The sequence below is a fragment of the Ochotona curzoniae genome, unplaced genomic scaffold, assembly GCF_017591425.1.
Source record: "Ochotona curzoniae isolate NIBS_2020 unplaced genomic scaffold, NIBS_Ocur_1.0 contig_4760, whole genome shotgun sequence".
NCBI classification, from domain to species: domain Eukaryota; kingdom Metazoa; phylum Chordata; class Mammalia; order Lagomorpha; family Ochotonidae; genus Ochotona; species Ochotona curzoniae.
The window spans coordinates 1-231,226 of NW_024466379.1; the positions used below are offsets into that span (position 1 = coordinate 1).

Here is a 231,226-nt window from a genome sequence, read left to right on the forward strand (position 1 = left end):
TCAAGACACATAGCCAGGGCCTCTTGTCTAAGGTGCTCTGGGAAAAAAAGTCCTTTGTAAGGATCATGGCAGGTGATCAGCCTCCATCCTTCTTGGAGGGACAATGAGTGCATATAGGAGGACTCCAGGAATGGATCGTTAGGGACCTGACAACAAGAAACAAACATTTTAGTGCACTGGGCTTCCCTGCCAGGGTATTGGTGATGAGGCAATGGCCAGGTTTTGCAAGGCCACCGCTGATGCTTGTCATGTCACAAGTCCCAGGGCCACAGCTGGCAGTGCAAGCACTCACCCCTGGTTGGATTCCATCCAGAGGTGCATGTTGGTCCTTCACTGTCTCGGGGTGGCCCTGTTAACTCTGTGAACAGGAGCCATTCTAGAATCTGCAGGCTTTGCAAAAATATTGGCATGGCACAGATACTCCATGGAAAACCACTTCCTGTAAATGCAGCTCCATGGAACAGAGCCAGAGGTGCAGATGCAGCAGGGAGAGGAAGCCATATTTCTCTGGAAGCTTCTGCAGTTTCAGCTTCCTCCACACCTCCCTATCCCTAGTCTTGGACTGCCTGGAGCCTTCTGACTCAAGCACCTGTACCTGAGCCTAAATGGAGACCAGATCCTTCTTTGCTGTTCCAGGACCTGGAAGGTGCTGGGAAAGTGTTGCCAGTCCAGGCCAAGCTCCATACTCCTTGTCACAGATGGGCCCATCCTGGCCCTACATCGCCACCTTTCCATGCTGATGACTGCCACCTGGACTCACCTTCCACACAAAAGTGGTGGGCACAGTTTGAGGATGGGAGAGATACAGCTGTCGCCTGCAGGGTCTCACTGACTACCAGCACCAGCATCACATATATACCAGTTCAAGTTTTGGCTGCTCCACTTCTAATCCTGTTCGCTGCTAATGTACTTGGGAAAGCAGCAGCACATGCCCCAAGGACCACTGGGGTCCTTGCACCTATGTGGGAGACGTGGGAGAAGTTCCAGGCATCCACCTCTGGACCAATCCCGCACTGGCCATTATGGCCATTTGGGTATTAATTAAATCGGCAGCTATTTCTTTCTCTCCTTCTCTCTTTGTGACTCTGTATTTTAAATTTAAAATAAGCAAATATTAAAAAAAATATATATATATATAAACCTGGAAGTGTTATTAAGGATTCCCACCTGGTCCTTGAGTTCACCCTCTCCTAATTCTTAGTACTTCCTACTGAAGTCCACACTGCCTGCCTTCTGCACTCTCATTTCTAGAAAACAAACAAACTAAAAAAAACTGACTTGAGGAAGATTCAGTGAACAATGAGATTCCATTCTCTGCCATGGTTCATGCCTTGTTCCCTCCTTGCCCTATCAGTGGCTGTACCGTTCCTGCTTCCAATGAGCAGAAAAGACTGGATTCCAAGTCCTGAGAGCCCTGTCTCCTTGGGGCTCCACCCTCATCCCTTATTCTCTTCCTTGGTCTTTAGCAGGCACCAAAGGAATCCATGTGCAAAGCAGAGGAATTCATTCCTGTCACCAGCCCCCAGACAGCCTGCAATGCCTGTTGCCTCACCAAAGACTGGGAGAGACATTGGGTTCAGATTCTAGGCAGTACCACACTGCACTCCCAAGCTCTGTGCATATTTGTTCCTCAGGAAGGTATTTAAGCTGGGATGTGGTCTGGTAAAGGAGTGCTTGAGAAGAGGATGTTCAGCAGATTAGGGGTGGGAGCAAGCAAGAGGGGATGAGAAGAGAGTGTCATGCTGAGTGTCAATCATCCCACTTCGGGGGATGTTTGACAACTTTAAAAGTTGTGAAAGTCAAACTCTGTTCACGCCCAAACTTGCATCTCTCAAATGACATTTTTATACCTAAGAAACTGACAGAAATGATTTGAATAAGCCAGGTCAATGAACACAGCAGCCCCCTATGTTAGTGATAAGGAACATGACGGAAAAGTTGTGGTAGAATCATCCCCAAATGGGTCTTTTCCAAACATCTTCACTGAGATATCATTCAGTTGCCTCACATTTCACCCATGCCAGGAAGACAGTTGAGGCTGCATTTAGTGTGGACACTAGTTAGGACTGCTGTAGCCTCTCCTGCAGCTTTGGTTAAAGTCTTGAACTGGTCCCAATTCCATCTTGGCGATAATATTCAAGAGGCTCAGCTGCTTCTTGTGATGCCAGCATTGTATATCAGACAGCCAATTTGAATACCAGCTGCCCTATTTACTGTGTCCACTTCCTGCTGATGAGCCATGTAGGAAGGCAGCAGAAATGATGGATCTCTGCCATTCTTGTGGGACAACTCAGTGGAGTTTGGACCCTGGTCTTACAGCATTGAAGAAGTGAAACAGCAGTTGTCTCTGCTGCTCCAAAAAATTATAAAACTTTAAGTGAAAATTTAAAATTAATAACTCAAATGGTGTTTGGTATACTGACTGATATGTGCACCAATCAGTTCACTGAATTTAAATTTATCACCTCAGAAAGACTGCATCTTTATCTATAAACCCTTTCTCCTATCCATGCTTCTCTCTCTGATACCCTGCTACATTTCCATGTGCAGCTTTAAACAACTACCGTACTAATTTCATCACTAGAGATCAACAAATCTGCCCATTTCACACAAATAAATGATGTGTGATCTGCTACTGAGCTAACAATTTCAAGGTTTATCCACGGTGTAGCCAGGCCTGATTGCCTCTTACACTGAAGTTACTAATCAAATGGATATACCACGTTTTCTTCATTCATTCATAGTGGACGGACATTTGGAAATGGCCTGTTGGACCTTATTGTCCCTCCTCTCAACCAGAAATTTCTCACCTTTGTGATGGCAACTCTGCAGGTGGTCCTGGTCAAACTCCAGGTACAATGCTGTGCACCTACCTCAGTGAGAGAGGAGTTGGGGAGGGAGGATTATAGCAAGAAATCCTACCCAGGCAAGCCCAGCTTTGGTGGAGACTGAAGTGTGGATTGCCCAAAGGACACACAAGAACCTCAGCCTTCAGTTTACATTGGACAGAGGATGCACCTCCTGGAGATAGGACATGTCCTTGAGCAAGAGCACACTTAAATTAACCCTTGCAAGATGGAATTGATGGCAAGGACTATCTGGGAGCACTGAAGATGCCCTTCATCAGTACTGCTTTCACTGCCCATTCCAAAGCCTGTTTTAGATGGATGGAGGACATGTGAGTTATTATAGGTGCAGGAGAAGTTAGCATGGCCATGGGCATCTGAGAGTGGACAGCAGCTGACAATGGGGTTTTTCTTGTTGCAGCTTTAACAGCTTCCAGGGCAAAGCTGCGTATTTCGCACTGAAAGATTATGACAGAAGAAACAACAGATTCTGTTTTGCTCACTTCCAGTCACAGGGTTTATTTGTGTTGGTGAAATCGAAAGCGTAAAGCCACAACAAAGGAGACACAGACAGGACTTTTCATGCTTGAGTTGGGGAAGTTAGCCATGAGTCTCTATGCCATATCCTTTCTTCAGTCTGTGGCTTTTGATGTCCTTGCTCAGTTACTGGGAAGCAAACACAGAAATGGAATGATGTTCACTCTTCAATGTTTATAGAAATTTTCTTATTCAACCACATGTTTAATTAATACCCCCCCCAAGGCAACCCTTGCAGACATACACTATGTTAAAGTCAATACTTGACTTATTATCAAACAGGTTATTGGTAAATTCAAGGGGAGAGGAGCTAACATTCAATGTGATCAACAAAACAAAAGCAAGATATAGTGCTTATCTTAGTCTTTGTTTCAGGTCATGAAATTAACAAACACTGATATGAAGAATAATGGGAATAATTTTCCTAAGCTGGTGTATGGTTGAAAACCAGAAAGGTCTTCATGAGTTACATGGAGTAACATAATGCTTTTGACGTACCTTTGACTCTGAGACCCAGTGATGGTAACAATGCTGTCGTCTGCCACTGATCTGTATAAAGACAGCATTATGTTCTGGGTTAGGAAACATTAATGTTTAACCAATTCGACAAAAATTTAAAAAAAATCATCCTAACCAATCAATGAAAAAAAAATATCTCAATATTTCTACTTTCAGATATGTCTATTAAAATATTGATATTGATACTTTCAGTATTTCTATTTTCAGATAGATCTAAGCCTTTAAAAAATTAACTAAAATCAATATTTGCTAGCAATCAACTTTCTTGCTTGCCTAGAAAATGGGATGGAACATAGTATGTCCGATATGTTTTCCAAATTGAAGAGCTAATTTACATGCACACATTCAAATTTTTATATCACCACATGTTTAATAATAGTTCAATAAATTATCTTACCAAGATAGTTATCTGTATCAGAATAATTATCCATACCAGAATTCATTCTCACTGCTTAACACCCGTAATCAGGCAGGTGAATCTCTCAGCTACAAGTAGTTACATTTTGTGGTATTGTGTAACCCTCAGATTTGCTTTGGAACACTTCTGTATATCAGGTTTAATGTTGGAAAGGAGGATCACAAGTGCCTGATCCTGACTACAGCTTCCTATTCACATGTGAGAACTCTGGCGGCTTGAATTCCTTACTCATGAATCTATCCAGTGCCTGCAGAGTGGTGGCCACACCCAAAGCACAGACATCTTATCTAAGCACTGGGTCGTGTCCAGGCCACTCTACTTTTGATTCAGCTCTCTGCTAATGCACTTGGGACAGCGGGGGAGGTGATGCATATGCCTGTGCCAAGGGACTTGTGTGGGAATCCAGGTGGACTTCTTGGCTCTTGAGTGGAATCTGGCCCAGTGAGGCTCTTCCGGCCACGTGGGCAGTGAACTAAGTAGATGGATGCTCCCTGTGTGTCTCTGTGTGTGTAATCCTGCCTCTCTCTCTCTGTGATCTACTTTTTAAATACATAAATCAATCGTTTAAAAGAATTCTATGCAGAGCTCTGGTTCTGTGTGCATGTGTGGGAAACCCTTACAGAGAAATATACTGTCTTTGGAGAATATGTGTTTGTAGACATAGGCTGTGGGTGGATATCCATATTTGGATTGAAAATTAAAATAGAAGTCGCTGGCATAAATGTGTTCAGCCAAATCAAGTCAGAGTGGTCATTTCACAAACACAATAATAGATGTTTTTTTTTTTTCAATCCTAAATACTGGTTCGTCATTTGACATTTTGTGACAAATGATCCATTATTTTGGTATTTTGTCAAAAGTATGACTTTTGTAACAACAGTTCTTATTCTGAAACAAGAGTATGACTTGATCCATTCCTGTTATCTGTCAATCAAGGTCCAAACTCATTTGGTTACATAGATACCTTTATTCATAATCCAGAATATCAACCTTAGTTGACTACATATAACTAGCTTTAAAAATGTTTAACTAATAAATATTAGTTGTATGTTGATAAACTGCGGTGTTGGTGGAAATTAGAATCACGAGTTTGTATCCTAATCCACATTCCTGGGAAACTGAAAGCCTTGCCCTGACTGTGTCTGTTCATCCCCTCAGCACAAGCCAATGTCACTGTAGTAACAGTGGTGTTGCCTAGAAATCCAACAGATCCTGCTGGAACCATTTGAGCCACAATGAATTCTCCTGGAGACTCCCTTAAGATTCCTGAGTCTTCGCAGCTTTTGCTGGGAACACCAAAGGTAGCCACATGCCTGAAATCTGAGACTTTCTTACTCAGAAAGTCTAAAAAGTAATCCATAAATCTTAGAGTCCCTGCTTGTAATATCTTGAATCATTTCCATTCTTCCGAGGACACATCCTGAAGCAAAATGTTTCCTTACCCTTCGGTTGAAGCTTCCGATCTGTTCTCAAACACATTTCTTTTTTTCCATCTTAAAACAATAATGCCAGTTATAGTGAGAAGAGGTAAAAAGATGTACAAACTGATCAAAAAGCCATTTTTTTGACGAGCTCTGTGTTGTGGTATAGTCCAGTGTTCATTTCTGCCTGAAAATATATAAGGATCCATAAACATCTGCAAATCATGTTCAGTTTACAATAATAATTTTAATCACAAGATTTGGGATTCAGCTATTATTTCTGCAAAACAGGTAAATATCAGTTCAAGTTTTTCCCACAGTCTGTGACAGTAGTCCAGATTGTATTTCATATTTGTGTCGGCAATTCAAAACAAGCTCTGCTCTGAGCATTGTGGCCATTTGGGAGGTGAAACAGTGGATGGGAGAGTCTGTGTCTCTCTTTCCCTTTGTAAATCTCCATTTCAAGTGAAAATAAGCGGATCTTTAAAAAATTTTAGATTTAAATGCATTAACATAAATGGACTTTTCCGTACCTTGATGGCACAATGAGCAGACCTCATAGATTCTGAGGCAGGCATAAGAATTGTGTAGACACTCACCTGCGAACCAGAATCCATCGTCTACACTTCCTCCTGGTGAGGTAGGAGATGGGTCACAAGAAGGAGGACTGAATCCTGGATCACACTGACAGTTAAGATTTGCATTGCAAACCTAAAACACAAGGAAAAAGCATGCATGTGTGTGTGTGTGAGTGAGTCTGTGTATGACTTAAAAAAATAAAGGCTTGATAGGCAATGTCAGTGACCAAAGTAGTATAACTTAATATAACATTGTAACAAATACTGAAAGTTTTCAAATCAAAGTGTAATATGATGAATGTGAATGCAGTTTCTTCTCAGATATCCTGAAAGTATTTTCTTAGCTGTCGTATTTACAAATAAAAGTAGACAGCATTCTTCAAATAATTGAAAAATTTTAGAGGTAATGAAACTAGGAGAAACCAAGATTGTGAATTAAAATTTCTAATAAATTGTGCCAAATTAAAAACATGGGCAATGCTCTTTCGCTTAGCAACCATGATGCTGATTGGCATGCATGCCTTCTATGCCAGAGTGGTCAAGATCCATATCTATCTCTAATTCCTGATTTTGTCTTCCTGCTGATTAAAGCCCTTGGAAGCAGGGGTGATGGCTCCTGCAGTTGGGGTCTCGCCACTCACGTTGAAGACCCACATTGCTTTCCAGGCTCTACCCTCCAGCTTGACTCAGCCCTTGCTGTGGTGGGTGTTCGAGGTGTGAATGAGTGCATAGGGATTAATCCATCCCAGTCTGTCTTCTTTTCTCTCTCTATTTCTCTCCCTGATTCTCAAATACAAAGATAAATAAGAAAAACTTGCAAAATATATGGATTGACAATGGTTACCTCCACATCTTAGAATAAACAGAGGACAGCAGTCTCCAGAATGAAGACTGAATAATCCAACACAGATCATTAGAATTCATAGGGAAGGCTAGAAAACATCTGTGAATGTGTTCATTGAGTAAATAAAAAGAATGGATTGTGGCAGCATAAAGAAGGCAGAAATAAGGGCACACAGAGACTAAGTAAAGGAGGAAAGAAATAGGAAAGAAACAAAATTCACAGGGCACGAGAGTGACTCAGTGAAATGTTGGTACAAGGGTACAAACCCATCACTATTTCCTGAAACACCATTTAAAGCATGAATCATCCATATAACAGAAGCCAAAGTTTCCAAGGTAAAACTGAATGCATGCTTCAGAATAGTTTGCAAAACCTCTATAACCAGGGAAATAATTTTCATATGATACACAAGGAGAATGGCAAAAGGCCAAAATGAACATATGGTCTTCAGAACCAGTTACTATCAGTTACTAACTAAAAAGCATTAGTAATTGTGCGTGTAAGGAGAGGCTTAAGGAACTGATAAACCGTTTTGGGAAAACTATGAAAAAAACCATGTCTTCTTACATGGTGTGGCTAAAGGTTGAAATAGTATCTGAGAGAGAATATGCAGGTGGAAATAATTTAGATGGCACCTGCGTTTAGCCCAATAGCTGTTTTTCCATTTTAAAATTCATTTAAAGGGGACTGATTGCATATATTTCATCTATACAAATTGAATGACATAATAATACTTCCCTCCCTTCCTCTCTTCCAATGTCCCTCCTCCTCCTTTCTTTCTTATGTTTCTTTAAAGTCATGTAATAATATACTTTCAAATAAGTTTTACTGGCGATAGTTAGAGAAATTGGGATAAATATACAACAATCTCTGTTATTTCATGGTTGGTAACAATTTAAACTGCATTTCAAAGGCTATTAGAAAAGGCCTTTCGTAAAAGATTCATATAGAGAAATGAACAGAAGCTCTCAAAAGACGAAGCAAATCCTTGTGGGTAGAAACTTCAAATCACATAAAATGATAAATTATATAAATGTGTATACGATAAATATATTGTATGGCTTATGATCTATATGTAAGAAAATACACTCAACTATAAACAGTAGGTATATGCTTAAGTGTATAGTACAGATGTAATCCTTTAATGTTCCAAAATGTAGTCCCTTAATGTATTATACTACTATCAAAATGCCTGTGTCACATTTTTGTACATATTTAATGGCGTTTACGTTTCACACACAGTATCAATTTGAGACATACGTGAATGATATGCTCACATAAAATAATTTACTTTCTTTGACAACAAATTTTCTAACAGAGACTTATACATCAAATACTTTAAGCTTTTATTATTAACTTGAAAAGTGTGATGGACCAGCACTATAATCGCTGTACTAGAAGTAATTCAGGGTCAAGTATCGTAACATACAAGCTAAGACTGTTTGTGGCTCCAGCATCCATTACAGATGCCAGTTTGAGTCTCTGTTGCGCCACTTTATATCCAGCTCCCTACTAATGTGCTTGTTTGGGAAAGCAGTGTGAGGAGGCTTCCAGTACTTCTGCCCAAGACTCCAAAGAAGCTCCTAGCCACTCAATTTGGAATGGCCCAAATATGGCTATTTTGACCATTTGGTGAGTGAACCAGCAAGATGAAAGACCTCTCTCTCTCTGTCTCTCCTCCTTTCTAAATGCTTTTAAATAAAAAGAAACAAAATAAGTATGTAATTAAAAATTATGCTAGGTATATGCTTGCAATGAAGGAATCTCAACTGAACTTGAACTGTGGTTATGCAGCAAGGTGGAGGAATCCACTATAGGGGAAGGGGTATGGGAGGGGTGGGGGGAATCCCCAGTGCCTATAAAACTGTATCACATAATACAATGTTAACAACAATAAAAAAAAATAATCTGAAGGTAACATACCCCGTGGTTTCGACATTTTATTTCTGCATTACAATTTGGTCTATTTTGAATCGAGTCCATTTGTGTACAGCTTCCTCTCATACATATCTGTAAACACATTTAATTGAAAGATGTTAGAGACAATACTAAAAATTTCACAAATACTGAAATCCATAGTTGATGCAAGAATTTTCTACAAGAATTATGTATGCATTCAGAACTCATGAATTACTATTTCATCTCCCCAATTCAAAACCACAAATGGATCGTGGATTTATTACCAACACCAACATGATATGTGATTGCCTTGTGAAATATTAAGTTATTCCATTGAGATACTTTGTTCTCCTCAGGGGAGCAGAGCTGTTGTTGTAATGCTATAAAGAACAAGTTAGGAATTCACGTTGTGACATAGTGGGTGAAGTTGTCACCAGTTTGTTGGCATACCATATTGTTGCTGTCATGACCAGGCTGCTCTGCATCAAACCAGTTCCCAGTGGATGGCATGTGAATCACATTTGAAGATGTCCCAGGTTCATGGGCCCCTGCCAACCATGTGGAAACCCTTGGATGAACCTCCCAGTTCTTTACCTCAATGTGGCCTCACCCTAGACATTGCAGCTATCTGGAGACATGAAGCAGTGAGTGCTGTATTCTCTCTCTCTCATTCCCCTGTTTCTATATAACGGATTTTCAAATAAGCAAATACATCTTATTAGAAGATTAGTGCACAAGACATTTGTAATCACTAGCATTTCTATGAACAAATTTTTGCTATTCTATACCTGTGCCACATTTTATCCTTTTTTGCCACGTAATTCAATTTACATGTTTAAAATCATTGACAGAGGTTGCTTCCTCACACATCTAAGTGAATACTAGGATACATCAATACTGCTGTACTTTTAAAGTTTTCTCTAACTTAAATGATAATGCACTAGCTCTCCACCAAGGGTCTGCCCATGAAGACATGAATCTGACAACTATTTATGCAGCAGTATGTGTCTTATAAGTGCCGATGGGACAGGGGGAGTGTTAATCGCTGCATTGTCCTAATTACTTGGATACCATTATTATCAATAATCTCATCATGATTTTCCACAATGCGGTCTTGCAGGTATTGCAATTCCTCCCTCCTCTCCTTTTTCTCTGCCTATGATCTCCTCTCACCATTATCCCCATATTATCACAGTAGAACAGTCGTTTGGTAATAGCTACAACTTTAACATTCTGCTATTTATATCGTGGCACTGGTAGGTATAGGAAAAGCTAGGAAATCTAGTTTCACACTGTCAAAGTGTATTTACCTATTTCATTGGGACCCCTCCTTTTATTTGGGAGTAGAGATGTGTACTACAATGTGTATTTTCCGTATGCTAGCTACCAATATACAGCCCTTCTATAAGAATATATGTACATACTTGCTTGCCTATAATTGTATTTATTTTTGTATATGACATGAAGGTTGTTTTATGTCAGAGAATATATGATATTTGTTGTTTGGGGCCTAGCTTATTTCGTCAAACATGATGATTTCCAGTTGGGGCCATTTGGTTACCAACAGTGGAATTTTATTCTCTTTTATGGCTCCAAAGTATTCCATTGGGTAGATATACCACATTTCTTTATTCAGTCTTCTTTTGACTGCCATCTGGGTTGTTCCTATGCCTTCTTTATTGTGGGTTATGCTTCTTAAAATATAGGGCTGCAGGTAGCTTTCTTGTATGCAGATTATTCTTCCTTTGGATGTATTTGGAGGAGTTGGGATAGTTGAATTATGGTAGATTTAGTTATCTGAGTTACCTCCATTCTGATTTCCAGAGCAGCCACATGTCTACACTCCAGTCAACAGCTGCAGTATGTACCATTCTTCCCACATCCTTGTGAGCAGGTTTGTTATAGGATATCTGGATGCAAGCCATTCTTATGGAGTTAGCTAGAACTTTGATGAGGTCTTTATTTGCATTCCCCTGATACTTAGGAAGCCTGAGCGTTTTTTCTTTTTAAGATTTATTTATTTTTGTTGGAAAGGCAGATCATATTGTGGACACTAGAAGATTCAGAGAGAAACATCTTCCATTCACTGTTTCACTCCACAAATGGCTGCAAAAACCAGAGCTGAGTTGATGTGAAGCCTGAAGCCAGGAGCTTCTTCTGCGTATCCCATACAGGTGCAGGGCCACCAAGCTTTAGGCTATCCTCCACTGTTTTCCCAGGGCATAAGTAGGGAGGTGGATGGGAAATGGGACAGCTGGGACATGAACTGGTACCCCTATGGGACCCTGACATTTTCAATGTCAGGATTTAGCCACTGAGCCATTGCACCAGGCCCATGAACATTTTTGAATTTGTTCTTTTAAAAAGATCTACTCATTTCCTTTGCTCATTGCTGAATTAGTCAACTAATCTTTGATAACAGAACTGAAAATGATGCTGGGGAAATTGTTGGTCTCTTCGACAAATGATATAGGGAAAATTGGTTATCTGCTTGCAGAAGTAAAAACAACAACTCCATCTTTCACTGTATATAAAAAGCAGCTTTGAATGCATCAAGGACCTAAATCTGCATCCAGAAACCATGAAATAACTAGAGGAAAACACAAGAGATAGGAATAGGAAAACAACTTCTTAGAAAGCAGACTGCCAGCATATGCAGTCAAATCCAAAATAAGCTAATGGGAACACATCAAGCTCAGAAGCTTCTGAACATCAAAGGAAATGATCAACAAAGTGAACAGGCAGCCAGCAGAATGGGAGAAGATCTTTGCACATTCATTATTTAGATTTTTTAGATAACTCAAATTTAGCAGAAAAAATGCCTGATTTCGTTTCCTTCTTTGAAATGACATTACCATGCATTTTGCGCCAGGGTGGTCTCAGTGGTTGCCTCCTTTTGCTTCAGGGTGCATACAGCAGCCTGCTCTTGTGGGCTTGGGGATGCAAGATTGCAAGGAAGAGTTGGGGATGGTGCTGGTGGGAGTGTGTGGGGACCTGGGGACTCATGTCCAGACAAGCGGAGGGACACTGGGGATTTTCCACGTGTATGGTCCCAGGTGGACTAGAGGCAGAGAGTCATAGATTAGCATGGAAGCCTGGTGTGCTGGTGGACCAGGCTTGTAGAACTTTGAATGGCCTGGATGTTGTGTATGTTAAGAGTTGTATACCAAGAGCTTGGAACCCTCGTGGGTGGGCAGAGCACCAGTCTAGCACAACACTTGAGCAAAAGACTGGGTTTCAGAAGGCTGGGCTGAGGATCCCATATGTTCCCAAGCACATGGGCTATGAGTTCACCAGATAAAGCGGTGTGTGGGATTGAGAACGACTGAAGAAGTATGTTGCAGGTGCAGGGACAGGTCACATCAGGCTTGGCCATGATACTCACCAGCATGCGAAAAGAGTTAAGTCTGGGGGCAAATTCTGTGGGGTATATGTGGGTCCACTCTTGTGGAACTGAAATTTGCACTGGTTTGCTTAAGACCTGGTGGTAGTGAAGGGCTGAACTAGGCATGGCCATGGAATCCTGCACATTCCTGCATACTGGGGATGGGATCAGGCTGGGCTGGACCAGGGTATAGCACCTGCAGCGACACCCAAGACTATAGAGTTGGATGGGCTGCAACATTCATGAGCTCATACAAAGGCTGGGATGGAGGGGCAGACTATGCTGAGTAAGGGCTAGCACCTGCCAAAGTATGTGAAATCTGTAACTGGGAGTTGACCTGATTGGGGAACATGGGAAACTCCTCTGGTGAGATGTATGTAGCTCCTGCTGGCAAGCATTTGATTCAGGCCTGGGTGTTGGTCAAGCTGGACAAGGAAGTTCCACTGGTCAGCAAGTCTGTGGGTTTGTTATGCAGTGGGGTGGCCAGGGCAGGGTTGGGCCAACCTTAGCCCACTGGCATGAGCAGGAGCCAGGGGAAGTATGGGTCCTGCCAGGTGAGGCTGACATTCCCCTATTTGTATGAGTCAGGGATGGGAGTAGACTGGGCAGGGCTAGGCTGCAACACCTGCCAGCAAGAGTTGGGACTGGAGGCAGACCAGAACAAACCCAGACTGCAGCATCATATAACAAAGGCCAAGATGGGGAAAGGGTGGGCTATGCCAACATGGGTCAGAAAAACAACCGGCACACACAAGATCTGTGGCCAGGAACAGGCCTGGTTGGAGAGCTAAGGGGATACCCCAACTGGATTGTGGCTCCCACTGGTGAGTGCAAGAGCAAGAATGGGGGTGGGTGAATGATCTGGGCTGGACAAGACTGCAGTGTCCCTCAGCATGGATGTGGACTGGGTCTTGAGTGTGCCAGACTGGGCTAGATGCCCACACCTATGGTGCTCATGACAGCCAGAGTGGGAGTAGGATGGGCTAGGTCTTGACCCCTGCTGAACCACATGCGAGCTGTTTCTGGTCATGCACCAAGTGTGACTGGGACGTAGCACTCAACAGTAAGAATTGGAATGTGGGGCCCGGCGCAGTGGCGCAAGTGGTTAAGTCCTCGCCTTGCACGCCCGGGATCCCATATGGGCGCCGGTTCTAATCCCGGCAGCCCCACTTCCCTTCCAGCTCCCTGTCTGTGGCCTGGGAAAGCAGTTGAGGACGGCCCAAGGCTTTGGGACCCTGCACCTGTGTGGGAGACCCGGAAGAGTCTCCTGGCTTAGGATCGGCATAGCATCGGCTGTTGCGCTCACTTGGGAAGTGAATCATCGGACGGAAGATCTTCCTCTCTGTCTCTCCTCTCTGTATATCTGCCTTTCCAATAAAAAAATAATAAAAATAAATCTTTAAAAAAAAAAAGAATTGGAATGTGTGTGGGCCAGTTGGGCAAGCCACTATACATGCCAGGTCAGGAGATGGACTATGTCAGGCTGGGGCAAGGACCTATAGGTCTGCACAAGTTCTGCCACTGGGCAGAGACCTGATAGAGGAGCTTGGGGAACTCCTCTGTTAGGGTGCATTCCCTGCAGGTGAATGAAGAACCCTGGCTGCAGCAGCCCAGACCAGGCCAGGTAGTACCCACTGGCATATGTGTGGGTCATCTCTGGGGACATTTTAGGGTAGGTCAGTTTATAAAACCCACTGACAACCAGGACTGGCTGCTGGACAAGTTGGGTTAGGCTGCATCACCAGCCAAGTCATATTAGGCGTAGGACTGAGAGATTGGCTGGGCAGGGATAGGTTGTGTTACACACCAGCATGAGCTGGAACTGGGAGCAGACCCGGCTAGACCAGGACACAATACCCACCAACCAATGCCAAAGTGAGATAGGCCATGTCAGGCTGGGCCACAGCATCCACCAGCACACACAAGACCTGATTTGGGGGTGGGTGCTGAGCCGGCAGTGAGGCTGTTGGGGGCTCCCCTGCTGGGTCACTGTTCCCACTGGTGAGCATGAGAACTGGAATTTGGTCCAGACATGTAGGCACTTCTCTTATAGGCAGCAGCTTCCACTGATGGGCATGAGAATTAGGGCTGGGAGCAGGACTGGCTAGACAGGCTGTGGCACAACTGGCATGAATGTGCACTGGATATTGAGGACAATTGGGTTGAACTAGGGTTCAATGCCAATTAACATATAGGAGAGCTGCATGGCATGTGGGGCAGAGTGGACCAGTCTGTTGCACCTTCTGGCATGTGCAGGAACTAGGATTTGGGGTGGGTCTAGTGGGGTTATTGGGAATCGCTCCAACTAGGTTGCTCTTCCCATTGGTATACATGAGGGCCAAGTGTGTGGTGGGCAGGATTTGGCTGTGCCGCAACATTCATTGATTTACGTAAGAGATAGGACTGGTGGCAGAACTGACCCAACAATTACAAGTACCAATGTGTATGTAGGCACATGGGGGTGATAGCATGAGCAGGACCACATAGTGGCAAGCAGACCCAAATCAGGTTTAGGATCACTTCAGACAAGATTTCTTTGGAAATCCATCCCCCCCGCCCAATGAACTGTTGGAATTAACTACTCTAACCATGGGGAAAGTCGCAGGAACTATGGTCTTACCATAGTGTGCATGTGTCAGAACTAGGCCTCCTACATGGCTTAGTCAGAGCAGTGGATGGCATATCAAAATGCACATGGAGGGATATGCCCTTGCAAAGGACATCTGGAACCATAGTGAAGGAAGGACAGAATTGGTCAACTACCCTAGCCAAATGTTGACAGCAAATTTCTGGATGAATGGAAACTCCATGTCAGTCCTTGGGATTTTCTGATCCTTGGACTGGCGAGATGGGCAGCATGTGAGAACTGCCAAAGCCACTTATGCAGAACTCTTGGTGCATGCTCATATCAGGGACCCTGGAGTGATACTGGGTGGCTGTATCCCATCCCCAAGTACTGAGACATTTGTGAGGCTTGCTGCAGCTTCTCCCATTAGATACAGGAAGAAGAAAAAGAAAATTTGGACACAATGGTCTTACCCACTTGCCCCTAATCTTGACCCTTTCCATTTTATTCAGCTATGTAAACATCATCAAAAGTAAGCTTTTTAAATGACATTGGCTTATCTTTTAGACAATTTTATTTTCAGATAAAAATCAGATCAATTTTTAGTACCTTCCATCCCTTACTGACAAATTACAACATCTCCTAGAAACTTTACCCTTATTACATAATGTTAGCAACTAATTTAGGATCCCTCGAATCCTAATCAATTAACTTTATACTGAAATCTTCCCTTTTTGAAGATTTATTTGTTAATTTTAAAGGCAGAGAAGCAATGAAAGATGGAGGAAGAGAGAGTGACCTTTGTTTTATCAGTTCTAACACCTCCATTTTCATCTCTAATATGAATCTGAGTCTTCTCTCGCCAACCCTAATTTTCGGTTAATGGGGCTAATTGTTTATCTTCTTTTCTTTTTCCAAAAGACTAACTAGAGGCCAGTGATATGGACACTGTTCATATCCTAGCTTTACCACTTCCACTCCAGCTCTCGGCTTCGAGCCTGGGGAAACAGCAGAGGACAACCCAGATCCTTAGAAACCTGCCACCCATGTGAGAGGCCTGAAGGAAGCTCCTGGCTCCCAGCTTCGGATCAGCTCAGCCTCAGCCTTCGCAGCCATTTGGGGAGTGAACCAGTGAATAGAAGACCTTCTCTATTTCTCTCCTTCTCTCTCTCTAAAATTTGCATTTCAAAATAAATTCACATATTTAAAACGTAACTTGATTTCTCTGATCTTTTCTATAGCTTTTCAATTTTTTTTAAATAATTCCTTTCATTCTGCTAGTTTGGGGGTTTGCTTTGTTCCTGTTATTCCAAGTCGTTGAGAGACATTTTTGGTTATTTATTTGGTATTCTTTCAACTTCTTGATGTAGTTGGGACTTGCTATAAGCTTTCCTTTGAGACAGAGAGAGAGGAGAGAGAGGGAGAGAAAGAGATAGAGAAAATCACTGTGTATAATTTACAGTAAAATTTTAACTTGCCCTGTCTTCTCCGCACGTGGTTCCATCTTCCACCATGTGTGGGCCTGTTCTGGAATCATTTCTTGGTGCTGCAGACACACATAATTGATCTCCATAAAAAGTGTATTGATAGTCAAACTTTTTTGATTGTATTAAATTTGTAGTTTTCCATGCACAAACCAGGTTTCCACAAAACACGTGACTACAGGTATGAGGTAGTAAAAGTAATTCTTTAGTCAACATAGTCAATGTGCAATTTATTAGGTCAATGATAACTTTTATAACTTTAACTCAAAAATTTTTGAAATTAATGCTGAAGTGTTTTACACATGCACTGTTTTATGAATCCCAGGGTATAAATCTTTATTATATACATATATAAATATAAAATATATAACTAATATATGATATATATGTATGTGTATATATTTCTTGGCTTTTCTGAAGTCTACAGAATATGCACAGCATATGGAATAGTTTTAGAAAATAAATAAGTTGAAATTTTCTGAGTACCTACCTACTGAGACACCTACCACGGGCACATCTACCAAATGGGTCGTTCATAACATTTGTTTCTATTACACACATGTAATTTGCGCCTTTAGCATCTGAAAGAAAGTATAAAGTCACAACTACTCATATTTAAAACAAATCATTAGAAGATAAAAGTGTGGCAAGTCAACATAGAGGCATGTAACAACAACAAAAAGTGTCCTGGTAATGCTAGTCCTACAGATTCTCTTGCCATTTACTAGCTGTGCAAAAGGAGAAGCACTTTTGAAGGATAAGTCCAAATAGACAAATTAGCATTACAGTGCAGAAATGATAAAATAATGTGTCATTTGATCTCTTAAATGTTACTCTACTGGCCTTGTCCTTTCCCATCAGTTCAACTGAAATGTGATTAATGTTGTATCGTGTTCACACTGCCACTGAAAGATGCATTTTGCCTTTTAACACGAGTGAAAGTCCCTTTAATTTGCAATGTTATTATCAAATTTGGATGGAAAATCACAGCATGTTTTTAAAGATTTATTTATGTTTATCACAAAGATAGATACACAGAGAGGAGAGACCAAGAGGAAGATCTTCCATCTGCTGATTAACTCCCCAAGCAGCCGCAACGGCTGGAGCTGAGCCAATCCAAACTTGGATCCTCTTCCAGGTCTCCCACACAGGTGCAGGGTCCAAAGACTCTGGGTTGTCCTCGACTGCTTTCTCAGGCCACAGGCAGGAAGCTGGATGGGAAATGGGGCTGCCGGGATTAGAACCAGTGCCCATATAGTATCCTGGTGCACTCAAGGTGAGGACCTTTAGGCGCTAGGCCACAGTGCCGGGCCCAAAATAACAGCATTTTTTAGTGTGGTTAACCATTGCTGACTCTTTATAGTAACTAAAGATTAAAAATGAACCCAGGAAAAAAGATAAAATTCTTACATATTCCAAATAGTTGTGAGCACTGTCTTTCTAGACTTCTGCATTTTCCTTCCAAACAAAATGCAGTTTTATTATCACATTGTTGATAGTCGGCAGCTTTCATATCAGGTACACAAAATTCAGACGTTCCATTGCAATATTCTGGAAAATCGCATAAGTCTTGACTTTCCCTACATGGTGTTCCCCTTTTGGCAATCTGTGACACAAAGAACATGTAAGTGTGAGTGAGTGTGTATGTTTAGTGTTCTTCCATCATCACATACTAAAACATGTATAAATGAACATTGGGGTGGAGAGGTGCTCTGTTCTTTTTACCCTCGGATATTGATACACTATGGGTTAGAGAAGTATAAAGCTACAAAGGGATGATCACATAGAATGTATGAAGGTTGCCAGAAAAAAAAAATCCCAAGAAAATGTTGAGAAGTTAGGTCATTCCATGAATATTAGAAGGAAAGATTCTTCTCTGTGAAAGGTCATTTACCAGCAGATGGGACTAATAGCTTACAAACAAATAAAATATATAGTAACCATATGATTCATGTCTAACTCTAGAAAAAAGTAACACAGATACTGAAATAACATGATCCGTGACATGCTTATGGACATGAAAATACTACCCACATGCCATGAAGAACTAGGTCATGCAAAGCTTGTCAGAGACAGAGCAGGTTAAAATATTAGAAAAAAAAAGTCCAAACAGTTGTGCAATGAATGTCAGAGGATAAAACAATCATGGTACTGCACAATGTGATACTTCGATAGCTTACCCTGCAGGTTGCTTTATCACAGCATTGGCTAGTGCCACACTCAGCAAATCTAATCAGAGTACATTCTGCAGCATTACAGCATCTTGGGTGAGTACAATGCTAAAATCAAATACGGTCAAGTTAAGACAACATGTTCATCCACATAAATGATCACATTTGGTCAAGGATGGAATACATTACCAATGGCAGTCTGATAAGGCTGTAGAGGAACTGAAAAATCCTTACCCCCCAGGGATGAGGTTTATCTTGTGCAGTACAGTATGTTACTCAAGTGACTGAGCAAATGCTGGTGTAAACAAGCATCTCATACCATCAGTTATGTAAAATACGCCACATACCTCTGAGTACAATACATACTACTGGAGAGCAGTGGTAGTCAACTAGGTCATCAGGTACATATATTTGCTCATTTGTGCTTCTGACATGGTTTTGGAGTGTCCTCCTTCTACTCATGAGAGACAAGTGAACTGTAAAGCAGTCGTAGAAGGTGTCTCATAAGGAGGCTACATGAAAACATTGGTGTTACAGGAAATTTAAGCTCCATGCATATCATTGTCCCTGACGACTTGCCACTGAGACAAGAATGTGGAGGTGGAAAATGGTGAGACAGATGAGGCTGATGTGCTTTGGGCCTGATGAATGTGGATGCCTTCTCTTAGTTTCCATCATAAAATTCTAAAGGCAAAGCAAATAATCAGAAACAGAAAAGTTTATAGGGCTCTAGAGAAAGGAAACATATGTGTACATATTTACATCTAGCTTCATTTTGGACCTTGAAAAGGAGCCTTATTAACTTCCAAACTGCTGTCCCATATAAATGGGAGGGGCTCAAGTTCTTGGGCTCTCTTGTACTGCCTTCCCAGGAGCAACTGCAGGAAGCTGGATTGGAAGTGCAGCAGCTGGGACTCTCATTGGCACTTCACTACCAGAAGCAGATGTGGCAAGTGGCAGCTTAGCATGATGTGCCCCAACCCTGGCACATTGACTTCTGTATTTATTGATAGCCACCACTTCACTCATAACGTGTCGTTCATTTAGAAAGTTTTTATGGAGTTACCAGTAATGTCATGCTGTAGAATCCTGCAATGCCTTTAAAACTTTTTTGTACAAACATCTGCACTGTGAATGTGTACAGGTTTTCACTTATTATATCACAAATATATTTCCACATTTTTAAGTTTTCTAATGATGTAATCTTATAAATTTCTCTGTTTATTGTTGTATTAAGTTTTTACACATCCACTCATTCTGCTTTATTTATATACTAACATTCTTGTTACATTATGGTGTTCCTCTCCTTACGACATTTCCCCTAGCAATTTCATAGTAAGAGTATTGGCCCTTAACTTGTAATATGAGGTCGATTAAAAAAAAACATGCAGAAATGACAAAGTAGTATACATTTCCCATGAGCTTTTTGATGTACCCTTGTTTGTGTTAATGTATTTTACAAATTTTCATGACACCTTACATGAATAGCGGTAAAATTTATGAAAATGTTTGTGGCTAGTTATCATGTAACCATAATTAATTTATTTCTATTAAGAAGGAGATAAATAACTCTTCTATTCATCAGGGAAATTCCAATTAAACCCATTGCTAGCTAACAGTCTTCAGAAGTAACAAAAATTACAAAGTTAGGTATATAGCATGTCATGAGCATTGCGATGCTTTTCTTCTGAATAACTGTAGGACTCTCATTGAAACATGTAAACATATCTTTGCATTAAGATGCCAGGTTTTCTACCTTTGCTTATAATTACCATTTCATGATGCATTTGAATATCAGAAAATTAAACTTCTAATTTGTACTAAGGGACTATTCTATTGTGATAACATGAGGACAGATATGGGGAAGGGAGAAGAGAAAGAGGAAAAGAAGAATGATAAACAATATCTTGGGGAGCAATAAATTTTAAAACATATTTAAAATTTTAACATATTTAAAATATTTAACATATTTAACATTTAAAATATTTTAATAATTAATAATAATTTAAAATATTTAACATATTTAAAATATTTAACATATTTAAAATTTAAAATGACCAACCGATGGAATACCACAATCACATTGCTCATTTCCTTCCAAAATTCCATTGCCACAAGTTGAAAGTTTTCCTTGGTAAGCAACTTTCGGAACATTCTCTTTCTGAAGACATGCAAATTCAGGCTGTGACACGGAATGTTTGAAATCTTCTATGTTGCAACTGCTAAATAACTTTACACCACTGGACCATCTAAAATTAAAGTACATTCCTTAGAAAACTGGGTCAAAAACAGTATCAGAGTAGTAAAGTGTTAATTCTGAGTTATTTTGGTTGGAAAAAAAGCCAAAGAAAATGGGGGAAAGTCCTTTCAATACAAGCCTCAAACAAATGCAATGTGTTTGGTTTTTTGTTACACAATGTGATATGCTGTAAGAACCATATGGAAGTTTAAAGGATGTTAGATATTAACCTTGACTCACAATAAGCTCTACTTAGCAATATCGTTACATTATATAAAATCAAAACGATGATTAAGAAAATGAAACATACTGAGAAATTTAATTGGAGAAGTATAAGGCATACATGAGAGCTAATTATCCCCATGTACAATTCAAATTATTTGTCTTTGAGTAACAAAGTAATGAAATAAGATATTTCAGGAGGCAAGAACAAAAGGTACAAACTCTAGAGTCGATGTACTGTTTTGCACGTTTTACTCTTCGAACTACCAAGTGTAATGTTTAATGAGTTTTTGATTAACAATGATCTTACCACAGATTTGTCAAAAATTTGTTCCAAAATCACTGAGTTGGACATCAATACAACAGATAATAATTCTATGTACTTTAACATATGCTTCTGGTATAGAAATGGATTTTCCCTCAAGCTCTGGAAATAACAATAGATTTCTAGTATCTAACCATCAGATCCCATTCAAATTCACCCAAACATCAAAATATTGTAATTTCATGGAACTCGGCTCCCTTGTGGACAAGTCTATTGCACTCAGTTCTTATGAGTCCTTAGTCTACTAGTCTGAGTACTTGGTTCCGACTTTGCAAATGTGAAAGGTTTTATAATTCTTGGGGAATTGTTCATAGAATTTCCCTCAGTTTATGTTAGTGACATATTTCCTTTTTGTTAAGAGACTGCATCATCCACACAGGAGCATGCCATAGGTCACTGCCTGAGCTGCTTTCTCCAAATGATGCTTGGCTCACAACATGCCACTTCATTTCCCTAAGCTAAAATGCTACTGTTTTCAAACCTAATAATTGGTAATTTTTTCACTTCCTCGACCACAAATCACATTCCAAGCCTTGTTGAGTTCTTACAATTAATGGAATCCCAGTATCTCTCTAGTGCTTACACCAAAAAGCTTTTCACTACCTCCAGCAATGCCCTAAAACTTCCGTTCAACATTCTGTCTGTAAAACAGTGTTGAATATCAAGCTAAGTTCACAGTTTCTACAATATCCTAAACTCATTTTCTATATAATTGCTCTTAAATACTATATATGATATTAAATATATTCATGCTAAGAAGTGTTGTAAGAGGTACACATCAAGAAATACGATGATTCTAAAAGAGAAAACATTATACATATACATATATATGCCTATGCTTGCATTTGTATGTCATATATCACAAAATATATACATTGTGTCATGTATATATCTTTATATATTGATATTTATATATGTTATACAGATATAACTTAGAATATTATATAATGTATATATGTATACATAAAACTGTAGAGGTGACATAAAATACTTACATTGCTGTGGGGTTCATCACACATGTAGTTCCTGAACAGCCACAAGTATGGATTTTATCATATGATAATCCCAGATTAATCCCAATCAATTGTGCCATAACAACTGAAAATGCCTCTAAAGTTAACATCTTTGGATACTAAAAAGAAAAACACTGTTACTATATATCCCCTTGAATGAAAAGCCATAAAACAAAATCCACAACAGGAAGAAAAATAGAAAATTTACAACAACATGAAATTAAGTACCATACTAATGATTCCAAAAGCCTTCTTGAAGTAAACGGTGCTACTGTATGACCTATGAGTCAGTGAAGAAATTAATAGGAAAAAAAATTTTGAAAAAATGAAAAAAACAAAAATAGCAAAATCCATGAAATGTAACAAAAATAGTATTGAAAGGCTATTGATCTTGTGTTTCGCATGAAGATTGCCTTCTATCAGAGAGAACATATGTTATAGTAACTGTGTAGTATAAACTATCATATCCAGATGTGAAGAAGCATCTCTATTTTCAAATCAGAGATGGACTCCCAATGGAACTGTTAAAATGTATCTTTACTATAGGATGCTGGACTCTCTACCATGGACCATACCTACAGCATCAGGATACACTTAACTAGCAGAATGATGGACTTATGACTGTTAATAAAGGACTGTACAATTATATTAATTTAGGGGAAATCAGGTTGAGGGAAGGGGACTTGAGGAAAGCGAGAAGTGAATTCTCAGAGCATGTAGATCTGTATCGTAAAATAGTAAAAAATAAATTAAAAATAATTTTAAAAAGAAAAACAGCATCAAATTTCCACACTATTTTAATATAGTCAATTCAGGCTCTAATACATGCATACAACTGCAGATTTAAGAAACTACTTTATCAAATATATATATATATATATATTTTTTTTTTTAAGGATCTAAAAGACAAAGTAGGTAGGTAGGTACATTTTATTTTTCTTTTTGAGTTATATTTTTCATCTACATGCAATTGGCATATTGCCTATAGATAATATGCATTTGCTGATAACTCACTGATAATCAAATGTTATCAGTACAATTTTGCATGATAATCAGATTGAATTCCAACAAGTACCATTGATCAATTAGATATTTCCCAACATAACTTTACCAATGTGTTGTTTCCCAAGAGAAGACATTGGAACAGATATGCATATTTTGAAGTGTTTAATTGCAAATCAAGTATGTAGTGTATATCACAGTATGTTAAAGTTGCTACATTTAAAACAACAATAAATATTAAAAATGAAAGTTAAGGAGTTGAAATAATTTTTCTCAAAGCATAATATATAGCACATCGCAAGTTGCCTCTCTCCAAAATTTTTACATATTAATGAGCTTTGTGGTATTTCCGTGTATGCTGATTCTCAATATTGCAAAGTTAAAATAAAACAGTATATGTGCTTTTCATAATGCATTATAAATCCTTATCATATTAGCTTATTCTATGAACAGCATTATTAAATGCTTTATTGTTAATGGCCAAGTTTTCTTATCAATGGTTGATATTCCGTTTTGTGGATATTATGTTTATGGACATATGTTTATGCATTCGGCTATTCACGGCTGTCTTGCAATCTACAACAATTACACATCAAGCTGCTAAAAGTATGCCTGTGTATTTTTTGCATATGTCAATGTCTTCATTTCATTTGGGTAAATTTCAATTATGACCATTTCAAGATCATCTGATAGTAGTTCATTCAGTAATGCAAAGTGTCTCCTAAAGTGACTGTTCCTTTCTGTGACTTCATAAAGAAAGGTGACTGCGTGCGCCTTTGACTCTACAGTCTTACAACATGTGGAGCTTTAGAGTGGTCCTATACTGAGTGGAAAAGGAGTGAAAGTCTTTGATGTTGACTTGCTCCTTAGCATAGCTCTAGAGTACTCTTTTTTCAAAATAGGTATGGAGTTAAAACTGCTGCTTGTTACAATGCCCTGCTGCAACTTATCTTTGAGTCCTAGTTTGCTGAGGGATTAACTGTGAATTCTCTTCCTTTGGTCAATTTGTTTTTGTCCTGAATCAAACAATAGCATTGTATTGTCTCTCCTTATTGGTCAATTGAATTTGTTTCCATTCATCATTGAATGATTAGGTCAATTACTGTTGTTTAGATGAGTTACTATTAATTCCATAACAAATACTTATGTGAAATAAGATGCACATATGCAATGAAATCTATGCATAGAAATAACCAAGTGAAACAGAAATTGAAAAAAAATCCAGTGTAAATTCTAGAAATACTAAGCCCAAGAAATTAGAGAATTTACTAGATGCAATCAAACTTAACTTGATCAGAATTATTTTAAGTCAGGCCTGGCTCAATGACTTAAGTGCTGAATCACCCTCTAGCACACATCAGAATCCCATAAAGGTGCTGGTAACTGTCCGCTTCCCATCCAGCTCCCTGCTTGTGGCCTGGGAAAGCAGTCGAGAATGGCCCAAAGCCTTGGGACTCTGCACTCATATTGGAGACCCGGAAGAAGCTCCTGGCTCCTGCTTTGAATCAGATAAACCCCAACTTTGTGGCCACTTGGGGACTAAACCCATGGATGGAAGATCTTTATCTGTCCTTCTCTCTTTGTATCTGTCTTTACAAAAAATAATAAATAAATCTTAAAAATTATTTTAATTCATCATGTCAGAGAGAAAAAAAAAGACATGATGAAGTAAGAGATTACGGTTCTTACAGTCTTACAGCTCATCTTGCAGGGGCTAAATACCTGTGTTTTGGAGTCCAAGAAGGGCACGGATGAGCAGAGGGGATAAGATAGACCTTGTTTAGGGAAACAATGCTGACATTTTGGGGAACAAGTATTAAAATAGTGACTGGGGTCAAGAAGCTTGATGAAATCCAGCTAAGGTGAACCCCTGAAAATCACCAAGAAAGTGTTTTGTAATCAAATTGTTAAAAAACAAAACCACAAGAGAATCTTTGTGACATAAGAGAGCTTCCATGTAACTACTGGATTTCTCAGCTATTTTTAAGCCCCAACATGATTGTAGCAAGGCAGTCAAAATATGGAAAGAAATTCAACCAAGAATGTTGTTTAGGACAAAACGGTCATTAAAAAATGTTGAGGATACTAAGAAAAGCTTAGGGAGTTCGTAACCTCTAAACCCAGTCCACAATAAGTGCTAAAGAAACTCTTCAGGGTGAATAGGATGCACATTAGACACTAACACTGAACTACAAGCAAATTGTGACTTCTCATGTGGGAGCACTGGGGCACACAGCAGATGAGGCTGATGTCTGGACAGCTACATCTCATACTTAAGTGTCTGGGAAGATATTGGCAATGTTCTCTTCTGCTAAATTTGTCTGGTAATGCACCTGACAGGAGAGCCCTTATGGGAGAATCCCGACTCCTGGCTTTGGTGGGACTTACCCCCGGTTGTTGCAAGCATTTGTGAGGGAGCACATGAATGGAAGATATCAAATTATGTAAAAGTGAAAGGGAGGTTATTTCAAGTGAACAGAGAATGAAAGAAAAATGTAGGCATTCTGGCACAAAGTATTCCAATACCAATGGAATCCAATTAGGAATCAACCGGGAAGAAAACCTTGAACACTCAAAAGCGTATAGAATTTTTTTTTGTTAAATCTCTCATGATTTTGTTTTTGTTTCTTTAAAGGAAAATATTCATCTACAGAGAACGGGTGCCAGTGTTTTGGTGTAATACGTAAGTTGTGTCCCTCAAGTCTATCATCTAATGTGAGTGCCGGTTCAATTTCTTAGCTGCTCTGTTTCCAACCTGGTTTCCTACTGCGCCCCTGGGAAAGAAGAGGACAATGGCCCAAGCACTTGGGATCCTGCATCTAGAGTAGAGATCTGCAAGAAGACCCAGGTTCCACCCAGTACACCCAGGGAGTGAACTATCATGTGTAACATCCCTCACTTTACCTCTCTCTCTCTCTCTCTCTAACGCTGTCTTTCATACAAATAAACTAAATCTTTACAAGAAAAAAGAGTGAACAATTTCAGTGAATTAATGAATACAAGATGGAAACTTAAAAACAATCCAGAGAAAAACGAAAATGAAAATAAAATACACAAAATCTGTCGAGACTGAGGAAGAATAAGTTTATACCTGTAAATGCTCACATTGAAAGGGAGGGTGATTTCAAATTAGTATCCTAACTGATCCCTGCTGGAACTAAACAACAGATGAAAAAACTAAACCCACACAATCAGAAGAACATAAATAATGGATAAAACTGTGATAGAGAAGATGATGCAATAAGAAAAATAACAAAAACTTGATTCTTTCAAAAGTTGCTTGACACAAATACATGGATAAAATCTGATAAGCTGATTTAAATATGATTTTAAGGGATTATACCAAGACTACAAGATAGGTACAAAATATGTTACTTTAAAGACATGAAAGGCAAAAAAAAAAAAGATACTCTCAATTGTGGCAGAAGATGAATTTCACAAGATTCAACAGCAAAACCAGTCAGTGACCCAGTAGTAGGAGCAGGCTATTCCAGGAAATACATTCCTGCAGGTATAGATTCAAAAGTTCAAGGACCACATGGAGAGATTTTTAACACCACTCATAACCATAGATACCAAAGTCCGATTATGAGATATCACCTCGCTCTATTACAATGGCTGCCACCAAACAAACAAAGCAGCAATATGTGAAATGGTGGTGACATTGTAAAGCAGTGCAATCACTTTAGAAATCATGCCACCCTACTATGTATTACATCTGCCACGTGCTTGAGCAATCCCGCTTCTGGATACATATCCATAAATAGTTAAACCAATGTCTCAAAGAGTTTCATGCACTCTTCATAGGCATTATATGGGAAATATCTAAATCTGCCAATGTAAGATAAGTGAATAAAAATATGGCACCTGTGGTGGAATGATTTACAGGCGTAAAAAGCAAAGAAATTGTGTCAAGTGCCACAATGTGGATACGCATTGAGTACGTTGTGTAAGGCAGTCACAAGAACACAAATACCGCATGGCACCACTTCCATGCAAATCTAAGTTGTCAAACTGATGAGAACAAACAGTGGAATGGTGGTTACTAGGGGAAAATGGTGCCATTTCCCTAGGATGCTTTCAGTCTCACAGGATGTAAGGTTCTGGAATTCTGTTTTGTTACTATTTGAAGATAGTTACTGCTTTTCTGAACAATCAAAATGCTAAGAGGTGAAGTTTGAGGTTTGTTCTTCACCCACAATAACATACATACCCCTTTCTCTTATTTGATTATCCCAACTAATAAAAACCATCATCGTTTCTATAAAGGGTTGACAAAGCACTGGATAGGTGTGCTTTATATTTGTTTACTGATGTGAATGCTAACTTTCTAAATTTGATATAACTATTAAAGAGATGAGGATAAATGCATACCAGAGCAACTCCTGTGGCAAACTTTGGATCACATGCCATTCCATGATATGTTGTTCCCACAAAAGCAGCATGTTCCCTATAACTAAAAATACAATTTTTTTGTGAAAATTTGCATTTTAATGTATTGGTGATTAACGATGTGTTTAGAAGTTGTGTCATAAAAATTGTTCATTTTTTAAAGTCCCATAGGCTCGAGGATTTCCCCTCTGCCCTACAGATTAGCACCCCCGCTACTGTTTTACCTATGTTGTTACAATAATACGGTCCTTCAGGAAAAGTCATCAATCCATTGTCCTGTTTAAGTGTATCATGACATTGCAGGTACAGACATGGTAGAAATATCACATCTAACAATTTGTCATTCCCTCCTTGAGTTGTGTGTCACAAGTCACATAAAGAGATGTCTTGAAAGGCTAGTGATCACTCTGTTGCAACACTCCAAACCTGGCAGTGTCTTTTCTGCCTGTTAATTGGTGTATGACCATCACCCTCCCTGATGGAATTATCATCGGAAGAAAAAAATCAAGATTGTTCATTGTAATAACATAGACTTAGTGAGCAAGTTGTAACTACATGTTAGCAGTGTTGACTTGGAGGAGAGAGAGAGAGAGAGAGAGAGAGAGAACATGCAACGGATGAAGTAGAGACAGTAGGTAGCAATGGCGCACATTCATCTTAACCCTTCCATGTATTTACTCTAGACTTCAAGAAGCTCCCTTAATTCTACTTCAAACATGAGAAGATTTATGGATTTATTTCATATTGCTTCAGGTTCCTGGCATTGTATTTTGTTTCTTAATATTAAAATTAAGAAAAATTAGTAAGTGCACAGTTCTGTGGAAAGAATCTTCCATGATCCAAATAGATCAATACATCCATCTCCACTCAATATAAATACACCAGTGAGGAACCTAACCAGAATGGTAGTGAAGTGGTCCTTTCCAAATACTTACTACTAAAATGTTTTCTGCTGTAACAAACACTTCAGGCATTCACTGTGTTCTGTGTAGTAATTTACAGTTTTATCAAATGCTAAAATGATGATTCGATCATTTTCTTTTAAGGTGATCAACCCCTGATTTTCCTGAGGCTTTCTATTTTTTCTGCCCACTTCCCTTCAACAGAAAGTCTACTCTGAGAATGAAAGCTTAATATGATTTCAATGTCAGCTTATGTGGCTATCAGCTTTTATAATTTCTCATTTTGCTTAATTTCCTTTCTAAAAATCTCATTATCAATAACAACTCAGGAAATAATTTCAGTAGAAATATTGGGGCCCGGCGGGTGTGGCCTAGCAGCTAAAGTCCTCGCCTTGAACACACCGGGATCCCATGTGGTTGCCGGTTCTAATCCTGGCAGGCTCCACTTCCCATCCAGCTCTCTGCTTGTGGCCTGGGAAAGCAGTGGAGGACAGCCCAAAGCTTTGGGACCCTGCACCCGCGTGGGAGACCCAGAGGAGGTTCCTGGATCCTGGCTTCGGACGGGGATAGCATCGGCCATTGCAGTCACTTGGGGAGTGAATCATTGGACAGAAGATCTTCCTCTCTGTCTCTCCTCCTCTCTGTATATCTGACTTTGCAATAAATAAATAAATTTTGAAAAAAAAAAGAAAGAAATATTTTGGGAAAGTCCCAGCCAATATAGCAAGTGCTTACATTAATAAGTAAGACATCTCATGGGGTTTTTGTTTCCATGACAGAAATCTCTGTAGTATTTCCTCAGCATCCCCATTTGTTGAAATCTTATTTCCATCTGACCAGAGCTCCAGAGAGGACAGCATAATGGTGATGTTGACCTTGGAAAACATCTGAAAACAGGAGATAAATAATATAGGCTTGGTTCACTACAAGAAAGAATGTTACATCCCTGTAACCAGATGTGATGTATGCCTTTAATTAGTGTGTACTGGTGGTAGAATCCACTGGTAAATGGAACTAGCTCATAGGATTTTACTTTCTATGAGATGGAAATGCAATTTATACAAGCAATATGACTGGTAACAAAATATGTCTTATACAAACATAAAACATAGATACTTACAGCATTAATAAGACCAAACATGTAGATAATTTTTTCAGCTGAAAGTACCACTTCAGAGCCCATAAAGTCACACTAAAAGACAAACATTTATTTAAGAGGTTTTTAAGTATAAAAGTGCCAAAAATATATTGCTTAAATGAGAGACAAAAATATAAGATTTTTGAAATAACTATGTCATTTTAAGCATAATCCTAAAAGTTACTGCTGTAACTTATGAAATTTAGATCTTTATTACCTAAACATTATATGGCCTGATACCTTTATACATGCTTCTATAGTTATACTATTTACATTGATACATAATTATGGGCATAAAGCATGTTACTGAAATTCGCCATATTATATTCTTCTTTACAGATACAGAAAATAAGATTTAAAGTTTGAGGATTCAAAGAAGGCATAACCAAAGCTCAAACCTTTCTAACTAAACTTCTAAGTCTATTTTGTCTGCTATAATTTACTGTCATAATAGAATGCAATGCATGGATCTCCTATTTGATAGCCATAATAGACATGTAGTGCTCTTAACTCTTTGAGCTCAGGGTTTATAGAGTGGACCATAAAACACATTGTTTATTGGAACAATGTACTATATGCAAACATTCAGATCTCAACTAACAACACCTTCTGGTGTGGATGTGGGGAAAAAGGCACCCTCCTTCACTGCTGGTGGGAGTGTAGGCTAGTACAACCACTGTGGAAATCAGTACGTAGAGTGCTTGGAGAATTGCAAATGAACCTGCCATATGACCCAGATATCCCGCTCCTAGGAATATACCCAACAGAAGTGAAATCTGTATGTGACAAGAGGATCTATAATCTTATATTTGCAGCAGCACAGTCTACATTAGCAAAGACATGGAAACAATCCAGATGTGTGTCCAAGGAAGAGTGGTCAAAGAAACTGTGGTATATCTACTCCATAGAATATCATTCAGCTATTAAGAAGAATGAAATTATTCTATTTACAACCAGGTGGTCCCACCTACGAGACCATTATGCTCAGTGAAATGAGTCAATCACAAAAGAACAAACACCATATAATCTCTGTTATATAAGGAAGCCAGCATGGAAAGTGTAACTCCAATAGTCCAATCCATATTGTTTTTTTGATTGTTTGCTTGCTGTTTTGGCTGTATCCCATGTGTTTTGATGTTTTGTATTTCAGCTTGGTTCATTCCAAATCATCTGTTTTCTCTAGTCGAATTCATCACAGAATCATGAATTATACAATGGCACCATTTTTCCCAAGGGCGGAAAAAAAACCTATGGTTTGGGATTGTGTGTGTAAACTTTTGTTAAAAACAGTTGAAAGTAAAAAATATGCTATCTGTTAACAGGAAAATTTAAAAGGAATATATTGTGTGATGCTTTATATATTAATGAATACAGTTAATGCAATTATGAAAATAAAATTTAAATAAAACAATAATTATCATAAAAATGATTCAAACAGAGGCTAAAATCAATCCACTAGTCCAATGGTAGCAAACAAGTGACAAGTGAGCCTTAACAATTTTAACAGAAGAGTAGTACTTGAACCCACACATGTACATTTCAGTAATGCTTTTTAGGTTCCATTTGAGGATTGGTTGATTTGACAGCCAGAGGATGAGGGAGAGAAAGAGAAAGAGGTATTTCACTTGATGGTTTATTACTCAGGCTGCTTCCACTTAAAGCTAAGATGTTGGAACTATAAACTCCATTCTGGTTTCTGACTAGGGGGTAGAGCCCAGGCAGGCATCAGGTCATAAACTGCACCCTCGCTGGGATACTAAGAAGGCTTGCAAGGGGCTGTATCACAAGTGGAGCATCGGGGCTCCAACCTGAGCTCCAGTGTATTGTGCTGAGACTGTCATGCTGGGCCTCAATGCCAACCCTGTTCTGCAGAAAGCAACAACCTTATTATCAATGACTCTTCCCACTTGCAAAACACAGACCTCAACCTGAGAAGTGGAGAAATTATACAACGTTAAATAATTATAAAGACTAATATTTAGGAAAATGTGGGCCTTTTTTCTCTTCAGTAACTAATGAAAAAGGTTACTTTAGAATGGACATACATCCAAGGAACAGATTCTTGGAGAACTGTCGAAGGCACAGAAGTGTCTTCAGATAGTTACTGTTGATTAAGGTTTAATGTAGTAGAACCCTACCACATACGATTCTAGGATTCAATATGGGATTAGAAATCAATACCTGAATATTGACAACCCATCTCTGTGTAAAGGCAAAAGGTATTTCCTTAACTTATGGTGTACTAAAATAACGTATCTTTTAATATTAGGAACAATAGAAGTTTAATGCTCATATTCCCCATAACTTAAGTTTAATATGAATACAGAATAAAATATATCAGTAATGCATACCATGGATTTATCCATAACAATGTGCGTTCTCAAAGTCCTTTTTGGAAATGCAACATCTAAATCTTTCTGCGAAACACAGGACATAATTAACGTTTTCAAAATTCTTGCATTGTCATTATTATATGTACCAAACATAGACATGCACAGGAGACAGAGGCAGAGAGGGGACAGACTCACTCACCCACACAGAACAGGATACAGACAGATGGATGCATATAATAGATGGATAGCCACAATGGAAAAATAAGAGAATTGATGCACACGCTGTAAATAAGTGGGTAAGAGTTTTGTAACTTGTTAAGTGTTTGTAACTTGTCAGAAGTATTTTAATTTCTATTCCTGGAAATAAGAATCTTCAAAGTGTCCAGAAATAAAGGAAAGACCATATTTTTTTTTATCTTAAAGCATTTTTGTGTTGCTAATGGGACATCCACAGCCTGCCATCCTTCAACATGTTTCTGTCAACATTCTCTCATCATTGTGTATATTGGGGGGTGTTGTGCAGGGAGTAGAAGGACAGAGAGGGAGAAAGTGAAAATGGCTCACTCCTTAAACATCTCCAAATGCTAAGGTTGGGAAAAGCAAAACTCAAAGAAGGTTCAACATCTGAAGAGCCCAAGTGGGTAGAAGGACCTTAAACCATCCATCTTCAGTTGTCTTCTTGAATATTTTAGCACAAATGTGAATCAAGATCTGAGCAGCCAGGATTGAAACTGGAACTCTGATATGTTGAAATACCAGCCTGGAGTAAGGGGCTCCATGTTGAGATGGGCTACATTTGTGGGGACCCATGAGACTGTAGCCAAGCAGAGAGAGCCACATTCTGCTCAAATCCCTGGCTAGGCTATTCAAGCATGACTAGGAGAAAAATGAGCTTGAACTGGTGTAATTTTCTTTTTATGCCTGAAGTAGGCTCATATTAGCTAATAATATCTGATGCCCCGGAACCTCTCCTGGTTTGCAATTTTGCTTTCATGAACTCTGCTGTTCGGCAGTGCAGCATCGAGAAAGCTTCGGGGCATGAGTCCACTCTTCACTGTCAGCAGTCAAGGATCGCATCAGCCTGTGGTGCTCCTCTTCTGCACGGGATTGCTTGGGGACACAAGGCCAGTGTCACAAGCAGTAGTGTATTCTTCTGTATGAGGATGTCCATTTCCTTCCTCATGGTTTTTATATTTTAACATTTATGTTAGATTTGTGAGGTTTGTGTTAAACAAGACATACCAGTTTGAAGTATATGATGTGTGGCACAGTACGTACGTGAATGAATCCACTGTCACTAATACAATATTTCCATCACTTTCTCCCATGTGGGTAGTCCACATGGCACAAAACTACTGATAATCTTCAGCCTTCCACCACAGGTTAAAATAATTTGATCTAGAACTTCAGCTCAGTGGAAACATATTAAGTGATCTCTTTTATCCAGCTACTTCCATTCAGCCTTCCATCAAATTGTTGAATTTATTAGTACTCTAATAGAGACACATTTCAACTTTATTATACACTAACTTATCAGTGGCCATTTGGAGTATTTAGATGTTTTAACAATTATTAGTACTGTTTCGCTGCATATTAATTTTAAACTCTGTGTAGTTTCATCAATATACACGGTTCCTTTCTTCTTGGCAAAAATTTATGGTATTTACTGAATCGGCAGCCTTGAATGGTGGCAGGTGGTTCACACCCTGATCTCCCCGCTCTGCTTGACTGCTCTGTGGGTCTATGGCGACACTGTGCTGCCATTTGACAGTTCAGCAGATTATGCTTCTATCTCTTCTCTTGTTTGAAGGCATGAATGCCATCAGGAAGACTGCCTCCTTCAACAGCTGTGTCACTATTTTACATCCCAAAGTTTAACTTCCAAATACATTCCCTGGGAGGGGCAGTGCCACTGCCAGGGCTTCAACATGTAACTGATGGAGCACCAAAACTGCAGTTCACAGCAGGCACAAAATCTTCAGAAACATTCCTTCAGCTATGGAAGCTGTCACACATGCTTTAAATCTGACCACGGGAGTTTTCTATTCTTGTTTTCTCTTATGAAAGTGTAAACTGTTGGACAGTGATGTTGCCTTTTCTGAAAATATTGTTATGCTCTGTAAAGATCTGTGAATAGCATATTTGAACTTCATATTTAATTTAGGATTTTAAGTAACATTGACACAAAGTTTTGTAACTTTACACAGATTAAAAAATCAAGATTGTCATTTTATTTTAAAGGGAACTTGATTAGATAAAAATTCTTGCAATATTTCATGTTTCACCGTGAAGAAATAGGAAATATTTAACTGTTTTGGAAGGGTTTCAGTCATTATGGCTGGTTTCTCTACCCTTTGAAGAAACAATATTTGAGTGTGCTATTTTTTTAATTTTGTATTGTCGATTTTAAAAGTTTCCTGGAAATTTTCAGCTTCATCATTTGCTCATCAAAGCTGTTTTGTTTTCTGCTGTTTTTCTAAATTATAGTGCATTTGATGATTTCCTTCTTGATTACAAATCTTAACATCTTAAATTTTCTACTACCAGCTTTCATAGCCATTGAGACCATACCTATTCTGAAAAACAAAATGCATAGATGTGTAGGTGAGGGGACTTCAAAACATCCATGCAAAAACAAATTTAAGAGGTAAGAATATTTCTCATTTTTATATGATTTATTTATTTTATTGGAAAGACAGATTTCCAGAGAGAAGAGACAGAGGGAAAGATTTTCCATCTTCTGGTTCGCTATTCCAAAAGCCGCAAATGCCGGAGCTGAGCGACTCTGAAGCCAAGAACCAGGAGCATCTTCTGCGCCTCCTACACAGGTGCAGGTTTCCAAGGCTTCGGGTCATTCTCTGGTGTTTCCCAGGCCATAAGCAGGAAGCTGAATGGGAAGTGGAGCAGCCCGGACATGATCTGGTGTCTGTATGGGATCCCGGTGTGTAAAAGGCAGCAAGGGCTTAGCTACTGAGTCTTTGTGCTGGGCTCAGCAAAGTGAATTCTTTTCCTCAAAATACTCACAGAACTTTTATCTTCATTATAAAAACTGTATATGCATGGATTCCAATTTTTGTTCCAGAAAAAACTAATAATACTTGCCATACTAGTTGAAAAGTATCTAGTTTGAGACACAAAGTAGGTAAAACATAAGACCAAACATCGCCTACATGATCTGTGAAGATCACAGCAAGAAAATACACAGAATTGAAGATGAAGATGAACTGTAGCAATATTAAGATGATGGACACAGTCCAAAATGTCTGTAATAATACTAACATGACAAACCAGTGTTTGGAAGGGAATAGAGAATATTGAATATAAATCCTATAGTGGCAAGCCACTCACACCACTGATTAGGATCATAGTAGAAACATTATACATCATGACTGCAATTGGTTTAGTTTCCAGAATTATGGCTAAAAAGCAAAAAGTGGTGCAAACTTTGGCTTACTGAGTACCAGAATGCTTGCACCTAGATCAGCTACAGACAGGGATTTCAATTGACTAATCAAGTGAGATCAAGTTCCTGAACAGGTTCTACTAAGAACATAACGTGGGAGGAACATGGATACGCAACGTGGTTTTGAGAAAAAGCACAATCTAAGCAATAGCTATCTTGAAGTGGAGTAGTCCTTGCAACCAAAAGCAAATGGGTCAAAAGCAATGGTTGTGGCGGTATATTTCGAATGCATTGAATGCTTATGGAACATTGCTGACTTTTGGCAGGTCAAGGAATTATAACATTTGCTTATCAGGGTAGGGCTTTAAGAAAGTTAGCCACAGGTATAACACTGTGGCTCAACAGGCTAATCTTTCACCTGTAAGCACCAGGATCCCATGTGGGTGCCTCTTCTAGTTCCAGATGCTTCACGTTCTAGCCAGCTCCCTGTGGATGCCTGGGAAAGCAGTGGAGGATGGCTCAAGCCCTTGGGCCCCTGCACACACCTAGGAGACTGGGCAGAGGCAGTCTGGTTGCTGGTTTTCGACTGGTTTCACCCTAGATTGTGTCCATTTGGAGAGTTAATTAGCAGATGGAAGATCTCTCTCCTCTCTCCTTCTCTCTGATTACATTGTTATGGCTAAAATTCCAGGACTCTCAATTCTCTATTGATGTAAAATTAGCTAAGTGAACTTAGAAAAGTTTCTGCTGGAGATTACATGAAGAAATGAAGCTTACAATTTTTTATTTTTATTATTTAATTCCATTTCAATGAACTTTTAGAAGTGCATTTGTTTACATAAGAAATTGTGTGCTAATATAGACCTGACAAGATAGCAAAGTGATCCACGAGAGGGTTTAGACTGTAATAATTGGTGTTACAGTCTATTCTGTTTTCTTGCCTTTTATACACATACGGTTCGTATTTAATGTATGTGAATTCAATACTTGTAAAATGTGATCCAATCCACATATATGCAGATAGAGCATTTTTATTAAAATTTCATGCATTAGATCTCTTATATAATCAGATATATAAAAACATTAGAAAAAATAATCTCAAATTCTATAAGCATTACATTGACAAAATTTAGGAAATTTCCTAGGTTGTTCCTTTCTGCTTTTAAGCTTTACATCAAAATGATGTTATTTCCCCAAAAGAATAAATATTGGTTAAAGTGGCTTAGAAATGTATAGCTGTGAAATCTGTAAATCATCAATTTAATAATATGTAAATTCAGAAAGAAACTGCATAAAAAATCTTTTCATTGAGGAAAACATATTGGGAGATCATTGATGATTTACAAATCACATGTCTTTATAAGGCTACATTTTATTTATTTATTTTTTAATGTAGAAAGGTAGAGTAAGAGAGAGATGAGAGAGAGAAATATAACGAGACAGATAGAAAGAGATCATCCATCTGCTGATTCCTACCCCAAATGGCCTCAGAATCAAGGCTGCGCCACCTGGTGCAGTTTCACAAATTGCTTCCAGGTCTTCTACTTGAGCGCAGGATGCAAAACACTTGGGCCATCAGCAGGCCACTGGATAGAAAGTAAAGTTGGACTTGAATCCAGGCATTAGCACATGGGAAGCAGGTACCCTAAGTGAGAAGGTTACCTGAATACATCACAACGGGTTCCCCTGTCTCCAGTAGATGTTGCATTGTTCTAGCTGCTATCTGAATAAGCATCAAAAAAGTTAAAACAAATGCTTTCTCTTTAAGAAACAGTAGTGGAATCAACATCAACTAAATGTCCTTCACAGGTTTCAATGTGACTATTTTCATCAAGATTAAAGTAAAAAGGATTTACTTACATGTGACTTGACTATAATGCTGTAAAAATGCAGTGCATTCTTGCCTAAGGAGTAAATTTCTTGTAGGGAGGAATAACCAGCTTCATTCATCCTTATTTGATGAATCATGTGCTCATTTGTTATCAAAGATTCCAATGGTTCTATTCCATAGGTGACATTATCCAACTGCAATAATCCTCTAAATATGCAAACACAAAAGAACTGGAATTGCAACTAAAACACATTTCTCGTGAACATAATTAACTTGCAAACTAAATTTCAGGTCTTTTATGGAACATCGCCACAGTTTGTATTTTAGTGTTGTTTGGAGATGCATACATTCTTCATAAATGACTTCATATACCACTGCATAAATATTAAGATGGAAACTCTGACTTAACTTACGGAGAAAACAGGAGGAAAGAGGAGTTTGAAACAATATAGGAAAAACAAAAACCAATCTGAATCTATGTCTCTTTGCTTCTCTCACCGTACACATCTTGCTAACATGCAATTACCTGAGGCCAAAGCAGGTGTTGACAATCACAGCTGATTTTGGAATCTCAGCAGCATGTCCCTGGTAAAAGCAATGCGTCTAAAAGGATAACAGATGCATATTCATAAATCAGTAGGTAAGTGTGTCCTCATTTTCATCCTTTCTTCAAAGATAGTATCAAACAGTCAAACTTTGCTATTACAAAACCGTTCATCAGAGTTTCATATTCATTACTGCTTGTCTTCACCCTCTTGCTCTTAGCCTCATGTGTCTGTAGTAATCTTAGCTACTGTCTTCACACAAATAGCCCATCTGTGATTTTATTGTTACACACAGGTTTTATTGACCTCTATGCTTTTCCAGCTGTCTTAAGGTATAGTGCATACATGGCACGCATATATAATGAAAGGCATTCAGCTGACTTAAAAAATCTACACATATATTTTCCGGCAAATGTTATTTTCAGCAGAATTTCTAGCAAGCCAAAAAAACACCCCCCCACCCCTTAAAAAAAAACAGAAGAAGAAAAAGGAGCACAGCCCACATTGTTACGGGAAAGCACGGCAATATACAGCATGGGACTAAACTTAATGCTGGGTGCCTGCTTGCAAAACAGGTTATTATTGTTATTGTTATTATTATCATTATTTCCCTCAGGTATCAGCCTCACTAAATTTCAAAGCACAAACATTCATTGGATGGAAGACAAACATTTTTACAAAAGGAGAGAAGAAAATTCACGGATAATCCATGTCAAGATGGCTGAAACCATTAAACAAAGATTTTCTAAAAATATTTATTTCGTATATTTTAAAGGCAAATTTATACAGAGTAGGAGAGAAAGAGAGAATCTTCCACTCTCTGGCATACCCTCCACATGGTCGCAAAGGCCCAAGTTGGGTGGGTCTGAAGATGGGAGTCAGAAGGGTTTTCGGGGTCCCCTACATGTGAAAGGGTCCAAGAACCTAAGACATGCTTTAGAGAAAAAAACGTCACACAAAATATGCGAGTTCCCGTGCCCTGTGAAAAGCGAAAAAAAAAAAAAAAACTAAACTCATTGCTCATTTTGCCAAGACCTTCCACCAGAGGATTACAAAGATACTTTCTAGAGCCTGGCTTTGCTAGCAAGGTGGGAGTCCAACATTGCAGAACTTTTTACAATGATTTATTTATTTTTATTGGAAAGTCAGATATACAGAGAAGAGGAGAGACAGAGAGGAAGATCTTACATTTGATGATTCACTCGCCAAGCGGCCTTAATGACTAGAGCTGACCAATCTGAAGCCAGGAGCCAGGAGTCTCTTTAGGGTCTCCCACGCAGGTACAGGGTCCTAAGGCCTTGGGCCATTCTCAACTGTTTTCCCAGGCCACAAGCAGGGAGCTGGATGGGAAGCAGGGGCACCGGGATTGGAACCCTAGCCCATATGGGATCCCATTGCATACAAGTGAGAACTTTAACCGTGTTGGGCCCCTACGGTTACAACACTTTTATATGGACTAACCAAAGTGTTTGTGTTTTTCTTACCCATTGTGAATAGCATTGGGCACCATCTAACCACACGTGGGCTAGAACCAAAGTGGTTCTTGAACTTGTACGTAGCATGGATCTTCCTCACTGTTTCTCAAAGAGAAGAGTGACAAGTATCCCCACTGCTCATTGCTCCCTTCTTCCCAGTGAGTGAGACAGTTCACAGGGACAGTCAGAAAGCCTGGTGCAGATAAGAGGAGAAACTTTTCCTGAGGGTAGACTATCATTCAGGAGTACAGAAGGGGCTTGATCTCAGGCACAGGTGTCAGCACAGAGAGACAAGGGAAATAAAGACATAGGCAAGCGATCCCAAAGAACATGATAAACTCAAATGATTGTTTCTAAAGTAATGGAGTTACATAATGTAGCTGAAATAGCAATATGATCTCAGGAAGCTGTTCAATAAGATCATGAGAAAAATGCATGAACAAAAGGAGAATATCAGTACAGAAAGGAAATAATACGACGAGGTAACACAATAGCCAACTAGAAGATTCGCAGAGGATGGGGTTCAATGACAGACATGAAGATGATTTAGTAGCGGGATGAATGTTGTGGCTTAGCCAGTAGAACAAGACACCTGTAGTGGTGATTTCCTTCTGGGATACCAGAAGGCACCTGACTGCTGGTTTCAGATAGTTCACACCTTTACAGCCATTGCAGGAATGAAAAACAGTGGGAAAAAAAATCTCCCTCAACATCTTTCTCTGTCTCTTCCTTTTTCTCTAATCTCCACTTCTCAAATAAACAAATAAATCTTGAAAGAAAAAAAAATAATACAACACAAAGACAGAAAGCTGGTAGTTATTTGTAAAGAGAATCCAAAGGCAAAAAGAATGAATATTAAACCAGTAAAAATGTTTGAACCAACAGAGATGGTAAGGATTTCAGAAGATGGAAAGTCCAAGAATAGAACATGATATTCCAGTAGATAATGGTACCTGTGGAATTCGAGTAGTTAACAACTAGGATGTTTAGGAATCACTTTAAACATTAGTAACTGATTGATTGTGAGAACCTTCAAAATCCTCTCTTGAAGCTACTTTTATATTTGCAATAGAATTTTTAGCCACAATCCAGCTTTTATGTGATAATAGAAGCATTACATGGTAACATGTAAAATGAGTTAATAGAAGTTGAAATAATGAATAGGTACTCAGTATACATTTGTCAAGTGAGGAAGACCACTTAAATTCCGATTAAAATGCCTCAGAGTCCAAATACATCGCACACAATGATACACTTCAGGAAAAGTGTAAGATCAAAATCAGAGACAATATGGAAAGCACCAAGCCGACAATGACTTGTCATTCACAGGAAAACTCTGAAAGACTGCTGACAGCTATTGTTTTGCTTTCCTCCCTTTCAGTATAAAACATTACAAGACAGAAAGGCATGGAGTAATTTATTCACAGTTCTAACAAGAAAACAAGCAAAATAAGTGCTATTTATTTATTTATTTATTGTTTTATATTGTATTGCTATTATTTTCCATCATACAATCTTATAAGTATAGGGATTCCCACTTCCTCTTTCCCCCTTGAATTTCTCCCATATTATTACAGTAATATAGTCCTTTAGTAATATTGCAAGTTTAACACTCTTCTATTTAAGTATATCATAACATTGCATGTATAGGCAAGGTTAAAAAACAAACAAAAAAACCCCCAGCAGATTCTCAAGACAGGCTTCACTGGACATCCACTTTTCATTCAGGAGTATAGACGCATGCCATAATGTATCTTCACTTCCCGTTATAGACTGTGTCAGATAGTTTGTAAAAAATAACAGCCTGACTGGATAAGGAGCAGCACAGACTGCGTGTGAAATCTGGAGTTTGCTTACTGCTGGTGTCAGAGACCAGGGTCAAACTGCAGGCAGTGGTCTGGGAGTGAGCACAAGTCTGAGGCCAAGACTGAGGCCCGTGGGCAAGGATGAGCATTTGGGCAATAGGTCAAGGCCACGTGGCTGTGTGTTTTAGGATATCCTTGAGACAGTCACATACTGACTTGGTACTTGGGTCACGCTGTTGCTTCTTGATCATCGAACATCAGTTAACATCAATATTTATTTTGTGTTTGTCTCTTCTTATTTTTTCAATTGCAGGTCATTCCCCCTCCAACCCTGTTTATGACACATTGGTCAGGATAACTGTTCTACATCATAAATTTCTGAGAGAATATTTGTGTAAATTTGTTCACCTACATATCTATCCTCATTGTTTTTTTGGAGGAAGTTTACATTATGTTGGACAGAATGTAGTATCTATTTTTGGACTGGCCTATTTCACTGAGTACGATGATCTACAGTTGGGATCACTTTGTTGCAAACGGTAGAATTTGATTATTTTAATGGCTGGGTAATATTACATAGAGTAGCTGTACCGCAGTTTCTTTATCCATTCCTCTTTCAATGGACATCTGTTTTTTTTCATGTCTCTATTGTCAGTTTTGCTGCTGAAAGTACAGAGAAGCAGATCACTTTCTCAGGTGCAGATTTCACTTTCTTTGGCTCTAGTTTGAGGAATGAGATAGTTGAGTCATGTGGTAGATCAATTTCTAGTTCTCTCATTGATGCTCCATACTGACTTCTGCAGTGGTTGCACTTGTCTGCAACACCCACCAAAAATGGAGTAAGGTACTGTTTTTCCCACACCTTCATCAGCAGGTGTTGGTAATAGCAGGTATGTAGGCCTACTCCACGGAATTTGGTAGAACCTCAATGTGGTTTTATTTGCATTTCCCTAGTAGCTCAGGAGCCTGAACATTTTTCCTTATGTATATTAACTATTCAGATTTGACCTTTTGAAAAAGGTCTGCTAATTTTCTTAACCCATTTGATAAGAAAGCAGTCTTGCTACTGTGGCGTTTCTGAAGTTCTTTGTAAATCCTTAGTCCCCTGTCTATTATGTAATTACCTATTCAATCTCCATCCTGGTGTAGATCTTAGGTTTTTCATTACACCACGATTCACTTCTGGTAAATTATGTTTACCCAGAAATGTACCCATTTTGCCTAGATCTTCTGATGAGTTGTCATATTGTTGCTTGTAACAGTTCTTGGTAATCTTTTGTGTGTCCAAGGTATCGGTTGTTATATTTCCTTTTTAATATCTGAGTCAATTGATATTTTTCTTCTCCCTCGTTTTGGATGGGTTGGGCTAATAGAGCATTTATTTTGCTTATTTTTCTTGAAGAACTGGCTCCTTGATTCATTGATCATATATATTGTTGCTTTGGTTTTTGTTTATTTCTTTCATTGTTTTGATTCTTTTTTCTTCTGCTAATTTTGGCTTTATTTTCCTTCTAGTCTATCTACTTCAGATGTATGGTTGGTTCATTTGCCTGGCACATTTTTAGTTTCTCAACGTAGGCACTGATTTTAATAAGATGTTCTTGTTAGCACTGCTTTGACTGTGTCACACAAGTTTTGTTTATGCATTACTTTATCTCAAGGAATTTTTAAATGTTCCCTTTGATTTCTAGTAAAACTCAATTTTAAATTCTTTTCTTCTGCTGCTTAGGTGAGCTCTGCTGTTTTCTTGCTAAGTTTCAGTCCCATCAATCTGAAACTTAACAGCCCAACAATTGGGGTTTAAGCGCCACTCTTATTATTACATTAGGGCCTGTATCATTTAAATCTGTTAATATCTGATCCACATAGGTATCTATGTAAATGTACCCTAGCATTTGATGCTCGTACATTTATGATTGTGATTTCTTCTTGTTGAATGAATCCTGTAATCATTATGTGATGTTCTGGTTTGTCTCTTCCAAAGTTTTTAAGTGTCAGAGGGCAAAACCAATGAGTCTATGGCTTGATTTACTTCCTGCAACACCAATGGTTTCGCCTCCCTATTTGTCTGTCAAATGTCTCTGACTTTGGGATATCTATTTCCTGAAGTGCTGCTCCACTGTCTCTGATGCTTCCCCATGTCCACGGGTTCTAGCGAGTCTCTGCCATTGACCTACTCACTACTACTACCTGGGATTGCGTCTTCTCTGATTTTCCTTCACTGTCACTTCTCTGTCCACTGTATTGTGTCCTCACCATATTCTGCCATTTTCTTGCCATTCCACAAAATATAACATTCTACCAGACAGGAGCACTCTACAAAGAAGAATGTCCTTCAAGAGTGAAGAACAAGGGTGACCCTTTGGCCTAGCAGTTGAGATACCAGTTACCATACCCATGTCACACATCCTGCCTCTGATCCTCATGTCTTTTATTTGCTCATGTAGACCATGGCAGACAGTAAAACGGCTCATGTGGTTGAAGCCCTGACATCTGCAAGGGAGACCTAGACAGAGTTCTAGTCTGCAAAACCATGAGACAACCCTGCTCCTATTCCACCAAACATAAGCCTACTGGGGAATAAACAGGAGATATCTTTTCCTACTGTCTCTCTCTCTCCCTGTGCCTTTCTTAAATCATTAAAATAAAAATTTTTTAGTTGAAGGATGAAAGTCTATTTAAATAGAAAAACAGGGAAAGGAAATTAATCATCCTAAGTCTTCCTCAGTAGCAATGCTAAAGGATACTTTCCAAGCTCCTATGTAAATAAACTATACAGGAATATAATAGCACAAATGTATGAAACTCATTAGAAAATGCAAATACAAATACATGAGAAAAGTACACAATTACAGTAGTTGGGGTGGATAAATTGCTTTTAATTTGCAATATCTTTTAAGCCAATGTGACTCGAAGGTGTTATGAGGGAATAAACACAAAACTGATGCAAAGTGTGATGCCATGAAACAAACCATGAGTGAGATAAATTATGATAATGGTTTTCTTTGAAATGTGATGGGATTATTTTATCGACTTAAAGTAGATTTTTGTAACTATTTTATGTAATCACCTGAGAGTAGACATATCATACCCACATCTTACTCTCTCCCCAACTCTCTCCCACTATTTCACGATTTCTCTTTTCTACTCACAGTCACTCTTGCTCTGTTTCTATCTATACCTTTCTGTATCACTAAAGAAAGGAAAGTCTAGCACATCAATGAAGGTAATCAGCAAACCACACAGAAGCACAGCTAAGAAAAATAAAGATAACCAGCAGAATGAAAGCCAAAGCACAAAATGCCAAAGGGATTCGTAAAGCAAACAAACAAGCGAGCAAACATGATTTCCTATCAATTATTGTCCTAAATTTAAGTGAATTCAACTTCCCAATCAAAAGGTAAAACTGAGTGTACAGATAAGAAAGCAAAACTAAACTAACACATATGTAAGAAACTCATTTAAGATCTAAGGTCACATAGGATAAAGTTGAAGGTATTCAAAGATATTCCATCCAAGTTGTAGCCAGAAGGATGAGGATGCTTCTAAATTTACAAATCATAAAATAGGCTTTAGGAATGTGCAAGGAAGCAAGCTATGACAAGGAACGAAAGGTGCTCCATGGATCAAACTACCAACACAAAAAGAATCAGCAGTAACAAACACCTGTGCACTTACAATCATAAACCTATGAAACAAAAGCAGGAGAAAGCCCAGCATAATGGCTAACCCTCTCTTTTCAAACACCAGGATCCCATAGGGGTACCAGTTGATATCCCAGCTGCCCCACTTCCCCTTCAGCTCTCTGCTTATGGTCTGGGAAGCCCAGAGACCTTGTATCTGTGTAGGAGTCCTGCAAGAATTATCTGGCTCCTGGCTTCAGATCAGCTCAGCTCCAGATTTTGGGGTTATTTGGATAGTGAACCAGCAGATAGAAGATTTTCTCTCTGTCTCTCCTTCTCTCTGTAAACCTGCCTTTCTAATGAGAATTAATAGATTTTATTTAATAAATTAACACAGGAGAAGAAACATCAAGACAACAGCCACAGGAAACTTCAATGAAAATAACGAAGCAGATTTCAAAAAGGAAACAAAGCAAATGAGTAAAAGCATACTCAAGTAGGTTCAAGAGAAGCAGAGAACATTGCAACCAAAAGCATGAGGTTACACATTCTTCTCCAGAGCTCCAACACTGGGTAACAAACCAACAATGCTTAAATCATGCCAAAAATATCTTCTGAGCACAAGGGGATTGGACTAGAAATTCTTTACAGAAGGAAAAGTAGACAACCACAGAGGAATTAAACTATGTAGATGAAAATAAGCATGAAAGCAACAGAACTAGAAAAGATATAAACTAATAATTAATAATACAAAAGACAAATCTGGTAGGCGCTATGAAGAAATCAATCCAACTAAGATTTAATTTTCTGAAATGAAAATAAAACTAATAAATTCTTCCCTGTCCTAAGGAAAAAAAAAGAAAAGATATTCAAGTAAACAATCTTAGAAATGAAGACAGAGGCATTATAACTGCCCCACAGAGAAAATAATTCCAGTGAAAATGCTGAGGACAATTATGTGCTAATAAACTAGATAGTTGAAGATAAATAAATTACTAGACACACACACAATGGTCCAATATTGAATGCCAAAGCATCAAAATTCTTGTGAGCAGTGAAAACAATTTAGACAGCGTAACAGTGACATAAACTTTCCAATTAAAATCCCAGAAAAAGGAAACTCTACTTGTTCATTCTGTGAAACACTTAGAAAATACCTGTGAAGAATCCTCAAACAGTCTGAAAACCTAACACAGAAGGAGTGTGTTATGAGCACTAAGCTCACTTTATGAGGCCGTCACTGTAATTGCATGGAAGCCAGGAACATCCAACACAAGATGAGAAATACATAGGTCGATACCGATGATCCACACGGAATGCAAAGATTGATTAATAACCTTTTGGCAGAGTGAGCCCATCAGCCATTTGGAAGGGTTATACACTGTAAGTACATGACATTTGTGCTTAGAATGCAAAGATTACTGAAAACAAGGAAACCAACGACGATCACCTACCACATCACAGAATAAACGATCACGTTTACATGGAAATCTCAGTAGCTGTACATAAAACATTTCACTGTAAAATGGTTCAACAGGATAAAACCACTTCCTGACAATAACGATCCCATGTGAAATATCAAACTCGGTGTCTCCTCCCTCCACAGTCAGGAGTAAAGCAGCAGTGAGTTCCCTGACTAGCTCGGTTACCACAGTAGGGAAGCTCTTACCGACAGCAACCAGGCAAGAGGTGTAGTCAGTATGGTCAGTGGAGTTACTGGAATATTCTATAACCATGGGATAATGAACTCCTATGACTTGTCTCAAAATGGGCTTTGTATCTCATGAGGATGACGTACGAAATAAGCCAGACCCTAAATGATAAAGATTGCATGTTCTTTCTAATACATGGGAGCTAAAAAGAGTAAATCTCCATCTAAGTGCACAGAAGTGACTGTTAGAGGCTAGCCTGATTAGGCTGGGATAGAAGCTGTTTTGACAGTAACAACCAAGTTAGAATTAAAGAGCAAGAGTAAGTTTTTACTCAGATATACCTTGGGGAGGGGAGTGCGGATAACATTTTAAATGAGTTCATGCTTTACAGGAAAAAAAAAAGAACAAGAAACCTAAAACTAACAGATTCACCAAAATTACTAGGAAAATGACCATACATTTTTATGCAAATATACCAGAGAATTAATTCAGGTAGAACTACAAGACTGAGGCAAACATGAAAAAAATCACTCTCCCAAAGAAATCTACAATGTGAGAAGCATTACAATTCCTGGATTCCAAATATACTACAAGGGCACAGTAAGCATAGTATTTGATCTGACAGCCCATCAAAGGACAGGGATACACAGATTTGGTCTTTAGCTCCTAATTTTGGCTTGGCCCCACTCCATTTTTGTGGACACTTGGGAGATAATAAAGTTGATGGGAGATTCTCTCTATCCCTCTCCTTTAAAGGGAGGAACCGCTAAGCTAGCTATGTAGATAGAGATTTCAGAAAATAATGATCATTCATTGGAGTTTTCATTTTAAATGAGTTTGTGATCTGTGTGCTACATAATTTTATAGACACTAAGGCAGTCATTATCTTCTCAACAATGACAACTTTACCACATAGAAAATGAAAATTAATTCAGCAGCTAATATATCTTACCTTTAACAATGCAGTATCTATGTATACTGTTCTTGATTTGTTGTATGAATAAATCAGAAAATTTGGATGTAGAAATGATCTAGTTAAATGAAAAAGTAATACTTTATTGAATAATATCAATTAAAATGATTTTTTAAATAATAAAAGCAAATTAAATTTATTTCCAGTTTTCAAAAGCAAACATTCAAAAGTAAGTCAGCATATCTGTACAATATCTAGTGTACTTTTTTTTACTACTCTATTGAATTAAAAGAAAAGCATGAGAAGCAAAGAAAGCTAGAAATTATTATTAGACTTATGGATTTAAAATGCTCAACTGGCAAAGACAGATTTATGTAAAGTAATCGCTAGGTTTTCTAAATGTCAATAACATTCTTAGGTTTGATTAAAGCATCAATAAAATGCAGATGTTAACTGCTTTGTTTAGCATATTCTAAACAATAGTGATGGGTTATTTCACACATACAGACATCTATGCCAACATACACACATTATTTCGAATAGTTCGTGGAAACAAAGTTCAGGGATCAATCTTGAGCTCAAGCTACTGGTCTAACTTGTGCAGATGGCCTGGGAAAGCAATAGAGGACGACCTATGTGCTTGGGCCTCAACGAGCCCGTGGGCTGCTGACTTCAGCCTGGACAGCACTGAACATCATGGGGGTTTAGGTCGTAAGTCAGAAGTTTGAAGGCTTATCTCTCTTTGCCTCTGCCTCAGGCTTTTCCATTCTGTCACTCTGCTATGCGATAGCATCTAGAGTTGATCTTTGTATATGGTGAAAGACTTTCTGTTTTGTTTAAATGATGTATGTATTGTTATGACATTACCATGCTACTTGAATTATAATAGTTTTACAGTATGTTTTTAATGAACATATTGGAACTGAGCAAATCTAGAGCAAAAAGTGAAAACCAGTCAGCCAACACTGACAGACATGTGCTAGACACCGTTTAGAGAACCAGCTGTGCCTCTTCAGCTCTGGCACTGCCAGCACCTTCAGAAAAAGGCTCAGCACTCAGTGGTGGAGACATGAGAGGTAAACACAGTGGCAGTGGTTGTGGAGGCTGTGGCAGGAGGGCAGTGTATGATCCCAGCCTGTGGTTGAAAAATCACTGGAGGGACTGGTGTGAGTGCCACCGTGGAGTTCTGGGTACTGGACAGTCAGTACCCAGTAAAGTCAGCTTGCAGACCTGTGGATGACACACATAAAAAAGCAACATCTGCCAAGGGAAAAATACTAATGTTAGGTAGATGGCTAAAGGGAAAATATGAGCAACCCTGAAAACTGACTTTTCCCTTACAAAGGAGAAAAAAAAATTGTTTCGATTTCAGAATTAGCTGAAAAACAGCTAAAGAATATTTAAAGATCATTATCATGAAATTCTTCACAAATCAGAAGCAGAGTTCAAGGAATTTATTAAGCAGCAGATAGCAGCATTGGAACAAAATCAAACAAAAAACATAAACGAAAAAATTCAACGAGCAAATTAAAAAGCAATGGAAACTCAACAGTAGAATTAATGCGGCATAAGAACAAATATCAGAAGTGGAAGACACTTCAGGAGAAAATGTCTGGTGAGAAATATGAGAGAGAAACTGAGTAAAGCTAGGAAAACCATCCAAGAATTATCTGACACCACCAAAAGGCCAAACATAATGGTTCTAGGACTCTGTGAAGGCAAGTAAAGCAGTGAGAGATATCACTGCTGGACCTCTGCGTGCTTAGCCTGTGTGGGAAGTTGTAAGCATAGGGCACACTGTGTCCCAGGGAACCGCCTGACAATGGTTTTGTCTGACACGTCTAACTGTCCTGTTCACTGACTTGCAGCAAGAGCGGTGGGCTGCACACCATTCTTTCTCCCCTGTCCTTCCTTGGATGAGCAACACTTGCTGAAGACACCAAACTTTTCCAATATTTTTGTTTGTTTGTTTTCTTCAGTTTTCTCAGCAAAGATTGGTTGGTTATACATCTGTTAGTTCCCTTCTGGAATTTCTATTCTGTTCCATTGATCTTCTTTTCTGCTTTTGTACCAGTACTAGACGATTCTGATGACCAGTGTCCTACAGTGTGACCAGTGTCCTGAGCTCTGGAATTATGATTCCTCAAGCTTTAATTTTATTCTTCAGGACAGCTTTGACTAATCATGGTCACTTGTGTTTCCAGGTGAACTTTTCTATCATCTTTTCCATTTCTGAGAAGAATGTTGATATTTTGATTGGGATAACCCTAACTTTGTATATTAGTTTTGGTAGCGTGTACATTTTGATGATGTTTTTCCTGCCAATCCAAGAACGTGGTTCGTTTCCGTGTTTTAAGGCCTTCTATTTTTTCTTGCTGTTCCATAATTTTCATCATAGAAGTCTTCCACATTTTTGATTAGCTTAATATAAGTTCTAATCCATGGATTTATTTGTGTGCTGATATTTAATTTTAATTAAAATTTTGTGTGCTGATATTCTGCAAAATTTTCTTAAGATTTCCTAGTCACCTGATTGAATTTTTTGGTTCTCCTATGTAGAGAATCATATCATCTGAAAAGAGGGTTGATTTTAATTCTTCTTTTCTGATTTGAATTCCTTTAATTTATTTTTCTTTCCTAATAGCTCTAGTGAGGACTTGAAATGTAATTATATTGAATAGCAGTGGTGATTATGGACAATCTTGTTTAGTTTCAGATCTTAGTGCAAGAGCTTCCAATCTTTTCCCTTTCAGTATGATGCTGACATTAGATTTTTCATGTATTGCTTTGTGTTGTAGAATGTTCTTTCTATGCCTGTTTTGACTAGGGCTTTTAATTGAAGTGGTATTTATCAAATGTCCTCTTTTCATCTATTGAGATGGTCATAGGTTATTATTTTTCAATTTGTTGATGTTTTATATCACATTTATTGATTTGCATATGTTTTTTAAAGCTTTATTTATTTTTATTGCAAAGTCAGATAGACAGAGAAGAGGAGAGACAGAGAGGAAGATCTTCCATCGGATGATTCACTCCCCAAGTGACTACAATGGCTGGTGCTATGCCAATCTGAAGCTAAGAGCCAGGAACTTCTTCCAGGCCTCCCAGGCGGGTGCAGGAACCCAAGGCTTGGGGCCGTCCTTGACTGCTTTCCCAGGACACAAGCAGGGAGCTGGATGGCAAGTGGAACTGCCGGGATTAGAACCGGCACCTATATGGGATCCTGGCACATTCAAGGCAAGGACTTTAGCCCCTAAGCTACCTTTCCAGACCCTGATTTGCATATGTCAAACCACCCCTGCATGCCGGGATAAATCTCACCTGGTCTGGTAAATAATTTGCATAGGTACTGTTGGGTCTTTTTTACTAGTAATTTGTTAAGGATCTTTTCGTCTATGTTCATCCGGGATATCAGATTATTGTTCTCTTTTATTATTGTGTCTCTGTATTTATTATTAAGGTGATGTTGGCTTCAAAGAAAGAGTTTGGAAGGATTGCCTCCAATTCTATTGTATGGAATTGTCTGAGGTAAACTGTATGAAGTTTGGTGTCTTCAGCAAGTGTTGCTCATCCAAGGAAGGACAGGGGAGAAAGAATGGTGTGCAGCCCACTGCTCTTGCTGCAAGTCAGTGAACAGGACAGTTAGACGTCTCAGACAAAACCATTGTCAGGCAGTTCCCTGGGACACAGTGTGCCCTAAACTATTGTATGAGGTAAATTCTTGAAGTATTTGGTAGAACTCAGCTTTGAAACCATCTAGTCTAGGGCTTTTCTTGGTTGGGATTTTTTAATTACTAATTCAATCTCAGATCTTGTTATAGCCCTTTTATATTATGAATTTCCATATTATTCAATGTTGGTAGATTGTATCACCCCCAAATCTGTCCATTTCTCTACGTCTTCTGATTTGTGAACATATAATTGCTTGTAATAGTTATGAAGATTCTATGTATATCTCAGGTATCTTCTGTTCTTAATATTCAGTACAATGATATATATATATAATATTAATACTATATTAGCTATAAGTATATGTATATTAGTGTTATAAATAAATATAATTTTATAGGAATTAGGAGCTTCCTCTTAATATCCCACATGGCTATGGGGCCAAGCACTTCACTACCCTCCACTGCCTTTGTAGGCACATGAAAAGGATTTGGCTATGCAGCCAATTATACCAGACTCCAACTGGTGCCTCTATGCAATGCCAACACCCCAGGCAGTGGCCCTAGCTGGTATACCACAATGCCAAACTCCTCACACCCTACTTCTGTGGGAACGGAAGTTCTGGAGTTAACTATTTATGTGACAGTTGACTGCTCTTAATGAGCATTTTTAATGAGCTTTTAATGTTTCATTTTTCTTTCTCACATGAGAATTTATCACGAACGGTGAAGCTTGGGTTTTTCTTGTGTCTGCAGTTTAAATTAACATTGAAATCATCTTCAAAGCCTGACTGATTTTACTGGCACTGGGGTGGCTCATTCTTTACCTCTGCAGCAATTTTACCCTTACATCTGCACTATCTAGTAAAATGGTGACAATCAGACAGCTGTGTGACATGACAGGCATGATGAAAACTAGTAAACATGGGCACATAAAAGTCATATCATTGATTGTCATGCTTACGGCATACTTTAAAGACTTATAGAATTATATTTTCATCAGAACTTTATTCATATTTTCATTCATAAATAAGATTTTGGCTACATAATGAGATTTAACTCTAAAATTGATATTCTGTCAAAAGCAATTTAAGATACTGACTGTAGAAATTAAGACACTAATAGCAATTAGCTGAAAATAAAGCAGACCACTTACTGTCTTTCAAGAAGAAGCGTGAATTTCTCTTTTCCAATTTTGATTGAGTAAGTGACCTGCATAAAAGTTCATACAGAGAAGTAGCTGTTAGAAATTACACACTACTTTGCATTGTATGTAGACTTTCATGTAACATTGACTGTATTCTGCCTGCTTCAGATTTGGGATGTGTTTAAAAAAAATCACTAATCATTGAATTTAAATAAAACCACACTGTGTGTCCATACCTAAGGGCACTGCTGATTAGCACTTACTACATGTCATAAACAGATTTGCATTTAAAATGAAGATTGCGTTTAGGGATGCTGAGTAACTGCATAGAAAACAATTTGTGATATATTTTTTTCCTTTTCTGTTCCAAATGAGTCTCTTAAAAACCAAATAGACAACAGTATTTCCTCATCAAGAGTGAGGCATTCGTTCCACTCATATGTCATTCCCAAATCTCTTTCTCTTTGTTGTTTGACAGTTGCTTTAGCTGAAGAAGGTCACTCGAAATGACGTAAATCTCCAGGAAAGCCCATATTTTTCAGAAACCATCCTTGTAAATGGATATTTACTCTCATTGAAAAAACAGGTGCAATACAATGATATTTTTGCAACAAATTCATCTACAAATCAACAATTACCCTTTTATATTACGAAGGGGATTCATTCTGATGGAATTTATCTGGTGACATAATGTGTATATATTTTAGTCATATGTAAGATATTGAGATAGAAAGCTTATGAAGAAATGATCACTATAATCAAATTGATTAGTATAACACTAATGACATATAGCTGTGAGTTTATTTCATGTGCCGAGAACAGTTAGATCTACTAATCCATGTTGACTATGGAATCTGATCTGAGATCACCCCAGATGAGGTTTCGTTTAGGATCTTCCAAACTGAACAGCTGGACTCAGAACTCCAACAATGTGGAGAATTTCAGTATGTGTGGACTTCATGGACTGCATGTGTTAGAACTGGGCCTCAATAGCTTAGATGGTGTGATGGATGTCATGTCCAGATGCGCATGGAGGCTGTGACCGTCCATTGGAGCCTGCAGAGGACATCTGGTACCATAGCAGAGGAAGGAGGGCAGAACAAAGAAGACAACTACTCCAGCCAAGCTTTAACAGCATGTATCTGGATGAATGGAGACACTAATTTGGACTATGAAGCCAAAGGACTTTGGAAGGATTTCTGCTTCCTTGAATTGGTGAGATAAGCAGCATCTCAGAGCCATCCGAACCACCTAAGCGGAACCCTCAGAGCATGCTCTGCAACAGGGATCGTGAAATGACATTCAGTGACCAAGTCCACATCCCTGGGTACTGAACAAGCGGTCCTGCTATTTACTGGAATTATATTATTATTATTATTATTATTATATGATATAGTTCCATAGGCTCCAGGACTTCCATCTCCCCTCCCTAACTCCCCTCCCCAATACAGATTTCCCTTCTCTTATTACAATGGATAGACCTTCATGAACAATCATAAGTTCATTCTGCTATTGAAGTGTTTCTTGACATTGTAGGCATGAACAATGTCAGAGAGATCAGCCGCCTAATATCAGAGCCTATTCAACATTTTCCCTGGGAGTCCATCTTTGGACTTAATGCAGAGACATACTGCACTATGTCTCAAAATTGGACCTGTCAGTCTAAGCTGCCCTTCTAATATACATCCCCTTATATACAGAGCCAGAAAACACAGTCTGCAACAGGGAGAAAAACAAAATTGTCACCAGTATGAAGCTAAACAACATGCTACAGAAACAGCAATGTGTCACTGGAGTGATGGAAATCAAAACCTTCTTGTGGGAATTGATGCTACTGGATGACACATGTGACACCGAAGCGGTCCTCCCTCAGTGAAAGGCAAACAAAGAGAACCCTCCGCTCCCCCTCCAGCAGGTGGCCAAACCTGGCTAACACAGGTTAGCACAATTAGGTTGAGTCCCAAGCACAGAGAAAAACAGGTCTGGTCAGTAGCAGGAGGAACTTGAGACAAAAACAAACAAACAAACAAACAAACAAACAAAAAAACCAAAAAACTAGACCAGCAAGACTTCAGGTCATCCACTAGGTGGCAGCAGAGATAACCATGGGGCGAAGGAAGATAAATGAACCAGAGGAAGGAGCCAGTGCCTCCCCAAAAACTCACCAAAAGGCCCGGTCAATCGCAGAGATTACAGATGAAGAAACTGAAGATGTATCAGACAAGGAGTTCAGTAAAATAATTATACTCTTCAGAGACAACGAAAAATGATGGGAGGACCTTAAGGAATTCAAAACTCATATAATTACAGAAACAAAATTACTCAAAACCGAAATTCAACACCTCAAACACACATCGAAAGGTTATCCAACGGAATTGCTGCAACAGAAGATAGGATATCTGAAATGGAAGACTCCCAGAATGAAAGCACACATATCATTAACCAATTGGAGACACAATTACACAAGGCATCCAAGGCATTCCAAGAGTTGAACAACCACATGAGGAAGTCAAATATCAGAATTATGGGGCTCCCAGAAGGAGTGGAAAGAGAGACAGGCATACAACCAGTGCTCAACGAAATCATACAGGAGAATTTCCAAAATGCCTGGAACGTGAGCACAGTCCCAATCCAGGAAGGTCAGAGAACACCCCACAGGATTGACCCAGAAAGATCTCCCAGACAGGTGGTTATCAAGCTCCCCTCCAATGAACACAAAGAAAGAATCCTTAGGCTGGCACGAAGCAAAGACAAGCTTACATTTAGAGGCAGGTTCATCAGAATCACCACTGACTTCTCAGAAAAGACGCTCCAGGCAAGAAGGGAATGGAATAAAATCTTTCAAATACTGAAACAGAACAATTGCCAACCAAGAATATTGTACCCAGCAAAGATCTCCTTGGTATTCGAGAATGAAATTAAATACTTCCATAACAAAGAGAAATTAGAAGAATATGCCAGCACAAAACCAGCTCTACAGAATCTCCTCAGAAATGCACTACTTCCAGAGAAAAAAGAACCAAACCACAAGCAAGGATGGCAAGTGGGAAGACTACCACATTAAAGCTCACACAAGGAAAGACACTCAGAAACCAACATCTTCAAAGACACACGCTCATGGCAGGACAAAATCACAACCTCTCAATAATAACCCTTAACACAAATGGCCTCAATTCATCAGTCAAAGAACACAGATTGGCAGACTGGATTAACAAACAAGACCCAACTATCTGCTGCCTACAAGAGAGGCATCTAACCAGAAAAGACGCTAAGAAACTGAAAGTGAAGGAATGGAAAAGGATATTCCACGCCAATGGACAGGAAAAAAAGGCCGGTGCAGTGATTCTAATTGTGGACGAAACAAACTTCAACATAACAAACATCAAAAAGGACAGGCAGGGCCGGTATATATTGTTGAAAGGCAGGATCCATCAGGAAGAAATTACCCTTCTTAACATTTATGCTCCAAGTCCAGATGCAACCTGCTATGTGAAACTACTACATGTATCCAATGCAATAAGATAATGCGTTGTAACCTATAAAACAACAATTAATGTGAGTCAGAATGCTTATGATCCACATCAAAGAACTGTAAAATCTAAAACACTCATAATACCCTATGTTACTCCATAATGGGGAGGGAATGCAGAGAAATCTTCCATCTCCCTAAAAAGTGAGAGGAAGACGTGAAATATAGCCTACCAGGATCAAATCTGATAACCCATAGACAACAGACTCGAGTCAGCACTAGACAATAGTAAAGCTACACAGGCATAAGGGGGAAATCGGGAGCGACCCTGAAAGCCTCTTATCAGGAGGTCATGCGTATGGAGCAGAGGGGAGACCCCAGAGTGGAGTGAGAGGTCAGGGGGAGACTCGCATCCCAACCCTGAAGACTCCCAGATCCTCACCAAAGACCATTAACACAGACACCAAGGACTACATCCCAACTGCTAAGGAGACCACGGGAATAAGAGTGCCTTTAGAGGCCAAGAACTCTGAGGTCACCCACCCCCATCTGGAGGCTCCACAGGGGATGGAAGAAGTCCAAACTCTGCTGGACAGAAACCCGTGGCATCAGAACAACGGCCAGGAGCCCTGAGCGATCTGCAGAAACAGAAGAATAATAAACTTCCTTCGGGACTAGGGAGGAGAGCTCTCTCTGGTCCTTGCCTGGCTCTGGTTCTGGGTTCCCACCCTCCCTCGCGGTGACTATTAGGATCGCTCCAGTAACCCCTCAAAACAAACAAACAAACATACAAACAAGAAATCTAGAATGGACAGACAACAACATGGGAAGCTTAGAATCAGACAGGAAACGCCCAGCGTGGACCCAAACATGCCTCACTAGGTGGGACACAAAAATTAGTTATGCCTCACTGGGGTATTGGGAATGTCTCTGCACACACATCCTAAAAAAAATGTACTGCACCTAAACTGATAATTGTATGGAATCAGGTTGAATATAAAACAAAATGGCAATGTCTATGAAGAAGTCACAGGATGTAGTTAAGAAACCGCATTTTCCTATCAACATACTATTAACCAATTCCATGTCAATTAATGCCATAAGGTTGTAAATGGCTGTTGGTGTTATGTTGGGGCTTTTAACTGATTGGGATGATACTTTGCTGGCTTTAGCTTCAGACCAGAGATGGTCTCACCAAGAAATCATTGAACCCACTAGGATAATAAGACACTGGACTTTATGCTTGGTAAATACTTCCAATGAAAGAACCTCAACTGAATTTGAACTGTGGTAACGCAGCAAGGTGGAGAAATCCACCATGGGGAGAATGTTTGGGGAGGGGTGGGAGGAATCCCAGTGCCCATAACACTTTGTCACATAATGCAATGCAATTAATAAAACAAATTTTTTTTTTAAATCCTTGAAACAAATTAGCATTAAGTCTGTTGGTTGACTGTGTGAGACCTGTTGCTTCTTTGCTATGTTTCTGTCTCATCAGTCTCTCTATTGATGTTAACAGGGTGTTGAGGTCCCGGTATTATTGTAGTGGCATCTATTTCTCCTTAGGTACATCAATAATTGTTCCATGTAGCCAGATGCTCTCGTATTTGGTGTGTATACACTTATTCTTCTGAGTGATGGATTCCTTTATCATTATGTAGTGTTCCTCTTTATTTCCTTTAATGTTTCTCATAGTGGAGTCTGTATCATCTGATAATAGAGTGGCTACACTGGCTGTTTATCTTTTCCATTGACATGAACTGTTGTTTTCCATCCATACTTTCACTCTTGGTTTAAATGTATCTTTGTTTATTAGATGTGTCTCCTGTAGGCAATGCATAGATGAGTCCTGCTTTTTGACCCGTTGTTAATTTATGTCTTTTCAAAAAGAGATTTATTTTTTATTAGAAAGTTAGCTACACAGAGAGGAGGAGAGACAGGGAGGAAGTTTCATCTGCTGATTCACTCCCCAAGTGACCGCAACAGCCAGTGCAGCACCAATGCAAAGCCAGGAGCTATTCCAGGTCTCCCATGCAGGTGCAGGGTACCAACGCTTTGGGCCGTCCTTGACTGCCTTCCCAGGCCACAAGCAGGGAGTTGGATGGGAAGTGGGGCTGCCAGGATTAGAACTGGTGATCATATGGGATCCGGGTACATTCAAGCCAAGGATTTCAGCTGCTAGGCCATTATGCCGGGGCCGATTTATGTCTTTTGATTAAGTTAAGCCATTTGTGTTCAGAGTTAATGTTCATAGCTTGAAAACTCTGTGTGTGTGTGTGTGTGTGTGTGTTTGTTGTTCAGGTCTCTGTTTAACTTTGGTTTATTTTGTGTGCTTTCATGGGAAGATCTTCCCCTTTGCCATCATTGATTATGATGAATTTCTTTTCATTCTGTCTTCAGCACATTTGTCAGCATCAATTTTAGGGCTGGCTTGGTGTTTGCACATTCTTCTAACTTATCTATATAATGGAAACATTTTATTTCATTGTCAACACAAATGAGGTCTATGCTATCTATATTCTTTATGTTCAGTTGATGGGAATTTACAATGATGTGTCAGAATAGGGTTTTTTTTTTAATCCAAAATGTTCAAGGTTCTCTGCCCTTCCTATATTTGGGTTCCCATTATGTTCTCTATAATTAGAAAGTTCTCTTTTGTAATTTCATGGGACACTTCCTGCAATCCTGCCTCTCTTTCCATGCCTTCAGGAGTACCTAGAAATTCTGGTACAGTTTTGGATGGTGTCATTCATTTCTTAGATCAACTTCTTACCTTCATTCATTCTCTTCCCTATGTCTAATTGTGTTTTCTCAAATTGGTTATCCTCCAAATCTGATATTCTTTGTTCTGCAGCATCCATGCCATTGTTGAGGGTTTCTGTTGTGTTCTCAAGGTCTTCAGTTTGGGGCTTGTTTATAGATTTTATCTCTGTGGTGATATATTCTTTAAATACCTCCAAAACTTGCCATCTTTTCTCATTGTCTCTGAAGAGTTTTGTGATGAGTTTTTGTACTTCCTGTATGATCTTTTGTTCATTTTTGAGGGACATGCTAGCTTCCTGTATATTCTGTTGCTTCCTGTTTTTTTTCTGTTGCCCTTTCCCATGGTCTTTTAGATCTGCAGGCTTTCTAGTTGCTGTTGGTCATGTGCATGCTCCTGTGTGCCTTCAGTCTCTAGTGTTTTAGTGGGGTTGTCTGAGGAGTCTGGGTTTGGGGAGGCTGCTGAGATTCAGGGACACCCACTGTGCACCAGCTTGGGGAAGGTTCCTCTCTGACCTGCCTGCTTCCAGAATTGGATCAGGCAAGTGGTGGATTAGTGCAAGCGGTGGGTTGGAATGGATAGGGCAAACACTAACAGCTGTGGCCATTTGCAGCTGACAGATACAGATTTCACACTGGTATGCACACATTTGCTCCAGATCCAAACTCTGTCCCCCAGGGATCCTCTCTCTCTCTCTCTCTTTGCATGTGGGTGGACTCAGTTCTCATTCCATGTGTCCCTCTCAGATGCTTCTCTCCCCAGATGCTATCTCCCAAACAGCTTATTCACCAGTGGTGTGACGTCTTCAGCCAAGGGATCATTTGATCAGACACCCATGGGTTTCTCCTCAGGTTCATCTTCTTTGACCTTCCTTGTCCTACAAGTTTTGTTTTGTTTTGTTGTTTGTTTGTTTTTTGTTGTTGTTGTTGTTTGCTTCCCACTGTCTTTTTTGGGAGGCTCCTACTGGGATTCTCTCCATTCCTGTTCCTTCTGTAGTGGTTGAAAACTCACTAGGTTTTTGTCTGTGGCTTGGGATGTCTTCCCATAGTTTTCCTGTGCTCATGCTCCTGGGATACCAGCTGCAATACTGAAGACCATCAATTTATGTTTATTAAGACCATCAATTTATGTTTATTGGCTTTATACACTGCTACCTTGCCAAACTCTCTTATGAGTCCCATTAGTCTCTTTGTTGAGTATTTTGGCTTTCCTGTGTATAGAATAATGTCTTCAGTGAACTGGGATAATTTTAATTCTGGGGTTAGCCTGAACTTATTTTGGATAGCATCTGTGGGATACCAAGCCTGTAGTATTTTCCTCGTGGGAGCAGTGAAATGCTTCCCTGGTATGAACATTATGTAGAAGCCTTCTGGAGAGCTGGATGTGCAGTCCTCTCTGGGCTTAACTCACGTGCCGTTCACAGTTGCTTTCCAAGGACATTGCAGCAGTTCTCAACATGGCACTTGAGGTACCTCTCCTGATGCTCATGGTGCCGGGTTGCTAACTCTACCCTGTTTCAACACCCTCCACAACAGCTCCACTGCTCTACTGTGGCTCATAATTAGATTAATAATGCAGCAGTACCCACATCCTATGGGTTGATTCACCTCCTACACTCCAGGTGTTCTCCCCTGCCTATCTGTCCACCAGTGGAGATCTGATTGTCACTGAGGTATCTGTTTGCCACCGCAAATGTCCACGGCCCCCTGGTATCTCTGCTTTCAGCCCTTCCACTCCTTTTACCTGGAATTGTGTCCTCCTTGCTTCTCCTCTGCTAATCTGTCAGTGTCCAATTTAATATGTCCTCATCCTATGCCACCATCTTGCTCTTTTTTCCCAATATATAACTTTTTTGAAACTGTTTTCTATTTTTTTCTAAGTACTGTTTTTAATATTGGTGAATCAGATGTTGTTTGCTTGTTTAAATGTAGCGTTAGAACAGTGCTATGTCCTAAAAATGGGACATCTTCAGGAAATTTTGAGCAAAGGAGAGAAGCCAGGAACCTTTTGGGAAACAAGTCTACACAATCTGTCCTTGAGCTTATTCAGTCCCAGCAGCGACTTCAATACGCTGTGTTATGCACATTATTTAAGCAACCATGAAAGTATGGGGACAAATGGCCTTTAAGTCAGGAGATGCTATGGTTTGCATCTTTCCCACTGTATCTGCATGTACTCATGTTCATTGGGGGTTGAGGAGGTGAGCAAGGAAAGGGAGATGAAAAGAGGCACGAGAGGAACAAAGATCTGAAAGAATGAGCGGATGATGTGCAATAAAACCAGATGGGTGTACCTGAAATTTTTCTGCTTTACAGTTGTGCAGAGGACCAGCCTTGCCTGAACCTGATTTAAAAGTATGGGAGTGTATTGCCCTAAACATTCCTCACGGAACTGGATACAATGATTCAAAAGTTCATCTGGAAACACAGAAAACCACGAATAGCTAGAACCATCCTGAAAAATAAGAAGTTAGCAGGGGGAATCACAATCCCGGACCTCTGGACATACTATAGAGCAGTGGTTATCAAAACAGCCTGGTACTGGCACAAAGACAGAAAGGAAGATCAATGGAATAGAATAGAAGCACCAAAAGGGAACCCACACAAATACAGCCAACTAATCTTTGACAAAAAGACCAATGACAGTTCAAGCAAGTGGGAAGGCCTCCTTAGTAAATGTTGTTGGGACAACTGGCTGATAGCCTGTTGAAACAAAAAGATAGACCCACATCTATCACCATACACTAAGATCCAATCTACATGGATAAAAGACCTAAACCTACATCCAGAAACCTTCAAACTCTTGCAAGAAAATGTAGGAAATACCCTGCAAGACCTAGGAGTAGGTCCTGACTTTCTAAGAAGGACACCAAAAGCAATAGCAGTTGAGAACAGAATAAACAAATGGGACCTCATCAAACTAAGAAGCTTCTGTACAGCAAGGGAAACAATCAAAAAAGTAAAAAAGCAACCCACAGAGTGGGAGAAGATCTTTGCACACGATATAGGCGATAGGGGGCTAATTTCCAGGATATACAAAGAACTTCAAAACAACCAAAAAACCAAAACAAACAAGTGACTCAAGAAATGGGCACGGGAAATGGGCAAACATTTCACAAAGGAACAAGTCCAAATGGCAAACAAACATATGAAAAAATGTTCCAGCTCCCTAGCAATAAGGGAAATCCAAATTAAAACATCGATGAGGTACCACCTAACACCAGTAAGATTGGCCCACATAAACAAGAACACCAACGACGCTTGCTGGCGAGGATGCGAGGAAAAGGGAACCCTACTCCACTGCTGGTGGAGCTGCAAATTGGTACAGCCTTTATGGAAATCAGTCTGGAGAACACTCAAACAACTCAAAATCTGCATACCATATGACCCAGCAATAGCACTCCTAGGAATATATCCAAAACACCTGTTTTACGACAAACCAACATGTATCCCTATGTTCATTGCAGCACAATCAGTAATTGCAAAAACATGGAAGCAACCAAAATGCCCATCAGCAGAAGATTGGATAAGAAAGCTTTGGTTCATCTACTCCATGGAATACTACTCAGCTATTAAAAAAAAACAAAATGCAGTTCTTTGTGGCTAAATGGGCCCAACTGGAAACTATAATGCTAAGGGAAATGAGCGAATCCCAAAAGGTTAGATACCACATGTTTGCCTTGATTTAACCTGTAATTTTTTGTTTGGTTGTTTGTTATTTTTTGAATCTGTCATTGATACTGTCTCAACCCAGATGTTTCGAAGAATGGAACTTGCATTATTTTTAACATATTGTTTACCCAATACTATGTCAATTAATTCCATAATGTTGTATATTGATACTGAGGCCTTGTTGGGGCTTTTAACTGACCGGATCTTTACTCTGTTAGACCTATCTTCAGACCAGAGAAGGTCTCCCCAAGAGGCCACTGAACTTATCTGGACAATAAGACGCTGAACTTTATGCTAGGCATGTGTTTGCAAGCAATGAATCTCAACTGAACTTGAACTATGGTTATGCAACAAGGTGGAGGAATCCACCATGGGGGGAGGGGTATGGGAGGGGAGGGGGGAATCCCCAGCGCCTATAAAACTGTACTACATAATACAATGTAAGCAACAATAAAAAAAAAAGTATGGGAGTGTAGCAGAAAGAGGAGGGCCTGGATTCTGCCTGCACATGTCCAGCCTTCACTGAATGATGGTTCGCCTCCTGTTCCATGCTGTGGCCCACACCTACCGTGGCCATCCTATATTGCTTCAGCTACATATCCTTGGATCTGTATGTTCCCATCTCCCTCCTTGTAGCATTACTTCATGTATTTCATTTTATGAATTATTTCTGAAAGGTAAATAAATCTCTATATTGCACTGCCTCCCACCAACACTCTCACTATCCTTCTTCCTTACTTTCAGTGGTTGTTATCTTAGTTTATGACAGTCATACCATGTATTTTCTTATAATAGGCTTAACCATCCACTAGTTAACTAATTCAGCAAATATTAAGCAGTACACTGTTCCTCAAGAGCATAGCAAATCTCAAACATCAATTCCACTAATTTTTAAAAAAGATTTATTTATTTTTATTACAAAGTCAGATACACAGAGAGGAGAAACATAGAGAAAAATCTTCCATCCGATGATTCTTTCCCCAAGTGAGCGCAACAGCCAGAACTGTGCCGATCCAAAGCCAGGAGCCAGAAATTTCCTCCAGGTCCCCCACACGGCTGCAGGGTGCCAAGGCTTTGGGCCGTCCTTGACTGCTTTCCAGGGAACAAGCAGGGAGGTGGATGGGAAGTGGAGCTGCTAGGATTAGACCCAGCACCCTTATGGGATCCCAGCATGTTCAAAGTGAGGACTTTAGCCGCTAGGCCACTGTGCCGGGACCTCCACTAATTTTTTTAATACTCTATTAGTTACAGCAAAGCAAGGAAGACATGTTTATCCTTTGGGCACTGGTTGATTTCACTAAGCGTAATGCTTTCCAGTTGCATCTATTTCCTGTAAACAAGATTTCATTCTGGTTTTACGCCAATTTCACATTGTATATGTGTATGTTTTATTTATCCAATAATCAAGGATGAAAATCTGAGTCAACTCCAAAAGTTAATGACTTACCTATTGCAAAAAGTGCTTCTATGTGATTTTTTTAAATTTAAATTCCTGGGAGTGGAATAGATTGCTCACATGGTAGATTCATCGTCTTACTTCTGAGATCTTCATACTGTCTCCCGCTGTGCTAGCTTATGTCCCCAGCAATGGATTATGAAAACTTTTCTCCTCATCCACACAAGTATTTATTATTTATTCACATTGTGATGATAACCATTCTATCATTTATTTGTCATTTCCCTGATACTGACCCTGAGCATTTTTCCATGCCCCTGTTGGTCATTATCAGCTCACCCACTGATAAATCCCTCTTTATTTCTGTTATCCATTTCTTTTTTGGATTTTAGCTGTGCTGTTGTGGAGCTTATAAGCCCCTTTATAAGTCCTAAGTATTAAGCATGTATTCATTGCCTAACTGATGAGTATACTCTCCCATTCTCTAAGTTGCATTTTCACTTGTTGAATATTTGCTTTGAAAAGCAGAAACTTCTGTTTCCCATAACTATCTTTCCACTTCCAAAGCCTGTGCTTCTGGGATCTTTTCCATGCAGACATTTCCTATTCCAGTGGCAACACAGATTGTCTGATGTTTTCCTCTAATAATTAGTTGCATAAAGACATAGATTTTATGCTTGATACATGTTGATTTTCATATAAGGTGTTTCAGACTATTGCATGTCATGGCCCAATTTTTTTTCAGAACATTTGTTGAAGAGATTATTCCCTAACCCAGGGATCAATGTTATCACATGTGTAAGAGCTTTGTTGGTCGTAGATGAGTGGATTGATTTCTCAAGTTTCTAGTCTGTTCCATTTGCTTGTGTACTTATTTTTGGCCACTATCAAATTGTTTTGAATATTACTATCGCAAGAGTGTCTTGAAGTATGGCATTGTGATTCTCTCTCTGCTTATTTTGTATATGTTGTTTTTGTTCTCTCCACTTCCTTTATATGTCTTCTCCTGTGAAACTAACTACACCAATGTTGTGTTTTTGACTTGCATTTTCTGATGGTTGGCAAGATCCTTTCGACTTCCTAACTGGAATGATTCCTTTGCTTTGTTGAGTTTAATGAATCGCTGATCTATTCTGAATAATATTCTCTGAATATTAATAGTTTTTCACGTAAGTAGCCTAATTCTGAACTTTTGGAGTTTTATAGTCGAAATGTTCACTTAACAGCAATGCCATGAAATGTGACCGGATGCTTTCTTCTGGCAATTTCATTAGTGCAGATCTTGCATTCCTGTCTGATTCATACAGATTTGACTTTTTCGTGTATGTTGAGAGGTAGGGATCTAATTAAAGTCTTCCACCTTTGTCCTTCCTCCTGGCACCTCTGAAGACAATCAGAGGGTTGTAGGATATGGACCAATTCCTTGGCTCATTATTCTGATCCACTGAACTATTTGTCAGATTTTGTTATAAACAAGCTGATTTAATGACCATCTTGTGTAAAATGCTGAACACAGTGAAGTGCATCTAGTTTGATTTCTCTTATACTACCATCTTTATGCTAAGCATTGTTTTGCCTCTTCCTGGTCTTTTATAATTTCAAGTGAATTTTAGGATAGTTCATCTTAGATATGTGGAAAACGGCATTGACATTCAGTAGAACATGCACTGAATCTTTGGATTGCTGTATATTGTATGGAAATTTCACTGATATTAATTCTTGTAATCTCTAAGAAATAAATATAGTGCCATTAAGATCCTGGAGTAGCTCTTTCATCCATGCTCTATGGTTTTTATTATATAAATTATTCAATTCATCCATCACATTCATTCTGAAATATTTTTGCTTTGTAAGTATATAAATGCATTTTTTTCTTCATTTTTTTCACAGAGATAACTATTCATGTATAAAAATGTTGCTGGGGGCTGATGCTGAGGCATAATAGGCTAATTCTCCATCCTGTGGCACCAGGATCCCATTTTGGCAACAATTGTGTTGGCTGTTCCACTCTGATCCAAGTTCTCTACAATGACCTGGGAAACTAGCAAGTCTATGGAACCCTGAACCCATTTAGGAGACCCAGAGGAGGAGGCTCCTGGCTCTTGGCTTCAAATCAGCTCAGCTCTGCCCATTGCAGACATTTGGGGAAAGAGTCAGCAGATGAAAAACCATCTTTACCTCTTCATTCAAAACAGAAATAAAGACAAACTAGCTAAAAATGTTATTGAATTTATACCCTGAAAGTTCACTGGATTGGCTTATGGTTTCTGATGAATTATGCAAGTTTTCCCATAAAAGTCTCAATATTTAACTATAGACATTTTGACTTCTCACTCTCTTACTACGGAATTGAGCTTTAATATTGCTTAGCTCATTATGTGTCAGCCTTGTTATTAGTAAGCATTTTCTTAAAATTTAAAGTTGTAGTCTTACATATTGTCTTCCTTTTCCATTACTCTTTAAATATTGCAGCAAAAATGCTTGTTTTGCATTTATTAATCAACTTGGATGTTCTTCATGTGGAATATTTAACTTAATTTTCCCTTTGACACATTTCCATCAATTTTAATAGGATCCTTAGAATTTTTAAGGTTGGGCTTATTTTCTGTAATGTCTGATGTTTACTGACAATAATGCTATATTTTTCTTTTTCACTAGAATATTGAAGAACCTTGTTTATATTCTAAATCATAGCTTCAAAAAGTTATACTACTTCTGAAATGATCTTTTTTTTTGCTTATTCGTTTGTAAGATCAAGCTGAAAGCAGTGAGGGAGTCAGAGATTTTTCACCCACTAATTTATTCTCAAAATGGCAGTTCCCAGTCAGGTTGGCTTCAGCCAGGAGCCTAGAATAGCGCTGTGGCCCAGTACACACGTAGCAGGTGCCCAAGCACCTGGGACACTACATTCTGCCTTACCAGGGACCTGGATCTGAAGTGGAATAACCAGGGCTTGTACCTGCTGTGTCAACATCCTGAGTGGTGCATTAGCCAGCCTCTATAAAACTGGCCCCTGTCTTATTGCTCAATAGCTTGGATCGTGATGAGTTGAATCAGTAGATAGATATCCAACCATATGTACTTGTTGCTGTCTTAGTATTTTAATCTTCACGGATACTGATTTTTTTTTTTTGCATATCAGCTTATTTTACACACATACTCTGAAGTTTTATTTCAGGGTCAGAAAGTGGGGCTGTAAACAGATCACGCAGAATATCAATCTCACCTTCATGTCTTGTTTTTCACTGACATCACAGCAGTCCTCTTAAACTTTTGTCTGTTGTTAAATTTAGCCCTCTCCTTTCTAGGAAACCTAGTGTTCTAATCAGAACTGCTACATCTTATAAAAGGAATGTCAAACACACTCAGAAAGTAACCAGGAAAAAAAAATCTCAAATGATCACATTATCGTGTCACTAAATTGAAAGAAGTTAGACATTTGTGTTGACACACTGGCACTGATGAGAAGACTGAATGAAGCAGGTGAAATCTTACAGGAGAGGCAGCCTAATAATTTGTCAGTGAAAATAAAATACAAGAGATTTTTTTTACAATTTCTGACCATTCATTTTTTTAATGAATTTGCCATTCATTCTACATATGTAGATGAAAAAGGCTTATGAAACTCTATCTACATGTCAGATATTCTTAACATATATGATGCTGTATTAGTTAAACCAAAAACCGTAAACACCAATACATGGTCATTAAATGTGTATCTCGACATATTCACTTAATTTCAATTTGCTGGATTTAGAATACACAGTGCTTATTTACTTTATTCACAATATCTATGTTAGCTTCTTTGACAAGCTACACCCTTTCCTGCTTCATTCTGATTGAAAATGGCGCTACCATTTACGAAGCACACATGGACACATGAACATATGCTCTTTCGTAACGCTTTTTTAAAACTACAACTGAAGTTTATTTTAGCATGAGCTCATGAGCTCACTTACGTGAGAATGCATATGCAAATATACATGTCTTACAGAACACTGAGTTGTGAAATACTTAGGGTACTCTGTGTTCTAGAAATTTGGGGCATATTTTTCTGTGTTCATTAAAGCAGTCACATTGTGTTTGCAGTTACAGAGAAAAAAAGATTCAAACTTTGCTCTTCCTAAGACCAACTGCATAGCCCCATAACTTAGAATTTAAGCGAGATTTCATAGGGGATTTGTACAATTGATTACTACTGCACAGTTCAGTAAAATTAAAATACCACAAAATTTTAAATTTACATGTCTTTCTGAAACATGAGCACCGTTGGTGTTTGCTCCAATCTTCTCTGGCACTGTTAGGTGTAGAAATGTCATTTCAGAACCTGCAGTAAAGGAAAACCCATTAGCATCTCCCAGGTGGAAGTAACTTTCTCTTTCTTTGCTATTCCTCTCATTTCCTTTCCTTCTGTGAACACCCTAGCCCAAGCCTACACACACACACACACACACACACACACACACACACACACACACACACACACACACATCGTCTGATTGCAGGCAAAGCCTCCCTAAAGAGAAAGAGAAATGACTCTTCCACTGTCCACAGAAATTTGGGGGCTTGTTGATCTCAATCCTAAATGGGGAAGAGTGTAGCTCCAACCCCAACCATATTCTCTCTTCTTTCCTATTCCCATACAATGCTCATTTGAGGGGTGGGGTCAGGAAAGGGAGGGGCATCTGACCTCTATGTAACCAACCACCAAACACAGCAAGAGCCCAGCCCCGGCTCTGAGGTCCTGGAAACTGGCTCTGACCAGACTCCCACACCTGTCCTGCGCTTGAGGAGCCGGGAGGCAGGAAGGCAGGGAACATTCTCTGCAAGTTTCTCCACTTACTTTGGGCCAAGGAAGTTGCAAGGCTCAGGCCTGCGAGGATGAACAAGAGATTCAGCATTGTGCGGCAAACTGGCAAGCGTACATTTCTGGCCGTTAGGAATGGAATCAGCTCGTGGACAGACCGCTGGCTCTCTGGGCTCGCGTGAAGTCTGTTAAGCAGAAAGCGTGGGGTTGCAGAGCAGAGCAAAAAGGAGGGTTCCACTGTTGTGCCCAGGCGATCTGCAGCTCTGGGGATGCCCGAGGCCAGCAGGTCCAAGCAGCACACAGCTCGGCTCTCTGCTATTGGAGAAGCATCCAGGAATTCCCTGCAGCTCACGGGCGCTTGAATTTGCGGAGTGCGATCCTCCACACTAAAGGCTTTCCAGAGTCACAGGACACATAAAGCCCACTGACTTTACAGGACACTTGTTTCCTTACGCCAGACATTTCCAGGACAATGGATGAATCGCAGGAACGAAAGCAAGAAAGAAAACAAACAGCGCAGAAGGTTAGCAGCCCCAGTTACCTGGTTTCATCATTTCTACTGCTGGCTTTCTGCTTCTGTATCTAGGTTTAGCAAACCAAAATCACCAAGGAGAAAAAGTTCCATCTACTATCAAAAATGCTATTTTTTACTTGTATCAATCCAAGAAGAAAGCCAAATATATAAAGTATGTAGATGTTTTATTTTGTCTGGGTTTGTCAATATAAAAAAATGAAGAATCTTTGCTACTCTAGATTGTGCTGCTCTAAACACAGGATTACAGAACACTTTCTCATATGCAGATTTCATTTCCTCTGGAAATATTTCCAGAAACAGGAGAGCTGGTTTATATGGCAGATAAATTTTCAGTTTTCTTAGCACTCTCCACACTGACTTCAACAATGGGTGCACTCGCCAACATTCCCACTGAGACGGAAGGAGGGTAGCTTTTTTCTCACAAACAGGCCAGCAGATGTGGAGTTCTGAATGTAGGCCGATCTCAATGCATGTAGGTGGATCCAAATGTGGTTATCATTTGTCTTTTTGATGGCTAGGGAGCCTAAGCGTTTTTTCATATGCTTATTAACCATTTGAATTTGTTCTTCTGAAAAATGCCTGTTCATTTCCTTTTCCCATTTCTTCACATGGTTATTTGTTGTGCTGTTAAGTTTCTGAAACTCGAAACAGACATGGAAACAACGTAGATGCTCATCCAAAGCAGTGATACAGCTACTCCGCGGAATATTACTTAGCCATTAAACAGATAAAATTCTACCACTGGCAACCAAATGGTCCTGTTAGAGTCTGGGCTAAAGCTCCCCCCGCCCGGACGTCAGGGTGCAAGCTAGTGAACCCCCAGAGAATGACAAAGAGTCTCGTTGGTGATGCAAACAGCAAACAGAGTTTATTGTGTCAGCATGCTGGGGCCAGACCGCACTTGGGGCACACACGCCAGCCAAGCAGGGTGGTCGGACCCCAAACAGCCCAAGACAAAAGAAACTTATTTAGGCCCTTTAGACTGGGAAATACATCAAAAGTAAGAACCTTGGGCATGTTCATTTTTATGGCGTTCAGGCACAGGCAGCCTGTTCTGTTCCCATACCCACTATCATCCCATTCTCACACCCTTATCTTCCTCCTGTTCCTGGGACCGGAGAAGAACTGCGTCCTTGACCCCCTGCACCTGGGTCCACAATGTTGCAAGGGTGCAAAGAACAGATTTATCGCTAAAGCGAAATCCTCCCAAAGTCATGGTGCCTCCTGGCCTGGCAAAGTAGCAGCTTCGTCGGCACAAGGGAATCTCACACTGCCCAACGAAAACATTCTGTTTTAGCATTCTAATATACTCTCATAGCATTTACCTATACTCCAACAGTAGAAATTATTTCAAATGTGCTAGTTGATGTAATTTTATTCTAAATGTAATTAGAATCCTTGAATATTATACCTAGAACAAGTATAATAAAACTCTGGTGCAGATTGACCAGAGAAGTACACAGTGCTGGGTTCCCGAAGTTTTCTTTTTGCTGCATAAATCCCATATTTAGAACCAAGAAAGCTGGATATCTAGAAATGCCAATGGACAGAGCCAAAATACTGAAAGAGTAGGAAAGATGCAATTTACCAAGCCCCAAACCGTTCAGACAAAAGCTGTTCTATTTCTCTACTTTAGCCAAAACCAAAGGAATAATAAATAAATAAAAAACTCGTCACCGCAACAACAACGCACCCCAGCAGAGACTGAAAGGGAGTCTGGGTTCCTACTTTGCAGTCTGTAGCCAGGCTCCCCGGTGACCTCTCCACGTGGTGTCAGAGGTTAAATGGCAAGGACTATTTTCAGTCTTTCTAAGTGATGACAACATTCCCTACACTGATGTCAGTGGGGAACATACGGAGAGGTTGGACTTCATGTCCACCTGGCAGCAGTAGAGTAACAACCGTTCTACTGCAATGTGTCCGAGCAGGCCTGCGGGGGAGGCAGACACCAGTCTCCACCCAGTGCTTGCAAACAGCACTACCGGCAAAACGTCAATGAAAACTGCCTAGGTAGTTGTCCTTCTACCTCTGAACTAACAAAGTGGTTCCCCTCCTTTAGCTGCGAGAGTAGACTCCGAAAAAGTAATGGGTACCACAGTACCCGGGGGGTTTATAATGCCTGAATGCCCAGGTTTCAAGCAGAAATAACTTACTGTTATCAACGGAAATCTGAATGATCATAAACCAGTGCTACTGCCGAGCTGACAGAACTGTTGAAATCACTCAATGAGAAGTTACAAGCAGCCATCATGAAAATGCCTTCACACACAATCATACCAGTGCTTGAAGAAAGTCAGCCTTGAAATTAGCCTTGTGACTATTCAGTTTCAAGAAATACAAGAGCTAATAAATATTTTAGAACCTTACAGTACCCAAAATATAAAATGTAATAAGTATGTTCTACACCAGAGTAGAAGAAAATTAAGAATTTGAAATATTGAGGTTAAAATAATACATTTCTCAATCTGAACAAAAGAATAAAAACTGAGTGGAAAAAAAGTACGTGGATAGAGATTAGACCATTGGGACTACAAAACAAACAAACAACTACAGCTTTTGTCAGTTGCTTCGAGGAAAGAAGATGTAAGCTGGTAGAACTAGAAAAATACTCCAAAAACATGAACTCCTCCCGACTATGTCCTCAGCACATCCGTGTGTGTGTGGTATGGTATGTGATGTGTGTGTGCGTGTGGTATGTATTGTGTGGTGCGTATGTGGCATTGTGGTGTGTGTAAGGTGTGTGTGGTGTGTATAGGGAGTGAGTATGTGGTGTGTGTAATGAGCATGTGTGCTGTGGTGTGTGGTATGGTGCTGTGTAGGGTGTGTGTGGTGTGTGTGGTGTGTGTAGGGCATGTGTGTGGGCTGTAGAGTGTGTGTCGTGTGTTGTGTGTGTGGCATGTATGGTGTGCATTTGGTGTGTGTAGAGTGTGTGTCTGTACATAGGATGTGTATAGGGTGTTTGTGGTGTGTGTAGGCTGTATGTGTGGTATGGTGTGTGGGGTGTGTGTAGTGTGTGCTGGTGGAATATTGTGTCTGTTCAGCAAGCAAGGACCAGCGCCTACTCTCAATCAACCTTTCCTAGTAAAGGAAGTGACGTATCTCACTTGTCCTAGCCCCTTAGTCAACAGTTTGAAATGCTGCCAGGAGAACTTGTTCCAACAAGGTTCCTGTTCGGCGGCTGTTTCTTTGTTGATGTGTTGATCATGCTCCTTACAGGGCTGCTTTCCTTTAGTCTTGCCTGGACAGACAAACATGAGTTTGTTTTGTTCCTTGCTGAATTACACCAATTTCTCTGCCCACCCGTTTAGGATTCTCCTGTTCTTCAATTATCGGTACATGTCTTGGTAAATTATAGAGCTCTCTGGTTGCCACCGTCCTAAAATGTATAACGGTCTGTGACATCTTGCTCTACTTCCCAACATGTAAATCGTGTTTAGGGTAGAACTGTTGGCAACTGTTCTGTGATTCGCAGAAACATACATGTCTTTTAGCTAAGCATTATGGGTACTATGCATCGTGTTCTTGTCTAGGCTCAACGTTTTCCTGAGACTCCGAGGGCTTACAACACTCAGGTAAAGTGTCATTGTGTAAGGACTAATGCTGTGGTATTCCAGGCTAATCTTATAACCTCACTTTTTCTGGGTTGCTAGGGTTTCTGCCAAGAAATATGCTATGCATCTCAATTTTTCCTTTGCTGAAACCTGGTAATTTTTTCTTACCATCTTAAACAGCCCTCCCTGTCCCTATATGTGACAATTTGACTACTCTATCCCTACATAAGTTATTTTTTTTTAAGTTATTTATTTTTATTGTTTTATTTATTTTAAAATTTTTATTACATGGGTGCATGGGCCCAAGGCTTTGGGCTGTCCTCGGATGCTTTTCTAGGCCACAAGCAGGGAGCTGGATGGGAAGCAGGGCTGTTGGCATTAGAACCAGTGCCATATGGGATCCTGGCACATGCGAGGCGAGGCCTTTGGCCACTAGGCTACTGTGCTGGACCCTACATGATTTGTTTTGTTTTCTTTTGTTTCTTTTCCTTTGTGGGGTCCTTTGAAGATCTAGGGGAGCTTCCAAAGATGATTTCATGTAGCATATTTTTATGGGATTTTTCTTTTTCTTTTCTGGTAGGAAGCCCTATAATGCAATAACTTATTTGATTATTCACATAGAGTTTCTTCATCCCCTTTCATTCCTTTCTCTTTTTTCTTCTTTAATCATGGTAGTAAAGTAGGATTTAATTCTGGAATATATTTTTGTAATTTTCATCTCCACAATTTTCAAGTGCCCATTTGGAAATGTTTTTAAGTGCCCTGGAATTCCATGGAGATGATTATCAAAGAAGATTTACAGGGGGGCTGGGGGAGTGGAGGAGGAGGGATAGGGGAGGTTGAAAGGGGAAATCCCCGAGTCTACAGAACTCTATCATGAAAAGTAAGAAAATAAACAAAGTCAAAGAATTTTTCCAGAATTCCCTACATGTCAAAAAGCGTTTTAACACAAAGTTTGTTAAATGCAGAAGAGCCTGCAAATGTTAAATCCATTTGCAGTCATGTGATGGTTAAAATGCATGTGTGCCTGCTAAGATAGTCTGCCTTCATATTTATTATCTTGAAAAACTGGAGTAGACATTCCCTTGAGTCACCAGCCTCTGTGCTAGATTCATTTACCGTGCACACAGCTTTCACATAGTCCGAGTTAAAATGCAGTTCTTTGTGCACAAGGATGTAGGTATGCTGTGCAAGGGTATGGGAGTGTTATCTCTGCATTGTAACTTACAATCATGATACAGGGCATTAGCATGACCTCAGTTCATTACAATACATGTTTAGATCCCTGTGTTACTGTCAGTGAGCTACTAGGTTAACTTGTGCTACAGAAATTCCGAGCGTTTTTCCTGAATATGGATTTTAAGTTGTTACATATTTTCCCATGTTACTTGAAAAATAAAACAGACATTTGCTTTACAAAACACACAATATTTCAAAAGGGAAATATGTGTGGATTGATCAGAGACATATAATCTAAATTTATCTGCAAAATATGTAAAATTATATATATTTTTAAATCTATAAAATCTATAAATATATAAAATAAAATATTAAAATATGTAGAATATGTAAAAATAATATATATAAATGTATGTAAAATTTACAAATTAAAATACCTCCAGTAAAGAAGGGGGGGAAAGGCATGTGTAAGTACCTGTGCTCCTGAAGCATGACCTTGGGGGATGCTTGCTCCAATCTTCTCTGGCACTGTTATGTGCAGAAATGGCTTTTCAGAACCTGCGGCAAAGGGAAACACACTAGCTTCATCCTGAGTTACAGCAGCAGCATCCTTGTCTTCTCATTTTGTCTCTCTCCATGAATGCACAAGACTGCACACACACACACACACACACACACACACACACACACACACACACACACACACAGAGTCTCATTCCAGGAAGAGGCTCCTGACAGGAAGCCCTGAACTAGGACAGTATGGGCTGAGGGGCTCCAGCCATAGCCACGCCCCCTTCATGCCGACCTCAGTAAGCATATCTACAAGGCTTGTGAAGGGCCAGGGAAATGAGACGCCTATTCCGGCCCCAGCAAGAGCGTCACACTCCTGCTCGGTGGTCTTGCAAGCTGGCCTATCCGTGTTCCCCACGCTGTCCTTGTGCAGCAGGGAGAGTGTGGCCCACACGGCAAGGTGATACAGCAACACACGGAGAATTCCCAGCAGGTTTCTCCACTTACTCAGAGCCATGGATGTCAGGAGACCAAGGCCCGAGAGGAGGAACAGGAAAGTCAGCATTGTGTGGAAACTGGCATGGGCACTTGGCATGGCAGACTGGCATGGGCCATTTGTATTGGAATGGCAATAGCTGGTGATGATTGAAGGGAAGGGCAAGATCAGGAAAAAGTGGGAACTGAGCAGAGCTGGAAGTTGGACTCAATTGCTAAACCTTAGCAGGCCATTGGTCTCTGGACTTGGGATGGGTAGGAAAGGAGGAGTAGGGAACTGACTGAACAGCAGAGGAGCTCAGGGGGCAGGCTCTCCTGCTGGCCCCAGCTCTGTGGATGCCTGAGACCAGCAGCTATAAGGACCTGCATTGCAGCCCCCTGCATGGGGGAAGCATCCAGGAGCCAGGGCTGTAGTGGATGTGCATTTGATTTTGCAAAACTGTGATCATGAATTGAATGCCTTCAGGTCTCCTGCAAAGGACATAAAGCATGTCATTTCCTCTAGGCCACCTGTTCAGGCAATCCGTACATCATAGCTTTCTGGCACAATGGAGAAACTACAAAAGTGAAGAAAAACAGAAAAATCAAACCAAGTGCACAAAGTTAAGCAGCCCTAATTACCTACTTTATCAATTTCTGCCGCTGGCTTTCTGCATTTATATCTCAGGTTAGAACGCACAAACAAAAGCCAATCATTCCATGATTGGAAAGGTTTATTTTTAATTATCTAAATCCAATAAGAAAGCTAAGCGAAAGTGCATACCTGTTGCTTATTTACCATTCACATTTATCATTTAACATCAGGCAAATAAATATCACAGTGAGGAAAACACCGTAAGTACATTCACAACAAATTTCTTTGGTTGTGTGAACTGTTTCTTAAATAGCTTCTTTGTGGGACTCAGAGAGAAGCCAGACATGAATTTCCCCCATCAACATAGTTCCCCAAGAAAAGAAAACAGACTCATATCAATAAAATTTTTCTTTCATCACATAATATACTGTGTGGTGCTTTAGTACACTCATTATCATAGCACTGTATCATCCTAAAGTAAAACTTGAATTTAATAATTTTGAATTTATCTTTTCAGCGAAACTGATCCATTCATCTGATTGGCCACCATCGCTACCATCCGTGTTGAGAATTCTTTCCATCTGGCAAAAGTCAATGTGTCCATTCGCACAGCAACGCCCCTGCATTGCTCTGCCTCCCTTCTCCCCAGATGCCTGGCGGGCACCATGTCCTCTGCCTCATCAGGGTACATCCTTCACACAAAGGGAACCCAGACTCTGTTTGATTTTTACTGATTCATTGATTTTTAATTTTTTTTCCTAGTTACTCACTTTTATTTCTCTTGGCCTATTTCCATGGCTCATTCTTAGAAATGAACCTTAGCAATGAGGTGCTCCCACCTCTGCCCCAGGAGTTTCTTGGCTTTTTGATGAAGACCCTGTAGGTCCTGGTCAGACTCCAGGTACAATGCTGTGAAGTGTGCCAAGGTGCAGCCGACTCAGCAAACAGGGGTTGGGGAGGGAGGATTGCAGCAAGCAAAGCCTACCCAGGGAAGCTCAGCTTCAGTGGGGGACTGATGTGTGGATTCCCCCAAAGGACCACAAGAACCTCATGGGATCTCAGTTTACACCAGGCCCAGGAAGTATTCCCCAGAGACAGGAAAGATGCCCTTGACCTAGAACACGCTTAGAGCAACCCCTGCAAGATGGAAGCAAAGGCAGGGGCCACCTGGAGCTCTGGAGCTACTCTCACTCAGTATTTCTTCCATTGCCCATTCCAAAGCCCGCGATGGAAGGATGGAGGACATGTGAGCTACTGGAGCAGTGCTGGGGAAGTCATTGTGGCCATGGGCCCGCAGCAAACAGTGGAGTGTTTTCTCTTGTGGTTGTAAGAGCTTCCAGGGCAAAAGCTGCTTCCTTCCCACTGAGGTTTATGACGAAAGAATCAACAGACATGAGATTACTCATTTTAAATCAAAGGGTTTATTTTCTTTGGTGTAAGCGGAAGCTGAAAGTCACATCTAAAGGAAAGACATACATGGTTTTTCATTCTTGAGTCAGAGCCTTCCTCCGGTCCTTCTTGATGTTATTGCTTAATGACTGTGGGGGAAACAGAAATGGAGAACTGCTCAAATTTCATAGTAAAGTTGTCTACCCTGGAACTAGAGGCGTAGTCGCTAATGAGCACAAACAACACTGGTGACCCTGAGCTTTGCACTTGTTTGCCATGACATCCGGGCAGAACTGTTTCTTTTTCATCAGTGATTTGCAATAGCCACATGAGAAGGAAACACTGAAACGTAGGCCTTTCCTTTACGAAGTCTTTAAGTACCTGAATAGAAGAGCATGCCTTATATAACAGGGGAAAAGAATGATGTCAATAACGAAACAGGAGCGAGTTGCTAATATGTCTCTAGTATTTGTTCTACTATTTGTCGCGGTATGTCGAGGCAGCACACCTCCACAAACGTTCTACACATTTCTAACAAGTGTCTCACACGGGAAGTTTTGAATCCAAACTCATTCGTCATTCTCCTCCCGACACCAACCTGAGGCTTACCCAACTGCATAATGTGCTTTTGGCAAAACGTGCCACCGTCCATTTTGCCAGATACAGCTGTCCCTGTTATTTTAGCACAAGTACATCTGTCCGGTCAGAACACTGATTCCACTGCCCTTGTTTTCCTAAAACTTGTCTGGGGTTCTCTTACCTGCCCCCCGACAGCTTCTCTGCGGCTGCAGTCACCCCTCAGTCATGGCTATCCACAAGCTTCTCATTTATTTCTCCAATCTTTTCTCCTGACTCAACCCACTTCCCCTGACCTTATTCCAGGGAAATTTGTAAGATGCGCAGCGTATCATGACAAAGCTCCCTCATAGCGCCTCAGGAAGGCTCGAATGACATTCCTCCTCGCCTAGAATACTGCACCCATTCCTCCACTTCTACAGTGTTACCACTGTGTTTTAAAAGAGAAACACACACACACACACACACACACACACACACACACAAAACAACAACTGCTTCCTTATTAACATGCCGGTCAACCACTTCAGTCTTACTCTTCCACGACTCCTTTCATTCACTCATGGGAAAGTGTCAGAAGCTCTCTGAGGCCTCCAAGATGCAGCCTGAGCATCCTTTTCCAACTCTCTCAAAGCCCTCTTGCTAACTTTGCTTCAGATAAACCAGGATTCAGTGGTGTTCATCACACATTTGTGGATTGATTTTTTTTTTTTTGACCCAGAAATACGCATGGGTCATTCTGCTAGTGTTTTGCCTTTGTAAGATGAATTTCCTTAGAATGTTCTATTTTTAATTTTGAAACACCCTAGACATCTGGATTAAACACTTCCACAAAGGGAACTGTGGCATATTTTTAAAAATACTGATTTATTGATTTCCCTGAAAAACTGAATTGCAGAGAGCAAGATAAAAAAAAAAATCTTTCATTCTCTAGTTCACCCCTTATATGGTCACAAGTGTTTCAGCTAGACCAGGATGAGCAAAGAGCCTAGAACTCCATCGGGGTCTCACATGTGGTGCAGCAACACTCCCAGGCATATTAACAAGGAACTCAATCACAAATGGAGCAGCTGAGACTTGAACCAGTGTCCATAGGGAGGTCAGCATTGCAGGGAGCAATGTAACTTGCTGAACTCAAACACTGGCCATTTAAAGGGTCGTGCAATTTTGGATGGGATGTTTGAAATTCAAAGTAAGGAACCATGGGGCCTGGTTTTGCTCTTTCCTGCCCCCCCCCCACACTCGGTGACACAGGAGGAAACATTGATTGACTTCGCTGTCAGTGAGTGTCAGCTATGCGGCATTGGAAAATAAGCAGTTGGAAAAACTCCTGATCATGTACTCTTATTTCAAAGTTATGGTTTTTCCAAGACCTTGCAGTGACACAGGAAAACTGTCAAAATATCAGTATTTTACATAGACAATAATGTAGTGGTTAAAGTCCTCACTTTGTGCCTGCCGGGATCCCATATGGTCGCCGGTTCTAATCCCAGCGTCCCCGCTTCCCATCCAGCTCCCTGCTTGTGGCCTGGGAAAGCACTTGAGGACGGCCCAAAGCCTTGGGATCCTGCACCTACGTGGGAGACCCAGGAGAGCTTCCTGGCTCCTGGCTTTGGATCGGCTCAGCTCCAGCCATTGCGGCCACTTGAGGTGTGAACCATCGGACAGAAGACCTTCCCCTCTGTCTCTCCTCCTCTCTGTATATCTACCTTTCCAATAAAAATAAAAAAACTTTAAAATAAAACTTTACATATATAAAATAGAACTCCAAAGATACATATGGATTCTTTTTCTCTTCATTCCATTGTAAAGAAAGGGTGCATTTAGAATTGCCCTGTGACCCTCTAGGTTCTCAGGTCATTTGAACCCCACGGATCACTCAGTTTTATTATTAGGCTATATGTGTTCAAAGTGTTCTTAGACTCCGGTTGCCTTCTACTCCAGTCCCAAACCTTACAAGAATACTTAGTATGTGAGAAGTTACTTAATTATGCATGACCGTTGGCTTACTTCCTAAACTAGGATAACAACACAAAGAAATTTAAATGTTGGGACATACTATACATGAAGTTTACTTATAAGAAACAACAAAAGAAGTCAAGTATATGAATTTTTGACAATGCCTCATGATAATGTTTGAAATCTCCCCTAACTTAATTCTTATATAAAATGTTCAGTTAATGAATCTCAGGTTAATTGGCATTCAATATGCAAAAAAAAAAAAATCATAAGAAATCCAAACCTGAAGCTTTATCTTACTGTTTGCTTTGTTATCTGAGAATAACATGTAACAGCTTGGGATGATTAATTATGCAAATACTAATTTTCTGATACCAGGTGTAGCTGCAAATCTAAAAGGACTCTTTGTGTTGCGTGTCTTGTTAGTAATTTTAAGCTTTCATTTACCTTTCACTCCATGACTCACTGCTGCTGATAATACTTTCCTTGGATACAGACCTGAAAACACAGAGTATCTGTTAGGATTAGAAGTCACAGCAGTGGAGAGCTATATCAAGAAAAGTAAAGCAAATTAATTAAATAAGGATTTTTAAATGTGTGCTAATTAATCTATTATTATGTATGAATATTTGCTTTTCGTATATCCTAATGCTTGGCTTTTTCTTATTTTTCCCTGAATTATACAGATGGAAATCTTTATTTCAAGTTATGCAGTCCTAGCCAGCAGCTAGCCCTCCTTCTCACTGACAAGAAAAAAAATGGTAAAATAAATACCATTATATCTTACATAGTGATGCCTAAATGTCAAAGAAGATACCATCTAGGAATATCTTTTCATTCTAAAATTACCATCAATCTAACTACAATATTTATGTGAAAGAACTATGAACATAAATAACTTGTGCTAACATCCACTGTTGCTAATGAGATCTTTAAGGGTGCACTAAACCTCCAGGCTGACATAGTTATTTTCCGTGGTGTGTACACCACCTACGTGCCTGCTTTGGAACACTGCTGTTCATCATAGTGGTGTGTAGAGAGCCCGCATGCCCGCTTTGGAACACTACAGTTCACAGTCATTGTGGGCAGGGAGGATCACAGCATCCTCGTCCCTAGTTCACGGCTATAACTCAGGACCACACATGATAAGAACGGGTTTGAACTCCTGACTTGGACTTGTAAACCCATGCAGAACTCTGTCTGAGGTTAGGTGCCCTCACGTAGCTGTATGCTTCTGTCTAGAGAGAATGGACTGACAGACATCGGGACACTGGCTGCGAGCAGATTATCAGTATTTTCTTTACAAGCTGATGTAGAAATGGTTGCAATAGATGTGCCAGAGCAATTTTAAGCAGGCCAGTCATTGTGGAGAGAATGAAAGGTGATCAAGAGAAGGATCCAGTTTCTGACCAACAGTTCATGACCTCCACTTGCTTCAGCCCTGGAACCCTGACATCAGTCATGGCCCCTGTGACACTTAGGCCTGTGGTGACCTCCTTTTGTCGTTGGTAGCTAACGAGTCCTTCCCACGAGAATTTTCCGAGTGTCTGAATTACTTTTAGCATCTACTGCTGTTCTCCAAGATGGGCTCTTCAGTGAGAGCACCCGGAAGACTTCTGCCAGTTCTCCTTTCATGAAGCCAACTGACACTAATTTGATTATGCAAATATCATTATAAAGAGTCCAGTTGTTGCCCTGAATTTCAACATATTATCAGATGCTTTAATATCTTAATGTTATAAATGGAGTCATTGATGAACATTTTAACCATGGTTTTGTGTCCACCAGCACTCCTGAAAAATAGCCGTTTACATGTTGCACCACATGAAACCCATTTATCTTTCCTTTATCTATGTTCTTACTTCCTTAAACATTCACTTAAACATGCATTCCTTAAACATTAAATCAGGTTTGACATTGCTGTTATGTGAAATTAAAAAACCTGTGCAATACCTTAATTACTTTTTATAGACATATGAACAGTATGGTCTCCCTTATTCTGTGCCGGCTCCAGTTTGTCTAGCCGCCCACATGTCCTAGTCCCAGCCTTTCTTCCCTGCCTGTGTCTGTCACCTGCTGAGCACGTGGAATGGCAGGGCCGGCACCGTGGGGCTGCCTGGGAAGTGAGCAGAGCCTCCTGAACGTTTTAGTCAGCTCGGCTTTTCCTGGAGAGGCTGCCAAGATGTCACGAGCAGCTGCAGTGGCTCCTGGGAACGGGACGTGTTCCTGAGGGCCTGGACTCTGAGACTTCCTTATTCAGAAGTTATGAACGCTATTCCTATTCTTTGAGAAACCCTATCTGCAACATTTGAATTTGATACAAATGTTTCCCATAATGCATTTTAAAACTAAACGTAAAAATGTGTTTACCTACCCTCCACTTAAAAGTTCATCTCTGTGCCAAAAGTTCTTCAATGTATTCCACTTTAGAGCAATGACAGCAATGATAGCAAAGAGTGGTACATAAATGTATAAACTGATCAAAAGGCCTTTTGTTGGTGCAGAACGTTGGCTTTTAAAGTACAAGAAAGTATTTCCTGAAAACATGAATATAAATGTGAACTTTAAAAAGATTATATCCAAAGTACATAAATAATTTTAATTATGCAAATTTGGAATTTAAATATCACACAGATGAAGATTAAATTTGAAGTTAAAGGTGTTTTCTAGCCTTCTATGGTAATAGCCCAAAGTGAATTCTGCATTTTTGTCATTCCAGTACACTTGTTCCAATATCATTAACAATATTTTCTTGCCAACAATATATAACATATATCACAGAAAATCATCTGTAATTTCAAAAATTTGAAAAACTTGCACTAGGCAATGACTTCTTGGATAAGACTCCAAAAAAAGAAAGTCAATAAGGCAAAATTGAATAATAGGATTATTTCAAACTATGAAATATCCGCACAGCAAAAGTCACAAAGAATGGCAGATAGATGTAAGAAGGAGAGAAAATATTTGCAAATTATGCTTCTGACAAAGGAAAAATATGCAAAATGTGTCTAAGAAACAAGAAAACACAGAACCACAAAAGAAGCAACCTACTTATAAGGGCAGAGGTTATGAATATATAGAAGAGAGACTAACGGGCAGCAGAGGAAAAGGCTCAGCATAGTTAGCCTTGGGAGAATGGCAAATCAAACTACAATGAGGTATCTTCTCACTCTGTTTCAAGAGGATGTTCACAAAGTTGAAGAATAATAAATGATAGCATGTGGCGCCCTAATACACTGCTGTTAGGGATACAAATAAAACCACAACCAGGCGAAGCAGGATGGAGAGTCCTTAGAAAACCTAAACATGGCACTACCACAGTATCCAGCCATCTCACTTCCAGGAATATTTCTCAAATAAATCAAGTCTAGAAAATATTCCCAAAGCTTTGGTAACACATGTATAACACAATTAAATAATTAATGGATAACTTATTTAGAAACTGTGCTGCAAAAGTCAGAACCCATGAAATCAGAAGCTTAACCTTGGTTTTGGACTTGCGGAAAATAAGTCAAATTGCTCTATGTGTATTGGAGGTCCCAAGACTGAATCCTGGTTCTGCCACTGAATTGTTTCCCACACGTGTCTGCCCTGGCAGGCAGCTGGGGATGTTCAAAATGTTTGCCCTTTGGTCTCCAATACCAGAGTCTTGGGTGAAGTCTGGGCTCCGAGCTTTGGCCAGGTGCAGCTGTGGGTGTTGTGTGCATTTAATTGGTGAGCCAGTGAGGAAAGCAGACTCACTCTCAGTCTTTTACTCGCTTTCTGTCTCAACTTTTAAATAAATAGGATGTAAATAAAAGCTTTTAATGTATCCTGAGATTTCCCAACCTCTTGTTAAAAACTAGCTCAAGATATATTATAAGCATTTATGTTTTTAATATGAAAGTGTATATTATATGACAACTGCACAAAAATCTTCAGCCCCTTTGAGTAACAGAGTTTCCTTAATTTACAGTAAAGACACTACTTAAAAAGGGAAAAGTTGGGATTCTTCAAAAATTAAAGTTTCAAAAAGGTCTTGGTATGAGAAAAAAACTGGTTCATGAAATCATAAAAGCACATAATGAAAAGAAGAAAAATTTAGTGAGTCCTTGGAGTTATGAATGAAGGAAAAGATAATTCATAAATTGCAGAAGACTAACAGTTTTAGTCACTAAATGATTGATCATAAAGTTATGCATCACAACTGAGAAGAATGTTGCTAAGATTTCAATTGGGATTGCATTGCCCCTAGATTCCTTTTGGCAATCTGCACATTTTGATGACGCTGATTTTGCCAATTCACGGGCAGGATAAATATCTCTGTCTTTCGATGGTTTCTTCTATTTCTTTCTTTAAAGTTTTCAATTTTTCACCTTAGAGGTCTTTCACATCTTAGGTTAGGCTTATTCCAGGACATTTAAGGTTCTTCTCTGCTGTTTTGAATGGTATTGTTCTGACAAATTCTTTCTCAGCCATAGAGTTGTTTCTGTGTATTAAGTCCATCAGTTTATGTTCATTGGTTTTGTACTCTGCTACTATAAGTTTCAGTAGTTTCTTTGTTGAGTAGTTTGGCTCTCCTATGTCTAGAATCATGTTGGCTGTGAACAGAGACAATGCAATTTCCTTGCCAATTTGAGCTGATTTATTTATGTATGTACTTATTTATTTTCTGCTTCTCTGACTTCCAGGACTATGTTGAAGCAGTGTGAAAGTGGACTTCCTTGTCTAGTTTGAGATCTTAATGGGAAAGCGTGCAGCCTTTCCCCTTCCAGCTTGATGCTGGCATTGGGTTTTTCTATATTGCTCTGGTTGCATCATAGAATGTTCCTTCTAAGCTTCTCTTGAGTGTGATAGGCCCTGGGTCTCAGAACACACAGAGAATGAACTACACAAATGTGTGGCTCATGGGGTGGCAACAGTGAAGGTTGTAGCCGCTGTGGGAAACCTTGAGCATCAATCACCTGGTGAAGAAGTTAACCAGTGATTTCCCCAACAGCCACGATTATTAGGATTCCAGTGCTGACACAGGAGATCCACCATGTGCAACCTAGGTGTCACCCCTGACTCTCAACCCACACTGTGTGCACAGACCACATTCTGCTGCCCACACTTAGTACACGCCTGCACATATCTGCTAAAGGAGCTGTCGTTCCACCAAACAACAAAGTGTAAAGTTTAAACACTACCCGAGGAATAGAACAGACATTGGTTGAAATGGCTAAAAAATAAACAAAGACAAAAAAGAAACATGAGTCAGGGAGACAGTATGAATCCTCCAAAGGAATACAACACTCAAAAAGTAGAATCTGAAGTTGAAAAGCTTGCTAAAAATGCCTGAAAATGAATTGAAACACATGATCATATTGCTGAAAACAAATGAGAAGCAAATACAGGAATTAAGGAAGCATTAAGTACATGACATAGAAAAGTTTTCTGACTAGATTAAGATTTTGCAGGGAAAGTGAACTAAAATATTAGAACTGAAGAACTCAGTGTGCCAAATGCAAACACCTTGGAAAAGCCTTAGCAGCAGAAAAAAAGAATCACTAAGCTAGAACATAAATCTTTGGAAAATGTGTCACACAAATATCAAGAAGTGAGATTAAACAAAAATAATGTCCCCAAACGATGGCATAGCATTAAATGACCTAACATACACATTTAAGAAGTATTTGAGAATATGGGAAGACTGAAAACATTCTGTGAAATGACAACTGAAAATTTCCCCAATATGGAGAAGGAGAGGTGCAACCAATCTAAGGAAATAACATTGCCGTTCAGGACACCCATAAACGGCAGAACAGACTTACGACTGTTTTTGAAGGATTATATTATCGTAATAAAACAGGGCAAATCAGTAGGGGAGAGGCTGGGGAATCCCGAAGCCTTTAGAACTATATAATAAAATAATTAATTATGGGCCCGGCACGGTGGCCTAGTCGCTAAAGCCTTGAAAGAGCTAGCCCTGAAAGCGCCAGGATCCCATGTGGGCGCCGGTTCTAATCCTGGCTGCTCCACTTCCCATCCAGCTCCCTGCTTGTGGCCTGGGAAAGCTGCCTTCTGGCTTCCTACCTTTCCAAACTCAACCATTCTGGTCTTTGGGGAGTGATCCAGCAGACAGAAAATTGCTATCTCTGCCTCTCCCACTCTCTTTAAACTCTGCCTTAAAAAATAAATAAATAGGGCCCGGCGCGGTGGCGCAAGTGGTTAAAGGTCCTCGCCTTGCACGCCCACCAGGATCCCATATGGGCGCCGGTTCTAATCCCGGCAGCCCCGCTTCCCTTCCAGCTCCCTGCTTGTGGCCTGGGAAAGCAGTCGAGGACGGCCCAAAGCTTTGGGAACCTGCACCCGCGTGGGAGACCCGGAAGAGGCTCCTGGCTTCAGATTGGCATAGTATCGACCCGTTGTGCTCACTTGGGGAGTGAGTCATCGGGCGGAGGATCTTCCTCTCTGTCTCTCCTCTCTGTATATCCGCCTTTCCAATGAAAAAATAATAAAAATAAATCTTTAAAAATAAATAAATAAATAAGCAAAACATTAATGAAAAAGCACTTGAAATAGTTTAATACTCTTAGGTTTTTTTTAGAATTTTAAAAACTTATTCTTATTGCAAAGTCAGATATACAGAGAGGAGGAGAGACAAAGAGGAAGATCTTCCATCCAATGATTCACTCCCCAAGTGAGCGCAACGGTCGATGCTGTGCTAATCCAAAGCCAGGAACCTCCTCCAGTTCTCCTAGGCGGGTGCAGGGTCCCAAAGCTTTGGGCCGTCCTCCACTGCTTTCCCAGGCCACAAGCAGGGAGCTGGATGGGAAGTGGAGCTGTCAGGATTAGAACCGGCACCCATATGGGATCCTGGCGCATTCAAGGAGAAGACTTTAGCCGCTAGGCCACGCCGCCGAGTCCCACCATGATCCATTCTTTATGCAGTAGCATTCTGTCCCGTCTCCACGTGTTTTGTTATTTTCTAAGGTTCCTTGAGTTGTTTATTTCCAAATTCATTCCAAGGTCATCAAAAAACATCCTTTATGGTATGATTTCAATTATTGGTTTTATTTTACTGAGGCCTGTTTTGTGGCACAGTACATGATCTCTCCTAAAGTAGGATCATGGGTTAATGAGAATATGTTTTTGTTGCTTTTTCTACAGTAAGATCCTTTGCTAAATACTCAGATTATAAATTGTGTGGGCAGGGAAAAACAGTCTAACAAAATGTTGTTAGCTCCTTTACACCAAACTGTTCTTTTATTTACTCATTTACACAATTATTTAGATACAGAATTGCTTTGGCACATTTCATTTAAAATATTATCTCAAGTGTACCGAGTTTAGCACAAATAAATGTACTCGGTTCATTTACATATTTACTAAACTCATTTTGAAGTGTGTTGCCACACACTGCCCATCTGGCGATGGCTATGGAAGATTGAGACTTTATTTTCTTCCAATAGTAAAATCAGTTTTAAATAAAGGACTCGGGCCCGGCGCTGTGGCCTAGTGGCTAAAGTCCTTGCCTTGAATGCACCGAGATCCCATATGGGTGCCGGTTCTAATCCCTGTGGCTCCACTTCCCATCCAGCTCCCTGCTTGTGGCCTGGGAAAGCACTTGAGGACGGCCCAAAGCCCTGGGACCCTGCGCCCCTGTGGGAGACCCGGAAGAAGTTCCTGGCTCCTGGCTCTGGATCGGCATAGCATCGGCCGTTGCGGTCATTTGGGGAGTGAATCATCGGACGGAAGATCTTCCTCTCTGTCTCTCCTCCTCTCTGTACATCTGACTTTGTAATAGAAATAAAATAAATAAATGTTAAATATGGGACTCAGCATGCCTCAACAGGTAACATCTTTCAGACATGCAGACTGATTAAACTTTATTCTTTGGCACTTTATATTGGGTAAGGGTTAATCATGTCAGTTCATACATGATTAACAAAATACATCTGGATCAGAGAAAACCTCAGAGATCCAGCTTTGATTCCACGAGGATGAGGTAAAGATTCTTAAAGGGTGAGGAGACGCAGCAACAGAGGAAGGAGTGGGGAGTTAATCAGTCGTGACTCAGTGTCATTTGCCTTAAGTCAAGTGATTCTCATTTTTATTTAAATGTCCCGGAAATAGTGATGGTACCTATTTTTTCTTTCATTTTGTGTAATTCCATTTTTCCAACCAATGGAAAAAAAGTGGCAGATTTTTCTACAAACTACTGCTATCTGTGTGAAAATTTGATAGTGGCAAGAGAAACAATTTGAAAATCCCAGGGAAAAGAAAGAAGGCATCCTCTAAAAATTCATGTCCATGCAGCATAAAAAAAAAATGTATACAGAATTTTCAATGACATTGTGATATACAACAGCAATGAATAATATAGCCAGAACTATATTTAAATTTAAATCATAAGATTTTGTGGCGTAAGTTTCACTTGCTTATTTGCACTAGGTCACATGCTTAGTAGCTGCATCAGACAGCAAAAAAATGTGGGCCATATTCACGAGAGCACAAGGACTGTCGACACATGTTTGTCTGCAAACTCACTTGTAGGGAGCCAAAACCCGTCATCAATGCTGCCCCCCGGTGAATCCGGCATGGGGTCACAGGCAGGCGGAGAATATCCAGCATCACATTGGCAATTAAGACGCTCATTGCAAACCTAAAAGAGAACCCACTCAGTAACGTTTAGACATCCAACATAAAATTGAATGCACAAGTACTGTTTCACTATGTAAATTATGGAACTATTTAAAAAGCATTAAAAACAATTTTTAACTTATTGTAAAAGATATTCTTCAGATCAAAGGTAATATAACAGATGTGAAGGTAGAATTCTTGGATACAGTAATTTTCCTATCTCTTGCACTTTTAAATATTAATGAGCGGTATTTCCCAGATAATGGAAAGGGCTGATGTTTTCCAGGCACAGAGATGACAAAACCACAAAGACTATGACAGTTCAAATTTGTTGTGAATGGTGCTTGATGATGGAGTTTTGACAATGGACAGTGGTTTCATTTTGTGCTGCTGACATGGGTTGGGACCCCCGCATCCCACAGCAGTGTGGTGGGTGTCCACAGCTGGCTCCAGCTTTCATTCCAACTTCCTGCTGATGACAACCTTGGGAGATAGTGACGATGGCTTCTGCAGTTGAGTTCTAGTCATCAGTGTAGGAACCTGGATTGCATTTCCAAGATGCCCAGCACTGGTTTTTGTGGGGCGTTGAGGAATGACCTGCAGTACGGGAGCTTTCTTGTTTATTTTTTATTCTGCTCTCTGTCTTTTCTCTGCTTCTCAAATAAACAACTAAAATTCAAAAAAAGCAACACAAATGTAGCATGATGATAGTCGATTGTTATGATAAATGAGGAATGAAAAAAAGAGTGAATTTTTGTTAATCAGACACTAACACATAAAATTCACATGGAAAGTTAGAATAAAAGTGATGAGAAACAGAACAGGGTCTAGAAATAAATTCACAAAAAAAGCTAAAAGGGCAAGAAAAGAAACAAAGCCAAACAAACCAAAAACAGAACAAAAAGTTGTATGTGGGACAATGTCAAGGAAAGGAAAGTGCACTGGCCATTTGTTCCTTATTTCCCTACGGGAAGCATGAACCGTGCCTCTATCAAAAGTCCCTCAACAAAGTTAAAGCCATACACATACTTCAAAAATACTTGGGGAATTTACAACATTCCCATAACCCAGGAAATGGCTTTATGATAGATAACAAAGAGAAAGTCAGGTGGTAAATATGAGTCTACATATTTCAGAATCCTATCACAAGTGACTAAGTAAATGAATTGATAGTGGGTTGAGAAAGCTAGAAGAGGTGCAAGAGATTGAAAATTTAATCTGACCACAATATGAGGAAACTGGCATTTTCTTCTCTGACTGGTTCAAGTAAAAGTTAAAACATTTCCGAAAGACAGTATACCATCTAAGACATCTGAAATGGCACATGTATTAGCTCCAATATATTTTTGTTACTCATAAATTAGGGTATCAGATAAATACATGAAGATATCTGTATAGTATTGTCTTGTTGTACTGTTATTGCCAATAATCAAGATAAAAAATAACAGTGTTTCAAAGGGCATCAGTAGACGACTTTCTAATGTAGCATAGAAGGTCCATGCATGGAAAAAGATGAAGCAGATCTGAAATGGCAGGTAACTCGCCATCTAGAATTATTATATCATATGCGTGGTGTGGATATATTATTTAAGTAAACAGTCGAGCATAACTTAAAAAGTTAACATAATAAATTGCTTTGCATGATGTTTGTACACATAATCTGGTGCGTGCATAAATGATATGCAGATGTGAGAAATAATGTCACCTACAGTTTTTATTTAACTGTGATTTTTAAAAAACAAAATCCAGGTTAAATATTTCTGAAACTTATCCAGGACAACGTTTCTGGGTTAAAATTCCTGCTGTAGAAGGAGAGCAGTTGTTACCTACCCCATGCCCTTGACACTTTACTTTTGAATCACAGTTGGGCTTTTCTTCATAAGTGCTGATCAAAATACATCTTCCATTTTGACATACCTGTGAAGCATGACAAAGATAAGCAAATCAAGAACAGCAAAGCGTTAAAGTCGATCATTGAAAAAGCATAATTTAATTAAGAACTATGTGCAGGGCTGAATTTGGAATTCTTACTAATCACTCATTCTAAAAAACTGGCCTTGGAGCTAACAGCAGCAGCAGCAGTGTGGCTGTGATTGTATGAGACACTAGACTCTGAAGAAGAGCTGATCTGGTGGTTTTCTCCAGGGAGCAGAGGCATACATTCAATGCCATGAACCAGTGTAAGGACTAAGGCAGTCGACAAACGATCGGGAATGACTAGGATATAAACCAGCAGTATGCAGTTTATAATGTAACTGCACAGAACCCGAGGAGATATTTCTAACCTTATTCTGTATCTACTGGCAACAAAACATGGGCATTAAAACTCATCTGCATTATTGTCAGGTAGTTTTTAATTGAAGAACTGATCTATTCCTACATCAGAAAAATTATTGCTGCATGTGGTTGTTTAATTTCCTGCTTCTTTCCTGAAAATCCCCCTCATCTTTGGTATAATTCTGGGACCTTCAGCGTGTGATTGAGTTACTCCAGACATCACTTCACCTATTTCTGAACTTGCCATGATAACAAAGCCTACATCACAGGTTAAGAGAATGGAAAAAAAGCAACACTTGGCGATAGTTCCTGAAGTGCAATCGACAATTCTATCAATGAATTAGAATGCTATCTTGATTTATAATTTACACTCTATATTGCATGCTGACATCTCTCCATCCAGATTTTAACTTGAATTCCTTTCAGGTATTTTCCAACAAGATGTGTTGGCATTCCTCTAAGTATCTGATGGAATAGTGGATATACGACATATGGATTTGGTTGAAAAGATCAACCCAGGGAATGGAGAGGCAGCAGCCTTGTAAGATGCTCCCTGAATTGTCTTTCACAGATGACACCAGTCTGAACAGCTATCCATGCACAGTCTTCCTCGTAAGAGCTAAGGAAGCCAGGGAGAAGCCCTACCGCCTGGGAGTAGCACAATACAAACAGATGTGTTGAAGGTGCCAGGAACAAAAGAGTCAATGACATCAGCTTTCTACGAGCTCCAGGCAGCACAGCACGGAAGGGAGAACTGAGCTGAGGCATGCATACCAGTCCTAGTGCCAGGCTTGTCACCGTGAACCCCAGTGTTGGCAGAACTCCCATGTCAGTACCTGAAGAATGAGCCTCTGAAAGCATGCGAGGCAGGAGGCCCAAGGACTATCTCCACCAACACAATGTCAAGTCAGGCGGTGAAGCACAAGGAAAGTGCGTACACACTGGCGACTGGGTCTGCAGGCGAGCATGGGGTTAAGTAGTGTAACCATGGAGTGTGCGATGACTACACAGACTCAGACTAAGCCCACAATGTCTGCTTTTAGAGAAGGTCTCAGCAAGGAGACTCTGTGGGTGGGAGAAGGGCAAGTAAAATGCCCCAGCTGTTCTCACTCATAACACAGATGCCAGAAGCACTTGCAAGCCTCAACCCAGTTCAGGGGGCTTCTGGGGTGCCACTGGAGAGTGAATCTAGTCCATGCAGCCCTCCCCCAGTCAGTCTCTGACTGCACTGAACTATCTTGACAACCCCATCCCTGCAACCAGGTCCAATGAAGCACCTGCTCCTACATGCCCTGCTGATTCACACAAGTGAACTACCAGTACTTTCTGCCTGCCCCCTGTAGCACGGACTCAGGAAGACAAACTGGGTAGTACACCATGCCTTGCCTGATTGAGCCTGCACTGGAAGCAGCTGTGTAGCACAGCTCATGTAAACTCAAAGCCAGGAAGCCGAGTAGAGGCCCTTCCTTTGTGGCTTTGCCCACTGAGAGGAAGCCATTAACTGACCATGGCCAGCCTCCCACAGCTCACATAAGCATGTAACTAGGGTATGTTCCAAATGTAAGACCAGAAAGCAGTTGTTCGGCTTTGCTCACTCACTCTGGCTCCAGAATCAATCTGGACCGACCTCCCTAAGCAAGTTGTCCCTGAGAAATCCATGGGAAAACATTAAAATAGGATGGATAAAATTGATCACAGAACAAGAAACTTTCTGAGCTTCAACACAGAATCTGTGAAAGAGCTGATTCAGAAAGAAAGAAAGAAAGCCTCCAAGGATTACTAGATATCTCTAGTTGAGCAAATGTGTGTATTTTGCAAAGGGATGGAAAAGAAGAAAGGGAAAATACACAAACCCGTCTATACAATTGATAAGAACTTCCTAAACTCTGGGAACTACTGGTGCACCCAATTCCAGGAAACACACCCCCCTCAAAGACTCCTAACTGATTCCATCAAAAAGAGACCCTGTCTGAGCCACACAATCAAAAAGAAGAAGAAAAGAGACTTTCAGAAACAATTTATGATCAGTTGTGAAGGAGGTATCAACTGACTAAAAATGGCGAACTTTGCAGAGAAAGTGTTCGAGGACAGGAGAGAGATAATGGGGGCAAAACATTCAATATCCTGAAAGCAAAGTTAGTAGGCATGAGTAACAGTGGCAGTGCAGCCTTCCTTAGAGATGATGGAGAAATAAGACTTTATATGACTGATCATTTTTTTTTACCACCTTCTGATGAGATGTGAAGGGAAGGCTTAAGGGAGACCGCATTAGAAGTAAAAGATTGATAGCCATCACCATGAAACATACATGAAGATGAACAGAAGAGCAGACACAGGTGAATGGCAAGAAAGAGCTAGTGACCCAGTTTTATTTTTACTGGATTTTTTTTTCCTGGTTTTGGTTTTGGTTTTCACACGTGTTAATCAGGATTATTAATTTGTAATTTATTTGTTCTTATTTACTAGATCCTTTTTAAAAAATCTCAAATTTCTTTGAAAGAATAATAGTGAGGAAAAGCAAGAGAGATCTATGCTCTGCTTCGCTCCTCAGCTGCCCCACCTCCGCAGGAATCCTCCAGGTGGGTTCCGGGGGACCTGCTTCTTTCCCAGATGGCCTGTGGATGAGCATGGAGGGCAGAACATCAGCACAAATGCAAGCAAGGACCATGGTGCGAAATGGCCGCGTGGCCGTTGTTGGTAGTACAGTACCACAGTCCTGGCCCTGCTCATTAGGCTTCGTATTGAAGCAATCGAGTTTCGGTACTTGCTCTATACCACTGTGCTTACACAAGTAGGAGTGAGCTGGCTACTTGTAATTGAACTTAAGTTCAGCTCTTTTTCTTTAGTGTGTGAATTTACAATAAATATTTCAGGTTATACTGTGCTTATTTTTGCTAATCAAGCATAGCTAAGTGACCTCTTTGCTTGTGCTGTGTTTCTTTTTGTTTGTTTGCTTTTTGTTCCAGGATATTTTCAGATTCCATCTCCGTTTTTAATTTACCTCAGCATCGTTAGAAGTACATTTCTGTCCATTGCTATGTCTAAAGAATATGGAACACACCTACTTACAAAAGAGAGAGAAAGAGGAAGAAAATGTCAGAAAGCTCTGATGCAGCTTGCAAAAATTCAGTGTTGGGCCAGCCATCATTCTTGGCTCACAGAAGATTTTCGCTGTTCTGTGTCTTATATACTGTTATTGAAGCAATATGTTTTTCATAAATAATTGGATTCGTTTTGGTGGAAAAAAAGATATAATCTAGTTGCACTCTTTCTTTTTGCCTAGTTAGTAAAAATGCTCTTGTCTTAAATTTGCTGACTAAGCCTATTGCTGCTCGCTGTGGGAACCTGCCCCAAGACCTGTTCCTTGTTTTGCTTGGATAACATTTATATAGTGGTTTGTGTTTCCAAAAGAACTACTGGATTTCAGTTGCCCAGTATAATAAATATGACCCGATTTAATTATTGGAGGTAGCAACGCCAACTTGGAAAATGATGATTGTTGCTTAGAGAAAAATCCCAAATTAGGTATCTTACTAAACATGGAATGAGAGTAGAAGGTCATACAACTTAAAACTGTTACTGTGACAGTCACAAAAAAACCAACAAAATCTTTCTTTAAAGGTATTCAGTGTGCTCAATGAATACAGCAAGCAAATTTCCTACCAGGGTGAATCTTTTCACGGTGAGATAAAGTTAGACTCCCACCAAGCTTTCTTTCATTTTTTTTCCTCCACTTTCTTCCTTCCTCTTTCCTTTCCACCCTTCATCCCACCTCCCCTATGCGACAGGTTCCAAATACCTCTTGTTTCAATGCCACCTTGCTCCTAATGCATATGTCAGAAAGCAGCAGTAAGTTTTTCAAATTCTTAGATGAAATTTGAGTTCTGGCTTCAGCTTGGCCCAGCCCAAGCTAGCCGTTGCAGGCATTTAGATATTTGGGCAGAAGACAGACTGGATGAATCTCATTCCTCATTTCTCATTCTCTCTCTCACTCTCCCGCTCTCTCTCACACACATATACACTCAAACACGAATAAATCTACCATGTATAAACTCTAGTTGTGTTTACCTTTTTTTCACCGCATGTTGAACCGTCTTCCACGTAGGTATTATCATTTTCTTGTGTTGCATTTCTTAATGCTGCAGACACACAGATTTTGCCATCAAGATGTATGTATTGTACATCGTGAGCCACCGGGGTCGATAAGTCTGATGATGACCACAAGCAAACTAATTTTCCACAGAAGATATTACTGGCAATTTAAGACACAAAAGATTATCCATTTGTCACATAAATATGCACCATGCTACTAAATAATGTTTAAAAAGAATATTAACTTAAAGCGTTACTGAGGTCCTGAAACCAAAACTTTTCAGAGCATTCACAGCCTTATGAAGTGCAATTTATACAGTTTCTGTAAAGTGGTAGGATCATCTCACATTTGCTTTTGTGGGTATGACACACAACACAGAACAGTACCATGTGCTGGAAAATAGATTATTTTCTAAATACATACACAAACTCGCATTTTCCCCTGCAGTTTCCAAATTTGTCATTATGCATATTAATTTCTTCTTCACACAGATAATTGCCACTCCTGGAAACTGAAAACCATAAGTTCCAGTTATTGATGTATTTAAAAAGCCTTGAGAAACTATACATATTCAAATCAATTCAGAGGTATGTAAACAGCCAAAATGACCAATGTCACATCCTAAAAATTTTGTTGTTCTACTGATTCTGTAGAATGGAGAGAAGCATGTTAAAATCTATTCACAATAGGGAAACTTGCACATTATTGTAGAAGTGATCGAGAAATAAGTGACTTGATCTCTTTTGTGACATTCTAGTAGTCCAGTCTTTTCCCAGCAATCATCTGAATTTTGACAAGTATTCTCTTCTGCTTGTGCTGAAGGTTATTATTCATTTTGTACAACACAGAGATCAGCTGCTTAGACATGAAGTCTTATTTGCACATGTGGTTATAAAAATAACAACCATTTCCAGTTTGGCTGTAGGATAGCTGACAATCTTCAGATAACTACTGTGTGAAAATGAATCCCAGGGCATAGATGCAATTCTTACATTCTCCAAATAGTTGTAAACATTGCCTGTCTCGATCTCGGCATTTTCCTCTCAAGCAGTAGGCAGTCTTATTACTGCATGGTTCCAAGTCAGCGGATTTAATATCAGGTACACAAAATTCAGATGTCCCATTGCAGTATTCTGGAAAATCGCAGAAATCACTGCTTTTCCTACACAGTCTTCCTCTACTGGCTATCTGTGAGACAAGAAAGAACAAATATTTGTACGTGTTGTGGGCATGACTTCCTCTAACATTTCAGCAGAATTAGTGAAAACACTGGCCAAGAACGGAACCCTGTACTTTTCATGAAATACTTGCAGATTATGGATTAGAAAAGCAAAAAGCTTTGAAATGAGCACTTGTGGAAAGTGCTTGTGTGAAAAATTTCAGCAAAAGACAGGACAACCGCTGTCCCAGGTTTCTTCCTGTTTCAAAGTTGATGGTTCGGTGGGATAAAGATGGACAGTGCCAGTACTCTGGTTCATGCATCACCCATCCACTCACCTCTAGGTAGACCTGGACTGCACCGAGGTTAGCAAGTCCTTAAGCTAGGTATCATACGGATATTGTAGAGGCCTGATCGCGGGCTGGTTCTTACAGTCTGACTTATAGGATGCTGGAGTCAGGAACCAGGGCTACATTTCAATCTCAAGTGTGCAGGTATAAGATGTTTTTACATCATTGTATGCACGTTGCATCACTTATTTAACTATGGGATAGAGAGGAACAGGCAGATGGACATAGAGAGTTCACACTTGCTGGTTTACTCTCAAAATGCGTGTGACAACAGGGAACCGGGGAAATAAGAATTAAATTTCTGAAAAACTCTGGTGGACATTCACCTATTTGGAAGTAAGTAGAGAAAAAAAAAATGGAATCCTCTTATAAGTTTGGCAAATAAAAATGGGAACAGATTTTAAGATATTTGAATAAGAGAAAATAAAGAATTCCATGCTGTAACTCATGTTAACTAATGCTAGCTTCTTAAATTGGTGGCATTGGAGCACTCCCTAATAACTTGTTCTGTGAAGTATTGCCATGTTCTGCCAATTGTAGTGGTCACTTTCCATTTTCACATATACTTCAGCATGTAGTCGGAAGGCCTTGAATATTTAGAAAAGTCTCAGTATCACTAATTGGAAGACAAAGGCCAAGAAGAGAGCTTTGGTGATAGAAAAAGCAAAAAAGCAGCAAAAAGTAGTATTAGGAGGATGAGCTGAGGTTTGGCAGCCCCAACTGATCCGCTGTGTGACAGCCTTCTCTTGCTCACACGGTGGGACAACCCACATTAGGACACTCTCAGGAGTCTTCACTGGGGCAGGTCTGGCTGCTCCATGCCATGGCCGCAGGCAAGCTCCATCTGACAGCCTGGCTCAGCCTGAGTCACAACCCATTCCGAGCCATCCAATGATCCTTTCTGTGCATTGCTCAAATTTCCTTTTCTTTCTTGCACCACATCACTGCCCAGGAACTGCTAATTCAAAATTGTCAATATCAAATATTCAGAATAGTAAATATCAGAAGATCAAAGTGTTCCAAATCTTGAGCCATTATCAGCGGAAATACTCATTGTGTCTGCACGGTGTGTTGCCATGTTATAATGTTACAATAAAATGACCATGGGAGGAGGTCCTAATCCTAGTACATACCACTGCCATGGGTATTTACAGAAAGGAGCGTTATTCCAGAAAAGGGTATTAATTCCAGAAAAGGGTAGTGAAAATGGGCAGTACTGAAGCCCTGTCTCAAAATTCCCCCACCTCTGAATATTTAACTTAGCTCCAAGTTAGGCCCACATGCCTTATGCTTCTTGATAGGATAGAGGGACATGGCGTCACTTGTTGGAGGTTTTTTGCTCACTCAGCTTTCTCTTGAATTTGCCTGCACTTGGATCTTGAGTGTGCACATCCCATTTGCTCTAAATGTACCCCGTTTCCCTGCACAATATTATGTCTCCATATTGCATTTGTTTATGTTTGGAGGGAAAAACATGGAATAAACTCAACTGGGTTACCCACTATATGTGGCAAGCCAGCCAGGGAGGCTGAATATGAGATGGAAGCCTAACTCTTGCTTCCCTTGTCTTTGGGAATCTTCATTTCTTTCTTTTTTTCTTTCTGACTCACCTCCGGCCCTTTGATGTTTGCACACTCCAGCTCTTATTACAGGTTGAATATCCAAGGGTTGATACAATGCAGAGCATAAGCTTTTGCATCCTTACTTGGAAAAGTTTTGTAAGACTGGGTTCGGTTATCTCTTAAGCCACTGAATGCCCTGTCTCTTGCTCTCCTGCTGTGGTCTGGCCATAGATTTTCTGTCTCTACTAGCTTCCATTCACCTACATACTTAAAAAAAAATCCTTATTTTCTGTTTTACCATTTTGTAGTTACAGGACTTCCTGCCTTTCCCTCCACTTCCTCCCGTCCTCTTCTCCACTTCCCAGTGTTCTCTGTGTCTTATGATAAAATAGTCCTTCAGCTATAGTAGTCTCAATTCCAATGTTAAGCTCTTTATCTGTGTGTACACAATGGTAGGGAGTCTAGTATTTTGCTGTCTAGGTTTATTTAACAGCTTTATTGGCAGCTTACTTTTACTCTGGAGTAGAGACACATACTGCAGATTTCCTTTGACTCCTGGTACTCTCGTCTCCATTTCATCATTCATTTGCAAGATGACCAATGTACATTTTTTTACCTTATACCTTTCATTTTTTTTTGTTTTGGCATTCACCTACATATTTTAAAATTTTATCCTTTTTGTTCTTTTGGACTGATTTGCTTCATCAATGATTTTGTTATCTGTGCCAATGATGTGTTTTGTTCACATGCAGTTTGTATCTTCCTGTGTGTGACAAAAAGATTTTGTCTCCCTCCAACTCCTGGGCACCTTTGTTGTCTCTTTAGAATGCCTTTTGGTATTTGGATCTTCTGTATAAGACCTACATAAAACTGATATCCCTTTTCTTATCTTGATGCCATTAGGTTCAGTGTTGATATTACTTATTACAAAGCATGGATGAGGTTTGGAGGTGGTTCAGGATATGGTTGATGGGTATTCCAAGAATTGCTGCATTCAATACTTATATATAGATATATATATTCCTGAAGTGCAATTGAGGCTGAAAGAACCTGCTATAGTCATAATAGAATCCTGGCAATGCTTTACCAAAAGACTTCAGAATCATTAATTGAGCAATTACCGATTGCATTTTTAGAATAAAGGTGATACCCAATACCACCTTACAACTGGGTTTTTATGTGGGATATTATATACAATTATCTGATGTTTTCTTTGGTTCAGATATCCAATAGTAAATTTACCATGTTGTCACTTTAATTTCTGACAGGATGTGTCAATAAGGTTCTCATGATGCCAGATTCCCAAAATAAAGAGCAATCAATCTTCCTAGCAAATCTGGGTTTGAAAGAAATAGGAATAAAAGAGATTTCTTAACAAGTATCTAATTGCAGAAACTGATAGTCGTTGTTCAAGAGGAGAACAGTTGAGAAAGTGCTCTAATGGGGCTGAGTAAGATATAACTCCTACATACCAACTTGTCATTGTACAGGTCCATCCAAGACAAGTCCAAGTGGCCCTCAGAACTAACCCCCAGCACGCACCATTTTGTGTATTGAGGAAAAGACTGTGGATGGTGGGGTGGCTGCAAGAACAATGGTGAGCTCCACATGTGCTGAGCTGGGAGAAGACTCACATCTGGCACAAGTCATTTCACTGGTTCCACAGAGGAAACAGTACCAACTTGGCATCCTGTTGAGTTCCACCCAAAATAGGTCAGGGTGATGCCCATACCTAACAGCCAGCATGCCCAGACTGCCACCAGTGTCACGCTGGGCATCATTTTGTGTACAGAAGAAAAGGCTGTGGGGCTGAACCAGGAGAGAACTCACTTCTAACCCTATGTATTGCACTGGTCTCTCAGGGAAAATAGCACAGAGTAGGCATCCTACAGACTCCACCCAAAATATGGCTGGTTCCTCTATTTTGTTAACCTCAGAGCTAACTGAGGAATGCATCGAGAAAATGGGGAGTAAAGAATTTTAAATCTGGTTATAAAGCTTATCAACAATGTGAAACACATTCAGGAGTTCAAGAAATTTAAGGAATTTGTTAAAAAGAAATAGCAAGGAATCAAATAAAAACTGATATATTGAAAATGAAGAATAGAGCAAATTTAAAAAAAATCCAGCAGAAAACCTGAGTGATAGAATGAGTGAGGCAGAAGAATCTCTGAATTGGAAGACGTTTCCTGCAATAATGGGGAAACAATTGCAAAGCTGGAAGTGAAACTGAGTCAAGGTAAGGAAAGTATTCAAGATTAAAGAGACTATTAGAAGGCCAAATATAAGAGTTATGGGAGTTCCAAAAAGCACGCAGAGAGAAGCTGGGTTTAAAAATGTATTCAATGAGATAATAAATGAAAACATCTCTAATATGGAGAAAGTATTGGGAAACAACATACAAGAGGGGCACAGAATTCCCAACATTGGCCAGAAGCAATTTTCACCACAATGCATGTTAATCATGCTGTCTTCAGTCAAACACAGGGAAAAGATCCTTAAACATGCATGTGAAAAGTAAAATCAACTAACCTATAGAGGAATCCCAATCAGACTCACTGCTCACCTCTCAGCAGAAATTCTACAAGCCAGAAGAGAGTGGAATGACATATTCTAGATTCAAAAAGGATGAACTTGTCAACCCAGAATAACTTACCCAGCAAAGCTTTACTTTGTTGTTGAAAATGAAATAAGATGTTTCACAGTAAAGAAAAAGCTCAAAGATTTTGCCTCTTCCAGAGCTGCTCTATAGATGCTATTTAAAGATGTTCTCTTGACAGAGAAAAGGAATAACACCTACCAAAACCAAAGACAAGCATGAGAAAGTCCCAATAAGACAGCCAAAGGATGCTAAATCGAACAATGAACAACCCACTGCTAAAATGACAGGACCAAATTACTACCTGTCAATATTTACCTTGAATGTAAATGGCTTAAGCCATTCAGCAATCCAGTGTCACAGAGTAGTGGATTGGATACCCATCTATCTGTTGCCTGCAGGAGGCACATCTCACCAACAAAGGGGTGTGGAAACTTAAAGTGAAAGGATGGAAAAAGATATTCTAGGCCAAAACAAATGAAAAATGAGCTGGTTTAGCTGTTCTTATATATCAGATAATATAGACTTCAATGTGAATGATATTACAAGAGATGAAAAAGAACAGCACCAAAATGATCAAGGGAACAATTCAGCAAGAAGAGGTCACCTTACCAGGTTCTTTTATTTTCATTTCTAATACTTTTGTCTGTTTTTTTCTATCTTGCATTTCTTTGCTAGTCTGGATGAAAGATCATTTTGTTAATCATCATCTTGGTTTTTTTTTTTTTAAGATTTATTTCTTTTTATTGCAATGTCATATATCCAGAGAAGATCTTCTGTCCAATGATTCACTCTCCAAGTTACTGCTTTTGCTGGAGCTGAACTGATCCGAAGTCAGGAGCCAGAAGCTTCTTCCAGGTCTCCCATGCTAGTGCAGGGTCTCAAGACTCTGGGCCATCCTCGATTGCTTTTCTAGGTCACAAGCAGGGAGCTGGATGGGATGCAGGGCTGTCTGGATTAGAACCAGCTACTATATAGGATCTTGATGCATTCAAGTTGAGGATTTTAGCCGCTAAGCCACTGCACCAGATCCTGGTTCATCTTCTTAAAACATTGTTTCTTGTTGCAATATGAAGTTTTTTAGTTTCAATTCTATTTATTTTTGCCATGATTTTTTTTATCATTTCTTGTTTCCTGTTCATTTTTCTTCTTTAATAATTCCTTGAGGTGTCTACCATTAGATGAGTGAATAATGAAAACGTGGCATACAAAACATGGCATATAAAATATGCATACATATTGAATATATATTGAATGCATATTAATTGATTGAATATTATTCAGCTATGAAACATGAAATTCTACCACTGACCGTAATTCGGACTCAGCTGAAGGACATTATATTAAGCCAAATAAACCAAACCCAGAAGACAATTACCTCATGTTCATCTTATACATGGCGGGTAAATTAAAAAAAAAATAGGAAAAAGCAGAAAACAAATCTGTGCAGACATTGATATCTTGGCAAATATAGTATTTTAAAACTTTCTTTTATATTTTTGTCAACCCAGTGATTAGGAATGTTCCAGCAGTGTGGAGGCTGCTGGGAGGACCTGGGCCAGGTTGGGCACAAGACTTGGGGTCCTAGCCCCAGCCACCAAGTGGTGGGCAAATCTTGGGCTTATCTAGGCCTGGGAATTTTGTCCTCCACAGTAATTACACTGTGAAAGGATCTCAGGCAGCTTGGGTCCCTGGCTCTTCCCACCAGCACCAGCCAGATAGGAGGTACTCAGTTGAGTTCGACCTCTGGGCTTGGGTGTATATAATTTTTATACTTATTGTGTAAAACAAGAATGTTATGCTACTATGTACTAATCACCTGGTTACTGTATAATTCACTGCATATGGATAATATGGTCAATTTTTGTTAGCCAACTGTTATTTAAAGCCACTGTTGTAGTGTAATTCAAGCCTTTTGATTTTTTGTTATTAAGCTTTTTGGCCTTTTATTCAGTGAAGTGGTAATCCTTTTATTGCTGTGCAAATCTGAACAATATTTTGGCAAATATTTCTTTAAGCTAGAAAAGAAGAGGGAAAGGGGACAAGGGGAAAGGGGGAATTTCATTGTGTTCTTAGAACTATATCTATAACTGGAATTATTAAGCTGGTAAAAAGAATCAGTCTCAAAAGAAAGATTTCATGCTTTCGCTGGTTTATGCTAATTAATATAGAGTACAGAAAAGCACAATTTACGTGAGCAAGATTGCTATTCTGATATTTAATAATTTCTACTGTCTTTGTGCTACTGAGGAAAATGAGTTTTTTTTTTAATTTAAATTTCTATTGACTATGAGTTCAGAGCTTTACCTACCAGAGTATTAGGCCTGTGAGTGCAAAAGAAGGGAAGAGGCAGGGAGGATGGGGAATGAAGACATGAGGAAGTGGGATGCCGGAAGCATCACTCTGTTGCTAAATCCATAGTGTGTAATATGTGAACTTTGTTCACTTGATCTAAGCAAAAAGAATAAGCAGATAAGCAAAGTTTAGATGTAACTATACCATAAATCATACTGAATCTATTAAATACTAATTATAAATTTTAAAAATTCAAAAAAATAAGAAAAACGGTAGAAAATGTGTACCACATATTACCATTTTACAGGAATCCTCTCTTTCTACAGTTTTCAAAAAATGATTTGCTTCTTGGCCCTTTGGCTACAACCAAGTGTAAATTTGAAAAAAAAGTAAATTTTTATGTTTGTTGATTATAAAAACATCACATGTCTAATTGTGTAAGATGATTAATCTGGACTTTTTAAAAGTTGTTCAGTCATGAAGAGCTGCATTCAGGCATAAAAAGTTAATCGAATCAAAAACATTTAGTGTCGGTGGTGTATGCAAGGAATGAGTGTTCATTAGAAATTGAATATGCTGTTTAAAAAAATGGAAATAAGAGGAAGGTTGAAATATACCAAAGACATCTATGTGAAATCAGTTGTGGCAGGAAATACCATTTACCAGTGGAAGAGATTTTTATTTTGAAAACACTCACATATCCAAATGTTCAACATCCATCTCTCGAGAAAATAGCAACATTCTCCAAAGAGCATGCTCTAGAGATTATTTAAGGACATGAAATATTCTGATGGCCTGAAGAGCTGGACCATAAATGTTTTCAATAGAACACAAAATAAGACATCTGAAATATCTTTTTAAATGCTAATAGCAACTAAATATGAACACAAGACTGTTCCTGGGCGAAAACAATGTGATATTCTGAAAGCTTACCGTGCATGTTTTTGAATCACAGCATGGTCCACTGCCACACTCGGAATAGCCGATCAGTGTACAGTCCGCAGGATTGCAGCACCTTTTGTGTCTGCATGTCTAAAAGCAGATTGTTAAAGTTAAAAACAGACCTTTTGAATCACATGAATGATTTTAGATAGTTTCTAAGTGCAGTTAGGTGTCACATACAATTAGGGTTTGTACAAGGACAGATTTTATGCACAAGTGCAGTCACACACTTCTGTAGAGGAACTGAAAAATGCCTACGCCCTAGTGACAGGACCACCCCAACTGTAATGCGACATATGACTCAAGTGACTATGGTGATGTTGGCATGAAAAGACCTGTACTGTCAGTCACGTAAATATGACACACAAAACTGGGCACAGAACACACAATGGATAACAGTGGATGACCATGCTGCCAACTCCATGTATTCACCAGTGGAAAATACAGATTGAAGCACTAAGGGGACAGCTCCCAGGAGGACTATCTCTCTAACAGGGGATCTTCATATCTCTCTTGCTCTCATAAACCCTGACATAAACCAACATTGCAAAGCATTAGGGTGAGTGTTGTGGAAAGGAGGCTAAGCCACCACCTGAGATGCAAGCAGCTGAGATGGGCACAGGTTCAAGACCCAGTTGCTTCACTTCCCATCCAATTCCCTCATAATACACCTGAGAAAGCAGTGAAAAATGACCCAAATATTTGGGCACCTGCACCTTTGTGGCAGACTAAGAGTATACTGTCAAAATTCCTGGCTTTGGATCAGAACAGCTCCAGCTAATTTGACCATTTAGGGAGTGAATCAGTGGATGGAAGGCACACACTCTCTCTCATTCTGCTTTGAAATAATGAGTAAATCTTTAAAAAGTATTATAAAGCCTTAATGTGTTATGCCAAAATGGAGTGTGTGTATGTGTGTTATATAAACTTATTTGAAAGGTAAATTTACAGTGGTAAGAAAAAAGAGACAGAAAGAGCTTCTATATGCAATTCACTCATAACTCCGTCTGCCTCGTCCACATGGGTATTAGGGGCACAAATTCTTAGGCCATCTTCTGTTGCCTTCCAAGATTTCATTAACCAGAAGCTGGGATTGAAAGTGGAGCAACAAAGAATGAACTGGCACTGTGATGACTCCAGGATGGCAAGAATCAGCCTCACTACTACACTGACCCCCAGTATATTTTCACCATATAAGAGAAGGTCTTTGTGATCGAGTTGTCAACAACAAGACTTCGTATGCCCTAGGCTTTAGGAAATGACAACACAAGACATTTATTTGAACTCTATAGGAAGGGAGAGTAAGAAATTGCATGCACCCAAACTTCACAGCTGCAGTTCTTAGATTAATGTGTGTCATCTCAAGATGGATCTCTCTCAACTCTTGGCTGACCTCTCTTGTAACTGAAAGCCGTCAAAAACATCAACACTAAATGGATTGAGTTTTCTCTTCGGAAGCAAATGACTTCTTAGAAAAATGGGCTTTCCACACCTGTGACTCATGACTTCTTTGTACCATCTCTACAAAAGCTTCAACACCTTGCCCATTTCCCTTGTGTTTTTGATGCACTGGTGGATAATGCAATAGTTGAGATTCTCTGACTGATACCCCTCCACTGGAGTATGTATGGCTAAATGTGGGATGTTTTACATTGAATTCAAATTCATAAGTCACGGTAATAGTCTCTGATTCACTTCATAACAACTGCCACTGACATCCGAAGTCCACTCTCTTGTCCTTTGTATGCAGTGTGGTTCTCATATTCATGAATTTTGTGTTTATTTCTAATATATAATAACAGCTAAAAATTACTTGTGGGTTTTTAACTTATGCTGCAAATTGAATGAGGAAACCAGAAGAAACATCCAACAGCTTAAAAATACATATATATCACCATTATATCCTTTAATTTCCATGAATTCTCCATGCCTCTATAACATAACCTTAGACAAATATGAGTCTCAAATATTGCCGTTCTGTTGGTGATTCCCGGTACAAACCATGGTCCATGGAGAAAAGTCCAAGGTGCATTTGCAGCATACTTGGAGGACTTAGAAGGGCAAGTATATGTGTGCATGAAATCATGTCAGTAAATGTAAAGAATCAATATGCAAGTTCTAAACCCCAACCCTCGTGTCAGTGCACATCCAGCTGGAAAGGGGCCACTCCTCTGTATCTCCTAACAAGCCATATGAAATGAAGACACTTTTTTCAATGGGTGCAACTTCTTATAATAGGCATTGGGAGAGTCTTTCTTTCATAGCTCAGCAAAAATGTACATGAAGTCATAATTGGAGATGTTTGTCCATCATTAGCTACCACCGTGGCTCTACTGAATAGGCTATGGATAACTGACAAATTCTCTAACACTGGATTGGAGAGAATATTTGCACCTTTGATAGCCAAACAGAAAGGACTATGTATAATAAGTAACATTTTTTTTCTTTGCAGTGTGAAAATACCTGATATGGGAGAAACTGTACACATCGTTTCAAGATTCTGACATATTCATATGAAACTATCCATTGCACTCAGTTGAGTTCTTTGGAGCTAGAGTAGTGAAGAAACAATGGCAACAGAGGGAATACTGAACTAACCTGATGCCTCTCATTATGAATGCCCGTGATTAGGGCGACACTGAGTGGCACCACCTGAAGGCTTTGGTCAGCTTGACCAAAGGGCAGGGTGATGGTGATCAGATATGGCGGGTTTTACAGTTCAGTGAACAAGTTTCTGTTGGTCATATACTTTTGCTCCTGGGCAAGTAGTGATGTGCAATGTAGCCCATTATGGCAACAAATTGAAGCTTAATTAAAATAAATTCTCTAACAAAGAGCTAGAGTCTCTACATCACGGTAGCTGGGATTTAGCTAATCACTGGCTGGCAAATCCTCAGAATATGACAGTCTAATGCAACTACTTCAAATTACCAAGTCTAGACAAGGGGGAAAAAATGAGAGCTTTCAGGAATCAAGCTGTTTCTGTGTATAGATACTGCTTGTTCAATGTTGCTGGGTAAATCACTCTGGGACATTCTTGGCTCAGATAAACTGTGCTAAATTGCATTTCTCTTAATAAATGGAAGATATCTAAAAGCAGCATCCTATGTAAATGACAAAGGAGCAAAACGTGTTGCAAAAAAATCACTAGATCTCAGAACAATGGAAGAGACTTCTGAACTTGAAATGTAATCATCAAATGTATCCTCATCAACGGGTGAGAGAGTAGTGAAAAACTTATGACCTAAGGAACTTACACATAGGAAAAAGCAAAATGCTCACCAGGTAGAGTAAAACATTTTACAAAGTTCAAGCCATTAGTAGAGCTTCCAATGGAAGTGTGCTATTTTTACTTTTATATTTCATAAAAGCTTTATTTGCTACGTGAAAGTCAGTTACATATAGACGGGGGAGAGAGAGAATTTTCCATTACCGGCATAATTAATAAACAGCTGTAAGAGCTAGGGCTGGGTTAGGAGAAATTCAGGACCCAGGATCAGCCTTTCTGCTACATCAGTGGCAATGGCCCAAGTACTTGCACCAAGTGTTTGGGTGTGTTGCTAGGGAGCTCTACTGGAAGTGGAGCAGCTAAGACTGGAATAGGTGCTCCCGGAGGATGGTAATGTCTGTAGGCTGCAGCATAACCAGACACATCACAATACGGGCCCCAAGAATTCATCCTTAAAATGATTTTCTGAATGAGAAAACGCATCTAAGAAAGTAGAGTGGGATATATGAAATATATTAATGATAGGCGGGTATGTCTAAATAACACAAAGAACATGATATATATTAGATGAAATTATGAACAAATAAGCATACATTTCACTACAAACTTAGGGAAAACTCATCTATTATGCATAGATACATAATTAACTTTCTATAGTCATAGGAATTCTATCTGAAACTGAGGTTAGCTATCATTATACATGCATACTAGTAAAAATGAAAAAAAATTGGCATATTAGGTGCCAAAGTTTGAAAAAGATCTGATTCATTACACAATATAGAAATGGCAGTTTAAATTGGCAAAACCATGTTTTTTTGAACGAATTTGCTGTTGCTCAGGTATTATTCCCTTATTTGATGAGCCGGAAAGTCCATAATTAGAAATATAGTCAAAAGTCACTGATATATATCAGAAATTAAACACAAGATCTAAGCTCTTTAGAAAACAGAGGAAAAAATGCATTAGTAAATATTTGAGTGCTCATAAACAGGAAGTCCCTGCACTCCTGCATCCCCAGTCATAGTGATTACTAAGTACATCCACATGAAGTACGACTTTTAACTTAATCACAAGAAGGAATACTTGCCTTACTAAGTTTTTCGAGTGTATTACAGTAAACTGATGAAATTAATAAAAACCATGTAATAACAAGTGGATGTTATGTACTTCTATGCTAGAGGACAGGATGCAAGCTTTAGGAATAGCATGGACATGTGCTTGTTAGTGTTCTATCACTTTCCATGCTTATCATGATGACAGTGAACCAAAGAATGCAATTAATCCAGTAGTGTGGGACCAAGTGGGAATCAAAGGTCAGCACAGGTGCAAAGTTTTGAGACTAGGGGATGAGAAAAAAAGAGTGACAGGAAACATCTCACAACATAGTGAACCTGAACAGGCATTGCGGAGGAATCCAGAAGGTGATGGAGGTGGTGATTTTTACCACTGATGCTACTTCTGTTTAGTATTAAAAAATGCACGTGTAAATCTCTTTTTATTCCACATTACATATTTCTGGGAACCACATTCTTTAAATAAATACTTTAAACTGAGTCAGTTACTATACACTAACCTGACCTATCTGAAAAAATATTCAGCATTGTAGAGACTGTCTTCTTTCACACTACATCTATCTCTATGAGACCTCAAGAGGAAAAAACAAAACTAAACAAAAAAAAAAAAAAAAAAAAAAACTCACACCGATCTTTTGGATGATCCATTAGCTTCGGGGACTAACCTTTGGAAGGCCACAGTCGCATTGCTCAGATGCTTCCAAAATGCCATTGCCACAAATTGAAGCTTTTCCTTGGTAAGTCACTTTTGGAACTTTTTCATTCTGAAGACATTCCAATGCAGGCTGTGACACAGACTTTTTAAAATCTTCCGTGCTGCAACTGCTAAAAAACTTCAGACCACTGGATTGTCTAAAATTAAATTACATTCCTCAGACAAATGAAACACATATCAACATTAGAGTAACACTGTCCAAAGACATGTTGTGACTTTTGAATTACTTCACTTGGATAAAAAACAAGGAAAATCACAAGTTGCTCTGAATATGAGTTGCAAATACATTCCACTGGTTCATATACAGTGTAACTTGTTACAATACGCCTAGAAAGCAAAAGCTAAGGCAGAAGACACTCAATGCTTGCAGCACAACAAGCTCTAGTTGAGTGCATTATGCTATTGCCAACAAAATTATTATTACCTGAAGCCCAGACAATTACTAAGAAAATGGAGCTTATTGGGAGATTTAGAGGGAAAAAAATTAAGGAATAAAGAAATGATGGCTAATTATGTCAATGATAATTTGGAACTACCTGCTTTATGGTAGGAAACAAATCCAATAAAATAGTCCAACACTGAGGAACAGTATATGCTCCACAGTATATTTTTATAACTTATTTTGCTTCTTGTTTTTCCATATTTTAAGTAAATTGTTTAACGAATTCCTCATAAGTTGATAATAATCTTTAACTCAAAGCAAATTTAGTCTAAAAATGTTCTTTTTGGAATTGCTGTGTCGCGGACATTGCAATTTATAACTCTAAATAGCTTTTTGTATGCTTGTGTAAAAATAATTCATCTACATAAACACATTAGTTCTTCCAAAATTAAAATATGAAAATTCATTTCTGTTATGTTTTCCTCAAGTATCTTTCAAATTTCCCTAAACTTAATGGTATGACCCTTTATAGCAATAAAATCCAAATGAAAATGAATGCATGATTCTAGTTATAACTCATAGTCTACTAGCCTGAGTTCCTTAATTCAACTTAGCTCATTGTAAAAGTTTTGCAACTGCTGGATAATTGCTTTATAGAATTTCCATAAATGTGTGCTTACTAAAATGTGTTCACATTGTAAGCCTGAAGTTAGGAGTTTTTGCAATGGTGTCACAGGATTATTCTTCCAATGCTCTTTTGGTATCAGAAAAGTTCCACAGGATTTTAACGTTTGGAATGTAATGAAAAAGTCACTTTCATAGGAATGTGTCTGCTAGTCTTCATTATTACTTCCAAGTATGCAAACACAGGTTTCTTAATCACTTCTTTGACAAAGGTAGTCTTCATTGTTAAATAATGTGCATGTCCTTATTTCACAGTGGGCCAGATCAGAGTGTGAGTTCAGGGCCTGGCTTTCTACTTCCAAAACAAACTCATGCCAATTCGCCTTGGGGGTAACAGCTTCACTCTGCCCATCACTGGGGAAACGCAGGTGGAGATCCGTTTATTTTTCACATTAGGATTGTCTCAGATGTATGTCAAATTGAGTTTTACACTCTTTACACCACAACGACCAAAGCTCTAAGATGTCTGATGCTTTATTATGTTTCATTTCATTTCATTTCCTACCACACAGCTACTTATTTCACACAGGTCTTTTTCTGGGTAGCTGATAGGTCACATCTATTGATATTTTTGTATGTATTTTTTTATACCATGGGAGGAAACTAGTGGATTTTGTTTCATTTTACTTTCCTATATTTCTGTTTAAGTATTTGGAAAAATTAAAATACTGTATTGATGTATTTGCCATGTGATTTTGATTTCTCCCTGGCTTGTTCCTGAAAATTTATCTATTTATTAGAAAGGCACATTTACACAGAGAAAGAGAGGTTTGAACAGAGTGAGACAGACAACACAGATTCATGCATTTGGGCCATCTTGCGCTGTTTCATCAGCCTCATTCAGAGAGAGCTGGATTACAAGTGCACTGGTTGGTACTGGAACGTGTGTTGATATGGGATGCTGGTATTGATGGTGGTAGACTAACGGACTGCACTAGAATGGTTGGCTCTCTCCTTTACTCTTACGCACATTTGGCGTTAAACAAGACTCCACAACATTCCCTTGGTGCTTCTTTTAAATTGGGGTCTGTTTTATGCTTCAGGATGGCAAAAAACCAATCGTTGTGACTATGTTTCTATTCATTCATGGTTTGCAAGATCCTCTCTTTTCTCCCTCCTTGCTCTTCCTCTCTTTCTCTCACATACACACACGGAAAGATACATATGCACACATACAAATAAATCATAACTGATATATTTCAGAGAGATAGAATGGATAGGGAAATAAAAAGGGAGAGAGAGAAACATTGAGCACTCTTCCATGCACTCGTTTATATCCCAAATAGCACTGGCAAGAGTTAGGCCCAGCCAGAACTAGAGGCCAGGAGTTTCTTCTGCATCTCCCAAGCAGGTAAAGTAGCCCAGTTACTTGTGCCATCTTCCATTGCTGTCTGAGAAACACCAGCAGGGAGATGGAAAAGTAGTGGAGATGGGATTGGACCCAGATGAAGAGATGGAGAGAGCTCTTCAACCCGCTGGTTCACTCCAGAATATCCACAATGACTGAGACTGAGACAGGACTAAAAAGGAGCCAGGAGCTTCATCTGGGTTTTACACATGGATACTGGGAATCAACGACTTGAACCATCCCTTTACTTTCCCAGGCACAATAGCAGGGATCTAACTTGAAAGTTGAGCAACTGCTCTCAAATTTGCATCCATATTGGATATTAATATCACAGGCACAGGTTTTTCACTGTGTTACAAGGCCAGTGCCAGTTTGTTTATGTTATTTCTTAGCCTTATTATTTAGATCTCCTATTCTCTGAGAACTATATGTATATATGTGTGTGTGCGTGTGTGTCTGTGTGTATGTGTATATATATATATATAAACAGACTTAACAATTCTGACTCAGCCTATTCAGATTTAACCTATACAAACTGCACCTAAGGCCCCCACATAAGTTACCCCTTTCTCAAAATACTGATGTCTTAAAATACCTGCTAGTAACTTAAGATGTCCCATACCCCACAAAAAGTTCTTTGACAACTCCCACTCCTGTGAACCTTAATACTTTAGGTTAGTATGAAAAGCAGTAGGTTTGAAGCAGTCCCTTTGATTCATGTTACCTTAACCTGCTAGATGAACTTACATCATCCTCGCTTCATAGCTCGGCTAGAATGGCTTTTACTATATCTATCCTAAAACCCTTACCCTGCATTGTAAATGCAGGAGCAGACCCTTTCCTGGACTTCTATGATTCAGGCTTCTTCAGCCTTGTGGTGTTTCATGTCCTTTCCCCTGTGCCTAAAAATAAATTCTTCACAGTCCCAACCATTTTTGTGTTTTTGGTTCACTCACCCGCAAATCTCCATATTCCAGGTATGTGGGATTTGCAAAATTCATATTATCCCAGTATCTCTTCAGTGTTTACTCTGAACAGTTCTTCAACATCTTTAACAAGATTGCAGTAAGTTTTCAAAGTTCGACATCACCATGCACTTCCTTCACACAATGGCATCAATATTGAACATACATTCTAATATATCCTATAGTCATTGTCTTTAATAACTCTAAGTGCTTATTATTTCTATTCATACTCAATGTATGTGGTAAGAGATTGCACATCAAGGGGTAGTAAATGTATTCTCAAAAGAAGAAATAATTTTTTTTTTCTCAAAAAACAAATAAACACCTTACATGGCACTAGGATTCATTATGCAAACAGTTCCTGGGCAGTAACAATTGGAGACGTCATCATAGTTTAATCCCAGATTAATTCCAAGCAATTGTACCACAACAACTGAAAATGCCTCCAACGTTATCATCTTTGGATACTAAAGAGAAAAAAACACAGAATCATTGCCTAAGTCACAGTCTCAATTCCTTGATCTTAGCAGATTTGGGGTTCATATTGATCAAATGCAAACTTAAGGAATAGATTTATGAAATCCAAGTATTTTCTTAAGAATCTGGAAGACTTAAAGTTAACTACATATGTTAGTATTCTTTTTGAATAACCCTACTTTTCCATCCAAATAGCATTATCACATTTTTAAAAATATTGTATTTTTGTGACGTTCAAACATTTTGTTAATTTAAATCCAGCAAAGACCAACAATAATTTTGACAAAAATGAGAATTATTTCAGTAACACTATTATTTCTATCGAGAGAACATAGAAAACTATACAGATTCTGAATAGTTTAATCAGAAATCAAAAAAAAGAAGAGATGATATGTGAGAAATGTTAAGAATTATTGAACCTAGATCAATGATAAATATTCTAAAAAGCGATCATTTGAATCATCAAGTAAATTTCCTTCTCACAATATATGTCCATTAAAAGAAATTTTTTCTCCAAACGTTTACATAGCAATGAACTTTATGCCTGTCTCATAGGTTCTTATTTCCAACATAATGAAGTTAAAATAATAGCTTCTCATGTTAGATTCTATTACACAATGGGATATTTGCGCAGTGATTTGAAAACAGCCACTAACACATAGAGACAAACCTTAGAAATCTTTTGATTGCATTAACCAGTATACCTGATTTACAAAAAAAATTAAAGAAGTCCTTAAATTTGAAAAGAAAGTACACTAGATCACAGTACTAAGCCATATGAAAATTGCTATGCCCTCAGGGATGGGAATTCTGATACCACAGCTTAAATAAGCATTTGAGATCCCTAATTCCAAGGTGAAGAGCCTGTTTTGATACCAGGATGCAGTGCATGGGGAAGAAAAGAGAAGACTCCCAAGTACTCAGGTTTCTAAAATTCGTGTGGAAGAACTGGATGGCATTTCTGCCTACTGATCTGGCCTCGTCTGTCCCTTAGTTCTGTAGGCATTTGGTGAGCAAAGCAGTTAATGCAAACTCTCGCTTATGTCTCCCCTTTTGTCATTCTGTCCTTCAAGATAAACAAGTAAAATCGGGAAAAAAAAGTCATTTATAAAATTCTCTGATAAATTTAGATACAAAAGAGTATTTCTTAAACTTCATTGAAAACATAATTAAAAGATGTTTATTTTGGTGCCAAGTAATTTCGAAATTCATGCACAGCATTTTCATAATGTATATTCTGGTACAAAAATTAATATCCATTCATAAGCAATTTATTTAAAATTTTGTATATAAGATCACTTTCTTATAGGATGTAAAATTACTAAATCCCATGAAATGAGTATTCTGTATAAAAACATGCAATTTGTGACATCAAGGACATGAAAAAAGTTGTTTGATACAGTGGAGGTTTTTATGTAATTGAAGTTAAGTCATTTTAAAATAGGATTCAATTTTATGAGGTTTTCTACAACTGCCTGCACAGCTACATACAAAAAAAAAATGCCATGGCATACACCCAGAAGAAAAATATAAGAAAGTATCTTAAAAAACAGATCCCCAAGTCACATAAGAAACAGAAGAAAAGAGGGACAACAATTCTATAATGTATACACCAAGAAAAAAAAATAGGGGATGATTCTTCCTTATCTATCAAAAATTACCTAAATGTAAAGTAAATTTGGAAATTAAAGGGACAGGAAAGCTATATGAATGTAAAAAATAAAATTAAAGTGTATGTTATCATAAAGTAATCCCTTTGGATCTAAAGACAAAAACTGCTTAAAAGAGTACAGGAGTACAATAACTTTGGCATGCAAACAGTGAGAGAGAACCATGGTAACTACAGTAAATATCAGACAAAACGCATCCTAAATAAAAGTCTAAGTCACAATGAATGGTTATCATATGAGGGGAAATGATATTCAATAAACTGTGTGAGCTGTCTAAATTGTGTATAAGTCTTCAGAAAGTTGTAGTGATGAAGAAATCATGAAAAGATTAAAAAGAGTACCAGATACAATAGTAGGATGAGATTTCAATTAGGACATCTCAAAGACCAGCACATCCACCTATAAGACAGATGCACAAACGTGGACCTTGAGCAAAAAGAGCCCAATTCAACAAGAATGCATTCATACAACAAGCTACTCACCAACAGCACATACACAAAACTGTCAACGACTACAAAACATTCACTGCTGGTAAACACTTCATAGTGATTACATACTGAAATTACACATACCAAAAAAAAAAAATCCTTTACTAATCCCATTGAAATAAAACTGGAAGCAAATCAGAGGGAATTGTATACTAACAAAAATTCAAACACATTCTTAGACAACCCAACAATTAAAATGTAGTAATGACAACACATGCGTACATAAAGTGAAACATTAATGCAATGATAAAACTTGATGAATACGGTAAATTCTCCCATCTTTTAATTTCTTTATTTTTTCAATGTTTTGTACTTTCATCGCAGAGATCATCCATGTCTTTGATTAGGTTTATTACTAGGTTTTTAAAATTCTTCTCCACTATTTTAAAGGACCTGTGCTTACAAATTCTTTCTCTGCCATTGAGTTATCTGTATATAATAGCTCCACTGACACATGTTCATTTATTTTGTGCCCTGATAACTTGCTGAACTCTCTTATGAGTTTTGTTGATTTTTTTGGTCCTCCTATGTATAGAATCACGTCATCTGTGAACAGGGATCATTTTAATTCCTCATTTTCAATTTTATTTCCTTTAATTTCAGTTTCTTTCCCAATAGCTCAAGTGAGGACTGCCAATACTATGTTGAATAGCACTGGTGAAAGTGAACATGCTTGTCTAGTTCCAGACTTTAGTGAAAAAGCTTTTTTATATATAAGATTTACTCATTTTTATTTGAAAGGCAGATATACAAAGAGAAGGAGAGATGAGAGGAAGATCTTCTGTTTGCTGATTCACCCCCTAAGTGACCGCAGTGGTCAGAGCTGGGCTGATCTGAAGCCAGGAGCCAAAAAAATTTTTTTCAGGTCTCCAACGTAGGTGCAGGGTCCCAAGGCTTTGGGCTGTCCTCCACTGCTTTCCCAGTCCACAAGCAGGGAGCTGGATGGGAAGGGGAGTCACTGGGACACGAACAGAGCTCATGTGGGATCCTGGCATGTGCAAGGTGAGTATGATAGCCATTAGCCTACCATGCTGAGCCCAGTGGGAAAGCTTCTAATATTTTCCCATTATGTATGATGTTGGCTTTGAATTTTTCATATTTCACATTTATTGTGTTGTAGAATGTTCCTTCTTTGCCTATCTTAGGGTTTTTAGCATGAAGTGATGTTGGATTTTATCAAATGCCTTCTCTGCATCTATTGAGTTTTACATATGGTTTCTATTCATCAGTTTGCCAATGCAGTGTATCACATTTATTGTCTTGTACAGGTAAAAACAGATCGGAATGCCAGGAATAAATCCAAGCTAGCCTGGGTAAACGATCTGTCTGTGTTTTTGGATTCTGCCAGCTAACGTTCGTTGAACTTTTTGTGCCTGGAGTGCTCTTTGTTGTACTTCTAGTTCTGTTATTAAGGTGACTTTGGTTTTATGGAAAGTGTTTGGAAGGGTTACCTGCCTTTCCACTGTGTTGGTGAAATAAGACAGTCAGTCACAGACACAAATATTGCATAACTCCACTTATATGTGGAATCTGAATGCATGAAACTGAGGAACCATAAGGTAGAATTATGATTACCAGTGACAAAAATGGTGGTGTTAGTGTTGAATTTCTCTCTTACAAGAAGGAAAGCATATGGAGATTTCTTTTTTCACTGTTGGGCACTTAAAATGATAAACTGGTTTTCCTGTTTTGTGCTTTTCCAAAAATACCAAATACCTTAAAATTGATAATATCTGATTATCAAAACCAAAAAGAAACATTACATCAACATTTGACAAAGTGTTATGGCAGGTGCACTCTAAGTACTTTGTTGATATCAATATTAAATGTCTAAATCTGCTTATGGTTATTTAATTAACAGGAATAAATGCATACCAGAACAACTCCTATAGCAAAGTTTGCATCGCATGCCGTTCCATAATATGTTGTTCCCACAAAGTCAGCTTGGTCTGTATAACTAAAGAATAGAATTTTTTTCTGTGATTTTAAGCATTGGAATTTTAAATTAGCAATATTTAGAAACTAGATAATGCAAGAATATTATGCTTTCTTTAAAAACATGTTCAAGAGCACCATATCAGATACTTTCCATCATTGATTACTAGAGTCACAGCCCTCAGTTGACATAGAATTAACATTATGTAATGACACAAAGCCCCAAGCATTGTGGTGCCTATCATGCTCGTCCCACTACTTGAAAGATCAATGTTGTCCTCGGGGGTGAGCATGGTTCTGCACCCAGACTATTAATTGCCATGATTTGCACATAGGGAATAAACCTTAATAATGTGCTAGAAATATTATTGGAGGAGAGGGACAAGAAAGAATAATACATGAAGCAGACACACTAAGAAAGAAAGGATTTACAAAGTGCGGATACTCATTGGAGTCCTCATCGTTGCTCTAGAACTAGCTCCTACCTGATTCTACTTCGATTCTGCTTGAGACATCCATGGATAGATTTATAAATTGATTCCATAATTCTGAAGATGGTTATTTCACATTTTGTTTCAGAATAAAAAATTAAACAAGGAAAACAAAAAATCTAGAAATGAAATCTTGAAAAACCACAAATGGGAGAGTAGTTCCATCTCTGGTCAGAGTGAACATAACACAGGGTAACCTGGCTATGAGCAAGGGGAGGTGGTCCATTTCAGTACTTCCTTCTATAACGTTTTCTGCTGCGACAGTAGGTTGTGCAAGGGCTGTGCACTAGGGAATAACTCACACTGTATCTACTGCTGAAATGATATTCATTTCCTCCTGAGAAGACTCACAACCAGAGAGGGCCCTTGACTGCCTGCAGACTTTACACCTTCTTTAAGTAGTCTACTCTGACAACGATGGGCTACTACGGTTTAAAGAGTGTCTCAAGTGGTTATCAGATTACGTTTCTCTGTCTTCCCAAAAAACTGTTCAAATAACTTTACATTATCATTAATCCAAAAAAATCGCATATATTTTGATAAATGACATAAAAAACAAATTGATAAACTTTGCCAATGTGAATAAAGTGCTTACATTAATAAATAGGATATTTCATTGGGTCTTTTCAGTGGATCTTTTTTTTCCCATGACAGAAATCTTTGCAGTATTTCCTCAGCATCTCCATTTGTTGAAATTTTATTTTTGTCTGACCAGAGTCCCAGAGAGGACAGCATAATGGTTATTTTAAACTGAGAAAACATCTGGAATGCAGATAAGTGATATGCACATTTTGGTTGCCATAAGCATACATTAATATCCCCATAGCTGAGTGTAATACATTTAGTTCATTATTATTTGGAAATGAAATAGCACTCAGAATTACATTTTAATAAAAATTTAAATGCAATGTATGCAATCATTTCATTATATACAACCATTTTAAACATAAATATGAAACATAAATACTTACAGAATTAACAAGAGCTAAGATGAAAACAACCTTTTCAGCTGCCAGTTCCGATTCAGAGCCCATGAAATCATACTGGAAGACAAATATTTGTTTCTTACTCATTAGATAACATGACTATCACACTTGAAAAGGCCCTAAGTATATGGTAAAATATTGGCAAAACCAAAAATAGAATTAAAATGTTAAAAATGATTGTTTGACTTCAGGCATAATTCTAAAAGTTAATGGTTCTATTTAAAATATTTAATATATAATATGATATAATATATAATATATTTAACATTTACTATATTTAAGATTATATAAGTCAATATATGTATATATGTATAACTATATACTTTTAAATCATAATGGATAATAATATAGAAATATTTATATTCATATAATATAACCATAAAATTGATATTTAACTCATAAACTGTATTAAACTGAGATGGAATGATCATTTTCTTCATTACAAATAAATATAAATAACTTAAGGCTTAATGCTCAAAGATTTCAAGAGGGCATAGTTCATAAAAATATGTACCATGACTCAAGCTTTTGTAGCTATACCTTTCATCCTATTTGTCTACTACAATATGCTGTCATAATTTGCCTCTGCCCTAATAGTACCAAATGACTTTATATCCTCAAAAAATGAATATTGTAAGCAGAGAGCAGTGAGGTTAAAACTGGTGAAAACTTTTACAAGTGCATCCTCATTATAGGATGTGAAAATCACGATGTTTTCTGCATAATATGACCCCTCATCTTTTCTGCACGCACACTTCTCAGTTTCCTAGACACCTTAGAAATTGGCAACATGATCCTCAACAGTATCCAGCAGAATGCATAGAGCTCCACTCTGATCAGTGAAAAGGATCTGCACAGACGATGTTGCATGTCACTCTTCTGTCTTTGATTCTTGCTAATAGACTGTTACACCTTGAGATGACTGAAGGTGACCTTGTGTAAGTCCAAGCATAGAAAAGGATGACAGCAAAAACCATGATTACAAAAAGTCACAAAATGTCAACAGAGCAAATCCTAAGTAAATTGCAAAGCAAGTTTAAAATCTGCAATATACACAACTCTGTGGGTAGAACCTGTGTGTGTGTGTGTGTGTGTGTGTGTGCCTTTGTTTCTCCTTTGCAAATAATCAGTTTACAAAAGAAGAAAGGATAAATTTGTATCTTTTGTTGTCAGGAAAACCCAACACTGTTTCTTATAACACTGTTTTATTGATTGATTTATGCAGCAATTACTTCGGCAACAATAATCTTGAAAGCAAAATAATGGACATGATTATCATAACAGGTCATAAAATGCAGCTTATCAGAAAAATAACAAAAATCACAACTTATTCCAACCTTACAATAGAGCAATCAAGTGTATTAATAGAGTGACTCCAGAGCATTGCACCAACAGGAAATTAATAAGGTGCTTCTGACGGCCATGTGAGCCACACAATTTACACAGCGGTTGCTTCTGCAATTCTTGCAGCTCCTGGAGCCACAAGCAATAGAAAGATTAAGCAGACAACAGTTTGTCCACAACATAGGATGATGGGGGAAGAGAGAGGAGACGCAGTTGGTGCCAGCTGCATAGGCTACAGCAAGACTGCAGCACAAGACCCCGAGATGGAAATTCACTGGAGGGAGTGGCACTGGTGCCACAGATGGAGACTCAGGCACTGGGTAGGTCCAGTAAAGACCATCTGCACACCTGTGATGTCACAGCTTAAACACAGCATCAGTCAGAGGAGACGGTTCTGTGCATTTGGATTGTAAATCCAAGGGTAAAAGAAGAAGAGGGACAGGCACCTTGAATCCACCACAATGGATTAAATCACTCTCAAAACTAGCTAATGACAACCCTGAGCAACTGCCAGATAAAGATTTTAAGAAAAGTTACAGAGCCCTTTAAAAGCAGCAAGAAGATACAGGACTTCAAGGCACTTAAGGAACACATTAGACAGGGTATAAAATCATTGAAACAAAGTCAAACTGGAATATTAGAAATGAACACTGTTTTATGACTGAGTCAGAAGACAAAAATTTAGAGCTAGAAAACAATGCATTTGAAAATGCCCAGTCAGAAATTTGTAAGAGCAACTGACTGACGATAAGAAAACCATCCAAGCATGAAGGGACACCATCAAAAGGCCCAACATGTGACATAGGCGTTCCTGAAAAAACTGCTTTGAAAGATATATTCAATCAAATTCTGAACAAGAACTTCCCGGACATGGAAAAAGAAAGGAGAATTCAAATTCAGGATGGACAGAAAGTCTCAAAGACCCGCTACCAGAGCCCATCCTTACCATGGCACATTGTAAGCAAGCTCTTTTTAGTTGACATAAAGAAAAGAGTTACACACGCACACAAGAGTCGCCAGATAACTTCTATGGGAGCACCATTTAGACTCATGCCTGGATTCTCAGAGGAAACCCTATAGGTCCGAAGAGAATGAAGTGATGTATTCCAGATCCTCAAAGGAAAAGAAAAACCAAACCAAAAAATCCTACTCATCATTTACAATTCAATAATTCGCATTAAATAATTAAATCTGAAATTCACACCTAGGGACACAAGTCTGAAATGAAGATGTATTCGAATAATTGAAAATTGTTCAGAATTTTGTACATGTGCAAAACATGTAACACATGATTGTTTAATTTCTTTAACAATTTCTTTTTGCAAAATAAAAAGTAATTATTTTGTGCTGTATGAACTTGGGATATAAAATATCACAAAATTACAGCTATCTGATTGGAGTTAAGTGGGATAAAATCTGAAAATTAGTTCTTACTTTTTTTCTCTGGTAGTCTGTCTTCCCAAGCACCATAAATGTCTTTAGAAAAGAATAAAGCTGGGCCCGGCGCGATGGTGCAGTGGTTAAGGTCCTCGCCTTGCACTCCCGGGATCCCATATGGGTGCCGGTTCTAATCCCGGCAGCCTCTCTTCCATCCAGCTCCTGGGGAGTGAATCATTGGACGGAAGATCTTCCTCTCTCTGTCTCTCCTCTCTGTATATCCAACTTTCCAATAAAAATAAATCTTAAAAAAAAAAAAGAATAAAGCTGTTCTATTATTCCTGCCACCTATCTGAAGAACCTACTTTCCAAAATCTTATTCACTGAATTAACTGATAATTTAATAAGTCTCATTAATAAGTCTCATTAATTTGATAAAATTGGAAATTCAAATTCACTTTAGTTGATTCAGTTGGAATAAGACTTTCACATTGGTGTGTAAATTTAAGAGTGACCGATTAGTCCAGTGGGAGGAAAGGAGAAGCACGGGTAAAGACCATGTGGGAGACGAAAGAACGCTGGTAAAAAACTATTTCTTAGGCCATGCACACAGCGTTTAATACTTTGATAAACTGAACTGTACTTAATCATAGTACTAATGATGATTCACAATTTTGAAATACAGGACTTCCACTGAGAAGTGACTCAACAAAATTATCTTATAAAATAAAATGCTTAATATTTTCCAGCTTAGTATCTGATGCAGTGGTAGATGTTAAGAGGGACCTAGATTAGACAAAGAGATTAGCGGAAAAGCAGGGACGATCCAGGCTACCTGTAGCCAGGTACTGTTGGTGAGATTTTAGTGTCGTGGGACCCTCCTTTACAATATTGTATGGTTTCTAGACATCTGTGCTCTTCTGCAAAACAAAACTTAAATACTGATCCCTTGTTCCGTGTAAGGGCCAAGGACAACACTTCCTGAAGAAATAATACACTAAGACATCTATTTTGAAAAGAATAATATGAAAATACTGACGATAGCTTCTTGTCCCTAATTTCCCACACATTAAACACAATGTAAATTCTACCAAAACATACTAATGTACCATACCATGGCTTTGTCCATAAAAATGCGTATTTTCAGAGTTCTATTCCGTAGCACAATGTCTGACATTTTCTGTGAAATATAACACACACGTTAAAGAAAACATTTAAGAATCTGTACCTTGTATTTTATCTTGTGTGATGTCAGAGTAGAGATGGAGATCCACACAGTCAGTCTCACTCACACTGATTCAGGCGCACTGATCAGCACTGATGCTGATATCCAAAATGGAAAAGGAAGTGTGTGCTCGCCAGAAGGGGCACAAGCAGCCAGAGTCCAAACAACAATGTGAAAACAGGAATTATTTCACGTTCTGTTTTTAATCTTTCGGAGCTTTAAAAGCTAGTGAAATTTAAGAAGTTGGTGATTATTTTTTTCCTTTTAACATTTTGTTTTCCTGGTAGGACACCCTCTTGGGCATCCCTCAAGCTAATCAAGTTTCTAGTAAGCTCTCCCCAGCTTCACTCCTATGCAATGTACTTTTAAAATGTATTTCTCAGAACCCTTGCCTTTATTACTGCTGAATTTTGTTCTTTTACTTGTTGGAACTTTTGTTTAATAAACTTTTTTGTTGTTTTTTTTTATTATAGTGCAACTCTTTAAATGAATGCTGTATCAAATTTTTAAAAATGAACACAAAATTTCTCCCAAATGCGGACTGTGTTTTCTCATTTAAAAAGATTTGCTGCATAATCAGCACAGTGGCCTGTTGTGGGCAGATGCCTCCTGCAGCACAGGCAACACATATCCGGCACTGCCTGGAGGCCTCTCGGCTGCCCTTGCACTGCAGCTCTACGCTGGCGCGTCTGGGAGGGCAGTGCAGCTTGGACCACATTGTTGGATCCTGGCAACAACATGAGAGACCCAGAACAAAGTCCTGGCTTTTGGTGTCGGCTCAGCTCAGACCTCTCCATTATGGCCATTTTTCAGGTCGAACCAGTAGATCAAAATCTTTTCTCTTTCTCCCTCTGTGTTCTGGCTTTCAAAATAAATGAAGCTTTATATAAAAGCCTTGTATATTAAATGACTTTTTTTTGATATCTTGATAGGCAGAGAGGGAAGGAGAGAGAGGGAGAGAGAAGAGACAGAGAGAGACAGAGAGAGACTGGCTGGTTGATTTTGTTGCGTTCCCATCCAGTGTCTTATTCACCAAATGGGGCTAACAGCCAGGCTTGCCCCAGGCTGAGGACAGGGGCAAGACACCTCCTTCTGGTCTCACAACAGTGGCAAGAGCCCTTTACTTGGGCCATTTTCTGCTGCCTTCCCTGGTGCATTAGCAGGGAGCTGGATCAGGAGTGGAGCAGCTAGCTCAAACTAGCACTCCCAGAGGCTTAATGTGCTGTGCCACAATGCCAGTACCATTCGTTGTTTCAATGATTTCACATTTTTAAGTGAAAGAAAACACTGTTCCTCAACACTGTAGACAAGAAGAAATAATCAAATCTTAAAATGATCAATTTCATGCATATACATTTCTTCTTTTTTGAATATTAGTAAAATGAGCACGCCCTCCCCCAAATCATATTTTTCCTGACATGTGGTAAACAATATGCGTTTACTTTGGATATTAACTTTTTGAGGTCCATTTTAAATTATTCTTTCCACATGTACATATACATATAGTTATATGATGTATATGCAATGGCTATACCCTTGAAACCACTGTCATGATTAAGATTCACAGCAGTTCCATAACTGGTTGTTAGAGCTCAGCAGCCCTCAAGGCTCAGGACAACTGGAACTATTTTCACCAGTGATTAAAATAATATGAGCTAGAAATTTCACACACATACATTCATACAGTACCTCTCTCTTTCATTTCTAACTTCTTTTCATTAGTCATTCACTTAAGTTATTAGAATTATTTATAGTTTGTCATAAATATTATTATCCTTTAAATACAGGTCACATTTTATGTAAATATATTCATCTGTGAGTGGATATTGGAATTTTTAAAGTATCATAGCAATTATAAATGAACTTTGAATATTAATATGCACATCTTTGTGCAGTTATCTAAGTTTTTATATTTGTTGGGAAATATTACAAATACCATACATAAGCTGCATGGTAATTATGAGTCTGTAAAGTCGTATGAAAAACCCTAATCACTTTCTAAGTGTACTGACCAATATGAATCCTCATTTGCAGTTAATATTCATTGTTACTTTTCAATATCCTTGTCCCTATTTGATATTATACACTCCAATTTTATCACTTCTTGCTGGCCTCTATTTCTCTCATTTAGTACTTTGAAAGTCCTTATATCAATGTTGACATATATCTACGTGTGTGTGTATGTGTGTGTGCAAACATGCAAACAACCACAAATGTCATTTATTTAACAGGCGAAACGGTACATATAGACAGAGGTAGACATCTTCATATGCTTTGTTTCTCAAATGCAAGCCCAGTACTGGGCTTGTCTAGATTGATGCTAGGTTCCGGGAAACCAGAAACATCACCTGGAACGTTCACATACTTGGCATGGACAAAAGTGCCTCAGCCATCATCTGCTACTTCCCACGGTACACAGCACACACAGTGAGCAGCTGAGGCAGAACCAATGCCCAGGCTCTCTGGTACGAGCCGCAAGGTGTCCCAAGCTCCTGAGTAACCCAATGTGCCATGTTCAATACTCACCTCTCCCTGAGGGTTCATTTGCATCTCTTTGCTGATGAATTATGTTGGTCATCAGCATTTCAGCACACCTTTGTTCATTAACTTGGATATTACTGTGATTCCTAAGACAAATTTTTTCAATTGAACAACTATCTTTTTTTTTCCAATTCTTTTTTATTATTGTTTTATGATACAGTTCCATCGGTTCTAGGATTTCCCATCCCCTTTCCCCAAGTCCCCTTCCCTCTATTGATTTCCCCATGGGTGCTTCTTCATAAACAGCCATAAATTCATCACATGACTGTTAAATTGCTTCCCGACATTGTAGGCATGGACAATGTCAGAGAGTCCAGCATCCTACATCAGGAGATTTTCAGCTGTTTCACTGGGAGTCCATCTTTGGTCTGGATGCATAGAAACATACTGCACTATGTCTGCACATCTGAACATGTCAGTTTCCATTACTCTTCTATCATACATACCCTTAAATACAGAGCCAGAAAACACAGTCCAAAATTGGAAGAAAAAACAAAAATTTTCATCAATATGAAGCTAAAAGGTTGCTAAAGAATTACCAATGTGTTGCTATAGTGATGAAAAGGAAAATCAAAATCTTTATTGTAGAAACTGATGCTCCTTCATGACCCATGTGGCACTGAAGAAATGACAATTAAAAACAAGAACATCATTACCCATGAGATGTAGCAAAAACAATGTTGGAAGGGACATTTACAATCTCAGGTATTAACAATCAAAAAGTCTCATATACGATCAATTCATGAATCACAGGACTTATTGAAAGGGATAAAAACGCCTAGAGAGTGCAAAAAGGTAAAATTCACAGAAAATCAATTTAAAAACTACATATTGAAGTAAGAAGGAGCCATTCCCTAAGAAGATGAGTAAAACAACCTCTAGCCGTATTGGTAATGACCATCACAAGGGGATGAACATGTAAAATTAGAAGAGTATTGGTTCCAACTCTTTGCTCCTTACACGAGTCATGACACTGTTGGCATGGGCAATGGTAAGGATTGTAACTTTTGCTGTCTAGGTATGTTTAGAAACTCCATTGGGAGTCCACCTTTATACCTCAGCAGATACGCCTTCTGTTTGTTTTCTTTGATTCTTGGTAGTCTGGTATCCATCACATCCTTCATTTGTGGAGTTACATGTGGCTGTTAATTCTCACTTTTTTGTTGTTTTGTATTTTTGGTGGAAGTTGTCTTACATTATTAACATTTGGTATCTGCCCTTTAGGGACTGGCTCATTAATATAATTGTCTCCAGTCAGGCCCATTTGTATGCACATGATAGCCTTTCATTTATAGCTGAGTGTTATTCCACAGACTAGAGGTATCTGAGTTTCTTTATCCAGTCCTCTTTCAATGGACATCTAAGTTGTTTTGAAGTTGATGGTGCTGCAGTAAAATATAGGGGTGAAAGTTTATTTTTCATGTATCAAATCCTTTGGATATAGTTCCAGGAGTGGGATTGCTGGATCATATGGTGGGTGAATTTTCAGTTGCTTGAGTATGCTCCATATCAACTTCCATAGTGGCTACACTAGCCTGCAATCCCACCAGCAGTGGAGTAGAGTTCCTTCCCCCCACATCTTCACCAGCAGGTGTTGGTGGTAGTTTTCTGTATGTGAGCCATTTTCACCAAAGTTAAGTGGAGCCTCAGTGCTGTTTTTATTTGTATTTCCCTTATTGCTAGGGAGCTTGAGCATTTTTAATATGTCTGCTAGCTTTTGGGTTTGTTCCTTTGAAAAATGACTGCGCATTTCCTTCACCCATTTCTTGACTGGTTTGTTTTGTTGTTATGGTTATTCTGGAGTTCTTTGTATACTTTGGATGTTAGCCCCCTGCCTATTGTATAGGGTATTATGATTTTTTCCCACTCTGTTGACTGTGTTTTTACTTTGTTGATTATTTCCTTTGCTGTGCAGAGGCTTCTTAGTTTGATGTAGTCACATATGTTTATTTTGGTCTTCACTGCCTTTGCTTTTGATGTTTCTTATTAATAAGTCCTTGCATGCACCTTTATCTTGTAGGGTATTTCCTAGGTTTTCTTAAAAGTTTGGTGGTTTCTGGGTGAAAGTTTATATCCTTTATCCACTTATTTGATATTTGTATATGGTGAGAGGTGGGGATCTTGTTTCTTGCCTCTGCAGGCTGCTATCAAATAATCCCAACAGCATTTTTGAATAGATCTTCTTTCTTCCCTGGGTTGTTTTCTGTTCTCTTGTCGAAAATTAGATGGATGTGCATGTGTGGACTCCCGTCTGATGTTTCTGTTCTGTTCTATTGGTCTTCCCTCTGTTCCTGTGCCAGTACCAGGCTACTTGGTTACTAAAACATGACCTAAGGTCTGGGATTGTGATTCCTCCAGCTAAGTTCTTCTTCTTCAATATAGTTCTGGCTATTCGTGATCTCTTGTGTTTACAGATGAACTTTTGCAGTGTTTTCCAGCTCAATAAAGAATGTTCTTGGTATTTTGATTAGAAACATGTTGAACTTGCATATTGCTTTTGGTAATCCAGGTACATGGGATTTTTCCACACTTTCTATAGTCTTCTTCTTAGTTAGGGTTACTCCCAGGTATTTCCATATCTTTTCTGTTTTTTGATAGGTACCAAACTAATTAGTTCTTTTTCAGCCTTGGAGTTTTTTTAAATACACTAGAGCTGTTGATTTGTGTTCATTTATTTTGTACCCTACCACTTTATCAAACTCACACACAAGTTCTAGCACTCTCTTTATTGAGTATTTCGGTTCTTGTATGTATATGATCATGTCATCTGCAAACAGAGATAGCTTGACTTCCTCTTTGCAAATTAGAATTTAATTTATTTTTCATGTCTAATAGCTCTTGCAAGTATTTCCAGTACTACATTAAACGGCAGTGGCAATAGTGGACATCTATGTACAGTTCCAGATCTTAGTGGGAAAGTTTCCAAACTTTACCCATGTACTAAGATGCTCGCATTGGGTTTTGCATAGATTGCTTTGGCTAATTGTGGAATGTTCCTTTTATGCCTATCTTGCTCAGCGATTTTAGCATAAAGTGGTGTTTGATTTTACCATTTGCTTTCTCTGCATCTATTGAGACAATCATATGATTTTTGTTCTTCAGTTTCTTAATGTGGTGTATCATATTTATAGATTTGTGTATGTTAGACCATCCCTGCATGCCAGGTATAAATCCTACCTGGTCCAGGTGGAAGAGCTGTCTGCTGTATTGCTGTATTCTGTTGGCCAGATTTTACCTAAGATTTTAGTGTCTATGCTCATCAGGGATATTGATCTATTGTTTTCTTTCCCTGTTGTGTCTCTGTCTGGTTTTGGTATTAAGATGATGTTGGTATTGTATAAAGTGTTTGGGAGGACTGCCTCATTTTCTATGCTTTTGAATGGTTTATGAAGAATTGGTTTCAGTTCTACTTGGAATGCTTTGTAGAATTCAGCAGTGAAGCCATCTAAGCCTCTGCTTTTCTTTTCTTGGAGGGATTTAATTACTGATTTGATTTCTGCCTTGGTTGTTTGTTTATTTGGATTTCTGTTGCCTCATGATTTACTTTTGGTAGATGGTATAAATCCAGGAATCTATCCATTTCTTGGAAGTCTTTTGATTTGTTGGCCTACAATTTCTGATTATTCTCTGTATGGCTGAGGTATCTGTTGTTATGTTCCTTTTTTCATCTTTGATATTATTAATTCTTGTTGTCTCCTACTTTTTTGTCTGTCAGTGGGGTGTCTATTCTGTGTATTTTCTAAAGAACTAATGCTTTGATTCATTAATTTTCGGCATCGTTCTCTTGTTCTCTGTTTGGCTTATTTCTTATTTTTATCATTTTTTCCTGTTGTTTGGGGGGGGGATTAATTTTGTTTTTGTTTTGTTTTGTTTGCTCCTTCAGGTGTGTACTTAGCTCATTTATTTACGTGGTGCCTTTCTTGTTTCCTAATGTAGGCACCAACTGCAATAAAGTTACCGCTTAACGCTGCCTGGGAGTGTCCCACAGGTTTTGATATGTTGTGTTTGAGTTTTCATGGGTTTCAACAATTTCCTAAACATTTCTTCTCTAACCCGTTGTTTGTTCCTTAGCATGTTGTTCTTCTTCCAAGTGTCTACAAATTCAAATTTCCTGGGGTGTTTTGACTCATCGATCTCTAATTTCACTCCGTTGGTAGTCTAACTTCACTGCATGATATGATTTCAAATTTTTAAACTTGGCATTAAGTCCATTGCTGAGTTTCTGTCTCTTCAGTATGTCTAATGAGGTCAATGGGATGTTGAGGTCCCCCCTATTATTGTATTGGCATCGACCTCTTCCGGAGATGCTCTCTTATTTGGCATGTATATGTTTATTATTGTTATTTCTTCTTGATGGATGGTTTCCATTATCATGTCTTTTGATTAATGAGTTCATGCCATTTGTGTTCAGAGTGATGTGGAGAGGTTGTGAATGTGAACTGGTCCTGTTGCTTGTGTGTGTGTGTGTGTGTGTGTGTGTGTGTGTGTGTGTGTGTGTTGAGATGTCTGTTCAACTCTGATTTCTTTTGTGGGTTTTAGTGGAAAGATCTTCCACTTTGTCATCATTGACTATAATTAGCTTCCTTTCTCATTTCAACATGTTTCTGAGCTGTGCTTCTAGGGCTGGCTTAGCATTGACATTTTCTTCTCACTTCTGTTTGCTGTGGAAATATTTTATTTCATTATCACACAAAAATGAGAGTCCTGCTTGATATTTTATCCTGGGTTGCCATTTTTTTCTGTTTTAGGATTTGCAAAACACATTCTGTTCTTACCTGAAGGGTCTCTTCTGAAAAATCAGCAGTGGCTCTGATTGGTTTTCCCCTACATATCGTCTGATCCTTTTTTCATACTTTCTTCAGCGTTCTTTCTTCATGTTGTGTTGAGGGGAACTTGACAATGATATGTCTTAGTGAGGGTCTTTTTGGTTAAATCTGCTTAGTGTTCTTTGCTTTCCTGTGTTTGGCTTCTCCTTATGCTCACAGTGTTTGGGAGGTTCTCTTTTACAATTTCATTGAACACTTCCTGCAATCCTGCCGCTCTTTCTACTCTGGAGTTTCTATAAATCTGACATGTGATTTTTTTGGATGGTGTCATTCATTTGTTGGATCAATTTCTTTTTTTTTTTAAAGATTTATTTTTATTATTTTTTATTGGAAACGCGGATATACAGAGAGGAGAGACAGAGAGGAAGATCTTCCGTCTGATGATTCACTCCACAAGTGAGCGCAACGGGCCGATACTATGCCGGTCCGAAGCCAGGAGCCTCTTCCGGGTCTCCCACGCGGGTGCAGGGTCCCAAAGCTTTGGGCCGTCCTCGACTGCCTTCCCGGGCCACAGGCAGGGAGCTGGAAGGGAAGCGGGGCTGCCGGGATTAGAACCGGCGCCCATATGGGATCCCGGGCGTGCAAGGCGAGGACTTAACCACTTGCGCCACGGCGCCGGGCCCTGTTGGATCAATTTCTTTGTTCAGATTATCTTCCATATGTCTAAATCAATTGTGTTCTTGAATTGGTTAGCTTACAGATCTGATGTTGTTTCTTCTGTAGCATCCATTCTGTTGATGAATCCTTCTGTTGTGTACTTTAGCTCAAGTATTTCAGTTTGGACTTGTTATATAGATTTTATCTCTGTGGTGATATATTCTTTAAATGTGTTGGATTCTTGGCATCTCTTCTTGTTGTCTCTGAAGTGTTTTATGATTTTTTTTTAATTTCCTGTCTGTTAGCTCCTCAATGTGTCAAGACTACAGCCTTAAGATTGATGTGATCAATCTAGGATTGATGTGATCTTTTGTTCATTTTTGAAGAAATTACTAGCTTCCTCATTTATGTTAATTCGTGTTTTTCTGATTTCTTTCCCTGCGGCCTTTTGGATATGTGGGTTTTCTTGTTTCTTCCTGTTGGCCTTCAATCTCTAGTGTTTGACTTTTCTGGGGCACCTCTTGCAGTTCATAGAGGCTACTGAGGCATAGGAACACTTGCTGTGCACCTGCTTGGGGAAGGTCCCTCTCTGACTTGGCTTTTTCAGATGGCAGATTGGGCGTGCAGATCTGAGCTGATTGGGTAAGTGCCTACAGCTGTGGCTTTGTGTGACCTGCTTTGTGAGCGGCAGATTTCTGTGACTGGGAATTCCCACTCTCCTGCTATTTATGTCTGGGTCCAGACTCTGCCCTCAGGGATCCTGTGTCTCCCCCTCAGATGGTTCTGGTATCTCTCTGGGGGTTCAGAACACAAACCCTTCAGGCATGCGCAGACTCAGTTCTCACTTTGCATCCTCCTGTCTCAAATTGTCCACTCCCCAGCTGCTCCCTCCCCAAAGGCATGGCCTCCTTGATCAAGGGAATGCCTGCTTTGGTGTCTGTGGGTTATTCCTCAGGTTTGCCTTCCTTCATCAGTTGTTTGTCCTATGAGTTTCCCTGCCTCCCACTGTCTCCTTGGGCAGGCTCCTGCCAGGGATTTCCCTATGCTGGTTCAAAACTCACCAAGCTTTTGTCTGTGGCCCAGAGTGCCCTCTGTGTTCACCATCCTAGGCTCCCTGCTGCAATTAAAAATGTTTTCAGGAGCTCTTCCTTGCCCATGTAGCTCCCACCTCCCTCAGGTGGACTCCAGTGAGTCTTGGTTACCTCACCCAATGATTTCGCTCCTCCAGCTCTCTGCTCCGCTGTATCCTGTCCCACAGTTTTTTGCACTCTTAGCTACACCTGGCTTCCACGATTGGCCATCTTGTTGAGCCTTCAACGACTTTCAAGCATTAATTTACTTATATTTTATGCATTAGCAGCATAAATTCCTTGATTCCACATGGATAACAAGTTCTGCTTACATTTCTGTTGAACAGGAAAACATTCATTATGCCTTGATATCCTCAGCAGCTTTGTGAAAAAGTAACTGACCAATAACCGATGATTCAACTTCTGATGTCTCTTTTCTTTTCTGTTCTTCTATATTCCTATGCTTATAAAAAAGCAGGAATGTGCAACCATGGCAGAAGTCACCAAACCAGGCCTCTTTTGTTGTAAAAAAAAAGATTTCATTAGACACAAGAACACCTATTTGCTTTCCTTTTGTCTACATGGCTTTCATGCTGTTAAAGCGGAATGAAAAAGTGCAATCGAACATATACCAACAACCCCAAAGATTTATCCTTTTTTTTTTTTTTAAGAAAATGATATGTATCCACCAGAGCAGTTGCGAAGCTAACCGAGACATTCATATCCTGTTTCCAAGTACCTGGAGTCAAGCTCTGTCTTGGTTCTCACTTCCAGTACTCCCCAGGAAGCAGCAGTTGGTGGCTCTAATGGATCCTTACACTCATACACAAAACATACATTGAATTTCTGGCGCTGGGTTTAACCTGATCTAGACCCAAAGTGTATAGGCATTTAGGGGGCTAAGCAGGCATTTAGAGGGCTGTCTGTTACTCTCTTTTCCATACAAAATAGTAACATGAAAAGAAATGGTGAAGTATTCCTTCTTGTTCTGTGTTGGCTTTTGGAAGTTGTGTGTGGTTTTTTTTTTTTTTTTCATTCTCTTAGGATCTTTGAATTTGACAACTCAAGTTTATTCCTGGAAAAAAAATACTTTCTAAGAGTTTAAATGTCTGCAAATCAAATTTTGAAAACATGCTCATATTCACAAGGAGCTTTCTTTTGCTTCCTGTGGTTTTACTAATCCCTCTTATTGATCATGGTAGCTTTGGATGAGATTCTTTAGAGTTTGCTAGGTGCAGAGGTAAGTAATCTAAACATGAATATGGTCCTTTCCTCCCTAGGATAATGCCTGTCTATAATAATAACAACAATGATGACAACTACAGTAACAGCAATAATAATAATAATTCAATTTTTCTGGTTGCACTGATAAATGGAGAAGAAGAAGGCATACATCCTTCATGGGTGTTCCTTTTGTGTTAAAGATTTATTTACTTTAGTTGAAACTGTTAGACAGAGAGAGGAGAGAGGAAGAGAGAAAGAGAGACCATCTTCAACCAGCTGATTCACTTTCCAAAGGACCAGAATCTTCAGTTAGGCCAGTCTGAAACTAGAGCCTACAGTTTTTTCCAGGTCTCTCAAGTGGGCACAGGAGTTGAAGGTCATGGACCATGATACATTGTTTTTCCAAGGTCATCAACAGAGAGTTGAACTGGAAGCATAACAACCAGACTAGAAAACTGCTTGTATGGGATTTTGGCACTTCAGGCAGAAGAGTTATCTATTATGCCACTGCACCACTCGTTTCCATAACATGTGCAAAATTTTACCAAATGCTTTTTCTTAAGCTGTTGTTTATGGGCCGCATAAATCTATGAAATTAAGTGGTTGAGTGTAAATCCTAGACTGGTTGACCATCAACACCAATCTTGTGGAGAACATTAATCTTGCTTGTGCCCCAGCAGAAGATCACAGCAGAAATAATAGCTTTGGAGTGGATCACCACAATTATAACTAAGAAATTAAGACTCAGCAAACTTCATAATCAGTAAGCAGATTTTATAATCAGTTCTGAGATCTCAGGTAAATGGGTTGGGCCAGCATTGTGCCACATCAGATGAAGCCATACTCTTTGATGCTAGTTCCCCACTAGGCACTGGGTTCAGTCTTAGCTGCTTCATTTCTAATCCAACTACTTGCCAATGCACCTTAGATGGAGGTGGAAGATGACTCAAGTGCTCAGGCTCCTGCCAATATATTGCAGAATCAGACAGAATTATAGACTCCTGGTACCTGCCTGGGCCAGCCTGGACTTGTGCAGCCATTTGGGAGTGACCCAGTGAATGAAAGATCTCTCTGTATTTCTCCCTCCATCTTTTCTTGTCATGCATTTGTTTAAATAAACAAACTTTCAGAAAATAGAATCATGATGCTGAAGCAGTTTTTCTAATGACATGGAAGGACATAGACATGGGTTTCATAATGCGATCATAATGTGATTAGCACAAACTCAGTGATTCGTGGAAATGGTCCAGGCAAAGCAAAAGCAGGTTGATTAGAAGCAAAGGTTATGGTACTGCTTTTATTTGAGTATTGTAATATAGTTTGTTTGCAGGGGTTTTTTTTGGGGGGGGTGGTGGCGTTAGGCGGGTAGAGCATGATTGAGAATTAAGAAATAGCCAAACGTTAACAGACAGATGCCCAACTATCTTCACATGAGAGATCTGCTCCGTCAGCATAGACCTCCGGTTCGTGTGTGTGTAGATGCGTGAATGCGTATAAATCCTATATTGTTAGAATATTCTTCCTTTTAAGAAAGCCATCTATTGTTAAATCCATATTTATTAGTAGATATGTGAAAATCATCAAAGTAAAATCTCCGAAATTCTAGAAAATGTTTTAGACAACATTTTTCAGCTTTTGACTCTAGTACTTTTTTTCCAAAGACCATTTTGTTTCAAGGAAAATGGAGCAATAACTAGGAAATTTGGAAACCATGTTTTAATAACACACACATTCAATGAAAACAACTATGGAAATACATATATATAGAATCTATTCAATAAAGAAAGTATTAAAACCACAAGGACCCTGATGATTTTTACATTATTTGTGTTTCTGTGGATATATTTTTGCCTTAAATTTTATTTATAACTTTATTTATGAAAGAATGACAGAGAGGGAGACAAAGACTTGCACACATATTTAGAAAGGGTAAAAAAAGAATAAGAGTGTAAGAAAGAGAGATTGGGAGAGAGATGTTGGTTGGTTCACTCCCCACTCATTCAGAGCAGCCAGAGCAGAGGCAGGTTGGCTTCAATGTGCATCAACTCTTTCCATGTTCCCAATCTGTGGCAAGACACACGTGGGGCCTCATCTGTTACCCTCTCAAAGACATTGGCGGGAAGCTGGATAGGAAGCAGGATTTGAACCCAGGTATTCCCACAATGAGATGCAGACTTACTAAATGGTGAGCTAATCCAGAGTTGACACAAAACTCACACCAGGATGTCTTACATTTTCTAGCTATCTTAATTAGCTTATTTAAAGCAACAATGCAGTGTAAGAGAGAATTAAGCAACATCTGTTTCAATTTGTTTCCCATGTATGTCAGATTTCAAATAAATATAGATCTTTCCTCAAAAATGACATAAACAAAGACATTGTAAAAACCTCACTCACCTCGGATTTGTCCAGAATCTTGTAGAAATTGCTTGCATATTGAGTCAAATGTTGATTTTGTTGTAAAGGTAGATAATCAATTTTACTAGTATTTGCTTGAAATATGATATGTTCATTATCAGATGAAGTTGCCAATGGTTCAATTATGTAAGTGACATTCTCAAACATCAATATTCCTCTAAATGTCAAAAGACAGAAAAGAACTTTTATAAGGATTTATTTTTTTCTATGACACAAATTTACATATATGGGGGAATCATCTTCCCTCTTTCTGTTCCCCACCCCCTCCCTTCTAGTATTCATACTTGTTGTGTGTGTGTGTGTGTGTGTGTAGTTGTCGAATATCAGAAAGAACATGTGCTATTCGTCTTTTTGGGACTGACTTATTTCACTAAGCATAGTGGTGTCCAGCTGGATTCTTTTTGTTACAAATGATAAGAATTCGTTGTTTCTAATGACTGAGTAGTTTTTCACGAAGCAAATACAGCATTTTAATCCATTCATCTATTGATAGGCATCTGGGTTATTTTGACAAAATATTGTGAACCGTGCTGCTATAAACAGAGGTTGCAGGTACCTCTCTCACAAGCAGATTTCAATTCATTTGCCTGTATTCATGAGAGCTGGATGTCTGGATCATATGGTAAATTTATTTCTAGCTATCTGAAAAATTTTTGTACTTACTTATACAACAGTTGCACTAGTTTACATTACTGCCAATGATGGGTTAGGATATTTCCCCTACATTTTTACTATCAATTATTATTTGTTTTCTGCATGCCATCTTCATTGAAGTTGGGTGGAATTTCATTGTGGTTTTTATTTGTATTTCCTAGTGAACCTGAGGATTCCTTAGCCCATTTCCTCACTGGGTTATTTGTTTTGTGGTTGTTGAGTTTCCGGCTCCTAGGTACTAGTTCTGTATTTGTTGTGCAGATTGAGAATGTTATGTCCAGCATGCCCAACTGGAGTGACACCCTAGGCTGACACCCTGGACCCCAAACTAGAGCACTGACCTGAGTACCCATCAAGTAGCACACATTGCCAGACTCTCACTAAAGGATTAATTACATGGTTAAAATTACATTGACACAGCCCAAAGATAAAATTAGTTGGAGGAGAAGATAACTAATTCATACTGCAATGTCCAAAGCTAAAAGAAGATGCTGAAGCAGCAAAAATAAAACCAACATGTTGCTCTCCTAAAGCAGCATAAAATTATTCCAGTCTTAAACTGGATGATAAAGACAACAAGGAATTGTGAAATAAAGGATTAAAAATTAATGTATTGTAACAATTTTCTGAAACAAATTAGCAAAGTAGCAAATGCAGGAATTAAGAAATGCCTTACAAGAAATGAAGGAGGGCCCAGAGCGATAGCATTGTCATTAAGGTCCTCGCCTTGCATGCCCAGGATCCCATATGGGTGCAGGTTCTAATCCCAGCAGCCCTGGTTCCCATCCAGATCCCGGCTGGTGCCCTGAGAAAGCAGTTGAGGACAGCCCAAAGCCTTGGGCGCCTGCACCCATGTGGGAGACCCCAAAGAAGCTCCTGGCTCCTGGCTGCAGATTGGCTCAGCTCCAGCCATTGTGGTCACTTGGAGCGGGGGCGGCAGTGGGGGGAGGGGAAAGATCGGACAAAAGAACTTCCTCTCTGTCTCTCCTCTCTGTATATCTGACTTTGCAATAAAAATTAAAAATCTTTTTAAAAAAGAAATGAAGAAATCTTTCTAGAACAAGATATAAACCACTGCTATGAAATCACAGTGGATTATCAGAAATGAAGAATTCAGTATCACAAATGGAAAAAAAATGCAATAGAAACCCCAAAGAAGCTTTTAGAAGACTCTATTAACTAGAAAACAAATTTTTTATTGTATAAATTTTTTATTGTATAAATTTTACTTTTGATGCTTTTTGCATACTTGATTAGAGTGCAAAAGGTCAAGGGCTTTAGGAAAGTGGGTGTGACCATTGTTTTCACATTCTCCTTTTTCCTTCCTGTATCTGGGCAGAGAGGAGAGTTAAAGGGAGAAGCCACACTCAGCCTCCCAACCATCCCAGGGTCCCAATATGGGACATGCTCAGAGGGTCCTGCTCAAGTGGCTTTCATAGTTCAACAATTCTGTATTGCTGCCAGTGTTGCCACTCCAATCACGACGGAATCTCTCCAGACTTAACTAGCCGACATAATCCACCTTAGAGTCTCCGTTTGCCCAGGTATTCACTGCCAACACTTGGCTGGGATAGGTGATTCATTTGTTCTGTCCTCCATCCTCAGTTACGGTACCAGGTATCATCTGCAGGCTCCAGTGAACTGCCACATCCTCCATGCGCATCTGGATATGCTGTCCACTACTCCACCTAAGCCACCGAGGAGGCCAAGCTCTGACTCATGCATTCCATGGTTAGACTAAGGAACCCGTAATTTCCTCCATGTCTAAAGTTCTGAGTTTAGTGGTTCAGGTGGGGGGAGCCCCACAGAAACTTCATCTGAAGTGATCCCAGACCTGATTTTTGTGTGTGGATTTAGTACAGTTTGTCGCCCACATCAGGCTATGCACACACTGTTAGTTGCAAGTGCTGGGTCAGTTCTATCTCCAGCCCTGCCAAAGACAATTCTTAAAGAAAAATACAGTCTGAGAAAAAAAAAAACTGAAAGAACTGACTAAAAGCAAAAAAAAACTGTACAGGAATTATGTGATACCATCAGACAACCAAACATATGATTTAAAGCAGGCAAAAAGAGAATGCATTTAAAGGTATATTCAATGAATTTTCTGAAAATTATCCCAATGACTCTTTCTGTAGATTAGGGAAATTTTCCTTTATTATTTCATTAAATACAATTTTAAACCCAGCTTCTCTTTCTGCACCTTCTACAACTCCCATAACTCTTATATTTGGCCTTTTAATATTGTCTTTCAATTCTTAAAAAAAATTTTGGCCTGATCCAGCTGTGCTTGCAGCTTTTTGTTTGTTTCTCCCAGGTGACAGGAAATATCTTCTAATTTTGAGATTCTTTCTTCTGCTTCCTTCATTCTACTTTGGAGACTCTCCATGTACTTTTAGTTTGCTCCACTGTATTCTTCATTTTTGATATATCAGCTTTCATTTGATTCCATTTCTAGTGTGATATATTCCTTGAATTCCTTAAATGCCTGGTTTACGTGCTTCTTGTTGATAAGAAGTTTTATAACAAGTGTTTTCAATTCTGAATCCCCCATTTTCTCTAAGTCTTCCTCAGTTAACTCTGAAGTAGGCAAAGGGTTTTGCTCCTTTGCAGGGGAGTTTTCAGTAATATTCATTGTGCCTTTGTTTCTTCTTTTACTCTTGGTCATTGTACTTCTGGTTAGCAGAGTCTTTTCCTTGGGGTTTCTAAGCTGCGTCATCCACAAGTCTACAGTTTGATTTTACTTCTTGCATTAGGCACACAGCACTTTGCTTGCATTCACTTGTGCCACTTCCTCCAGCGAGTTCCAAGTCTGGGTTCTTATGTTAGATTTCCACCATCGTCTCCATAGCCCCAACTCCTGGCTCGCCAATCTCCACCTCCTATGATATCATGCTGAGGCTGCACCATTGTCTGCACAACCTTGGTCCCACTTCGAGTTGGAGTAGGTTCCAGGATTAGGGAGACACCAGGTATTCTATATAGCCAGGTTGTTTTGTCCCTGATCTTAACAGAACTTATTGGCCATTAGGTCTGAGAGCCACACGGATCTATTTTGACCTGTACAGTGCCATAGTCGGTATTATTTTCTTGTGGGACCGGTGCAATGTACTGAGCTCAGTGTATGGTAGCTCACTGTTGTCCCTGCAGTTTTAAATTCTTTGCCACACCTTACGAAATGGTGCCTAATGTTCCACTACTAGAGTTCTTGAACTGTTTGTGGTCAGGTCTGAGAGTTATTCAGGACTGTCTTGGGTAGAACCAGTAGGATTCCATATTTTTGCAGTTCACTGAGTCAGAAATGAGTTGACTTCCAGCCTAGTGCATTCTCAGTCCTGTCCCACATCCCTTGCTTGCTTAAATAAAACAACGCCCAATTCAGCTCTAGAGGATGGATTGGGCTATAAAATCCATTCTGTTCCCGCACTGCCTGCCTGGGATTTGCTGCTCTTTCTTTGCTCCTGGTCAAATCGAACAGACCAACAGGATAGGTAGTTCTTTGTCTGGGTTCACCTCTGAGATCCCAGTGAAAGTTCCTTCCCACCTGGTTGCTGGTGTAGTTCTGGCTGCTGGTGCAATTTAGATCATTGCTCACTGAATGCCGATGGCGTATCAGTCACTGCAACACCACACTGTTGTGTCTGGTCCTTTTCTGTATTTGTCAGTCCCCAGATTCCCATCTGGTGTTGTTCTCTCCTCTTCTATTTCCTGGAATGTGCCCTCTGTGGTTCGCACTGTGTATCGTTTCTCCATCTGTTTAAAAGTGTCCTTTTATCAAGATGGAAAACCATCTTGATTTTCAAAACATGGACTTCTATGCAACAATAGTGAGGGGAACCTCAACACTTCACTTTCATCAATGGACATATGCAGCAGACAGAAAGGCTAGAAAGAAACAGAGCTAACTTGTAGCATAAACTTCATATCTAGAGAGCATTTCATCTTACAGGCTCAGGTTGCTCATTCTTTTCATCAGTGCATGAAACATTTTCCAGAGTATATCACATAACAGACCATAAAACAAGTCTCAGCAAATTCAAAAGCAGGAATTTCAGACTGCCAGGAAATGAAGCTGCAAACTGGCAAATCAAGAAACTCCAGGAAATTTGCAAGTATTGAGGACTCAATATCACACTTTAGCACAAACAGTGCGTTATAGGAAAAGTAAGAGGAAAGTAAAAAAAAAAAATCCTGGGAATGAATAAAGATGACAATACAGTATATCAAAACTTATCCAATGAAACAAAACCAGAAGTAGAGGAAAGTTCATTGTAATTTCTTGATGCGAGAGTGTAGAAAAGGCAAAAATAAGTGATTTATCAATGCATCAGAAGGATGTATGAAAACGACAGCCAACCAAACCCCAAATAAATGGAAATAAATAAATAATTAAAATTAAATAATATGTAAAATTGAAAACATAATATCTAGCATCAATGATCAAAGAGCGGGTTATTTTAAAAAAATTAACGAAACTTCTATGCCATTTGCCCAATGAAACGAAGAAAAAAAAAAGAAGATAAAGATCCAAGCCACAAGGTGGAGGAATCCACCATGGGGGGAGGGGTATGGGAGGGGTGGGGGGAATCCCCAGCGCCTATAAAACTGTACTACATAATACAATGTAAACAACAATAAAAAAAAAAAAGATCCAAGCCAATACAGAGAGAAAATGAAAATGAAACAACAGATACCTTGGATTTGCAAAGAAACATTAGGAAGTACTATCAATAACTACATGCCGATGCATTGCAACATCTACAAGAAATCAAAACATTTCTGGGCACTTGCAATTTGACAAAACTGAATCATGAGAAGATTAAAGATCTAAAGTGACCAATGAATATTAAACAGAATAAAGATCCTCCCAACACAGAAAAGTCAAGAACTGGATGGCTTCACTGCTGAATTCTACAAAACATTTTAAGAACAAGCATCAATTCTTCACAAAGTATTCAAACTGAGATGAGGGATGTGCATAGGCTGACTTGGGTGACAGACTGTGCTGGACCCTGTACTGGCAAATGCACACACAAGAATCAGGTTTGCGATGGCCTCAGATGAGGTTTCTTGGGCGATCCACTACCAATTGAACGGCTGGACTCAGAACCCTAACCAAGGAAAGAGCTGTAGGTTCCATGAGCTGACTGTGGGAGTGGATGTGTCAGAGTTGGGCCTCCTCAGTGGCACAGACAGAGCAGCCAAAGGCATATCCAAATGCGCATGGAGCACTTGGCAGTACATCGGAGCCTACAGAGGACACTTGGAACCATGGCAGAGGATGGAGGACGGAAGATCTGGGCAGAGAGAGACACTAATGTGGACGACAGCAGCCTGTGGATTCAGGAGAGATTTCACTATGATTGTAGAAATGGGTTCACCAGGAATTCAGGACTGCTGAACTATCAAAACCTCTGAAGAGGTTCATGGTGCTGTAAATTTCTATTTTTCTTTCTATTGTTGAATATGTATTGTGGATTTTCACTTAAGAGACTATCATGTCCATATGTGAGGACGCAGTGCAGTGTGCATCTCTACTTCCAGGTCAAAGATGGACTACTAATGAAACTATTAGCTGTATCTAGACAATGTCAGGCTGGACTCTGCCATTGTCCATGCCCACAATGATGAGCAAGTGACTATTCATGAAGAGCTATGCTATAGTAATAATATAGGGGAATTTGGTGGTGGCAGGAGATATAAATAAATTAATTCATTAATTTAAAAAATGATATGAGGGGAGGCAGTCAGCCAGCAAAAGATAAAACAGAGAACTACACCAGTAGAACAACATTTCTGTGAGGAATATAGATGTAAAAATCCTCAATGAAATAGTAAGTCAGTTGATTCCGACAGCACATTGGAAAGCTCATTCACCCGGTCACGTGGGATTTACCTGTGGTATGCAGGGATGGTTCAGCACACTCAAATCAGTAAAAGTGATAGACCACATTAGCAGCTGCAGAATAAAAGCTATATGATTTTCAATAGATGCAGAGAAGGCATTTAACAAGTTTCAGCATTCCTTCATGTGAAAGATCTTAGAAAAATTAGGCATAGAAGACTCATTCTTCCCCACAATCCAGACAAGATATGGAAACCCCAATGCTAGATTCATATTGAGTGGGGGAAACCTGAGGGAGGGCATTTACACTACGATCTGGAACCAGACAAGGTGGCCAACTCTTACCACTGCTATTCAAGATGGTACTGGAACAGCCAGAGATATTTGACAAAAAAAACAAAAACAAAAACAAAAAGCAATAAATATCACACAGCAGAAAGTTAAATTATTTGTTTGCAGATGACATAATTGTCTCTAAATAGAGAACCAAAAATTCTCAATTAGCAGAACACATTCGAGTTCAGGAAGTTCACAGAATACAAAATCAGTACATGTGAATCAATGGCCTTAGTGTATACGAACAGTTCCATGGCTGAGAAAGAACTTTCAAGATAAACCCATTCACAATAACAGCAAAAACAAACAAACAAAAGAACCATCACAAAACACAAATAAAAACAACAAAAATCATAACACACATCCACTCACACACACAAAAAAACCCCATCCAAACAAACAAAAGAACCACCACTACCACCACCAACAAAAACAAGAAATAAACAGACCAAAAAAAAAAAAAAAACCTTCAAATATTTTGGAATAACGCTAACCATTGATGTGAGGGATCCCTACAGTGAAAACTACAACATGTTGAAAAAATAAAGAGAAGATGATATCGAAGCATGCAGAAATCTGCCACGTTTGTGGATTGGTAGAAAGAGCATAATCAAAATGTCCATATCACCAACATTAATCTACAGATTCAGTGTGACTACAACCAAGTTTTAAGGCATTCTTATCAGAGCCAAAAAAAAAAATGATTCGAAAATTTATATGGAAACACAAGAGACTCTGAACAGCTAAAGCAATCTAAAACAACAGAAACAAAGCTGAAGTTAATACAATACCAGATTTTAAAATGTGCTACAGGGCAGTGGTTACCAAAACAGCCTGAAACTGATTGATACAAACTGAAGATTGAAGCTCAGTGGAACAGAACATAACTTCTAGAAATGATCCAAACACCTATGACTATTTTTCCCCAAGCAAACTGAAATCAGCCCAGGGAGAAAGGATTGCTTCTTTAACAAGTGGTGCTGGAAAAACTGGATGTAGGTTTGCAGAAGAAATAAGAGCCCTGCCATTGGACTTATACATAAACCAATTCTAAATGGATCAAAAATCTAAACCTATGACCTAGCACCATTAACTTACTAAAGAAAAACACTGAGAATGTAGCATTCACTACTATCAGTGTAAACACAGTCTCCCCTCAGCTCTTTCAAAGTAGCTTACAACCAAGGTGATGCCAAAGTGGCTGTGACCCCCTACCCACACTGCTTCCAGTACCACATGCAGGAGTTCTGTATGACCATGTGCCCTGGGATACAGCTATTCACTAATAAATGTGCAGACAGACCCACATCCGCAAGATACTGAAGTGCAACTCATTTACACAGTTTCCCCAACCTTGCAGAAGACACCTTGTCCCTGAACCAGCTCTCTATGAGTTCGCTGTTTTAATTTCTTGCTTTATAGGCCGTTCTATTCCCATGTAGTGCCTGGTTCCCTCTTTGTTCTCCAATATAGACTCTAGTTCAGTGGGCATCATGGATCTATTTCTTGCCTGTCTTTTGATGGAACCCACGGGATGTTAAGTTGATGTTAACCTGTGGGATTGCATGCTCCTGATGGAACTACCAAAATCTATCATAGTACCAGATTGTGTGCAAGTCACATGGACAGCCAGCTGTGTGTTTTCCCTGAAAGGAGTGCATGCCCAGATGATTGTTTGCAATGCTCATATGGGAACACTGCTGTTGGACCCGGCCTCTGTCCCAATGGATGGCATTTGATTTAGCTACTCTGCAGCGGTACCCACTTCTGTGCCTACCTGCAGGGGCTTTCCTGCTCTGCTTAGGCTTGCGTTCGGTCATAAGATCAGCCAATCTTGTGATTCTATCACACAAACTTTCCCCTGCCCTTCTTGTGTCTCCCTTTCCCACAGATCTTTCTGTCTCCCATAGGACTCCAGTCCCAGGTGGAAAATCTAGCTAGCGCTACGGCACTTCGCTGTCTCTGCTGCTTTTCAATGTCCTTGCATCAACTCTGCTGTCACTGTGTCCACATCTGTTACTCAGCATTGAACCTCATCTGCCTCTGCCTTTCTAATCTTTTCCTTCCAGAATCGTCATGTCTTTATCATATCCAATCACCTTGGATTACCAAGAAATACAATTTTAATTAAAATAAATTTTCCTCAGTGAAAGAAAAACCAGTAGTATAAGACTATAAAATTGCACCAGTCATCTTTGCATTCCAATGCCTGATTTAACCATTCCAATTTAACCAATACATAATGCTCAAATTAACTTTCAAGTCAAATTTTATGACTGCTCTGTCTCTCATAGACTGTAGGCACAGAGTGTTTTGAATGTGAAAGTTCTTCATGCTAGAATTTTTTTTTCTTCTTAAATACTGTGCCTGAAAGGCCGTATACAGACGATGAAAAGAGAAAGAATAAGGAACAAAGGAAAAGTGTTGATTTGGATCTGTACTTCTTCTCTGAAATGTTGAGGCTCACCCCCCCGTCTCAGGACACATCTCTGAAATACATCGTTACCTGAGTCCAGAGCAGGTGTTTAGTGTCACCGATGATCTGGGAAGCTCTTTACTATGCCCTTGGTAAAAGCAGTGATCCTAAAAAAGAGGCAGGGGGAGGCACATTCATAAATAACCTATAAAGTAAGTTAGCTTTTCCCTTATTCCTTATTAGATGCCATCAAGCTTTCCAATTTAGCTATTATCATAACATTCTTCATCAGCACATTCTTTGTTATTTGACTACATTATCTTTCTCTTATCCTCTTCTGCCTATGAATAAGCGCAGTTATCCATCCACATATTTCTTGTTGAAATTTTATTTTGGGTACGCTATTTTCCTTTTGACGTTCAACTTTCTCAGGATTGATTCCCTAAATGTATAATCCACATCTTGTTAATTTTCATGAAGAGTACTCTGCTTGTCAGCCCTTGATAAATTAGGACAACTAACATCAGCAAACCTAACTTAAACTTGGGACTTGGGGTTAGCACTGCAGAGTAAGATTAAGTCTCTGCCTGCAATTCCAGTATCTGATATAAATCAGAAGTTACCCATGTGCTTGGGTCCCAACATCCATGTAGAATCCCCAGGGGAAGCTCCTGGTCCTGGCCTTGGCCTGGTACAGCCACGGAAATAATTTGGGATGAGTCATTGCAGAATCAAACTAAAAATTAATAGGGTGAAAGAACTAATTAAAATTAAAATTAGAAAAGGAATACACACATTTGAAGCAAAACAAAAAAAAGTCACAAAAATGAAAGGAATAAAGAGCTGGTGTTTGGAAAAAATTAATAGAGCTGATTCGCCATTCATTGGCGCAATCAAAACAAAGACAGAAGATCTCTTATCAATAAAATCAGAAATGAAAAAGTGAATATTACCTGAATAAAAAGAATCATTAGGAATTACTACAAACACTGTAGTCCAAAAATTGGAAACTTTAGAAGTAATAGCTAGATTTCTGCATTACAAGTTATTGTAACTGAACCATGAAGGCAGAAATTCTAAATAGACCAATCCCAAAATGAAGAACAAAGCAATAACAAAATGTGTCCCAACAAAACAAAGAGAAGCATAGGACCAGATGGCTACACTGCTAAGCTTTTACCAGATTATTCAAGAAGAACTAATTTCAATTCTTCTCAAGAGATTCAATACAAGTGAAAGGGGAGGAATCCTCCTAAATTCTTTCTGAGGTCAGATTCATCTTAATTTCAAACCTGAAAGGAAGATAAAACAAAGATAATGACACACCACTACGCTTGATGATCGTAGTATAATTGTCCTGGGTAAAACGCTAGTTAACTGTATCCAGCAGCACATCAGCAAGATCATCCATCTGGATCTAGTGGGACTTAACCCTGCTATGTAAGAATTGTTCAAAGTGTGCAAACCAATCAATATGATAGGTAATGTTACCAAGTTGAACACAAAAGAAAAAATATGATTCCCTCAGTACATACAGAGTAAGCATTTTAAAAAATGCAGGATCCTCTCACAATAAAAACTTTTTAAAGATATATTTTAGTTTTGTCGGAAAATCAGATATACAGAGAGCAGGAGAGACAGAGAGGAACATCTTCCATCCATTGGTTCACTTCCCAAGCAGTCGCAACAGCCAGAGCTGAGCCAATCTGAACCAGGAGCCTCCTAAAGGTTTTGTACATGGGTGCAGGATCCCAATGCCTTGGGTTGTCCTCAACTGTTTTCCCAGGACACAAGCAGGGAGCTGGATAGGAAGCGGGGCTGCTGGGACATGAACTGAACCTACATAAGATTCTGGCGCATGCAAGGGGAAGACGCTAGCTTCTAGGCTACTGCACGGGGCCCCCACAATAAAAATCTTAAGCAAACTGCTTATAGAAAAAACATGCCCAACATAAGTAGGGCAATACATGACAACATTGTTGTCAGCAAAAGGCTGGAGGCACATTCACTAAAATTGGAACAAAACAAAGGTGCTCACTTTCTGTTTTGCTATTTAACATAGTTTAGGATGACTTAGTCAAATCCATCGGGCAAGAAATCATAGGGACACATGTATTTTCAAAGGACACTATTCTACATAGAGGAAACCCAAAAGACTCTGCAAAGAGATGTGAAGTCATTAAGAGAGTTTGGTAAAAGTTGCAGGGCATAAAATCCACATATACAAATAATAGCATTTATGTACATTAATATTTTTATGCCTGAGAAAGAAGTTATAGGACCAGTTCCAATCATAAAAGCTACAAAGCTTCAACGATTTTTGGAATAAATTTAACCAACACCTCTATAGAGAACATTGCAACACCTAAGCAAAGAACTCAAAGAAGACACCAAATACTAAAACTTCTTCCACGATGATGGATGGAAAAATATCATCCAACTGTCCATACTACTAAAATGCTGTACAGATGCAGTGGGGTTCCAAGAAAAAATCCATTACATTTTTTTTCAGAACTACAATAAACAATGTTAAAATTCATTTGTAAACACAAGGCACTCTGAAAAGCTAAAGTGGTCTTCAAAAGCAGCCTGGGGCATCACAATAGCAGGCTTGAAGACATAGCAGAGCAGTTACAATCAAAACAGTGTGCAACAGGCAAAACATAGATTTATACACCGCTGGAAGAGAACAGAAACTCCAGAAATTAATCCACACATCCTCCACCAATAGATACTCGACGAATCTGCTAGAATCATTCCCTGGAGAAAAGACAATCTCTATCAAAAAATGATGTAGGAAAATTGGATCTTCAGATCCAAGACCTCTGCCTTACATTTTACACACAGATAAACTCAAAGGATATTAAGGATCTAAATCTTTTACATGATACCAGCGAAACACAAATGGAAAACGGGAACTATGCAAAACACTGAAATAGGCAAAGCTTCTAGGAAAAGACCCTATTAAAAAAATGGCTAATAAAAACAAAAATGGACAAAAGGGATTACATCAAGCTAACAGGTTTCTACACTACAAAAGAAACATTCAATAAAATGAGAAGGCAACTGACTTAATGGAATAAAATATTTGCAAGTTATTCCACTGATAATGGATTAATATTTAGGATCTTGAAGGAACTTAAGGAACTCAACAATCAAGCAAATAATTTAGTTAAGAAATTGGCAAAGGACATGGACATACATTTTTCTTGATTATCTAAAAAAATTATTTTTTATTGGGAAGGCAGATTTACAGAAAGAAGTAGATACAGAGAGAAAGATCTTCCATCCACTGGTTCACACCCCAAGTAGCGTCAACAGCTGGAGCTAAGCAATCCAAAGCCAGGAGCCATGAGCTTCTTCTAGGTTTTTCACATGGGTGACGGTCCCGAGGCTTTAGGCCATGACTGCTTTCCCAGACTACAAGCAGGGAGCTGGAGGGAAGCAGAGCAGCTGGGACATGAAGTGGCATGCATATGCGATCCTGGTGCATGCAAGGCGAGGATTTAACCACTAGGCAACCAAACATACATTTTTCAAAGGATGAATAAAAATGAACAAAAGGCACACAAAGAATGTTCAACCATTAGGGAAGTCCATGTGAAAACCACATTGAGATTACAGCTGACTTCATCTTAGACGAAGGATTGGCCAACCATGCCATGGCACCATACCAGATTTTCTTTACCCAGTCATCTTTTTGATGGTTTGTTCAATTGATTCCTTATCTGATGACATGTGCATTTAATTGCAACAAACATGGGGATACAAATAACTCATGCACTAACATTTCTTTTTGATAATTGCAAGGGTGGGATCCCTTGGTAAATCCCTATGGTAAATCTATTTTCAGATGTCTCAGGAATCTCCATATTGACTTCCATAATGATAGATTACCTCTGCATCAGCAGTTGAAAATTCTATCCCCCCACCAGCTTGTTAGAATTTATGTTTTTATCTTTCATAACAACAAAGTTTTTTTTCAGGATTACCATTTAACATGACTTTGTGATCTCTTTGCCTAAAAATTCTGCTGACGAAAGAACTTGTCTTCTTCCCAGCCATGATTCCTTAAGCCATAACTTATTCATCAACTCAGTGATTGTAAAACTTACCAGCTTTTTTGAAGAAAGCATATTCTGTGTCCCAAATTCACTGTATGAATACATCATGAAATTAGGCGATAAAAATGACCTAGTTCAACCAAAAGAATAGTACATTTTTGTCATATCATCAATGAAAAATAATTAAAATTAAACTATATTTCTGAGCACTTTATGAACTCAACCATACAAAGAGAAAATGAACATATACTCTCATTTTCTGGATAATCTTCTACGATCAAATGGCAATTACAAGAGAAATAAAAAGCAATAAGATATAACAAGAAGCTGGTATAGATTCTGTAATGGATTCAATGAGCTCAACCAGAAACAGCTGTGTATAAAAAATAATATAGGTTCTAAACTTCAACAACAGTTCTCAGGTTAAGATAGAAATATATTACATGAGATAAAATGTTAATATTTTTTAGTTGGTCATGATGGGTTGATTACTCAAAACACATGATTGGTTTCAGAGGTTGGAAAATATAATCTATTTCAGTGCAGAAAAGTTAGAAGTGTAAGAATTTTTTCATATATGTAATTCCATCAATTTTGGAAAACCAGTTTATATATTTGTTATGTAATTATTTATAATATTATACTATGTTAAACAGGAAACAAACCTGTCAATGACTTAATAGAACACTGAGAATTTCATGCCATGTAGGAAATAAAGCCATTATTTGGGATGCTGACATTCCATATTAAAAACAAATAATTTTCCTGCTGTTTCACTTCTCTCTCTTTTGCTCTCTCATTCTCTCTCTCTTACTTTCTTCATCTCTTGCTTTATCAGTGTAACCCTTTCAAATATGTCTTTTTAATTACAATTGTGTTGAATCTTTCATTTCTTTGGACAACGTGCACATTTCTTAATGCTAATTATTCTGTTCCATGAAAAAGGAAGATTTTTGGCTTGTATCTTTTCTTTCCTTGATGTCTTACAAATTTTATCGAAAATATCCTTCACATACTTGGTTAAATTTATTCCACTGTACTTATTCTTTTAAGCTTAATGGACCACACTGGTCATACAACTTCTTTCTTAGCCATAACACTATGAATGTAAAAAAAAAAAACAAATTATATATTTCTATGTGTTGAATTTGTGCCCTGCAATTTTATAAAACTCAGTAGTAATTTCCAGTAGTTTCTTAGAGTAATCTTATGAATCCCATATATAGAATCGTGTCATCTACAACGAAGATTGATTTTTTTCCTGCCAAAGATAAATCCCTACGATTTCTTTGAGAATGTTTGCGTATAAATTAAACAGGGGAATTAATCTATTATTCACTTCATGCCCTACATTTTTAAAACTTTTGCTTATCCTTCTCAAATTTAGAAAAAAAAATACTTTTGCCATCCATATGGCATCACAAGGAGCTATGAATAGCTAAAACCATCTTAACAAAAGCAAAGCAGGATGCATCCCAATACCTGATTTCAAGAGTTACTGCAGTGCTATTATAACCAAAACAGCATGATAACGATGCAAAAACAGATGTGTACATTAATGGGATCAAACACAAACCTAATTGTGATAAGTGAGCTAACATCTCCCTGGAGAAAAGGCAACCTGTGGAACAAATGGCAATGGGAAAACTGAATCTGTGCATGCAGTACTATGAAGCAAAGCCCTATCCAACACCTGTACAAAAGGCAATTTTCAACGCATCAATGAACTTAACTCAAGACTTCAAACCATCAAACGACTAGAGGAAGATAGGGGAAAGTTTGCAGACAAAACATCAGAGAGAAAGGCACAACAATAGAATTGGATGCATGAGATTGCAGTAACCATATATGCTTCGACACAACAAAGCAAACACTTCACAGTGAGGAGGAAACTGACACAATGGGAAAAATATTTGTGAACTGGACGTATGATGAATAATTAACTCCTAGGAAATATAAGAGCTAAAAAAGTCATCCAGAATAGCACAATCAGTTAAGTAATGGACAAGGACATGAACAATTGCTGTACAAAGGCTGAAGCATAAACAAAAACAGACTACAGATTTATTTCAACAGGATCACTGGCAATGAGGGAAAGGAAAATAAGCAATGCGGTTTCATTTCATCCTAGTCGGAATACCCATCATCCGAAACTTCATAACAAGTGCTGGTAGGTATGTGGGGGAAAGGAGATGATCCATTCAGCCATGAGAAACAATGATACCCTGCCTTGTGCAACGAAGTGGATGTGAGTGCAGACCATTGGGTCTGCAATAAACACAGAAAACAAAAATCACAACTTTTCATCATTTGTGGCAGTTTGTATGTAGAATTTCCAAACAACCCAGAGCTCATATGTGATGCTCATTCTTGAAGGTGGATGACAAACACTTGAGCCAATGTACTGGCTGCCGAATTTTGCTTTCTGCACTCTGTTTTGAAGCATTAATCCTGTGATTATAAAGTAAATTAAATGTGAGATATCAGAAAAATGTAAAAGGAAGAAGGATGAAGGGAGTGATAGGGTGACAGAAGTTATCAGCATGTTCCTATAAATGAATCTAGGAGAAGATATCTTCTAGGAATACACTGTAATACACAGTTTTTAGCCCTTGCTTATACTCTTGTACACAGGTGCTCCAACTGTTTTGTATTTGTTGAAAACCATGCTTCTTGGTGAATTAAGCTAGTGAATGTACGGAAGTTCAAATTATGCATTTGCAAAACCTGATGAAGGGGAAGAGGACTGAGAAGTGTTGGGATGACAGAAAGGAAGGGCAGTGAGTGCCTTCTTGAAACTGACCTGTGCAATATGTACATCCAGTTCTGTAACAGGAGATAACAGGATATATATTTAATCTATAATAAAATATAAAATATATATAATATATAAAATATATAAAAATTATATATAAATATATATTATACATAAATATATATAAATAATATATAAATATATATAAAATAAAATCTATAAAATTAAATATATATATCTATGAGCTGGAAAACACTCTATCATTTCATAAACCAAGTGAAAATAGAGAGATTGGCTGCAGTTAGCTTTTTTGGAGCAGCTCTGAAAGCTCATGCTGGAAAGAGATGACTGTTTAAGAATTAGAAGCAAAATTAAACACTAAATAAGAATTGAGTCCTTCCTGGGTCATGCTACCTTAAAAAGAGTCTCAAAAGGCAGAGCCTCTTCAGAGAATATGCTTTTCTTGCAGCAGGAGGGAAAAAGAAATTGTAGAGTCACAAGAATTCTAAACTCTTACTTTGGTGCAATTCACTGTGAGACCTGGATGAGGATGGCCGGGAGATGGTGCTGGTTCACTCACATTTGACATGTAGCTGCATCTTTTTAAATGTTGATGCAAAATGCTTCCATGTCTTCATTTTGAAAAAAGTATTTACACTATTCTCATTATTTTCCTAGTCAACTTCTAAACAGTTTCCATAGAGAAAATAGTTAATTCTAAGACATTAGGAAAAGAATATAAAATGGACACACCTCACACACAAAACCAAAATTTTAGTCAGCACTTGGGAAAATCATTCAGGCAGAACCAAGGTACGTTGAAGAGCAGAGATTCAATGTCCAGATGTGTACTCTCTTCTCAGAAAGCAATAAAAATCATTTAAAGTATTCTTATTATACTGTGAAACGAGAATAACAGACATTGTGCCCACTAAACCATTGAAAGCATGTGAGCTGCTATTCCGTCATCTGTCAACACTATGAGTTCAATCAAGGTCACTTGCATTTGCTCTCTTCAGCTGTCAGTCGCACTCCTTCCTGAACAAGAAACCCACTTCTTGATACCAAATAAGAAGCTATATGCCAGGATGTGTCTCGCGAGCTGCCAGGGATGGTTTCTGGAAACGCCCCTGTCATCTGCACTATAGGCCATGGAAGATTGTCTCCTGAGAGACAACAGCGTGCATTTGTCATTTGCACGGCCAGTTCTGATGCACTGAATGCATTTCTGCATCGCCAGTCCTTCCGCAGCATGTTTTATGTAAAGGTGGATTGAGAAGACCAAGTTACAGAAAACTGCACGTGAGCTTAGTTGGTTTCCACGCAGATGGGAGGTAGAAAGGAGCGTAATCAGGATTCACAGTGAGGCCAGTTTTGCTTGTGTGTACTGTTTCAACAAGGCTGATGACATCATCAAGCTGTGGCTCTGGAGCTTTTCTGGCCCGGTCTCCGCAGTAATTTTGCATTTAAACCTGCAGCATGCACGCCAATGCTGAAAGCCACATAGCCGTGTCACAGGTGCATGTTGAAAATAGGGAACATGAAAAGTCTGCCTTAACCTTAAGCTGTCCCTCTATTTTAAGGATCTCTAGGAATCAATTCCAATCTATTAAACATTTCTTAATATTTGTACCCTTCATAAAATTGGCTAGAGTGTAAATTTTAGAACCTCAGGATACAGACTTCAGCTTCAATCTAACAGACATTGCAAAGAACATATGAAATAATAAACACACTGTTAATTCTTGTATGAGATGGTGGCCATAACAGGTGAAGGAAACAGGACAGGAAAACGGATACTCACTGTTTTTCAAGAAGAAGAGTGTGGAATTTGTCCCCAATCTTGAGCTTGTAGGTGACCTGAGGCAGAGTGTCCAGAGAGAAGGAATTGTTAGAAACTGCACAAGTATCTGAAAGGGCACGCCCTCTTTCAAGTTACCTCTCTTCTCTCCTGTAGTTTTCAAGATGGGCATCCCTGATGGGTGCAGACTCCAGGCACAGCTGCACCACTCCCCATCCAGCTCCTTGCTGATGCACCCAAGAAAGCAGAGAAAAATGGGGCTCAAGTGCTTCGGCTCCTGCACGCTCATGGAAGACCCAGGAGAAGCTCTTGGCTCCTGGATTCATCTTGCCACTGCTTTGGTCATTGTACCCATCTTACAAGTGAATCGTGGACAGATGTTTCTTTCTCTATAACTCTGACTTTCAAGCTAATAAATGCGTTTTCATGTTAAGAAAGTTAATCACAATTAAATAGAAGTGAGATTAAGGACTCAAATCTCTTTCAAATCCAACAGGTGCTATTCCTAGCATTTATGGTTGTGATGAGATTTGAAGGGAATGTGCAGGTCACCTAGCGAGCAATGCCTGGAAACACTTCAATTTCCTTCTTTTCTCTGCAGTTCTAGGCACAACCTACTGGAAACCAAATAAGAAAACAGATCCTCCTGGAGAAAACTGAGGCGTTGCTTCCTCCCAGAGGCTCACTCCACTGCCTGTCCTCTCTGTTCACTGAGAACCATGTCATCAGAAGAGTGCCACATCACACCGACACCAAGTTCCAGGACAGGCTGTATTTGTCAGAATGCTCATTGAAAGGAGCTTTGCAGTCACTGACAGATCTAACATGTGATTATCTTCATGATAAATAGATTTACAGATAGCCAATAAGGACTCTCTATTTGCTTTCAATTTATGTTTATCTATTAATTGTGTTGTTTGTGTTAGCTGTTGCATATTCTTAACACTCCATGAAATGTGATTTACCCAATGAAACACATATAATAATTCAAATCAAAGAGCATAAATATAGACAAACCAGTTTAAATATTTATGTGGCAAATAGCAATTGTTTGTAATTTATCAATACAATGTGATATTATAAGGCACATATACAAATTGTAATTATTAGATCAAGGTAATGGCCTCTCATCTTAGGCAGTCATCCTTTTTCCCTTTTTGCAACCTTCATGTGTTTGTTCCAGCTATTTTGAGATATGAAGGTAATTCCTACTACACCTAGTTCTTATTCTGTTCTAAAGAATATCCCAAATTTTTGCTGTCACCTAACTACCTTCTAGCTTTCATAGCTTATCCTAGGATCAGGTTTTTAGACTCTTGCACTCTAAATGTGGCAGCATGAATTGTCTGATGTTATGTGGACAACTTACTTAAAGCTATGTATTCTGGTCCCGAGTGAGAGGTATGTCCTCTTGCGTGTAGTGCATGCTTGGACTCTCTGCAAATAGGCTGGTAGTCTCCTGCATTGTGGGGAGACCCCTCAGTGGCAGCATGATGGACTTGTGAAAATCACGAAAGACACCCCTGAGACAGGAGGCGAGTGCAGAGAGGAGGGGCAACATCCTGCAGAGGGGATATCTTCATCTAATGTGGCTTTATTTATATGTTACAGTTTTTATATTTATGGACTTGTGCTATGAAATAATCCAATTTCCTATTGCTGGTTGTTGGTGTATTGCTTCTGAGCTCTTCCTATCTTTTTTTTTTTTATGCTTTCTTCTCCAGCTTTGGATTGGCATTGGATGCTGTAATAGAAAGTTATAAATTAAGCACACACATGTGTATGTGTGCACATCCTCACACATGGGCATACACATACATTTTTGTTTTGCTTTTTTGTTTTGTTTTGGCATTGGCTACCCGACAATGGTAGAATCAGTGACATCGCTTAGGATGAACACACCTAACTGCCTGGACTAGCTTCATAAATGCAAGGTCTATCCTCTTTAAAAGGAAATAGACTAAGACACAATTCATGAGAGTGATAGGAATAGTGAAAAAAAAACATGAAAAGCAGTGTAAAATGTAATGAGACGAATAGGTGCGTGTAGATGACGGTTACTCAGTGGTTAGACACCGAACAAACACTTGGAACGCCATCGCAGGGAAAGAATGGAAAGAATGGGAAATCTAGAAAATGACATATTGCAACTCATTTTCTTAAAATGAGACACCTGTCTGAGTCAACGGACAAGAAATCCGAGTATTTTATATCAATGGAAGAAGTGTGCCATTGCCACTCAGGCAACAGCCATAAAATGACCCCTGACCTGCTGCCTCACATCATAACAAGGATCAAAGTGTAAATATGAAAACTAGAATTACAAAGTTCTAGGTAGAAAATCTGTAAAACTGTTTGTAAGTACTAATATTATAACTATGTTCTTAAGATGAATAAAATGAACTAAATAGGTGATTAAATGCATGTCACAATTTATCACAAATGCAAAAATGGAAGAGAAGTGGATTGCAGTTAACACGCTGGGAGCAGCAAGAAGAACAAGTGCTTGTCAATGGCAAGTACTAACAGGCTGTTTACCAGCGGAGGTCCTCACGGACTGCTAGCACAGAGGAATACTAGTATGAATGCAGAACAGCCTTCTCAGGTTTGCGTGAGTATGGAGATGAATTCGGTATGTAAAATAGTACTTCATGAGTAAAAATGTGGAATTTATGCCATCATTATGGCAATGACAAATTCATTTCTTTATACAGGATTGGTCACAGTATTTGTAGCAAGACACTAGACATAAATTTGTTATTACATTTAGGACTACTACTATCAGATATAAATGTATAAACTACTTTTGATGTAGCACATCAAAGATTATATCGAATGAAAAAGTCAAGACACAAAATATCCTGCTACAAGGTCACATTCCTGTGAAGTTCGGGACAGCAATGTAATGAAATTGGTTATTCCATGTCAGGAAAAAGCAGTTAAGCTCTCTGCGGGACTACTGTGAGTGTACACAAGAATTTAGACACATAATAACCTGTCAGGATTGGCACCGTGGTGTGCAGGGTGTGGCATCGACAGTTGGGGAGCTAGAAATTTTTCAGAATGGATCATTTTCCTTACCTCTTGCTGGGTGTGTGGCACTGGTGACTCACTTCACCACTGAAGAATCTGCAGGAGAGCTCGCTCCATATTACAAAATGACTCCAAGATACAATATTATTGTGTTTTCAGGCGACACAATGCAACGTACGTTCTGTGTAAATGATTGTAATGCCATATTGTTTAGGGAATATGTGTAAGAAAAAAAAATGAGTCTGTAGGACTGGCTAAGTGAGGGGTTTTGGGTTTTGTTTTTCTCAGTGGTTGAGTCACGTGGGGAATTCAAGCTTTTGTCGGAAAGGTTCAAATGTCACTCTACTACACATTGTAACTAAGAGCGACTAAGTGTGACTGCAATATCAGTGTTCCTCTCACATCTCTCTTTTGGTGTTAGATCAACCCACATTGGAAAACAAAGTGTCATAGGAAGAACTGCTGGTAACTATACAAAATTAAGTGGACATCAATAAGAAATTAACAAAAACTTGGTCTCCGTAGTTAAAACTATGCTAAAAATACCAATTGAAACGTTTATGGTGATCCTACATTAATAGATGAGAAGATTGAAATAAGGTCGGTAAGGGCTTCACAAAACAGGCATCAACATTTGTTGATAATGTTAGTAAAATCAATGTAATCTTTCTGGACCAGAAAAATGAGATTACATCTCACTTTAGAAAATACATCTCTAAAGTACTTATTTTTAAATTGTGAAAAAGATTCATTTTTATCCGAAAGACAGATTTACAAAGAGAAGAAATACAGAGGAAAAGATCTTCCATCTGATGATTCGCTCAAAGACCACAAAGGCTGGAGCTGAGCTGATCTAAGGCCAGAACCCAGCATCTTCTTCTGGGTCTCCCATGGCTCTAGAGCATCTTCTACTGCTTTCCAGGATCACAAGTAGGGAACTGGATGGGAAGTGGAGCAACTGGGACAGGAACTGGCACCCAAATGGAATCCTGGTGCTCGCAAGGGAAAGATCAGCCAATGGAATAAAATGGTTTGTTCACATTTGTCAAAGGAACTTTATACAATTCCCTATACATCAAAAGTCTGATAACACAATTTTTTTTTAAATTTTATTTATTCTTATTGAAGAGTCAGATATATACAGAGAGGAGCAGAGACAGAGAGAAGTATCATCTTCCCGATATTTCACTCCCCAAGTGACTGCAATGACCTGTTCTGCGCCAATCCTGAGCCAGGAGCCAGGAGCTTTTGCCGTGTCTCCTATGTTGGTGCAGAGTCCCAAGGCTTTGGGCCGTCCTCGACTGCTTTCCCAGGCCACAAGCAGGGAGCTGGATGGGAAGTGGAGCTGCCGGGATTAGAACCGGCGCCCATATGAGATCCTGGCACATTCAAGATGAGGACTTAAGCTGCTAGGCCACGGCACCAAGCCCAATAACACAATCTTTTTTAAATCCACGTAAGTTAAAAAGCCATTTGTACTACCATGATGATTGAAATGCATGTTAGCATGTCAAGATGTTATAATTTTACATTGACTATCTTTAGAAACTAGATTTTCTTTTATTAACAACCCTCTGTACTGGTATGATTTAAAATGCACAGACTTTAACTTTTTAATTTGTTAAAATCCAGTTATTTATTTAGAATAAAGTATACCTATATGGATCTGTAAGGAAGTTACTTTAATATTGTTAGTAAAACCAGCATGCAAGGCATTGAATGACCTCAGCTATAAAGAATATGCATTTCACTGCCTGTTTTGTCAGCGACTTATCACATCGTCCCACAGGAATTTCAGGCATTTTTTTTTTTAAAAAGATGTTTTTGAATTTTACATATTTTCTTGTATTTCTTGCGACACAGGAAACATTTGCTCTCATTCAACTTATTAGAAAAAAAGATCAAAATACCGCAGGCAACATTTCGAAAAGGAGTATGTCTGCGTTAATCAGGGTCGGTTAGTCCACTAACAATAAATATACCCAAGTAAACAAGAAGAATTAAAAACATGTCTGCCTTACTTGTGTTTCTGAAACATGGCCTTGGTGGGTGCTTGTTCCAATCTTCTCCGGCACTATTATGCTTGGAAAGAGCATTTCATATCCTGCAGTGAAAGGAAACAAGTTAGCGATCTCCCAGGTTTTAGCAGCACCCGGCTTCTCTCCTTGTCCTCACCCTTCTCCACATTTGGTGAACACGCCAAGCCTACACACACACACACACACACACACACACACACACACACACACACACACACACGCAGTGTCTCATTCCAGGAGGCAGCTACCTGAGGAAAGAAAGTGATCATCCCGCTGTGCACAGCAGCACTGGGGGCTTGTTCAGGCCCAGAGGGGGAAAGCGTGAACTGTCTGCCTCCAACCTCATCCAGGCTGCCTTCTTTGGAGGGACCTACGTGTGCACTGAGCCCCGAACCACAGGCTAAGCAAGAGCCCACCCCGGCCCTGGAGCCCTGAAAGCCAACTCTGACCAGAATGCCCCACTCTTGAGAGCTGCTGGAGCTGGGAGGGCGTGTCCTGCATGAGCAGGTGGTAGAGGAAAGCACGGGGCCATTCTCAGCAGGTGTCTCCACTTACTTAGGGCCACCGATGTCAGTGGGCCCAGCCCTGAGAGGATCACCAAGAGATGTAACATTGTATTATTCTGGATGACCTGGCCACATTGCTGTCCGTTGAGGGTGTAACTCCAACAGCTCGTGACTACTGACTGCGGGACCAGCGGGAGGGGCAGGGACAGGAGGGAGGAGGCGATGGAACTGAAGCAGGACTCCGCTGCTGTTGAGACCAATGGGACCCCAGCTCTGTGTATGCCTAAAGCCAGCAGCTTGGCTCCCATACCACAAGCCTGTCATTTGAGGCGTTCCCCGGGAGCTACCGCTGCAGTGCACATCCGCTTGAAATTGCAAATTGAGCTCATGCATGAAATGCAATCAGATGTCATATTAATGGACCTGAAGCGTTATTTGTCTCCTCCAGGTCACTGGTTCAGACAGCGCTTACTTCACATGGTTCTGGGATAGTGGAGGAAAGACAGTAGTAAAGAAAAACAGACTTTTTAAAAAAGATACAAAGTTAAGCAGTGCTGCTGATTATCTAACTTAATTATTTCTATTCCTGGCTTTCAATTTTTACATCTAGGTTAGCACACACACAAACACCGTGAAAGCAAAATTCAGTATTCTGCTATAAAAAATATGATTTCTTAACCTCATCCAGATAGAAGGCCAACTATAAATGTCCGTGTTTTGTACTATTTGTTATCTCAGATCAGGCACATGAAATCACAGCTAGGAAATGACTGTATGATTCAAAGTCAATTTTTTTTACTGAGCTTGCATAGTTTTGTTTCTTAAGAAATGTGTGCTAGTGAGACTCAGAGGGAAGTTTTCACAATTAATGTGAAGTTTCCAAAACGAAAGACTGTTGTTATTGGCTAATGTTAACTGAGAAAATTTCATTCCATTATTTAATATTGATCCTGATGACTTTGTGTAGTCTACATATAGACTACACAATGTATAGAGAAAAGTTGCATATATTTTACAGGTACAGCTCTTTCTCCCTCAATCTCCTAATTCCTTCCTTATTTGGGGTGGTTTTACTTTTTGCAAAAACAATTTGAATACACTGTATAATGGTGGGCTTAATGTACCACTAACCATAATATTCAACAATAAAATGTAGAAAGACCACAGTTACACAGGAGTACAAATCAGGGTTGAAAATAATAATGAAAACATCAATATCCGTTTCATATTTATTATTAATATAGAGCAATAACATGTATTGCGTAGGTACAATATTACAATGCTAACCATTGTTCCTCTCTCACTCCATCCCTCCATTCTGCAATATCCACCCTTCATTTCTTTTCTGATGTTTAAAATTTTTGCGTAAACATACTTTTAATCCACTCTGCAAACACAGGCTTAATCCATCACTCTCCGTCATATCTAACAAGTCATATGTAACAAGAGTAGAGGTTCCCAGATGTATACAGATGTAAAAACAGCAATTGAATCCCAACATTTCTATTTTTTCTGCGCATTTTTTTACTCTTTATTAAACTACCACATATTAGAAAAACTGACATCTGCCTTCTTGGGTTTAGCTTAATTCACCAACACGATTGCTTCTAGTTGCATCTATTCTGTTGGACAAGATTTCATTCATTGTGTGTGTATGGCTGACTACTATTCGTATGCCCGTACGTGTCATACTTTGTATTTCCAGTCATGAGCTGATAGACATCTAGGCTTATTCTAAACTTAGCAATCATGTCCACTGAGTTACAGTTAATACAAGGTTGTGGTTAACTTGATTATATGCTGCTTTCATTTTGTATATTCCAAATGTGAGGAGCCCGACCACGTGATAGCTCTATTTTAAGATTTCTGAGGTGTCTCCATGCTGTCTTTCTGAATGGTTATATTATTTTATCTTCCCCCGGCAGTGCAATATGACATTTTTTGCTCCACATCCTTTCCAGCATTTATTACTTTTTAAATTTTTGGATGATATGCATCCTAACTGGTAATCAGTGAAATCCCATTTGTTTTTTTTTTTAAGATTTATTTTTATTATTTTTTCATTGGAAAGGCGGATATACAGAGAGGAGAGACAGAGAGGAAGATCTTCCGTCCGATGATTCACTCCCCAAGTGAGCGCAACGGCCGATGCTATGCCGATCTGGAGCCAGGAGCCAGGAACTTCCAGGTCTCCCACACAGGTGCAGGAACCCAAGGCCATCCTTAACTGCTTTCCCAGGCCACAAGCAGGGAGCTGGATGGGAAGCAGGGCTGCCAGGATTAGAACCGGTGCCCATATGAGATTCCGGCACGTTCAAGGTGAGGCCTTTAGCCGCTAGGCCACAGCACCGGGCCCAAGATCCAGCATTTAAGCAACAATTTCAGCATCTTGTTTCAGCCCTGTCTATTTTGTTTTGTTTTTCTTTGGTTCCTGAGCTTAACTTCTGCCATGAGTTTATGCCCCGGCAGCAGGTGTGGCAACAGCCTCTAAGTGCATTTGATAAACTACGGACATTCTCAAAGATCAGACACGTTTACCTCTGGGTGGAGCACTTCCCCTGGTAGCCAGCATATCCCAGGTATGATGAGTTTTAAAAGATATACAGAGCATTTTTACAAATACATGAAGCATGGACAATGCCCTCCATTCTTCTCTTTTTAATTTTTCAAATTTTGTTCTTATTGAAAAGGCAAATCGTATCTACAGAGAGAAGGAGAGGCAAAGATCCTCTATCCACTGGTTTATTCCCAAAATGGCCACGATGGCTGGATCCAAAATTAATACATTAAAGCCTGAAGAAATTATGTAAAATAAAAATTTAGAGTTCCAGCATAATTTTTTAATCGTTATTTATTTTTAATTATTTTCATTTTCAAAGTGGAAAAAAAAATGAATGTTTCTATATGCCCATCGGGTATACAAGAATGAGTGTTTCATAGACATTGTTAGATGGCCTCATCACTCTATCTTGAATCCTTTGAGAAAAATCCATTGTTCACCAGGCAGCAGTGAGGGGCTTAGTGCACAGAGGTAATAAGCACACACGTGGCCCTCAACGGATGGTTCAAAGTTTATTCACATCATCAGACTTTCAAAGACTGAGGGTCACATGGGCATAAGGGTGGCCGGTGTGCATCATGATATAATTTACATCGAACAGCAAAAGGGGGTTGACAAGAGGCTACAGGAGTTTTAGCACCACCCCTGCCTGGAAGCAGCTCTCCGTTTTATAATCTAAGTCTGAGAATTAAGGAATTCCTGTCCTGTGCATGTCCATATCAACTGCTCTGTGGCTCTGCTCTTAACCAATTGTCTTCGTACAATCCGTTGTATATCCCACAGTAGATATATGCTTTTTCATCTTTATCAGCAAGTCACAATGTACAAAGTTTCTGTAATAGGAATCCTAGTGGGTATGAAGTGCTATCTCACTATAGTTCCGATTTATATTCCCTAATGACCAACTATCTTCTCAATTTACTTGGTATCATTGTTTTTGTGCACGTTCTTACTGTACACATCATGTCTTTTTTGGAGGAAAATATCTTAAAGATATTCGTCAACTTTTTTTTTAGGAAGTTCTTATCAATTGTATAGACGGGTTTGTGTATTTTCCCTTTCTTCTTTTCCATCCTTTTGCAAAATACACACATTTGCTCAACTAGAGATATCTAGTAATCCTTGGAGGCTTTCTTTCTTTCTTCCTGACTCAGCTGTTTCACAGATTCTGTGTTGAAGCTCAGAAAGTTTCTTGTTCTGTTTGATCAATTTTATCCATCCTATTTTAATGTTTTCCCATAGATTTCTCAGGGACAACTTGCTTAGGGAGGTCGGTCCAGATTGATTCTGGAGCCAGAGTGAGTGAGCAAAGCTGAACAACTGCTTTCTGGTCTTACATTTGGAACATACCCTAGTTACATGCTTATGTGAGCTGTGGGAAGCTGGCCATGGTCAGTTAATGGCTTCTTCTCAGTGGGCAAAGCCACAAAGGAAGGGCCTCTAGTCGGCTTCCTGGCTTTGAACTTACATGAGCTGTGCTACACAGCTGCTTCCAGTGCAGGCTCAATCAGGCAAGGCATGGTGTACTACCCAGTTTGTCTTCCTGAGTCCGTGCTACAGGGCGCAGGCAGAAACTACTGGTAGTTCACTTGTGTGAATCAGCAGGGTATATAGGAGCAGATGCTTCGCTGGACCTGGTTGCAGGGATGGGGTTGTCAAGATAGTTCAGTGCAGTCAGAGACTGACTGGGGGAGGGCTGCATGGACTGGATTCACTCTCCAGTGGCACCCCAGAAGCCCCCTGAACTGGGTTGAGGCTTGCAAGTGCCTCTGGTATCTGTGTTATGAGTGAGAACAGCTGGGGCATTTTACTTGCCCCTCTCCCACCCACAGAGTCTCCTTGCTGAGACCTTCTCTAAAAGCAGACATTGTGGGCTTAGTCTGAGTCTGTGTAGTCATCGCACACTCCATGGTTACACTACTTAACCCCATGCTCGCCTGCAGACCCAGTCGCCAGTGTGTACGCACTTTCCTTGTGCTTCACCGCCTGACTTGGCATTGTGTTGGTGGAGATAGTCCTTGGGCCTCCTGCCTCGCATGCTTTCAGAGGCTCATTCTTCAGGTACTGACGTGGGAGTTCTGCCAACACTGGGGTTCACGGTGACAAGCCTGGCACTAGGACTGGTATGCATGCCTCAGCTCAATTCTCCCTTCCGTGCTGTGCTGCCTGGAGCTCGTAGAAAGCTGATGTCATTGACTCTTTTGTTCCTGGCACCTTCAGCACATCTGTTTGTATTGTGCTACTCCCAGGCGGTAGGGCTTCTCCCTGGCTTCCTTAGCTCTCATGAGGAAGACTGTGCATGGACAGCTGTTCAGACTGGTGTCATCTGTGAAAGACAATTCAGGGAGCATCTTACGAGGCTGCTGCCTCTCCACCGCCCTGGGTTGATCTTTTCAACCAAATCCATATGTCGTATATCCACTATTCCATCAGATACTTAGAGGAATGCCAACTCATCTTGTTGGAAAATACCTGAAAGGAATTCAAGTTAAAATCTGGATGGAGAGATGTCAGCATGCAATATAGAGTGTAAATTATAAATCACGATAGCGTTCTAATTCATTGATAGAGTTGTCGATTGCACTTCAGGAACTATCGCCAAGTGTTGCTTTTTTTCCATTCTCTTAACCTGTGACGTAGGCTTTGTTATCATGGCAAGTTCAGAAATAGGTGAAGTGATGTCTGGAGTAACTCAATCACACGCTGAAGGTCCCAGAATTATACCAAAGATGAGGGGCATTTTCAGGAAAGAAGCAGGAAATTAAACAACCACATGCAGCAATAATTTTTCTGATGCAGGAATAGATCAGTTCTTCAATTAAAAACTACCTGACAATAATGCAGATGAGTTTTAATGCCCATGTTTCGTTGCCAGTAGATACAGAATAAGGTTAGAAATATCTCCTCGGGTTCTGTGCAGTTACATTATAAACTGCATACTGCTGGTTTATATCCTAGTCATTCCCGATCGTTTGTCGACTGCCTTAGTCCTTACACTGGTTCATGGCATTAAATGTATGCCTCTGCTCCCTGGAGGAAAACCACCAGATCAGCTCTTCTTCAGAGTCTAGTGTCTCATACAATCACAGCCACACTGCTGCTGCTGCTGTTAGCTCCAAGGCCAGTTTTTTAGAATGAGTGATTAGTAAGAATTCCAAATTCAGCCCTGTACATAGCTCTTAAATAAATTATGCTTTTTCAATGATTGACTTTAATGCTTTGCTATTCTTGATTTGCTTATCTTTGTCATGCTTCACAGGTACGTCAAAGTGGAAGATGTATTTTGATCAGCACTTATGAAGAAAAGCCCAACTGTGATTCAAAAGTAAAGTGTCAAGGGCATGGGGTAGGTAACAACTGCTCTCCTTCTACAGCAGGAATTTTAACCCAGTAACATTGTCCTGGATAAGTTTCAGAAATATTTAACCTGGATTTTGTTTTTTAAAAATCACAGTTATAAAAACGGTAGGTGACATTATTTCTCACATCTGCGTATCATTTATGCACCAGATTATGTGTACAAACATCATGCAAAGCAATTTATTATGTTAACTTTTTAAGTTATGCTCGACTGTTTACTTAAATAATATATCCACACCACGCATATGATATAATAATTCTAGATGGTGAGTTACCTGCCATTTCAGATCTGCTTCATCTTTTTCCATGCATGGACCTTCTATGCTACATTAGAAAGTCGTCTACTGATGCCCTTTGAAACACTGTTACTTTTTATCTTGATTATTGGCAATAACAGTACAACAAGACAATACTATACAGATACCTTCATGTATTTATCTGATACCCTAATTTATGAGTAACAAAAATATATTGGAGCTAATACATGTGCCATTTCAGATGTCTTAGATGGTATACTGTCTTTCGGAAATGTTTTAACTTTTACTTGAACCAGTCAGAGAAGAAAATGCCAGTTTCCTCATATTGTGGTCAGATTAAATTTTCAATCTCTTGCACCTCTTCTAGCTTTCTCAACCCACTATCAATTCATTTACTTAGTCGCTTGTGGTAGGATTCTGAAATATGTAGACTCATATTTACCTCTTCACTTTCTGTTTGTTACCTATCATAAAGCCATTTCCTGGGTTATGGGAATGTTGTAAATTCCCCAAGTATTTTTTTTTAAAGATTTCTTTTTATTATTTTTTTTCATTGGAAAGGCAGATATACAGAGAGGAGAGACAGAGAGGAAGATCTTCCATCCGATGATTCACTCCCCAAGTGAGCGCAACGGTCGATGCTATGCCGATCCAAAGCCAGGAGCCTCTTCTGGGTCTCCCACGCGGGTGCAGAGTCCCAAAGCTTTGGGCTGTCCTCAACTGCTTTCCTGGGCCACAGGCAGGGAGCTGGAAGGGAAGCGGGGCTGCCGAGATTAGAACCGGCGCCCATATGGGATCCCGGGCGTGCAAGGCAAGGACCTTAACCACTTGTGCCACCGCGCCGGGCCCTCCCCAAGTATTTTTGAAGTATGTGTATGGCTTTAACTTTGTTGAGGGGCTTTTGATAGAGGCACGGTTCATGCTTTCCGTAGGGAAATAAGGAACAAATGGCCAGTGCACTTTCCTTTCCTTGACATTTTCCCACATACAACTTTTTGTTCTGTTTTTCGTTTGTTTTGCTTTGTTTCTTTTCTTGCAAAATGAAAGAAAAAATAGGTACCATCACTATTTCCGGGACATTTAAATAAAAATGAGAATCACTTGACTTAAGGCAAATGACACTGAGTCACTACTGATTAACTCCCCACTCCTTCCTCTGTTGCTGCGTCTCCTCACCCTTTAAGAACCTTTACCTCATCCTTATGGAATCAAAGCTGGATCTCTGAGGTTTTCTCTGATCCAGATGTATTTTGTTAATCATTTAATCAACTGACATGATTAACCCTTGCCAAAGAATAAAGTTTAATCATCTGCATGTCTGAAAGATGTTACCTGTTGAGGCATGCTGAGTCCCATATTTAACATTTATTTATTTTATTTTTATTACAAATTCAGATGTACAGAGAGGAGGAGAGACAGAGAGGAAGATCTTCCGTCCAATGATAGTAGATGGAACTTTTTCTCCTTGGTGATTTTGGTTTGCTAAACCTAGATACAGAAGCAGAAAGCCAGCAGTAGAAATGATGAAACCAGGTAACTGGGGCTGCTAACCTTCTGCGCTGTTTGTTTTCTTTCTTGCTTTCGTTACTGCGATTCATCCATTGTCCTGGAAATGTCTGGCGTAAGGAAACAAGTGTCCCCTAAAGTCAGTGGGCTTTATGTGTCCTGTGACTCTGGAAAGCCTTTAGTGTGGACGATCACACTCCGCAAATTCAAGCGCCCCTGAGCTGCAGGGAATTCCTGGATGCTTCTCCAATAGCAGAGAGCCAGCTGTGTGCTGCTTGGAGCTGCTGGCCTCGGGCATCCCCAGAGCTGCAGATCGCCTGGGCACAACAGTGGAACCCTCCTTTTTGCTCTGCTCTGCAACCCCACGCTTTCTGCTTAACAGACCTCGCGTGAGCCCAGAGAGCCAGCGGTCTGTCCACGAGCTGATTCCATTCCTAACAGCCAGAAATGTACGCTTGCCAGTCTGCCGCACAATGCTGAATCTCTTGTTCATCCTCGCAGGCCTGAGCCTTGCGACTTCCTCGGCCCGAAGTAAGTGGAGAAACTTGCAGGGAATGTTGCCTGCCTTCCTGCCTCCCGGCTCCTCAAGCGAAGGACAAGTGTGGGAGTCTGGTCAGAGCCAGTTTCCAGGGCCTCAGAGCCGGGGGTAGGCTCTTGCTGTGTTTGGTGGTTGGTTACATAGAGGTCAGATGCCCCTCCCTTTCCTGGCCGCACCCCCCAAAAATGAGCATTGTATGGGAGTAGGAAGGAAGAGAGAATATGGTTGGGGTTGGAGCTACACTCTTCCCCATTTAGGATTGAGATCAACAAGCCCCCAAATTTCTGTGGACAGTGGAAGAGTCATTTCTCTTTCTCTTTAGGGAGGCTTTGCCTGCAATCAGACGATGTGTGTGTGTGTGCGTGTGTGTGTGTGTAGGCTTGGGCTAGGGTGTTCACAGAAGGAAAGGAAATGAGAGGAATAGCAAAGAAAGAGGAAGTTACTTCCACCTGGGAGATGCTAATGGGCTTTTCTTTACTGCAGGTTCTGAAATGACATTTCTACACCTAACAGTGCCAGAGAAGATTGGAGCAAACACCAACGGTGCTCATGTTTCAGAAAGACATGTAAATTTAAAACTTTGTGGTATTTTAATTTTACTGAACTGTGCAGTAGTAATCAATTGTACAAATCCCTTATGAAATCCCGCTCAAATTCTAAGTTATGGGGCTATGCAGTTGGTCTTAGGAAGAGCAAAGTTTGAATATTTTTTTCTCTGTAACTGCAAACACAATGTGACTGCTTTAATGAACACAGAAAAATATGCCCCAAGTTCCTAGAACACAGAGTACCCTAAGTATTTCACAACTCAGTGTTCCGTAAGACATGTATATTTGCATATGCGTTCTCACGTAAGTGAGCTCATGCTAAAACAAACTTCAGTTGTAGTTTTAAAAAAGCGTTACGAAAGAGCATATGTTCATGTGTCCATGTGTGCTTCGTAAATGGTAGCGCCATTTTCAATCAGATTGAAGCAGGAAAGGGTGTAGCTTGTCAAAGAAGCTAACATAGATATTGTGAATAAAGTAAATAAGCACGGTGTATTCTAAATCCAGCAAATTGAAATTAAGTGAATATGTCGAGATACACATTTAATGACCATGTATTGGTGTTTACGGTTTTTGGTTTAACTAATACAGCCTCATATGTGTTAAGAATATCTGACATGTAGATAGAGTTTCATAAGCCTTTTTCATCTACATATGTAGAATGAATGGTCAGAAATTGTAAAAAAATCTCTTGTATTTTATTTTCACTGACAAATTATAAGGCTGCCTCCTCTCCTGTAAGATTTCACCTGCCTCATTCAGTCTTCTCATCAGTGCCAGTGTGTCAACACAAATGTCTAACTTCTTTCAATTTAGTGACACGATAATGTGATCATTTGAGATTTTTTTTTCCTGGTTACTTTCTGAGTGTGTTTGACATTCCTTTTATAAGATGTAGCAGTTCTGATTAGAACACTAGGTTTCCTAGAAAGGAGAGGGCTAAACTTAAAAACAGACAAAAGTCTAAGAGGACTGCTGTGATGTCAGTGAAAAACAAGGCATGAAGGTGAGATTGATATTCTGCGTGATCTGTTTACAGATCTGTTTATCAGATCTCAGCTGATATGCAAAAAAAAAAATCAGTATCCGTGAAGATTAAAATACTAAGACAGCAACAAGTACATATGGTTGGATATCTATCTACTGATTCAACTCATCACAATCCAAGCTATTGAGCAATAAGACAGGGGCCAGTTTTATAGAGGCTGGCTAATGCACCACTCAGGATGTTGACACAGCAGGTACAAGCCCTGGTTATTCCACTTCAGATCCAGGTCCCTGGTAAGGCAGAATGTAGTGTCCCAGGTGCTTGGGCACCTGCTACGTGTGTACTGGGCCACAGCGCTATTCCAGGCTCCTGGCTGAAGCCAACCTGACTGGGAACTGCCATTTTGAGAATAAATTAGTGGGTGAAAGATCTCTGACTCCCTCACTGCTTTCAGCTTGATCTTACAAACGAATAAGCAAAAAAAGATCATTTCAGAAGTAGTATAACTTTTTGAAGCTATGATTTAGAATATAAACAATGTTCTTCAATACTCTAGTGAAAAAGAAAAATATAGCATTAACATCAGACATTACAGAAAATAAGCCCAACCTTAAAAATTCTAAGGATCCTATTAAAATTGATGGAAATGTGTCAAAGGGAAAATTAAGTTAAATATTCCACATGAAGAACATCCAAGTTGATTAATAAATGCAAAACAAGCATTTTTGCTGCAATATTTAAAGAGTAATGGAAAAGGAAGACAATATGTAAGACTACAACTTTAAATTTTAAGAAAATGCTTACTAATAACAAGGCTGACACATAATGAGCTAAGCAATATTAAAGCTCAATTCCGTAGTAAGAGAGTGAGAAGTCAAAATGTCTATAGTTAAATATTGAGACTTTTATGGGAAAACTTGCATAATTCATCAGAAACCATAAGCCAATCCAGTGAACTTTCAGGGTATAAATTCAATAACATTTTTAGCTAGTTTGTCTTTATTTCTGTTTTGAATGAAGAGGTAAAGATGGTTTTTCATCTGCTGACTCTTTCCCCAAATGTCTGCAATGGGCAGAGCTGAGCTGATTTGAAGCCAAGAGCCAGGAGCCTCCTCCTCTGGGTCTCCTAAATGGGTTCAGGGTTCCATAGACTTGCTAGTTTCCCAGGTCATTGTAGAGAACTTGGATCAGAGTGGAACAGCCAACATAATTGTTGCCAAAATGGGATCCTGGTACCACAGGATGGAGAATTAGCCTATTATGCCTCAGCATCAGCCCCCAGCAACATTTTTATACATGAATAGTTATCTCTGTGAACAAAATGAAGAAAAAAATGCATTTATATACTTACAAAGCAAAAATATTTCAGAATGAATGTGATGGATGAATTGAATAATTTATATAATAAAAACCATAGAGCATGGATGAAAGAGCTACTCCAGGATCTTAATGGCACTATATTTATTTCTTAGAGATTACAAGAATTAATATCAGTGAAATTTCCATACAATATATATACAGCAATCCAAAGATTCCGTGCATGTTCTACTGAATGTCAATGCCGTTTTCCACATATCTAAGATGAACTATCCTAAAATTCACTTGAAATTATAAAAGACCAGGAAGAGGCAAAACAATGCTTAGCATAAAGATGGTAGTATAAGAGAAATCAAACTAGATGCACTTCACTGTGTTCAGCATTTTACACAAGATGGTCATTAAATCAGCTTGTTTATAACAGAATCTGACAAATAGTTCAGTGGATAAGAATAATGAGCCAAGGAATTGGTCCATATCCTACAACCCTCTGATTGTCTTCAGAGGTGCCAGGAGGAAGGACAAAGGTGGAAGACTTTAATTAGATCCCTACCTCTCAACATACACGAAAAAGTCAAATCTGTATGAATCAGACAGGAATGCAAGATCTGCACTAATGAAATTGCCAGAAGAAAGCATCCAGTCACATTTCATGACATTGCTGTTAAGTGAAGATTTTGACTATAAAACTCCAAAGGTTCAGAATTAGGCTACTTACATGAAAAACTATTAATATTCGGAGAATATTATTCAGAATAGATCAGCGATTCATTAAACTCAACAAAGCAAAGGAATCATTCCAGTTAGGAAGTCCAGAAAGGATCTTGCCAACCATCAGAAAATGCAAGTCAAAAACACAACATTGGTGTAGTTAGTTTCACAGGAGAAGACATATAAAGGAAGTGGAGAGAACAAAAACAACATATACAAAATAAGCAGAGAGAGAATCACAATGCCATACTTCAAGACACTCTTGCGATAGTAATATTCAAAACAATTTGGTAGTGGCCAAAAATAAGTGCACAAGCAAATGGAACAGACTAGAAACTTGAGAAATCAATCCACTCATCTACGACCAACAAAGCTCTTACACATGTGATAACACTGATCCCTGGGTTAGGGAATAATCTCTTCAATAAATGTTCTGAAAAAAAATTGGGCCACGACATGCAATAGTCTGAAACACCTTATATGAAAATCAACATGTATCAAGCATAAAATCTATGTCTTAATGCAACTAATTATTAGAGGAAAACATCAGACAATCTGTGTTGGCACTGGAATAGGAAATGTCTGCATGGAAAAGATCCCAGAAGCACAGGCTTTGGAAGTGGAAAGATAGTTATGGGAAACAGAAGTTTCTGCTTTTCAAAGCAAATATTCAACAAGTGAAAATGCAACTTAGAGAATGGGAGAGTATACTCATCAGTTAGGCAATGAATACATGTTTAATACTTAGGACTTATAAAGGGGCTTATAAGCTCCACAACAGCACAACTAAAATCCAAAAAAGAAATGGATAACAGAAATAAAGAGGGATTCATCAGTGGGTGAGCTGATAATGACCAACAGGGGCATGGAAAAATGCTCAGGGTCAGTATCACAGAAATGACAAATAAATGATAGAATGGTTATCATCACAATGTGAATAAATAATAAATACTTGTGTGGATGAGGAGAAAAGTTTTCATAATCGATTGCTGGGGACATAAGCTAGCACAGCGGGAGACAGTATGAAGATCTCAGAAGTAAGACGATGAATCTACCATGTGAGCAATCTATTCCACTCCCAGGAATTTAAATTTAAAAAAAATCACATAGAAGAACTTTTCGCAATAGGTAAGTCATTAACTTTTGGAGTTGTCTCAGATTTTCATCCTTCATGAAATAAATGGATAAATAAAACGTACACATATACAATGTGAAATTGACGTAAAACCAGAATGAAATCTTGTTTACAGGAAATAGATGCAACTGGAAAGCATTATGCTTAGTGAAATCAGCCAGTGCCCAAAGGATAAAAAATAGAAAACATTTTCAAAAAAGTTATATATTGGGAAAAAAGAGCAAGATGGTGGCATAGGATGAGGACACATTAAATTGGACACTGACAGATTAGCAGAGGAGAAGCAAGGAGGACACAATTCCAGGCAAAAGGAGTGGGAGGGTTCAAAGCAGAGACACCAGGGGGTCGTGGACATTTGCGGTGGCAAACAGATACCTCAGTGGCAATCAGATCTCCACTGGTGGACAGATAGGCAGGGGAGAACACCTGGAGTGTAGGAGGTGAATCAACCCATAGGATGTGGGTACTGCTGCATTATTAATCTAATTATGAGCCACAGTAGAGCAGTGGAGCTGTTGTGGAGGGTGTTGAAACAGGGTAGAGTTAGCAACCCGGCACCATGAGCATCAGGAGAGGTACCTCAAGTGCCATGTTGAGAACTGCTGCAATGTCCCTGGAAAGCAAGTGTGAACGGCACGTGAGTTAAGCCCAGAGAGGACTGCACATCCAGCTCTCCAGAAGGCTTCTACATAATGTTCATACCAGGGAAGCATTTCACTGCTCCCACCAGGAAAATACTACAGGCTTGGTATCCCACAGATGCTATCCAAAATAAGTTCAGGCTAACCACAGAATTAAAATTATCCCAGTTCACTGAAGACATTATTCTATACACAGGAAAGCCAAAATACTCAACAAAGAGACTAATGGGACTCATAAGAGAGTTTGGCAAGGTAGCAGTGTATAAAGCCAATAAACATAAATTGATGGTCTTAATAAACATAAATTGATGGTCTTCAGTATTGTAGCTGGTATCCCAGGAGCATGAGCACAGGAAAACTATGGGAAGACATCCCAAGCCACAGACAAAAACCTAGTGAGTTTTCAACCACTACAGAAGGAACAGGAATGGAGAGAATCCCAGTAGGAGCCTCCCAAAAAAGACAGTGGGAAGCAAACAACAACAACAACAAAAAACAAACAAACAACAAAACAAAACAAAACTTGCAGGACAAGGAAGGTCAAAGAAGATGAACCTGAGGAGAAACCCATGGGTGTCTGATCAAATGATCCCTTGGCTGAAGACGTCACACCACTGGTGAATAAGCTGTTTGGGAGATAGCATCTGGGGAGAGAAGCATCTGAGAGGGACACATGGAATGAGAACTGAGTCCACCCACATGCAAAGAGAGAGAGAGAGAGAGGATCCCTGGGGGACAGAGTTTGGATCTGGAGCAAATGTGTGCATACCAGTGTGAAATCTGTATCTGTCAGCTGCAAATGGCCACAGCTGTTAGTGTTTGCCCTATCCATTCCAACCCACCGCTTGCACTAATCCACCACTTGCCTGATCCAATTCTGGAAGCAGGCAGGTCAGAGAGGAACCTTCCCCAAGCTGGTGCACAGTGAGTGTCCCTGAATCTCAGCAGCCTCCCCAAACCCAGACTCCTCAGACAACCCCACTAAAACACTAGAGACTGAAGGCACACAGGAGCATGCACATGACCAATAGCAACTAGAAAGCCTGCAGATCTAAAAGACCATGGGAAAGGGCAACAGAAAAAAACAGGAAGCAACAGAATATACAGAAAGCTAGCATGTCCCTCAAAAATGAACAAAAGATCATACAGGAAGTACAAAAACTCATCACAAAACTCTTCAGAGACAATGAGAAAAGATGGCAAGTTTTGGAGGTATTTAAAGAATATATCACCACAGAGATAAAATCTATAAACAAGCCCCAAACTGAAGACCTTGAGAACACAACAGAAACCCTCAACAATGGCATGGATGCTGCAGAACAAAGAATATCAGATTTGGAGGATAACCAATTTGAGAAAACACAATTAGACATAGGGAAGAGACTGAATGAAGGTAAGAAGTTGATCTAAGAAATGAATGACACCATCCAAAACTGTACCAGAATTTCTAGGTACTCCTGAAGGCATGGAAAGAGAGGCAGGATTGCAAGAAGTGTCCCATGAAATTACAAAAGAGAACTTTCTAATTATAGAGAACATAATGGGAACCCAAATATAGGAAGGGCAGAGAACCTTGAACATTTTGGATTAAAAAAAAAAAACTTATTCTGACACATCATTGTAGATTCCCATCAACTGAACATAAAGAATATAGATAGCATAGACCTCATTTGTGTTGACAATGAAATAAAATGTTTCCATTATATAGATAAGTTAGAAGAATGTGCAAACACCAAGCCAGCCCTAAAATTGATGCTGACAAATGTGCTGAAGACAGAATGAAAAGAAATTCATCATAATCAATGATGGCAAAGGGGAAGATCTTCCCATGAAAGCACACAAAATAAACCAAAGTTAAACAGAGACCTGAACAACACACACACACACACACACACAGACACACACACAGAGTTCACAAGCTATGAACATTAACTCTGAACACAAATGGCTTAACTTAATCAAAAGACATAAATTGGCCCCGGCATAATGGCCTAGCAGCTGAAATCCTTGCCTTGAATGTACCCGGATCCCATATGATCACCAGTTCTAATCCTGGCAGCCCCACTTCCCATCCAACTCCCTGCTTGTGGCCTGGGAAGGCAGTCAAGGACGGCCCAAAGCCTTGGGACCCTGCACCTGTATGGGAGACCTGGAATAGCTCCTGGCTTTGCATTGGTGCTGCACTGGCTGTTGCGGTCACTTGGGGAGTGAATCAGCAGATGAAACTTCCTCCTTGTCTCTCCTCCTCTCTGTGTAGCTAACTTTCCAATAAAAAATAAATCTCTTTTTGAAAAGACATAAATTAACAATGGATCAAAAAGCAGGACTCATCTATGCATTGCCTACAGGAGACACATCTATTAAACAAAGATACATTTAAACCAAGAGTGAAAGGATGGATGGAAAACAACAGTTCATGTCAATGGAAAAGATAAACAGCCAGTGTAGCCACTCTATTATCAGATGATACAGACTCCACTATGAGAAACATTAAAGGAAATAAAGAGGAACACTACATAATGATAAAGGAATCCATCCACTCAGAAGAATAAGTGTATACACACCAAATACGAGAGCATCTGGCTACATGGAACAATTATTGATGTACCTAAGGAGAAATAGATGCCACTACAATAATACCGGGACCTCAACACCCTGTTAACATCAATAGAGAGACTGATGAGATAGAAACATAGCAAAGAAGCAACAGTTCTCACACAGTCAACCAACAGACTTAATGCTAATTTGTTTCAAGGATTTAAAAAAAAATTTGTTTTATTAATTGCATTGCATTATGTGACAAAGTGTTATGGGCACTGGGATTCCTCCCACCCCTCCCCAAACCTTCTCCCCATGGTGGATTTCTCCACCTTGCTGCGTTACCACAGTTCAAATTCAGTTGAGGTTCTTTCGTTGGAAGTATTTACCAAGCATAAAGTCCAGTGTCTTATTATCCTAGTGGGTTCAATGATTTCTTGGTGAGACCATCTCTGGTCTGAAGCTAAAGCCAGCAAAGTATCATCCCAATCAGTTAAAAGCCCCAACATAACACCAACAGCCATTTACAACCTTATGGCATTAATTGACATGGAATTGGTTAATAGTATGTTGATAGGAAAATGCGGTTTCTTAACTACATCCTGTGACTTCTTCATAGACATTGCAATTTTGGTTTATATTCAACCTGATTCCATACCGTTATCAGTTTAGGTACAGTACATTTTTTTAGGATGTGTGTGCAGAGACATTCCCAATACCCCAGTGAGGCATAACTAATTTTTGTGTCCCACCTAGTGAGGTATGTTTGGGTCCACGCTGGGCGTTTCCTGTCTGATTCTAAGCTTCCCATGTTGTTGTCTGTCCATTCTAGATTTCTTGTTTGTATGTTTGTTTGTTTGTTTTGAGGGGTTACTGGAGCGATCCTAATAGTCACCGCGAGGGAGGGTGGGAACCCAGAACCAGAGCCAGGCAAGGACCAGAGGGAGCCCGACTCCCTAGTCCCAAAGGAAGTTTATTATTCTTCTGTTTCTGCAGATCGCTCAGGGCTCCTGGCCGTTGTTCTGATGCCACGGGTTTCTTCCCAGCAGAGTTTGGACTTCTTCCATCCCCTGTGGAGCCTCCAGATGGGGGTGGGTGACCTCAGAGTTCTCGGCCTCCAAAGGCACTCTTATTCCCCGTGGTCTCCTTAGCGGTTGGGATGTAGTCCTTGGTGTCTGATTTGATGGTTTTGGTGAGGATCTGGGAGTCTTCAGGGTTGGGATGCGAGTCTCCCCCTGACCTCCCACTCCACTCTGGAGTCTCCCCTCTGCTCCATACGCATGACCTCCTGATAAGAGGCTTTCAGGGTCGCTCCCGATTTCCCCCTTATGCCTGTGTAGCTTTACTATTGTCTAGTGCCGACTTGAGTCTGTTGTCTATGGGTTATCAGATTTGATCCTGGTAGGCTATATTTCACGTCTTCCTCTCACTTTTTAGGGAGATGGAAGATTTCTCTGCATTCCCTCCCCATTACGGAGTAACATAGGGTATTATGAGTGTTTTAGATTTTACAGTTCTTTGATGTAGATCATAAGCATTCTGACTCACATTAATTGTTGTTTTATAGGTTACAACGCATTATCTTATTGCATTGGATACATGTAGTAGTTGTTTCACGTAGCAGGTTGCATCTGGACTTGGAGCATAAATGTTAAGAAGGGTAATTTCTTCCTGATGGATCCTGCCTTTCAACAATATATACTGGCCCTGCCTGTCCTTTTTGATGTTTGTTACGTTGAAGTTTGTTTCGTCCACAATTAGAATCGCTGCACCGGCCTTTTTTTCCTGTCCATTGGCGTGGAATATCCTTTTCCATTCCTTCGCTTTCAGTTTCTTAGCGTCTTTTCTGGTTAGATGCCTCTCTTGTAGGCAGCAGATAGTTGGGTCTTGTTTGTTAATCCAGTCTGCCAATCTGTGTTCTTTGACTGATGAATTGAGGCCATTTGTGTTAAGGGTTATTATTGAGAGGTTGTGATTTTGTCTTGCCATACACGTGTGTCTTTGAGGATGGTGGTTTCTGAGTGTCTTTCCTTGTGTGAGCTTTAATGTGGTAGTCTTCCCACTTCCCACTTTGGTTCTTTTTTCTCTGGAAGCAGTGCATTTCTTTTTTTTTTTTTAAAGATTTATTTTTATTATTTTTTCATTGGAAAGGCGGATATACAGAGAGGAGAGACAGAGAGGAAGATCTTCCGTCCGATGATTCACTCCGCAAGTGAGCGCAACGGGCCGATACTATGCTGATCCTAAGCCAGGAGCCTCTTCTGGGTCTCCCACGCGGGTGCAGGTTCCCAAAGCTTTGGGCCGTCCTCCACTGCTTTCCCAGGCCACAGGCAGGGAGCTGGAAGGGAAGCGGGGCTGCCAGGATTAGAACCGGCGCCCACATGGGATCCCAGGCGTGCAAGGCGAGGACCTTTAACCACTTGCGCCACCGCGCCGGGCCCGAAGTAGTGCATTTCTGAGGAGATTCTGTAGAGCTGGTTTTGTGCTGGCTTATTCTTCTAATTTCTCTTTGTTATGGAAGTATTTAATTTCATTCTCGAATACAAAGGAGATCTTTGCTGGGTACAATATTCTTGGTTGACAATTGTTCTGTTTCAGTATTTGAAAGATTTTATTCCATTCCCTTCTTGCCTGGAGCGTCTGTTCTGAGAAGTCAGTTGTGATTCTGATGAACCTGCCTCTAAATGTAAGCTTGTCTTTGCTTCTTGCCAGCCTAAGGATTCTTTCTTTGTGTTCATTGGAGGGAAGCTTGATTACCACCTGTCTGGGAGATCTTTCTGGGTCAATCCTGTGGGGTGTTCTCTGACCTTCCTGGATTGGGACTGGGCTCACGTTCCAGGCATTTTGGAAATTCTCCTGTATGATTTCGTTGAGCACTGGTTGTATGCCTGTCTCTCTTACACTCCTTCTGGGAGCCCCATAATTCTGATATTTGACTTTCTCATGTGGTTGTTCAACTCTTGGAATGCCTTGGATGCCTTGTGTACATGTGTCTCCAATTGGTTAATGATATGTGTGCTTTCATTCTGGGAGTCTTTCATTTCAGATATCCTATCTTCTGTTGCAGCAATTCCATTGGATAACCTTTCGATGTGTGTTTGAGGTGTTGAATTTCGGTTTTGAGTAATTTTGTTTCTGTAATTATATGAGTTTTGAATTCCTTAAGGTCCTCCCATCATTTTTCGTTGTCTCTGAAGAGTATTATAATTATTTTACTGAACTCCTTGTCTGATACATCTTCAGTTTCTTCATCTGTAATCTCTGCGATTGACCAGGGCTTTTGGTGAGTTTTTGGGGAGGCACTGGCTCCTTCCTCTGGTTCATTTATCTTCCTTCGCCCCATGGTTATCTCTGCTGCCACCTAGTGGATGACCTGAAGTCTTGCTGGTCTAGTTTTTTGGTTTTTTTTTTTTGTTGTTTGTTTGTTTGTTTTTGTCTCAGGTTCCTCCTGCTACTGACCAGACCTGTTTTTCTCTGTGCTTGGGACTCAACCTAATTGTGCTAACCTGTGTTAGCCAGGTTTGGCCACCTGCTGGAGGGGGAGCGGAGGGTTCTCTTTGTTTGCCTTTCACTGAGGGAGGACCGCTTCGGTGTCACATGTGTCATCCAGTAGCATCAATTCCCACAGGAAGGTTTTGATTTCCATCACTCCAGTGACACATTGCTGTTTCTGTAGCATGTTGTTTAGCTTCATACTGGTGACAATTTTGTTTTTCTCCCTGTTGCAGACTGTGTTTTCTGGCTCTGTATATAAGGGGATGTATAATAGAAGGGCAGCTTAGACTGACAGGTCCAATTTTGAGACATAGTGCAGTATGTCTCTGCATTAAGTCCAAAGATGGACTCCCAGGGAAAATGTTGAATAGGTTCTGATATTAGGCGGCTGATCTCTCTGACATTGTTCATGCCTACAATGTCAAGAAACACTTCAATAGCAGAATGAACTTATGATTGTTCATGAAGGTCTATCCATTGTAATAAGAGAAGGGAAATTTGTATTGGGGAGGGGAGTTAGGGAGGGGAAATGGAAGTCCTGGAGCCTATGGAACTATATCATATAATAATAATAATAATAATAATAATAACAATAATATAATTCCAGTAAATAACAGGACCGCTTGTTCAGTACCCAGGGATGTGGACTTGGTCACTCAATGTCATTTCACGATCCCTGTTGCAGAGCATGCTCTGAGGGTTCCGCTTAGGTGGTTTGGATGGCTCTGAGATGCTGCTTATCTCACCAATTCAAGGAAGCAGAAATCCTTCCAAAGTCCTTTGGCTTCATAGTCCAAATTAGTGTCTCCATTCATCCAGATACATGCTGTTAAAGCTTGGCTGGAGTAGTTGTCTTCTTTGTTCTGCCCTCCTTCCTCTGCTATGGTACCAGATGTCCTCTGCAGGCTCCAATGGACTGTCACAGCCTCCATGCGTATCTGGACATGACATCCATCACACCATCTAAGCTATTGAGGCCCAGTTCTAACACATGCAGTCCATGAAGTCCACACATACTGAAATTCTCCACATTGTTGGAGTTCTGAGTCCAGCTGTTCAGTTTGGAAGATCCTAAACAAAACCTCATCTGGGGTGATCTCAGATCAGATTCCATAGTCAACATGGATTAGTAGATCTAACTGTTCTCGGCACATGAAATAAAATCACAGCTATATGTCATTAGTGTTATATTAATCAATTTGATTATAGTGATCATTTCTTCATAAGCTTTCTATCTCAATATCTTACATATGACTAAAATATATACACATTATGTCACCAGATAAATTCCATCAGAATGAATCCCCTTCGTAATATAAAAGGGTAATTGTTGATTTGTAGATGAATTTGTTGCAAAAATATCATTGTATTGCACCTGTTTTTTCAATGAGAGTAAATATCCATTTACAAGGATGGTTTCTGAAAAATATGGGCTTTCCTGGAGATTTACGTCATTTCAAGTGACCTTCTTCAGCTAAAGCAACTGTCAAACAACAAAGAGAAAAAGAGATTTGGGAATGACATATGAGTGGAACGAATGCCTCACTCTTGATGAGGAAATACTGTTGTCTATTTGGTTTTTAAGAGACTCATTTGGAACAGAAAAGGAAAAAAAATATATCACAAATTGTTTTCTATGCAGTTACTCAGCATCCCTAAACGCAATCTTCATTTTAAATGCAAATCTGTTTATGACATGTAGTAAGTGCTAATCAGCAGTGCCCTTAGGTATGGACACACAGACAGTGTGGTTTCATTTAAATTCAATGATTAGTGATTTTTTTTAAACACATCCCAAATCTGAAGCAGGCAGAGTACAGTCAATGTTACATGAAAGTCTACATACAATGCAAAGTAGTGTGTAATTTCTAACAGCTACTTCTCTGTGTGAACTTTTATGCAGGTCACTTACTCAATCAAAATTGGAAAAGAGAAATTCACGCTTCTTCTTGAAAGACAGTAAGTGGTCTGCTTTATTTTCAGCTAATTGCTATTAGTGTCTTAATTTCTACAATCAATATCTTAAATTGCTTTTGACGGAATATGAATTTTAGGGTTAAATCTCATTATGTAGCCAAAATCTTATTTATGAATGAAAATATCAATAAAGTTCTGATGAAAATATAATTCTATGTCTTCAAAGTATGCCGTAAGCATGACAATCAATGATATGACTTTTATGTGTCCATGTTTACTAGTTTTCATCATGCCTGTCATGTCACACAGCTGTCTGATTGTCACCATTTTACTAGATAGTGCAGATGTAAGGGTAAAATTGCTGCAGAGGTAAAGAATGAGCAACCCCAATGCCAATAAAATCAGTCAGGCTTTGAAGATGATTTCAATGTTAATTTTACTGCAGACACAAGAAAAACCCAAGCTTCACCGTTTGTGATAAATTCTCATGTGAGAAAGAAAAATGAAACATTAAAAGCTCATAAAAAATGCTCATTAAAAGCAGTAAACTGTCACATTAATAGTTAACTCCAGAACTTCCGTTCCCACAGAAGTAGGGTGTGAGGAGTTTGGCATTGTGGTATACCAGCTAGGGCCACTGCCTGGGGTGTTGGCATTGCATATAGGCACCAGTTGGAGTCTGGTATAAATGGCTGCATATCCAAATCCTTTTCATGTGCCTACAAAGGCAGTGGAGGGTAGTGAAGTGCTTGGCCCCATAGCCATGTGGGATATTAAGAGGAAGCTCCTAATTCCTATAAAATTATATTTATTTATAACACTAATATACATATACTTATAGCTAATATAGTATTAATATTATATATATATCATTGTACTGAATATTAAGAACAGAAGATACCTGAGATATCCATAGAATCTTCATAACTATTACAAGCAATTATATGTTCACAAATCAGAAGACATAGAAAAATGGACAGATTTGGGGGTGATACAATCTACCAACATTGAATAATATGGAAATTCATAATATAAACAGGGCTATAACAAGATCTGAGATTGAATTAGTAATTTAAAAAATCCCACCCAAGAAAAGCCCTAGACTAGATGGTTTCAAGGCTGAGTTCTACCAAATACTTCAAGAATTTACCTCATACAATAGTTTATGGCGCACTGTGTCCCAGGGAACCGCCTGACAATGGTTTTGTCTGAGACGTCTAACTGTCCTGTTCACTGACTTGCAGCAAGAGCAGTGGGCTGCACACCATTCTTTCTCCCCTGACCTTCCTTGGATCAGCAACACTTGCTGAAGAGACCAAACTTCATACAATTTACCTCAGACAATTCCATACAATAGAATTGGAGGCAATCCTTCCAAACTCTTTCTTTGAAGCCAACATCACCTTAATAATAAATACAGAGACACAATAATAAAAGAGAACTATAAGTTGATACCCCGGATGAACATAGACGAAAAGATCCTTAACAAATTACTAGTAAAAAAGACCCAACAGTACCTATGCAAATTATTTACCAGACCAGGTGAGATTTATCCTGGCATGCAGGGGTGGTTTGACATATGCAAATCAGGGTCTGGAAAGGTAGCTTAGGGGCTAAAGTCCTTGCCTTGAATGTGCCAGGATCCCATATAGGTGCCGGTTCTAATCCCGGCAGTTCCACTTGCCATCCAGCTCCCTGCTTGTGTCCTGGGAAAGCAGTCAAGGACGGCCCCAAGCCTTGGGTTCCTGCACCCGCCTGGGAGGCCTGGAGGAGGTTCCTGGCTCTTGGCTTCAGATCGGCACAGCACCAGCCATTGCAGTCACTTGGGGAGTAAATCATCCGATGGAAGATCTTCCTCTCTGTCTCTCCTCCTCTCTGTATATCTGACTTTGCAATAAAAATAAACAAAGCTTTAAAAAAATATGCAAATCAATAAGTGTGATATAAAACATCAACAAATTGAAAAATAATAACCTATGACCATCTCAATAGATGGAAAGAGGCCATTTGATAAATGCCACTTCAATTAAAAGCCCTAGTCAAAACAGACATAGAAAGAACATTCTACGACACAAAGCAATACATGAAAAATCTAATGTCAGCATCATACTGAAAGGGAAAAGATTGGAAGCTCTTGCACTAAGATCTGAAACTAAACAAGATTGTCCATAATCACCACTGCTATTCAATATAATTACATTTCAAGTCCTTGCTAGAGCTATTAGGAAAGAAAAATAAATTAAAGGAATTCAAATCAGAAAAGAAGAATTAAAATCAACCCTCTTTTCAGATGATATAATTCTCTACATAGGAGAACCAAAAAATTCAATCAGGAGACTAGGAAATCTTAAGAAAATTTTGCAGAATATCAGCACACAAAATTTTAATTAAAATTAAATATCAGCACACAAATAAATCCATGGATTAGAACTTATATTAAGCTAATCAAAAATGTGGAAGACTTCTATGATGAAAGTTATGGAACAGCAAGAAAAAATAGAAGGCCTTAAAACATGGAAACGAACCATGTTCTTGGATTGGCAGGAAAAACATCATCAAAATGTACACGCTACCAAAACTAATATACAAAGTTAGGGTTATCCCAATCAAAATATCAACATTCTTCTCAGAAATGGAAAAGATGATAGAAAAGTTCACCTGGAAACACAAGTGACCATGATTAGTCAAAGCTGTCCTGAAGAATAAAATTAAAGCTTGAGGAATCATAATTCCAGAGCTCAGGACACTGGTCACACTGTAGGACACTGGTCATCAGAATCGTCTAGTACTGGTACAAAAGCAGAAAAGAAGATCAATGGAACAGAATAGAAATTCCAGAAGGGAACTAACAGATGTATAACCAACCAATCTTTGCTGAGAAAACTGAAGAAAACAAACAAACAAAAATATTGGAAAAGTTTGGTGTCTTCAGCAAGTGTTGCTCATCCAAGGAAGGACAGGGGAGAAAGAATGGTGTGCAGCCCACTGCTCTTGCTGCAAGTCAGTGAACAGGACAGTTAGACGTGTCAGACAAAACCATTGTCAGGCGGTTCCCTGGGACACAGTGTGCCCTATGCTTACAACTTCCCACACAGGCTAAGCACGCAGAGGTCCAGCAGTGATCTCTCTCACTGCTTTACTTGCCTTCACAGAGTCCTAGAACCATTATGTTTGGCCTTTTGGTGGTGTCAGATAATTCCTGGATGGTTTTCCTAGCTTACTCAGTTTCTCTCTCATATTTCTCACCAGACACTTTCTCCTGAAGTGTCTTCCACTTCTGATATTTGTTCTTATGCCTCATTAATTCTACTGTTGAGAGTTTCCATTGCTTTTTAATTTGCTCGTTGAATTTTTTCATTTATGGTTTTTGTTTGATTTTGTTCCAATGCTGCTATCTGCTGCTTAATAAATTCCTTGAACTCTGCTTCTGATTTGTGAAGAATTTCATGATAATGATCTTTAAACATTCTTTAGCTGTTTTTCAGCTAATTCTGAAATCGAAACAATTTTTTTTTCTCCTTTGTAAGGGAAAAGTCAGTTTTCAGGGTTGCTCATATTTTCCCTTTAGCCATCTACCTAACATTAGTATTTTTCCCTTGGCAGATGTTGCTTTTTTTATGTGTGTCATCCACAGGTCTGCAAGCTGACTTTACTAGGTACTGACTGTCCAGTACCCAGAACTCCACGGTGGCACTCAAACCAGTCCCTCCAGTGATTTTCAACCACAGGCTGGGATCATACACTGCCCTCCTGCCACAGCCTCCACAACCACTGCCACTGTGTTTACCTCTCATGTCTCCACCACTGAGTGCTGAGCCTTTTTCTGAAGGTGCTGGCAGTGCCAGAGCTGAAGAGGAACAGCTGGTTCTCTAAACGGTGTCTATCACATGTCTGTCAGTGTTGGCTGACTGGTTTTCACTTTTTGCTCTAGATTTGCTCAGTTCCAATATGTTCATTAAAAACATACTGTAAAACTATTATAATTCAAGTAGCATGGTAATGTCATAACAATACATACATCATTTAAACAAAACAGAAAGTCTTTCACCATATACAAAGATCAACTCTAGATGCTATCGCATAGCAGAGTGACAGAATGGAAAAGCCTGAGGCAGAGGCAAAGAGAGATAAGCCTTCAAACTTCTGACTTACGACCTAAACCCCCATGATGTTCAGTGCTGTCCAGGCTGAAGTCAGCAGCCCACGGGCTCGTTGAGGCCCAAGCACATAGGTCGTCCTCTATTGCTTTCCCAGGCCATCTGCACAAGTTAGACCAGTAGCTTGAGCTCAAGATTGATCCCTGAACTTTGTTTCCACGAACTATTCGAAATAATGTGTGTATGTTGGCATAGATGTCTGTATGTGTGAAATAACCCATCACTATTGTTTAGAATATGCTAAACAAAGCAGTTAACATCTGCATTTTATTGATGCTTTAATCAAACCTAAGAATGTTATTGACATTTAGAAAACCTAGCGATTACTTTACATAAATCTGTCTTTGCCAGTTGAGCATTTTAAATCCATAAGTCTAATAATAATTTCTAGCTTTCTTTGCTTCTCATGCTTTTCTTTTAATTCAATAGAGTAGTAAAAAAAGTACACTAGATATTGTACAGATATGCTGACTTACTTTTGAATGTTTGCTTTTGAAAACTGGAAATAAATTTAATTTGCTTTTATTATTTAAAAAATCATTTTAATTGATATTATTCAATAAAGTCTTACTTTTTCATTTAACTAGATCATTTCTACATCCAAATTTTCTGATTTATTCATACAACAAATCAAGAACAGTATACATAGATACTGCATTGTTAAAGGTAAGATATATTAGCTGCTGAATTAATTTTCATTTTCTATGTGGTAAAGTTGTCATTGTTGAGAAGATAATGACTGCCTTAGTGTCTATAAAATTATGTAGCACACAGATCACAAACTCATTTAAAATGAAAACTCCAATGAATGATCATTATTTTCTGAAATCTCTATCTACATAGCTAGCTTAGCGGTTCCTCCCTTTAAAGGAGAGGGATAGAGAGAATCTCCCATCAACTTTATTATCTCCCAAGTGTCCACAAAAATGGAGTGGGGCCAAGCCAAAATTAGGAGCTAAAGACCAAATCTGTGTATCCCTGTCCTTTGATGGGCTGTCAGATCAAATACTATGCTTACTGTGCCCTTGTAGTATATTTGGAATCCAGGAATTGTAATGCTTCTCACATTGTAGATTTCTTTGGGAGAGTGATTTTTTTCATGTTTGCCTCAGTCTTGTAGTTCTACCTGAATTAATTCTCTGGTATATTTGCATAAAAATGTATGGTCATTTTCCTAGTAATTTTGGTGAATCTGTTAGTTTTAGGTTTCTTGTTCTTTTTTTTTTCCTGTAAAGCATGAACTCATTTAAAATGTTATCCGCACTCCCCTCCCCAAGGTATATTCGAGTAAAAACTTACTCTTGCTCTTTAATTCTAACTTGGTTGTTACTGTCAAAACAGCTTCTATCCCAGCCTAATCAGGCTAGCCTCTAACAGTCACTTCTGTGCACTTAGATGGAGATTTACTCTTTTTAGCTCCCATGTATTAGAAAGAACATGCAATCTTTATCATTTAGGGTCTGGCTTATTTCGTACGTCATCCTCATGAGATACAAAGCCCATTTTGAGACAAGTCATAGGAGTTCATTATCCCATGGTTATAGAATATTCCAGTAACTCCACTGACCATACTGACTACACCTCTTGCCTGGTTGCTGTCGGTAAGAGCTTCCCTACTGTGGTAACCGAGCTAGTCAGGGAACTCACTGCTGCTTTACTCCTGACTGTGGAGGGAGGAGACACCGAGTTTGATATTTCACATGGGATCGTTATTGTCAGGAAGTGGTTTTATCCTGTTGAACCATTTTACAGTGAAATGTTTTATGTACAGCTACTGAGATTTCCATGTAAACGTGATCGTTTATTCTGTGATGTGGTAGGTGATCGTCGTTGGTTTCCTTGTTTTCAGTAATCTTTGCATTCTAAGCACAAATGTCATGTACTTACAGTGTATAACCCTTCCAAATGGCTGATGGGCTCACTCTGCCAAAAGGTTATTAATCAATCTTTGCATTCCGTGTGGATCATCGGTATCGACCTATGTATTTCTCATCTTGTGTTGGATGTTCCTGGCTTCCATGCAATTACAGTGACGGCCTCATAAAGTGAGCTTAGTGCTCATAACACACTCCTTCTGTGTTAGGTTTTCAGACTGTTTGAGGATTCTTCACAGGTATTTTCTAAGTGTTTCACAGAATGAACAAGTAGAGTTTCCTTTTTCTGGGATTTTAATTGGAAAGTTTATGTCACTGTTACGCTGTCTAAATTGTTTTCACTGCTCACAAGAATTTTGATGCTTTGGCATTCAATATTGGACCATTGTGTGTGTGTCTAGTAATTTATTTATCTTCAACTATCTAGTTTATTAGCACATAATTGTCCTCAGCATTTTCACTGGAATTATTTTCTCTGTGGGGCAGTTATAATGCCTCTGTCTTCATTTCTAAGATTGTTTACTTGAATATCTTTTCTTTTTTTTTCCTTAGGACAGGGAAGAATTTATTAGTTTTATTTTCATTTCAGAAAATTAAATCTTAGTTGGATTGATTTCTTCATAGCGCCTACCAGATTTGTCTTTTGTATTATTAATTATTAGTTTATATCTTTTCTAGTTCTGTTGCTTTCATGCTTATTTTCATCTACATAGTTTAATTCCTCTGTGGTTGTCTACTTTTCCTTCTGTAAAGAATTTCTAGTCCAATCCCCTTGTGCTCAGAAGATATTTTTGGCATGATTTAAGCATTGTTGGTTTGTTACCCAGTGTTGGAGCTCTGGAGAAGAATGTGTAACCTCATGCTTTTGGTTGCAATGTTCTCTGCTTCTCTTGAACCTACTTGAGTATGCTTTTACTCATTTGCTTTGTTTCCTTTTTGAAATCTGCTTCGTTATTTTCATTGAAGTTTCCTGTGGCTGTTGTCTTGATGTTTCTTCTCCTGTGTTAATTTATTAAATAAAATCTATTAATTCTCATTAGAAAGGCAGGTTTACAGAGAGAAGGAGAGACAGAGAGAAAATCTTCTATCTGCTGGTTCACTATCCAAATAACCCCAAAATCTGGAGCTGAGCTGATCTGAAGCCAGGAGCCAGATAATTCTTGCAGGACTCCTACACGGATACAAGGTCTCTGGGCTTCCCAGACCATAAGCAGAGAGCTGATGGGGAAGTGGGGCAGCTGGGATATCAACTGGTACCCCTATGGGATCCTGGTGTTTGAAAAGAGAGGGTTAGCCATTATGCTGGGCTTTCTCCTGCTTTTGTTTCATAGGTTTATGATTGTAAGTGCACAGGTGTTTGTTACTGCTGATTCTTTTTGTGTTGGTAGTTTGATCCATGGAGCACCCTTGGTTCCTTGTCATAGCTTGCTTCCTTGTACATTCCTAAGGCCTATTTTATGATTTGTAAATTTAGAAGCATCCTCATCCTTCTGGCTACAACTTGGATGGAATATCTTTGAATACCTTCAACTTTATCCTATGTGACCTTAGATCTTAAATGAGTTTCTTACATATGTGTTAGTTTAGTTTTGCTTTCTTATCTGTACACTCAGTTTTACCTTTTGATTGGGAAGTTGAATTCACTTAAATTTAGAACAATAATTGATAGGAAATCATGTTTGCTCGCTTGTTTGTTTGCTTTACGAATCCCTTTGGCATTTTGTGCTTTGGCTTTCATTCTGCTGGTTATCTTTATTTTTCTTAGCTGTGCTTCTGTGTGGTTTGCTGATTACCTTCATTGATGTGCTAGACTTTCCTTTCTTTAGTGATACAGAAAGGTATAGATAGAAACAGAGCAAGAGTGACTGTGAGTAGAAAAGAGAAATCGTGAAATAGTGGGAGAGAGTTGGGGAGAGAGTAAGATGTGGGTATGATATGTCTACTCTCAGGTGATTACATAAAATAGTTACAAAAATCTACTTTAAGTCGATAATATAATCCCATCACATTTCAAAGAAAACCATTATCATAATTTATCTCACTCATGGTTTGTTTCATGGCATCACACTTTGCATCAGTTTTGTGTTTATTCCCTCATAACACCTTCGAGTCACATTGGCTTAAAAGATATTGCAAATTAAAAGCAATTTATCCACCCCAACTACTGTAATTGTGTACTTTTCTCATGTATTTGTATTTGCATTTTCTAATGAGTTTCATACCTTTGTGCTATTATATTCCTGTATAGTTTCTTTACATAGGAACTTGGAAAGTATCCTTTAGCATTGCTACTGAGGAAGACTTAGGATGATTAATTTCCTTTCCCTGTTTTTCTACTTAAATAGACTTTCATCCTTCAACTAAAAATTTTTATTTTAATGATTTAAGAAAGGCACAGGGAGAGAGAGAGACAGTAGGAAAAGATATCTCCTGTTTATTCCCCAGTAGGCTTATGTTTGGTGGAATAGGAGCAGGGTTGTCTCATGGTTTTGCAGACTAGAACTCTGTCTAGGTCTCCCTTGCAGATGTCAGGGCTTCAACCACATGAGCCGTTTTACTGTCTGCCATGGTCTACATGAGCAAATAAAAGACATGAGGATCAGAGGCAGGATGTGTGACATGGGTATGGTAACTGGTATCTCAACTGCTAGGCCAAAGGGTCACTCCTGTTCTCCACTCTTGAAGGACATTCTTCTTTGTAGAGTGCTCCTGTCTGGTAGAATGTTATATTTTGTGGAATGGCAAGAAAATGGCAGAATATGGTGAGGACACAATACAGTGGACAGAGAAGTGACAGTGAAGGAAAATCAGAGAAGACGCAATCCCAGGTAGTAGTAGTGAGTAGGTCAATGGCAGAGACTCGCTAGAACCCGTGGACATGGGGAAGCATCAGAGACAGTGGAGCAGCACTTCAGGAAATAGATATCCCAAAGTCAGAGACATTTGACAGACAAATAGGGAGGGGAAACCATTGGTGTTGCAGGAACTAAATCAAGCCATAGACTCATTGGTTTTGCCCTCTGACACTTAAAAATTTTGAAAGAGACAAAGCAGAACATCACATAATGATTACAGGATTCATTCAACAAGAAGAAATCACAATCATAAATGTACGAGCATCAAATGCTAGGGTACATTTACATAGATACCTATGTGGATCAGATATTAACAGATTTAAATGATACAGGCCCTAATGTAATAATAAGAGTGGCGCTTAAACCCTAATAACTTCAATGGACAGATTGATGGGACTGAAACTTAGCAAGAAAACAGCAGAGCTCACCTAAGCAGAAGAAGAAAAGAATTTAAAATTGAGTTTTACTAGAAATCAAAGGGAACATTTAAAAATTCCTTGAGATAAAGTAATGCATAAACAAAGAAACTTGTGTGACACAGTCAAAGCAGTGCTAACAAGAACATCTTATTAAAATCAGTGCCTACGTTGAGAAACTAAAAATGTGCCAGGCAAATGAACCAACCATACATCTGAAGTAGATAGACTAGAAGGAAAATAAAGCCAAAATTAGCAGAAGAAAAAAGAATCAAAACAATGAAAGAAATAAACAAAAACCAAAGCAACAATATATATGATCAATGAATCAAGGAGCCAGTTCTTCAAGAAAAATAAGCAAAATAAATGCTCTATTAGCCCAACCCATCCAAAACGAGGGAGAAGAAAAATATCAATTGACTCAGATATTAAAAAGGAAATATAACAACCGATACCTTGGACACACAAAAGATTACCAAGAACTGTTACAAGCAACAATATGACAACTCATCAGAAGATCTAGGCAAAATGGGTACATTTCTGGGTAAACATAATTTACCAGAAGTGAATCGTGGTGTAATGAAAAACCTAAGATCTACACCAGGATGGAGATTGAATAGGTAATTACATAATAGACAGGGGACTAAGGATTTACAAAGAACTTCAGAAACGCCACAGTAGCAAGACTGCTTTCTTATCAAATGGGTTAAGAAAATTAGCAGACCTTTTTCAAAAGGTCAAATCTGAATAGTTAATATACATAAGGAAAAATGTTCAGGCTCCTGAGCTACTAGGGAAATGCAAATAAAACCACATTGAGGTTCTACCAAATTCCGTGGAGTAGGCCTACATACCTGCTATTACCAACACCTGCTGATGAAGGTGTGGGAAAAACAGTACCTTACTCCATTTTTGGTGGGTGTTGCAGACAAGTGCAACCACTGCAGAAGTCAGTATGGAGCATCAATGAGAGAACTAGAAATTGATCTACCACATGACTCAACTATCTCATTCCTCAAACTAGAGCCAAAGAAAGTGAAATCTGCACCTGAGAAAGTGATCTGCTTCTCTGTACTTTCAGCAGCAAAACTGACAATAGAGACATGAAAAAAAACAGATGTCCATTGAAAGAGGAATGGATAAAGAAACTGCGGTACAGCTACTCTATGTAATATTACCCAGCCATTAAAATAATCAAATTCTACCGTTTGCAACAAAGTGATCCCAACTGTAGATCATCGTACTCAGTGAAATAGGCCAGTCCAAAAATAAATATTACATTCTGTCCGACATAATGTAAACTTCCTCCAAAAAAACAATGAGGATAGATATGTAGGTGAACAAATTTACACAAATATTCTCTCAGAAATTTATGATGTAGAACAGTTATCCTGACCAATGTGTCATAAACAGGGTTGGAGGGGGAATGACCTGCAATTGAAAAAATAAGAAGAGACAAACACAAAATAAATATTGATGTTAACTGATGTTCGATGATCAAGAAGCAACAGCGTGACCCAAGTACCAAGTCAGTATGTGACTGTCTCAAGGATATCCTAAAACACACAGCCACGTGGCCTTGACCTATTGCCCAAATGCTCATCCTTGCCCACGGGCCTCAGTCTTGGCCTCAGACTTGTGCTCACTCCCAGACCACTGCCTGCAGTTTGACCCTGGTCTCTGACACCAGCAGTAAGCAAACTCCAGATTTCACACGCAGTCTGTGCTGCTCCTTATCCAGTCAGGCTGTTATTTTTTACAAACTATCTGACACAGTCTATAACGGGAAGTGAAGATACATTATGGCATGCGTCTATACTCCTGAATGAAAAGTGGATGTCCAGTGAAGCCTGTCTTGAGAATCTGCTGGGGGTTTTTTTGTTTGTTTTTTAACCTTGCCTATACATGCAATGTTATGATATACTTAAATAGAAGAGTGTTAAACTTGCAATATTACTAAAGGACTATATTACTGTAATAATATGGGAGAAATTCAAGGGGGAAAGAGGAAGTGGGAATCCCTATACTTATAAAATTGTATGATGGAAAATAATAGCAATACAATATAAAACAATAAATAAATAAATAAATAGCACTTATTTTGCTTGTTTTCTTGTTAGAACTGTGAATAAATTACTCCATGCCTTTCTGTCTTGTAATGTTTTATACTGAAAGGGAGGAAAGCAAAACAATAGCTGTCAGCAGTCTTTCAGAGTTTTCCTGTGAATGACAAGTCATTGTCGGCTTGGTGCTTTCCATATTGTCTCTGATTTTGATCTTACACTTTTCCTGAAGTGTATCATTGTGTGCGATGTATTTGGACTCTGAGGCATTTTAATCGGAATTTAAGTGGTCTTCCTCACTTGACAAATGTATACTGAGTACCTATTCATTATTTCAACTTCTATTAACTCATTTTACATGTTACCATGTAATGCTTCTATTATCACATAAAAGCTGGATTGTGGCTAAAAATTCTATTGCAAATATAAAAGTAGCTTCAAGAGAGGATTTTGAAGGTTCTCACAATCAATCAGTTACTAATGTTTAAAGTGATTCCTAAACATCCTAGTTGTTAACTACTCGAATTCCACAGGTACCATTATCTACTGGAATATCATGTTCTATTCTTGGACTTTCCATCTTCTGAAATCCTTACCATCTCTGTTGGTTCAAACATTTTTACTGGTTTAATATTCATTCTTTTTGCCTTTGGATTCTCTTTACAAATAACTACCAGCTTTCTGTCTTTGTGTTGTATTATTTTTTTTTCTTTCAAGATTTATTTGTTTATTTGAGAAGTGGAGATTAGAGAAAAAGGAAGAGACAGAGAAAGATGTTGAGGGAGATTTTTTTTCCCACTGTTTTTCATTCCTGCAATGGCTGTAAAGGTGTGAACTATCTGAAACCAGCAGTCAGGTGCCTTCTGGTATCCCAGAAGGAAATCACCACTACAGGTGTCTTGTTCTACTGGCTAAGCCACAACATTCATCCCGCTACTAAATCATCTTCATGTCTGTCATTGAACCCCATCCTCTGCGAATCTTCTAGTTGGCTATTGTGTTACCTCGTCGTATTATTTCCTTTCTGTACTGATATTCTCCTTTTGTTCATGCATTTTTCTCATGATCTTATTGAACAGCTTCCTGAGATCATATTGCTATTTCAGCTACATTATGTAACTCCATTACTTTAGAAACAATCATTTGAGTTTATCATGTTCTTTGGGATTGCTTGCCTATGTCTTTATTTCCCTTGTCTCTCTGTGCTGACACCTGTGCCTGAGATCAAGCCCCTTCTGTACTCCTGAATGATAGTCTACCCTCAGGAAAAGTTTCTCCTCTTATCTGCACCAGGCTTTCTGACTGTCCCTGTGAACTGTCTCACTCACTGGGAAGAAGGGAGCAATGAGCAGTGGGGATACTTGTCACTCTTCTCTTTGAGAAACAGTGAGGAAGATCCATGCTACGTACAAGTTCAAGAACCACTTTGGTTCTAGCCCACGTGTGGTTAGATGGTGCCCAATGCTATTCACAATGGGTAAGAAAAACACAAACACTTTGGTTAGTCCATATAAAAGTGTTGTAACCGTAGGAGCCCAACACGGTTAAAGTTCTCACTTGTATGCAATGGGATCCCATATGGGCTAGGGTTCCAATCCCGGTGCCCCTGCTTCCCATCCAGCTCCCTGCTTGTGGCCTGGGAAAACAGTTGAGAATGGCCCAAGGCCTTAGGACCCTGTACCTGCGTGGGAGACCCTAAAGAGACTCCTGGCTCCTGGCTTCAGATTGGTCAGCTCTAGTCATTAAGGCCGCTTGGCGAGTGAATCATCAAATGTAAGATCTTCCTCTCTGTCTCTCCTCTTCTCTGTATATCTGACTTTCCAATAAAAATAAATAAATCATTGTAAAAAGTTCTGCAATGTTGGACTCCCACCTTGCTAGCAAAGCCAGGCTCTAGAAAGTATCTTTGTAATCCTCTGGTGGAAGGTCTTGGCGAAATGAGCAATGAGTTTAGTTTTTTTTTTTTTTTTTCGCTTTTCACAGGGCACGGGAACTCACATATTTTGTGTGACGTTTTTTTCTCTAAAGCATGTCTTAGGTTCTTGGACCCTTTCACATGTAGGCGACCCCGAAAACCCTTCTGACTCCCATCTTCAGACCCACCCAACTTGGGCCTTTGCGACCATGTGGAGGGTATGCCAGAGAGTGGAAGATTCTCTCTTTCTCTCCTACTTTGTATAAATTTGCCTTTAAAATATACGAAATAAATATTTTTAGAAAATCTTTGTTTAATGGTTTCAGCCATCTTGACATGGATTATCCGTGAATTTTCTTCTCTCCTTTTGTAAAAATGTTTGTCTTCCATCCAATGAATGTTTGTGCTTTGAAATTTAGTGAGGCTGATACCTGAGGGAAATAATGATAATAATAACAATAACAATAATAACCTGTTTTGCAAGCAGGCACCCAGCATTGAGTTTAGTCCCATGCTGTATATTGCCGTGCTTTCCCGTAACAATGTGGGCTGTGCTCCTTTTTCTTCTTCTGTTTTTTTTTAAGGGGGGGGGGTGTTTCTTTTTTTGGCTTGCTAGCAATTCTGCTGAAAATAATGTTTGCCGGCCCAATATAGGTGTAGATTTTTTAAGTCAGCTGAATGCCTTTCATTATATATGCGTGCCATGTATGCACTATACCTTAAGACAGCTGGAGAAGCATAGAGGTCAATAAAACCTGTGTGTAACAATAAAATCACAGATGGGCTATTTGTGTGAAGACAGTAGCTAAGATTACTACAGACACATGAGGCTAAGAGCAAGAGGGTGAAGACAAGCAGTAATGAATATGAAACTCTGATGAACGGTTTTGTAATAGCAAAGTTTGACTGTTTGATACTATCTTTGAAGAAAGGATGAAAATGAGGACACATTTACCTACTGATTTATGAATATGCATCTGTTATCCTTTTAGACGCATTGCTTTTACCAGGGACATGCTGCTGAGATTCCAAAATCAGCTGTGATTGTCAACACCTGCTTTGGCCTCAGGTAATTGCATGTTAGCAAGATGTGTACGGTGAGAGAAGCAAAGAGACATAGATTCAGATTGGTTTTTGTTTTTCCTATATTGTTTCAAACTCCTCTTTCCTCCTGTTTTCTCCGTAAGTTAAGTCAGAGTTTCCATCTTAATATTTATGCAGTGGTATATGAAGTCATTTATGAAGAATGTATGCATCTCCAAACAACACTAAAATACAAACTGTGGCGATGTTCCATAAAAGACCTGAAATTTAGTTTGCAAGTTAATTATGTTCACGAGAAATGTGTTTTAGTTGCAATTCCAGTTCTTTTGTGTTTGCATATTTAGAGGATTATTGCAGTTGGATAATGTCACCTATGGAATAGAACCATTGGAATCTTTGATAACAAATGAGCACATGATTCATCAAATAAGGATGAATGAAGCTGGTTATTCCTCCCTACAAGAAATTTACTCCTTAGGCAAGAATGCACTGCATTTTTACAGCATTATAGTCAAGTCACATGTAAGTAAATCCTTTTTACTTTAATCTTGATGAAAATAGTCACATTGAAACCTGTGAAGGACATTTAGTTGATGTTGATTCCACTACTGTTTCTTAAAGAGAAAGCATTTGTTTTAACTTTTTTGATGCTTATTCAGATAGCAGCTAGAACAATGCAACATCTACTGGAGACAGGGGAACCCGTTGTGATGTATTCAGGTAACCTTCTCACTTAGGGTACCTGCTTCCCATGTGCTAATGCCTGGATTCAAGTCCAACTTTACTTTCTATCCAGTGGCCTGCTGATGGCCCAAGTGTTTTGCATCCTGCGCTCAAGTAGAAGACCTGGAAGCAATTTGTGAAACTGCACCAGGTGGCGCAGCCTTGATTCTGAGGCCATTTGGGGTAGGAATCAGCAGATGGATGATCTCTTTCTATCTGTCTCGTTATATTTCCCTCTCTCATCTCTCTCTTACTCTACCTTTCTACATTAAAAAATAAATAAATAAAATGTAGCCTTATAAAGACATGTGATTTGTAAATCATCAATGATCTCCCAGTATGTTTTCCTCAATGAAAAGATTTTTTATGCAGTTTTCTTTCTGAATTTACATATTATTAAATTGATGATTTACAGATTTCACAGCCATACATTTCTAAGCCACTTTAACCAATATTTATTCTTTTGGGGAAATAACATCATTTTGATGTAAAGCTTAAAAACAGAAAGGAACAACCTAGGAAATTTCCTAAATTTTGTCAATGTAATGCTTATAGAATTTGAGATTATTTTTTCTAATGTTTTTATATATCTGATTATACAGAGATCTAATGCATGAAATTTTAATAAAAATGCTCTATCTGCATATATGTGGATTGGATCACATTTTACAAGTATTGAATTCACATACATTAAATACGAACCGTATGTGTATAAAAGGCAAGAAAACAGAATAGACTGTAAAACCAATTATTACAGTCTAAACCCTCTCGTGGAACACTTTGCTATCTTGTCAGGTCTATATTAGCACACAATTTCTTATGTAAACAAATGCACTTCTAAAAGTTTATTGAAATGGAATTAAATAATAAAAATAAAAAATTGTAAGCTTCATTTCTTCATGTAATCTCCAGCAGAAACTTTTCTAAGTTCACTTAGCTAATTTTACATCAATAGAGAATTGAGAGTCCTGGAATTTTAGCCATAACAATGTAATCAGAGAGAAGGAGAGAGGAGAGAGATCTTCCATCTGCTAATTAACTCTCCAAATGGACACAATCTAGGGTGAAACCAGTCGAAAACCAGCAACCAGACTGCCTCTGCCCAGTCTCCTAGGTGTGTGCAGGGGCCCAAGGGCTTGAGCCATCCTCCACTGCTTTCCCAGGCATCCACAGGGAGCTGGCTAGAACGTGAAGCATCTGGAACTAGAAGAGGCACCCACATGGGATCCTGGTGCTTACAGGTGAAAGATTAGCCTGTTGAGCCACAGTGTTATACCTGTGGCTAACTTTCTTAAAGCCCTACCCTGATAAGCAAATGTTATAATTCCTTGACCTGCCAAAAGTCAGCAATGTTCCATAAGCATTCAATGCATTCGAAATATACCGCCACAACCATTGCTTTTGACCCATTTGCTTTTGGTTGCAAGGACTACTCCACTTCAAGATAGTTATTGCTTAGATTGTACTTCTTCTCAAAACCACGTTGCGTATCCATGTTCCTCCCACGTTATGTTCTTAGTAGAACCTGCTCAGGAACTTGATCTCACTTGATTAGTCAATTGAAATCCCTGTCTGTAGCTGATCTAGGTGCAAGCATTCTGGTACTCAGCAAGCCAAAGTTTGCACCACTTTTTGCTTTTTAGCCATAATTCTGGAAACTAAACCAATTGCAGTCATGATGTATAATGTTTCTACTATGATCCTAATCAGTGGTGTGAGTGGCTTGCCACTATAGGTTTATATTCAATATTCTATTCCTTCCAAACCTGGTTTGTCATGTTAGTATTATTACAGACATTTTGGACTGTGTCCATCATCTTAATATTGCTACAGTTCATCTTCATCTTCAATTCTGTGTATTTTCTTGCTGTGATCTTCACAGATCATGTAGGCGATGTTTGGTCTTATGTTTTACCTACTTTGTGTCTCAAACTAGATACTTTTCAACTAGTATGGCAAGTATTATTAGTTTTTTCTGGAACAAAAATTGGAATCCATGCATATACAGTTTTTATAATGAAGATAAAAGTTCTGTGAGTATTTTGAGGAAAAGAATTCACTTTGCTGAGCCCAGCACAAAGACTCAGTAGCTAAGCCCTTGCTGCCTTTTACACACCGGGATCCCATACAGACACCAGATCATGTCCTGGCTGCTCCACTTCCCATTCAGCTTCCTGCTTATGGCCTGGGAAACACCAGAGAATGACCCGAAGCCTTGGAAACCTGCACCTGTGTAGGAGGCGCAGAAGATGCTCCTGGTTCTTGGCTTCAGAGTTGCTCAGCTCCGGCATTTGTGGCTTTTGGAATAGCGAACCAGAAGATGGAAAATCTTTCCCTCTGTCTCTTCTCTCTGGAAATCTGTCTTTCCAATAAAATAAATAAATCATATAAAAATGAGAAATATTCTTACCTCTTAAATTTGTTTTTGCATGGATGTTTTGAAGTCCCCTCACCTACACATCTATGCATTTTGTTTTTCAGAATAGGTATGGTCTCAATGGCTATGAAAGCTGGTAGTAGAAAATTTAAGATGTTAAGATTTGTAATCAAGAAGGAAATCATCAAATGCACTATAATTTAGAAAAACAGCAGAAAACAAAACAACTTTGATGAGCAAATGATGAAGCTGAAAATTTCCAGGCAACTTTTAAAATCGACAATACAAAATTAAAAAAATAGCACACTCAAATATTGTTTCTTCAAAGGGTAGAGAAACCAGCCATAATGACTGAAACCCTTCCAAAACAGTTAAATATTTCCTATTTCTTCACGGTGAAACATGAAATATTGCAAGAATTTTTATCTAATCAAGTTCCCTTTAAAATAAAATGACAATCTTGATTTTTTAATCTGTGTAAAGTTACAAAACTTTGTGTCAATGTTACTTAAAATCCTAAATTAAATATGAAGTTCAAATATGCTATTCACAGATCTTTACAGAGCATAACAATATTTTCAGAAAAGGCAACATCACTGTCCAACAGTTTACACTTTCATAAGAGAAAACAAGAATAGAAAACTCCCGTGGTCAGATTTAAAGCATGTGTGACAGCTTCCATAGCTGAAGGAATGTTTCTGAAGATTTTGTGCCTGCTGTGAACTGCAGTTTTGGTGCTCCATCAGTTACATGTTGAAGCCCTGGCAGTGGCACTGCCCCTCCCAGGGAATGTATTTGGAAGTTAAACTTTGGGATGTAAAATAGTGACACAGCTGTTGAAGGAGGCAGTCTTCCTGATGGCATTCATGCCTTCAAACAAGAGAAGAGATAGAAGCATAATCTGCTGAACTGTCAAATGGCAGCACAGTGTCGCCATAGACCCACAGAGCAGTCAAGCAGAGCGGGGAGATCAGGGTGTGAACCACCTGCCACCATTCAAGGCTGCCGATTCAGTAAATACCATAAATTTTTGCCAAGAAGAAAGGAACCGTGTATATTGATGAAACTACACAGAGTTTAAAATTAATATGCAGCGAAACAGTACTAATAATTGTTAAAACATCTAAATACTCCAAATGGCCACTGATAAGTTAGTGTATAATAAAGTTGAAATGTGTCTCTATTAGAGTACTAATAAATTCAACAATTTGATGGAAGGCTGAATGGAAGTAGCTGGATAAAAGAGATCACTTAATATGTTTCCACTGAGCTGAAGTTCTAGATCAAATTATTTTAACCTGTGGTGGAAGGCTGAAGATTATCAGTAGTTTTGTGCCATGTGGACTACCCACAGGGGAGAAAGTGATGGAAATATTGTATTAGTGACAGTGGATTCATTCACGTACGTACTGTGCCACACATCATATACTTCAAACTGGTATGTCTTGTTTAACACAAACCTCACAAATCTAACATAAATGTTAAAATATAAAAACCATGAGGAAGGAAATGGACATCCTCATACAGAAGAATACACTACTGCTTGTGACACTGGCCTTGTGTCCCCAAGCAATCCCGTGCAGAAGAGGAGCACCACAGGCTGATGCGATCCTTGACTGCTGACAGTGAAGAGTGGACTCATGCCCCGAAGCTTTCTCGATGCTGCACTGCCGAACAGCAGAGTTCATGAAAGCAAAATTGCAAACCAGGAGAGGTTCCGGGGCATCAGATATTATTAGCTAATATGAGCCTACTTCAGGCATAAAAAGAAAATTACACCAGTTCAAGCTCATTTTTCTCCTAGTCATGCTTGAATAGCCTAGCCAGGGATTTGAGCAGAATGTGGCTCTCTCTGCTTGGCTACAGTCTCATGGGTCCCCACAAATGTAGCCCATCTCAACATGGAGCCCCTTACTCCAGGCTGGTATTTCAACATATCAGAGTTCCAGTTTCAATCCTGGCTGCTCAGATCTTGATTCACATTTGTGCTAAAATATTCAAGAAGACAACTGAAGATGGATGGTTTAAGGTCCTTCTACCCACTTGGGCTCTTCAGATGTTGAACCTTCTTTGAGTTTTGCTTTTCCCAACCTTAGCATTTGGAGATGTTTAAGGAGTGAGCCATTTTCACTTTCTCCCTCTCTGTCCTTCTACTCCCTGCACAACACCCCCCAATATACACAATGATGAGAGAATGTTGACAGAAACATGTTGAAGGATGGCAGGCTGTGGATGTCCCATTAGCAACACAAAAATGCTTTAAGATAAAAAAAAATATGGTCTTTCCTTTATTTCTGGACACTTTGAAGATTCTTATTTCCAGGAATAGAAATTAAAATACTTCTGACAAGTTACAAACGCTTAACAAGTTACAAAACTCTTACCCACTTATTTACAGCGTGTGCATCAATTCTCTTATTTTTCCATTGTGGCTATCCATCTATTATATGCATCCATCTGTCTGTATCCTGTTCTGTGTGGGTGAGTGAGTCTGTCCCCTCTCTGCCTCTGTCTCCTGTGCATGTCTATGTTTGGTACATATAATAATGACAATGCAAGAATTTTGAAAACGTTAATTATGTCCTGTGTTTCGCAGAAAGATTTAGATGTTGCATTTCCAAAAAGGACTTTGAGAACGCACATTGTTATGGATAAATCCATGGTATGCATTACTGATATATTTTATTCTGTATTCATATTAAACTTAAGTTATGGGGAATATGAGCATTAAACTTCTATTGTTCCTAATATTAAAAGATATGTTACTTTAGTACACCATAAGTTAAGGAAATACCTTTTGCCTTTACACAGAGATGGGTTGTCAATATTCAGGTATTGATTTCTAATCCCATATTGAATCCTAGAATCGTATGTGGTAGGGTTCTACTACATTAAACCTTAATCAACAGTAACTATCTGAAGACACTTCTGTGCCTTCGACAGTTCTCCAAGAATCTGTTCCTTGGATGTATGTCCATTCTAAAGTAACCTTTTTCATTAGTTACTGAAGAGAAAAAAGGCCCACATTTTCCTAAATATTAGTCTTTATAATTATTTAACGTTGTATAATTTCTCCACTTCTCAGGTTGAGGTCTGTGTTTTGCAAGTGGGAAGAGTCATTGATAATAAGGTTGTTGCTTTCTGCAGAACAGGGTTGGCATTGAGGCCCAGCATGACAGTCTCAGCACAATACACTGGAGCTCAGGTTGGAGCCCCGATGCTCCACTTGTGATACAGCCCCTTGCAAGCCTTCTTAGTATCCCAGCGAGGGTGCAGTTTATGACCTGATGCCTGGGCTCTACCCCCTAGTCAGAAACCAGAATGGAGTTTATAGTTCCAACATCTTAGCTTTAAGTGGAAGCAGCCTGAGTAATAAACCATCAAGTGAAATACCTCTTTCTCTTTCTCTCCCTCATCCTCTGGCTGTCAAATCAACCAATCCTCAAATGGAACCTAAAAAGCATTACTGAAATGTACATGTGTGGGTTCAAGTACTACTCTTCTGTTAAAATTGTTAAGGCTCAATTGTCACTTGTTTGCTACCATTGGACTAGTGGATTAATTTTAGCCTCTGTTTGAATCATTTTTATGATAATTATTGTTTTATTTAAATTTTATTTTCATAATTGCATTAACTGTATTCATTAATATATAAAGCATCACACAATATATTCCTTTTAAATTTTCCCGTTAACAGATAGCATATTTTTTACTTTCAACTGTTTTTAACAAAAGTTTACACACACAATCCCAAACCATAGGTTTTTTTTCCGCCCTTGGGAAAAATGATGCCATTGTATAATTCATGATTCCTGTGATGAATTCGACTAGAGAAAACAGATGATTTGGAATGAACCAAGCTGAAATACAAAACATCAAAACACATGGGATACAGCCAAAACAGCAAGCAAACAATCAAAAAAACAATATGGATTGGACTATTGGAGTTACACTTTCCATGCTGGCTTCCTTATATAACAGAGATTATATGGTGTTTGTTCTTTTGTGATTGACTCATTTCACTGAGCATAATGGTCTCGTAGGTGGGACCACCTGGTTGTAAATAGAATAATTTCATTCTTCTTAATAGCTGAATGATATTCTATGGAGTAGATATACCACAGTTTCTTTGACCACTCTTCCTTGGACACACATCTGGATTGTTTCCATGTCTTTGCTAATGTAGACTGTGCTGCTGCAAATATAAGATTATAGATCCTCTTGTCACATACAGATTTCACTTCTGTTGGGTATATTCCTAGGAGCGGGATATCTGGGTCATATGGCAGGTTCATTTGCAATTCTCCAAGCACTCTACGTACTGATTTCCACAGTGGTTGTACTAGCCTACACTCCCACCAGCAGTGAAGGAGGGTGCCTTTTTTCCCCACATCCACACCAGAAGGTGTTGTTAGTTGAGATCTGAATGTTTGCATATAGTACATTGTTCCAATAAACAATGTGTTTTATGGTCCACTCTATAAACCCTGAGCTCAAAGAGTTAAGAGCACTACATGTCTATTATGGCTATCAAATAGGAGATCCATGCATTGCATTCTATTATGACAGTAAATTATAGCAGACAAAATAGACTTAGAAGTTTAGTTAGAAAGGTTTGAGCTTTGGTTATGCCTTCTTTGAATCCTCAAACTTTAAATCTTATTTTCTGTATCTGTAAAGAAGAATATAATATGGCGAATTTCAGTAACATGCTTTATGCCCATAATTATGTATCAATGTAAATAGTATAACTATAGAAGCATGTATAAAGGTATCAGGCCATATAATGTTTAGGTAATAAAGATCTAAATTTCATAAGTTACAGCAGTAACTTTTAGGATTATGCTTAAAATGACATAGTTATTTCAAAAATCTTATATTTTTGTCTCTCATTTAAGCAATATATTTTTGGCACTTTTATACTTAAAAACCTCTTAAATAAATGTTTGTCTTTTAGTGTGACTTTATGGGCTCTGAAGTGGTACTTTCAGCTGAAAAAATTATCTACATGTTTGGTCTTATTAATGCTGTAAGTATCTATGTTTTATGTTTGTATAAGACATATTTTGTTACCAGTCATATTGCTTGTATAAATTGCATTTCCATCTCATAGAAAGTAAAATCCTATGAGCTAGTTCCATTTACCAGTGGATTCTACCACCAGTACACACTAATTAAAGGCATACATCACATCTGGTTACAGGGATGTAACATTCTTTCTTGTAGTGAACCAAGCCTATATTATTTATCTCCTGTTTTCAGATGTTTTCCAAGGTCAACATCACCATTATGCTGTCCTCTCTGGAGCTCTGGTCAGATGGAAATAAGATTTCAACAAATGGGGATGCTGAGGAAATACTACAGAGATTTCTGTCATGGAAACAAAAACCCCATGAGATGTCTTACTTATTAATGTAAGCACTTGCTATATTGGCTGGGACTTTCCCAAAATATTTCTTTCTTTTTTTTTTTCAAAATTTATTTATTTATTGCAAAGTCAGATATACAGAGAGGAGGAGAGACAGAGAGGAAGATCTTCTGTCCAATGATTCACTCCCCAAGTGACTGCAATGGCCGATGCTATCCCCGTCCGAAGCCAGGATCCAGGAACCTCCTCTGGGTCTCCCACGCGGGTGCAGGGTCCCAAAGCTTTGGGCTGTCCTCCACTGCTTTCCCAGGCCACAAGCAGAGAGCTGGATGGGAAGTGGAGCCTGCCAGGATTAGAACCGGCAACCACATGGGATCCCGGTGTGTTCAAGGCGAGGACTTTAGCTGCTAGGCCACACCCGCCGGGCCCCAATATTTCTACTGAAATTATTTCCTGAGTTGTTATTGATAATGAGATTTTTAGAAAGGAAATTAAGCAAAATGAGAAATTATATAAAAGCTGATAGCCACATAAGCTGACATTGAAATCATATTAAGCTTTCATTCTCAGAGTAGACTTTCTGTTGAAGGGAAGTGGGCAGAAAAAATAGAAAGCCTCAGGAAAATCAGGGGTTGATCACCTTAAAAGGAAATGATCGAATCATCATTTTAGCATTTGATAAAACTGTAAATTACTACACAGAACACAGTGAATGCCTGAAGTGTTTGTTACAGCAGAAAACATTTTAGTAGTAAGTATTTGGAAAGGACCACTTCACTACCATTCTGGTTAGGTTCCTCACTGGTGTATTTATATTGAGTGGAGATGGATGTATTGATCTATTTGGATCATGGAAGATTCTTTCCACAGAACTGTGCACTTTCTAATTTTTCTTAATTTTAATATTAAGAAACAAAATACAATGCCAGGAACCTGAAGCAATATGAAATAAATCCATAAATCTTCTCATGTTTGAAGTAGAATTAAGGGAGCTTCTTGAAGTCTAGAGTAAATACATGGAAGGGTTAAGATGAATGTGCGCCATTGCTACCTACTGTCTCTACTTCATCCGTTGCATGTTCTCTCTCTCTCTCTCTCTCTCCTCCAAGTCAACACTGCTAACATGTAGTTACAACTTGCTCACTAAGTCTATGTTATTACAATGAACAATATTGATTTTTTTCTTCCGATGATAATTCCATCAGGGAGGGTGATGGTCATACACCAATTAACAGGCAGAAAAGACACTGCCAGGTTTGGAGTGTTGCAACAGAGTGATCACTAGCCTTTCAAGACATCTCTTTATGTGACTTGTGACACACAACTCAAGGAGGGAATGACAAATTGTTAGATGTGATATTTCTACCATGTCTGTACCTGCAATGTCATGATACACTTAAACAGGACAATGGATTGATGACTTTTCCTGAAGGACCGTATTATTGTAACAACATAGGTAAAACAGTAGCGGGGGTGCTAATCTGTAGGGCAGAGGGGAAATCCTCTAGCCTATGGAACTTTAAAAAATGAACATTTTTTTATGACACAACTTCTAAACACATCGTTAATCACCAATACATTAAAATGCAAATTTTCACAAAAAAATTGTATTTTTAGTTATAGGGAACATGCTGCTTTTGTGGGAACAACATATCATGGAATGGCATGTGATCCAAAGTTTGCCACAGGAGTTGCTCTGGTATGCATTTATCCTCATCTCTTTAATAGTTATATCAAATTTAGAAAGTTAGCATTCACATCAGTAAACAAATATAAAGCACACCTATCCAGTGCTTTGTCAACCCTTTATAGAAACGATGATGGTTTTTATTAGTTGGGATAATCAAATAAGAGAAAGGGGTATGTATGTTATTGTGGGTGAAGAACAAACCTCAAACTTCACCTCTTAGCATTTTGATTGTTCAGAAAAGCAGTAACTATCTTCAAATAGTAACAAAACAGAATTCCACAACCTTACATCCTGTGAGACTGAAAGCATCCTAGGGAAATGGCACCATTTTCCCCTAGTAACCACCATTCCACTGTTTGTTCTCATCAGTTTGACAACTTAGATTTGCATGGAAGTGGTGCCATGCGGTATTTGTGTTCTTGTGACTGCCTTACACAACGTACTCAATGCGTATCCACATTGTGGCACTTGACACAATTTCTTTGCTTTTTACGCCTGTAAATCATTCCACCACAGGTGCCATATTTTTATTCACTTATCTTACATTGGCAGATTTAGATATTTCCCATATAATGCCTATGAAGAGTGCATGAAACTCTTTGAGACATTGGTTTAACTATTTATGGATATGTATCCAGAAGCGGGATTGCTCAAGCACGTGGCAGATGTAATACATAGTAGGGTGGCATGATTTCTAAAGTGATTGCACTGCTTTACAATGTCACCACCATTTCACATATTGCTGCTTTGTTTGTTTGGTGGCAGCCATTGTAATAGAGCGAGGTGATATCTCATAATCGGACTTTGGTATCTATGGTTATGAGTGGTGTTAAAAATCTCTCCATGTGGTCCTTGAACTTTTGAATCTATACCTGCAGGAATGTATTTCCTGGAATAGCCTGCTCCTACTACTGGGTCACTGACTGGTTTTGCTGTTGAATCTTGTGAAATTCATCTTCTGCCACAATTGAGAGTATCTTTTTTTTTTTTGCCTTTCATGTCTTTAAAGTAACATATTTTGTACCTATCTTGTAGTCTTGGTATAATCCCTTAAAATCATATTTAAATCAGCTTATCAGATTTTATCCATGTATTTGTGTCAAGCAACTTTTGAAAGAATCAAGTTTTTGTTATTTTTCTTATTGCATCATCTTCTCTATCACAGTTTTATCCATTATTTATGTTCTTCTGATTGTGTGGGTTTAGTTTTTTCATCTGTTGTTTAGTTCCAGCAGGGATCAGTTAGGATACTAATTTGAAATCACCCTCCCTTTCAATGTGAGCATTTACAGGTATAAACTTATTCTTCCTCAGTCTCAACAGATTTTGTGTATTTTATTTTCATTTTCGTTTTTCTCTGGATTGTTTTTAAGTTTCCATCTTGTATTCATTAATTCACTGAAATTGTTCACTCTTTTTTCTTGTAAAGATTTAGTTTATTTGTATGAAAGACAGCGTTAGAGAGAGAGAGAGAGAGAGGTAAAGTGAGGGATGTTACACATGATAGTTCACTCCCTGGGTGTACTGGGTGGAACCTGGGTCTTCTTGCAGATCTCTACTCTAGATGCAGGATCCCAAGTGCTTGGGCCATTGTCCTCTTCTTTCCCAGGGGCGCAGTAGGAAACCAGGTTGGAAACAGAGCAGCTAAGAAATTGAACCGGCACTCACATTAGATGATAGACTTGAGGGACACAACTTACGTATTACACCAAAACACTGGCACCCGTTCTCTGTAGATGAATATTTTCCTTTAAAGAAACAAAAACAAAATCATGAGAGATTTAACAAAAAAAAATTCTATACGCTTTTGAGTGTTCAAGGTTTTCTTCCCGGTTGATTCCTAATTGGATTCCATTGGTATTGGAATACTTTGTGCCAGAATGCCTACATTTTTCTTTCATTCTCTGTTCACTTGAAATAACCTCCCTTTCACTTTTACATAATTTGATATCTTCCATTCATGTGCTCCCTCACAAATGCTTGCAACAACCGGGGGTAAGTCCCACCAAAGCCAGGAGTCGGGATTCTCCCATAAGGGCTCTCCTGTCAGGTGCATTACCAGACAAATTTAGCAGAAGAGAACATTGCCAATATCTTCCCAGACACTTAAGTATGAGATGTAGCTGTCCAGACATCAGCCTCATCTGCTGTGTGCCCCAGTGCTCCCACATGAGAAGTCACAATTTGCTTGTAGTTCAGTGTTAGTGTCTAATGTGCATCCTATTCACCCTGAAGAGTTTCTTTAGCACTTATTGTGGACTGGGTTTAGAGGTTACGAACTCCCTAAGCTTTTCTTAGTATCCTCAACATTTTTTAATGACCGTTTTGTCCTAAACAACATTCTTGGTTGAATTTCTTTCCATATTTTGACTGCCTTGCTACAATCATGTTGGGGCTTAAAAATAGCTGAGAAATCCAGTAGTTACATGGAAGCTCTCTTATGTCACAAAGATTCTCTTGTGGTTTTGTTTTTTAACAATTTGATTACAAAACACTTTCTTGGTGATTTTCAGGGGTTCACCTTAGCTGGATTTCATCAAGCTTCTTGACCCCAGTCACTATTTTAATACTTGTTCCCCAAAATGTCAGCATTGTTTCCCTAAACAAGGTCTATCTTATCCCCTCTGCTCATCCGTGCCCTTCTTGGACTCCAAAACACAGGTATTTAGCCCCTGCAAGATGAGCTGTAAGACTGTAAGAACCGTAATCTCTTACTTCATCATGTCTTTTTTTTTTCTCTCTGACATGATGAATTAAAATAATTTTTAAGATTTATTTATTATTTTTTGTAAAGACAGATACAAAGAGAGAAGGACAGATAAAGATCTTCCATCCATGGGTTTAGTCCCCAAGTGGCCACAAAGTTGGGGTTTATCTGATTCAAAGCAGGAGCCAGGAGCTTCTTCCGGGTCTCCAATATGAGTGCAGAGTCCCAAGGCTTTGGGCCATTCTCGACTGCTTTCCCAGGCCACAAGCAGGGAGCTGGATGGGAAGCGGACAGTTACCAGCACCTTTATGGGATTCTGATGTGTGCTAGAGGGTGATTCAGCACTTAAGTCATTGAGCCAGGCCTGACTTAAAATAATTCTGATCAAGTTAAGTTTGATTGCATCTAGTAAATTCTCTAATTTCTTGGGCTTAGTATTTCTAGAATTTACACTGGATTTTTTTTCAATTTCTGTTTCACTTGGTTATTTCTATGCATAGATTTCATTGCATATGTGCATCTTATTTCACATAAGTATTTGTTATGGAATTAATAGTAACTCATCTAAACAACAGTAATTGACCTAATCATTCAATGATGAATGGAAACAAATTCAATTGACCAATAAGGAGAGACAATACAATGCTATTGTTTGATTCAGGACAAAAACAAATTGACCAAAGGAAGAGAATTCACAGTTAATCCCTCAGCAAACTAGGACTCAAAGATAAGTTGCAGCAGGGCATTGTAACAAGCAGCAGTTTTAACTCCATACCTATTTTGAAAAAAGAGTACTCTAGAGCTATGCTAAGGAGCAAGTCAACATCAAAGACTTTCACTCCTTTTCCACTCAGTATAGGACCACTCTAAAGCTCCACATGTTGTAAGACTGTAGAGTCAAAGGCGCACGCAGTCACCTTTCTTTATGAAGTCACAGAAAGGAACAGTCACTTTAGGAGACACTTTGCATTACTGAATGAACTACTATCAGATGATCTTGAAATGGTCATAATTGAAATTTACCCAAATGAAATGAAGACATTGACATATGCAAAAAATACACAGGCATACTTTTAGCAGCTTGATGTGTAATTGTTGTAGATTGCAAGACAGCCTTGAATAGCTGAATGCATAAACATATGTCCATAAACATAATATCCACAAAACGGAATATCGACCATTGATAAGAAAACTTGGCCATTAACAATAAAGCATTTAATAATGCTGTTCATAGAATAAGCTAATATGATAAGGATTTATAATGCATTATGAAAAGCACATATACTGTTTTATTTTAACTTTGCAATATTGAGAATCAGCATACACGGAAATACCACAAAGCTCATTAATATGTAAAAATTTTGGAGAGAGGCAACTTGCGATGTGCTATATATTATGCTTTAAGAAAAATTATTTCAACTCCTTAACTTTCATTTTTAATATTTATTATTGTTTTAAATGTAGCAACTTTAACATACTGTGATATACACTACATACTTGATTTGCAATTAAACACTTCAAAATATGCATATCTGTTCCAATGTCTTCTCTTGGGAAACAACACATTGGTAAAGTTATGTTGGGAAATATCTAATTGATCAATGGTACTTGTTGGAATTCAATCTGATTATCATGCAAAATTGTACTGATAACATTTGATTATCAGTGAGTTATCAGCAAATGCATATTATCTATAGGCAATATGCCAATTGCATGTAGATGAAAAATATAACTCAAAAAGAAAAATAAAATGTACCTACCTACCTACTTTGTCTTTTAGATCCTTAAAAAATATATATATATATATATATTTGATAAAGTAGTTTCTTAAATCTGCAGTTGTATGCATGTATTAGAGCCTGAATTGACTATATTAAAATAGTGTGGAAACTTGATGCTGTTTTTCTTTTTTAAATTATTTTATTTATTTTACTATTTTACGATACAGATCTACATGCTCTGAGAATTCACTTCTCGCTTTCCTCAAGTCCCCTTCCCTCAACCTGATTTCCCCTAAATTAATATAATAGTACAGTCCTTTATTAACAGTCATAAGTCCATCATTCTGCTAGTTAAGTGTATCCTGATGCTGTAGGTATGGTCCATGGTAGAGAGTCCAGCATCCTATAGTAAAGATACATTTTAACAGTTCCATTGGGAGTCCATCTCTGATTTGAAAATAGAGATGCTTCTTCACATCTGGATATGATAGTTTATACTACACAGTTACTATAACATATGTTCTCTCTGATAGAAGGCAATCTTCATGCGAAACACAAGATCAATAGCCTTTCAATACTATTTTTGTTACATTTCATGGATTTTGCTATTTTTGTTTTTTTCATTTTTTCAAAATTTTTTTTCCTATTAATTTCTTCACTGACTCATAGGTCATACAGTAGCACCGTTTACTTCAAGAAGGCTTTTGGAATCATTAGTATGGTACTTAATTTCATGTTGTTGTAAATTTTCTATTTTTCTTCCTGTTGTGGATTTTGTTTTATGGCTTTTCATTCAAGGGGATATATAGTAACAGTGTTTTTCTTTTTAGTATCCAAAGATGTTAACTTTAGAGGCATTTTCAGTTGTTATGGCACAATTGATTGGGATTAATCTGGGATTATCATATGATAAAATCCATACTTGTGGCTGTTCAGGAACTACATGTGTGATGAACCCCACAGCAATGTAAGTATTTTATGTCACCTCTACAGTTTTATGTATACATATATACATTATATAATATTCTAAGTTATATCTGTATAACATATATAAATATCAATATATAAAGATATATACATGACACAATGTATATATTTTGTGATATATGACATACAAATGCAAGCATAGGCATATATATGTATATGTATAATGTTTTCTCTTTTAGAATCATCGTATTTCTTGATGTGTACCTCTTACAACACTTCTTAGCATGAATATATTTAATATCATATATAGTATTTAAGAGCAATTATATAGAAAATGAGTTTAGGATATTGTAGAAACTGTGTAACTTAGCTTGATATTCAACACTGTTTTGCAGACAGAATGTTGAACGGAAGTTTTAGGGCATTGCTGGAGGTAGTGAAAAGCTTTTTGGTGTAAGCACTAGAGAGATACTGGGATTCCATTAATTCTAAGAACTCAACAAGGCTTGGAATGTGATTTGTGGTCGAGGAAGTGAAAAAATTACCAATTATTAGGTTTGAAAACAGTAGCATTTTAGCTTAGGGAAATGAAGTGGCATGTTGTGAGCCAAGCATCATTTGGAGAAAGCAGCTCAGGCAGTGACCTATGGCATGCTCCTGTGTGGATGATGCAGTCTCTTAACAAAAAGGAAATATGTCACTAACATAAACTGAGGGAAATTCTATGAACAATTCCCCAAGAATTATAAAACGTTTCACATTTGCAAAGTCGGAACCAAGTACTCAGACTAGTAGACTAAGGACTCATAAGAACTGAGTGCAATAGACTTGTCCACAAGGGAGCCGAGTTCCATGAAATTACAATATTTTGATGTTTGGGTGAATTTGAATGGGATCTGATGGTTAGATACTAGAAATCTATTGTTATTTCCAGAGCTTGAGGGAAAATCCATTTCTATACCAGAAGCATATGTTAAAGTACATAGAATTATTATCTGTTGTATTGATGTCCAACTCAGTGATTTTGGAACAAATTTTTGACAAATCTGTGGTAAGATCATTGTTAATCAAAAACTCATTAAACATTACACTTGGTAGTTCGAAGAGTAAAACGTGCAAAACAGTACATCGACTCTAGAGTTTGTACCTTTTGTTCTTGCCTCCTGAAATATCTTATTTCATTACTTTGTTACTCAAAGACAAATAATTTGAATTGTACATGGGGATAATTAGCTCTCATGTATGCCTTATACTTCTCCAATTAAATTTCTCAGTATGTTTCATTTTCTTAATCATCGTTTTGATTTTATATAATGTAACGATATTGCTAAGTAGAGCTTATTGTGAGTCAAGGTTAATATCTAACATCCTTTAAACTTCCATATGGTTCTTACAGCATATCACATTGTGTAACAAAAAACCAAACACATTGCATTTGTTTGAGGCTTGTATTGAAAGGACTTTCCCCCATTTTCTTTGGCTTTTTTTCCAACCAAAATAACTCAGAATTAACACTTTACTACTCTGATACTGTTTTTGACCCAGTTTTCTAAGGAATGTACTTTAATTTTAGATGGTCCAGTGGTGTAAAGTTATTTAGCAGTTGCAACATAGAAGATTTCAAACATTCCGTGTCACAGCCTGAATTTGCATGTCTTCAGAAAGAGAATGTTCCGAAAGTTGCTTACCAAGGAATAACTTTCAACTTGTGGCAATGGAATTTTGGAAGGAAATGAGCAATGTGATTGTGGTGTTCCATCGGTTGGTCATTTTAAATTTTAAATATGTTAAATATTTTAAATATGTTAAATATTTTAAATTATTATTAATTATTAAAATATTTTAAATGTTAAATATGTTAAATATTTTAAATATGTTAAAAATTTAAATATGTTTTAAAATTTATTGCTCCCCAAGATATTGTTTATCATTCTTCTTTTCCTCTTTCTCTTCTCCCTTCCCCATATCTGTCCTCATGTTATCACAATAGAATAGTCCCTTAGTACAAATTAGAAGTTTAATTTTCTGATATTCAAATGCATCATGAAATGGTAATTATAAGCAAAGGTAGAAAACCTGGCATCTTAATGCAAAGATATGTTTACATGTTTCAATGAGAGTCCTACAGTTATTCAGAAGAAAAGCATCGCAATGCTCATGACATGCTATATACCTAACTTTGTAATTTTTGTTACTTCTGAAGACTGTTAGCTAGCAATGGGTTTAATTGGAATTTCCCTGATGAATAGAAGAGTTATTTATCTCCTTCTTAATAGAAATAAATTAATTATGGTTACATGATAACTAGCCACAAACATTTTCATAAATTTTACCGCTATTCATGTAAGGTGTCATGAAAATTTGTAAAATACATTAACACAAACAAGGGTACATCAAAAAGCTCATGGGAAATGTATACTACTTTGTCATTTCTGCATGTTTTTTTTTAATCGACCTCATATTACAAGTTAAGGGCCAATACTCTTACTATGAAATTGCTAGGGGAAATGTCGTAAGGAGAGGAACACCATAATGTAACAAGAATGTTAGTATATAAATAAAGCAGAATGAGTGGATGTGTAAAAACTTAATACAACAATAAACAGAGAAATTTATAAGATTACATCATTAGAAAACTTAAAAATGTGGAAATATATTTGTGATATAATAAGTGAAAACCTGTACACATTCACAGTGCAGATGTTTGTACAAAAAAGTTTTAAAGGCATTGCAGGATTCTACAGCATGACATTACTGGTAACTCCATAAAAACTTTCTAAATGAACGACACGTTATGAGTGAAGTGGTGGCTATCAATAAATACAGAAGTCAATGTGCCAGGGTTGGGGCACATCATGCTAAGCTGCCACTTGCCACATCTGCTTCTGGTAGTGAAGTGCCAATGAGAGTCCCAGCTGCTGCACTTCCAATCCAGCTTCCTGCAGTTGCTCCTGGGAAGGCAGTACAAGAGAGCCCAAGAACTTGAGCCCCTCCCATTTATATGGGACAGCAGTTTGGAAGTTAATAAGGCTCCTTTTCAAGGTCCAAAATGAAGCTAGATGTAAATATGTACACATATGTTTCCTTTCTCTAGAGCCCTATAAACTTTTCTGTTTCTGATTATTTGCTTTGCCTTTAGAATTTTATGATGGAAACTAAGAGAAGGCATCCACATTCATCAGGCCCAAAGCACATCAGCCTCATCTGTCTCACCATTTTCCACCTCCACATTCTTGTCTCAGTGGCAAGTCGTCAGGGACAATGATATGCATGGAGCTTAAATTTCCTGTAACACCAATGTTTTCATGTAGCCTCCTTATGAGACACCTTCTACGACTGCTTTACAGTTCACTTGTCTCTCATGAGTAGAAGGAGGACACTCCAAAACCATGTCAGAAGCACAAATGAGCAAATATATGTACCTGATGACCTAGTTGACTACCACTGCTCTCCAGTAGTATGTATTGTACTCAGAGGTATGTGGCGTATTTTACATAACTGATGGTATGAGATGCTTGTTTACACCAGCATTTGCTCAGTCACTTGAGTAACATACTGTACTGCACAAGATAAACCTCATCCCTGGGGGGTAAGGATTTTTCAGTTCCTCTACAGCCTTATCAGACTGCCATTGGTAATGTATTCCATCCTTGACCAAATGTGATCATTTATGTGGATGAACATGTTGTCTTAACTTGACCGTATTTGATTTTAGCATTGTACTCACCCAAGATGCTGTAATGCTGCAGACTGTACTCTGATTGGATTTGCTGAGTGTGGCACTAGCCAATGCTGTGATAAAGCAACCTGCAGGGTAAGCTATCGAAGTATCACATTGTGCAGTACCATGATTGGTTTTATCCTCTTACATTCATTGCACAACTGTTTGGACTTTTTTTTTCTAATATTTTAACCTGCTCTGTCTCTGACAAGCTTTGCTTGACCTAGTTCTTCATGGCATGTGGGTAGTATTTTCATGTCCATAAGCATGTCACGGATCATGTTATTTCAGTATCTGTGTTACTTTTTTCTAGAGTTAGACATGAATCATATGGTTACTATATATTTTATTTGTTTGTAAGCTATTAGTCCCATCTGCTGGTAAATGACCTTTCACAGAGAAGAATCTTTCCTTCTAATATTCATGGAATGACCTAACTTCTCAACATTTTCTTGGGATTTTTTTTTTTCTGGCAACCTTCATACATTCTATGTGATCATCCCTTTGTAGCTTTATACTTCTCTAACCCATAGTGTATCAATATCCGAGGGTAAAAAGAACAGAGCACCTCTCCACCCCAATGTTCATTTATACATGTTTTAGTATGTGATGATGGAAGAACACTAAACATACACACTCACTCACACTTACATGTTCTTTGTGTCACAGATTGCCAAAAGGGGAACACCATGTAGGGAAAGTCAAGACTTATGCGATTTTCCAGAATATTGCAATGGAACGTCTGAATTTTGTGTACCTGATATGAAAGCTGCCGACTATCAACAATGTGATAATAAAACTGCATTTTGTTTGGAAGGAAAATGCAGAAGTCTAGAAAGACAGTGCTCACAACTATTTGGAATATGTAAGAATTTTATCTTTTTTCCTGGGTTCATTTTTAATCTTTAGTTACTATAAAGAGTCAGCAATGGTTAACCACACTAAAAAATGCTGTTATTTTGGGCCCGGCACTGTGGCCTAGCGCCTAAAGGTCCTCACCTTGAGTGCACCAGGATACTATATGGGCACTGGTTCTAATCCCGGCAGCCCCATTTCCCATCCAGCTTCCTGCCTGTGGCCTGAGAAAGCAGTCGAGGACAACCCAGAGTCTTTGGACCCTGCACCTGTGTGGGAGACCTGGAAGAGGATCCAAGTTTGGATTGGCTCAGCTCCAGCCGTTGCGGCTGCTTGGGGAGTTAATCAGCAGATGGAAGATCTTCCTCTTGGTCTCTCCTCTCTGTGTATCTATCTTTGTGATAAACATAAATAAATCTTTAAAAACATGCTGTGATTTTCCATCCAAATTTGATAATAACATTGCAAATTAAAGGGACTTTCACTCGTGTTAAAAGGCAAAATGCATCTTTCAGTGGCAGTGTGAACACGATACAACATTAATCACATTTCAGTTGAACTGATGGGAAAGGACAAGGCCAGTAGAGTAACATTTAAGAGATCAAATGACACATTATTTTATCATTTCTGCACTGTAATGCTAATTTGTCTATTTGGACTTATCCTTCAAAAGTGCTTCTCCTTTTGCACAGCTAGTAAATGGCAAGAGAATCTGTAGGACTAGCATTACCAGGACACTTTTTGTTGTTGTTACATGCCTCTATGTTGACTTGCCACACTTTTATCTTCTAATGATTTGTTTTAAATATGAGTAGTTGTGACTTTATACTTTCTTTCAGATGCTAAAGGCGCAAATTACATGTGTGTAATAGAAACAAATGTTATGAACGACCCATTTGGTAGATGTGCCCGTGGTAGGTGTCTCAGTAGGTAGGTACTCAGAAAATTTCAACTTATTTATTTTCTAAAACTATTCCATATGCTGTGCATATTCTGTAGACTTCAGAAAAGCCAAGAAATATATACACATACATATATATCATATATTAGTTATATATTTTATATTTATATATGTATATAATAAAGATTTATACCCTGGGATTCATAAAACAGTGCATGTGTAAAACACTTCAGCATTAATTTCAAAAATTTTTGAGTTAAAGTTATAAAAGTTATCATTGACCTAATAAATTGCACATTGACTATGTTGACTAAAGAATTACTTTTACTACCTCATACCTGTAGTCACGTGTTTTGTGGAAACCTGGTTTGTGCATGGAAAACTACAAATTTAATACAATCAAAAAAGTTTGACTATCAATACACTTTTTATGGAGATCAATTATGTGTGTCTGCAGCACCAAGAAATGATTCCAGAACAGGCCCACACATGGTGGAAGATGGAACCACGTGCGGAGAAGACAGGGCAAGTTAAAATTTTACTGTAAATTATACACAGTGATTTTCTCTATCTCTTTCTCTCCCTCTCTCTCCTCTCTCTCTGTCTCAAAGGAAAGCTTATAGCAAGTCCCAACTACATCAAGAAGTTGAAAGAATACCAAATAAATAACCAAAAATGTCTCTCAACGACTTGGAATAACAGGAACAAAGCAAACCCCCAAACTAGCAGAATGAAAGGAATTATTTAAAAAAAATTGAAAAGCTATAGAAAAGATCAGAGAAATCAAGTTACGTTTTAAATATGTGAATTTATTTTGAAATGCAAATTTTAGAGAGAGAGAAGGAGAGAAATAGAGAAGGTCTTCTATTCACTGGTTCACTCCCCAAATGGCTGCGAAGGCTGAGGCTGAGCTGATCCGAAGCTGGGAGCCAGGAGCTTCCTTCAGGCCTCTCACATGGGTGGCAGGTTTCTAAGGATCTGGGTTGTCCTCTGCTGTTTCCCCAGGCTCGAAGCCGAGAGCTGGAGTGGAAGTGGTAAAGCTAGGATATGAACAGTGTCCATATCACTGGCCTCTAGTTAGTCTTTTGGAAAAAGAAAAGAAGATAAACAATTAGCCCCATTAACCGAAAATTAGGGTTGGCGAGAGAAGACTCAGATTCATATTAGAGATGAAAATGGAGGTGTTAGAACTGATAAAACAAAGGTCACTCTCTCTTCCTCCATCTTTCATTGCTTCTCTGCCTTTAAAATTAACAAATAATCTTCAAAAAGGGAAGATTTCAGTATAAAGTTAATTGATTAGGATTCGAGGGATCCTAAATTAGTTGCTAACATTATGTAATAAGGGTAAAGTTTCTAGGAGATGTTGTAATTTGTCAGTAAGGGATGGAAGGTACTAAAAATTGATCTGATTTTTATCTGAAAATAAAATTGTCTAAAAGATAAGCCAATGTCATTTAAAAAGCTGACTTTTGATGATGTTTACATAGCTGAATAAAATGGAAAGGGTCAAGATTAGGGGCAAGTGGGTAAGACCATTGTGTCCAAATTTTCTTTTTCTTCTTCCTGTATCTAATGGGAGAAGCTGCAGCATGCCTCACAAATGTCTCAGTACTTGGGGATGGGATACAGCCACCCAGTATCACTCCAGGGTCCCTGATATGAGCATGCACCAAGAGTTCTGCATAAGTGGCTTTGGCAGTTCTCACATGCTGCCCATCTCGCCAGTCCAAGGATCAGAAAATCCCAAGGACTGACATGGAGTTTCCATTCATCCAGAAATTTGCTGTCAACATTTGGCTAGGGTAGTTGACCAATTCTGTCCTTCCTTCACTATGGTTCCAGATGTCCTTTGCAAGGGCATATCCCTCCATGTGCATTTTGATATGCCATCCACTGCTCTGACTAAGCCATGTAGGAGGCCTAGTTCTGACACATGCACACTATGGTAAGACCATAGTTCCTGCGACTTTCCCCATGGTTAGAGTAGTTAATTCCAACAGTTCATTGGGCGGGGGGGATGGATTTCCAAAGAAATCTTGTCTGAAGTGATCCTAAACCTGATTTGGGTCTGCTTGCCACTATGTGGTCCTGCTCATGCTATCACCCCCATGTGCCTACATACACATTGGTACTTGTAATTGTTGGGTCAGTTCTGCCACCAGTCCTATCTCTTACGTAAATCAATGAATGTTGCGGCACAGCCAAATCCTGCCCACCACACACTTGGCCCTCATGTATACCAATGGGAAGAGCAACCTAGTTGGAGCGATTCCCAATAACCCCACTAGACCCACCCCAAATCCTAGTTCCTGCACATGCCAGAAGGTGCAACAGACTGGTCCACTCTGCCCCACATGCCATGCAGCTCTCCTATATGTTAATTGGCATTGAACCCTAGTTCAACCCAATTGTCCTCAATATCCAGTGCACATTCATGCCAGTTGTGCCACAGCCTGTCTAGCCAGTCCTGCTCCCAGCCCTAATTCTCATGCCCATCAGTGGAAGCTGCTGCCTATAAGAGAAGTGCCTACATGTCTGGACCAAATTCCAGTTCTCATGCTCACCAGTGGGAACAGTGACCCAGCAGGGGAGCCCCCAACAGCCTCACTGCCGGCTCAGCACCCACCCCCAAATCAGGTCTTGTGTGTGCTGGTGGATGCTGTGGCCCAGCCTGACATGGCCTATCTCACTTTGGCATTGGTTGGTGGGTATTGTGTCCTGGTCTAGCCGGGTCTGCTCCCAGTTCCAGCTCATGCTGGTGTGTAACACAACCTATCCCTGCCCAGCCAATCTCTCAGTCCTACGCCTAATATGACTTGGCTGGTGATGCAGCCTAACCCAACTTGTCCAGCAGCCAGTCCTGGTTGTCAGTGGGTTTTATAAACTGACCTACCCTAAAATGTCCCCAGAGATGACCCACACATATGCCAGTGGGTACTACCTGGCCTGGTCTGGGCTGCTGCAGCCAGGGTTCTTCATTCACCTGCAGGGAATGCACCCTAACAGAGGAGTTCCCCAAGCTCCTCTATCAGGTCTCTGCCCAGTGGCAGAACTTGTGCAGACCTATAGGTCCTTGCCCCAGCCTGACATAGTCCATCTCCTGACCTGGCATGTATAGTGGCTTGCCCAACTGGCCCACACACATTCCAATTCTTTTTTTTTTTAAAGATTTATTTTTATTATTTTTTTATTGGAAAGGCAGATATACAGAGAGGAGAGACAGAGAGGAAGATCTTCCGTCCGATGATTCACTTCCCAAGTGAGCGCAACAGCCGATGCTATGCCGATCCTAAGCCAGGAGACTCTTCCGGGTCTCCCACACAGGTGCAGGGTCCCAAAGCCTTGGGCCGTCCTCAACTGCTTTCCCAGGCCACAGACAGGGAGCTGGAAGGGAAGTGGGGCTGCCGGGATTAGAACCGGCGCCCATATGGGATCCCGGGCGTGCAAGGCGAGGACTTAACCACTTGCGCCACTGCGCCGGGCCCCACATTCCAATTCTTACTGTTGAGTGCTACGTCCCAGTCACACTTGGTGCATGACCAGAAACAGCTCGCATGTGGTTCAGCAGGGGTCAAGACCTAGCCCATCCTACTCCCACTCTGGCTGTCATGAGCACCATAGGTGTGGGCATCTAGCCCAGTCTGGCACACTCAAGACCCAGTCCACATCCATGCTGAGGGACACTGCAGTCTTGTCCAGCCCAGATCATTCACCCACCCCCATTCTTGCTCTTGCACTCACCAGTGGGAGCCACAATCCAGTTGGGGTATCCCCTTAGCTCTCCAACCAGGCCTGTTCCTGGCCACAGATCTTGTGTGTGCCGGTTGTTTTTCTGACCCATGTTGGCATAGCCCACCCTTTCCCCATCTTGGCCTTTGTTATATGATGCTGCAGTCTGGGTTTGTTCTGGTCTGCCTCCAGTCCCAACTCTTGCTGGCAGGTGTTGCAGCCTAGCCCTGCCCAGTCTACTCCCATCCCTGACTCATACAAATAGGGGAATGTCAGCCTCACCTGGCAGGACCCATACTTCCCCTGGCTCCTGCTCATGCCAGTGGGCTAAGGTTGGCCCAACCCTGCCCTGGCCACCCCACTGCATAACAAACCCACAGACTTGCTGACCAGTGGAACTTCCTTGTCCAGCTTGACCAATACCCAGGCCTGAATCAAATGCTTGCCAGCAGGAGCTACATACATCTCACCAGAGGAGTTTCCCATGTTCCCCAATCAGGTCAACTCCCAGTTACAGATTTCACATACTTTGGCAGGTGCTAGCCCTTACTCAGCATAGTCTGCCCCTCCATCCCAGCCTTTGTATGAGCTCATGAATGTTGCAGCCCATCCAACTCTATAGTCTTGGGTGTCGCTGCAGGTGCTATACCCTGGTCCAGCCCAGCCTGATCCCATCCCCAGTATGCAGGAATGTGCAGGATTCCATGGCCATGCCTAGTTCAGCCCTTCACTACCACCAGGTCTTAAGCAAACCAGTGCAAATTTCAGTTCCACAAGAGTGGACCCACATATACCCCACAGAATTTGCCCCCAGACTTAACTCTTTTCGCATGCTGGTGAGTATCATGGCCAAGCCTGATGTGACCTGTCCCTGCACCTGCAACATACTTCTTCAGTCGTTCTCAATCCCACACACCGCTTTATCTGGTGAACTCATAGCCCATGTGCTTGGGAACATATGGGATCCTCAGCCCAGCCTTCTGAAACCCAGTCTTTTGCTCAAGTGTTGTGCTAGACTGGTGCTCTGCCCACCCACGAGGGTTCCAAGCTCTTGGTATACAACTCTTAACATACACAACATCCAGGCCATTCAAAGTTCTACAAGCCTGGTCCACCAGCACACCAGGCTTCCATGCTAATCTATGACTCTCTGCCTCTAGTCCACCTGGGACCATACACGTGGAAAATCCCCAGTGTCCCTCCGCTTGTCTGGACATGAGTCCCCAGGTCCCCACACACTCCCACCAGCACCATCCCCAACTCTTCCTTGCAATCTTGCATCCCCAAGCCCACAAGAGCAGGCTGCTGTATGCACCCTGAAGCAAAAGGAGGCAACCACTGAGACCACCCTGGCGCAAAATGCATGGTAATGTCATTTCAAAGAAGGAAACGAAATCAGGCATTTTTTCTGCTAAATTTGAGTTATCTAAAAAATCTAAATAATGAATGTGCAAAGATCTTCTCCCATTCTGCTGGCTGCCTGTTCACTTTGTTGATCATTTCCTTTGATGTTCAGAAGCTTCTGAGCTTGATGTGTTCCCATTAGCTTATTTTGGATTTGACTGCATATGCTGGCAGTCTGCTTTCTAAGAAGTTGTTTTCCTATTCCTATCTCTTGTGTTTTCCTCTAGTTATTTCATGGTTTCTGGATGCAGATTTAGGTCCTTGATGCATTCAAAGCTGCTTTTTATATACAGTGAAAGATGGAGTTGTTGTTTTTACTTCTGCAAGCAGATAACCAATTTTCCCTATATCATTTGTCGAAGAGACCAACAATTTCCCCAGCATCATTTTCAGTTCTGTTATCAAAGATTAGTTGACTAATTCAGCAATGAGCAAAGGAAATGAGTAGATCTTTTTAAAAGAACAAATTCAAAAATGTTCATGGGCCTGGTGCAATGGCTCAGTGGCTAAATCCTGACATTGAAAATGTCAGGGTCCCATAGGGGTACCAGTTCATGTCCCAGCTGTCCCATTTCCCATCCACCTCCCTACTTATGCCCTGGGAAAACAGTGGAGGATAGCCTAAAGCTTGGTGGCCCTGCACCTGTATGGGATACGCAGAAGAAGCTCCTGGCTTCAGGCTTCACATCAACTCAGCTCTGGTTTTTGCAGCCATTTGTGGAGTGAAACAGTGAATGGAAGATGTTTCTCTCTGAATCTTCTAGTGTCCACAATATGATCTGCCTTTCCAACAAAAATAAATAAATCTTAAAAAGAAAAAACGCTCAGGCTTCCTAAGTATCAGGGGAATGCAAATAAAGACCTCATCAAAGTTCTAGCTAACTCCATAAGAATGGCTTGCATCCAGATATCCTATAACAAACCTGCTCACAAGGATGTGGGAAGAATGGTACATACTGCAGCTGTTGACTGGAGTGTAGACATGTGGCTGCTCTGGAAATCAGAATGGAGGTAACTCAGATAACTAAATCTACCATAATTCAACTATCCCAACTCCTCCAAATACATCCAAAGGAAGAATAATCTGCATACAAGAAAGCTACCTGCAGCCCTATATTTTAAGAAGCATAACCCACAATAAAGAAGGCATAGGAACAACCCAGATGGCAGTCAAAAGAAGACTGAATAAAGAAATGTGGTATATCTACCCAATGGAATACTTTGGAGCCATAAAAGAGAATAAAATTCCACTGTTGGTAACCAAATGGCCCCAACTGGAAATCATCATGTTTGACGAAATAAGCTAGGCCCAAAACAACAAATATCATATATTCTCTGACATAAAACAACCTTCATGTCATATACAAAAATAAATACAATTATAGGCAAGCAAGTATGTACATATATTCTTATAGAAGGGCTGTATATTGGTAGCTAGCATACGGAAAATACACATTGTAGTACACATCTCTACTCCCAAATAAAAGGAGGGGTCCCAATGAAATAGGTAAATACACTTTGACAGTGTGAAACTAGATTTCCTAGCTTTTCCTATACCTACCAGTGCCACGATATAAATAGCAGAATGTTAAAGTTGTAGCTATTACCAAACGACTGTTCTACTGTGATAATATGGGGATAATGGTGAGAGGAGATCATAGGCAGAGAAAAAGGAGAGGAGGGAGGAATTGCAATACCTGCAAGACCGCATTGTGGAAAATCATGATGAGATTATTGATAATAATGGTATCCAAGTAATTAGGACAATGCAGCGATTAACACTCCCCCTGTCCCATCGGCACTTATAAGACACATACTGCTGCATAAATAGTTGTCAGATTCATGTCTTCATGGGCAGACCCTTGGTGGAGAGCTAGTGCATTATCATTTAAGTTAGAGAAAACTTTAAAAGTACAGCAGTATTGATGTATCCTAGTATTCACTTAGATGTGTGAGGAAGCAACCTCTGTCAATGATTTTAAACATGTAAATTGAATTACGTGGCAAAAAAGGATAAAATGTGGCACAGGTATAGAATAGCAAAAATTTGTTCATAGAAATGCTAGTGATTACAAATGTCTTGTGCACTAATCTTCTAATAAGATGTATTTGCTTATTTGAAAATCCGTTATATAGAAACAGGGGAATGAGAGAGAGAGAATACAGCACTCACTGCTTCATGTCTCCAGATAGCTGCAATGTCTAGGGTGAGGCCACATTGAGGTAAAGAACTGGGAGGTTCATCCAAGGGTTTCCACATGGTTGGCAGGGGCCCATGAACCTGGGACATCTTCAAATGTGATTCACATGCCATCCACTGGGAACTGGTTTGATGCAGAGCAGCCTGGTCATGACAGCAACAATATGGTATGCCAACAAACTGGTGACAACTTCACCCACTATGTCACAACGTGAATTCCTAACTTGTTCTTTATAGCATTACAACAACAGCTCTGCTCCCCTGAGGAGAACAAAGTATCTCAATGGAATAACTTAATATTTCACAAGGCAATCACATATCATGTTGGTGTTGGTAATAAATCCACGATCCATTTGTGGTTTTGAATTGGGGAGATGAAATAGTAATTCATGAGTTCTGAATGCATACATAATTCTTGTAGAAAATTCTTGCATCAACTATGGATTTCAGTATTTGTGAAATTTTTAGTATTGTCTCTAACATCTTTCAATTAAATGTGTTTACAGATATGTATGAGAGGAATCTGTACACAAATGGACTTGATTCAAAATAGACCAAATTGTAATGCAGAAATAAAATGTCGAAACCACGGGGTATGTTACCTTCAGATTATTTTTAATTACATATTTATTTTGTTTCTTTTTATTTAAAAGCATTTAGAAAGGAGGAGAGACAGAGAGAGAGAGGTCTTTCATCTTGCTGGTTCACTCACCAAATGGTCAAAATAGCCATATTTGGGCCATTCCAAATTGAGTGGCTAGGAGCTTCTTTGGAGTCTTGGGCAGAAGTACTGGAAGCCTCCTCACACTGCTTTCCCAAACAAGCACATTAGTAGGGAGCTGGATATAAAGTGGCGCAACAGAGACTCAAACTGGCATCTGTAATGGATGCTGGAGCCACAAACAGTCTTAGCTTGTATGTTACGATACTTGACCCTGAATTACTTCTAGTACAGCGGTTATAGTGCTGGTCCATCACACTTTTCAAGATAATAATAAAAGCTTAAAGTATTTGATGTAAAAGTCTCTGTTAGAAAATTTGTTGTCAAAGAAAGTAAATTATTTTATGTGAGCATATCATTCACGTATGTCTCAAATTGATACTGTGTGTGAAACGTAAACGCCATTAAATATGTACAAAAATGTGACACAGGCATTTTGATAGTAGTATAATACATTAAGGGACTACATTTTGGAACATTAAAGGATTACATCTGTACTATACACTTAAGCATATACCTACTGTTTATAGTTGAGTGTATTTTCTTACATATAGATCATAAGCCATACAATATATTTATCGTATACACATTTATATAATTTATCATTTTATGTGATTTGAAGTTTCTACCCACAAGGATTTGCTTCGTCTTTTGAGAGCTTCTGTTCATTTCTCTATATGAATCTTTTACGAAAGGCCTTTTCTAATAGCCTTTGAAATGCAGTTTAAATTGTTACCAACCATGAAATAACAGAGATTGTTGTATATTTATCCCAATTTCTCTAACTATCGCCAGTAAAACTTATTTGAAAGTATATTATTACATGACTTTAAAGAAACATAAGAAAGAAAGGAGGAGGAGGGACATTGGAAGAGAGGAAGGGAGGGAAGTATTATTATGTCATTCAATTTGTATAGATGAAATATATGCAATCAGTCCCCTTTAAATGAATTTTAAAATGGAAAAACAGCTATTGGGCTAAACGCAGGTGCCATCTAAATTATTTCCACCTGCATATTCTCTCTCAGATACTATTTCAACCTTTAGCCACACCATGTAAGAAGACATGGTTTTTTTCATAGTTTTCCCAAAACGGTTTATCAGTTCCTTAAGCCTCTCCTTACACGCACAATTACTAATGCTTTTTAGTTAGTAACTGATAGTAACTGGTTCTGAAGACCATATGTTCATTTTGGCCTTTTGCCATTCTCCTTGTGTATCATATGAAAATTATTTCCCTGGTTATAGAGGTTTTGCAAACTATTCTGAAGCATGCATTCAGTTTTACCTTGGAAACTTTGGCTTCTGTTATATGGATGATTCATGCTTTAAATGGTGTTTCAGGAAATAGTGATGGGTTTGTACCCTTGTACCAACATTTCACTGAGTCACTCTCGTGCCCTGTGAATTTTGTTTCTTTCCTATTTCTTTCCTCCTTTACTTAGTCTCTGTGTGCCCTTATTTCTGCCTTCTTTATGCTGCCACAATCCATTCTTTTTATTTACTCAATGAACACATTCACAGATGTTTTCTAGCCTTCCCTATGAATTCTAATGATCTGTGTTGGATTATTCAGTCTTCATTCTGGAGACTGCTGTCCTCTGTTTATTCTAAGATGTGGAGGTAACCATTGTCAATCCATATATTTTGCAAGTTTTTCTTATTTATCTTTGTATTTGAGAATCAGGGAGAGAAATAGAGAGAGAAAAGAAGACAGACTGGGATGGATTAATCCCTATGCACTCATTCACACCTCGAACACCCACCACAGCAAGGGCTGAGTCAAGCTGGAGGGTAGAGCCTGGAAAGCAATGTGGGTCTTCAACGTGAGTGGCGAGACCCCAACTGCAGGAGCCATCACCCCTGCTTCCAAGGGCTTTAATCAGCAGGAAGACAAAATCAGGAATTAGAGATAGATATGGATCTTGACCACTCTGGCATAGAAGGCATGCATGCCAATCAGCATCATGGTTGCTAAGCGAAAGAGCATTGCCCATGTTTTTAATTTGGCACAATTTATTAGAAATTTTAATTCACAATCTTGGTTTCTCCTAGTTTCATTACCTCTAAAATTTTTCAATTATTTGAAGAATGCTGTCTACTTTTATTTGTAAATACGACAGCTAAGAAAATACTTTCAGGATATCTGAGAAGAAACTGCATTCACATTCATCATATTACACTTTGATTTGAAAACTTTCAGTATTTGTTACAATGTTATATTAAGTTATACTACTTTGGTCACTGACATTGCCTATCAAGCCTTTATTTTTTTAAGTCATACACAGACTCACTCACTCACACACACACATGCTTTTTCCTTGTGTTTTAGGTTTGCAATGCAAATCTTAACTGTCAGTGTGATCCAGGATTCAGTCCTCCTTCTTGTGACCCATCTCCTACCTCACCAGGAGGAAGTGTAGACGATGGATTCTGGTTCGCAGGTGAGTGTCTACACAATTCTTATGCCTGCCTCAGAATCTATGAGGTCTGCTCATTGTGCCATCAAGGTACGGAAAAGTCCATTTATGGTAATGCATTTAAATCTAAAATTTTTTAAAGATCCGCTTATTTTCACTTGAAATGGAGATTTACAAAGGGAAAGAGAGACACAGACTCTCCCATCCACTGTTTCACCTCCCAAATGGCCACAATGCTCAGAGCAGAGCTTGTTTTGAATTGCCGACACAAATATGAAATACAATCTGGACTACTGTCACAGACTGTGGGAAAAACTTGAACTGATATTTACCTGTTTTGCAGAAATAATAGCTGAATCCCAAATCTTGTGATTAAAATTATTATTGTAAACTGAACATGATTTGCAGATGTTTATGGATCCTTATATATTTTCAGGCAGAAATGAACACTGGACTATACCACAACACAGAGCTCGTCAAAAAAATGGCTTTTTGATCAGTTTGTACATCTTTTTACCTCTTCTCACTATAACTGGCATTATTGTTTTAAGATGGAAAAAAAGAAATGTGTTTGAGAACAGATCGGAAGCTTCAACCGAAGGGTAAGGAAACATTTTGCTTCAGGATGTGTCCTGGGAAGAATGGAAATGATTCAAGATATTACAAGCAGGGACTCTAAGATTTATGGATTACTTTTTAGACTTTCTGAGTAAGAAAGTCTCAGATTTCAGGCATGTGGCTACCTTTGGTGTTCCCAGCAAAAGCTGCGAAGACTCAGGAATCTTAAGGGAGTCTCCAGGAGAATTCATTGTGGCTCAAATGGTTCCAGCAGGATCTGTTGGATTTCTAGGCAACACCACTGTTACTACAGTGACATTGGCTTGTGCTGAGGGGATGAACAGACACAGTCAGGGCACGGCTTTCAGTTTCCCAGGAATGTGGATTAGGATACAAACTCATGATTCTAATTTCCACCAACACCGCAGTTTATCAACATACAACTAATATTTATTAGTTAAACATTTTTAAAGCTAGTTATATGTAGTCAACTAAGGTTGATATTCTGGATTATGAATAAAGGTATCTATGTAACCAAATGAGTTTGGACCTTGATTGACAGATAACAGGAATGGATCAAGTCATACTCTTGTTTCAGAATAAGAACTGTTGTTACAAAAGTCATACTTTTGACAAAATACCAAAATAATGGATCATTTGTCACAAAATGTCAAATGACGAACCAGTATTTAGGATTGAAAAAAAAAAAACATCTATTATTGTGTTTGTGAAATGACCACTCTGACTTGATTTGGCTGAACACATTTATGCCAGCGACTTCTATTTTAATTTTCAATCCAAATATGGATATCCACCCACAGCCTATGTCTACAAACACATATTCTCCAAAGACAGTATATTTCTCTGTAAGGGTTTCCCACACATGCACACAGAACCAGAGCTCTGCATAGAATTCTTTTAAACGATTGATTTATGTATTTAAAAAGTAGATCACAGAGAGAGAGAGGCAGGATTACACACACAGAGACACACAGGGAGCATCCATCTACTTAGTTCACTGCCCACGTGGCCGGAAGAGCCTCACTGGGCCAGATTCCACTCAAGAGCCAAGAAGTCCACCTGGATTCCCACACAAGTCCCTTGGCACAGGCATATGCATCACCTCCCCCGCTGTCCCAAGTGCATTAGCAGAGAGCTGAATCAAAAGTAGAGTGGCCTGGACACGACCCAGTGCTTAGATAAGATGTCTGTGCTTTGGGTGTGGCCACCACTCTGCAGGCACTGGATAGATTCATGAGTAAGGAATTCAAGCCGCCAGAGTTCTCACATGTGAATAGGAAGCTGTAGTCAGGATCAGGCACTTGTGATCCTCCTTTCCAACATTAAACCTGATATACAGAAGTGTTCCAAAGCAAATCTGAGGGTTACACAATACCACAAAATGTAACTACTTGTAGCTGAGAGATTCACCTGCCTGATTACGGGTGTTAAGCAGTGAGAATGAATTCTGGTATGGATAATTATTCTGATACAGATAACTATCTTGGTAAGATAATTTATTGAACTATTATTAAACATGTGGTGATATAAAAATTTGAATGTGTGCATGTAAATTAGCTCTTCAATTTGGAAAACATATCGGACATACTATGTTCCATCCCATTTTCTAGGCAAGCAAGAAAGTTGATTGCTAGCAAATATTGATTTTAGTTAATTTTTTAAAGGCTTAGATCTATCTGAAAATAGAAATACTGAAAGTATCAATATCAATATTTTAATAGACATATCTGAAAGTAGAAATATTGAGATATTTTTTTTTCATTGATTGGTTAGGATGATTTTTTTTAAATTTTTGTCGAATTGGTTAAACATTAATGTTTCCTAACCCAGAACATAATGCTGTCTTTATACAGATCAGTGGCAGACGACAGCATTGTTACCATCACTGGGTCTCAGAGTCAAAGGTACGTCAAAAGCATTATGTTACTCCATGTAACTCATGAAGACCTTTCTGGTTTTCAACCATACACCAGCTTAGGAAAATTATTCCCATTATTCTTCATCTCAGTGTTTGTTAATTTCATGACCTGAAACAAAGACTAAGATAAGCACTATATCTTGCTTTTGTTTTGTTGATCACATTGAATGTTAGCTCCTCTCCCCTTGAATTTACCAATAACCTGTTTGATAATAAGTCAAGTATTGACTTTAACATAGTGTATGTCTGCAAGGGTTGCCTTGGGGGGGGTATTAATTAAACATGTGGTTGAATAAGAAAATTTCTATAAACATTGAAGAGTGAACATCATTCCATTTCTGTGTTTGCTTCCCAGTAACTGAGCAAGGACATCAAAAGCCACAGACTGAAGAAAGGATATGGCATAGAGACTCATGGCTAACTTCCCCAACTCAAGCATGAAAAGTCCTGTCTGTGTCTCCTTTGTTGTGGCTTTACGCTTTCGATTTCACCAACACAAATAAACCCTGTGACTGGAAGTGAGCAAAACAGAATCTGTTGTTTCTTCTGTCATAATCTTTCAGTGCGAAATACGCAGCTTTGCCCTGGAAGCTGTTAAAGCTGCAACAAGAAAAACCCCATTGTCAGCTGCTGTCCACTCTCAGATGCCCATGGCCATGCTAACTTCTCCTGCACCTATAATAACTCACATGTCCTCCATCCATCTAAAACAGGCTTTGGAATGGGCAGTGAAAGCAGTACTGATGAAGGGCATCTTCAGTGCTCCCAGATAGTCCTTGCCATCAATTCCATCTTGCAAGGGTTAATTTAAGTGTGCTCTTGCTCAAGGACATGTCCTATCTCCAGGAGGTGCATCCTCTGTCCAATGTAAACTGAAGGCTGAGGTTCTTGTGTGTCCTTTGGGCAATCCACACTTCAGTCTCCACCAAAGCTGGGCTTGCCTGGGTAGGATTTCTTGCTATAATCCTCCCTCCCCAACTCCTCTCTCACTGAGGTAGGTGCACAGCATTGTACCTGGAGTTTGACCAGGACCACCTGCAGAGTTGCCATCACAAAGGTGAGAAATTTCTGGTTGAGAGGAGGGACAATAAGGTCCAACAGGCCATTTCCAAATGTCCGTCCACTATGAATGAATGAAGAAAACGTGGTATATCCATTTGATTAGTAACTTCAGTGTAAGAGGCAATCAGGCCTGGCTACACCGTGGATAAACCTTGAAATTGTTAGCTCAGTAGCAGATCACACATCATTTATTTGTGTGAAATGGGCAGATTTGTTGATCTCTAGTGATGAAATTAGTACGGTAGTTGTTTAAAGCTGCACATGGAAATGTAGCAGGGTATCAGAGAGAGAAGCATGGATAGGAGAAAGGGTTTATAGATAAAGATGCAGTCTTTCTGAGGTGATAAATTTAAATTCAGTGAACTGATTGGTGCACATATCAGTCAGTATACCAAACACCATTTGAGTTATTAATTTTAAATTTTCACTTAAAGTTTTATAATTTTTTGGAGCAGCAGAGACAACTGCTGTTTCACTTCTTCAATGCTGTAAGACCAGGGTCCAAACTCCACTGAGTTGTCCCACAAGAATGGCAGAGATCCATCATTTCTGCTGCCTTCCTACATGGCTCATCAGCAGGAAGTGGACACAGTAAATAGGGCAGCTGGTATTCAAATTGGCTGTCTGATATACAATGCTGGCATCACAAGAAGCAGCTGAGCCTCTTGAATATTATCGCCAAGATGGAATTGGGACCAGTTCAAGACTTTAACCAAAGCTGCAGGAGAGGCTACAGCAGTCCTAACTAGTGTCCACACTAAATGCAGCCTCAACTGTCTTCCTGGCATGGGTGAAATGTGAGGCAACTGAATGATATCTCAGTGAAGATGTTTGGAAAAGACCCATTTGGGGATGATTCTACCACAACTTTTCCGTCATGTTCCTTATCACTAACATAGGGGGCTGCTGTGTTCATTGACCTGGCTTATTCAAATCATTTCTGTCAGTTTCTTAGGTATAAAAATGTCATTTGAGAGATGCAAGTTTGGGCGTGAACAGAGTTTGACTTTCACAACTTTTAAAGTTGTCAAACATCCCCCGAAGTGGGATGATTGACACTCAGCATGACACTCTCTTCTCATCCCCTCTTGCTTGCTCCCACCCCTAATCTGCTGAACATCCTCTTCTCAAGCACTCCTTTACCAGACCACATCCCAGCTTAAATACCTTCCTGAGGAACAAATATGCACAGAGCTTGGGAGTGCAGTGTGGTACTGCCTAGAATCTGAACCCAATGTCTCTCCCAGTCTTTGGTGAGGCAACAGGCATTGCAGGCTGTCTGGGGGCTGGTGACAGGAATGAATTCCTCTGCTTTGCACATGGATTCCTTTCGTGCCTGCTAAAGACCAAGGAAGAGAATAAGGGATGAGGGTGGAGCCCCAAGGAGACAGGGCTCTCAGGACTTGGAATCCAGTCTTTTCTGCTCATTGGAAGCAGGAACGGTACAGCCACTGATAGGGCAAGGAGGGAACAAGGCATGAACCATGGCAGAGAATGGAATCTCATTGTTCACTGAATCTTCCTCAAGTCAGTTTTTTTTAGTTTGTTTGTTTTCTAGAAATGAGAGTGCAGAAGGCAGGCAGTGTGGACTTCAGTAGGAAGTACTAAGAATTAGGAGAGGGTGAACTCAAGGACCAGGTGGGAATCCTTAATAACACTTCCAGGTTTATATATATATATATTTTTTTTAATATTTGCTTATTTTAAATTTAAAATACAGAGTCACAAAGAGAGAAGGAGAGAAAGAAATAGCTGCCGATTTAATTAATACCCAAATGGCCATAATGGCCAGTGCGGGATTGGTCCAGAGGTGGATGCCTGGAACTTCTCCCACGTCTCCCACATAGGTGCAGGGACCCCAGTGGTCCTTGGGGCATGTGCTGCTGCTTTCCCAAGTACATTAGCAGCGAACAGGATTAGAAGTGGAGCAGCCAAAACTTGAACTGGTATATATGTGATGCTGGTGCTGGTAGTCAGTGAGACCCTGCAGGCGACAGCTGTATCTCTCCCATCCTCAAACTGTGCCCACCACTTTTGTGTGGAAGGTGAGTCCAGGTGGCAGTCATCAGCATGGAAAGGTGGCGATGTAGGGCCAGGATGGGCCCATCTGTGACAAGGAGTATGGAGCTTGGCCTGGACTGGCAACACTTTCCCAGCACCTTCCAGGTCCTGGAACAGCAAAGAAGGATCTGGTCTCCATTTAGGCTCAGGTACAGGTGCTTGAGTCAGAAGGCTCCAGGCAGTCCAAGACTAGGGATAGGGAGGTGTGGAGGAAGCTGAAACTGCAGAAGCTTCCAGAGAAATATGGCTTCCTCTCCCTGCTGCATCTGCACCTCTGGCTCTGTTCCATGGAGCTGCATTTACAGGAAGTGGTTTTCCATGGAGTATCTGTGCCATGCCAATATTTTTGCAAAGCCTGCAGATTCTAGAATGGCTCCTGTTCACAGAGTTAACAGGGCCACCCCGAGACAGTGAAGGACCAACATGCACCTCTGGATGGAATCCAACCAGGGGTGAGTGCTTGCACTGCCAGCTGTGGCCCTGGGACTTGTGACATGACAAGCATCAGCGGTGGCCTTGCAAAACCTGGCCATTGCCTCATCACCAATACCCTGGCAGGGAAGCCCAGTGCACTAAAATGTTTGTTTCTTGTTGTCAGGTCCCTAACGATCCATTCCTGGAGTCCTCCTATATGCACTCATTGTCCCTCCAAGAAGGATGGAGGCTGATCACCTGCCATGATCCTTACAAAGGACTTTCTTTCCCAGAGCACCTTAGACAAGAGGCCCTGGCTATGTGTCTTGA

General features: G+C 39.2%; 3 protein-coding genes across 3 annotated transcripts; 1 reads left to right on the forward strand and 2 right to left on the reverse strand.

Annotated features, from left to right (window-relative positions):
* Window positions 1-17,907: 17,907 nt before the first annotated feature.
* On the reverse strand, window positions 17,908-68,567 carry LOC121161258 (A disintegrin and metallopeptidase domain 3-like; the record flags this gene model as incomplete). The annotated part of the gene is made up of 14 exons (XM_040987567.1): window positions 68,437-68,567; window positions 67,838-67,920; window positions 52,306-52,361; window positions 47,521-47,599; window positions 37,995-38,071; window positions 37,498-37,675; window positions 32,253-32,318; window positions 29,884-29,955; window positions 29,499-29,650; window positions 27,844-27,925; window positions 22,450-22,586; window positions 20,731-20,917; window positions 18,678-18,776; window positions 17,908-18,103 (listed from the first exon to the last, which is right to left on the reverse strand). Coding segments are annotated over exons 1-14 (1,522 nt in total), but the record flags the coding sequence as incomplete, so codon positions are not given.
* Window positions 68,568-76,653: 8,086 nt separating this feature from the next.
* On the reverse strand, window positions 76,654-157,726 carry LOC121161257 (A disintegrin and metallopeptidase domain 3-like). The gene is made up of 21 exons (XM_040987566.1): window positions 157,610-157,726; window positions 157,037-157,119; window positions 151,986-152,041; window positions 147,478-147,556; window positions 143,453-143,529; window positions 134,094-134,271; window positions 121,328-121,393; window positions 117,478-117,549; window positions 117,102-117,268; window positions 115,956-116,037; window positions 111,776-111,912; window positions 108,017-108,203; window positions 103,041-103,139; window positions 95,135-95,330; window positions 94,566-94,653; window positions 94,118-94,301; window positions 89,603-89,689; window positions 87,680-87,794; window positions 81,543-81,705; window positions 79,616-79,666; window positions 76,654-76,782 (listed from the first exon to the last, which is right to left on the reverse strand). The coding sequence occupies exons 1-21, from the start codon at window positions 157,665-157,667 to the stop codon at window positions 76,776-76,778; spliced, it is 2,232 nt and encodes a 743-aa protein (XP_040843500.1). The 5' UTR covers window positions 157,668-157,726; the 3' UTR covers window positions 76,654-76,775.
* Window positions 157,727-172,237: 14,511 nt separating this feature from the next.
* Window positions 172,238-228,132, forward strand: LOC121161256 (A disintegrin and metallopeptidase domain 3-like). The gene is given in 19 exon segments (XM_040987564.1): window positions 172,238-172,514; window positions 179,353-179,440; window positions 183,816-183,894; window positions 193,344-193,420; window positions 193,740-193,917; window positions 199,092-199,157; window positions 201,453-201,524; window positions 201,758-201,909; window positions 203,481-203,562; window positions 208,812-208,948; window positions 210,482-210,605; window positions 210,607-210,669; window positions 212,624-212,722; window positions 213,299-213,494; window positions 214,324-214,398; window positions 214,843-214,910; window positions 224,775-224,886; window positions 227,272-227,345; window positions 227,923-228,132. Coding segments are annotated over 19 exon segments (2,229 nt in total).
* Window positions 228,133-231,226: the final 3,094 nt, after the last annotated feature.

Excerpts from the sequence above, each read along its gene's own strand:
- LOC121161257 (XM_040987566.1), bottom strand. The coding sequence starts at position 157,667 with ATGTTACATCTCTTGGTGATCCTCTCAGGGCTGGGCCCACTGACATCG. Across the intron at positions 143,530-147,477 it reads TGCTTTCTTCAAAAAAGCTG|GATCACTGCTTTTACCAAGG; the intron begins GTAAGTTTTACA and ends CCTCTTTTTTAG. Across the intron at positions 103,140-108,016 it reads GCGACTGTGGCCTTCCAAAG|ACATGCAGACACAAAAGGTG; the intron begins GTTAGTCCCCGA and ends ATCTGCTTTTAG.